Below are 277,164 nucleotides of genomic sequence, written 5' to 3' on the forward strand. Positions count from 1 at the left end.
ATACCACTGCCACGCACGGCCTCCAGGCTCGGCCACAGAAAGGAGACAGCAGAGAGAGCTTGGCCCCCGCTGGCCTGTCCCCTAGGAACCCTGGGGTGCACAGCCCAGCGGGTGGGCACCCTGGGCTCCCCAGCTTCTCTCAGGAAAGCCCAGCGGAGTCGCTGAGGCCCCGGGTGCGAACAAGAGACCCTGCTCGCGCTGTCCCAGGGAGCATCAGCCCAGGGAAACTGAGGCCCGCACGTGAGAGGCTGAGCCAGCCGCATGACTGCGCATGAAAGCTGCCAGCAGCTGCCCTCAGCTCTGGGCTCCCCAAATGGAAGCGGGAGAAGCAGAGGACGGCTGGCTCTCCAGGGAACAGCTGGGTCCTGGAGAGCACCAGGGCGGGCTGGGGGGAGGCTCAGCCCCTTCGGCCACCGCCCGGGGCGTGGGGGAGGGCAGCGGTCACCAACCGCGGCCGGGCCAGACCACTCATGCGCTGCCCACGGCACACTGCTATTAGCCCATTTCACAGGTGAGATGTTCAGGCGAGGCCCCCTGCCCAAGGCCACACAGGGGCTGGTGGCAGAACTGGGAGCTGACCCGAGTCTGCCCCCTGCTCTGGGTGTCCTCCCAGCCCTGGACCGGGCCTGGGCTTCACCGGCCAGCCAAAGCCAGCCTGCAAGAGTGGGACCCCTCGTGGACCTGATCTCCACTCCCCACCCACCCTGACACCTGAGTTTCCTTGAGCGTGGTTCTCCGGATGGCAGAATCACCCGGGAGCCTGTTTAAAAGGCCCGCTTCGGTGGAAACGGCCCAAACCCTCTCAAGCCTGCATTTTCCACACTCCCAGGCAACACATAAAGCCTACTAGACCTGGAGAGCTGCTCAGGGCCACGCTGGGGTGGCCCTTGATGAAAGGGGCATTTGGGAGACCCCACCCCTCGAGGTGGCCATGACCAGTGGCTGGCAGGCCCCGGGAGCAGCCGTTCACTGAAGGAGGGCCCATCCAGGACCTACCTGGCCTCCAGATCCCCCTGGAGGCCAGGACCCCCAGGCCCCCTCCCTCCCCACCTTCCCCTGGGAGCCTCTGGAGGCTGTGCCCAGCCCAAGGAGAGCCTGGGGTCCTGGGGACCCAGGAGGCAGGCCAGTCAGGGGCTCTGGGGAGAGCAGCTCTCATGCACTTAGCACATCCTCAGCCCGTGGGGCCCAGGGTGTGAGATCCGGGCCCGTGCCTCTGGCCTGCAGGTGTTTGGGTAGGGGGTGGGGCGCGTGCACAGCACAACTATTGTGGAGGGCTGAATGGTGGCCCCCATGAGATGCATCCACACCCCAGAACTTATGCAGAGAAAGGTCTTTGCAGGCGTAACCAAGTTAAGCATCTTGCGATGAGCTCATCCTGGATCGCTCCAGGTGGGTCTTAAATCCAATGACAAGTGTCCTTAGAAGAAAAGGGGAGGACACACAGGGGGCCGAGCCACGTGAACACAGAGGCAGAGGTTGGAGGGGAGCAGCCACAAGTCCAGGGATGCCAGGGACCCCAGGGTCTGGAACAGGCAGGAAGCGTCCTCCCTTAGAGCCCCGCAGGAGTGCAGCGCCGGGCACCCTGGTCTGGGGCTCCCAGCCTCCAGACCAGGACGGAGGTTTGTGGTCATTTGTCCTGGACGCCGCAGGCACCGAGCAGCTCTCGGGCTGGGCTGGAGGGGCGTCCCACACGGGGTTCGTGGAGAAATCAGCCTTTCTGATAAGATGGGTGCCTCTGCTGGTCTAGCCGCCGGCGGGGTGGGGGTGGGGGCGGCGGGGCACCCAGACAAGGTCCACTAAGGCCCAGGGCCCCGGAGCCCCCAGCGCTGGCAGGGAGCTCCGAGCTCTGCACGAATGACTCGGTCGGAACCCCAAGCTGCTTAGAGGAGGACCCAGGGGGACAGCCGGTTAGGTGACCGCCACGGGTAAGGGGAGCAGGGGAGGCGAGGCTGGGGGAACCAGGTGCCTAGCCTGGGTCAGAGGCCTCCCTGGGCTCGTCCTGTGAGACGGACCAGAGGGACGTTTGGGATTCTGCACCCCCACTTCCCTGCCTTTCTGTCTCCCCCGGGTCGGCAGCTCAGGCCACGCCGTCTCTGACATCCCCATCACGCCTGCGTCTCCCCACGCCCCTCACGCTGGCCCGGCTGCCGAGCCCCATCAGCTGGCGGGAAGGGCCCCTCTCTGAGGACGGCAGAGTCTCTGGACCCGGTACGCCAGCCAGCTCGCCTCCTTCCCCTGGGCAGCCTGGGATTGAGTGTATGTGCACGGGCAGTGCCAGGGTACACGGGGGTCAGCGGGGACAGGGGGGAGGTGACGCAGCGGGTGCCGACCCCACGGGTGAGTTGAGTGTTCGGGGCCTTTCCCGCGCAGCTTCTGGGCTGATCGGACAGCCCTGCCCCAGACCTTCCCAGACCCGGCTGGTTTGCCCTTGAGTGCCTCCCGCCTCCCGCCCCCCGCCCCGAGCCTCCCACCCACGGGGGGCTGATGCACAGTAGGAGCTGAGGAGACAGGTGAGGAGCCTGCTCTGTGGGGGCGGAGACCCCAGCATCGATGCCCCAGAGGCTGCTGGGAGCACCGAGGGGGTGGAAAGAAGGCAGGAAGAAGAGCCTCGAGGGGCCGGTGGGGACAGGGGTGGGCACCCTCCCCAGACCACGGTGCCTGGGAGAACACACATCCACACCCACAGGGGCCTGGGCCAGGCTCAGCGGCCGGGAGCCCAGGGTCCCTGCTGACCTCAGGGCCCCTCTCCACAGCCCAGGCTGCCAGTTCCTTGCTGAGCTAGGTGACCAGGCAGCCTCCTTTGTCCCCCGTGCCGGGCGGGCGGAAGGGACAGAAAGCTCCATTCGTAGCTGGCTGGCTGCTGCCGCTGGAGCCAGCTCCCCGAGCCCTTCCTCCCTGAGCTGTGCCTGTTACACAACAGACCTAAGAATAATCCAGAGGGCGGGCAGTGCAGGGGGGACGGAGCTGTCCTGCCTCCCGGGACCCCTCAAGCTGGGGGTGGGGGGGGAGGGCCGATGGCACAGCAGCCCTGCTTCTGCCCAGGGCCTGAGGCCATCTGGAGGCGCGAGGGGCACCGGGGTTGCACCCACCCCGGCACCCGGGAGACCGGGTAGCACACAGGGTCCCGGCGCCCAGGGGCTGGCCGGGCCCCAAAGGCTCAGGGCCCTCTGTACCCAGCGGTCCTTGGGGTCAAAAGGCCCGACCAGGCCTGTAACAGAAGCTGCTTTTCCAGTGGGTGTGATCCCGAGCCCCCGATGGCTGCGCCCTCCCGGCGCACAGGACCCGGGGGGCTTCGGTGGACACGAATGCAAACGGGGCGGGGTGGGGGGAAGGCGGCCCGGCAGGGACAGGGGTGCCCACCAGCAGCCCAGCCCGTGCCCTGCCCTTCGCTGGAGCAGGTGGCAGGCAGCCTGCCAGTCAGGCCGGACTCCCTCCCTTCTGGGGAGCAGGCGGCGGGCGGGTGGGACAGGTCCCAGCTAATGAAGTAACAGAATGTGTACAAATGGGCCCATAGTTCTCCATCTACTGCAGACGTTAAAAATTAAAATCCAATTACAGCCCCCACTGTCAAACCTGGCTCCTGCCACGTAAACCAATCCGTGCGCCTGGAGGGAGGGGGAGGTTATGTAACCTGAACTCCCAGCTTCAGGGAGGGCCCGGGTGGGCCTGACCCCCCCCCCACCCCACTAGGAGGGTCCCGCAGGGGGTCAGAAGTCCCTCTGGCACCCGTGGGACTCCACAGACCCGGCTCAGACACCGGAGGGAGGTCCCTGCCCGATCACCTTCAGGAGGGGGCACTTCCAGCCCGCCGGATACCCTCCCTATGCTCCTAACTGTCCCCCCACGGCAGCCGCAACAGCTCTGCTGGTGGCCGGATGACAGACCCCACCCCAGCTCCGTGCACACTTCATAGCTCAGGTGGGCCAGGGTCCAAGACGTCCAGGCCGCCCGGCCCACCCTCTGGGAAGCCCCAGGTACGGTGGGCCTGCCCACCCGTGCTCGGGCCGAGTCCCCCCACCTCAACCCCAAGAAGTAGCCGCTCTCTTGCCTCCCGGGGCCGAGCCGCAGCTTTGGGCCAGGACAGGGCTACTGACGTGCTCAGCCTCGGGGAAGGGGACTGTGAGGGCCCCTCCGTCAGCCAACGGCACACACCCCGCCTGCCACACGCCGGCCTCCTCTCCGGAACCCCCGGACTCTCTCCATAGGGCCCCGCACAGGATGTGGCCCTGGGTTAAGTACAGATGAGGGGGTTGCTGGGGGCCCCAGAGCCATCTCTTCTGTTACACCCGGCGGGGGACCGGAGCTGGGTCCTGGGGCGGACAGGCAGGCTCCTGACCCCACTTCTGACCCGCCCCCCAGTCTGTAGCGCCTGAACTCCCCTCCATGGTTACAGCTCCCTGATTAAGTCTTTGGGCTCAAAAGACCCCGGTAGGACTCAAACGGGCTCATGACAGAAGCGTTTCGGCACGGTGGCCCAGGTGTCAGGAGAGCTGAGCGTCACCTCTTAGAGACCAGGGCATAGGGCACAGGGAGGACACAAATGAGGTACAGTTCCAGGGATGAGGGGTGGAGACAGCCATGGGAGAAAGGCCACCCGGGTGGGGAGTCAGTGGTCATTCTGTCTGCCTCAAGGGTCATTGGGTGTGTGGGCGGGGGGAGGCCTCCTGTTCCCCCGGCATCTTCCCTCCGCCGGCTCCCAGAAGCATCCACCTCCCCTAAGAAACGCCCCGTCGCTCTGCCAGCAGGCCCTGAACTCCAGAGCAAGTTCTGCTTCCCCAGCACCAGCGCCAGCACCCTTCGGACGGCCTGGGTAGGGCCATCCCAGAGCCCAGCTGGGTCCCCTGTGGGGGCAGGTCCCCCCACCCCAGCCCCTGCTGGTCAAGGGCCAGAGAGTCACCTGCAGCCAAGCGGACGTACCCACTCCAGGGAACCACATCCCACCCAGCACCTCACCACAGACCCAAATGTCTGGGGTGCTTGGGCTCCATCCACATCCAGTGAGGGGACAGGGCGCCCTCTCCGGGCTCAGCAGGGCGCAGTCTGAGCACAGGGTCACAGCCCCAGCGCGGTATCCACCCTAAACCTGGAGAGCAAAGTTCGCAGGGAGGTAGCCCCAGATGCCTCCGCGCGCACCTGCGGCCCCCAAGAGAGCCCAGGACCCCTCACCTGCCCCCGCGATCCCACCCCGCCCCCTCCAAGATCGGAGCCCTCCCTCCCGGGTCCGGAGCTCGGAGGCCCCTGGCTCCACCGCGGGCGGGCCGAGGCAGCGGGGCGCCCCCTCTCCGCGCGGTCCCCGACCCGCCCCGGGCAGTGGCGCCCCCGCGCGTCCACCGAGCCCGGGCGCAGCAGCAGGGGCGGCGCGGCACCTACTGTGCTTCCGCGGGGCGGCTCCCGCGTCCATTGTCTCCGCGGCGGCTGCGGCTGCGGGGGGCGGCTGCGGCGGGGGCGCCTTCAGCAGCCGGCCTCGGGCTGGGGCTCGGGCGGCATCGCCCGGCAGGCTGGGCGGCCCGCGGCGGGCTGTGCGCGCTGACACTGCGCCCCGCGGAGGCGCCGCGCGCGAGGAGAGCGCTGTCACTCGTGCCGCCCGCACCACACCCCCTGCCCGCCCCGCGCGGGGAGGGGGCCGGGGGCGCGGGCTCGGCGGCGGGCGCTGAGCCGGGCGCGGAGCGCAGAGTCGAGGGGCGCGGGGCGCAGAGCTGGGCGCGGGGCGCAGAGCTGGGCGCACGGTGGGGCCAGCAGGCTTTCCCCGCAGAGATGCGGCCTCGTCGCTCCCCCTACCTCCCCCTACACGCCCCTCCGCTTGGCCCCAGGCGGTGGGACCGGGAAGGGGGCGGACCAGACCGAGAGCCGCTTCCCCATCCAGGGGCCGGGCGCTTGCGGAGCAGGTGGCTCAGCGCAGCAGCGAGACAGGGGTGTTTGCCAGGCTCTACCCCTCCCCCAAGACGTAAGGTGGCAAGCGCAGAAACCTGCGTAAGTATCTGGACCCGGTGGGCAGATCCTCGGCCGGGCACAAGGCGCCCCTCAGTTCACACCAGCGGGCAGCGCCCTGGGTGGGGGGAGGGGCGCTTAGCGCTGTCTTGGAAATGTGACTCCCATGCTAGAAGGAGCGCCAAGGGCAAAGTGGGGGCTGGCCCACTGCCTCCCCTCCCCAAACTGGCCTCGGGCCCCGAGGGGGCCACGACCTCAGCATATGTCCCCCTCACGCAGCTCCGGGTCTTGGAGGGCCCCAAAACCTGCCGCAGAGACAAACCCCGAACGCTTGGGGGCCCTCCCTCATGGGATCTTCCCATCAGACCAGGTTTCCTGGGATTCCCCCACCTCTGTCCCCACACCCCACTCCCTCCTGCAGCAGGTGGCAGTGGAGGAGGGGGGAGGCAGGTCAAGAGAACGTGTCCAGCTGGGCAACGGTGTGCAGAGGCCAAGACTCCCAGCAGCTGGCCCTGGGCTACCTGACAGCAGGAGACCAGATGCAGAATCACGTCCAGACCCCCAGAGACCCCCAGTTACCCTAAGTTAGCCTCAGCCCCCCCACGGACTCCCAGTTAGCCTCAGCCGAACCCCTCCCTTCTCCGGGCTTCAGTGGCCCCGGGTATAGGACCCTCTGGTTTCTAAGGTTCTCTGCACCGCCCCCCCACGACAGCCCCAGGCTAGGGGCTGCTGCTGCGGCCTCGTCCCCGCCCCCACCCCTGACAGCAAGAGCTGGGCTGAGTGAGAGGGCAGACCCACATGACACGGATGGGTGACGGAGCCTCTTGGAGCCTGCAGGAGCCACACTCAGGCCAGGGCGAGACTCCCGCTTAGGGCCCCGTGACCTTCTGTGACCACACCGAGGGTACCCACACTCCTCAGCCTCAGAGACATCACCGCAGCGGCCGAGCCGGGCCTCCTTCCGCCCTTGGCTCATCCCCGGGCTCTCCAAGGCTTCCCCAGACGGACAGGCCTGAGTGCCCCCACCGTCCCTGCCCGGCTGAGAGCCCTGGCTGGGTGCAGGCCAGAGTGGGCGGCACCTCCAGCCATACCCACCTGCACACCTCCCCCCTCCCTCTCCCCCACAGCGTGGGGCTCAGCCGGGGGGAGGAGGTGGCTCGCCTCTTGGGGACACAGACGTCAGTCCTGGGGGCAAGGCTGCCTGGGCCACGGCAGGATCCCAGCAGGCCTTGGGGATGCGGGCCCAGGAGGAAGGAAGGGTACCCACACCCTCTGTGCCCGGAGAACAAGGCCCAGGGACAGACAGAGATGGAAACCAAGGGTGACAACGAGAACAGACGAACAGACGACACTGGGCTCCTCTCCCTCAGAGCCAAAATTGAGATGCAAATTGGAAACCACCAGGAAAGAAACCTCCATTCTGAGCCAGAGACACCAAGCATTTCAAGAAGGAGGGCGAGGGATGCGTGGGCAGGCGGGGCTCAGGGCCTCCGGGCCGGCCGGCCACGCAGCCGGAGAGAGGCCGCCGCACACGGTGGATGGTGTGTACACGTGCCCACTGTGACCACCAGGTCCTCTGGAAGTCGCCCGGCAGCCAGGACGGCCCGCCTGCCCCCGTAGCCCTCCATCGCCCCCACTGAGCACAGTCCTAGCCAGTCTCCCAGACCCACTCTGGCCCCCCCGCCTCCCCAGGCTCACCCCACCCGTGCTCCTGGAACACAGGCCTGACCAGGCGGTTCCGGGCTCCAAACCTTCAAGGACTCCGCTCTCGGGTCATGCAACATCAGACCCTTCAGCCTGGCACCCAGGGGGCCCAACCGCATGGTTTCCAGGACCTAGAGCAAGGGTGCCTCTCTCAGGAAGCCTTCCCTGCTTGCCCTGACCCTCGAGCTCGCCCACTCTGAGACCGCACCATCCACGGTCTGAGCCAGAGAACTTCACACGCATTGTCACAAGGGCCTTGCCCTTGTTTTGAGTCTCGCCGCCCAGATCATGAGGTCCCTGCAGGCAGGGCAGGGACCACGTGCCCACTGCTCTTCCTACACACGCCGGCTGGGCCCAGCTTCGGGCAGCTCAGGCGTGTGTCTGCTCCGCCTTGGCGGAGAGGAGTCCAGCCAGACTGACCAGCTGCCCCATGTACACGAACACTGTCCCCGTGAGTGGCGCTGCCCGGCTCCAGCAGTAACAGGCGCCGGGGGACAGCAAGGACACACGGGCCCAGAGAGGCGTGCATGCAGGCAGCCAGCGGCACAGCGAGTGCGGCCCGCGGGGGGAGCGGGGGGCAAGCGCGTACGCGCCGAATCAATAAGCCTAATTAGGTAAATGTGCAATTCTCGACCGGCTAAATTTAGGAAGTGTGTGTTTCATTTTTCAGCAGCATCTGGTCTTAAGACGTCCCGTTCTCAATCAGAACTCAAGACAGTGTACGGGGATCAGACCTCCGCTCCCCCCCGGCTCCTGCTTCTCAGGGAACACACAGCCTGGAGCCTGGGGACAGCCCTGGTGCCACCAGGCATCTCCCATGGGCACGGGGTTGGGGGGGCGGGGGGAAGGTGTGGGCAGCCTGGCCCCCAGCGCAGGACCGGGCTGAGCCACCAAGACCCCCCCACCAGGCATTTTCCTGTCTAGGTGGTGCCCACCGGAGGAGGGGTGAGGACCCATCTCTGATGAACCAGAGGCCTTGAAAGGCACTGCCAGCCCTCAGGGATCATTGCCTCCCGATACCACCTTTTCTTTGAGGGGGACACTGAGGCACAGAGAGGCGGCCCCAGGTCCCGGAAGACCAGGTATCCGGCCCCCAAAAGGCCTCTCTCACTGGACAGGGGTGGGTATTTCCATCTAACTCTGGTAGGACAGGGAAGGGCCCATAAGCTGGGTCAGGGCTGGGTCGAGCCAAGTCTAGTATGACCATCCACACGGTCAGAGTCTCAGCTCCTCCAGGCCAGCCCAGACCCCCCGGCAGGACAGCCCAGGTCTAGAGGGTAGGGGGTGGGAATGCTCCATTATGCTGCGGCCCCCGCGGGGCAAACCCACCGCAAGGTACCCAAGACAAGAGAAGGGTGGAGGCCGGTGGCGGGAAGCACGCAGGGGGTTGGGGAGAAAGTGGTCTCCGAGCCCTGCAGTCCGCAGGCCGCGGGGAGGTCCCAGGGGAGCTTGGGAAGGAGTGGGGTCTGGACACCGTGAATGGGGGTGACCCCAGGTGGGAGGGGACCTCCCGTCTCTGGGGCCAGTGGCCACACTCAGAGAAGAACACGCCCGCCCGGCCGGGTGCCGCGCTGCCTGGCCACTGCCCGTCTACTCTTTCGGGGCCGGCTGGAAAGAAAGGCCCGGAAGACCGTTTCACCCCACGGGCCAGGGCCGGCTCGCGCTGTTCCCTCCCTGACTGCTCCGGGCACAGAGGCCTTTGCCAGTGCATGCCGAGTGCGGGCACACGGGGCCAGCCGGGCTCACCCCCACGCCTTTCCTCGGCCTGCCACAGGGACAGGGCCGGGATGCTCCCCTGGCCCCAGGGGGAGGGAGGGAGGAGAGGCCCTCACCTTGGTCCCTCTGAGCCCAGCAGGCAGTAAATTCAACCCCGCGCTGGGCACAGCAGGAGCCCCAGGGTCAGGCGGTGCCCGGACCGGCCTCCTTCCTGGAATCGGCAGGTGTAGAGCCCCTTGCCCTCAGGCCCTACAGCGAGGAAGCTGCTCCCAGCGCTGCCCTCCCCAGGCCCCCGAAGCAGGGAGCCCTGTCAGGGGACCCCCTTCACAAACTGGGCCCCTCCCAGTCCCTGCACAGCGTGTCCGCCACCTGACAAACACCTGCCCAGCGTCCGGTCCCAGGGAAACCCACGACAGCTTCTGTTCGGCTTGATGTCGGCTGGGCTGGCTCCCTCTGGCCGGCCAGGGTGCTCAAAGAGCCAGCCCCCAGCCCGGAGGAGTCCCAGGCCCAGAGCCCCAGGCTGTGGGCTCCCCGGGCCTCACTGAGGAAATGCCCCAAGACCGGGTTCCTCCCTGCAGGACCCCCCAGCCACGGCACCCCCGTGGCCTGTCCACCAGCCTCCAGACAACCTGTGGACCACGCCTGGCTCCATCCCTGCCTTTAACCAGTGACCCCTTCCCTTCTCCCTGATGTGGAGCCCCCCTTCCTGGCCCAGCCCTGGACCCCTTGCTTCCCCGCGGACTGGGCAGGAAGGTCTCAGTCCGTCTGCCAGCAAAGCCAGGTCTCTGTCCCAGGGCCCAGCACAGCCCTGGCACATGCTGGACTCCAGGCACGGGGTGGGCGCCCAGGACGTAACAACTCATGGCTGCGTTCACCCAGCCTGGCCAGGACTCGTGACAAGAAGAGACTCCTGAGGGGAGCACGTCCCTGCCCAGGGAGTGACGAGCCCAGAGCTGTCATTGTCCAGGGAGCTGGGCCACTTCCCCCAGCCCCAGGTGGCCCTGAAGGTGAGCGCACGTCCAGCCGGCCTGGGAAGACCCTCCTTCCTGCTCCAGGCAGGACTGATTCTGGAAAGGCAGCAGGGAGGCCACGGCGTCCTACCCGCCCCGCTCCTCCCGGCGCTCGGCAGCAGGCTGAAGGCGGGAGCTTCAAAGAGTTTGGCGAACGTGGCAGATGCCATTGCACACAGCGGGAAAGACACGCGCCTCCAAGGAAACAGCCAGGGGCTCAGACCCAGACGCGTGCGCAGGAGGCTTGCCCGCGACATTATTTATGACAGCGAGCACTCACAGGTTTCCTAGACGCTCGTGGCGGCTGCAGCGGCCACATTCATCGGACCGGGAGGCAGCCATAAAATTCAGGCTCCAGGGGCGCCGGGGCGGGGCGGGGGGGGGCTCGGTCGGTGAAGAGGCCGACTTGGGCTCAGGTCACGACCTCGCGGTTCGTGAGTTCGAGCCCCACGTCGGGCTCTGTGCTGACAACTCGGAGCCTGGAGCCTGCCTCGGATTCTGTCTCCATATCTGTCTGCCCTCCCTCCCCCCGCCATTCACACTCTGTCTCTCAAATACACGTTAAAGAAATTAATTTAAAAAAATCAGACTCCAGAGAAAAAGGCAGGGGTTTGGGGGGAAGGTAGACCAAGCCCCGGGGAAGGGCTCCTCGGGGTCGGCACAGCGTCTGGAGCACAGAGCCCCGTGCACGCAAAGCCCCCACGGAAGGTGCCGGCAGGGGTGACAGATTCGGTCTCTTCTCCACATTTTCCCGTATTTTCCAAATCATCTCCTCTGACCAAGTTTTGCTTCTTGCTTTCATATTCAGGCAGAAAAACAAGAACTAAAGCAAGGTTACCAGCACAGAGCTGGCGGGAGGTCCCAGGAGCAGGGGCAGTGGATCCGAACACACTTTCAAGTGGGAAGGCACCCGCGTCCGCACTTCCTGCCCCGGCCTCGTGGACACACACTGGCTTCCCCGCACCCCCACCCCACCCCCCACCCCGCCACGGCCTCTCCAGCCCCAGCTCTGTAAAGACACAGGCCTGGACGCACACCGTCGGGGGCAGGGGAGCACCAGGACTCCCCCGCTCCAAGGGGGAGCCCCGGCCGCGCACTGTGCCTCAGCAGCCCCGGCCGCGCACTGGGGATGCCCTGGCTGCTGGCCCCGCCCACGCAGACAGGGGCCCGGCAGGGCTGGCTGGCCCTCAAAGGCCTGGGGACGCAGGAGACCAGCAGCTCCCGGTGCACACACGCCCGCCCACCCGAGGGACCTGGCCATCTCTGCACCCTTGGCCCGTCGGGTCCAACCCTAGGACCTGGCACACCCAGCAGCGTCCTGGCCCTCCTGCTGATCCTCCCCAGCCCGAGCCCTGTCTCTGGGAATCCTGCTGCGTGAGCTTGAGTTAGTGACTGTCTCTGAGCGTCACTGAGCTGCATTAGCTCCTCAGCACACGCTGGCCCCGCCAGGGACCCAGGCTGGGCGGGGCCCACGGAAAGGAGGGAGCCGTCCTCGGCATCGATGGCTCAGCATCCCGGGTCCAGTGTCCCCCCCCCCCCCCCCCGCCCCTAGCGAGCTGCCCGGCTGCTCCAGATGGCCCGTCCCCACAGACGAGAGCGCACAGAACACTGGGGCTCTCCCACCTCAGCCCCATCTGTGCACCGGGTGGAGAAAGGACACCACGGCTTGGGACTCCCCGCAAAAGAGAAGGGAGCTGCCACCACAGCCCCTCCTCACTGGCTGAACACGTTGCATCTCGCAGGGGCATCCAGGCAGCTCAGCAACCCGGGGAGGCATCCATGACAGCCCCCAAGTCGGCAAGCGTCCCCGGGATGTCCCTTAGCGCCAGGCCTGCCCCCACCACCCCGGCTCCTTTAAATTTTTTTTTAACGTTTATTTATTTTTGAGACAGAGACAGAGCATGAACGGGGGAGCGGCAGAGAGAAAGGGAGAAACAGGCTCCAGGCTCCGAGCCGAGCCGACGCCGGGCTCGAACTCATGGCCCGCGAGATCATGACCTGCCAAAGTCGGATGCTTAACCGACTGAGCCACCCAGGCGCGCCTATGCCCGGCTCCTTTAGAGAAGCCCTTTGTGGATCTCCTCTCCGTGTACGCCACATGGGAGCATGGATGAACCTGATGCCCCAGGCCCCTTGCACCTCCCAAAGCACAGACCCCAGCCTCCAAAGCCCTGGAGAGAGTGCCAGTCTGTGACCAGGGGGCCATGCCCACTCAGCCCCCACAAGAGCCTAGCCGCCCCCCCCCTCCCCCCCTGCCCAGGAGAGGCCCTTTGTGTCTGTCCAGCCCAACTCTGCCTGTCTGGCTCCATCCCTTCCTGGCTGGCATCCACGACCCCAGAGGCGTGAAGAGGCCGACTGCTCCCCAAACCTGGGAGCTCAAGTCTCCACCTCACCCCACTCTCTGGGTGCAGCAGGCACGGCACCCGGCACCCCCAGCCCTTTACCTGTGGGAGGGGATTAACTGGCTCTCAGTGAGACCCGTTACCACGGACACACGAGAAGTGGGGTAAGCAATCTGCCGTGGCCACTGCCACATTTCCTGACACCGTCCCACTGGCTCTGGCTCTGGGGCTGGGCCCCATACGGCCCACCCCGCCCCCAGCTCCGGCGGGTAGCTGGGTCTTCTCCCCCTCCAGAGTGGACTAAACTGGAACTTGGGGACCTGCACCCCATCGTGGGCACGGTGGCTGTGAGTCCCAGTGAGGGCGGCCCAGAGCAGGTGCTGGGTGACGGCACAGGCTCCGTGCAAGCCACCGACCCAGGTCCCGAAGCCCAAGAGGCCAGGGCCCCAGAGCAGGCCCGAGGCACGCCCCTCCTGGGCACTGCTCCCCCCCACCACCCCACCCCCACCTGGGACAGAGCTGGCATCAGCCAAGCCAGGCGCCATGGCTCAAGGGAACCCGGACATACTTCAGTCCAAAGCCAGAAGGAGCCTCCCGAATGTCAGGGAGACACAACCTGCAGCTGCCCACTGTCCCCAAACAGCCTCCAGGACAGGCTGACCTGCTTCACAGGCTTTGAGGCTATCTCCTGCCCTCTTGGCTGGAAAACCTCTCTTGTTCAGTGAGGCTGCCTCAGGGAGCCTTCTGGAAGGCCCTCCAGGGCCAGACGGAGCGCCGCCACCCCGGCCCTCGGCCCAGAGCCAAGCACGGGGACTTGTGTCACACACCAGCATCGGCAAGTCAGGCGTGGAGGGGACAGAGAGCACAGGGAGCACCACGAGGAGAGCACGAGGTGGGGACGGCAGGCCACGGGTGGGGGCCCCCTCCTCCGCCCCGCGGCCCTGCCCGGGCTCAGCAGCCTGCTCTGCGGCCACCGCCCTCTCCGGGCGTCCATTCCAGACTGAGCTGAGCAGCAGGGCCCAGAGCCTGGGCAGGGGGCAGTGGGCCTCGAGCAGACATGTCCCCTCGGCGGAGGAGACCCGTTGGGGCACGTCTGGGGAATGTGGGAGAACGGGCCGGGTCCGGCTCTCCGGGGCGCACAGAGCACATGCACACAACCCACTCCACACACACACGCACGCGCACACGCGTGCACAGACCCTCGCGGGCGGGCGTGCCGATTCACGCCCACGCTCACTGCCACCACTGCTGTCCCGAGGGGCAGCCCCAGGGCAAGCAGCAGCCGGCCTCAGGGAGAGCGGGTCCGCGTGGGCACGCACCACCTCCCCGAGCCACAGCCCTCGCGGGGGTGAGGGTGCGCTGTCCTCCTGACCTCCCAGGAGAGCTGAGTCAGGGTCCGCCGCGGGCTGTGTCTGCCCAGGAGGAGCCAGAAGGAGCCAAGAGCCGGCAGGGCCCCCGCACGTGCGGGCAGAGGCTGCGCTGCCGGGACAGGGGACAGGCGCAGGGAGAGGACCGGCCACACGCCCGGGCTCTGCCACACCGGTGGGTGCCAGCAGCCTCCGGGCACCCCCGTACCCTGGAGCAGCGGCTGCCGAGTCCGCGGCCGGCAGGGAGCAGCTGAGCCGAGGCCCGAGGCCCGGGGCTGGGGCCGGACACTCCCTGGTGGCCGCAGTTCAGCCCACCATGCCGGGTCCTCAGGACACCGCGGCCGACGGCTCTGGGCCCCAAGGGGAGAAGCCCCCACCTCCCGGGGAGCCCGGGCCCGGCCTGCAGCTCACAGCCGGCAGATCCCCGGCGGAACACGGAGCAAATTATACAGCGGGAGAGACGCCGGAGCCACGTCTGCGGGTGCAGCCGGCTCCCACCCTTCCCTCGGGCAAGGGGCTCTCACACCTGGCCAGGCTCACCTGTGCACCTGTGCACCTGCGTAAACCCAAACGCCGGAAGCGGAAACGCCTCGAACGGATACACGGTGGCGGTCGCGTGGCCAGATCCTTATCCGGCCACCCGCCCGAGACGCGAGCACTTCACAGCGTCTGCACCACTGTCCCATCTTCCCGAAGCCGAGAGGCAGAGACGGTAGGCGCCAAAGCATCATCGCCCCGCTCCAGAGACCACGAATGTCACTGCCAGCGGGCCACAGGAAGGCACAGAGGCGACGGGCCCCGAGGTGCCCAGAGCCTCCCTGGGGTGCACAGCCCAGCTGTGCTGAGAAGCCCCAAGTCGGCCCAGGTTCCCAGGGGTCTGACGAGATGGACGGGGCTGGTGGGCCAGCCGGCAGTCCCAAAGCGGTCTTCCTAAAAGGAAGTCTGTCCCATCTGCCGCCCCTTGCCCTGGCCCTTGAGGGGAGGGACCAGGGGAGTGGCCTTGCTCGGGCCCCTGTCCCCCACCCCCAGCCCTGGAGCTGCTTGCAACTTGCCTTTGCCTGAAGCCACTGGGAGCCGCCCCCTAGACCCACCCGAGGTGCCACAGTCCCCATTCAACTAGAAGAAGCCAGGGACCTCGGGTGGGGCCACCTCAGCCCCCCATCTCGGACAAAGACCACCAAAGACATGTCAACCTCGTGCACTGGGGACAGGTGCACACCAGCCACTCTTGCCATCACGCACGGGGCCCCCCACCCACGGCAGCCCGCCTGTTCCGAGGAAGCAGGCAGAGCTCGCTCTCCCGGGAGGGAGGCTGGGACTCAGAACCACCTCACTCACCCACAGGCAGAATATTGATGTTCAGGAAAAACTGTCCACTCTCCGGATCGGGCCCTGGGTCCTCCAGCGGGGGAGCCATCACGGACGGGTGCGGGGCTCTCGGCGGTGAGGGCAGCAGGGGAGAGGTGTGGCTGGCCTGGGTCACCAGCTGGGGCCAGCCACCCGAGGGAGGCAGGGAGACGCCGTTCTGAGGTCCCTCTGCCCCCCGGGTCCCTGGTGTCCCCCTCCGGAGTGGGGACTGGGCCTGTGGTTCATCACACACCTAGAGAGAGCAGGGCGGCGGGTGGGTGGGCGAAGCCTGGCCAGGCATCCAGGCCAATGCCAGGGTGGGGTTGCAGGGCACCGCTGTATGGCCGTCCTGCTCACCACCCCTCAGGGATAAACGGCCCCCCCCTGGTGAGGAGTGGGTGAAGCCAGGGGGCTGGTGACCGTAGCAATGGCTCCATCACTAAAGAGCGACTGTTGTTCTGTGCTGGGACTTTTCCTGAACTCGATGAAGTTCAAAGGCAAAACAGGCAGCATTTCACAGACACCAGCCAGCCCTTTCTGCCACGATGGTGCTGGGGGGTGCTCGCCAGCCCTGGGCCTCAGAGGGGTGACCCCGGGCCACAGGAGCGGCCCGAGGAGGCTGCCCCTGGACCCTTTCCACAGCCCTCGGCTCCCACGGCACCGTCACCCCCAGCCCGGCGGCTCAGGCCACCTGTGGGTCTATGCAGCAGATGGAGCCACTTTGGTGTCTGAGCCCCTGAGTGGCCCAGGCTCCACCTGCCTCCTGGCGCCCCCTCCCCAAGTCTTAGTCCCGCCGGCCTGTGCGCAGGCTCCTCTCCTACTTGGAGCCCCCACTCCATCCATCCACCTCCCCCACACACGCCGGACCAGCTCCTTCCAGAGACTTCTTCCTCCCTGGGAGCTAGAGAGAGGCCGCAGAGGCCGAGGTGGGAGGCCACTGGGCCCAGGACAGAGCTTCTGGGCTTGGCCCCCGGGTGGACATCAGGATACCTGGCCCCTCCAGCCACCCAGAGCCACATGCTCTGCCCGAGTAGGCAAATGAACCGAAGGTGGGCAGGCCCTCTCCCGAGGTCCCCGTGGGTCAGGCTTAGCGCATGACTCTCCTGAAGCCCAGGCCTCTGGGGCTCCCTCCGCCCCCCCCGGGGGTCTATCCCTCCCTCACCCCGCCTACTTCAGCCCCTCGGCCTCCACCCGGCCTCTCCCATCCAAGACCGGCAACTGACCTAGAACTAGCCGGCCAGGAGCTCCCTGGGGTCCTACGCCCCCGAAGAGCACGGGGCGTGGGCACCCGGCAGCCCGAAGGCCAGGGCGCCAGGACTCACGGGGCCCCTCCGGCCCCAGCCCTGCTGTGCCTGCCACAGCCTCTCACAGGCCCGCCCTCCACCCCCGGTCACCCCTCCAGACGCCCTGGCTCCAGGTTCACCCGAAGCTGTGGGGTCCCCCGGCCCGAGCTCACCCGAGGCCGCCGGCCACACAGCCCACGAGGCCAGAGCGAGCTCCTGCCACCGTCTCAGCCGGCTACTGCCGGGTTCCGAGTAGGCACGGCGGCTTCCTGCTGCAACGGGAGCCCAGGATCCGTGCCTGAACACGTCTGCAAGCACAGGCCGGGCGTGGGGCTCGGCGGGACTGGCGCGGTAGAACCTAATTAGGCAACAGCACCACACCGCAAGCCGAGACAAGGCCGTTGAGGACCATGAGGTCAGCCGTTGGCACGGGCCCGGCTGCACCTTGCCGTGTGAGCTGAGCCCCTCACCACCCGCCCCTGCCCCTCAGACCACGCCAGGGCCCCTCGTGGCACCCCTCGGACACACCCGGCCCCTACAGTCCACGGGCCTGCGGCGGGGTCAGCAGCCTTGTGGGGTGGGGGCTGCGGGCGGGAGGAGCCCCAGGGGATGGTGTTGTGGGGCTGTCCCCAGCCAGGCCTGCTCCTCCTCGCAGAGCCCCAGGCCGAGGAGGGGGGCCCTCTGGTGCCAGGCCTTCAGCTTGCTCAGACCCCCATCCAGATGCCAACGTCGAGTCCTGGGAACTGGCCACTGCCCACGGGTGACCGGTCATGGATGACATCGTTCAGTGCCGGGCTGGGTCCACTTGACCCCTGTCCTCCAGCGTCGGCCTGTTTAATCAAGACATACAGCCCGGGCCCAGAGAGGCCAGAGAGCGGCCCAGCCCCGAGCCCAAGTGCCAAGGGCGCGGTGCTCATGCCCAGAGGTACGCCCACCTCCACAAAATGGCCAGCCCCCGCCCGCGGAGCCCCCAGAGGACAAAGTGGTTGCCATTTGGCCTGCACTTGTCAGTCCGTAGTGCTCTGCCCACAGGGAGGGCTGGCGTGGACCCTCAGTGACTTCCACCCCTGACAACTCGCCTCCAATGTCCACAGTGCCCCTGCCGTGCCCTGCAGAGCGGCTGGCTGGCCAGAGGAGTTCCCCGGGGGCCACCGCAAGCCCCGGCCTGCTCCCGACATCCTCTGTGTCACTCCACGGGCGTCCCCTGGCTCAGAAAGACCCCAGGGGTGGGGAGCCAGGCAGAGGTGGGAGCCCCGGCCTCTGGAGGCGGGGGTGTAGCGATAGGGCGTCCTAACCAGCCCCAGGCCCCACCGGCCACCAGACTCCAGACATCCCACCTGACTTTTTCTAGACCCACTGCCCACTTTCCCCTGGGGTCCCACCCGGCTGGACACCTGGTCTGAGGGCCTGAAAATCTCATACGATGAGGGACCTGGAAATCAAGGAGACGGTCTGCCTGCCCCCCAACCCCTTCCTCGTCTCGGGACCCAGTAGCCAGGGTCCTCCACTCCAGCTGTCCCTTTCCCCTGACGGGTCTCCTCTCCAGCAGGGCACCTCGCTGCCCGCCAGCGCCCCCTGGCACCGGTTCCTACAACCCTGCCTCTCCAGCACAGCCTCCGATGGAGGAGCCCCAGCGACGGGGAGGCAGGTCAGGGCACCCCCGAGGCTGGCCAGTCTGAAGCTGGACCCTCTACCCACCCCTGACTTAGCGGATGAGAACACAGATGATGAGGGGGCCACTCCCCCCCCGCCAAGCTGTTGAGCTGCCCAAAGCCAGGCCGGGCACATCACACAGAGAACCCAGCAGCCCTGACTCCGAGGCCGTGGCGGGAAGCGCCCTGCCCCGGCCCCCTGCTCGAGGAGGGTGGGCAGGAGTGAGCTGGCCCAGGGGCTGGTCTCACAGAGTTGAGCCCTCACGCTAGGTCCCGAGGGAGGGGCTTTTGTCAAGGGTCAAGCCCCAGGTAAAAGTGGGGGGGGTCACTCAGCCAGCTTGGCACTGGCCCCCGAGGAGTGGGGGAAGATGTTCCCAGCAGCCCTGACCGCTGGGGGACACACACATGGAATAAACACACGGCATGAGGTCCTGGGGACAAGCAGCGTCTTGAGAGCATAGTATTGAGCAGAGGAAGCAGAGACCAGAACGAAGCGTGCGGGAGAGCAGTGCTTCCAACATGAGGCCCACGGAGCCCCTGGTGGCCCAGAACCCCCGGGGGGTAGAAGTCTGCACTATTTCCATACTAACCCCCCACCCCGCTCCTCCCCGTGCCCACATCTGTGCGACGGTGGATAACAGCCAGCACAGAGCCAGGCAGCGGCTCCAAATGGCCCTGGGTCGTCCCATCGGGCCCCCTGTCACCGCGCAGATTTAAACACCGAAGAAGCCGTTGCCCTGGGAAATTCCAAAACGTGAATTCTGTGAAACCTCAGCTCTTGTCCGTATCCTGTGTGAGAGAGCCGGGGGTTTCTCAAGAGGAGGGGTTCCGGCGCAGATGCCAGGCCCGCGGGCCGCGAGGCGCAGGCAGCAGTCTTTGCTGGAAGGAACCACGGCAGACAGACTGTTGGAAGGCACGGGCATGTGCAACATCTGGCGGCGGGTTTCTCCAAACAGCATACGGCGAGCCTGCCACCTAAAAGCAAAGTGACGACCGAGTGATGAGCTCCGTTGCCAGCGATGAAATTCGAGCTTCGGTAAAAATGAGCATTTTGGAGAATGTGTATCCACCACTGCGAGTCTGACGGCTTCCGAATATTTGAGGCTTTTTCTCACGGCACCAGTGGCGACGTTCAGGAGAGACCACGCGACGCGTGGACGTGCGGGAACTCTGCCGCACTCAGCGACCAGCGGCTTCCAGATGCCCCAAATCCTGCCCAGGTAGAGATCCACTCACAGCCAAAGACCCACCGACGGGGCTCACGTAACAGAACCCCAAACGGGCACTGCCAGGCTCGGGCTTTCACCCGCCACCACCTCCGCCAAGCGTCATCGTCTCTGTGGCTTTGCCACGGCGGCGAGGGACGCACATGCCCGCGTGCAAGGAGGTGGGTCTCCTCGAGAGCTTTCCACCCCGACGGGCACGCTGTGAACGCACGCTGTGGCGGCCGCGGCGCAGCAGCGCATCCAGAGCCCGGCCCCCTTCCTCCTGCCCCCCGTTCCGGACACTCGTGACAAGACAAAGCAATACCGCTCTTCTCGCCGAATTCGTTTTGGGAAAAAAAAGTTATTTTCATAAAAATCTATTTATATTAACCTAAGTTTGTGCAGCCACTGTGGAAAACAATATGGAGGTTCCTCAAAAATTATAAATAGGAATGCTACTGGGTATTTCCCCAAAGAAAATGAGAACGTTAATTCGAAAAGGTACACGCACCCCGATGTTTACCGCAGCCCCATTTACAACAGCCAAGGTGTGCGAGCGCCCTCTGGCGTCCACCCGTAGGGGAATGGAGAAGGACCGGGCATGCGCGCACGCGGGACTATTACTCAGCCATAAAAAGAATGAACCCCGGCCACCTGCAGCAAGACGGCCGGAGCCACAGCGCATTACGCTACGTGAAATAAGGCAGACACACAAAGACAAAAGCCATACGAGTCCACTCGCACGCAGAATCTGAAACGCCAAACCAACGAACAAAGAAACAGACTGGTAAGTACTGAGAACAGGTGGTTGTGAGAGGGGAGGCGGGTGGCGGGGGGGGGGGGGGGATGGAGAAAATGGATAAAGGGGATTAAGAGGTACAAACTTCCAGTTACAAGATAAAGGAGTCACAGGGATGGGAAGTACAGGACGGGGAACACGGTCCGTAGATTGTAATAACATGATGGCAGCGAGCCCTGAGTATTTTACACAATTGCCCGGTCACTACGCTGGGCACCTGAAACTAAGGACTAATGTCAGACCGCACGTCAACCCTACTTCCATAAAATACAAAAAATGTTCTTCATGTTCGCACATCATCACTTGGTTGTTAGTCAGCGAGACTGCATCAACAAAATGTTTTTTAAAAAATTGTTTTTCAACGTTTTTTTTTTTTTAATTTATTTTTGGGACAGAGAGAGACAGAGCATGAACGGGGGAGGGGCAGAGAGAGAGGGAGACACAGAATTGGAAACAGGCTCCAGGCTCCGAGCCATCAGCCCAGAGCCTGACGCGGGGCTCGAACTCACGGACCGCGAGATCGTGACCTGGCTGAAGTCGGACGCTTAGCCGACTGTGCCACCCAGGCGCCCCTCAACAAAATGTTTTTAATGATTAGTCTCAATATCTAACGTAGTATGTGTTAAGTGCTAATAACCAGGGATGTGCTGGTCCAGATTTACCAACCAGCCCGGTGGGGGTGAAAGCCCTGATGGGCGGTGTTTGCCAATTTCCACGTGAATACGCCCGCGGCAGCCAGTTTCCAGCTGGGAGGAAACGGGGTCACGTCCGGTCCTCCCGCACTTCCGCTGGGCGGAGGGCACAGGCGTGAGCTACAAGATACGGGCGCAGATAACAGCAAGATGTGAATAATCAGGAAGCAAGAGTGTTCATTACCTTGCTTTTCTTATAATTTATATGTTTTACATAATTTAATTAGTTTAATTTGATTTTAATAACGGCCGCGTGTGACAACCCGCTCTCAGAATTACCGGAGACCTCATAGCCGGCTCGTGAGCCGGTGTGAGCGGCTCAGGCTCCACTGCACAACACACTTCGGGGTCGCCGACAGCTGCTCAGATCGGAAAGGGGTCCGGAGACCACCCTGTGCACTGCTAATACGGATTTTTAAAAATCGCAGCAAAGTAACACTATCCATGCTGAAAGATACAAAAACAAAAACAAAAACAAAAAAACACAAAAACCCAAAAGATGCACCTAAGGGGGGACCGGACGGGCAAATGGCAATCCATTATCAGTCAAGAGTGGGGTCGAGACGTGGTGAGGAGGGGTCCCCGCTGCTCTCTGCGCCCGAGGCCTGCAGAAGAGATTACTGAGGAACTGGGGGGGTCTCAGGGAGAAGCCCAGCCTGGCGAGCAGACACAGGCCCCTCCCAGTCTTCATGCTCTGGGACCCCCACCCCCAGGGACTCTTTCCCATGTTGTACCAGGAACAACACCCCATCGGGGCAGGGCCAAAATAACCGGGTTTCACCCCACAAAGATGATCCCGGGAAGAACCCACAACCTACCAGCAGACTGGGCCCCAGTGCCCCTCCTGCCTGAACCCCACCTTCTCCACTCGGGAGGGTCACTTGGGCCCAACAGGCAGCTCCCGGCGGGAACTTCAGGGCAATAGTTTCGTCTCCACGCCACAGCACAGGGGGATTAAAAAGGAAGCATACAGCCCAGGGACAGCAGAGACTCTGCCCGGAAAGTCTCCATCTGACGGCCCCCCCCGCAGCCCAGATGAGCTGCTGAGTCTTTGGGGTGGGGGCAGGAGTCTGCTGACAGAAAGAGGTAAGTCAAGGCTTGGGGCAGGAGGAAGGAGACGCAGTCCCTACGTCCCTGTGTCCTTAACCCAGCACTTACTGAGCTCCTGACCCAATGATCAGAGACACTGAGGTAGACAGGTGGGGTCTCTGCACCCACCCCGACCCTGGACCAACCAGGCAGCTGCCACAAAGCCCCATAGCAGAGGGCGTGACGGGGCTCAGAGGGGCCCGGCTGTGAGTAGGACCCTTGGCAGGAGGGGACACTTCAGGCAGCAGGGACAGCATGTGCAAAACCCCTGTGGCAGGAAGGGCCCTCTGGTCCGTGGGCCCAGGGCTGGCTAGGACCTTCGTGTCCCAGTCCTCCCAGGATTAGCCTGGGGCAGCTGAGGGAGCACACTCTTCAACTGAAGGGCACCTCCACAGCTGGGGACACCTGTTCCGGCTCCTCCCTCTGTCCTCCCACCCCCAGAGGAGGCTGGCGGTGGCTTCCCACATCCCAGTGCTGGGTGGGCACATAGCCAACAACACATCAGAAGCCTCGTCTCCCTCTGCCGGCCCCTCAGGCCGTGAACATCCACCGTGACTGCACCATTCAAGGCCTCTGCCAACAGCACATCCGGGACCCACCAGGACCTGGGGTGGCCGGCTGGGTGAGGGTGTGGAAGCGGGCAGGCCAGAGCAGCCCGCAAGGGGGCCGAGGAGGCCTCACGGGACCTGGGTGGGGGGGTTGGGGGGGCGGGGCACTGAAGACCACAGGCTGGGAGACCTGGCCATGGGGGTGCTGTGTTCTGGGTCGGGGTGGACAGCAGGGGGTGGGGAGAGGAAGTGGGGAGGAAGCTCACTCTCTTGAAAAGGGTTTGCTCAAGGGTGGGCACATGGCTGAGGGCAGGGCATCGAGGACTGGTCGTTGGAGCCACTGGTGACAGACGGACGGGGAGGGATGGGAAGCAGACCCCAGGGTCTTTGGGCAGCAAAGATGTTAGTGCCACGAGGGTGTCGGGCCCAGGGTGGGGGCGCAGGGGTGCTGGGCAGCCGCAACACAGAGCAGGCCTGGGTAAGGCCAAGCTGAGAGTAGCAGGGCTTGAGGAGGGGGGGCTCCTGCCTGGGAGAGGGGGAGCCGGGACAGGCATGGGCACAGGAGCGGCTGTGGGAACAAAAGGCAGTAGGAACGTGTCACCCCCATGTTGCACAAGGCAGGAAAGAGGCTCCGGGGGGGGGGGGGGTAAATGCCCCACCCGAGGCTGGGGCCACCTTGGCCGTCCCCTGCCCCACTCCATGCTCCGTGCTGCACTCCCCTGGGGTGCCCAAGGCTTTCAGCCCTGCCCATAGGGTTCTAGGCCAACCTGGGGACAGGGCCAGACGCTTGCACCCAGGCCCACCCTCACCCACAGTCTGCAGACCTATCCCCCATCCTCGGCCCCCTCCACAAGACGCTACTGTCTTATCAGAGACGGTGGTGGGTTCCGAGCCCACAGGCCTGGCCTCCCCTGAATGCCTCCTCCAGCTGCCCAAGCTGATGCATGAGCTCCCCTCCCCTGCCTTGGTGCTCCCAGGCAGGGGCCCAGGGCCAAGCGAGGCTGGAGGAATTGCACCCGTGCTCACCCACTGCCCCCACCCCTGTGGACAGCCTGGGGACACGTGCTGTCCCGCAGGCACAACAGGGCAGCAGGAGCACCATCTCCAGCGGAGATTTTGAGAGGAGACACCTTCTAAGAGTCCCGCCCACCCGGCTCCTCCTCACCCGAAGGCACCCCAGGCCACCTTGGAAGGTCTCTTCTGCTGCCGGGCCACAGAGGGAGGACAGGAGGAGATGGGAGAAGATTCCAAGGATGCTGCCAGCCTCCATCCCAAGGGCAGCTGTCTGGTGGCACCCCTTCCTGCCCTCAGCACTGAAATGGGGGTCATTCCTTTCTGTGTTTGTTCAGGAAAACCTGTGATGCCCCGAATGGGGAGCACCGCAGTGATCCCCCGGAAGTGCCACACTCACAGGGCTCACGTCTTAAGGAAGCAGGCAGCAAAGTAGTCCCTTGGCGGTCGTAAAAGACCGTGAACAGGGATTATGCCTGGGGAGACACATGGAGCGGGGTTGTGACTGAGTCACGGGACAGTCCTGGACAAGACGGTACCTGCAGACGGCCTCCCGGGTGGGGCCAGCGGTCACCAAACAGGGCACCTGTGTTCCCGCCTCCCCACTCTTCAAGGTGCTCACAATATCCGCAGGGGCCTCCAGTGCCAAGGTCAGACCTAGAACTCTCTCCTCCGCGTGCTGGGGAGCCTCTGAAGGCTCTGGAACAGGGAGAGAAGAGTCCGGTGTTGCAGGGGACGGTGGGGCAGGGACGCGGCGCTGACCTGTAAGGGTGGGCACCCCCACCACATGCCCAGAGCTACCAAATGCAACGGTCAACTTGCACCCCATCGGGTCCCCACTCGGCCCTGGCCTTTGGTGACACGTTTTGGTAGGTCACACCTGTCTGATAAATGAGCCACAACGGTGTGCGCAGGGGCAGAAATACCCAGAGCCTGTCGCTGGAGGCCTCAGCTCCTGCCCACTGGCCTCCAGCAGGCCCGGGGCTCCCACTGCCCTCTGCCTGCGGGAGGACTTGGGCCACAGTGGGCTGCGCTGGGGCCCCTCTGCCCGCAGGAGCACCCGCCCCGCTAACTAAAATATCCCACACGCCTCTTTCTGGTTCACTGACGTGAGGTGGCCAGAGGAGCGGGGGCGGGGGGGTGCTGGTGCCCTTGGCAGCCACCGATCTCTGTGAATTGGGACAAATCTGCCAACCCCGCATTCAGAACCAACTGGATGCGGCACTGAAGCCCCCCAGGGCCCACCCGGCAGACGCGGAAACCGAAGCCCAGGAAAGGTACGGACCTACCCAGGGTCCCCCAGGATTGTACCGCTGCGCAGACGCGGCAACCGGGTCCCCGCTAGGACGAAGGCAGTGGCGCCACAGGAGGGTGTCTCCGAGGAGGCTCCAGCACACGGTCTCTCGAAAGTGGCCGCCCGGCCCCCAGCGCCACCCAGGAAATGGCCCCAGGACACGGCCTGACCTCCCTGCTCCCGGGATGGAGGCCGCTCCCCTGGCTGGAGTGAGTGGAGTGCACGTACGGGTTTTCTGTACTGCTCTCAACACCCCGCCCGGCCCGTGGCCCTGCGGAGGCCTCCCTGTCTGGCCCTCCTGGTGCCCATGAGTCCCCACTCTTCGGGGCACCCCACGCCGCGGGGGCCTGGCCTTTCTTTCCCTCCTTTCCTTTCTCCCCCGACCCCCACGGGAGGCCAGGAGGGTGACCCATCACCCCAGCCTCTTCTCTGGATAGAGCCCTCCCTCTCCTTCTGCCGGTGCAAAGCCTCCTCATGCAGGAAGTCCTCCTGGATCATCTCTTCCCTGGGCCCAAGCGGCTCAGCCCAGGATGACGGCCATGCATACATGGACAGCCACCCCCACCCAGCAACAGGCAGAACCATTGGGGTACAGATGTGGGGCCAGACAGACCTGGGATCACCGGGTGCCTGCTTTGAACAAGGCACAGTCTCTCTGAGCTTTGATTTCTTAGCTCTGCCCCTACCTTCCTCGGCCCCCCAAGTGCAGACTCCTGTCCTGGCTCCCTTGAAACCCTGACCATGGGCCAGAGCCCAGAACCCCAGGCGGACTCTGCTTCGTCGGACACGCAACTCTGCCAAGACAGTCCCATCCCTGACGAGCACAGGGACGCACTGGCCCCAGCCACTCGCCTATGCCCTGGAACCACTGACACGACCTCGCAGGCAAGCCCAAGCCCCCAACCTGGGCTCTGCACTCTGGCCCCTTGTCCTGACCCCAGCTGCCGAGCCTCCTGCTGTGGGACCACTGCTTGGCTGAACGAGGTCTCTGCTCGAGGGGCTGGCGGGGGTCCCCTGCTCGGTCCTGGAGGTGCTGCCCATCTGCACCCGGGGCCTCCCTCCCCTCCCCAGCCTGCCCCCACCCCACGCCCACTCTGTGTGTGTGCCACCGCACGCGAGTGCCAGTCGGTGCAGTGAGGGGCATTTCTGGGCCTCCAGGCCTCCGGGGCGGCCACGGGGGTGGACAAACCTGTTCTCCGGGTTTGTCTGAGAGCCGCTCCCCACAAAAGGAAGCAGTGCCCACCTCTGCCCTCCACCCCCAGGGCACCTGCCCAGTCAGGGGCCCAGGCCCAGCACCCAGGCGTGTGGCTGTCTGGACACGCACGCAGCTTTCTCCAGCGTCCTGTGTCCCTCAACCTCCCGTCCCCAGGGTGGGCATCCTGCCCCGGGGAACAGTCCCCCTCCCAGTCCCAGGACAAGGGCACACCCCACCCGGTATCTAACAGGAGGACCCTGAGGCCTGGGGATTCGGGACAGGGAGTCACACAGTGGGAGCATCTTAGAATTAGGGCAACAAGCCAGCCCATCTCGGTTTTCCTTCCTCCCCTCCTCCCGGCACTGTTTTCTTGAGCACCTGTGCATGCCGGGCCGGAGGGGACAGCAGCCACCCCAGCAGGAAGGCTCTGCCAGGTGAAGCCAGCCTCCCAGATGAAGCACGGGGACACAGACAAGTTGACCACCAGCTTGCCCACTAGGCTGCGGGTGGTGCTGGGTGGAAGCGGGAGATGAGGCGGGGACCTGGGGTGAGATGTGCAGCAGGGCTCAGAGAGGAACCAGAGCAAACACCCTGGAGGAGGGACACAGGAGAGGGTCCAGGGCAAGCACCCCGGAGGAGGGACAGAGGATAGTGAGTGCTGGGAATCACACTCCTGCTCAAAGGGCAGCCTGTGATCCAGGGGACTCCTGTGCTGGCACAGTGGGCTCTGAATAAATACCAGCTAATTCTATCAGTGTTCCCATTTCACAGAGGAAAAAACGGAGGTCTGTGGAGTTAAGGTGGAAAGTGTGCGAAAGCTCTCTGCAAGCTAGCAAGGACCCGCCGAAGTCACAGCAGGTTGAGTCAGAGACCAGCCCAGCACGGCTCCTGGTCAGCAGGGCCCACGGCTCGGCTGCCACTGGACACAGCAAGTAGCACCCAGTAGCTTAAAAACGGAGTCACCCCTTAACTGCAGGCCCAGCTGGTGGACAGCACCCCCCCCCCCCCCCCCCCCCCCCCCCCCCCCCCCCGTTTCCCCCCACCACCGGGGCTGGACTCGGCCACCTCAAGCCCGGCCCAGGCGGCCACTTCCCTGAGGTCCACTCTGTTCTTCTTCACCTTCCTGCCCGGGGAGAGATCACAGTCACTCTGCCACATCTTTGGATCCTGAGCCAGCTTCACTCTTTGGGGTGAAACTCCCTAATCCCTAAAATTCTACCCCCTGACCCCGTAGAGCAGATGGGCCGACGGCGCCACCTGCCGGCCGTTCCTCAGTCTGACCCTCAACCCGAAGTCCTCTCAGCGAGGGTGCGGGGCGGCGCCAGGGGGGAAACGAAGATCGGAACCGGTGGACCCAGGCCCCACCTGCCCAGAACAACACACGCTGGGTCACATGGTTTCTGGTTTCCGGTCATATGGTTTCGTGAGGCTGAGCAGGAGAGATGCCGGGAGGTGCAGTCCCGAGCAGGACCCGCTGGTGGGCACGACGGGGCAGTGAGGGACCCGAACCTCCACCAACTGGCAGCGGTGAACACCAGGGCCGTCTGTGCAAACCCACAGGCCAGGGCGTCTTGGGGGCCAGCAAGGAGCTGAGCATTTCAGACTGTCAGACGTAGCTGGTCAGAAACTTGTGAAGGCGGGGTGGGGGTGCCAACTGAAGCTTCGGGCAGCCTGTGGCTGCGGGGCACAGGGACGTGGGCAGGGGCTCGCCTCCAGGGGGCTTCACTAGGAAGGGCCTGCCCACAGCTGGTGGGACCTCCGGTTAGCGCGGAGACTGGCTCAGAGCCACAGCCCCAGCCACTGCCCGGTTGCACCTCGGTGGGCGGTGGTCCTGGAGATGGGTGCAGAGGAGAGGGCAAGGCCGCGGACGTCCCGCCCCACGCCCTCCCGGGCAAGGTCACTGTAGGCTCAGTGGCTCCCCAGCCCGGTAGCCTGGCACTCTCCTTAGTGCCAACAGGACAAGCTGCAGGCGCCAGCCGTGTCCGTCTGCGGCACCCCCGGCCCTCCTCTGCCGGGCAGCAGGTGGGGCACAGAGCCCCAAGCCTCCAGGCACACTCCATCCTTCCTCCCTCCTCCCTCTCCCCTCCCGCAGCTCGGTCCAGCTGTGGCTCTCCCAGCGCCGTCCCCTCCGGCTTGTGGCCTCCCTGGGCCCCTCCCCTGTGAGCAGAGAGGCTGACAGGGGTCAAGGGTCGGCACTTGCGGATGTGGAGCGGTGCCTGTCTCGTCACGCTCACCGTGGATCCCGGAGCAAGGCTCACCTCGAAGCCGCCACGTTAGCTTCCGGGGCCGAAAACGCCAGCACTCGCACCCCGTCCCCAAACCACGCCCCGCATCCACCTCCGTCCGCCCCTCCCGCCCCGCCCACTCCTTTCCCACACCCCAACGCCCATCCCTTCCGGGACCTCGGGGAGCTGGGGCCGGCGTTCACCCACCGCAGCCCCGCCCCCACCCTCCACGGCCCCGCCCCTGCACGCCTCCCCAGCCCCCTACCCGCCTCCCCAGCCCCCTACCCCACACGGCCCCGCCCCTGGCTCCTGCCCGCCTCTACGTCGTCCTAACCCTACACGGCCCCGCCCCCACATCGCCCCCACCCCTGGCTCCTGCCCGCTTCTACAGCGCCACCACCCTCCACAGCCCTGCCCCCGCATCGCCCCCAACCCTCCACAGCCCTGCCCCTGGCCCCTGCCCGCCTCTACGTCGTCCTCACCCTCCACGGCCCCGCCCCCGCACCGCCCCCGCCCCTCACGGCCCCGCCCACCCCGCATTGCTCGCCAGCCCTCACGGCCCCAAGCCCGCCCTTCACGGCCCCGCCTCCGGCCCCTTCCCGCCTCTACAACGCCCCCGCCCCTCACAGCCCCACGGCCCATTGCCCCTAGCCCCTCACGGCCCCGCCCCCGCATCGCCCCCAACCCTCACGGCCCCGCCCACCCCGCCTTGCTCACACCCCTCACGGCCCCGAGCCCGCCCTTCACGGCCCCGCCTCCGGCCCCTTCCCGCCTCTACAACGCCCCCGCCCCTCACAGCCCCACAGCCCATTGCCCCTAGCCCCTCACGGCCCGCCTCAGCATCGCCCCCCGCCCCTCACGGCCCCGCCCCCACATCGCCCCCAACCCTCACGGCCCCGCCCACCCCCGCCTTGCTCACCACCCCTCACGGCCCCGAGCCCGCCCTTCACGGCCCCGCCTCCGGCCCCTTCCCGCCTCTGCAAAGGCTCCGCTCCTCACAGCCCCTCACGGCCCCGCCTCAGCATCGCCCCCGCCCCTCACGGCCCCGCCCCCGCTTCGCCCCCAACCCTCACGGCCCCGCCCACCCCGCCTTGCTCACGACCCCTCACGGCCCCGAGCCCGCCCTTCACGGCGCCGGCTCCGGCCCCTTCCCGCCTCTGCAAAGGCTCCGCTCCTCACAGCCCCTCACGGCCCCGCCTCAGCATCGCCCCCGCCCCTCACGGCCCCGCCCCCGCTTCGCCCCCAACCCTCACGGCCCCGCCCACCCCGCCTTGCTCACGACCCCTCACGGCCCCGAGCCCGCCCTTCACGGCGCCGGCTCCGGCCCGTTCCCGCCTCTGCAAAGGCCCCGCTCCTCACAGCCCCTCACTGCCCCGCCTCCGCATCGCCCCCGCCCCCGCCCCCGCATCGCCCCCACAATGCTCGAGCCGGGGCCCGGCCCGCCGCCACATAGACCCCGACCGAGCGTCGTGCCCGGACCCGCAAGACGCCGCTCGTGCGGCTCCGCCCCGCCTGGGCAGCAGTCAGCCCCGCCCCCCGCACCGCCCGCGACCCGCCACCTGCGTGAGACGCAAAAGGTCTGCGCCGCACGTTTGCGTCATCGGGCGCCGCCCGCGTGGGCGTGGCCACGGGGGTCACCGGCATCCGGCGCGCAGCGATCATGGTCCCTGCGGCCGCCGGCCCTCCGGAGGTGGTTCGCGCGGCGCAAAAGGACGACTACTATCGCGGCGGGCTGCGGAGCGCGGCGGGCGGTGCTCTGCACAGTTTGGCGGGTGAGGCCCGGGCTTGGGGCCAGGGGTGAGGCCCGGGCGCTGGTGCGCGCTTCTGGGCAGCGGGAGTCCAGGGCTGGGGGCGAAGGTAGTGGGGACGCTCGGACGCCAGGCTCGGGTTGCGGACTCGCGGCTAAGGGTTCTGAGCAGGGAGAGGGGCGAGCGGAAGAAACGGGGGGCACGTTTACTTTGGCACGTCTTGTGTGGAACAACGTTCTCGGTGTTTCACAAACGCCATCCGTTTAGTTCTCAAAACGTCGTTCCCAGGCGGGACTCTGTCGGTGTATTCCTTTTTACAGAGGGAAACTGGGGTTCCACAGACCTCTGGTAGCTTATCTGAGGTCACAACCAGCAACGCGAGGGGCTGGGATTTGATGCCGGACGGCAGGCTCGGCTTGGGTTCTTAGTCACCATGCTACACTGCCTGTCCTTCTGGCCCTTCTGGGCTCGAGAACAGTTACCCAGGTGGGTCCTAGAGGGCCGGGTGGCCGCAGGTGGGGAGGTTCTCAGGAGACTCAGCGGTCCAGACGAGGCAGGAGACTTGGGGCCGGGTACACAGCTGGGAGACCAGGGCAAGAAGGGGTGTGGCTTAGGACAGACTCAGCCCTGGGGAGGGGTGGCCGGGCCTTGGCGGCAGGAGGAGCGGGAAGCGTTGGTCCTGAACTTTGCCACCTCGCCCCCGCCGCCTCTTCTCTCAGGTGCGAAGAGGTGGCTGCGGTGCAGGAGAGAGATCGAGCTGCTGTCGGACGTAGCCTACTTCGGCCTCACCACGCTTGCAGGTAACAGCCCAGGTGGGACCTTGAGACCAAGGGGCCCACGACACACCAAGCCCAGGGACAGGGGTGGGGGAGCTGCCAGCAGAGTGAGAAGCACCTGGAGGTGCTTCCTAGTGTCCCTGGCCCAGATGCGGTCTCAGGGAAGGAGGGGACCCTGACCCCTCCCCTGCAGGAGACGCCAGGCCCCAAGCCCCAGCTGGAGCCTCTCAAAGTTCTGAGGTAACATCTGTGCCGTTCTCTCATCCTTTGTTTCTGGGGACTTCTGTCCTGGACTTTGCCCAAGGGACCGTTGGGACTGTTTGTGACTGAGTTCCGTGGCCGGACAGGGGTCCCAGCGCTGAGCCCTGTCACAGAGCAAGGGCAGCAGGGCCCCAGTGCGGCACCTTTAGAGGAAAGGTAGGGACCCGATAGAGAGCAAGATCCGGTACAGAGAGAGAGAGAGGGAGGGCAGGGCCCGGCCTCAGTCTTCTCATGTGCGTCACCCCCCCCTCCCCCAACCCCGGCAGGCTACCAGACCCTCGGGGAGGAGTATGTTGGCATCATCCAGGTGGACCCGTCCCGGAGCCGAGTGCCCTCGAGGTTGCGCCGTGGCGTGCTGGTCGCGCTGCACACCGTCCTGCCCTACCTGCTGGACAGGGCCTCGATGCACCTGGAGCACGAGCTGCAGGCGGACGCCGCCGGCGCCAGGCCCTCGCAGGGCAGCCCGGCAGCCGACAGGCGCGGCCGGCCGGGAGCGAGGCTCTGGGTGCAGCGGCACGTGGCCGCGCTGACCGAGCAGCAGAAGAGGGTGCTCCTGCGGGCCGTGCTGGTGCTCAGGCAGGGCCTCGCCTGCCTCCAGCGGCTCCATGTCGCCTGGTTCTACATCCACGGTGCCTTCTACCACCTGGCCAAGAGGCTCACGGGAGTCACTTACGTAAGTAGCAGGTGCCGTCCGTGCTTGCTCCATCCTGGACCCACTGTGTCTCGGCTTCTGTTGGGGAACAGCCACAGGGCCCTCTACCAAAAAGCGAGGCTCTTGTCACGTCACGTTTTGGCAAAAGATCCCGGAAGTACGGTTTCCAGGAACCCTGAGGGTAGGGCACACCTCTCCTCCGAAGGTAGCGTTTGGGAGCCGCTCCGCTGTTTACTCTGAGAGCCCGCCCGGGGCTCCAGGCTCCTGGGTCCGCGCCAGCCCCTTCCCAGCTGCCCCGGTGGAGGCGCACGTGTAGGGGACACCTGTTGCCTCCGGGATCTTCCCTGATCCAAGCCTTCCGGTCAGCTCCACCTCGCATCCTGTTTCTTACCTGATGTGTTCGCTTCAAGATTCACCGGGAGAGTCTCGCCTCAGGGCCCCGGCTGCCCGCTTCCTCGCCTCGCTCGGCAGCACTCTCCCGGGTGCCTGCCTCTCTCCTCTCCAGTCTCAGCCCTCCGTGCCCACTCACAAGGGCTGACGGCTCGCCGCCCTCGCCGTTACCTAGGGTGTGTGCTGAGCTGCCGTGGCGAAGGGCCCGGAGACACGGGCTCAACCCGGACCGAGGCCTTTTGCTCTCCTGGGGCCCTGGGGGACCGCTGCCGAGTCTTCTCTGCCTGGATGCAGGGGGCCTGGCTTGGGGACTCCCAGCTGAGGGGAGGGGGACCAGAAGTGGAGGGCAGCCGACTTTCTCTTCAGGGCTGTGGCTGCACGCTGCCCCCACCACTAGCTGCAGCGTCACCGGGGGGCAGGTGTCTCGCTGAAAGCGGGAGCTTCTCCGTGTATGTGACACACGAGCTGGTTAGCGGTACCTGCCCGGGTGCTGCTTCCCTGCCCCACGGGTGTTCTCAGGCTTCTCTGCCAATGCCTTGTCTCTCTGCAGCGTGGGTCCCCGGATGTATCCCTTCACCCCCCAAATCCTCACCTGCAGCTAGAGTGACTGCAGACTTGGGAGCCCTGCAGCCGTCTCCCCTGCTCAGCACTCGGTCCCGCTGGGAGTGAGGCGCTGAGCTGTCCAGCAGCGTCTCCCGCCCAGTACTCAGCCCCTGCAAGGCACCCCTGCCCTCCTCACTCAGCCGAGAGCCCCCCCCCCCCCCCCCCCGCCACATTGTGCCAGGAGGGTAGGGTTTGGCCTCATCCGGTCAAGCACTCTACTGCCAGGGGGTGTCCTGGCCCTCGTGCTGCTTGGCGCTCTGTGCCAACCGATCACGTGACTGTCCCTTCTGGCCCTTGACAGCTTCGCGTGCGCTCCCCACCTGCAGAGGACACGAGGGCTCGTGAAAGCTACAGGCTGCTGGGGTTCATCTCCCTGCTGCACCTGGCCTTGTCCGTGGGCCTGCAGCTCTACGGCTTTCGGCAGAGGCAGCGCGCGCGGCGGGAGTGGAAGCTACATCGCGGCCTGTCTCATCGCAGGTGCGTGGGTCTCGGCTCGCGTGAGTCCCTGGGGCAGGGCCGTGGCCTGAGCGTCCCCATGCTGGACACTGCCGTGGCTCAGGGCAAGCACTGCAAGGACCCTGGAAGTTAAATTACGGTCTCTCCCTGCCACACCCCCAGGAGCCACATGGAAGAGAAAGCCATTTCCAGAAACTCCCTGTGTACTCTGTGCCTAGAGGAGCGCCGACACTCGACAGCCACGCCCTGCGGCCACCTGTTCTGCTGGGAGTGCATCACCCAGTGGTGCGACACCAAGGTGGGTGTGCCTTGGGTCCCTAGCTGTGATTCTGGAAGCAGGCTCCACGAGCAGGTGCCTGGGCCCGCCCAGGTGGCCGCCCAGGAATCCGGGAGGAAGCCTGTCCCAGAAACCTTCTCTCACGGGGGGTGGACGGGTGCGTGTCTTTTTAAAGCTCCCAGAGTCAGGGCTGTGGTTGTGCAGCTGGAGGCGTTGCTGGGGCAGCAGCCGGGCCGCGAGGTCCGGTCCCTAGAGGCCTCCCCGATGGGGCCCCTTGGAAGCCCCTGCTTGCCTGCACACACGGGGCCCTCCCCGGCCGGGTACACGTCCGCCGCGACCACCCACGTGGGCGCTCCCAGGACACAGCTGCCTACGCCAGTCTCCGAGACCGCAGGGTGGTGGGTCTGCCCGGCCAGGTGACCAGAGCAGGAATGCTACACCCTCTTCCCTCCATGCGGACTCCAGGGAGGGCTCGGGTTCGTGGGCCCCCACGGCCTCGGGGGGGGGGGGGGGGGGGGGGGGCGCAGGTGAGGTAGATAAACAAGGGGTATGACGTGCAGTTCAAACGCCTCGTCCTCTTTCTTACCTGAGGACACCTGCCTCCACACACTGGCCAAGGGGCACTGTTCGTAGAGCCTGTGCGTGGGGCTCACGGTGCCCGTGGCCTCAGAGCCTGGGTGGAGCAGACTCAGAACCAGCACCTGTGAAGTGTCCACACTGCGTGGGTCCCACTGGATTGTGCCATAGCCTCCACTTTGGGGCCCCCGCTCCCATTCGAGGGATTCCCCGGGGACACAGGTGCTGCCTCTGTAAGGGCCGCCCTGGGCAGCAACACCTAGTGGGAGGTCAGCTGACCTTCCCAGGGAGGAGGGAATCCGACCTGTCCTTGGGGGTGGGGCCACGAGGACGGAGCTGGACAGGACGTGCTCGTTCATTCCCGGAACCGCGGATACTGCTGCCCTTTCGACACAGCCCTCTGTGGCAGCCAGGCCCGGTCACCGTGTGGACAGGCTGACCGTCTCCTCGGCCTGGTCAGTGTTCCCAGCTCCGCTACCCCAGAGTTAAGGCCTTCCCTTCAGGTTTGTGACTACTGAGAAAAGTGGGTTTTTTTAATTGTCTTAATTTGAAGTTAACAGAGATGTGCACAGCCCACGGGTCACTGCAAGAGGCTGCTGTGGGAGGGCCTGTGGCCGTCTCGCAGGGACCCTGGGGGCCTGTGGCGGGGGCTGCGCCGGCCACGCCCGTGTGACCCTTCTCCTTCCCCCTGTAGACGGAGTGCCCTCTCTGCAGGGAGAAATTCCCTCCCCAGAAGCTCGTCTACCTGCGGCACTATCGCTAACCTGACCAAGGGCGGAGGAGCCCACGAGTCTTTCTTCACGTCGGGAGAATCCTGATCCGTTCCCAAGGTCAACTTGCACAGAAATCACGAAATTCTCGAGTTTCACTTCACGCCACATAAGCAACGCTGCCAGCAGCTCCGGCCGCAGAGGCCGGACCTGCTGGCGAAACGGCCGGTCCGGGGCCTTCGGGCTGGAAGGAGGCCGGGGCTCCCCGTTCTGTGGACCCCCGAGCCCCCGGCGCCGGCGGCAAGCAGCGGCTGCAGCGGAGCCCCCCGGGGGGCCGGCCGCACCACACCCCCCGCCGCGGCACAGCCGGGTCGCTTCTGGTCTCCCTCCCTTCCCCAGACCGTTCACGTGCCGACAGCGGCTCTGTAAGAGGCAGGTGGTCAGGGTTTGGCCCGAAGGGGCAAGTGTGGCCAAGAGCAGAGAACGCAGCTCAACAGTCACGGAGCCGCCAGCCCCGAAGACCCAAATCCTTGCCCTGGTCACCAGAGGCAGGCTGCCGGTGGCTCAGGCACACCGTCCATGGGAGTAGAGAGACTCCGAGGGGCTGTACCTCCACCTGAGAAGGTCAGCACGTGCCTTTTAACACACATGCGTTTGTTTCCCTACTTAGAAAACGAAGTCTGCATCTCGGCTGAGGTCTGCCCGGAGTTCCGGGTGCACAACCAGCCTGCCCGAGAGGTTCTCTGCTTTTTTAACACCTAACCCACAGCCGCTCTCAGAGCTCAGTCTCCCCGAGGCCTGGGCAGGCCGGCTGCGCACACCAGGTCACCGCTGTCTAGCCTTTGTTACTTTTAGGTCTTTAAAAGTATTTAGTTTGTGCCAGAGATGGGACTTTGCCACAAGCTTCTTTAGGAGACCAGCTCCACAGAAGTGTAGGAAAGTTCAGGCTGTTAAGCGTGAACTGAAAATCAGATTCGTAAAGGGTAAGAACCTGTGGTTAGGATGTCACATTCCCTGTCGCGTCATGGGCTTGTGAGAGAGGCCTATGCAGAGAGTTCTGGAATCTGATGGACTGGACACGGCTGTTCGGGAATACGCGGCTCCTCGGCTGACAGAGCTCACCGCCTGAGACAGGCCCCATGACCCTGCCAGACAGAAGCCGACCTCCGGATGGAGAGAAGCCCGCGAGAGGCTCCACGGTTTGAGGCCCATCACCTACGCTCTGACCGAGCGCAAACAACTTCCCGTCACATCTGGGGCCTGAGCCTTTGCTAGGAAAACAGGATGAAGAATGAAAGCGTCTGGAGTTTGAGCATCTCCAGGGCTACAGTGTCGCCTCGGAAGTATGGATTGAGAACATCATTTAAATACCAAGGTTAAAATACCGAATGACCTACACAAAAGGTCTGAATCGGGCCCTTCAAAGCAAGAGGAGCTCAGTTTCAGATCTGCACAAATTGGCAAAAGAAAAGCCAGACAATAAACATTCAGTGCCTAAACCCCTAAGATGGATGGGACACTGGTCAGTCAGAGCTGCGCGCCTGCCCCCCCCCGAAGGGCAGGAGGAAGCCCCCGTGTCTGCACCTCAACACCCACCCCCACCCCCGGGGCCACCCCACTCACCCCTGCGGAGGCCGTGCGCCTCCCGGCCGGGTTTGCTCAACACTGGTGAGCTGCAGTGTTCCAGATAAAGACTCCACAAGAAAGGGGACACTGTCTTTAATAAAGTTGGAATTAAAAAGTCACTTAGTAAAATGTTTACGAGTATTTGTTTTTATCACATCAAAAAAGTTGACATGCGGGTCAGAGTTCTGTTTTCCTGTAGAAAGTGAGAAGCCATGTGTTAAAACCCACAAACTGGTCTGCTCTTACCAGTTGTTTCTATAAAGGGGCCGCTGCATGAGATCAACTTTAAATTAATCAAAAACAAACAACTCTTCAGGTATCAAAGAAATGTGTCAAAATAATTCCAAACAATTAAAATATAATATATATATTTATAATTCCAGGCCCTCAAAAGCAATCATGGTAGTTAAGAACAGAGTTTTGAGTCATTATGATAGAGACCAACTTGAAACATCTCTCGTGAGATGAAATTGGGAAACTGGCATTAGAACCCCAGAGTTACTTGAAAATCACCTTTCGAACGTTCTTCCAAAGCGCAGGAATCAGGTTAGCATCATCATCCAGCTGGGCGACGTGGCCATGGCGTCCAGGGGTGCGGGGGGCAGCTGGGGCGAAACCTGGCTCCTTCCGTGCAGGTCCGTTCCAGGACCACACGACAACTGAGACCACCCGCCCCACCCCTCACCCCACCCGACAGTCCTCCCAGCCTGCAGTTTACTAGAATTCCATCCATTTGAACACTTGAACGTCACTGAAAAATAAATCAATGCAATTTGGTTTAAATGTCAGTTTCTTCAAGAACCTGATGTTTCAGTTACAAATAATTGAAGCTCCTTTTTAAAAAGAAAATTCGACTCCCTCGAAATCAACTACTTTATGTGAAGGAAGAAGGCATTGTTACAATGGCGCAGAACCGTCCTCAGACTCTGATGGGTCCAGCTGAGCGCCTAGCTGGCAAACGTCTTGCCCGCGTCTTCCTTCCCCTTGTACGTCCTCTTGCCGTGCGTGAACGGGATGTACCGGTACTTTATCATGTGCTGGGGACAAACAGACGCATTTTACAATGGCTTCGTTCGTGATGAGGGTTTTCTCCAAATCTGAATCCTGCTCTTCTCTACGCACGGGGCAACGAAACCAGGATCCCGATAAGCTTCTGGTCCCCTCCCCACCAGCGACCCAGCAAAACCCTCCAGGGCCCGCGGAGTCGGCGGAGCTCCTTGGAAATCCCAAGAGTGGGGGGAAAGGTTTTAAAACCCCTTACATGCAGGAAGGGCTAGGGCTGGGCCGGGGCCCCGGGATGGGAGGTGCCTGGACCCTGCTGATACCCAGGGGGGTGGCGGACAAGCCGCCCTGGGATCTGTTTGAGGGCAACGTCGGCATGACACGCGGCTACTGTGGTGGGCCCTGGGCCCTGAGCCCCCAGGACGATGGGCCGGTTAGGACGGCACAGCAGAACCGAGGGCCTTTCCCACCTGGCCCCCAAAGAGCCGTCTGCTTAACGGCTGGACTGTGGGGCAGATTTGAGTTGGCCACCTTGATGAGAAGGGGCTGTGCCCTGTCCCTGTTGCAAACCTGCACGAAGCTTCACGACGCTCCGAGTACAGGGAAGATCCAAGCGGGCCCTCCGCTCAGCACCTCCCAGCGCCGCAGCGCCCGCGTGCTCACCTTAATTTGCCTCTTCATGGTGATACAGAAAAGCATGATGAAGTACATCACCAGGATGGGCCAGAACACCGGGACATTGAAAGCCTCAAAGAAGGTACAGGCCATGGCCACGAGGATGCCCTTGGTCGCCGCGTGCCTTAAAGCAGGGGAGGAGGTCAGTGCCACCTGGGGCCACGGCAGCATCCCCACTTGGGGCAGCAGTGGCCTGGCATGCACCGCGCTTCCTCAGTCCCTTGAGAGTCCCGTTTTCTTCCGAAATCACAAAGGGTGTGAAACGCTACCGCTCGTGACAGAAGCTCGAGGACAACTCGGGGGCCTCGGGTCTGCCGCGTGGAACGAGCCCCACCCGGGGCCGCGCATCGCTGAGGGGATCCCGGCGGCTCCCTCCAGCTCAGGGCCCGGCCCACCGACTCAGGGACCTACTGAAACCCCTCCCTGGCTCTCCCTCAGCGGCAGGACAAAGGCAGACTTCCCTGGGGGGGCTGCAGGGCCATCCCACCCACGATCTGCTCCCTCCCCAGGCAGTGCCCTCGCTCCGGCACGCCCTGCGCCCCCATCCAGCGGGTGGACCCCTGCAGAGGGCCCGCCCCGCCCCCACACACATCAGGGACGCAAAGTAACGGTGTGGCAGCTTGTTCCCTTCGGGTTTTTGCTCCTAATGCTGTGGGAGTCACCTGTCCACGTGTCACACTCCTCCTTGTGCAACAGCACACAGACGTCACCGCCTCCGGAAGGTCCCATCCCAGCCCGGTCCCGAGCACAGCACTCCCGGGGACAGCAGACGTCCCCAAGGCCGCACCTGCCCTGGAGGGGCCCAGCCCTGCTGCCGTGTGTGGGGTGGCACCCCTCCCTCCTGAGCTCCACGTCTGCAACGTACCCGGGACCCTCTACCCCGAAGCAGCTTCTCTTGCGCTCGTTTCAAGGAGTACTGGTGTTACCTGGCAACCGGGAGAAGCCCCCCCGGCACCGGGCTGTCCCACAGAGGCTTCTGTGACCTGCCCCGTGCCCCGCCAAGCACAGCACTCACTAGGAATCAATGCCCAAAGCACACAATGAAGCTCTCGTCTCTTTAAGAAGCCGCTGCCGGCCCACTGGAACCAGAACCTCTGTTCTCGGTCTCGTCACACTGAGGACAAGCCTTTCTCAACTACCCTAAGGAATCACTCACCAAAACTTAAACTCCGGAAGCCTTCGAATAAAGGGCCGGAACTCCTCATTCTGTTTGGTTGGTAACGAAGGGCCGTCATCTGAAAGGCAGAATGTCAGCGAAATGGAGCACGGGTCTCCTCCGTCTGGCTCCACCTGCGTTTATGAGTTTGTCCCCACAGCTTCTGAATGAGCAGGCCCACCGTGTGAGGCACAGATTTATGTTGCTTAACCAAACACAACACAGAATCTTCACCGATTGAGAAATCAACTTACCGTGGGGCCCCTGGCTGGTTCAGTCAGCAGAGCGTCTGACTCTCTCTCGGCTCAGGTCATGATCCCAGGATGATCCCAGAATCATGGGATCGAGCCCCACGTTGGGCTCTGCGCTGAGCATGCAGCCTGCTTGAGATTCTCTCTGCCCCTCCCCCACTCAGGCACGCGTGCACACGCACTCTCTCCCCCACAAAAAAAAAAAGCAGGAGACGGGTGGGAGGGAGGGAGGGAGGGAGGGACGAGGGGGGAGGGAGAGATAGAGACACAGAGAATCTTAAGTAGGGTCCATGCTCAGCACAGAGCCTGACGAAGGGCTTGATCCCACGACCCTAGGATCATGACCTGAGCTGATATCGAGAGTTGAACGCTCAACCGACCGAGCCACCGGGGTGCCCCTAGAATTTCTTTTTAGGACAAACTCCTGCACATCTTAAATAGTCACATAAATGCCGTGGCGCACGCCAGTGGTCAGGCACGCACCAGCCGGGCTCACGCAGTAGACGCATGAAGCTGGGTCCGCTCAAGAGTCCCGCTCAGGATGGCTGCCCTCCACTCGGAGCCCAAGCAGTCAGGCCGCCCCACCCTCCCTGCCCAGCTACCCACGAGGAAACTGGGGCCTACAGAGGAGATCTCTCAATCACCTAATTCCCCCAAATGACAGCAAATGAAGTGCTGTTTCCTTTACCGTTTTCATTAAACAGCCCATAGGAAAAAGCCACAGGCTTCTGGTCACAGAGTGAACATTCTGGAGAAAATGTCTAGCACTCAGGAAGCATCACAAGGAGGGTCACGTGAGTGGGCAGCTGCATCTGAGTTTTTACAACAGTGGTGACGGATGTGTTGGCAGAGTGACCGACCCCCCAATCTGCCTGTGTGCCCCCCCCGGGCCGGCCAGTCAGGTGTGGGCTTGGCTCCCCAACCCGGCCCGGGGATGCCCAGGAGCAGCATGAGACGAGAACTTTTCAACCCATCATCCCGGATAATCAGACAGCGCTGCCCTCAACGGGCCATCAGCGGTCAAGACTCAGGTGGCCTCTGCCAGTCACAGCAAGCTGCCCGTGAAGACTTCTGGTTTCCCAGGAAGGGGGCCGACTCATCGAGTGTAGACAGGGCTCACACGGGCTGGCTGTCAGGCAAGAGTGCCAGCCCTGCCCCACGCGCTCCATCACAGGGCCTCGGACGAGTCCCACAACCCTGCGTGCCTCCCTTCCCTGGTCTATAGATCAGAGGGACGCGAGGACTTGACCCACGCATTTACAGAGGTTTAAGGACTCGTTCTACACACAAATTTGTCATCACCAAGGTTCTACGTACATTTTAAACACCAAGAGGACGGTCTCAGAAGTTCAGATTTCAAATGAGGCGACTGTGAAGTACACAAAACCACAACCCTCCCGAACAAACAGAGCCAAGCGGACAATCTCTGCTCTACCTGAGTCTTCCATCAAGGAAGGATCCACTTTCGGAGAAAGAAAAGCTATGAAAAGGTTGAGGTGGTAGATCCCCAAGGCGTAGGTCACGATGTACCAGCCCTGCAAGAGAAGGAGGCACGGTCAATGGCATGCCCCGACACCGCCCCCGGACCCCATCCCGGCCTACCGTGCCGTGAACTCCTGACCTCGGGTGAACCGAACCTCGGAGTATTCACAACTGACGTACAGGAGGAGGGGCAGCTTTTGTGGCAACAGGCGACAAAGAGGCACAGTGGACACCCACCATGGCAGTTGACCTCAAATGACTTTGTGAGCGTGACCGTGGACAAGCCACGGCCCAAACGGAGAACTTCTCCAAGGGTCGAGCTGGATGCACGTGGCACCCGAAGCCAGCAGCTCCCCATCAGGAGCACAGACGAAAAGGAAGATTTTCGCGAAGCCACACGCCTGAGTTGTGCCACAGCCCCGGCAGGTACGGACCGGGCACCGAATGGCGCCGGCGTGCACGCCCCGACGGCCACCTGAACCAGAGTCCAGGACCTGAGCCGTCACTCAGGACGTGCCGGCCATCGGCCCTCCTGGTAGGCCCCTCGCGCCACCATCACCACACACTGGTCACGAGTGTTAATAACCTTCGCCCGGAAAAATCCAGAACCGGAAAATCCGGAAGTCGAGAATGAGGTTCAGGGAATGCTGTGGAGCCAAACCCTCCTCGGGACGTGCAAACAAACAGAAGCACACGAACCTGTGCCAGGTTTACCCAATGGGACCAAGACCCACAGTGCTACCGACTCCAAAAGCCTAAACGACTTGCACGCAAGCAAAAACTCCTCCACCTTCCTATTTTTCAAGTCCGGAAACCACTGACTAGACGTGGAAAGCCGACGGTCTCCTGCCGGCGTGCCTTCCTGAGAGCGACGCCACAGCAGGTGCGAACTCGGGTTTAGAGGACAGTACGGTGAGCCTGCGTGAGGTGCGCCCCCGTCCCGCCAGCACCCCGAAATCAAGGTCTCCGGGTCATTCTGTCCGTTACAGAATGAACCAAGTTCCCATTCAAACGACAAACCTAGAAACAACCGCGGTAAATCTGACATCAGCCTCAGAGCTGCTGTGCAGTCCTGCTACGGGGAACCACAGAACGGCCCCCACGGCCCCACGCGGAGCCAGCGTCAGGCTCGCATACAGGAAACATGCACGGGCAACAGTATCCGGGAACAAAGAGGCTACACTCAGTTCAAGTGAGAATTTCCCACAGCAGTGGACACGTCGTAGAGCCCAAGACACAAGCGTGTTGACCGGTGGGCCCATGTCCTCCTGCGTCCTGGAAACATCTGGAACGGAGGCATTTGCTTTAAAGGAGGAAACGCCTTTCCAGCTACAGAGGAGAAAAGACTGTGGACAAGGCCTTCAACCTTCCTTCCTCCAGATGTAAGGGGACATCAGATACCCCACACCCGAGGCCTACAGAGAATTCGCACCCAGGAACAGGTGGGCACTGGAGAACACATACACGGCAAAGGGATGCCTGGGGACATCACCCGAGCTGAAGAAAGGTCCTTCAGACCCACTTCCAGTCACTAGGTCTCAGACTCAACAACCCACTCTCTCTCCTCGGCCTCCTGAAAGGGAACTTGAGAGGAACAGCTAAGCCCTCAGGATGCTCAGGGCATGAGGTGGCTGATCCAGAAGGTTCTTCTGTCACCCCGGGGTCTCTTGTGCCAGGAGTCCCAAGGCAGGGTCAGAGGGTCCACTGTGCACACCAGGACCGGTGGAGTTTCACAGGCCCCAGGAGGATGTCAAGATTGTCCTGGGAACTCTAGCCACAAGGTATGACAAACTTAGGGTGAACTGCAGACAATCCAATTTTAAAACACAGTCACTGCAATTTTTCTTACATTTAGTCCTTACCTGAAAAATGACTTATTAGAAACCTCCTCCTCCAGAGACAGAAGGAAAACCGACACCCCACCCCGAGACCACGTCTGGGCAGCGTGCAGCCGGCCACACCCACCTGCAGCAGGTAGACTCGAATCATGTACACGAAGCTCAGGCCCAGCGTCACCACCCATCGCACGGCCGTGTAAGGCGTGGACTTGTCTAGCCAGGACTGATAGATCTAGAAAGACAAGAGTTCACATGCACCGCACAGACCCCGCGATGCCTGCTGCGAGGCAGCAACGCTTCCTGTAAGCATTGGCTGCCGGCTTTTAAGTTACCAGCGCAAAGCAGTGACTACGATTAACCCCAAACTGCAATCACTCCCGAAACAGGCCCACCCCTTAAGCGAAAACACGACAGAACACTCTCTCTTAGCAGACGGTCCCACAGCATCAGCCTGAGCAGTCGTTTTGAGGACACCTAACTTCACCCCAAGGGCACTGGGAGAGCGTATGCCTTACACGGGTCCCAAAGCCCCCACCTCCCCCTGCCCCGAGCTGGCCTCAGCCCTGCCCAGCAGCCCCGGGCGGACCTTGCCTCAGCCCAGTCAGCCACAGCCTGACCCCTGGCGGGGTGGAGCTTACATACAGTGGGCACCAAGCGGTGAAGTTTCCGGAAGGATTCCTTGGTTCTACCCATACATTCATGTGTGCAAGCACGTGTAATTAGCAGACATATGTGCACTGTCTAATTTTCACTTTCAAATTAATTTTAACCTGTAAGCTTTTAATTTTCTATGAAAAACGTCAATCATTCATAGAAGTAAAAGTACCCGTCACCCGGCTTCAGTAATTATGAAGTTTCCCAAATGCTTTTTCATTTTAAAAACAGATATGCTTTTGATTCTGAGTCAAAACATCAGTACGTGCAATTGTTCACCGAATCAGACCTCTGAACCCTGTGTGTGTGTGTGTGTGTGTGTGTGTGTGTGTGTGTGTGTATGTGGCCCCAGGCACCGCTGACTGCAGCAGGCCTCAGCCCACAGCTACAGCCTGAAAATCAAGTACAGAGCTGGGTGAGGGGGCCTCAGAGCCCCCCGGCCAAGTGGATGGGGAGGTGGGCGGCCAGGAGACAGGACGATAAGGGCACAGCCATGCCACCCAGGAGCTAAGAAGTGTTTTCGTATTTGTAAAAGCTGTTGGGGAAAAGCAAAGAAAACAGGTGAACGGCAGAGAGCACATGCGGCCCCCAGGCCTAAACCTCTGCGTGGCCCTTCACGGAAGCACAGAAGACACAAGCACGCTGGCAGCACAGGGAAGGCGCGAAGGGAGGCTGGGGACAGGTCCGCCGCCCTCTTCCTGGGCGCGCCAGCGGCCAGCACGCTCCCAGTCGGCAGGAATCCCATCCGGCCCATTCAACTACCCGCTCCAACTACAGAGAAACCAACCTGCCCGAGTCTTGTGAAGAATCTGTACACCACAGAAGGTTTCCCATGGACAGAATCTCCCACGCTGTCACCTTCAGACATCCTGTACCTGAGAAACACACAAATGACTTCAAATTAAAAAAGCACTCGAGGATTGCATCACTTTACCCCACTTTCATCGATACTACCAAGCACATTTTCTGTCTTGACTGTTTCTTTCTTCTGGGTGTCTTTACCACAAGCTGTCCACGGGACAGACGCGACCAAGAGGCCCCGGCGGAGAGCCAGCCCGGCATGCACCGGGGACTTTTGTTCCCGCTCACGTCACCTGGACCGCACTCCTCCCGCCGGCCCCCAGGAGCAGCCCTCGCCAACCGTCAAGTCCTGTGGACACAGCTTCCCTGGGGCCGCTGCACCGACGCCTCCCTCCTCTGCTCTATTCCCAGGGTTCCCCTCGGCATCCCCTCTTCTCCAGGCGTGCCCTGCTCTCCACCCAGGCTGCTCCCCAGGGCACCGGCAGCCGGCTGTGCACGGCCTGGGCCTCCACTCCGTGAACAGGGAAATGCCACACAATTCCCAGGGAGGGAGCCCACGGCCTGCACCCCAGCTCCTCATCTGTAAGCAGAAGGGATCCTACCCACTCCTGCCTATTTCCACGTGCCGTGCCGTCATGGGTTCCGTGAGGAATTAACCGATGAGAACCCAGATAGCCACCCGAAGCAGCTTTATCGCCATCTCACTGAGGAGGATCGAGTCTCAAATAGTTTAAGCCACTGACCCAAGGTCAGGAGCAGCTCTGCCTGACCTCGGCGTCTCCATCTGAGCACGCCGCTGCCCAAACCAGAGGTCCCAGGTGCTGATGAAGACACCAGGCCAGGGCTCGGCGCTGCCCCCCGAACCTGTGCGCGGCACCCTCCCAAACGAGTCTGCGTTAAAGCTAACTGTCATTCCGTAACACTAGGTCCTGAGGCGGACGTAAGGACGGGTAGAGGGCCAAAAGTGTCACAGAAGAAATGCCCTGTGCCCTCACGGGAGACACAGAAAGTGCAGTCGCACAACTGAACCCAGCAGAAAGGTAGCCCCCGGCCCGCCTCTTCAGGGGGTGCGTTTGTACGTTCCGAGAGAGAATCCCCCACGGCTGGCCTCCCTGCGTAGGCCAAAGCCAGGCCAGCAGAAAGCTACATCAGTAACATTCCTGTCCTGTGGATCCTCGTGGGTGTTCCCTTCTTCCATGTTTCTACGGCCAAAGTGTCCACCATCAAAACGTCCACCTGAACGGTGCCAGAAGAGCCGCGTTAGAGAGGACGCGCTCCTGCCTGCAAGAGGGATGTGCAGAACCCCTTCCAACACACGTTAGCGAACTTCTGACCGTCTGGCCAGCAACACAGACAGCGTCACGTGACTCCCTATGTCTCGATGAAAGTCACCGCCCCAGTAACATTAAGGAAGTGAACTGTTAGAGAGCAGTTCTGTCACCTTCTGGCGGTAGGACCTGAGCGACACCTCATTCCGATGTGTGAAAGGGGGCGACAGCACCTTGGCCCCTGACTCCAAGGCTTCTGGCTGGGAGTTACCAGTCAGCTGCGTGGGCCCCCAGGGCCTGGCAGAGAGAGCCTCCCTCGGACGTGCCAGCCCTGTCTCTGGGATAGGGCCACCCTAACCCAGCTCCTCTGTCTGTGAGCCTCTTCCCCTGCTCAGGCTGAAGGCCACCTCTTCAGAGAGGCCCTCCGGTCAACAATCTCTAGTCACTCATATCACCTGGTTTTTATTCTGCGTGACAACCATTTTCTGATTTTCCTCACTTCTTGTTTTCTTATTAGAATGCAAGCTTCTTCAGGGGGAACCTTGTCTGGACCACTGCTGGGCCCTGTCACCTAAAAGGGCCAGTTCTGTAGCACTTAGTAAATTACCTGTTGAACTGTTTTCAGTCAGAAGGAAAACAAAGCAAAAAGCACTTTAACAAAACCCTTCCAAAGAGGGTCCTGCCTGAAACTGCACACGACTGTCTCTGTGCCCAGTTCTGGGGCCCTTCCCTGCCCCAGAGCCCGCACTCCTCAAACAGCAAGCATGGCCCTTACAGGATTGCATCCTGCCAGGCACGGGGCGGGGGGGGGGGGGGGGGACACGACGACACACTTCGCCCTCCTCCCTTATTCCTCCTAGGTCCGAGACGTGAGAGTTTCACCTGCAACCTCTGGGGCCGTTCCCTCCGCTGAAATGCCCTTCCAGACGTCACCTACTCATTCTCAGCAAAACCGCATTCCCCGGCCAGCGCTCCTCCCGCCCCTGGGCGTGCCCATCTTGGACGTCCGCACCTGGCCCTGACCACAGTGCACCTGGCCGGGGTCACCTCCCGCGCTCAGCAGGATCTGGGTCTCAACCGCCGAGGGCTCTGTTCACCCACGGGGGATTCGATCCCGCAGGCCCACGAACTGACAGCCCAACCCCGCTGAGAGGAGCGAGCCTCGGGAAAACTTCCAGGGCTCACAGGCCGCTCTCCTCTCGGGACTCGAGGGAGCGCCCCGAAGAACGTTCACCGGCGAGGGCGGCTGTGGGCTGCGCGATCCCCGGCGCGGGAGCACCGCCGGGTGCAAAGTCGGCTTGGAGAACTTCGACTTTTGCGGCCGTAATTTGCAATGTTTCCAGATATCACCTTGGGCAACCTAACTCTTCATTCCGACGCTTTCCTACCCACCCCCTACAGACAAGCCCCAGTGTCGAGCGAGGACCCGAGGAGGAAGGGCGGACGTCCCCGCTCGAGCCGGGGGTGGGCAGCCCACCCCGCCCAGGCCGCGCCCGCGGGCGGGGGCGGGAGGCGGTCACTGCGCGCCCCCGGAGCCGGGCCCCAGCCCCCGCCCGGCCTAGCACGCCGCCGCGCCCGCACGGCCCCCGCCCCGTGCCTGGCCCAGCCCGCCCGGACTCCCGCCGTCCGTCGGCACCTCGCCGCTCCCTGCGGTCGAGCGCGGTCTCCGAGGGCCGCGGGAAGGAGGACGCGGGCAGGCGGCCGCGCCGGCGCTTCGCACGGTCCGGGAAGGGACAGCCGAGCACTTCCGCTCTGTCCTGTGCGGCACCGCCTCCGGAGCCTCCAAGATGGCCGCCGGGGCGGAGCCGAGAGCCTCCAACCATTTCCGCTTCCGGCGCGGGCGCCAAGGCCGTTGGCGGGCGGTCCCCTCGGCGGAAGGGACGTCAGCGGCGGAAACGCGCTGTGCTGCGCATGCGTATTTGCGTCCGGGGGCGCGGGGGGGGGGGGGGGGGTGCTCCGGGCCTGCACAACTCCAGTCCAGAGATTGCTATCGCCCAGAGGCTGGCCCACGAGCCAATGGAAGAGAGCTTTGCTGGTTGCTAAGGAAACCCCAAGCGGCAAGATGGCAGCCGCCGGCCATGGGAGCCCGAGCTCCAGCCTGCCTCGCCGGGACCCACCGAGGCCGCCGCGGGACGGTAATGGCTGTAGGCCGGGACCGGGCCTCCGTGCGCGGCGGGAGGGAGACGCCAGGGTCCCAGCCGACAACCCCGGGGAAGCCCCGGTGTCCCGAGCCTGGGAGGGGGGGACCCCCGCGAGTGGGAGGGGTCCCGGGCCCGGCCCTGGACGCGCGGTTCCGAGGCTGGCGGGAGCTGCTCGTAGATGAGAAGAACCATCTTCAGGTAGTTCAGGTGGAGCCTGGGCCTCTTTACGGCAGGTGCAGGAGTCCAGGTTGCGCGGTGGAAACGGGGCTGGTGGGGAACTGGAGGGTTGCAGCTGCTGGCAGGACCCCTCAGGTGTAAATGTGGGCTCTGTCCCGAGGGGACCAGAGGACCCTGGTGCGTTCGTGCAGAGGAATGGCGGGGCTGGCCCCTTCCCCTCAACCCTGTACCTCACCTTCCCCCAGCAGCTGTCTCCCAGACCCTCCCCAGGCCGCAGCCTCTCAAGGACCCTGTGCACGCATCCTGCACACTCCCCTCAGGGCCCAGAGACCATCCCTCTCTAGTGTCTGTTGATTGTCACCGGGGTCACCTGTGTCACCACGTGCTCACACGTCCATTTGCTTTCCAACAATCAGGTTATGGTGTCTACGTGTACCCGAATTCTTTCTTTCGATATGAAGGAGAATGGAAAGGAGGAAAGAAACATGGTAAGAAATATCTGTGGCCCACTCCCACGCTTGCCACCTTGCACCCATTTCCTGGGGTGCCTGGGCGGGCAGGTGGCTGCAGGAGCAGCATTGCTGGGCCCCACGCTCCCTGTCATGAGAGCCGAGGAAAGTCCCTGCAGGGCCCTGAGAGACCCCTCCGCCAACGCCTGCTGGCAGGCTCTGGGGCACCCTGGGCAGGGGAAGCCACAAGTGTAAAATCCTCCCCAGGGTTTTCATCTGTCTTGGCCAATGTGAAAATTGCCTTCATGGTTTACTTTTGACGATCAAGAAAATTACCTAGTTTTGAAAACAAACAAACAAAAACACCTCAGCATTAGAGAAGAGAAAGTGCCGAGTAAGAGGTGGGGGCGTCCTCCCCAGAGGTGGACCCAGACTTTCCTGCATTTAAGCATTTATGTTCACGGGCATGTCTGTCTGGGGATTCCACCTTCTCATATCCTCTGCCCGTTTTTCTCCTGGAGAACTGGTCTTTTGGAATTTTTTTATATGAGTTCTTTTTGTGTCTACTGGCTGTTAGTGTTTTCTATATTTTTCACCTTTTGACTTGTGTCATTGTCACACAAGACATTTTTTGCTTTTGTCTGAAATCTTTGCTTCTCTTCCTCGAGGCCGGGCAGGGAGGCTTGTGTCTAAGACCTCATGGTTCCCCCTTTTATTTTTTTTTAAGTTTATTTTTTTTTTTTTATTTATTTAAGTAACTTCTACCCCAATGTGGGGCTCAAACTCACAACCCTGAGATCAAGAGTTACACACAGGGCACCTGGGTGTCTCAGTCGGTTGAGCATCTGACTTCGGCTCAGGTTATGATCTCCCATTCATGGGTTTGAGCCCCACGTCGGGCTCTGTGCTGACAGCTCAGAGCCTGGAGCCTGCTTGGGATTCTGTGTCTCCCTCTCTCTGCTCCTCCCCTGCTCGTGCTCTGTCTCTCTCGGTCTCTCAAAAAATAAAACGTCCAAGGGATACAGGAGTACTGATGCATAGGGGCACTTGTACCCCAATGTTTATAGCAGCACTCTCAACAACAGCCAAATTCTGGAAAGAGCCTAAATGTCCATCAACTGATGAATGGATAAAGAAATTGTGGTTTATATACACAATGGAGTACTACGTGGCAATGAGAAAGAAAGAAATATGGCCTTTTGTAGCAACGTGGATGGAACTGGAGAGTGTTATGCTAAGTGAAATAAGCCATACAGAGAAAGACAGATACCATATGTTTTCACTCTTATGTGGATCCTGAGAAACTTAACAGAAACCCATGGGGAAGGGGAAGGAAAAAAAAAAAAAAAAAAGAGGTTAGAGTGGGAGAGAGCCAAAGCATAAGAGCCTCTTAAAAACTGAGAACAAACTGAGGGTTGATGGGGGGTGGGAGGGAGGGGAGAGTGGGTGATGGGTATTGAGGAGGGCACCTTTTGGGATGACCACTGGGTGTTGTATGGAAACCAATTTGACAATAAATTTCATATATTGAAGAAAAAAAAAAGAAAAAGCCATTACAGGTATGATTGTGAATAATTTCAAGATGAGATCATCCTGGAGTAAGTTGAATCCTAAATCCAAAGATGAGTTTCCTCATAAGAGAAGAAAAGGAGAGATCACACAGAGGACAAGGCAATATAAGACAGAAATATAAACCGGAGGGGTACATCAGTAAGCCAAGAAAGGTCAAGGATTGCTGGCAAAATGCTAAGGGAGAAGTATGGAATGGATTTTCCTTCAGAGGCTGTAGAAGGAGCCAACCCTATCTACACCTTGATTTTGTAATTCTGGCCTGTGCCTACAGAACTGTGAGATAATAACTTTCTGTTGTCTTAGCACTCCATTTGTAATAATTTGTTATGGAAGAACACTAATACATATCTCATAAAACATCAGATTTTTTTTTCTGCTATAAATAAATAAATAAATAAATAAATAAATAAAACGAAAGTTACACACTTCTCTGACTGAGCTAGCCAGACACCCCAGTTCCCCTTTTTTAAATGTTTTCTTGAGTGCTGCCCTGCGTCACAGACTCCCCTTCGTCCCCAGTGCTGATGGAGGCCAGGTGACCATAGCGTCCCCACTGAAGAGGCCGGAGTGGGATCTCCTCTGCACTTCGATGGCTCTGCAGTCATCCTGGCTGAGATAGTGGGTGTTCGTAATGTTGCAGAAACATTTCTGTTGATAAGCGTGTATGTGGGTGAGTTTGCAGAGAGCGGGTGTGGGACCAGAGACGGAGCCAGAGCCAGAGACCTGAGAGCCTCAAGGCCTCGCGCCTCCCTCTGAGAAACGAGCCCGGCCACACACGTGTGCCAGCAGTCACGGCGACCTCGGTCTGACTTCACATCCTGATCTTTCCCCAGGTCGGGGGAAGCTGCTGTTTAAAGATGGGGGCTATTACGAAGGCGAGTTCACGGACGGGGAGATCACGGGGGAAGGCTGCCGGATCTGGGCCTCATCAGGTTAGCGGTGGGGACAGGTGCGGGCATGCTAACTCCTCCCTCATAAGCCATCTGCTCTAAGTTGTACCTGGCTTCCGGCGGCAGAAGGCCCCTCCGACTGTGAAATGTGGGCTCCTGGTTTCCGTCAGGTGTCCTGAGTCAGCAGAGCGTCCCCTGGGGCAGGGGCAGCCACGGCTCCAGGAGCTCAGACCCTCGCAGGCAAGCCTGGTGGCCGCTTGTCTGGGAGGGAAGGTTCACTCCACAGACTGACCCAGAGAGGCCTTTCCCTTGGGCTCACGGATGCCACAGAGAGGGTCGTCCTAGGACAGGTCTGCTCCCACAGGCGAGGAGGGGAGGGAACCGACACCCCTACGGTAACCGGGATGGCAGGGCCAGACCTACCCAATCATACCTTGTCTCGTCAGCCAAGGCGAATAAACGGTGCCTGCCGCCACTGACTGGGGACAGGAGGGTCTGACTGTTGACCCACCAAGGACACAGGCAACAGCTCTAACCCTGGATGCCTGTGCCCCTCCTCCTCTGCCCCAGGGAACACCTATTCGGGACAGTTTGTTTTGGGAGAACCTCAAGGACGTGGCGTCATGACGTACAGAGCTGGTGGATGTTACGAAGGGGAGCTCTCCCACGGCGTGAGAGAAGGTCTGACGGCCACCAGAACCCCCTGAGTGTGGCAGGGTGCTGTGTGGGGAGCCCTGGACACCAGCACCCCTCACCAAGATCTGACTCGGGGGGCCCGCGTGGGCTCAGGAATCTGAGCTTGCGCAGGGAGCGTGACATGCACCCGGGCCCGGGAGCCTTTCCCCCAGTTCCGTGTGGGGGCCGTGGCCCGGGGACCCCGTGTGCTGTGGCCGTGACAAGGGTCGTGCGTCGGTTAACCACCACTGTGGTTTAAGTCCAGTGGCTAAAGACAACCGCGACTTAATTGTTTGCCCACAACCCCAGGCGTCAGCGATCTGGCCCGGCCCTGCGGGGAAAGCTTCCGCACTCACGCGGGGTCTCCCCTCCAGCCGCAGTGACAGCACTCGAGCGGGGCTGGTAGCTCCCCGGCCCTCCTGGCCTAAAAGCCTCGGGGCTCCTGGGGGGCGAGGAGGTGCAGGCCCTCCGAGGTCACGCTGCTCACAGAGCGAGTCAAGAGGCCACGCTTGGGGGGAAGCAGACTCTGCCCCGAGGGGGCGGTTGGGGGTGGCGTGCGTGCCCCCGAGGCCCAAAGACCAGAGCGCTCGCTGCTCTGGAAGACCAGCACCCAGAACCGGGCCAAGAGGCCGCGAGGTCCGATGGCGCCTTCGCGGTGTCCGCACGCATTCCCGAGCTGTCCCGAACGACACAGTGAAGCCCTGTCCTCACGAGCGCGTCCTCTGGCCTCTAGGCCGAGGGCCTCTGAGTCTGTTACTCGGGGCCCAGCCCTGCTGTTATGTCTGTGAGGGGCGGCTTTCCCACAGGCTCACGTGCACACCTGCAGTGGCCAGGCCATGGTGTGGGCCCCGCCACACAGCAGGCACTCCGGCCTCAGACTCCGGGGGGGGGGGGGGGGGGGCTGGGGTCCTTAAGTGACACCCTCCCACCCTCACTCAGGACCTTCGAGAGCCGGACCCCAGAGCCACTTCCATTGGGTGGCCGCTGGGGCCACCCTAAATCAAATCTGCCCTTCCTGCCCCGACGGCCCTGGCCTGGGAGGATGGCCTGGCTCCCGGGGCCCCGCCGACCCCAGCTTTCTTCCCGACCCACCCGCCCTCAGGAGACCCGCAAAGCCCCTTCAGGGATGTAGGTCCACCTGGCAGGACGCAAGAGGTGACACTGGGTGCCTGGGCTCACTCCCTAGGATACGGGCGTCTGGTGGACCGGGACGGACAAGCCTACTGGGGGTGGTTCCACGACAACCAGCGACACGGCCAAGGACACATGGTCTTCCGGTGAGTACGCCACCCGTCTGTCCCCGGCCCCCAGCGCCGGTCCACGAGGTTCGGTCTGAGTTCTTGGTAGGATTCTGACCGTTCTCTCAGTTACGGACATGGCTCACGGGGTGTGCAGGAGAGAAGACGTCCCGGGAGGCGGGTGCGGGGCCCTGGCCGGAGGACGAGCCAAGGCTTCCACGGCAGCAGGCCTGCCTGCCTGCCTGCCTGCCTTTAAATCCGGCGGCCGCGGCTCCGCGCAGGTCCCCCCCCCCCCCCCCCCCGCTTCTCCGGTAGCCTCTCCAAGTCTCACTCACCTGGGGGGCCAGGCGAGCGGGCGCCAAGGCCACAGCCCCCCGCCACCCCCCCGCCCGCAGCAGGCCCCGGCGAGGCAGGAGCTCACGCCATCTGCTCAGAGCCTATTTTCGCCTCCGTCCCGGTGGCGCTTGCTGAGCCCCGGTCGGAGGAGCCGGTCTGAGTCAGCGCCGCCACCTGGCTCTCCCCAGGCTGACGGCAGCCCCTGTGTTTGTGTCCCCAGGAACGGTGACGAGTACGAAGGCGACTGGGTCCGGGACCAGCGTCAGGGGCACGGGGTGCTGTGTTGTGCCGACGGCTCCACCTATGAGGTATCTGGGGACCTGGCGGGACCCAGGCCCTCTGTGCTGGCCTCCGGAGTGTTCCGGTGCGTGTCAGTGCTACCCCTCCTCCCAGCAGGGGCCCGGAGGGCTGCGGTGAAGGGCCCCGGCCAGTACCTTTCCTGACTGGCTCCTGAGGTGCCATAACCCGCACTGTCGCCTGTGGAAATGAGGTGAAATTTCTCAGTCCCTTGAGGATGCCCTCGGTGCGGGCGAAGCGGGTTTTGGTGAGGGGTGCCCCCACCGATAACGTGCGGAAGCGGACGAGGAGGCCCGTCCCCCCTCACCGCTGCAGGCACTGCCCCTCGGGTTTGACAGAGGGGTTACTCACTACGAGGGGTGGGGGAGAGAGACCCAGGCAGGTCCAAAGACCTCGTCAAGACCCCAGAATTCATCATTCTTTTTTTTTATGGACACTGGCCCGCATGCCCGGCCGGGAGCAAAGCGAGCAGAGCCAGGAATGCGTATCTCCGGTCGGCGGCCAGACTGGATGAGGGGCCCCGCTGGGTCTGCAGGCAGCTGGGTGGCCAGGGGCCCGGCCGTCTTCCCTGATGTGTCCTCGTGTGCGGGCGGGAGGAAGAGGGTATGGCAGGCCGGCTTGGGAGGCCCTGGAGCCTCAGCGGGGTGGGACGTGTTCCGAGCGTCTCGGGAAGGGCCGGAGGGGTGACGCTCTGGTCTCTGTGGGAGAGGCCCGCCTGGCTCTTAATCGGAGCCACCGTCAGGAGAGGCGATGGGGCGCAGAGAACAGCATCAGGACGTTTCGGAGGTGAAGACGCGGCCGTGCTGACAGCTTGGCTGTTGAAGCAAAGGCCAGAGGAGAAGCAAGGACCCTCGGCTTCGGGACTGTCAGGTGGCAGTGGTGCCCAGAGCCGAGTCCCGCTGGGGGACAAACCACACAAGTGCGTGAACGTGGACACGGGCAGCTGGCGAGAGGCTGTGCAGCGCTAGGTGGGGTAAAAGCAGACGCACGGGTGGCCCCGGAGACGCCCCCAAAGATGGACCCGGGACCTGGTTCGGGCAGGGAGAGTCATGGCGTGCACAGGGGCTTCAAGACCAGACCGATGGAGCTGTCACCGTGGTTGTGACACGCCCACTAAACCCGGCTCTGGGAGCCCAGGTGCTGCTGCTCGCGGCTGCCCCTGCAGCGCCCTCTGCTGACGAAGCGGCACACCAGCCGGCCGACAGAGACCTCAAGGGGTCCGGCTTCCGCCCCACAAAGGCGGCCAAGAAGGGTGGCTCTGGGGCTGAGAGGCCATAAAATGGTCCCCGGCCCGGGGTGGAGACGGAGTGGCTGGGGCAGGGGCGGGGGTGCCCGGACAACGGCCTGTAGTGCGGGAAGCCCCACACGGCTGCCTTCCCTGCTCGTGAAGCAAGATCTGCCCCAGTAAGACCGCACCCAGGCCAGCGCCCCCTGTGCTCGAGGGGCCCCGCTCCACGTTGCTGCTGCCCTGCCGGCCTGGGCCGGTGTGCTTGGTGGTTTGCACCGCGCCCATTTGTAGGTGCTGCTGTGACCTGCTGTTTCTCCACGAGGGGACGTCCGGTCCGGCCGTCCTTACGGGGCCACAGATCGTCCGCCTCTGGAGCGGCAAGGGAAGCTGCAAGGGAAGAGAAACGCAGGGCAGGCCCTCCTCCCAGGGTCCTCGCCCCACCTGGAGTCACCTCCACAAATGTGCACGGCCACACCCCAGGCTGGGGGACACCAGAATCTGCCACTTGGCCGCTAGGCCTCTCGCCACAGGCACCAGGATCTGTCCTCAGCCCTCGCCTCAGTTCTGCCCATCTTGTAGTTCAAGGGCCTTGTGAGTTCACAGGCCCAGAGGAGGCCTCCCACATCAGGGAGTCCCGGCTTGGAGCCCGGGCTCCCTCACATCCCTGTGACATTCGGGGGGCAGCCGGCACAGCCTAGGACCCGGGTCAGGCTCCCCACGGCCGCACAGGGCCAGAGGACAGGGCAACACGCTCTTTAGAGCCCCCAGCACTTCCCTGTTTCTGGAGGCTTTTCTGGCCCTTGGACCCTCCGCCGCCTGCATGGCCTCCCTTCGGGGCTGTGGCTGCCCACCTGGGCCCCGCTCAGGCCTCCCCTGCAAGTCGAGGCTCAGCCAGGAGGGGACAGGCAGCAGCCCCCCGCTCCCCGGGCTGACCCGGGACGCCTGCCGGGCGATCCACCAGGGGGCAGCCCAGCCCTGCCAGCAGCGTGGCCTCGGCAGGCCTGCCAGGGGCTTCTCCCACTCGGGAGACATCTTGTTCCGATTTGTGGGCCGGGAGCCGGGTCTCCGACAGAACCGCCCTGGGCTGCAGCTCCCGATGGCCAGGCTGCCTCGTCCAGAGTGAGGAGGTGTTTGCCTGGACAGTCGCCCCGTGGTGTCTCCGGCCACACCATCCCAGCCTGCAGACCTCGGGACGCACGCCCTTGAGGGAGATGGCGTGTCCTCGGCGTGGGGCGCTTCAAATGAGTGGAGGTGGAAGCCTGGTCCCTCCAGGCCGCGTCTCCCCGGGATGCAGACTTGTGTCTCTCCATTTCCTTTTGCTGGGCAGCGTCTCAACCTTCTGGAGCCTTCTGCCCAAGAACCTCGGACACTCCGCCTGCCCCCTGCAGCTCCAAGTGCTGCTGGGACACCCATCCTCCATCATGCTGGGCGGTGTCCATTTGGGCAGCCCCCATCCGCACGTGATGGCAGGGACACGAGCAGCCACCTCCCCTGTGGTCCAGGCGCTGACCTGACGACCCGAGTGGCACACGGGTCCCGGAGGGAGGGCCGGCGCTGGGGTCCGTCCTCTGCCCTCCAGCCCCTTTCTAAGCTGGCTTCCAGCTGGCCGTGCGGACAGACGGACGGACGGGGCCAAAGGAGGAGGGCCGCGTCCAGGAGGGGGTGGGATCAGGCTGCAGCCACAGGGCGGCCTCAGGGCCCTCACTCGCAGCTGCCAGGACGCCTTTCGGACCGCCACAGAGTCCTCGCACGGTCTGGCGCCGGGCCTGGCCGACGAGGAAGGCGCGGGCCTCTCCGGGTGTAGGGACACCTCCCGCCCGACCTCTGACCTCCGGGCATCGGGAGTCACCCGGTGATCGGTAGACACGGAGCCGCCGCAGGGAGCGGGGCGCCACCCCAAGGCGCGTCTCCCGTGAGGGTGTGGGCGACCCCCTGGGCCCTCGCAGGGAAGGAGTCGGCCCTCTTGAAAACGACCTGTGTATCTCGTGAGATACCCCTGACCTGAAACGTACCGTCTTAACCACCAAGCGTGAAGTTCGGAGGTATCAGGCACGTTCACACAGTTGCGCGGCCGTCCCCGCCGCCCATTTCCAGAACCTTCCACCTTCCCAAACGGACGCTCCGCCCCACGAAACACTGGCGCCCACCCCGCCACTCTCTCTGTGGATTTGACCCCCGCGTGTACTGCGCGTCCCCGGAGTCCTACGGGGTCTGTCCTGTGGGGACGGGCCGCTGTCACGGAGCACGGTGCCCCCGAGGGCATCTGTGTTCCTCCCTCTTTAGGGCCGGATGATCCTCCACGGCGCGGAGGGACCACGTCGTGTTCGTGCCTCCGTCGGCGGGCACCGGGGTGGCTCCCACCCCTCGGCTCCTCGAGCGCCTGCTGCCGTGCGCGTGGGTGGGCGCCCAGCCCTCACAGGGCCTGCGCCCGGCTCTGCGGCCGTGGACCCACCACGGGGACTTCTGGACCGCGGGGTAACTCACTGCTGGATGTGCGAGGAACTCCTCACGGTTCCCACGGCGGCTGTGCCACATTACTTTCCCACCAGCATCTGTTCTGGAAAATCTGCCCCAACCAGTGTGGGTGCCGTGCACAATAGTGGACGGGGCCTGGGGGCCGATAGCGCCGTGGGGGCGAGCCGCGTTCCCGCGGAGTGGAGGCAGGCCCGAGCTGTTCGCACAGCCGAGCGCTCCCTACCTGTGCGGCTGCGGCATGGTCCCCACCGGCAGCTGCTGGCTTCCGGGCTGTCCGTGCACATTGGCCGTGTTTCCGTGCTGGCTCTCCCAGAGGGAGGCCTGCTGGTCGGTGCACCTGCCTGCCGCAGGGAGCAGGTGGCCGGCCTTATGTGTGTCTTCACCTGCTGGCGGCTCCCCCGCGTCTGCAGGAGCGCCGGGGGCCTTTGTGTCCCCACACCCCGCCTCGCAGTCCAGGGATGTGGGGCCGTGACCCCGGGGGGCGCTGCACGCAGGACAGAAGAGGCATCTGGGCCTTTTCGAGCACGTGTGGGAGGAGGGTCTGGGCTGCCGGAGCCTTCGCGGGAGCCAACGCCAGGCTACAGGCTCCACGTGAGGTTCAGATGTCCACAGACCTCAGAAACGGACGCGGGCAGGCAGCGAGAGCCACAGCTGACACCGTGAAATCCCGGGAATTTACAGCAAGGTCATGGAGGTCAAACATGACACCCTGTGACCCTGGTGTTCGGGAGACGAGAGTGGGGCGCACACCCATGCCACCGTCGTGCCAGCCTGTGCGGTCACTGCCACCCCTGCAGGCCGCCCCGCAAGCTGGGGACACCAGGGCTCCTGGACAGTCGCGGGGCCCCGGGCAGGTGGCCCGCAGCCATTTCCTCATATGTGACCTGACCCCGGCCACCCCGACCTGGTCTGCGAACCCGTGACCTCAAAGGAAGTGGTCACCTGCTCCAGCTCCGAGGTTTGGCATGGCACAGGAGACCGCGAATGCCTCTTTGAGTGGCCGCCAGTGTGCCAGGCTGCAGATTCAGGGAGCACGGGGGAGGGGCCGGCACGGAAGCGATAACCATGAAAGCACAGCAACTTTTCCCTCCGAAAGAAAAGTCGCATCGGTTAAGCAGAGCGCTTCCTTAAATGAGAAGAGAGTCAGGCACTTGTCTCACACAATTTATCCCCATCACTTGTGGGCACAAGCCAGGAATCTCTCGTCCTATTGGCCCCACTCTGTTCAGGGAGGCTCCAAACAGGCGGGTCCCATCCTGTGGAGCCCTGGGCGCCCAGAGGTGGGCCCAGCTGCCCAGTCCACAGCAGCACCCTCGGGGCCCTAGGGGAGTCCCGCAGCCGCGGCTGACAGGCGTGCCTCACCGTCGTCCCCCGGGACCGTCTCCTAACACTGGACCCCGTTCCCTCGGTCTTTGTGGTGCGGACACAGGCCCCGCGCTTCCTCCCGGGATGGCTCCCACCGTGCAGCAGCCCCGGCCTGGGCGCCAGCCGGCTCCCTGGGCGGAGGGAGCCCCCGCCCCGGGTGGAATGCACTCGCCCCTCCTCGTGGGGGTCCAGCCTCCTCCAGGAGACAGTTGTAGGAGGGGTGACTCGTGCTTCGGGCGTGAGTCGGCGGAGAAAGGGCTGGGCTCTCACAGGTATGATTTATGACATTAATTAGAAAAGGTCCCACGCTGGCTGAGTTGCATTGCACACCCGAGCGTGCTCGTCCCGGTGTGGTTCTGCACTGAAGCCGCGGAAGCCCAGCTGCCCCGGAGCTGCGGTCTGGGCTCAGGTTCTAGCAGGCGAGTTAAAGGTCGCTGGGGGACGGGGGCGCCTGTGCCCACGGGCCGCCCTCCTCCTCGGAGGCCCTGGGGGTGGAATGACCCGAGAGTCCGATGCTTCCCAGGCAAGGCTGCGCCGGTGCTTGGCTTGGTGGACGGGAGTGCGAGCGGGGACGAGAGGCGGCGGCTCTCGTGGCGGAAATGGCTGTGAGGTGGGCGGGCGCGGGCGACTGGCTCAGCAGCCATCTCGCCATTTGGAGGGCCTTTCGGCCTGTGTCGATTTGGGCCCTGATGCAGCCCCGAGGGAGCCAGGAAGCATTTACAACGAGTGTCCACCCGTGGGAGCTGCGGCCCCTGCCTCCAGGAGTCTCGGGTGCCCCCGTGGGTGGGGCGGGGCTACAGGGTTTGGGTCCGTGTGCGGGAGCGTCTGGAGCCCAGAGAGGGAGGTGCGGGCATGGGGCCGGCGCCTGGGAGGGCACGTGAGCACATGGCTGGGCTCCAGGGGCCCTGCTCCCATCCCCGCAGGGTGGGGTGACTCACACGCCTGCCCAGGGACAGGGACGAGCACTGCAGGGTGAGGGCAGGTAGCAGGCTTGCCCAGAGCACAAGGGGGCACAGAAACAGCAGCTCTCGCGTCGGTGGGACGGAGGGAGCTGGAGCGACGAGGCCGAGGGAGGCCGCGGGGCCCCACAGGGAGGTGTCGCTCTGCAAGACGCGGCCCTCACCTGTGGCCACCACCCCTGCCCCGGCCTCCTTGGGGCCTGACCACATCCTACTGTGTCACCTGCTGCCGCCGGGCCCCGGGCCCAAGCCCAGAGGTTTCCAGGCGCAAGGGCGCCCCTCTGTTGGGGGCGGTGGATCTGGTGTGGCTCCTGTGGGCTTTTCGTGTGGCCAGCCAGGGGTCCTGTCGCCCGAGCTGAAGCTGGTAACTCGTCAGGTTTGGGGATGGTGTCGTGAGGGGAAGGGTTTCCCAGCAAGCAGACAGCAACCGGGGGCTCCGGGGGCAGCCACCCTGCCCTCCCAGCGCTGCCCTGACCTCGACCCACGGACCACAGCTCAGCCCGGGAACGCTGCTCTGCTGGCTCCCGCCCAGATCACCTCGCCCTCACCGTGAGAGAGCGCCGCCGCCCGGCCACGCACACACGCAGGCAGACACGCAACACACTTGCCCGCAGGTACGCACAGAACACGTATGTAGGTGGAAGCGTCCGCGCCCCCGTCCCCACGCGGGTACCTGTGCGCTCGGCACCCGCTGATGGTCACTTAGGTGCTCACAGGCGTCTCCGGAGCCGCCCCTGCCGCTGCCGGGTGGGCCTCCCGCCCCGAGTCCAGGACGAGAAAGCAGCACCCGCGGGCTTGGTCCGGCCCGTCGCCTGCACCCGGGGGCCACTTCCTGGGGGACGCGACCTCAGCCCCGCGTGCACCGAGCATCCCTGAGGTGCAGCCTCGGGAGACCGGGAACGGCCGCAAGGCCGACTCTGCCGTCTGGGTCTCGGGCGGGAGGGACGGCCAGGCCTCGCGGCTGGGCTCGGCCTGCCCCTGCCCACCTGGAGCCCCGGCCCTCCTGTGGCTGCGGCGGTCGGGTCGCCGCCCCTGCCGGGTGCCCGGGGGGCTGCCCGCTGTCCAGAGCCCCGGCCCAGGGGTGAACCGTGGTCGGACTGCCACCCCTCACGGTGACTTGACTCCAAAGCCCTGGTGCTCGGTGACTCTGTTCCCCAGGCCGCCCGCGGGAGGCTCCTTCCCAGGTTTGGGGCGTCCAAGCTGTGCCGGGCCGCAGCCCCCGGGGGCCGTTGCCACGGCCCCGTGGCCCCTCCCGGGGGCCTGAGAGAGGCCGGTGCCGGCCTCAGCTGCGCTGTGTCCCGCGGGGCCCGTGGGCAACACCGTCCACACGGGCACCGACCGCGGCCCAGCCCAGGTGGAGGGCAGGGCGGGGGAGCGGAGCCCGATTAGCTCCCACGGAAGGATGCGTGGAACCAAACGTGCCTTCGGCTGACTTTTCTTCCAGAAGGAGTAATTCGTAGTCAAACAAAGTAGCAGCAGGCCCTTGAAGTTTCCCACAGAAGGGACGTAGCCACTCTAATTCTCATTCTCCTGCCCTGTTGTGCGTGTGGTTCAGAAAGCGAGGTTTATTGTGAGGGCGGCAGAGTGGGGTGTGCGCCGCGGGGACTCAGCGGGCCCCTCGATGGGCCTGCCCGTTGTCAGGGAGCCCTCCGGTCTGCACACATGCGGTGTCTTTACCGAGAGGTTTTTGTGCCGAAAGGGCCCCCTTTCCGAGCTGGTGTTTCGTTGGCATCTTGTACACGTGTCCTTGCTCCCAAACTTCACGGCTTCTTACAGTTCAGTCGCAGGGCAACGTGGCCACACAGCAGCAGCTCGTGATTCCCCGCCCTCGAAGGGTCCCGGGACCCCGCGGCCACCCCCTCCCCCTGCGTCACACGTGCCCTCTGTGGGTTCTGAGTGCACATGGCTGTCTCTGCAGGGACAGTGGCACGGTGACGTCTTCAGCGGCCTGGGCAGGATGACCCTCTGCTCCGGGGCCGTCTACCACGGGATGTGGATCAATGGCCACCCGGCGGGTAAGTGCCCACACCACCCCCCTCGGCGTTGCAAGGTCCTCTTGTGAGTTCTCCCTCAGGCGGCCCCAGGCACCGGCACAGGGGAGTTGGGTCAGGAGGTGTTTGGGGGTGATGGTGAAGTTCATCTAGAACCCCAGCCCCTTTAGGAGAAACACATTCCAGTAGGGTTTCGGAAGGGCTCGTGACCGTGACCGGCAGAGGCCCCAGTCCGACCTCGGACAGCCATGGCCCCGCTGTGAGCAGGAGGGTCCCCCTCCTCAGAGGGTCCCTGCCCGCAGGGCCCTGGGCACCTGCCCCCCTCCCTGAACTCTCTGCACCGTGACTGGAGCACAGAGGGCCTGCAGGGGCCCCTCCCTCTGTTGGCCGGGTCAGGTGACCTCCTGTTAGACTCCAGGACAGAAGTGCCACCCCGGGGGCCAGGGGTCATGGGCTGCAGCTGCTTACTCAGAACTGAGCAGCTGCGATCTCAGGTGGGTCCCCAGGGCCCCCTGCAGGGGAGAGGCCGCGGCAGGTGCCCGCCAGGCCAGGAAGGACTCCTCGGTGGGGGCTCAGGTCCTGTGAAGGGGAGTGGCAGCGTAGGTCAGGGGGAGTCTCCTGGAGGGACTCCCGGATCCTTCCCAGCCCCCCAGGGCTCGGGGTTCAGGGGGAAGCAGACGCTGAAAACACTGTCTCCGGCCGCTCAGACCCCAGAGGACGCCCGGCAGATCCAGGAGGTGGCGGCCAGCCTGTGGGTGGGTCGCCCTCCAGGCCAGCTCCCCGGCAGGTGGCCGTAGCACCTCGTCCACACACATGGAGCCCCTGACTCAGACACGAGAAGTGCAGGGCCTGAGTCCCAACCAAGCAGAGGATGTGCCGGAACCTTCCACGGTGTACAGACCCAAATGCTGATGAGCCACTTGCTTACAGCCCTTCCCCGTTTGGTGGCCCTCTGTAGTCTCTTCAGTGGACTTGTGGGAATTGCTTAAAAATCACAGCTGACCCTCAGGGCGGGGTCACGGTCTCGTTCTAGTGACTGCCCATGTCATTCGGTCAGGTGGCTCTTGCAGGAGATTGACCGCGGCGAGTGATAACCCTCTCCCCACAGAGCTCTGGGAATCGAGGCTGCTGGGCCTGCGTGGGGGGTGTGGGCTCCAGCGGGCGGCGTCCCCCGTGCCCCGCTCACCCGTGCTCCGCTCTGCTGTCTCCCAGCACAAGCCAGGAGGATGGTGATTCTGGGTCCGGAGGTGATGGACGTGGCCCAGGGGTCTTCCTTCGACTTGAACGTTCAGCTGCAGCAGGACAGCGGGGAAGTTGCCGAGAGTGAGTGTCTGCAGGGTGACGACTGCGTTTTCGGAAGGACAAACAGGTGCCGGGCTCTCAGGGTTAGGGACGAGATGCCCCGAGTGGCTTCCGGTACCCGGACACCAGCAGATACTTTGTTCGGAGGTCCTCGCCACGGGAGCCTCGGCAGACAGGCAGTAGGCACGCGAGGCCTCCAGGTGGCGGGTGTGTGTGTGTGTGCGGTGGTTGTGAGCGTGTGTGGTGGTTGTGCGCGTGTGGGGTGGTTGTGCGCGTGCAATGGTTGTGCACGCATGGGGTAGTTGTGTGTGTGCAATGGTTGTGCGCGTGTGGGGTGGTTGTGCGCGTGTGCAATGGTTGTGAGTGTGCAATGGTTGTGCATGCATGGGGTAGTTGTGTGTGTGCAATGGTTGTGAGCGTGTGTGGTGATCGTGCGTGTGTGGGGTGGTTGTGTGCGTGTGTGGTGGTTGTGAGCATGTGCAATGGTTGTGTGCGTGTGGGGTGGTTGTGCGTGTGTAATGGTTGTGCGCGTGTACAGTGATCGTGCGCGTGTGGGGTGGTTGTGTGCGTGTGGGGTGGTTGTATGTGCAATGGTTGTGCGCGTGTGGGGTGGTTGTGCGTGCGGTGATTGTGCGCATGTGGGGTGGTTGTGCGCATGTGGGGTGGTTGTGTGTGTGCGATGGTTGTGCACGTGTGCAGTGATCGCGCGCGTGTGGGGTGGTTCTGTGCGTGCGGTGATTGTGCGCATGTGGGGTGGTTCTGTGCGTGCAGTGATTGTGCGCGTGTGGGGTGGTTCTGTGCGTGCGGTGATTGTGCGCGTGTGGGGTGGTTGTGCGTGTGCGGTGGTCGTGCACGTGTGCAGTGGTTGTGCACGTGTGCAGTGATCGTGCCTGTGTGGGGTGGTTCTGTGCGTGCGGTGATTGTGCGCATGTGGGGTGGTTGTGCGTGTGCGGTGGTTGTGCGCATGTGCAGTGATCGTGCCTGTGTGGGGTGATTGTGCACATGTGGGGTGGTTGTGCATGTGCGGTGGTTGTGCACGTGTGCAGTGGTTGTGCGCATGTGCAGTGATCGTGCGCGTGTGGGGTGGTTCTGTGCGTGCGGTGATTGTGCGCATGTGGGGTGGTTGTGCGTGTGCGGTGGTTGTGCACGTGTGCAGTGGTTGTGCACGTGTGCAGTGATCGTGCGCGTGTGGGGTGGTTCTGTGCGTGCGGTGATTGTGCGCATGTGGGGTGGTTGTGCGTGTGCGGTGGTTGTGCGCATGTGCAGTGATCGTGCCTGTGTGGGGTGATTGTGCGTGTGTGGGGTGGTTCTGTGCGTGCCCGCGGCCACCGCTTGTCTTACAGGAGGAAGGGTGACTCTACACACCGCGGGCGTCTGCGGGGGGCGAGTTCCCGTGTCCTCGGTGGGTGATCGGGGAGGGCAGGTCTCCTGTGGCATCTGGGCTGCTTTTCGAGGGGCCCAGCGGGGCAGCAACGCACAGCGTGGACCAGCTGACCTCCCAAAGCCGGTCCCAGCCGTGACCCGTGAGCAGAGGGCGCGGTGCGGAGAGGGCCCCCGCACGGTCACCGGTCCCTGTGCGTGGCCGGGCAGGACCACCGCTACTAAAATGCGTGCCTGGGATTCCTAACGTCCGTTAGTTCGCCCGAGTTCGGCGAGCTTCGACCAGGAAGCCCCCGTGTGCGGCACGGATCAAAGACAGTCACAACTGGTTTATTTTATTTTATTTTGTTCTGTTTATTTATTTTGAGAGAGAGTGCGTGCGCTTGTGCACCAGCAGGGGACGGGCAGAGAGAGAAGAAGAGGGGGGACCCCAAGCAGGCGCCACGCTGTCAGCGCAGAGCCCAACGTGGGGGGTCGGACCCACGAACCGTGAGATCAGGACCTGAGCTGAAACCAAGGGTCCGACCCTTAACGGGCTGAGCCTCCCAGACGCCCCCACAGCTGGTTTATTTTCACGGCTTTATCGTGGTGCCGTTTTTATAGCGTGAAATCTTTGTGCTGTAAGCGATTCGATGATCTTTAGCAAATTCCCGGAGTCGGGCAAGCAGCGCCACGCCGTCGGTTTCGGACCGTGCCTCGCACCTCCTGCCTGTGGCCCCCTGCCCACCCCACCCCTCTCCTCACATCTGCTCCGCTTTTCTGACCGGCGCACTCTGCTGGGGTGCACCCACGTGGCAGTGCTCGGTACGAGTTTTTGGGTGGCCCGTGTGCTCTGTCCCTCGGTTATCCGCTCACGAGTGGGGTCGCCACGTCACGTGGCAGATCTATGTGTAAATTTTTAAAGAAACCGTCAGGCCGTGTCCCAAAGTGGCCGCACCGTTTACAACGCGGTCGGCGGGGCCCGGGCTGGGTTTCCCACACCCTGCGCGTGCACAACCGGCCCGAGGGGGCGTCCGGGGGCGCCCCATCTTGGTGCCCCTCTCGGTCCTGACCCACAGTTCCCGGCTGACGAGGTGGTGCAGCTTTCCGTGTGTTTATTGGCCACGTGTGTATCTTCTCCAGAGAAATGTTAATCCAAACATGCTGCCTGTTTTTTAAAATTAGGCTGTTCCTCTTCTGGGTTTGAGTTATTGGAGTTCCTGACGTATTCTGAACACGAGTCTTTTTATAAATGCATCTTTGCAAATAGTTTCAGTCTGTGGCTTATCATTTTTCTTAATGCTGTCTTCTGAAGTACAAAGGGCTTTAATTTTGATGAAGTCCAATGAGTACCTTTTTTTCCTTTGTGGATCATAATATCGGTAACCTGTGTGGGAATTCCTAGCCTGACCCAAGCACATAAAGATATTCTCCTGTTTTCTGGGAAAAGTTTTGCTCTTGGATTTCTGCCATCCGTCTTCGGCTACTTTTTGTGGATGAGATCAAGTTCTAAATTCATCTCTTTTCGTGTGGCTGTCCAGCTGTCACAGCACCACGTGCTGAAAAGACTGTCCCCTCCCCACTGGATTGCCTCGGCACCTGGGTCGCGAACTGCTTGACTGTAAGAATGACGGTTTATGTCCGGACTCTCTATTTCGTGCCATTGGCTCCTGCGTCTGCCCCTGTGCCACCACACGGTCCTGATTATTGTAGCCCCATAGTGAGTTTGGAAATTGGAGATTCCTCCAATTTGGTTTTTCTTTTTCAAAATTGTTTTGGTTATCCTGGGAACCTTGTATTTCATATAAATTTTTTAGGATCAGCTTTGTCAATTTCTGCCAAAAAAAGAAAAAAAAAAAAAAACCCTCCTGGGATGTTGTTAGGGACTCTGGCCGGGAGGCACCACCCCTGACAGCACTCCAGGTCACCAGCAGGAAACCTCTCCCCATTTATTCATGCCTCCACTTTCTCTCACCAGAGCCTTGTAATTTTTAGTGTCCAAATCTTGTACTTCTTTTGTTAGATTTACTAATAAATGCTAACTTATTGCTGGTTATTTAATTTATAATTATAACTTGTTTACTAATACGTTTGTAATATTTGTTCTTTTTATGCTATTGTAAATGGAATTTTTTAAAATTTTATCTGAGAGAGAAAGAGAGAGAACGCACACGAGCAGGGGAGAGGCAGAGAGAGAGCCCCAGGCAGGCTCCATACTCAGTGCAGAGCTGACTTGGGGCTGGATCCCACGACCCTGGGATCATGACCCGAGCTGAAATCAAGAGTCAGCCGCCTGACCCACCGAGCCACCCAGGTACCCCTGGAATTGTTTTCTTATCTTCATTTCAGAAATTGCTAGACTACAATTGATTTTTTTTTAATGTTTATTTATTTTGAGAGCGAGAATGCATGAGCGGGGGAGGGGCAGAGAGAGAGAGGGGGACAGAGGATCCAAAGCTGGCTCTGTGCTGACAGTGAGAGCCCAATGCCGGGCTTGAACTCAGGAACCTCGAGATCATGACCTGAGCCGAAATCCAGAGTCAGATACTTAACTGACTGAGCCACCCAGATGCCCCTAGACTACAATTCATTTTTAAATATTGATCTGATATCCTTTGACCTTGCTGGACTCACTTGTTAGTTCTGCTATTTTTTCTGAGGATTTCTTAGGATTTTCTATAGAGAGGATCACGTCATCTTCAAAAACATCCAATTTTACTTCTTTCTTTCCGGCCTGGATGTGTTTTCTTTCTTTCGGCTGCAACATTTTACGTCCCCACCGGCAATGACTGAGGCCTCTAGGCGCTCGACCCCCTCACCAGCACTTCTCATAATGTGTCGTTTGGGTCACGGCCATCCTACTGGGTGTGAGGCAGTGTCTCCTTGTGGTTCTGATTTGCATTATCCCTAACAAGGAGGAATGTGAGCATCTTTTCATGTATTTATTGACCATTCGTACATCTGCTTTGGAGAAATACCTGTTCATGGCCCACTTAAAAAATCGGGTAACTTGTCCTTTTACTGTGAGTTATCAAGACTTCTTTATGGGGGCGACCGGGTGGCTCAGTCAGTTAAGTATCCGAGCATTGATTTGAGCCTCAGCTCATGATATCACAGGTCCGTGGGATCAAGCCCCACGTTGGGCTCGCTGCTGTCGGCACAGAGCCGCTTCGGATCCTCTGTCCCTCGCTCTCTGCCCCTCCCCCACTCACACGCTCTCAAAAATAAACAAAACTGTTTTTAAATTTATTTATTTATTTTGAGAGAGACAGAACAGGAAGGGGCAGAGAGAGAGAGTGGGAGGGAGAATCCCAAGCAGGCTCCACACTGTCAGCACAGAGCCTGATGAGGGACTCAGACTCTCAAACCATGAGATCGTGACCTGAGCTGAAACCAAGAATCAGATGCTTAACTGACTGAGCCACTCAGGAGCCCCAATAAAACATTTTTTTTTTTAAAGAGTTCTTTATGTTGGAGCTAAGTCCCCTTATTAAATATCTGATTTGCAAATGTTTTTTTCCCATCTTATGGATTGTCTTGCAGTCTCTTGATGGTGTCCCTTGAACACAAAAGTGTTACATTCTGGTGAAGTCCAACTCGTACTTTTTTCTTTTGCTGGTTATGCTGTTGGTTCCATATCTAAGAAGACTGCTTAACTCAGAGCCATGAAAATTTTCTCCCGTATTTTCTTCTAAGAATTTTATATTTTTAGCTCTTGCATTTAGAACGATAATCCATTTAGGGGCACCTGAGTGGCTCAGTCGGTTGAGAGTCCGACTTCAGCTCAGGTCACAATCTCACGGTTTGTGGGTTCAAGCCCCGCGTCGGGCTCTGTGCTGACAGCTCAGAGCCTGGAGCCTGCTTCGGATTCTGTGTCTCCCTCTCTCTCTGCCCCTAACCCACTCTCATTCTGTCTCTGTCTCTCTCAAAAATAAATAAACATTAGAACGATAATCCATTTAGAGTTAATCTTTTTGTGTGGTGTGAGGCAGGGGTCCAACTACATTCTTTTGTATGTGGACGTTTAGTTGTCCCATCACTATTCGTTGAAAGACTGCTCTTTCCTGGCCTTGAATGAGCTAGACAGTCCATTTACTAAAATTTTGTTTAGAGTTTTTGCATATCTTTTCATGAAGGATAGTGGTCTTGAATTTTTTTTTATTTTCCTTGTTAAGGTTTGTTTTTAAGTAATCTCTACACTCAACATGAGACTTGAACTTACACCACTGAGATCGAGAGTCACATGCTCCCCTGACTGAGCCCGCCAGGTGCCCTGAATTTTTTTTTTTCTTTTAATATCTTTGTCTGGTTTTTGTATCAGGGTAATGCTGACCTTGTAGAATGAGTCTGGGAAAATTACTTCCTCTTCAATTTTCTGGAAGAGTCTTGTTGAATAATTTCATTTCTTTCTTAAATGTTTGGTAGAATTCAATATGAAGGCCATGGAGGTCTGGAGTTTCTTTGTGGGAAGACTTTTAATTACTAATTCAATGTCTTTAATAGATATATGGTTATTGGGGTTATCTGTGTCTTCTTTTTATTTTTTTAAGTGTATCTATTTTGAGAGAGCACATGACAGTGGGGGAGGGGCAGAGAGAGATGGGGAGAGAGAATCCCAAGCAGGCTCCACACCGTCAACCCAGAACCCCAACTGGGGCTTGATCCCGTGAACCATGAGATCATGACCTAACCTGAAATCAAGAATCAGACGCCCAACCGACTGAGCCACCCAGGCGCCCTGAAGTTCTATGTTTCTTCTTTAACAAACTTGGGTGTTTTGCGTCTTGGAAGGAATGTTTGTTCATCTAAGGTGTCAGATTTATTGTCATAAGCTTGTTCCTAATATTTCCTCATTCTCCACTTAATGCCTTGATATCACCCCTTTTGTTCCTGCTGTGGATTATTGGTGTCTTCTTCCTGTTTTGCCTGACTAGTTGGCTACAGATTATCAGCGTCATTGATAAACAATCAACTTCTGATTTCATCGATTTCTCTATTGTTGTCTGTTTTCTGTTTCATTAATTCCTATTATGATCTTAGTATTTCCTTTCTTCTGCTTACTTTGGGTTTAATTCACTCTCTTGTTTTCTAGTTTTTAAGATGGAAACCAAGGTCATTTATTTCAAACCTTTCTTTGCTAGTATGAGAGTTTGCTATACCTTTCCCCCTTAGTACTGCTTTGGCTGCATCCCAAGAATTTTGACATGTTGTGTATTCATTTTCATTCAGTTCAGAATGCTTTCTTATTTCTCTTGGTTTTCCCTTTGCCACATGAGTTATTTAGAAGTGTGTTGTTTCATTTCCAAATATTTGGAGATTTTTCAGATCTTTCCGTAATTGACTTCTGACTTAATTCCATGTGGTTAGAGCCACACTTTGTGTATCTTGAATCCCTTTAAATGTATCGAGACTTTTTTCATAGAATTTGTTCTGTAAATGTTGCGTGTACACTTTGAGAAGAGCATGATTTCTGCTCTTGTTGGGTAGAATAAATATCAAACTGTAAATAAATATCTATAAATATCTTCTATAAATATCAATCAAGTGGATTTTACTGTTACTGCCCTTCAGATTTACCATATCTTTGCTGATTTTCTGTCCACTTGTTCTGTCAATTACTGACTGTGGTATATTGAAATCTGTGATCATAATTGGGAATTGTCTATTTCTGATTTCGTTTCTATCATTTTGTGCCACATGTATTTTGGAGCTCTGTTATTAGGTGCATAAACATTTAGGATTTTTATGGCATTTAATTACTTGACCCCTTATCATTGCAAAATTACCTTTTTCTTTTTTTAATGTTTATTTATTTTTGAGAGAGACAGAGACAGAGCACGAGAGGGGGAGGGGCAGAGAGAGGAAGAAACAGAATCCGAAGCAGGCTCCAGGCCCTGAGCTGTCAGCACAGGGCCCGACACGGGGCTCAAACCCACTAATAGTGAGATCATGACCTGAGCTGAAGTCGGACACTTAACTGACTGAGCCACCCAGGCACCCCCAAAATTACCTGTTTCAGCCCTAGCATAGTCATTGCTCTGGCATCTACTTCCTATGAAGTAGGAATATGACTATGAATATAGTGACCCCAGCTTTCTCTTAACTATTATCAGCATGGAGTATCTTTATCCAGCCTTTTACTTTTCACCTAAAGTCTTTAAAGTGTGCTTTCTATAGGCAACATATATTTGGGTCTTGCTTTTTAGTTCGTTCTAACCACATCTATCTTCTAATTGAAGTTTTTACTCCATTCACATTTAATGTATTTATATACCAGTTTCCAACTTTACTGTTTTCTATTTGCCCTGGCTGGTTTTTTCCCTCTTTAGACTCTATTCCTACCTTTTGTGGGTTGAGTATTGTTTCTGATCCCATCCTATCTCCTCTGTTGGCTTATCAATTCTTACTCCTTGTTTTTTTTGTTCTAGGGGTTGCTTTAAGGACCACAATTTACATCTTTAACCTATCACAGCCTGCTTTGGAGTGATACCATACTACGTCACATATAACATAAGAACTCTGCAATAGGATATACTTCTTTTTCTGCAATCCCAATTTTTATGCTATTGTTTTTATATGTTTGACATTCATATGTTTAATACACTTCGTAATACATTGTTGTTACTTTTGTTTAAACAGTCGTTTATCTTTCAAAGAATACGTAACAAATAAAAAAGGAAATCTCATCAATTTGCCCCTGTAGTTACCCTTTCTGGTCCTCCCCATTCCTTCTTATAGATACAGAATTCCACCTGGTACCATTTTCTTCTGCCTGAAGGACTCAGCCTTTAACATTTGTTGTCCTATGTGCTTTCTGGTAATTAATTCTTTCCACTTTCATATGTCTGGAAACATCTTGACTTTGATTTCATTTCTCATAGATATTTTCACCAGGTAGAGAATTCTGGTTTACCCTCCAGCAGGACAGGGGTGCTATTCCATTGACTTCTTGTCTATGCTGTTTCCAAAGAGAAGTCTGCTGTCATCTTTATCTGTGTTTTCTCTGTACAAACTTGCTTTTTCCCTGGCTGCTTTTAGATTTTCTCTCTTTTTTTTTTAATTTAATTTATTTTTAAAAATTTACATCCAAATTGGTTAGCATATAGTGCAACAATAATTTCAGGAGTAGATTCCTTAGTGCCCCTTACCCATTTAGCCCATCACCCCTCCCACAACCCCTCCGGTAACCCTCTGTTTATTCTCCATATTGAAGAGTCTCTTATATTTTGTCCCCCTCCCTGTTTTTATATTCTTTTTGCTTCCCTTCCCTTATGTTCATCTGTGTCTTAAAGTACTCATAAGAGTGAAGTCATATGATATTTGTCTTTCTCTAATTTCGCTTAGCATAATACCCTCTAGTTGCATCCAGGTTGTTGCAAATGACAAGATTTCATTCTTTGTCATCGCTGGGTAGTATTCCATTGTATGTATATCCCACATCTTCTTTATCCATTCATCCAACGATGGACATTTGGGCTCTTTCCATACTTTGGCTATTGTCGATGGTGCTGCTATAAACATTGGGGTGCATGTGTCCCTTCGAAACAGCACACCTGTATCCCTTGGATAAATGCCTAGTAGTGCAATTGCTGGGTCGTAGGGTGGTTCTATTTTTAACTATTTGAGGAACCTCCATACTGTTTTCCAGAGTGGCTGCACCAGTTTGCTTTCCCACCAACAGTGCAAGAGGGTTCCCGTTTCTCCACATCATCGCCAACATCTGTTGTTGCCTGAGTTGTTAATGTGAGCCTTTCTGACAGGTGTGAGGTGGTGTAAGATTTTCTCTTTATCACTGGTTTGAGCAGTTTTATTTTTTATTTTTGTTAACATTTTTTAATGTTTATTTTTGAGAGAGAGACAGAGAAACAGAGTTGCAAGCAGGGGGAGGGGCAGAGAGAGAGGGAGACACAGAATCCGAAGCAGGCTCCAGGCTCTGAGCTGTCGGCACAGAGCCCGACGCGGGGCTCGAACTCACGAACTGCAGGATCATGACCTGAGCCAAAGTGGGACACTTAGCCAAGTGAGCCACCCAGGCGCCCTGAGCAGTTTTATTTTTGAAGTGACATGGTGTAATTTTCTTCATGTTTCTTGTGCTTGGGTCTATTGATTTTCTTGCATCTGTGGGTTTATAGTTTTCATCAAATTTTGGGATTTTTCAGCCTTTATTTCCTCAAATAATTTTCCATCACTGCTTTTTCTTCCCCTCTTTTAGAGGCTCCATTACCCATATATTAGGCCATTTCAAGTCGCCTCACTGTTCATGGATTCCTTTTCCCCTTCCCTCTTTCTCTCCTCTTTTTCTTTACCTTCCTTTTTTATTTATTTTTTCTTTTTTCCTTTTTCCTCTTGGTATTTCATTTTGGGTAGTTTCTGTAGCTATGTTTTCAAGTTCATGTATCTTTTTATTTTTTGCAATGTCTAATCGGCCATTGATCACATACAGTGTATTTTTTGTCTAATAGTTTTTATTTCTAGAAGTTCAACTTTGTTCTCTTTATATCTTCAGTGTCTCTACTTATCTTTTGAATGCACGGAGTCCAGTTATAGTAATAACTTTGAAAAAGTGTCCTTTCCTGCTAATTCTAACATCTGGGTCAGTTCTGGGTTGGTTTCATTTGACGGTGTTCCCTCCTCATCATGGACCATACTTTTCGTCATTCTTCGCCTGGTCATCTTTGACTGGGTGCCAGACGTTGAAAATTTACCCTTTGGAGGCTGGATATTCTGTGTTCCCATAAGTACTCTTGGCCTTTTTTCTGGGGTACAGTTGGCTTCCTTGGAGATCGTTCGATCCTCTCAGGTTTTGCCTTTATGAAGTGTTAGGTGTGGTGGAGAGCTCCAGCTGAGACCCGTCATCCCCACTGCAGAAGCAAGACCTTCTGAGAACCCTCCCTGCCCAGTGTGCCATGACGTCCAGGTCTCCCAGCCTGGCCAATGGGAATGAGCACCGCTCCTGTCCCATGTGAGCCCAGAGCCTCCCGCCCTATCTTTTCCTGGGTCTTTTCCTGGCCTGGGGACATTTCCTTGCACTTGGTGCACCAACCTGTGCTCTGCTGTGCACCCAGAGGCCTCACACGCTTCTCTGTTCCTCTGCCTTCTGGACTCCAGGACTCCTGCTCTGTGCCTGTCCTCCCCCCCTCCCCCTTCAGCCCTGTGTCCTCACTGAGGGGGTTCCTGGGGTTGCCAGTCCCTCTCCCTGTACCCGGTCCACCTTCTCTCAAGGCAGTGACCTGGGCAGTTATGGGGTCCACACCCTTTGTTTCCCGTCTCAGGGACCACTGTCCTTGGATCTTGAAAACCATCGTGTTATCATTATATTTTGTCTGCGTTTTTGGTTGCTTCAGGTAGGAGCACAGACTGGTCCCGGGTGCCCCATCATGACAAGAGCGGAGGCCGATCAGACCACACTGGGATGTGATCCTCGACTCCGCCCTCCACTCCCCTCCTTCCAAGTCAAAGTGCTTGCAGTATCTGTCCTGCTCTGTCCCCTCTTCCAGGGGGGCTGAATGACGGGCGTCACGGACGCCGCTCAGAGTCCACGCGACCAGGCCCTGTGCCGAGTGCCCCGGGGGTGTAGACCGGGGGGGTGGAGCCATCCCCCAGGTCGAGGTGGGGGCTGGGCCACAAGCAGCGATGTCTCCCCGGAGGTGGAACCGCGGTGAAGACGAGCCTCCGGTGTGACTGCTCTCGGCCAGGGCAACCCCCGCCCCTGAGCAGGTGAAACCCTGAGGCTGGCCGACAAGGAGAACCCCCCGGCCAGAGGCACAGCCAGGTGCCCTGAGGCCCGGGATCCCCAGTGAGGGGTGGCGGTGCCGGGCAGCGTGGACGGCTCCGCTGAGGGCCAGGGGGGCAGAGGAGCCGGGACGGTGGGCAGGGAGCGCGAGCCGGATACGGCCGTGGCCTCTGCCAGCCCTGCCCGCGTGGGGGGTCTGCTGCAACGGTCCTCATGGTGCCCGGCCCAGGACCAGGGAGGGAGAGACCCGGGTTCCTGTGGCCCTTCTGTCCCTCCCTTGGCTCAGCCTGCTTCTCTGTCCTTCCCAAGGCGAGGATGGCCGGGTTTTGCAGATCTCGGCTGGCGTCAGGTACGTGCAGCTCGCGGCCTACTCAGAGGTCAGCTTTTTCAAAGTGGACAAGGACGACCCGGAGACATTCCAGACCCCGTTGTGAGTATGGGCGACCCCGGACGCCCGTGTGGGGTGGGAGACAAGGAGGAATGGCCCAGAACTACTCGCCCCGGGCCCGTCCGCACGTGGCTCCCACACCAAGGACTCTGAGGGCGCCGGGGACACAGCAGTGACCACCAGACACGACACGCTCTGTCTAGTGGAGCAGGAGCGAAGGCAGAGGGCCAGGGGGAGGTGGGCTGGGGCTGCGGCGTGGTTCCAGTGGTCCCGGACAGACCGTCCTCCCCCCATCGTTCCCTGCTTCCCACCACGTTAGTCTCCGAGTGGTCGCCTCGTCCCCTCCTCCCTGGAAGGACCCTTAAGCCACCGTGTCCCCCACAGCCAGGTGTCCCTCTCAGCTTGGCGTCCGGCAAAGCCCAGTCCCTCCTGTCCCCTTTGCAGTGGCTTTGAGTGCATCGCCTATCCTCTGTGGAGCCCCAAGTCTGGGGCCTTGGAGCCCAGAGCTGCCCTGGAAAGTGCCAGAGGAGATCCACTGCTCCCCAGGGGAGACCGGGAGCCAGCAGCGGCATCAGACACATCTCGAGGCCAGAGGGACATCCCCGGTGGCCCTCCGGGTGAGTGGAGCTGACCAGCTGGTTGGCGGTAGCTTACGTGAGTGCTTCAGGGTGTGTGGGCTGATGGTGGGCACCTCAGAACCTGGGCAGGAGGAGAATAAAGTTGACCCTTGAGAACTCAGGCACAGTGGCCCTGGAGGGGACAGAACGTCCCAGGAAGACAGTGCCCAGACCCGAGCAGGCCGGTCGCCATTGCTGTGGGTTACAAGGCAGGCTGGGAGCTACCGCCCTGGGCACCAGACCCCTCGGGTGCACGTTCTTACTGTGTGAGCCCAGAGCCCGTGGTGGGGCTGGGGCACGGCGGCCCGGGGACCGCCATGGCGGCCGTCCTGCCCTCGCCACATGCACATCTGGTCACTGCCGGCAGTCTTGTTCGTGCACAAGAGCCTGGTGGTGCAGTGTGGCCCCTGGGCTGAGGGCCTCGGGCCTGTTTCTGCATCTGTCAGACCTTGGCGGTTTGCCTCGGCCACTGTCACCAGGAGGTCTGTGGCTGGACGGGAGCGTGCCCTCGTGACAGCCCCCACCCGCCCGGGGCAGGCGTCTGTAGACCTAACGGTCGCCAGCGTTTGCCTGGTTTTCCGGCTGGTTCCGCCTCTGCCCGGAGCACACAGCAACTCCACATGCACCTGGCCCCACGGCTCCTGGTGCCTGACAGCTGCTGCTGTGGATGCCTGGCCCGGCTTCTCCATGGAGTCCTCTGGAACCACTGCCGGAAGCAGAGCACTGGAGCTCCGGAGGTAAATCGGAGTTTAATCTCTGCAGCTCACCGTGTCCGGGGACCCCGGGTCCCACACAAGCTGATGCAGCCCCACCGCTTACGTCCTAATGGGGGGAGCATGTGCGTTACCGGAGGCGTCCCAGCAAGCGTGGCTGTGGGTCCCGCCTGGTCCCCTCGCCACGGGAAGCAGCTGCATCAGGTCCTGTGGACCAGGGCACGGTCATCAGCGGGACTCCGGGGTCCCCACCGGGCAAGTTCACGCGCATGTTAGCCGCGGGGACCTTCACGTTCTCCTTAGCCCTTGAAGAGGGGCCGGTCCCCCATCAGGACCCCAGTCCTGGATGCCGCAGGGGGTGCTCCCAGGTCACAGCAGAACGGGGGGACTAGTGTTCTGCACCGGGGCCCGGGCCGGGCCCCTCTGTGTGGGGGCCGGTGGGGGCCCCGAGGCTCGTTGGGGGAGGCCCGGGGGGCTGGCCACGACCCCTCGTCTGCTTCCCACTGGGTTTATAGAAGCAACTTTACACCAAAGGGCAGAATAGGTCTCATGTTTCTGCGTAAAAACACCCTCTGGGCGCCACACCTTCCACCGGCAGGGATTTCAGAGCCTGTGATGAGGTCTCCGTGGAAACCCGGCCCGGAAAGGGGGGCCCACGTCCGCGCCCGGGTGTTTGGTGTGGGCGGCCCGGGCCCGGCCCGCTGTGCGGGTTTGGGGTGCTCGCCGCTCGGGAGCGGGCCTCACCCTGTGCTCACGGGACTGGTGCCCGGCTGCCGACACGCTCGGAGACGTTTCCGGCTTTGCCAGGACGCGGGCGTGGAGCCGTAGAGAATCACCTTTGGGGAGACCGAGGGGAGCACGCCTTGGGTCCTATGAGAACCGCTCGAGCTCTGCAGCTGGACCCGAGGCCCCGGGTCCTTTGCCACGTGCCCTGGGGGCTGACCCGGGAGGTGGCTGCTTCTCTGCCGCTTTTTGGCCGAGCCTCTCCACACCTGTCTCCTCTTCTGTAAAGCGATGGTGAGCGGCATCTGCTCCCGGGACCGCCAACCCCTTCGTGACCCCCTCCCGTCCCCTCACAGGGTGGGGCGCCAGGGACATGCACACCTGGGTCAGGAGGGGTCGCCCGAGCCTCTCTGCAGGACGCTGCCACTGCGTCCTGCCCGCTCAGCTGCCCCGGAGCAGCCCTCGCCCCACCGGGGCCCAAGCCCTCGGACGAGCTGGCCCGGGGTGGCCCTGGGTCATGGACACACTGGCCGGCCGTCTGCAAAGAGGAAATGAAGTCAGTGCAAATTTGACTGTTGCCGCAGGTAGGATAGGAGTCGGCCGTGAGCGAGAAAATCCCAGATAATCACAGCTTGACCAGGGGAGCTCGCTCTGTGGGCTCCAGGAGGCGGCAGCTGCGGGGCGGCCGGGTGGTACCTGAGACCCGCGTGGGAGTGGGGAAAACCGGAAACGGCCGGGACACGGAGCTGCTTGGGTGGGAAAGAAGGAAGTCTTTGTTGTTGTTTTAACCAAAGCGGCTCATTCTGTGACTCTCTGGGGACAGACAGCCTCAACTTATTCTGAGCGTTATTCCGAAAGAAAGCAAAATTGTGCCGTCGTGTGGCAGCCCCCACGCATACAGGGAACACGGAGCGAACCTCCGTGTTCTCAGAGCAGCCCCGACTCCGGGTCCCTGCTCCCGAGCTCACTCTCGAGCCCCCTTCCGACAGCGCAGCGGCGGCTTCAACTCCATTGATGTTCGCCTCTCGTGTGGATGTTCAGAGGCTGGGGTGCCGTCCCCCGTGGTCACCGGGGCCCCTGTTTCTGTTTCCTATGCCGCTGCTCTGTCGCCCTTCCTGCGTCATCTCGTGGCCCTAGAAGGTTGCACAGGCGCCAGTCGTCATGCCCCCTGTTCCCGGCAGCTGGGAGGGGGAAGCATGAGGAGCTAGGGCCCTTCCTTTTAAGCCGCGTCCCTTCTAAGAACGTGCCGTTGCTTACACGTCGTCGGCCAGAACTTGGTGACGTGACCGCACCAGGCCTCGAGGAGACGAGGAATGCAATGTGCCAGCCAAGACCAGGCTCTGTGGCCGGAGAACCAGGGGAGGGTGGCCGTTTCCGTCAACCGGCACCTTTGCCTGACAGTCTGGATGCCGCGTGAGCAAACCCACCGGCAGCCAAGGCCTCCGCCGCCTTCGGGGGCTGACGGGGAAGCGGGAGGCGGGTGCCCTCCCTCTGCAGCCCTTTGCAGGAAGGGTGTCCTACGCGCAGTGCCCCCGTAGCCCTCGCCCTCACGCCCCGGCCCCACCACGGGACAGTGAGACAGTGACGAACGGGCTCGGTAAAACCGGGGCTGGAGGCGAAGACGCTCATTCTGTGAGACCGACAGGAAGTGACGGAGACGGGGCCCCACGGCGGCAGGAGCTGACGAGGGCACCGGGGCGCGGCGGCCCCTTGGCGGGCTCAGCTGGCACCTTCGAGCGCGGCCTCGCGCACGCCCCCCGGGGACCGGCTTCTCGGCTTCCTCCTCACCCCTGCAACGGGCGGTTCAGGACATAAACCCCCTAAAAGCCTGCTTTCTAATCACACGAAGAAGTGAAACGAGCAGAGAAAGTACTTTCCGGAGGCCTCGTGTCGCCACGCGGGGCTCAGTCTCCTCTTCTCCCTTTGATACGAACTATGTCAGCCGCCTCATGGTTTTTAACTTCCGAGCAGTTTGCTTTCCGTTGAGAAGAAAAGACGATTTCATAGGCGTGGACCGGCGCCAGGCTTCCCGCAGCCTTTGGTGACGTTGCAGCCCCCATGTGGTAGCAACAAAGCTGATAACTGATGTTAGGTTCACAGAGACTTTTATATTTAGACGCTTAACCTTTTGTAACTCCCGCCCTCGGCCTTAAGCGGGATGCCCTTTTGTGCTGATCGCGTCAGGGGGGCGTCCGCTCGCCCCCTGGCAGCGTGAGCCTTCGGAGTCCTGCGACAGGTGCCGATAGAGGCTGCAGGGACGCTGGCAGGCGGGCCACTCGGCCCAGACAATCCCCGTAAATTGGATTTGGGAACCCGATAAAGCCCTCGCAGGGCGAGAACCTCACGTTGCAAGCGTGTGTGTGTGTGTGTGTGTGTGTGTGTGTGTGAGTGAAAGGCACAAAACCCTCCCAGGAAATGTTTCCGACTGATGTGAGTGGTCCCTCTTTTCCATTTGTTGAACACGTGGTTTCGGGCATTCGTCAGATGCGGTCTGCGAAGAATCATCCCTAATTGTAAGATGATTTTAAAAATCAAGGTGCCCTTTGCTGCTAATGCAGTCTTGCCAATAAGCGACTCAACGTATAGCAGAGAACTTCTGGGAATTTCATTGCCTTGGGGGGGGAGAGGGGGGAGGTAACGCATTTTAATATTAATTGTCTATGGTTAATTATGGCAGCGTAGCTACCGTGAAAGATCCTGGCTTTTAAAGGGAAATCTGTGCCGTGAATTTCCTGTGGAGGAATCCTACGGGGGGGGGGTGGGGCGGGGGGGGCTCATCCCAGACAAGTACAGGAAAATCCTGCGGTGCCTCCAGGCGATGCCGTGAGCAGGGGATACACTTGCTCGTCAGGGGCTGCGACCATCTGAAACCAAGCAACCCCGGGGGTGGGGGGGCCACGCGATCTGAGACCACAGCCCGCGGAGTGAGCCCTCCCACAGCCTTGGCCACCCTCCCCGGCACCTCTCCACCTGCCGCTCATGGGTCCTGGGGCTGCGTGGGCACAGCCACAGGGCAGGAGCCCCAGGAACACCCCCGGGACCCCTAACAGCAGACCTCCAGGGGGCCCCGGAGAGAAAGGAGGGAGGGAGGCTGGCCTGGGCTTGCGTCAGGTGCTGAGATCTCGCGTGGTGGCCAGCCTGCGCCCGCATGGATGTGCCTGGGGGGGCGGCTGCGAACACGGCTCTAGAAGGCACGGATGTGCCTTCAGCAACCCAGAACCAACTTGGATTTCTCTTTGTCCCTGACCGCGGCCTCGGAGGCCTGTCCCCCCGAAGGGGTCTCCATGCTGACACTGGCAGTGAGGATGCCCTGCCCCAGGGCAGGGTGGGCCGGGGTGGGCGCCCTTCCCCGTGGCCTAGGGACAGGCCCCAGACCGCTTAGGGCCACCAGGCCGCCCAGGGACGGAGACTTCGTCTGTGTCTTCATCTGCCTCAGGCTTAGCCTCTGACAGTTGAGCCACAGAGGGGAGGGGACATGTCCCACCTCGCCAGCTGCCCCTGTGCAGCCTGCGCTGGGACCCCTGCTGGGACCTGCTGGCAGGGGCTCCCAGTCTCCTGTGGTCAGAGCCCTGCTTGCCAGAAGCCTGACCCCGGGGGCCCTCCTGGGGCAGTTTATGCCACTGTGTCTGACCCCCCCCTCCACGTCACAGAGCCTGTGGCCTTCTGGTCACCACAATGCTGCCTACGGGCCTCTGTCCCCTGGGAGTGGGTGTCAGGCCCCTGCATGAGCTGGTGGGGGTGGGGGTCTCTCCTGGGACAGGGTGCAGCCCCTGGGATCCAGGACCCACTTCAGGCAGGGGATTCGAGGAGGGCGGGAGGCCAGGCCGGCACCCTGCTCTCTGACCTGTCCAGGGTCCCCTGGCCAAGTTTCTGGGGAGGGGTCTGCTGGAGTCTCCGCTCCTGGGCGGTGGTGGGCGTGGGGCAGGCCTGGCCCAGGCCCCATGGCAGGGCAGTGTGGGGACAGGGAGCCTCCGGGCACCCGGCACCACCCCGAGGAGCTGCCCATGGCCAGCTAGACCTGCAGGTGTGGGATTTGGCCGAGGCTCGGCCCGGGACTGAGGGGCCGTGGGCCAGGCGTGTGCTGAGCGTGGGCCTGCGTGTGTAAGCACCCTCGTGTGGCACCGTGCACATCTGTGTGCACACCTCCCGTGTGGGGTGTGTGTGTCAGCGTGTGCCCGCACCCCTGGTCACGGCCGGCTCCTTAGTGCCCGGCCCCTCACAGCACGCTCCGCTGGTGGGCCGCGGGCCCCTCGAGGCCTTTCTGGAAGCCTCAGGACCAGCTTCCTTCTCCTAGGAAAGGCTGCTGCCCGCAGCGCGTCTCCCCCGACGGCAGCTCCCAGAGACACAACAAATCTCCTTTCATCCCTCCCAGAAAGAACACGGGGCCACGAGTTCTGTCTTGCTGGGATCAGCACAACCCCGGCCCAAGGCCAACTCCAGCCCTCGTGGGAGGCGAGCTTCGGGGTCCAGAGACCCCAGAGACCGCGGACTGGCCGGGAGCCCCAAGCCACTGTCCCGGCCTGTCCTGCCACCGTCCGCACCTGCAGGCGGCCCCCTCCGTTGGAGAGCTGCCACGCTCCAGGCCCGTTCGTGGGCCCCGAGGCCTCTGCCCAGGTCCGTCCCGAGAGCCCCCAGGACTGCCGCGTGTGTCGCCCAAGAAGACAGCCCCAGGCGCAGCCTCCCGGCCGATACCTGCGCAGGAGCCAAGCTGGAGGTCAGCCGCGGTGTCCAGACCCCGCGTCCCCAGGGCCGCTCCTCTGCTGCTTTCCCGCTGGATGAGCAGGGGACCCCTCGGGGGAGCCCTGTGTGGTGTCAGGCTGCCTGCCTAGCCCCGTAGGGCTGGTGTCCCCCCGTTGGTCACCTCGGGGGCAGCCTGGCCTCGCTCTGCCCAGCCAGGCACAGACAGCCTGGCTGCCGGAGGCTCCCGGAGTCGAGGATGAGGGGACATCAGAGACAGGCTCAGGGAGAACCCCAGATCAGTGCCTCCCCCCCCGTCCTGCGGGTTTGACCACAGAGTCCCGGCCCCTTTCGAGTCTTTTTTGAGATTCCAGCACAACCGAGCCCAGGAGCCAAGCCTGGAGGTAACGCGTGCCCTCGGGGCCGCAGGAAGTGTCTGTTGGCATTTCTGGAAGGAGGAGGCTTTAACCACTTTGCGGAGCGCACATACAGCCCCCTTCGGAAGGACACACGTGTAGAAGAGGGACGGGGCAGTGAGTCTGAGCATCCAGAAAGGTCATGGGCCAACGGGGACCGTGGCTTTGTGTCAAATCCATTTTCTACGCTTCAGTAAAGGGAGGGAAGGCGGTCACCGGGTTCCTCGTCAGGAACGGTGCTGTGGCCCCAGACACCGGCCCTGCCGAGCTCAGCCCAAGGGACCGGGTTCCTGGTCCACCGCAGCCACCACAGGGCACGGGGCTTCTAAACACCTGCCCGGCCAGGCCCGGCCATGAGCTGCCTGCAGGCCTGGCTCTCACACGGGCTCCTTGGGAAACTCATGGATTCGAAAACCTCTGGATAGAAACCTGAACCAAACCCTGCCCGCAGGCGGGCCCTCCATCCTGCAGCCCAGATGGGGCCTGAGCCCCCCCATGCGGGGACGCCTATTTCTGGGCTGGTCCCCAGGGCGCCTCCATGCTGGGTGCAGACCGTGCGGACACATCCGGTCGAGGTGGAGCGGAAGCACCTGGAAGGTCCTGCCCCGTGGTCACGTCGGGCCAGCCCTCGCCTCGGGCCCGGGCGCCCAGTGGACAAACCGAGTGGTGGGGGGGGGGGGGGCGTCGCGGCCTCGAGGGAGCCCTCGTCTGGAGACCGGGCCGTCCAAGAAGGGGCCCAAGGGTGCCCCCCCCCCAGCCCTGCCCAGCACTCACGCTGCCTCCTCGCTCTCTGGGCCATGGAGACCCCGGCCCCGCCAGTCCTCGCCGAACAGGCCGCTCTGCCTTTGGAAGGTAGCAGCTCCTTGGCCGGTTGAGCCTCTGCCCTAAAGACTAACGCGGTGTGTCTGGTCACCTCCACGTGAGACGGCTCTCGGCCCCTCAGGGCCGATAACATTTTATTTTTTTCTTCATACAAATGAAGAAAACATTCCAGCCTGTGGCTGGCTCTCGGCCCGGGGCCCCCCGGCGGCCGTTTGACGGTCGCGGCCCGGCCTGCGCAGCCTTGTTTACTCGGGCCGCGCTCCGCCTTTGTCTCCGCGTCCTACACAGGTGATTAGGGAGTCTAATTGAGTTGGCCGTAAAAAGATAATTAATCGACATTTCCTCCCAGAGAGGTCAAGCGCCGATCTCCCCGCGGTGCAGCCTCCCGTTACCAGTCGCCCCCCACCCGCCCCCCCGGACGCAGCAGTGACCTTTATCTTGCTGATGATTAAAATCGACATAGAGGCCTCGGAAATAACTCCCGGGAGCTGGGGTCGGCATCTCTGGGCAGGGGCCCTGCCTCGAGGGTCAGCCAGGCTGGCCAGTGCCCCCCTAGAGAGGCCAGGACCAGCTCCAAGGGCCCCTGCAGGCCAGGGCGGGACCCTCGCCCCAGAACGCTGTCCCCACGTTGTCCCCAGGCTGAGGAGAACAATGGGTCCCCTGAGACTCTGGTGCGTGGTGAGGCGGCTCTCTCGGAGGGTGGGGGCTCCGGCCAGGAGCGCGGCCGGGAAGGGGGATCTGCTCTGCCAACAGGGCAGACAAGGTGAGGAAGGGGCCGCAGGAGGGGGTGAGTGTTGGGGGTGCACATGGCCACCCCGTGACAGCAAGATGGATGGTGGCCGGGCCAGGGCCACCGGGACAGGACACCTGCAACAGTACCCCGGGGGCAGGGCGTGAGCAGAGGCCAGAGGGGCCAAGCGTCCAGAGGCTCAGTGTGGCGGCCCGGTCGTGAGCTAGGACGAGACGTGAGGAGTAGCCAGTGCGGCTGGCCCCGGAAGTCCTGTGGCCACAGGGCTTGGCATGTGCTCAGGACGCAGGAGGAGGTCAGTGGGAGTTTGGGGCTGGAGGGGGGGGTCTCACCCAGTGGTGAGTCCCTGTGCTAGGTGCGAGGCTGGGCCCTGTGATGGCGGCTGAGGGGAGACCAGGACGGGGGGACATCGGTGATGTCGTCCACGTTTCTGGTCGAGCGAGCCGGAGCTGGGGTAGGAATTGGGTCTGGGGGGCAGCACGTGCAGCTGTCCGCAGGGAGCGGAGGTGGGTGACTGACCCGAGGAGGCGGGAGCTGGACGAATGTGGTGGACACCCCCACGGGCAGCAAGGCGCCCACCCAAAGGGGCACAGACGGGGGAGAAAAGAGACCGGCCTCCAGCAGTGGAGGTGGGGGGTGGGGGTCAGCTGCGGCCACTGGTGCCCAGGCAAGGTGCACTGATGTTAGGGCCGAGGACAGCGGCCCCCCGTTGTGGGAAACCCAGATTCTCAACAAACCCTGTGGAGCCCTGGGCTGCGGGCCCTCCTGCTCCGGGACAGAGGGCACTCTGAGAGGACGCCCTTCCAAGTGGATTTTAAACTCCTAAGCCGACCAGAGAGCCCTGTTCTCTTTCAGTGGCCAAGCAGGGTCCACAAGGTCTCTCCCTGACCTTCCACGATGGGCTGGGGCACAAGGTGCATAGGAGGCTTCTGGCCTGGCCGGGACACCACCCATCCCACAAACGCCCTGTGCCGCGGTCCACACACGGACGGGGTGGCTGGGGACGGCAGGAGGCCTGACCTTTTGGGACATCGCACACGCAGGGCAGAGACAAGCTGAAGGACCGCTTGGACGCACGACCTGGGAAGCCACGGTCCAGCTGAGACACGGAGGCAAAGGAGGCCACCGGGCCGTGTGCAAAAAGAGGGGCCGACGCACGGGGCCCCGAGCACGGCCAGGCTGTGGTGACAGCGTTGCGATCAGCCCAGGAGCCCCGCGAGAGCAGCTCTAGCGGGAAGAGCTGGGGCTGAATTTGGGGGGCACAGGACAGGAGCGGCGGCTGCAGGCTGAGCCCCGGTTCTGGGAAGGCAGCGTCACATCTGAGACTCGGGGATGGCCCGGGGAGAGGGGGCGGTCAGGTGCGCGAGTTCCACGTGGCCGCCGCACTTTGTGGGGAAGGGGCCTTGGCGCCCAGAGGCCTCCTGGGCCCGAGCGGCCGAATCTCGAGGACCCCTCCTCGCACCGCGGACGTGCCACCGCTTTGGTTTAAGCTGAACCGAACTTGGTCGTCCACGCGCCTACTGGCCGCGTTGGGTGACGTGGTGTTAGCGGGCAGGCGGGCAGGTGGGCAGGCCAGCACCGCGGCGCTCTCTGGGCCGGGGCTCCTCACCACGGGGCTGTGACCGCAGAGCCCCAGCCCCGACAGGCCCTGGGAGTCCCGTGAGAATCCGCGGGCGGCTGCTTGGTGCCAGGTCGGTGCGTCGGGCGCCGCGGTCGTCGGGCCCCTGAGCCCAGGGAGGCGATGTGCTCCGGGCCCCGTGCCCACGTCCCCCGGCCACCCCCGCCTGGGGAAATCGGCACATTTCAGGTGCGGGTCTGACGCTGCTGCTGTCGGAAGCGGGCGCTGGGGACCCACTCCTGCACGGTCACCTTGGCAAGGGTATTAGGACACAGAGCCGGGGCCTTCGTTGGCCGGAGGCGTCGATAACAGACAACTGGTTCCTCTCAGGCCCGCTGGAAACCGTCGCTGCGCTCAGAAACAGAAATCATGCCGTCAGCAACGCGGTTCACAGTCGTTGCCCAGGACATAAATAGTGTGGGGACAGCAAAAGCTAATGGAGAGGAGGACTTTAGTTAAAGAATGTCCTTGCAGAAGGAAAGACTTTACTTTTTATAATGCGCCATAATGATGACATTAAGACCCCTCTGAGAGAAATAATTCCCTACCTGTAATTTGGAAATACTTCTGGGGCCCGTAGGCATCTCTCCCTGCAGAAGTTGGGCTCCAGGGAAGGGGACTTAATGCCTACGGCCCCTGGGCCCCATCCAGGGCACGGATGAGAGACGCCCTCCACCCACTGAGCTCCCCCCATTGGCGGGAGCGTCCAGCCCGCCTTGTCCACCTCCAGCTGTCCCCACGGCCCCGTCCAGCCCCCTCCCTGCGGTTCGACCAGCTCCTGCTGGTGGCTTCTCCCTGTGTGAGAGCCGGCAGGGACCTCAGGACAGAGGTCAGTCAGGAGAGCTGGGAGCCCAGCCCCCACAGGATAGCGGGTCCCGACGCACGCGTGTCTGGGACAGTGCCGGTGGCCCTCACCAACCTCACGACCCCGTCTCAGCAGCCAGCTTTCTGTGCAAGGGACAGAAGGAGGGGACAGCCAGGGCTGTAGGTCCATTGTCTAGTGCGGCAGAGCCTGGGGAGGGGACCGCCAGGAGACGCCCCGTCGCACCTTGGGACACCGGGAGGGGAGGAGTAGGGAAAGCCAGGATGGACAGGGTCCACGGTGGGGGTACCTCCTGCAGGGGCCAGCCCAGCCTGGAGGATTTGGGGGTCTCCTGGGGGGCTCTCGCCCCTTGTGGGGGCTGGTGGCTGCCAGCGGCCCCCATGTTCCACACTCTTCCTGGACCTGGTCCGACATCACCTTAGCATGCAGCCATGACGTAGAAATGTCCTCCTCCGGGTCCTGACCTGGCACCCAGGGCCTCAGACAACGGGCTGTGTGGTAGGAGACCCTCCTAGCCCCAGGGCACCAGCCTGCAGGGCTCTCAGGGTGGACCCCAGGTGAGGGGGAGTCAAGAGGCCGGGGGCCCCAAAATATACCCGCACAGAGCCTGCGCAGTGTAGAGCAGGCTGTGCCCCACCCCCCCGTCCCCCCAGCCACACGGCCAGTGCCCCCGCCGGCCGAGCTACAGAAGCTTTGCGTCAGGGGCCGTGTGACAGGTTCTTTCCCATCTTAGCTTTGTGCTGTGTGAGGGATGTTCTGTCCTTCACCTTCCAGGAGAAGCCCGGGGATGCGAGCCCCACTGTCCTGAGGACTGCAGGCGAGTGGAACAAGGTTGTGCCCGGTTCTCGGACGTCTGCCTTGGGCCCCCCCCAGCCGGGTACAGCCCCGTCCTCTTCCTGGACGACCCCTGTGAGGTATGGGCATGGGTATGGGCAGGGAGACACCCCCCCCCCCCCAGGGCTCTGTCCACACGGTGCCCGGCACCGAGGCCCATGTGCTGGTTGCCCCTCTGAACCCTCCCCCACTGCTCCTTCCAGAAGGCAGGTGGCAGGCCCAGAGGGGGCCTGGGCCCCGGCAGGACGCCCACCACGCAGGACCCGCCAGGAGGCAGCAGGTAGGAGACACTGACCGACTCAGGGCATTCGGGGGGTTTGGTCCGGCCTCGCCATCAGCGGGACCACAGGTGGGGCCCCCCAGGTGTGCGCTCCGTGCAGGGGCCGGGGTCTCGGTTTCCCACAGGCGGGCGACCCTGTGACCCCACAGGCCTGGTCTCCGTCTGCCCAGGGGCTGCACGCACTTCTGCGGCCTAGACGGCAGGAGAAGCCAGGCTCCCAGCCTCAGGGGAGCCGGGCCCTGGTCCAGGTTGGCAGAGCAGGGTGGCCCACGGAAGGGACGATGCTCCTTGATTGTGTTCGGAGGCCAGGAGGGGCCCACAGCGTGGGCAGAGGCGGCCAGAGGCCCGCCACATACCTGCCGCAGGCCCGTGATCCGTCCTGCAGCAGACACACAGGTCGGGGCTGCGAGCCCCACGGTGGGGGCCGAGGAGACTCCACTCTGCCAGTACCTCGGCCACACGCTCTTTCCAGCCCGGGGCCCTGCCAGGAGGAAGGCTGAGTTCCAGAGAAATCACTCCTGGCAACTGCTTGTGGGAGCATCCTGTCCCCTGCCAGGCCGTGTGGCCCAAGGCTCAGGTGGGACTGAGCTCACCTCCCTGCCCCCCAAGCCCCCGGCACCCCCGGCCTCTCCCCAACCCGGTTTGCAGTTCCGTGGGGACTCTGGGGGGTGCAGAGCAGAGCTGGGGCCGAAACCAGCACATCGGGAAGCTGTGGCTGAGACCCTGAGAGCCGGCCCGCTCTTAGAAGGCAGGAACCCTCCCTCTGTAGGCGGGGTGGGGAGAACGTGGCCCCTGGGGGAGGGGCACCAGGCCTTCGAAGTCGCCCACCTGCTGGCAAGGGCAGGCCTCTGACCCTTGTGTGTAGCCTTGTCATCAGCCCGGGAGAGGAGGGGCAGTGGCCAAGGCCAGCATGCCCCGGGCGCCTCTTGTGGCCTGGGACACGCACATCTCTCTTCACGCGGTCTGCTCCGGGGCACCCGTCGAAATAGCCTCACAAAAGAGCAGAGGCCTGTGGGCACAGACCCAACGGCAAAACCCTAGGAAAATAAGGCATTGAGTAGAAACGGGAGGAGGGCCCGCGGCATCCGTCCTGAGCCGCCGCAGCCTGCGGACGTTCCGCAGATTGCTCATCGGTGACGCCAGCGGGCGTGGACGGGCCGGGACACCCGGAGGCTGGCACAGTATCGGCAGGCTGACAAGCCTTTGATCCCACTCGCGAGGCGGAGCCGGGACGAGCTGTTTCCAGGGGAAGGTGCCACCCTGTGTCGTTCTGAGTCACGGTTTGTGAATCAAATATGAGGCCCGCTTCACACAGTAAGTGGAGAAGCACAGACTTTAAGAAAAAAAAAAAAAAAGCCAAGATCCTGCTGAACATTGACACGCCACACTCAGCCCGCGCTTCGGTCGCGGGCACGCACGTGGGACCCAAAGCTGCAACGCGCGCGGAATAACTCGCGTCGACACGCACAGACCCATCCGTGCCCGGGGCAGAGTTACTGCTCCCTTTTGTAACGGGGGCAGCTGGGGGCTGTGGGACGAGGAACCATCTTCCTCCGGCACAGAGAAGGCCCTCGATGTCTGGTTTCTCCTGAGGGCAGGAGGCAGCGCCCGCTCATTCTGTCGGTTCTGGTGCTTGAAATTCAGTGTCCTCGTCCCGGGGTCCTCACCATCCCAGGAGGGCTCGGCTTGTGACCCGGTGCCCGTGGCCGGGGCTCCAAGGTCTTCTGAGTAGAGGACCCCTGCAGGGATGGCTTTCAGTGGGAACTCGGGGGCTCGGGCCGCCCCACCCCAGGGCCCGTTGGCAGGCACAGGTCTGAGCAGTGACGCGCAAAGCCCTTTGTGGCCGCCGAGCGCCCCCCAGAGCCCACCTCCCCTGCCCCTGTCACAGGGTCCGTGTGGCGCGTCACCTGCCTCAGACCCCACTGCCCGAACAGCCACTTTCTCCAGGGCCCCTGCTCTGTGCCCCCGAGGCCCCCTACCCGATCTGGGTGTCTTGTGGCCCCCCCAGCCCAGCCCCCACCCACAGAAGAGTGCCCGAGGCCCCCAGCATCTGCCCCAGCACCCCCTACCAGTTCTGCTGCGGGGATGTGGACCGTCCCCATGTCCCCCCCCCCCCCCCCCGGCTCCTTACTCTGGTTCAGGCACCAGCATCCCACACTAGCATCCAAACCTGGCTCTTGACCCCAGAAGCCCACCTTTTAGAATCCTAAGAAAAGCATCCTTTCTAGCAACCGAGGCGGACTCGGGCAGATCAGGGGCCCCGGACCTCCCCCTGGGTCTGGTTTGCGTTAAGGTAGGCCCTCTCGGGGTCTCAGATGTGTGGCTCCGGTCTGGCCCACCCCCGGGGTCAGGGTGTTTGCAGGGCGGTTGCCTCCACGTGAATGGGACCGGGGGGACCGAGATGCTCCTGACTCTGCGGAGCCCTCGGCTGCCAGGTCCCGGGTTGGGGCTCTCATTTGAGAACGCCAGACCCACGAGGGAGGCAGGGGAAGGGAGGCTCTGGCACTCTCTGCCCCAAAAGTCCTTGCCCCTCTCCAGCCCCCACGTGGCACGCAACAACCTCACGCCTGCTGAGGATGGGCTGTGATGTCATCTCACAGACACCTCAACTTCCCGGGGAGGCCACCACTCAGACCCCACTTTCTGTAATGGGGAGCGGGCCTGCTGGGCCTGACCCAGACCCCGAAATGGGGCACAGGGCCCTGTCGACTCTCCCCCCCCCGGCCCCCCCACCCCAGGCTGCCTCAGGCAAACGCATGGACCACAGATCAGCCAGGCATCCCGGCCTAGAAGTCTGTGTTTCTGGTTGTGGGTTGACAGCCTGCCTCCGGGTCTAGAATGAGCCCCCCTGGAGGGCGGAAGGCAGGACCGTGGAGGCCAAAGGCCGGGAGGGGGCAGCCCCCTCTCCCCACCAGGCTCCACCTGCCTCCTCTGCCCCACCCCCAGCGACCCCAGAGCCCCCTCCCTGTTGCACGGTTCCCTCCCACTCACTCAGATGAGATGAGATATTGGCAGAAGCCGGTGACAGACTGCTCCAAGCCTGCCTCCTGCCTGTCCCCAGTCCCCGGCCAGTCGGCAAACAGGGTCCCCACGCAAGGTTCCCAAGGTGTTAACAATTTCCGTGGGGGCGAGATGGGGGTGTGTGCAGATGGCTTCTGCCCGCACACCGCCTCCTCCCCGCGCCCAGGGTCCAGGGGCGCAGAATGGCCTGTGGGTGTCGGCACAGTCCAAGAGCTCCCGCAGGCCGAGGGATGGCGGGGCCGCGGGGCTGACTTGAATGTCCGAAGCGGTCTGGGCAGCCGCCAGCCTGCCCGGGGGGACCCGGGTCAGCTTCAGGGTCGGCGGCGGCGTGGCCCGTGCCCACGTGCGGCCTCACGGACAGGGGCCGCCTCTGCGTCCTCGCCGAGCCTCCCGCCCCTGGTCACCTGTGTGCCCTGGGCTGCCCACCTCTGCCTGGTGACCCCCAGCAGCCACAGTCCACTAGTCGTTTGCTCGTTTATTCACCCTGCCCGCTGAGCAGCCCAGTGTAGACTTCCAGGAGGCTCGCCCAATGGAAATGACTGAAAAAGGTGCCTCCATACTCACAAAGATGAAGAAGGTCGCGCCACCCTGTCATTTCAGAGCCTGGCGGAGGTTTGATTTGCATAAGAAGGGAGAGAACTGGCTGCCTCCAGCTTCCAGGCGCAGTTCTGCGGTATCGTCAGTGACTAAGGAGAATCACCTTTGTGCATTTTGGTGAAGGGAAGGGAGGTGAAGGGTCACCCGCCAAGGCCGCTGGGCCCGCAGTGGCTTCTACCCTCCAGCACACGTGCTCTCACTGTTTATTCGTGGGGCGTGCCGCCTGGGGAAGGGGGCACTTAGGTGCAGCCATGTGGTCCCGTGCCCAGCCCCCAGCCCGCTCGGAGCGCTTCACCACAGACCCCAGCGAGCCATGCTCAGCAGAGTCCCTGCTGGGAGGGCCCTGAGCCCTGTCCCGGGGGCCCTGAGCCGTGTCCCGGGAAATGGCATGAATCACGGCCCTGACTTCTTCCCTCAGAGTCTGGGACCTGACTTCCCACCGCCCCAGGGTCACGTGGGCGCTTTCCGTGTGGACCCCGCTTGGGGGTGGTCTGCAGATGGCTTCGGGGTTTGCGCACGGACCCCATCCTGGAGCAGAGAGGGGCAGTCGCTGGCCAGGCCCTGCGAGGAGCCCAGAGGCTGACCCTCTGTGCCCACGGCCCGGGGCGAGGCTGCATCCCCAGGGCCTGGGGCTGTGCTCCGAGGGCCCCAGCCGGGCCTGCCCAACTGAATCCGGCTGACCCTGGAGGCCCTGCCCGGGGCATCTGCGGGTCTCAGCGGGGCCAGCCAGTGGTGGTCTCACGGGACAGCACCCAGACCCCAGGGCAGAGGAGGGGGCAAGGCAGGTGGACCCGTGTCCCCGGGGCAGGGTCATCGAGGAGCCCGGGATGGAGGCTTGGACAGCCTCCCCAAGAGGTCAGAGGCCCGCGTCAGGTGCTCAGCGGTCACCTGCGCGACCCTGCCCGGAGGGGTTGCCAGCACCAAATATCTATTCAAGTAAAAACAGTAATTGGCCCCATCTGTGTTGGCCTGGTGACTGATGAAGTGACTAATCGCGGAAGTCTTAATTAAACCCATTTTTCTCCGGGTGAGCAGGGGAGGGGCTGTGCCGGCCAGCACATCAGGCTCCGGGCTGGCCGAGTGCTGAGCCGGCAGTGAGCAGTCACGGGCAAGGTCGGCCCGAGGCCCCCAGCCACCCCCGGGCAGACTGGCCGCCGCGTTGTGCTGTTACAAAACACGCACTTAGGGTCTGGGGGAGAATGCCCCGTTTCAGTGGAATTCTCACGGGCGGCCGGGCAGACTCACAGCCACATTTACACAACAGACTTCGTCTTTTGCAGCTGACCCAACTCCACATCATTCAGGAACTGACGGGGCCCTGTGTCATGTTGTGAAATTCCGTAATATGCCAGGAATGTCTCCGCAGGAATGCAGCGAGAAGCGTGCGGTGGACAGCGGGCTCTCCCAGGGAAGAGCAGGGCCCTGGGCGGGGGCCTCCAGGGTCACCGGGGTCCCAGGGACAACAGGCTCAGGCTGGTGGCCTGTCCCGCGTCTGAGCGCCGGGGGTGAGGGGGCGGGGTGGGGGGGCAGTGCAGGGTCCAATCTGGAAGGCCCTCGGATCAGCCTCTTGGCTCCTCGCGGGGCCCAGCCAGCTACTGCCCCGCGCTGCCCTACGGGTGGGGTTCACGCATCCCCTTCCCTGCACCACGGCCGCCTCTGGGGCCACTTCTGGGTGCCCCCCACCCTCTCTCCCTCCGCTCTGTGACCTACACAGGGCTCAGCTCAGGAGACTGGAGTGCGTGCTTCGTAACCCAAAGGTCCGGGGTGAAGCCCTCAGCCCCTCTGCCCTGCGGCACCCCCTCCAGCTCACCTGGGCCCCCGCCCTGTTCTCCACACACAGCAACCCCCCCCCCCCCCCGCCAGCCTTTGGCACACGCCGGCCCCTCAGCTAGGAAGGTCTTCCTCGGCCTGCGGCCTGCGTCACCAGGCAATGTGTCTGCTGTAGGGCAGCCCTGCTCCCAGGGGTGTCCCAGCAAAGTGCGGGGCTGGGGGGACGGGTAGCTTGATCTCAGATGAGCCCCAGGGCAGCGTGGTGGGAGAAGGCTCCCAAGACAAGAGGGAGCCAGGCAGAGGGCTCTGGTCCCCTGGGGACCTCGTCACCCCTTCCTTGGCCACCGGCCCCTGGTAGAGTGGGCCCGGCCTCCCCGCCCCCCCCCAACCCCGGGCTGGAAGCTCCTCCGGGCGTGTTCATGGAAAATCAGACATGGAGACTGATGGGTTTCTCTGCTTCCTCAGAAACTCTAAAGATGGAGAACTGAGCCCCATCGTCCCAGCAGGAGTAATAAACGGAAGCAGGTGTGAGGGCCAGGCGGGAACAGCTGGGCTGATGGGGCGCCCTCACCCCACCCCACCCACAGCACAGCACGACGAGGCTGGAGGCTGGTGGCAGGTGGGGCCTTAACCCTTACACGCCCACTGCCGGCCAGGGGGGGACACCTTCACATCCCCTCCCCGCCCCACCATCCGAGGCCCCCGGCAGCTCTCCCGCCTGTGCAAGCAGGGGCCTCACTTGCAGGGGCCACTGTGGCAGTGTGACCCCAGTGCCCCTGGGTGCCCCGTGGAGCAGAACACGCTCGGCAGAGGGGGAGCAGCCGGGGCTGCGTGCCCACTGCACCCCGTGTCTGTGCCCGTGGCCGTCACTCAGGACCCACAGCCCTGAGGCTCCTGTTTCCCAGGGGTCCCCCGGGAGTGGTGATGGTTTCCAGCTCAGCCCCAAATCCGGGCCAGCTGTGCTCCAACAATTAGCTGATGTTCTGATTTTGGAAATTCCTTATGGGCTCTGTGTGGGGGCCACAGAGGGCCCCGGGTCTCCCATCCCACGTGAGCAGGTCGGGAGAGCCGGGTCGCTTCCCTGCGGGCCACACGCCCTCAAGGTGGCAGTTTTCCCCAATCCCTGCCTTGACTGACATTGGACTCCATGGCTCCCCGGTTCCCTAAGCCGGCACATCCCATCGGTACCGGAGGACTGCCATGATGCCCACACGGCTGTGGGCAGAGGCCAGGACCCGGGGCCTTGACCTAGACGGCTCTGGGCGGGGAGCTCTCCCCAGCCAGGATATGGGTGCCTTCTCGCCACGCTGAGCCCCAGGCAGACTGGTCCCCGTGCCCAGGTCAGGTCTCAGGGCCTCCACACCCCATGCCCTGCCCACGTGCCCACCTCAGCCTGAAAAACTGATGACAGCCAGGGTCAGGACCAGGCCTGACCAAGCCGCGGGCCTGCTTCCCCAGCCCTCTAGCCCTAAGTCGGGTCTGTAGCCAACGGCCCTCCTCTGCCGGGCCACGGGGCCACCCTGCCCACAGCCCTGCAGGTCCCTTGGTGGGCCTGTGGGTGGACAGGCCCGGGTCACACAGGCTGCTAGAGACCTTTGGCTCCCCCCAAGGGAACCCCTTTCTCTTGCCACCCACCGTGTGCTTGACTGCGGGGTCTTGACGTCCCCTCCCCAGCTGCCTCCCTCTGTTCAGCTGCCCAGGAAAGGGACGAGCGTGCACAGGTCGCCGGGTTCCGGTCCCACTGGGCCAGGGTCTGGCTCGGCGGCCTCAGGCTTCCTCTTCAATTATGGCCGTTTCCACAGCTCCGCCCACCTGGGCGTGCCCGGGCTGCCGTGGGCCTCGCCTCAGCAGTGGTTCTGCTGAGGGTCAGACATGCTGCTGGTAATTCCGGTGGGACGGAGTCCCCAGGCGCGTCCCTGGGGGGCTGCATGGTGTTTCAGTGCAGTCCTGAGACACGCTTGTCCTGGAAGAGGTGAAGTGAGGAGAGCCTGCTGAGGTTGCCCGGCTCGGCTCAGACAGGACACTCTCGGGTCCTACGGAAAGGGAAAGGCACGGGTCAGGGGGAGCGGCGGGGCCGGCGGTGCCGAGGGGAGGGCAGCTGGGCCTGTGGGCCACTCAGGTATCTGCGCACCTGATAGGAACCTGCAGGTTACTTGTCGGCCCTGAAAGGAGGCTGTCCGGTCCCCTCCTCGTGCCAGCTTGGCCGTTGGCCCCACGGGTGAGGCCCGCCAGGCCTGATGGGGACCAGGAGACCCACCACGGGGACCCCGCCACAGAGTATTCACACTGGTCCAGGCCCCACCTCACAGCGACACAAGCAGTCAGGACAATATGCCCCTTGGGGGCCCTGGAAGGACAACCCCGACTAGCAGGCACACAGGCCTCACGCCCTGCCCCCCACTAGGAGCCCCGGCCCTCGGGCCACGGAGACACGAGTTGGGGCCATCTGAGCACCACGTCTCAGTCTGGTCTGTAAATGCGGGACCATGAGGGGCTGGGTTTGCCCTCCCACAGGAAAACAGGTAACAGGCCGGATAAGATCCAGGAAACCATGGCCAACCTTCAAGACACTGGGTATCATGTGATGAAGAGGGAGCCCCTGAGAGGCCCAGCTCACTTCCCAGAGCATTTCCAGCTGTAGTGCAGGGAGGGGACCCCGCAGGCTCAGGGGTCCCCACGAGGGGAGAGAAGGAGCTGGGAGTCCCGGGAAACTAAGGCAGCTAGAGTTTGCAGGAGGCAGCACGGGAGAGGGGAGTCCTAGAGATCTGCAGAGCGTGAGGAACATGCTTGAACGTGCCAGGAAAACCAGCGAGAGGGTCACAGCAAGTCCTGCCCGGAGCTCACACGGGGCTGTGAAGAGTGCTCGGTCCAGGGCCCAGTCCGGAAGACCTCAACTCACAGGATGTCAGAAGAGTACTAAGTGGTGGGGAATAAATTAACCATATCTCGAACCCCACCTTGCAAGCCTTAAGGGCAAGACCCAAAAAGATCAAACCGTCTCTAAGTAACCAAACAGCATCAAGACTATAAGAATACAAAAGCATCCAGTGGCCAAGAAAGTAAAATTCACAATGTCTGACATCTGACCGAAAATTACCAGACACACAAAGAAAGCAGGAAAGTACAACCCATGATGAGGAAAAATGAACCGATCAAAGCCGACCCAGAAAGGACACCAATGGAAGAGCCAGTAGACGGCAGCATGAGACGTCGTCACTGGATTCTGTGTGTCCAGCAGGGAAGACCGGCCACGCTCGGCAGAAGTGAGGCGTGAAGGAGTGGGCTCACCCCCCAAAGATGATGTGTGTGGCCAGGGGTGGGCGGGAGGGGCGTGAACTTGCAGGCACAGCCACAGAAACCCCCCAGATGAAGCCCAGGAAGAGAAGCAGGGCTGAACTTCATGAGCGGAGCGTTTTGAACTGCCGAACAGCTCCTCTCCGCCAAACATGCACGGAATCAGAGGCCCCCAAGTGCCGCAAGGGGAGGACGCGGCCGAAGAGACAAAGAAATAACGGCCACCGTGTTTTCAAACTCATCGCAAACTATAAACCCACAGATTCAAGACACAAGGAACCCCAAGCACAGGAAACATGAGGACAAGGACGCCAGCCACAGATAAAGAGAAAACCAGGCTGGAGCCCTGGGTCCCCAGCCCCGCCCGGGCCCTGGGTCCCGACTCTCCCAGCGCCCTTTTCCGCCCAGGAGGTGCCGGCACCGGTTCCCAGAGGGGGCCTGTCCCCTCCTCTGGCTCTGACCCCCCCTTGGTTCCTGGAGGCTCAGCTCAGTGCTGTCTACACAGTCAGTGCCCAGTGTTCCTGCTGTCACGATGCGGCCCAGGGCTCCCGGTGCACCCTCAGCAGGTGGCCTCTCGGGACCGCCTCCCAGGGCGCCAAGTCCCCACCCCGCGGGTCTGGGAGAACCGTCCGCTGATCACTTGGTGCCTCTGGCCTCTCCTCACACCGAGACTCCCCAGCTGCTTCCCAGCTCTGCCTCCCGATTTCTCAAGGCCCTGGGGGTTCTGTAAAAACTCTCAGGATTCTTGTAACCCCGTCTATTTCTCTTGACTCTGGCAGGCTGACAGACTCTGGTTATTCTTAGTCCTGAATTATTTATCCGCGTTCCCCTCCTCACCCACATTTCAGAATCTGTAACGTGGCTCCTGGGTCCCAGCCAAGGCCCATTTCCCCCGCTCAAAATGAAGTAATTTTAAAATCTTTTGTCTTTAATTTTTTATCACCCAAACCATGCCCGTGGTAATTAAGCTTGGCAAGGGGTCGGAGCCTGGCAGGTCGCCGAGCCGATGCCAGGGAGCCCCCGTCCTCCACCCCCAGCTCTGATAACAGGAAACCACCACCAGCCACGGAGGCCGGGGTGGGAGGAGTCCTGTGGCTCCCCCCAAGGCCCCCGGGTAGATCCTTCAGGGCGAAGCCCAGCCCGTCGCTCTGGGGCCTCTGTCCCACCAAGAAGGTGCATCTGGCAGCTGGGGGTCCAGGTGGGCACCCTCATGTCCCCAAGGTGGCCTCCTGGTGACCACCCCTGCGGGCCGGCAGAAACCCCCGGTCAGGTCAAAGCCCTCAGACTTGGGCTTGATTGAGCCGCCTCGGGCTGCCCGTCAGGGCCTCTTGTGGCCGCCGCGCGGCCACCGCGTGAGAAGTGAGGGTCTCCGTCCCTCGGACTTGGGTCCAGGCCCAGGGAACCCCGCACAGCCTGTCTCTGCCTGCTCCCCTTTCTTTCTCTTCCCATGAGGCTCCCAGGTAGCAATGGCCTCCGGTCCCTCTGAGGGGGACACAGGAGGACGCACCAGGGCCCCGCCGAGCCCGGCTGCCACTGGAAAATAAACACCACTGGTAAGTCACTTCCAGGCAGAGCCGGTGTGCCAGCCCTTCTCCGAGTGGCCTCTCTGCTCGGCATTGTGGGGGCTCCGTGCAAAGAACCTTTGATCCTGCAGAGCTGTGGAAACAGGGATGGGTCTGTTGGGGTCTGGCTCCAGCCTCTGTGGCCATGTTTGGGTTTAGACGGCGAGGCACCGGGCCCAGGGGCAGAGAGCTGTCCAGACGGGGGCACGCTCCACCCTCGGGAGGCAGAGATGGGCCTCGGAGGACAGGACGGTCACACCTGTGCCCGCCTGAGGCCGGCAGGCAGGAACAGCAGGGTCTCTGTTGTCCTCAGGGCCCCGGGGCTGCGGTTCAGGGGCTTCCTTCTCCTCTCCCTGCAGGCCTGACGGGGCGGCCACCGCAGAGCCCACGGCTGCGGCCTTCCCAGGTAGGTGGCCGGCAGGGGACAGAGGGGGGTGGGGCCGATTCCACCCACCACCCCACAATCCACATGTATCATCGTTGCCGACCTTTTGGAAAGACTCCCTTCCTCTGAACGCACCCCTAAATTCAACACTCGTCTTGACTCTGGAAGCCAGGGAATCAGAGAGGGCGGCTCCCGGCCCGGCCGCCCCCCATGCCCCTCTGGGCTCCCCCAGAGGCACCCCAGGTGGAGGGGGCACGGATGGGGGATGGGCTTCCACCAGGCCCTCCCCGGGCCCTTGGAATGGCCGCGGGTGCCGGGTGGGGGGGCCTCTCTGTCCCCACGGGCGAAGCGAACGTCCCTGGCTCCTTGAGTCCAGGGTCCCGATCGGAAGGCCGGCAGGCTTCCAGGTCTGGGCCCCCTCAACCCTTCGTGTATTTGAAGCCTGTGGCCCACGAGCCCCCCTTGTGTGGGGGAGGGCTGGGCCGGGCTCTGGGCAGCGCCCCCCACCTTGCTGTGCGGGCCGGCGCGACGAGTCCCAACAGCAGCCACGTGAGTCTGCTGACACCAGCAAAGCTCATGCTGTGGTCGCCCTACTTTAGGACCCTGGGCCCCTCGTGCATGGGCAGAGGGGGCGCCCCCTGCACCCAGTTGCGGGGTCCGATGGGCGACAGGCCGGAGGAGGGCCGGGCCCCGAGGAGAAGCGACTTCTGCTTCGAGGGGTGAAGCCGGCGGGTGGCCGCGCCGCCTCTGTGGGGACGCTGGGCACCGGGCCCACGGCCAGGCCGCGTGGGCTGGGCCTCGGGTGGCTTCTGAGGCCGGCACGGTGGCCACCGGCCAGACCCCCTGCCGTCCTCGGGGAGAAGAGCGCGGCAGGGAGGTGAGCCGAGGGCTGGGGCTGGTCCTGCGGCCGCTGCCCGCGGAGCTCGCCCCCCAGCCGGCGCGCTGGCCGCAGGTGGGTGTAGCCGTGTTCCCGGGAACACCTAGAAACCGGCTGCTTGGAAACACTGTGGCGTTGCCATGCGCGGCTTTTCCTCCAGGCCGGCCAGGGAGGCCTGGTGCCCGGGGCTGCAGAACGCGGGCCCCCGCCCAGGCCCCCCGAATTTCTGAAGGAACTGACTCAAAGCCCAGCAAATTCCTGCCCCCCCCCCACCGAGGCTCTTTCCCGTCCTGCCACCCCCCGCCCCCCCTCCGCCAGAACACAGGGTGTCCACAGCCCCTGGTGACTGTGCAGCGAGGGGAGTGCCTGCCTCCCAGACCAGGGCGCTGGAATGTTCTCTCTGACGGTGTGAGCCGCCTCCTGCGCCCCGTTTCAGCTGCGGCCGCATTCCTGGTGTGAGCCCGGGCCAGCCCAGCGAGGTTTTTCCACGCTCCGGTGCCAGCCCCCTCGGGCTCGGGGGAGGGGAAAAGGACGGTTTCTATGGCAACCACACTTTCTGTTATTTCTTATTTTCTTTTTTATGGTTTCTCCAACTTTGAAGCTCTGCAGACAGTTTACAGACTGCAGAAGGGAAAGTGTTTCTCCATCCCCGGGGCGCCCTGGAGGGCGGCCCCCCCCCCCCCCCCACCTCACCGGCCTGAGCCCGGCCGGGCGGGGGCTTCAAACGAACCAGACGACGGTGTCTTCAGAGGCTTAATTATTTAAAAAAACATTTTAGAGGAAATGAATTGCTTTTCTGTTAAAAAGATGGGGAGTTTTCTCAAAAGAATCCTTGCACTCGGTCATGCAGCCCCATCGGGGGTGAGGGGTGCTCCGCGCGCCAGGTCCTGGGGTCACAGGGCCCAGGAGGACACCTGAGGTCCTGGGCAGGGTCTGGGGGTGGGCAGAAGCCAGGGCAGGGGCCCGGACAGGGGGGGGACTACTGGGGACCGAGTCTGAGCGCCCGTGTTTTGCAGGGGAGTATGTCATCATGATCCGCGATGTGACCGACCCTCCCTTCCTGGGCCACGTGCTGCCCACCGCCTTCAAACACCTTCGGGTCTCGGGGAAGGGGACGGACCGGCAGCCCCACATCCCTGGAGAAGGCCCTGAATCCCTGAGCTAGAAGAACCATCCCCATGCGCCCGAGAGCCACCAGTGTCCTCTCTCCCCCAGGGAGACCCCTGCCTTTCAAGGGCACCCTCCTCCCAGTGGCCTGAGTGGGGGCCGGAGGGGCCACCTTTCGTGCACCCCAAGGCCACCGGCTTTAATAAAATGCTCAGCACTGACTGCCGAGAGGTGCCTCGCCCAGACGCAAGCCCCTTCCCGCACACCCAGGATACCCGTGGAGGCTCAGCCGGGTGAGTGCCGGACCCCCTTCCGCCTGGCCCCCCGGGCTGGGGATGGGACGGTCCCGGTCCCCCTGCTACAGAGTCTGGCAGCGACGCTGGCCCGACCGAGCCGTCAGAGCAAGCGCTGCCTCCCTGCCACAACCCCTGCCTTGGAGGGTGGCTCAGTCCCCCTCCTCCCCCCGCCCCGCAAACAGCCTGGGGACACTGGCTGCCAAAGGAGAAATCAGGAGGCAGTAAGCAGGTGACTGGCTTTCCAGAAACAAGCTTCGTGTCTGCAGGGACTGGGCAAGGGACACTTCTCGGATTTTACAGCTGCCTCTGAAATGCACCCGGTGCCCGGGAGAGGGGGGCTCTGGGCAGGTGGCGGGGCCTCCTCCTGCGTCCTCTCCCCAGTGGGCGCACAGTTCCTGCTTCCACGCCTGGGCTCACCCTGTGTGCACCCCGTGCTGGGGGCGGGGGGCTAGACTTGCCCCTCAGCCGCGAGGCCCACCGCCACTTCTCGTCCTGAGAAATGAGGAGTGGGAGAGGAGCATCCAGAGCCCCCCGCCATGAGAGCACACGGCTGCTCCCAGCCCAGAAACCCCGCAGACCCCGCGCCCCTTCTCCCTCCTGGATGAGGACCCCCACCCCAGCGCTCACGGCGGGGCCACCCGCCCCTCCTCCTTGCACCTGCGCCCCGGCTGCTCCCTCACCTCCCTGACTGCCGGGCGGGGGCTCAGCCCCAGGGACGCCCTCTGGCCCCTGGTCCTGGTGCGGCCGGCCAGCAGCAAGGCTCAGGGAGGGTGGTGACTGGACGGCCTCCCTCCGGCCCCGAGGGCACTGCAGATGAGCACCCCACACCAGCCCCCGTGTTCCCTGATCTGCTTCTCCCCTGCTCCGTGGTCCAAGGCAGGTCTTCTCTGTCCTGCTTCAAAGTGCATCCCCAGCCCGACTTCATTCCCCCCGCTCCCGACACCACACAGCAGGGGGCCGTCAGAGCTCACCCCCAAGACTCCGCCAGGACCCCCAGCCCGGCCAGAGCTGGCTCCACGCTCGCTGCCCCCACTTCTTGGCTTTGCACTCACACTGGCCCCCGTGGCCCCTCAGTCCTGCCATGCGTGTTTCTGCCTCGGGGCCTTTGCACGTGCTCTTTGCGCTGCCGAGACTGCTCGCCTCGCCTTCTCACGAGGCCTTCCTTGGCCACCAGCGCTGAAGCCTCGCCCCACCTTCAGCAACATTTCCTGCTCCCGCCACCCGCCTCACGTCTTCTGCACAGACGGGGCTGACGTGCCATGCCCTTCGCTTATCTGCTCCCCAATGTCCAGAGGGAGACGTGTGGTCGCTTTTGCTCACTTGCACAGCCTTAGCATCTAGCACCGCATGTGGCCCATAGGAGGCCCTCAGCAAATACTTGTTGAATGAATGGGTGAATTCAGAGCACCTGCTCTGTGCCACGCAGAATGGGAGGCACTGGAGACACATTGGGCAGAGGAGGTATGCAGGGAGACTGGTAGCTGAGTAGCTGGAAGGATGGATGGATGGTTGGAAGGATGGATGGATGGTTGGAAGGATGGATGGATGGATGGAAGGATGGAAGGATGGATGGAAGGATGGATGGAAGGATGGATGGATGGATGGAAAGATGGATGGAAGGATGGAAGGATGGATGGAAGGATGGATGGATGGATGGAAAGATGAATGGATGGATGGATGGATGGATGGATGGATGGATAGGTAGGTGGGTAGATGGATGGATGGATAGATGGATGGAAGAATGGATGAATAAATGGATGGATGGATGGGAGGATGGATGAAAGGATGGATGGACAGATGGATGGAAAAATGGATGGATAAATGGAAGGATGGATGGAAGGATGGAAGGAAGGAAGGATGGATGGGAGGATGGATGGAAGGATGGAAGGAAGGGTGGATGGATGGATGGATGGATGGATGGATGGAAGAATGGGTGGATGGGAGGATGGATGAATGGATGGGAGGATGGCTGGATGGGTAGGTGGTGGGTAGATGGATGGATGGATAGATGGGTAGGTGGGTGGGTGGATGGATGAATCGATGGATGGGAGGATGGCAGGCTGGATGGTAGGATGGATGGATGGACAGACAGTAGGGTGGGCGGGTGGATGGAAGGATGGGTGGATGGAAGGATGGGCGGATGGGTGGATAGGAGTGTGGGGAAACTGATGGATGAACAGGTGTATGGACAAATAGTGGATGTGTGGTCAAGAGGGAGGATGGTGGTGATGGGTGTGATCACGGGTGAATGGAGCAGAGGCTCGCCTGTCCTTAGGAGGTAGCTTCCCATGGAATAACTGTTCTTACTAAAGGCAAGAGGGAGCAGACAGGGAAGGCATCCCTACGGCAAAGCCAACATCGGGCCCCTGGCAGCCGTGCCCTCACTTGGTGCTTCCTGCTCTCTGCTTATTAGGGTTCCCGTCCAGTTTTTCCCTCGATATGACTGCCCAAAATGGACAGCCCAGATGGATCTCGTCCTGCTGCTGAACCCCAGGACCACCCCTTGCTCGGTCCTAGCTTCCAGACCCGGCGAGGCAGCCGGCCAGCCAGCCGCCAGAGGGCCACTGACCGCAGAGTCAGTGAGGGGGGGGTTCCAGAGCCTCCGTAACTGGGGAGCTGATGTGCTTCTGAGCCTGAGGTGTGGGGTGGCCGCTGTGTCACCTGCAGCAAGCTTCACCTGCCAGCCTTCTGGTTCCACGAGCTCAAGTGGCCATAGATGCTGCCAGCCTGGTTCAGCAGGGCCTCCGCCTCCGTCCATTAGGAGGGGACGGATTGCTGGCCGGTGTCCCCAGCAGCGAGTCCCCAGAAAGGACCCATTCTTGGGAACCACCGACTCCTGGCTCAGAACGTGCCCGGGCCCTGGGGACTGCGTCCTTCCGGAAGCACAGGGAGGCGGGTGGGGCTGTGGCCGTGAGCTGCCGTAGGAGCCGTGTCCACACGCGGCTGCGTCAACAGTGGGGCAGAGCCCCTAGTGGGCAGCCGGAAGTTAGGAGGGCCACACGCGCCAAGGTCTGCTAGAACAGCCCGTCAGGGCCTCGCGTCCTCCCGGGTCTGCCCGGATCCTCGGCAACGGGGCCTGCGGCCCTTTCCTCTTTCCAGATGAAACTTCCCTTCCGTCAAAAACAATAAAAATGTTTGAGTTTAGGAAGAAAAATGTGCTGGGAAGAGAAGAGCTGTGACGTTTTCCAGGCTGTCCAGGGGTGTCCTCCGGCCTTCCATTCCAGACCAGCACTGTGGGGTTGAGTCACGAAGCCCAGGGCGCAAGTTCAGAGTCGCCACCCCACACGGACCGGGACTGTGGCCCCCGGGGCCTCTGGACGCGGGCAGGCGTGGTCCGTCCCACCCTGAGTCCCCGCGCGCTGCGCGAGCACACACACACACAAGTGCGCGCAGAGCAAGGCCGGCCCTACGGTCCTGCAGACACATGGCCCGCGAACCCTCCTACTTTCCGTCTTCCAAGCAAATCTGAGAGCGGGCACTGGCCCCGTGGGTCCCCCAGGGCTCTCCCCACGCCTGCGCCCCCACCAGCTTCCCAGCGAGGCGGCTGCGGCCCAGTGAGATGACCCACTTGAGGCCTGAGGGGAGCTCACACCCCGTGGGCCCCCTTTTGGGCAGGATAGTGGTCCCCTGCCCTGTCCCACTGCCCACCCTCTGCTGGGACTCCTGGGTGACGGCGTGGACGTGCCCTTGGGGACAGTGGTGTGTCTGAGCCAGTGAGCAGGCACGCCGGGTGGGCACAGAGGCAGCTGCCCCCTGGCCGGGTCCCAGTCCTCACAGCGTCCCACGGACAGACCCGCAAGGAGTTTGAACTCCCAAGAAAACGAGGAAAGAGGGAGGGTCAGCAGAGTCCCGGCCACAGGCTGGCCTGGCCTTCACATCCGGCAGGTGAAGGGCCGAGCGGGAGCAGCTGGGCCCTCCGGGGCAGCACGGCAGTCGCGGCGACCGGTCCCGGAAGGCCCCTCACCCCTCGCCGTTGCGGGGTCGGGGAGAGCCTAGGGCGGGGGCCGGGTGGGAGAGCTCTCATCTGGAGGTCTGAGCGCCTGCAAGCCCACCCGTTACGTGGGTCCTCAGTGGGGGAAGGAGGGACCTGGCCCTGGTCGCTGCTCCCAGAATCGGTGCTGACCCAGCGGGGGCCGGGGGGACATTAGACCCGGGGTCCTGACCTAGTGGCCATCAGACAGGCAGGGGCTCCGTCAGGCCCTCCGGGGAGACCCCGAGGGCCTTCTCCTTAGAGGAAGGCAGGCTTCTCCGAGGCCCCAAAGCCACCTCCGCCACTGGGCTGGGGCAGGCGGGCAGGGGCTGGTAGAGCGGGTAGCGTGAGGCTGCCCCCACATGCCTTACACCCCAAGAAGCTACTCAGCCCCCAGGGGGCTTGGGGAGGAGGCTCTGGTCTCAGCCCCTCCCCGACTACAAGCGAAACCCTTCTCCCCTGGGGCGCGCTCTCTCCCCCGAGGGTCCCTCCTGCTGTCCACTTGCTCGGGGGACATTTACAGAGTGATAAGCCCATGCTGAGCACCTGGCAAGGCACTGCCTGGAAGAGGACGTATTCGTTCTTCATTCGGAGTTCTGCAGCCAGACAGAAAGAGGGACAGACGGATCAGGGGCCTGTCCCTCTCTGCCCGGCCCACCTCCCAGCAGGGCCCTGGCGAGGGCGACCTCTCAGACCACCCCGCGCCAGCCTGGCGCCCAGCACAGGGGGCCCCTCCCGCGCAGGCGGCTTGCCCAGCCTCCTCTCCCCCCTCCGGCCGGCGGGTCACCCAGGACTCTCAGGGGAGGCCTTCCTTCTGCAAAGCCCGGGCAGGCCGCCCGGTCTCGGTGCCGGGCCGGCTGTGTGGAGCCCCTCCTCCCAGGGAGGGCTTCCTGAGGGGTGCCCGGTGCCCGCCGCCAGACAGGTTCCGGGGAGGCCCGGCCCACTGCCTGCCAAAGGACGCCCAGCACCCCGGGAGCCCTCCGTCCCGCGGGGATCACGGGGCCTGTTTCCGCAAGACCATCCCGGGGCGGGCGGCGCTCGGCACCTAGAACAGACATGGCTGTGAGGGGCCGTCCCATTCCCGCCACTGTCCCCTCAAGGCAGGAGACGGCCACTGAGGGCCAGCCCACAGCCTCTCTGATGGAAAAGCCTGGGCCACAGCCAGCACAGGACATCCTGGGAGCCAGCTGGGGGCCCGAGCAGGTGGGGAGGAGCTGCCCTGGGTCCCCTGCCTCGCAGGTAACCCTGGGGGACCCCCTGGCCTCAGGCCCAGGGCGGCTGCGGTCCGTCAGCGAGCCTCGGGGGTGGCCAAGGGGAGTGAGCAGGCCAGGCGGCGGCCCGTACGGGCCGGAGCCACTCCAGCCTGGGCTCCTCTTGGCACGAGGCCCCGGGTGTCGAGGAGCAGCCCGGCCACCCCACCACCCTGGTCAGGGGCGTTTTCTGATGGAGACTATAAATAGGGCTGTCATCGGCCGGCCGGCCAGCCGGGCAGCCTGGCACAGCCTGCCGGATGTGCCGGGCTCAGCCACCAGGCCAGCCGTCTCCACCCCATGTGACCCCCAGATGGTGACGCTCCCCGAAACTCCAGGTACCCCTCCTCCTGGGAACTCCGCCCAGCAGTTCAGAGAACCGTCGGCCCCCCAGCCCTGCCCCCTGCACAACCAGAGACAGGAGGAACCGGGACAGTGTTCCCCACAAATGTCGCTCCGGTGCCCAGCAGGGTGGACCCCAGTCTGCAGGGCCTCCCTCCTGGGGCGACCGGGGAAGGGCGTGGGAGGGGTGCTACCTGCCCCCCCCCCCAAGCCTTCGAACCTTCCTTGGCCCTGTCTGCAGCACAGGTACTGGCCATAGGCCACGGAAACCACAGGAGCCCCTCCGTGGGCCAAGGTCAGGGGTGGGGCTGGCCTTCCGGGGAGGCCCCGTTCCCTCCTCGTTCCCTCTGCAAATCCTCAGTGAGCCCACTCTGGAAGACCCCCCCGCCCCAGGAAAGGGGGCAAAGGTGAGGCAGAAAAGGAGGTGAGAGAGGCTTTAGGAGGATGCCGGGGGCAGGACTGGGGGTGCACCTGGGGCACCAAACAGCTGCTGATCAGGAAAGGTGGTCAGCAGGTGCACAGTGGGGGAAGGGGGTGGTAAGAATGGGAGGCCAGGTGTGGGCGGCTGGGCCTGCTCCGCCAATAGAGAAGGGCAGGAGGGCTAGGCCTGGGTGTGGACTGGGTGGGGTCCCAGCAGCTTGGGGGAGAAGCAGGGTAGTGGAGAGGGGATCATCATCCTGGTGAGTGAGGTCCAGGGCAGGGGAGGCCAGTCCTTGAGGAGCAAGGGAGAGGCTGGGGGTGGGGGGAGCATTTCTAAGGGCGTCATAGGTCACCGTGTGGCCTTCCGTGTCTCTTAGGGTCTCCAGTGGTCACACCTGCCAAGGCCCCCACTCCCCAGGAGTTGGCCCCCGGCCCCCAAGGGCCGACGGAAGCGGGGCACAGAGAGAGCCACTGGACCCAGGTGGTGCGTCCCCCAGCGGTGACTCGGGGCCCGCGTGCGGACCACCAGCGGGGACAGGGCCCAGGGCCTCTATGGAGCCCCGGGGAAGGGGCAGAGGTGTGGGGGGGCAAGGGGGCTCTTCCACCAGCGGGAACGCTCCTCGCCAGGTGCGGGGCAGAGGAGGGGGCGCTTAAAGGACCGGGTCTCCCTCGGGCTCCCGCACAGGCGGCAGGGTGGCCGAGCGGGCGCCCTCCCGGGAGGGCGGATCCCCGTCCCCGGCGCACACGCGCCCTCCCCGCACCCGGCCGGGGCTGCAGTTCCCGCCTCCGCCGCCGGGGGCCGCCGCCCGGCTCGGCCTCCCGACACGTGGACGGGCCCGCGCCCCGCCCGCCGCGCTCTGAGCGGGAGGACCCCCCCCCCCCGCCCCCCGCCCCCCGCCTGCCCGGACCGCCCCTCCCCCCCGAGTGGGGACCGGAAGGGCTAACCGCGCCCGGCCCGCGGGGGGCACTTCCTGCGCGCGCCCCCGGGAGCTCGGGGAACCCCAGCTCGCTCCTGCGCCCCGGCTGCGCGGGTCCTGCGGGGGCGCCCGGGACCCAGGCTGCGGACGGAATTGGGACGCGACGCCGGGAGGCGGGCGGGGGAAGTGAAACCGGGCGGCGGGGCGGCCCCGCGGGGCGCAGTGGCGGGTTTCCGTCAGACGCATGATAGGAAACCGAGGCCGCGGGGCGAGGGCCGCAGGACCCCCGGTGTCGGCCCTCGACCCCACCCCGCGCCAGACCCCAGAAGGTGACTCGGCGGAAGGAAGTGGGGACCTACTGGCCCCCCGGGGGGGGGGGGGGCTCGCGCAGACTCGGTCGCGGGCGACGCCCCCTGCCCCCTAGGGGCCCGCGAGGCCTACGAGAGTCCAGGTCCTCGGCCCATCCGGACCCGTGCAACATATCACCCCAGGAGGGTCGGCCCCGTGGCCTCCGGGGACCACGCAGCCCCCGCCCCTGCCCGCCCCTCCCCAGGCGCGCTTCCGGCCCGGCCGGAAGGAGCAGGAATTCGGAATGTTTTGGAACCAGCTTTCTAATTCCACGGAGGATTCTCTGCCGCGGCCCTTCCCCCGGGGTGGGGGGTGTGGGAGAGGAGCCTAATCTGCATCTGACTGGGGGGGGAGGGGGTAAACTCAGACTGGGGGAGCCCCCCCTCCCCCCGCATACCCTGCTCACTGCCAGCTGCAGGATGGTGGGTGGGGGGTGGCCCATATCCTGACATGGGTGCTGGGGAGACTAGACCCAAGGTGGCCACGCCGGGGAGACTAGACCCAAGGTGGCCACGCCGGGGCGGAGGAGCCTTGACCTGGGCCCCTGTCCCAGTTGACCGCTGCCTTCCTGCCTGGGGAAGCAGGTGTCCAGGGAAGGCAGATGGCCGGACAGTGATGGACCAGTGATTGCCCAGCCAGGCCACACCCGCCGCAGCTCTCCTCGAGTCCCCACCCCCCCCCCACCCCCCACCCCCACCCCCGCCTCTGGACAAAACAAAACAAAACCCCTCCCAGCGCCTCCCCAGACCTTGGCCAGAAGCCTCCAAAGATTCCCCCCCCCCACAACTCCCCCCCCCCCCCTTGCCACCAAAGACTTTTCTGGGACTGCTTTTTCTTAGAAACAGGAAGTTGGGGGTGTGGGCCACACGTCCACCAGGTCAAAGCTCCACCAAGGGCGGGTGGGGGGGGGTTGGACCCCATGGGAACTCACCACCCTGCCCCATGCCTGCAGCCCGCAGTACCAGAGGGAGCCCCAGAAAAGGAAAGGAGGGCAAGGATACCCAGCTACCTGGGTGGGGCTGAGACAGGGAAGGGAAGTTCATGGGGGGGGGGGGCGAGGGGGAGACTTGGAAGGGGAGTGGTGGCACCTGTCACTTGCCGGCTCGTGTGCAAGCCGACCTGGCTTTCCCACGCACACGAGCGTGCAGACGCCACGGCAGTGCTTAGGGCCCACCTTCGTTGCACGGAGGACCCAGACACGGCCCCACCTGTCTGGGCCCATCTCCTGGGCCCTCTCCTGCCTTCCCCTCTCTCCCACCCTGCCTGGGCCTTGTGCCGGACTCCGATGTCCCCTGACAGGGGCCTCATGAGGAGGGGACCCAAGCCCTGGCCTCGGGCCCCAGCCTTCACAAGGTGCCCTGTTCCTGAAGTTTGCAAAATCAGCTTCTGTGGCAGGAGTGGCCTCGGCTGGGCAAGAGCTTGGGCCAGGCTTCCTGCCGGTAAGGGCTCCAGGGCCGGCAATGGAGCAGGAAGGCCCGACCCCGGCCCTGACAGACACCTGCCGGGCACAGGACACTCCAAAGAGAAGCCAGGCCGGCTCCACCTGCCTGTCCCTACCACCCCCCACAGAGGGGCCACCTGCTCCAGGGCTGAGAGTCCCGGCACTCGCGGCCCCCAGCCCCTGGCACAGGTCTGGGCACAGATGGCCGCGGGTGTGAGGCCTGCACGGCTCACGTCATCGCTATGGCAGGGGTTGCGGGGGCGGGCAGGCATCCAGGCCCCCAAAGTTCTGCCCCCACCCCTCCCAGGGTTGCCTGGCAGTGGGGCAGGGCACACGGGAGGGCGCAGAGCATGGTGGGTTTCTGTGGGGAGGGTCAGGGTCCTCTCCGAGGCCCTGCTTTCACATCCTGCCGAGGCCAGCACAGCCGGGTCACAGCCCCACCCTTTCCCGAGGTCACAGACTGTCCTTCGGGACCCTCCAAAAGGGTGGGCCAGCTGCCCATTCTTCCTCCAGGATCCCTGCCTTCCTGCGGGCGGCGGTCACCCAGAGTGTGCCTAGGCCCCTGGCCGGCAGAGTGTGGGTGTGGGGCCTTGGGGATCTCATGAACGACCCCGATCTGTCTCTCGGAGCTGCCCAAGGAACCCGCCAGCCTGTCTCTTCCTGGCCAGCAAGAAGGGGTGACCTGTGACAGGACAGGCAGAGAGAGACAGGGAAGGGGGTGTCGTGGGGAGCAGAGGTGGGTCGGGCTCCAGGCTGGGTGAGCCAGGGAGGGGGGGCTGTTGGCCACAGCTGGGTGTGGGTGGGGCGGAGGCTGGGGACCACACTCAGCGCCAGGGCCTGACCCCGCAGTCCTCCCCCCAGGGGGCTCAGGGGAGGAGGCCGTACCAGCTGTTACTGTAAATGGGCAGGCGGCTTCCTCTTTCCACGGAGGGCGCGCCTGGCATCCGCCTCCCCAGATAAGGGTGCGAGTTCTTGGCCTGCGGTCAGCCCCCCTGACCACAGGGTGGTGGGTGGGGCCCCGGGGGCCAGACTGTGGCTCAGGGGCCAACAGACTGGAGGAGGGGCAGAGATCCCAAGACAGAGACAGGCAGGCACGGCGGAGCACAGGGGCCGCGGGTGGGGCCCTGGCTGCTGGTGACAGAGGCAGAAGTGAAAGCTGGGGGTGGGGGGGTCACAGGGCAGGCCCAGAAACTAGGGACCCGAGTCAGTTCCCAGGAGCACCTCCTCTGCCCTGGGCTCGCCGCATCCCCAGGGCCTCGAGGGGCTTGGAAACCAGCACCAGCTGGGGAGGGGCCCGAGAACTTAGGCCAGGGCTCTGGACAAACGAGGCCAAGCTGTGGGACAGCCTCGTGGGTCCCTGAAGAGCCCCTGGCCGGCATGCCGGCGGTGTGGACGGTCCGGAGCCAGGGGACCCAGAGGCAGCGCAAGGAGGCAGGAGGCCGCTGGGAATACTGGGGAGGGGGTTTTCTCCCACCGTGACCTCTTAAGAGCGGCTTTGGGCCGGGGGTTGACACTAGGCAGCCCCTATCCTGTCTGCCCCGCATCGGGGTGCACAGGGCCCTTTAAAGTCAAATTATACCCGAAAGTGAGCCCCAGCATCCCATGTTCCGAGGCCGCCACCGGCCCAGCTCCAAAGCCCCGAATGGGCCAAGCACCACATTGGCCACAAGCTGCCTCTCGAAGCCTGCCCACGGCCTGCGCCCCCAGGAAGCCCTCCTTCCCCATCCCCCAGGGGCCTCCAGTCCTTCAGGACCGCCTCTCACCCCCTGCCTCCCTCCCCTCATTTTTTACATTCTGGCAGCATTTGGACCCTCGAAGGGCTGGTGCGGTTGGAGGCCGAGAGCCTGCGGGGTCCCGGGCGGTGGCCTGGGGAGATGCTCTGGGGAAGGACGCGGAAAGGCCCTCGCCAGGCACAGGGCCCAGGTCAAGATGCCCACCTGGCAGGCCCCAGGGAGGGGACTCAGTGGTAGGGATCGATGTCCCATGGCGATGGCAGGTCTGGACAAGTCTGCAAGGTCACCCAAGGTCCTGCCGCCCATCCTGGTGGGCTCGGTCGTGAGGCGGAGGGAGGGACGAGTGTTTGGCACCGGGCACCGGGAGGGCCTTGGCCGCAGGAGCCCTCTGCTCGCAGTGCCCCCGGGGACGCCCAACAGACCGCAGCGGACGACTGTCCACTCGGGAGACCCCAGAAGACAGTGAGGGGCAGCCTCCCTAACGGAGAGAGCTGGACGGGTGCCCAGCCCTGCCCAGGCTGGGACACACAGCTCAGCGGGAGGCCCCCCCCAGAGGAGCGGGGAGCCAGGCCCGGGGGACACCCAGGCAAGGGAGGGGGCAGCGGTGAACAGGGGTGGGCTCCAGAGGGTGTGCCGTGTGGCCCTCGGCAGAGTCCCACTGAGGTCAGGTCTGCCGTCCACACCTCGGGGCCCAGGACCCCCAGGCAGGGCCCCGGGGCCCGATGCGCAGCATGAGGGGGCAGCGGTGGGGGGCTGTGGCTCGGGGCCCAGCTCACAGCCCTCCCTCCTGACCTACCCCCAGCCCAGCCTCTCTCTCAGACCCTCGGTGGCACCCTACGAGGGGCTGGGATCTTGGCGTTGGGAAGCCCGTCGAGTGACCGACAGAGGCGAGGCTGGACAGAAGCCTGGCCCCGAGGAAGAGTGGGCTTTTCCGGGCCGCCCATGCTGCGGCCTGCCCTGCACCCCTCCCCGGGGGACTCCCGGGACTGTTGGGGCTGCGGAGGCACCAGGGGGGCTGGGACCTGGGCGTCCCTCGAGGCAAAATGACCTCCAGGTGACCTACGAGGGGCTGAGGTGGCAGCCCAGCGCCCCAGGGCCCAGCACAGCGGAGTCCCTCTGCTTCTCCCTCGGGACAGCAGGCTGGGGCCACCTGCTGTGGGGAGCAGGCCATCCACGCTGGGGGGACCCCAGCCTGGGTCCCCTCCAGCTGAGGTCCACGGTGCAAAGAGCCGGCTGGGGGGGGCCTAGAGAGTCAGACCGCACCCCAGCTGCCCACCCGCGCCCCACGCCACTCGGGGTCAGCGGACACCGAAGGCCCCCCGCGGTCTGATGGGCAGACACCCACTTCCCCTCCCCGGGCTCAGGCCCCGGTGGTGGCCGGGGGCGGGTGGGGTGGCCCAAGCATGGCTGTCCTCCGCATACGCTCAAAGTCCTTTATTGTACAATGTCTTCTGTCTGGGGGAGGGGCGCCAAAGGACTAACGGGTACACAGCGAAGTAGATAAATATGCCAAGCTTTTTCTTTTTTCTTTTTAAATCAGGCATTTATAAACAAGAAAGCATACATTAATTACATAAAAATAGTTTTCGATAGTAGAGTAAGTCACCATGTTGTCATTAGCAGCAGCAGAGGAGAAAACGCGGACGGCGATGCAGACGCTCCCGGCGGATATAAAGGTAGAGCTGTGGTTTTTTTCCTTAATTGAAAAAAAATGTCGCTTGTGACTCCTGACTTAAAGCAAGAACAAGACGGCCTCTCGAGCCTGGTGGACGCGGTGGGCGGGCAGGGGCGGGCAGGACGGAGCCCGCAGGGTGCTGCGGGGACTGGCAGAGGGTCCGTCCCCTCCGGCAGGTGAGCTCTGTTCTTCCTCAGTTAAAAACAACCCAGAAAACAGGACAACTACCAGGTAAGAAAAGAGTTTCTGAAAAAGGAACCACCGTATACGCGGGAGATACGACAGTGTAGAGGACAGGTATTTACACAGGGACTGTTTTTACACGGGGCTCGTTCTGTACGAAAAGCAGGATATTATGTGTGTGAGTTAGCTGCTCCAAAGATATGAATGTTATTGCTGTTTTTCCCTTCGTTAAAAATCCTCTTTCAGCATAGAAATAATGAGTAATTAAACGGGTGCACAGTCACTCGGGTAATGGGTATTACACACAGGGAGAGCCAACAGCCTACAAGACCCCCCTTCTCCCTTCTGCGGCTGCGCGAACCCTCGGACCGGCCCCCCCCACCCCCCCACCCCCGAGGATGGAAGCGGCCGGAACAAGCCTATGCCCCCCAGCTGCCCCCGGGAGCCGCCCGGGAAGGCTCAAGCTGCTGGTGACCAGGGAGCCCGTGACAGCCGGTCCCCGCCGCACCAGCTCTGGCGAGGCCGCAGGAGCCTCAGACAGGGACAGAGGGGCGGGCCTGGGGGGGGGGGGGGGGGTGCGAGCTGCCGTGGCCTGGCCAGCTTTTCCCAACGTCCTGGGGCAAAGCTGGCAAGTGGGGTCGTGGACCCAACGGCCTAGACGGTGACCGGAGGTGGGCACTGCGAGGGCGAGGGTGGGGGCGGGGAGGGCGGGGAAGGTGCCCGCACAGAACTTAGAGAAGCTCATCGCCCGCTGGGGCCTAAAAAACCGAGAAGCAAACGGATGGCCCGGGCGACAGGCCCACGGGCCCTTTGATCTCTCACGAGCACAGTCACACAGAAGCACACTTAAAGGTCTGCTCCAGCTAAATCATTTCGTTTCCCTTGAAGAAATGACTGAAAAAACACAACTCCGGAAACACGAGGCTGAACACAGCATTCTGCGTGTTGTGTAGCACAGCCGGCCCCTCGCAGGGCCCGGTAATAATGCCCATCGATGGGTATACATATGGCAGAGGTTTAACATTCCATGCATACAGATTTCATAACTGCAAAAGAAAAACAAAAGCAAAAAAAAAAAAAATCCAAACAAACGCTGCATATATATGATGTCCCTTTTGCATTGCACTTTAGAAGGGGGGTCCAGCAGCACCTGCGCGCCTCCCCCCCTCCCCCCCGGTAAACCACGGGCAAGAACCCTGCAGATGACACGGTCACCAAGCCTCTGCCGGTCACGGCGGCGGGCGGCGTCTGCACCTGCGCCAGCCAGCGGTCCCCACCTCCGTGCGCGCTGGCAGCTGCCTCGGCGTTAGAACGGGGTCGAGCGAAGAATCCTGGCTAAGATCTTTCTCACGTAAATAAATACCGTAATTTCGGGATGGGTAGCCGCCTCTTGTCTACTGGGAAATCGTTTTTCAAGCTTGGGCATAAAAAACCTTATACAATTTGCGATGAACGGTTGAGAGTAAACGAGATTATCTGGAATAAATGCAAGTAACTTATTCTGATAGTGGCAGATTCGATCTGCGACTGAAGACAGGTGTCTCGGGGGTAAAAAGACGAGTCAGGATTTGCTGTACAAGATGCTGGAAGGCACAGAACTACCCCCCGAAGTTCAGCTTTTGCATTTCCGTTTTGTGATTCCCTTGTTCAACCGAGCACCAGAGGGGGTTTCTAAACACTCGAGCACTTAGGATGTGGACTGCTCTATAAATGGGTCTGCAATATTTGAAAAGTAAAAACCTCAGTTAACTGGGGAATAAAAAGGGAAGAGTTTTGACAAAGTGCAGTTCTAAATATACGTTTAAATGAACAAACAAAAAGAAAAAAAAAAAGTGAAGTAATGCTGTTTTTGTTCCGACGCTGCGGCCTCAGTCCCGACGCGACAGGGGCGGCCGGGGGAGGGTGGCGGAGGTGAGCGGCGCCCGGGCAGGCGGAAGGCGGCAGTGTTCCGGCTCGGGGCGCCGGCGGCCGGCACAGGCGGCCTGGGTCCTCGTCGCTGAAAAAATAGACTCTGGAGAAAACCCTCCCTGTCCTCGCGCGGGGCTGGCGGACGAGCTGAGATGGCTTTGCGGGGCGGCGCCCCGGCTCCCTTAGCAGGTCCTCAGATGGCGTCACGTGTTTGGTGGGGCTTTGAAAAGTTAGTCATTAAAAAACCTGTTGATTTTTCGGAGTATCAAGTCTTCTCGTTGGTTTTAAATAGCTTATAACAAAAATGTAAATGGGTAGGACGTCCCGGCAAGCAGAAGGACCGCGGCGGGCACGGAGCCTCGGCCCCGGCTCCGCTGGGAACCCGGCTTGCACACTCGAACTTGGCCAGTAGAAAATTTTGCAGTGGATTCCAAAAGTATGTGGTTCCAAACGCTCGCTTGGTTATAGGCACAGTAAGACGTTGTGCTATGTGGACGCGGGGGGCGGGCCGCCGGCGCGCAGGCGCAGAGACCCCCGGCTGGCGGGGGCGGGGAGGCCGCCCGCCCCCGCGGCGTCCGCACCCGGCCGCCCGCGGGCTCCGCTAGGGCTCCAGCTCGGCCGCGCTCTCGCTGCCGGCGGCCTCGGGCCGGGGGCCGCGGCCACAGCTGCTCCTGCAGCTCCTTCACCACCTTCTCCAGGTGCTCCCGGGCCTCGCGCTCCCGAAGCAGGTCGGCCCGCAGCTGCTCGCGGTCCGCCTCCGCGTGCTGGAGCTTCACCTGCAGGTCCTCGATCTGGAAGGGACGCCGGGCGTCAGCACCCGCCCCCCACCCGGCCGCGCCAGCCGCCCTCCTTCCCCTGCGTGGGACGCGCGCCGCTGAGCGAGGGAGGCGGCAGCCGGGGCCGGGAGGGCCTCTCGGGGGGCACCGTGACCGGAGTCCAGACGGGTGTGCCGAGCCGCTGGCGGGTGGGAACTACCAGCCCCCTCCTCCCCCAGCAGCTGCCTCGGGGCGCCCTCGACATCCTGAGGCCAGTTTCCCTCCAAAGCCCAGACCAGACCCTCCCAGCACCGGTGAGGCAAGGGGAGGAGGGGGCTGCCGTGCCCACCGCCCCGCACCCGATCCCTGGCCGGGCAGGACGGCCCATCCGGACGTGCTGAGGCGTTTAAAGCTGTGTGGGGCGAGGCTGGGGCTGCCCGGGGCTCCTCTGCACCGCCGGGGGGGGGGGGGGTGGGGGGGGGGGGGGGGGGGGGCGGCTCAGAGCCGGTTTCTCAAGGGAAACCACCAAAGAGGGGCGTGGTCGGGAGGGAAGAGGGCATTAGAGCGCCCACGTGTGCAGCCAGAGGACACCTTCCCGCGGGGGACCGACCCCCAAAGCCCAGGAGAGCGTGCAGCGCCAGTCGGCCTGCCGGTCCCCCGTGGTCCCCTAAGCTTGTGGTGGACCCCTCGAGGTGAGAAAGGACCCCAAGATGCCAGCACGGCGCCTGCCACGCGGCCGAGTCTGGAGGTGGGGCCCCGCGGCCTCGCCGACGGTCCGGCCCCGGGCCCCGCAAGCCCGTCTCCCCACCTGTCACCCAGGCACCAGGTGATGCCTCCAAGCCCCTGCCACAGCCCCCGCCTGTACCTGGGCCGAGTACTTGGCGCGCAGGCGGCCGGCCTCGCAGCCCTTGTCGCACACCCGCACCTGCCGCGCCTGCTCCAGCTCCCGCTTCAGGCGCAGCCGGGACTCGTTGGCCTCGCGCATCTTCTTCTCGTTCTCCGCCCGGAGGCGCTCGATCTCCTTTCGCAGGTTGCGCTTGGCCTCCGTGGCTTCCCGAAGCTTCTCCTTCTTGGCCACGCGCAGAAACTCCAGCTCCTGGGAGGGTGGCGCACACACCCGGGCTGGGGGTCACCGCCCTGGCCCCTCTGCCCCCGCCGCTCCCCACAGCCTCCCCCTCAGGCGTCAGGTGCCACCTGCCTTCCTGGACGCCCCAGCCCCTCCCGGCAGAGCCCCTCGGCCCAGCGCGCTCCAGCCGCCAGGCGTCCGCTCAGGCTCCCTACCTCCCTCCCCAGCCACCAGAGACGGCCGCCCCCGCGCCACAGGCGCCAGTGAGCCCGCGTGTGGGAAATCACGCCTCCCACCAGACCAGGGAAGGGGCGTTCTGAGCGAAGCGCCCGACACACGCTCAGGAGAGACGTCTGGGACCCGGCGCCCTGGGGACCGGCAGGCCCGTGCTGTGCTAGAGCCCACGTGTGAAGCTGCCAGACGCCACCGCCACCGCAGAGGTGTGAACTCGCGATCCCGAGTGCGCCCGGCAAGGCCGCAGAGTCGGGGCGGAGGCCCCGCCCGCCCGCCCCTACGGAGGCGGGACCCAGACACCCCAGGCCCCAAGCGCCTTCTCGGGCAGGAGGCAGTCACTTGAATGGAATCATCTAGAATCCAGCGTGCCTGGAGCCAGCCGGTCCCGCCTGCACACTCGTTCCCCCTCTGACGACACAGGGCTTTCGGGAACGAGCCTCGGGCGGCAGGCCAAGCCCCCGCTCCTCCCCGGCGCCCCGAGCGACGGGCCGGCTCTGCGAGGGGGATGGCGGGGGCGCGCGGCGGCCTCACCTGGTGGAGGCTGCGCTTGGCCTGCAGGGCGGCGCTCAGCTTCTCCTCCTGCTTCACACGCATCTTCACCACCTCGTGCAGGAACTTCTCTTTGGCTTCCTTGGTGTCCAGGCCGCCCTCCAGGGCCTGCCGCAGGTGCTCGAGCTCCGCCTCCAGCCCGCCGCTCGCGGTGTCCGCGGGGGCGGCGGCCTCGGGGGCGGCGGGCGCGGCGGGCGGGGCGTGCGTGCCCGGGGAGCTCAGGTCCTTGGCGGAGCTGGATGAGGTAAGGGACGGGGAGGAGAGGGAGGACAGGGAGGAGGTGACTGCGGACACAGGGACGGGAGGGGAAGCGGACGTTAGCAGAGCGCTCACCGCACCTCCGCGCAGCGGGCGGCGCCCGGGGGCAGGCGGGGACCCCGACCCACACGTACATTCCTCCCTGCTGTCCACTTCCACCTCGGCCTCCGAGTCTTTGCCGTCCTCCGGGGCGGCCACGGGCGCCGGCGTCTCCGGGGCTCCGGGGGTGTCCACGGCCAGCTTCCGCTTCCGTGGCTGGACGCAGGTGGCCAGAGGCTCGGGGGCCCGGGACACCACGGTGGCACAGGGCGGGCCGCTCACGACCTTCTGCTGGGCCGGCGGTGCCAGGGCCACGTTGGGGGCCACGCCCGTCTCAAAGCTCTTGTAGGAGTAAAAGCTGCAGGGGTGGGGGGGACCTTGGGGCCACGGGCGTCTGCCCCCCCCACCCCCCTCCCCACGGTGGCCGGCACGTGAAGGCTCCCGGTGGGACGCGCCCCCCCCCCGGAGGGTGTGAAGGAGGCGGCGAGAGCCAGAGCCCCGGGGCAGCTGGAGCACGGCCGCTGGCCGCACCCCAAGCAGAAGTTCTGGCCGTGCCCACCCGGACGCCAGTCAACAGGACCCCCGCTTCTGGGACTCCTGCCGGAACGGGGCCAGTTCCACCGCCACGCGGCCCCACGCGGACGCAGGTTAGAGCGAAGCCGCAGGCGGGGACAAAGAGCGCCAGGCCCACAGACTCGGGACCCTTCACCGGCCGTGTTGAGCGCGCACCGCCGTGCACTCAGGCGTTTAAGGGGCGCCCGGGAGGGGTGGGTGCCGGTCCTGAGACGCGCAGGGTGACGGCCTCGCTCGAATCACACGCGCTCTGTCTGAGGACGACTCCGGGCGGCCACGTAAAGGAAAGGTCTCACCCACCGATAATTACTGACGGCCAGCAGCCGGCACGGCAGGTACTCACCTGTCTCGAATCAGGGCCGGAAGGTGCGGGGAGAGCTCTTTGTCACTCGCAGAAACCGCAGGGGACCAGGGTCGGAAAGCGGAAAGGCGCTGGCGAGGGTGAACGCAGCCAAGGCTCTGCTGGAAGAGGCGCCAGGGGTCAGAGGCAGGAGCGCAGAGCCCCGTGCCCGTGCCCTCACCTGCCGCCCGCGTCCCCGTACCCACCACCCCACGTCCTGTACCCGCCGCCCCGCGCCCGACCTTGCTGGAGGAGCCGGCCAGGGTCCGCAGCCAGCCAGACTGTTTGTCCTTCTCAGAAGACGTGGGGACTTGGGAGGGGGCGTCATCTGTTTTTCGGATGGAGGCCGGGGGCTCGGAGGAGACCTGTGAACGACACAAAAGTTGTCACCGGAGCCCCTGAGGGCATCGATGCTCTGAGCACCAGGCGTGCACGGTGATGTGCGGCCCGGACTCCAGCAGGACAAGCCACTTCCGTGAGAAAGGGCGCCGTGGCGCTACCTGTGGGGCTACCGTGCCGTGACCTCCCCCGATGGCCGCAGGAGGCCCAGGGCAGGGGGCCCAGGCCGGGCTCAGGGTGGGGACTCGAGGGGACAGCCCCTGGCCACAGCCCCAACAGCCAACAGGAGCCACAGGCGCCGACCTCCTCCCGGTGGCCATACTAGGTGGCGGGCAGGCTCACGGGCCAAGTGTGGGGCCAAGTGTGGGGCCTCTGTCCCTGGGTCCCCGGTGTTCTGGGCGACGAGTAGAATTTCGACCACTTGCCGTCGGCTGGGGGGCGGAGGGAGCAGCTGCCCTCTGGCAAGCTCCCCCAACCCCGAAAGCAAGCATCCTCAAAAAAAAGGGACAAACCCCTTCCACCAAGTGCACAACTCCGCTTTGGGACACAGGCCACACTCCTGCTTTCCTCACACCTTGCTGCTGGAGGCTGGAAAAGCTGCCCCAGACTCCCAGGGACCCAAAGGTCTGTCGGACATGATGGTGGGCGTGGCCTCCCAAGCAGGTGTCAGAAGGAGAGCCACCTGATGGCACAGGATCCCTGAGGGAGATGGGGTCTCTTCCGGCCAAACAGTCTGCGGAGACGGACCGTGCCTCCCCCCCAGGGCAGCTGTGCTGGGGTCCTGGGGTCCGTACCACAAGGCGGACACACTGCCACCCGCCTGGGGCCGCCAGGATGATGCCTGACCTCAGGGGGAGCAGGTGCGGGGAAGCCTTGGCCAGGAGGGGTGTGGGGGGGGGATTAATGGGGGAGGGGCTCCTCCCTGCTCTGGAACAGGTGGGGAAATGCTGTATCACAGAACTGGCCCCGGGAGGGAGGTGGGGGAGGGGGAAGGCAAGTGGTCAGGCAAGGCGTCCCCCCTCATCGGTCTGTCACCACAAAATTCAAGAGACACAGGGCTGACTGGAGCCCAGGCACAAGGCCCGCGGACCGAGGATCCCAGAGGAAGGGCCTGACCAAGCCCAGCACATCTGCCTGCACGCGTGTTCGCGGGGCACCCAGCCCCTCTCGGTGGACAGACAGGCGCGGGGGGGACTCCGTGCAGGGACACACCTGCCTCTGTCCTCATGCAGAAGCAGATGCCCCAAGGCCTGTGGCCCTGCAGCCGAGGGGGACGCGCCCAGCTCCGGGGAGGCGCTTCAGGGCAAACCCACAGACGGCTGTGGACGGTCTGCTCAGATGCGAAACAATCAGGAAAGAAAGACGGCTTGTTGGCGCTTTTTAGGGGCAAGAGTCCGGTGATGTCTGCCTGCGCGGCCCAGCCGCCTCCGGCCGCCTGTGACAGGGGAGCGGGGGTCAGTCACGCCTCACGCCAGCAGGGGTGGGGCTTCCTGTCGGAGCAGATAGGAGGCCGGGAGGGGAGAAGACAGGCCGAGTTCTCACCGAGAGAAAAGCCGCAGGCCTGGCGCCGGCTCCTGCAGGTTCTGAGAACCCTCAGGGAGACTCCGGGGGCGTCACACGGCTCCGGCTACGGGGCCACCCCCACACGCACGGGGCTGGCGGGTGGCGCCCGGCGCCCATTGGCCAGAGCCCCATCCACGCGGCGGGGGAGAGCGGGGCAGGTTCCCGGGCAGGGACGCGGCCTGCCAGCACCCAGCGCTCAAAACCAGCCCATTGGTTCTGGAGAAAGGGCCAGAGCCTCCCTCGCCCCCACCCACCCCGAGCTCCGTCAACCCCAGGACAGGGAGGTGTCTTCACGGAGCTGGAATGACTCCTCTGAGATTCCTATAGCAAGAAAACCCCCCGCGAGCCCCTTCTATCGACGAGAGAGAGAAGCAGGAAGACAGCTGGGCCAGGACATACCTCTTCGGGCCTGGAAGGCCACTGTCCCCAGCAGGGCACACTTGGGCCCCAGGGACGGCAGATGATCAGGGACAAAACTGCCCAGTGATTCCTACTCCGCCAGAGGTCAGCAAGCAGGTAAGGACATTCGCTTGTGGTTTCTGCCCCTTCTCAAGGCCTCCACGCCAGACCCGGGGGCCCACAGACCTCAAGGAGGGCGCAGGCTTCCGGGCCCAGGACACGGCCAGGGCGGTGGGGAGCCTGCCCCCGGAACCCGCCGGTGGCCCCCCACAAGGGCGAGGGCACGTGTCCTGTGCCACGTCCCGGCACAGGACACGTGCGGTCTCCGGGACAGCGCGCCGAGGGCCATCCCGCCACGGGCAGCCGCTCCGTCGAAGAGCTGGCCGTGGACGGCACAGGCACACGCCCAGGACTGTCCGGCGGCTGTGCGCGTTCCTCACAGAGGAGGAAAGGACACCCACACGGGGGTTTCGCACGCTTCACGCCCAGGGGCCTCTGCAGGTTTGCAAGACTCGGGGCACGATTTAGGTGTGACCCTGCTACCTGACCTTCACGTCAACGGGGGCCAGGGTGTCAGTCGAGACAGAGGCTCCATCAGACACACACGGAGTGGGGTCAGGACGGCTGCCGGGCTCTCGGCCACCACCCAAGACCAGCGCAGGGAAGAGCAGGGTGGACGAGAGGGCCAGTGGCCGCCAGAAGCCACGGCGGCTTCCGGCATCGACCTCGGGGCCTCACGCTGGCAAAGGCCACGCCTCAGCGCCCGGGCCCCAAATGCACAGCGGGACAGCCTGGGCCACGGCCCAGAGGCAGGGCAGGGCAGGAGAAGGTCTTTGGGCTCCATGCCACTGGCTCCCCTACGCTCTGCTGAGAACCCCGTGTTCCAGCAGCACTGGAGCAGGCCTGGGCGCGGAGCTCTGACCTGGCATCTGGGGAACCCCTGGTGGCAAGACCCCTGGGAGAGACGCCACTGGTTGTGCCCCACGCGTTCTGGGGGAGCGAGCTCACGACCACTTTGCCTCCCAAGGCTGCCGGCCTTGCCACCCCCACGTACCACTTTTCGTGTGCCGCCCTGCACGTCCTAAAAAAAAAAAAAAAAAGTACGTGGGGGACGAGGCGGGGAGGAGACGATCCAGAGGCTGGCCGATGGCGCCGGCCCAAGGCCCGAGAGCGCGGTCTGACTTCGGCGCGGAGCTCCGGCTGCCACAACAGCCGCTAACCATCACGCAGGTACCCAGTTCTGGGGTGACGCACCAGTAAAGACACAGCTCCCACCCAAGTGCCAGGCAGAGCCAGGGGGACACCCAGATGGCCCAGCAGCGAGATCGGCACCCACCCCAGCGAGGCCGGGCTGGTCTGCGGGCGTGCACCGCGCCTCCAGCTCCAAAACCAGCACCGGCACCGGGACCAGCACGAGCACCTCCCATGCACAGATGCCACGGGACCGTCTGAACACAGAGCAGCGCTGACAAGGCCACGCCCTGCAGACACACGGCCTCCGATACACAGCTCACACGGGGGGACAAGAGCCGGCCCGGGGGGGCTGTCCGGCAGGAGACGTCAATCTAAGTCAGTGGGAGTAAAGTCACCGTCCCCACCCAGCTCCACAGAGCCCAAATTTTACTCAGAGGCACTTGAGGGGTGTGTGGACCTCGGACTGAGGATCTGAATGTGACTATCGGGACCGCCCGTCCTACCTGGAGCTGCCCATGTTCCCAGAACCAGAAGCACAGTGCCCGCTGGGTACCGGCCCCGCCAGGGGCACGGATGTCCAGGAGCAAGCGTGTGTTCAGGGGTAAGTGGCGGCTGCAGCACCTGCCCTCCGCACCGGCTCCCACAGCCGAGGGACCGCTCAGGCCAGTGGGGCCAGGGTCTAAGGCTCCCCCCCTTGTCTGAGATGCCTCCCCAGCCCCCACCCCCTCTCTCCGCGCCGTGTCTAGGCACCCTTGGCACGCGTCACAGCGCCCGGCCTCCCCACCGTGGAGGTGTGCACTCAGAGCTCACGAGAGCACTGGATGACACATTCAGCTGGACAGGGTGCGTGGCACCACGCGCCCCCCACCCCCACCCCGCGCAGCCGGGGACCGCTGGTTTGTGTTTTGCCTGGCCGTGTACCCCAAGGCCAGGAACACATGCCGCCCTGGGCGCCACACGGTGGAGCTGACATCAACTGCCACCCAGGTCCCCTCTGGCCCAACAGTGCCAGGTGCTGGCTGGGAGCATCGTCACCGTAGCCGGCCACCGTGCGGAGATGTCCGAGGGCCCAGAGCTCCGGATCCCCACCGAAGGCGTCCCGACAGAGGAAATGACTCTCGGGTTCCCGAACGCACAGCAGCAGGGCCAGGCCCCGGTGGCTGGGACAGAGCCAGGGACCCACGAGGGCTCGGCGGCAGCGATCGGCTTCACCCAGCAGCACCAGGCAAGGGGCAGGCACAGCCTGACCCGGTAAGGCTGCAGAGCTGAGCCACAGGAGCCACAGTGGCCAAAAAGCCCTCTCCGGTGGCGTGTGCATAGGAAGTGACGGCCAGCGCTCCGCTGACACATCTGGTCTGACGTTGACACCCTTTGCTGCCTCGGGTGCAGAATTCTGGTCACTTCCCCAGGGATCAGGAAAGAGAATGTCGAAGTCACAGGTGGGACGAGGGGCAGAATCCCCAACCTCCCAAGACCCCAGCTCACTGTGGGCCGGACCCCACGGGGCCCAACAGGACCGAGGACCGATGTCCAGACCCAGGGGAGGCTCTCCAGGGTCCAGGAGGTGAGCCCCTTCCTGGCGTCACGGCGGTGGGAGGACTCACCAGACCCCATAACGACACGGAGCCTCAGACCACGCGCGTCCTCCTGGACGCACGGTGTTCCGCCGCCTGCCGGAACCACGGCCAGGCCACGCGCCATCGGCACCTTGGCAGGAGCAGCTGTAAAGAAGGGCTGCCCGTGGTCTACACGTCCTGCAGCCTTTCAGTGGCCAATCCCCCACGGCCTCCGCACCTGTGCTCCAGCGGAGCCCAGCCCCACGGAGAGTCGCCACACAGGAGAGTACGGGCAGACCCCGCCGCCTCGACCGCCAGGGTGCTCCCAAGGCAGGGACGGTCACTGTGGGCGGTGCCCCGCTGCAGGGCCTCAGCCTGGTGCTCCCGACACTGTGCTCGTCCACCCTGCCTATTACGCCTAATTATTAATTAGAAGCCGAACAACAGGTCCTAGCCCTGTCGCTCTCACCGCCGATCGGCGCGGACGGTCCCTGCTTTGAGCCTTCGGACACGGGGCTCTGAGCCAACCTCTGCAGAGAGGGCTCACACACCCCGATCAAAACGAAACTGGCAGACAGAGGTGTGCGCCCACCCAGCGGCCCCCGAGGGGCCCTGCCGTCCCAGTGCCGAGCAGCCGGCACCTCTCTCGGCCTGGTTTGGCCACGCCAGGGAAGGTCATGGTCGTCGGGCTCACGGATGAAGTTCTCGCGGTGCCTGAGGCAGAGGGCGCCGCTGAAGGCCGTGGCACGGGCAGAGGGGCTGGCCTCCACCACTCTGGGCGATCTTCGGTCTTCAAAGAACAAGTGATTACTGTAAGGTCTGGGGCAGCTACCTGCTGGCAGGCCACACAAGGAGGAGGTGACAGTGCTAGAGGAGGCCCCTCTGTCCGTCACCGCACAGAAAATGAGGGCTGAGGGGCCTGGGGCTCCAGGGGACCCTGCGTTGCCCCCGGGAGCCCTGAAGGCCATGGTCACATTGTCAGCAGTGGCTTTTGCACGAGAAGCAGCATGCGAACCTGGGGCGGGGGGGGGGGGGGGGGGGAACCGTGGAGCAGGGGCCTCAGACACGGAGCTTCCCGACTCCACATGCCCCCAGGGAGGGAGGGCTGGCTCGCTGCTGTCCCTGAGCAGGACCCTCACACTAAGGCCCACGGCGCCAGCAGGCTCCACAGGGAGAAGGCAGAGGGTCCCCAGACAACGCCTAGACACCAAGGAGGCTGCAGCCAGACGGTGGAAAAGGCGGCCTGGAGGCCTCGGCAAACACCGGCGGCCACAGGGGGTGACTACTTCCCATTTATTTACCAGCAAACAAAGAGAGGCCTAGAGGCCTAGAGGACCAGAACCAGCACAAATCCACTGCGGAGACCCCCCAGCCTGGGCCTCAGGCAGCCTGACCCTGAGGCGACTGCACAGACCTCGAACAGGCCTCACTGGTAAAGAGGCACAGTTGAGACTCAAATGACAGAATGCGGAGAACACCGGACCAGCACCCGGCAAAGCGGCTGCAAGGTCAACAGACGTCACTTCCGCCCAGGCCACCACCACGGACGGCCACGTCAGACAGGCCACGTCTCGGCCCGGGAGCGAGGGCGATGCCTGACCCAAGGAGGGTGTGGAGGAGCACCCGGAGAACCCACCGGAGCCGCCACCAGAGCCACTCAGCAGAGCAAAGCGTCGTCCTGCACGGTGACCGTCAACTTGTTAAAAGGACAGCGCCAGCCCCGGCGTCCACCCCCCGCAGGGCCCCGCGTCTGCACGAAGCCAGGGTTTGCTGCCGAGGCCCCGCGAGTGGCACAGTGTGTGTGCGGCCGAGATACCGTCAGGAAGGCAGCCGGGCGTCGGGCAGGCCGTCGCCCTCTCGACGGAGCCAGCTTCCGTTCCGCACACTGGACGGCAGAGTGGGCACCCGTGCCAAGAGACTAACCTGAGGGGCTCGTCCCAACTCCCTCCGGGCAGCGGGACCCCCACGGGAAGCTCACAGAGCCGGGTGTCCGTGCGGTAGTGCGGGACGCTCCTGCCCGCGTCCCCTCCGGCCTTCCAAGGGCCCACGACGCAGCCTCGGGTCTGACCCGCGAGCAGCTGCCCACACACGGCCTCGAGCCGCGGTCGCTGGAGCGGTCAAGTCGGTCCGGACTGTCCCGCACCGAAGGCCTGGGCCGGCCGTGCCAGGAGACGGGCGGAGTCTCCTCAGACGCCCAAGACCGTTCTGCTTCCAGCGGAAGGGTCTCTGGGAGGTGCCGACAGCGCCAACGTGTCCCGCAGAGGCTGAGGCCCGGGGGCGAGGTCACCGGCCGCCCGTGTGCACGGCCGACCTCGTCCGGGAGGCCGGGATGACAGGCCGCAGGGGCGCACCCCCGGAGGCCGCGCTACCCAGTGGTGGCATCACCCACACGCTCACGTTCTAGAAATGGAAAGAATGGCCACCAGGAGAGCCACGTCCTGCGTGGACGCTCCCGAGGGCCACCAGTCACGGGCAAAAGAGGCCGAGTGCAGCGCGAGATCCCGCTTCCGGGCCGGCTTCTTTCAGAACCTCCTGTAGCGCCGCCACCGTTATTGGCTTATGTGATTTCCTATGTGGCTGCGAAGTGTCTCCCTGGAAAGGGCGCGACCCCAGCCTCGTGTCTGCTTCTCACGCGTTCGCTGCGCTCTCCGAGCGGAGACGGCCCACGCCGCTGGCCCAGCACCCCTGTGGGGAGGCCCCTTCAGGTTCTCGCGCCCAAGATTGCTTCTGTGCGGCTTCTCGACAAAGAACTGCCTCCTTACACCAGCTCGGAGAAAACTCCGGGACTCTGAGGTCTACAAAGCGGGGGCCGCAGACGCCCGCAAGGGTTTCTGGCAGAGCTGGGGACGCGGCCACAGCCCCAGCCTCCCTGACAGCCCACCCGCTCAGGTGACACCGAAGCACGAGGACAAGATAAAACAGGAAAGCGGAAATTCATCAAGGTCAAGACCTCTCTGGGCTTCAAAGGATGCCACCAAGAGCGTGGAAAGACCACCACAGAAAGGGAGGAAAAGACGTGCAAATCAGGTAGCTGATAAGGGACCGGGATCGGAATTCACGAAGAACCAAAACTCAGCCAAATACCTCACTACGAAAAGGGCAAAGGACGGGACCAGAACTCCCGCGAAGCGAGACCCACAACGAGCACGCAAAGAGGGTCGGCACCACGGCCATCAGGGAAACACAAATGAAAACCGCACACGCTGCCGACGAGGGAGGGAGGCCGGGGCCAGGAGCGTGGCGGGCACGGCCGCCGAGGGAGGTGGGCGCCCACAGACGTGCCCCGGGGGCCGCGCTCCTCTGCGAAGCCCCGAGAGAACCGCGAAGACGGGCCCAACGGCCGTCCGAGTGACCGACCGTCCACACCGTCGAAAATGTGCGTGTACCCGTGAGTCCCCACAACTGAACGACCAGGCCTCACCGTTCACACGAACATGGGTCCACACGTATCTCGTATATTCCGTGTATCGCACACTGTGTCTTATGATAAGGTAGACTATGGGAAACAGCGCTACTAAGAAAATCAAAAGGAGGAGGAAAAGCATTTGCGGGTCTGTATTTGTCGATACCGATACCGTAGTCCCGTGGACTGTTTACAAGACGAACCGTCCCTCGGGACCTACATCGATGTTGTCTTCTGTGACAGGAGACACTGGAGACGTTACACGCGTTACTGGCACTGACACCGAAGATGAAAAGGTGGTGTGGAAGATAAACTCGTATGTATTTACAAGCATAACGATTCACTCACTGATTACGAAGCAGACGGGACCGCTTTCTGGCAGCCTAGCCAGGGCACAAACGTAGGAATCGTTACGAAGCTTTTTATGGCATCTAGGATTACAGTCGTATTCTTTTTTTTTTTTTTTTTTTTTTTTAAGTTTACTTACTTACTTTGAAAGAGAAAGCGAGCAGGGGAGGGGCAGACAGAGGGACAGAGAATCCCAAGCGGGCTCGGCACTATCAGTCCGGAGCCCGATGCGGAGCTCGAACTCCCAAACCAGGAGGTCACGACCCAAGCCGAAGTCAAGAGTTCAACACTTGGGGCACCTGAGTGGCTCAGTCGGTTGAGTGTCCAACTTCGGCTCAGGTCATGATCCCACGGTTCGTGAGTTCAAGCCCCAAGTCAGGCTCCAGCACGGAGCTGGCTTCGGATCCTCTGTCCTCCTCTCTTTCTGTCCCTCCCCCGCTCACGTTCTCGCTCTCAAAAATAAAATGAAATAAACATTTAAAAAAAAAAAGAGTTGGACACTTAACTGACTGAGCCACCCAGGCGCCCCCAGTCATAGTCTTACTATAGAATTGGAAACGCTGTTCCATTTTTAAGACCGTTTACCGGTGATGACAGGACAGTGTGCAGTCTCTCCAATTAGGAGAGAGGGGACAACTACACTAATTCTCTGAAGGCAAAGTCACAAGACAGTAAGCCAACTAACACATGACTGGTCTTGTATTAAGTATCACTCCGCTCGTGCCTGTGTAAGGAGAGACTGTGAATGGTACCATGTAGGGACTATGTCGTGTGCATACATTTTGATAAATGTTAACTTTTTATAGACTTGTGAGTTTTACTGCAAAAATGATAAAATAGACCAACATCTAAATGTATCGTATGCATTCACAACATACCTAACTTTTTAATTTTTTCCGTATCTCCAGGCTACACGGCTCATCCACAAGTCTTCCAAACTGTCGCACATCTCCAAAAATTTTTCCAACGTGGTTCTTGAGTAAAAACCTGCACGTAAGTGGACCCGCACGGTTCAAGCCCGTGTTGTTCAAGGGTCAGCCGTACTAGGATTCTGCAAGGTGTTACCGATGGAGCAGTCTAGATAAAGTATACGGGAGAACGTCTCTGTTATTTCTTATGGTCGCGTCCATCCACAATTATCTCAAAAAAAAAAGATGATTAAAAATATGCAAGGTGTGGAGTGCCCGGTGGCTCAGTCGATCAAGCGTCCGACTCGTGGTTTCGGCTCAGGTCACGATCACGGCTCGAGGGATCGAGCCGCACGTCGGGCTCCGCGCTGACAGTGCGGAGCCTGCTTGGGATTCTCTCTCTCCCTCTCTACATACATAAACATTAAAACAATTATTTTCAATAAAAACAAAAAAAGCAAGCCGCCACGTGACACTGGGATGGCTACCCTTTTTTAAAAGAGGGGCAGTACAAGGCGCCGGGGACGCGGCGAGAGATCCGGGCCTCCGTGCACCGCTGGCGGGAAGGTGAAGGGCTGTAGCCGCTGCGGGACAGTTAGGTGGTTTCTCACAAGGTTAAATAAAGAATGAGCCTATGACCCGGCAAGCCCGGTCCCGGGCGTCCACTCGAGATGACTGAAGACGCACGTCCAACACGAACACTTGCACGCGAGTGTTCACACAGCACGATTCGCCGCAGCCGGCGCGGAGACATCCCGCACGCCCTCCCCCCAGAGGAGCGGACCAGCAGGTGCACGCCCTGGACCCGCGCTCTGCCTCAGAAGGAGCGAAGCCTGGACGCGCACGATGCTCAGGGAGAAGTCCACACAGAGGGCCACACGCCTGCTGTGTGACTCCGTTTCGATGAAACGCCCAGAAGAGGCGAATCCACAGCCAGGAAGTGGAGTGGTTGCTGGGTGTGGGGGGAGGGGAGTGAGGGCGCCGGAGTTTCTTTCTGCGGTGACGAGAATACTCTAGAAGGTGATAACGGCGATGGCCGCATATACTAAAAACCACCGAACCGTACTCTTACAAAAGGTGCGATTTCTGTTACATGAATTATATCTCAATAAAACTATTAAGAAATTCTAAAAAAAAAAAAAAAAAAAAAGTGAACTGTTGGCTGAAAACCCAAACCACCAAGGTCAATGGTTTTCCCCGGCTCCCGCCCTCCTAGCAGACAGAGCGAGCCGCTGAGCAGGACACGGGCACGGCCCCTCTAGGACAACCGGGTTCCTCGGCACCACCACCACCACCACGTGGCTCAGGTCCCACACACAAGGCCCGTGCGGAAAGGAGCGCCCGTCACGGGTCAGGGAACGTTCCGGTCTGGCCCCGTCCCAGCCACAGGATGCCCCTGTCTGAGCCGTGGGCGGAGGGGCGGCAAGGGCTCCATGACAGGCAGGGTAGCCTGGCACAGACCCTGGCCCGCTCCCACTGCGCCAGGACCTGGTGCCAGGACAGCGGCCGGCGGGGCGGAGGGGCTGAGCCACCGGGACTGCAGGCAGCTCTTGGGAGGGGAGGAGAGTGCGAGGGGCAGCCGGCTCAGGGAGACGGGGGGGACACGGGCTCCTAGAGGCCACTGTGCCCCGGGCAAGGGCCAGGCATCCTATGTGAGCTCTGGGCGAGGCCTCGGCGCCCAGCTGGGCAGCCAGGGCGACTCCAGGATGACAACGTGGCCCTGGCCACGGCTGCGGGGTGTGGTGAGGGCGTGCTGCGCGCAAACGCGGGGGCTCAGGGCAGGAGGGGGTCCACGAGGCTCCCGAGGCCCACCTGACCCCCACCTCCCCAAGCCCTGCGGTCTGGTGTCCCGGACGGTGGGCACCGCGGGAGCCCACCCTGGCTGGCTCGCTCAACCTGGCGCCAATCCCCAGATGGTGCCGCTCGAGACCGCCACGCACAGCGCCAGGCCCGGGCGAACGTGTGCGTGACCCCTGCGCCGGCCCGAGGCGCCCACCCTCACGCCGTCGGGTCAGCGTCCGCTCCCCTCCCCTCCCCCACCAGCGCCCACACTAACGGTCCCTCGTCTGTGCCCCGACCCTCAGTTTCCGAAGACCCAGGGCCGCGGGGCTGGCACCTGGGGGCAGCCTGCTCAGAGGACCCCTCTGTGGGGCCGTCACTGCCTCCTGAACCACGCACAAGACAGAGCAGCGCTCGGCCCAGCCTCGGGGACCCCACACCGTGAGAACGCGCCTGAAGTTCTCGCAGATCAGCAACGTCGTGTCTGACTGCGACGGAGCGTTTTTAGCAGGTAGAGATGTCACAGGAAAACCACATCTAGGAGCCTGAACACACGCAGCCATTTCCTAGACGCTGAATTAAAAACCAATTCTTTTTCAACAGGCAGATTTTAATGCAATTCAACCACTAAGTGACATGTCCAGCTGGAAACCGGCTGCACGTTCAGAGGCGGGGGAGGCGGGGCCCAGAGTCTGGGTCGCCCGCAGGTTCCAGGGGACCGGAGCCTTCTGTCACATCAACCTCACCGAGACTGCCACAGCCCAGGGACGAGAGCCCGCGGGCTTCACCCTCCGGAGCAAGGCCACAGGGGGCGCAGGGCTGGGGCTCTGCGGGGAGCACGGGGGGGGGGGGGCCAGCGGAAGTGCTGGGGGCCCGACTGTCCAACTCATTGTGTGGTTTCCCATCACTCGTGGGTCAGCAGGAAAGAGCCAAGACCACGAAGTGAGAGACGGAAACTCTTCATAGAAACATCAGCAAGGAGACCGTCAGGCGGAGACCCCCACAGAACAGGGCGGGGTGGGGGGCACCCTGCCACGTCCGCTTCTCAGCCTCAGGGCGTCGAGGGGCCCGGAGTCGTCCTCCACAACCACTCCACACGTCACAGTCTTCTCTGACACAGCACAACACCCCCGTGAAATGGGGCTGAGCTCAGGAGGAAAAGCCCAAGCGCCCGGGACCAAAGATGAAGAAAACCCTGTGATGCGTCAGCCACGCTAACCCAGGGTAGCCCGCGGTGACCACCAGGGGCAGACCCCCAACCGCCTGTACTGGGAGGAAGGAGACCGCCGAGTCCCCAGCCCACCCGGGACTACGGAACGGACCCGCGAGGACCTCCGAGAGCCCCCGGTGGAAGCTGAGATGAGCGGAGTCCGGGGCCAGCACCCGGCCCCGGCCCCAGACGCAGGGAGCGGGCCGGCCCCCAGGGCCTCGTCCGCTAGAGCAACGGGGAGAAAGGCTGTGACAGCACTAGCTCAAAATGAGTAAACACGCAAAGAAAAAAATGCGAGAAAAGAGTAAGACATCAAAAAAGATCACACAGATTGGAAAAAAGCAGAACTTTCCAGAATAAAAATAGTTCTCAAGGAAATTATTCAAACGCAGCGCAGAGAAAAACGAGATGAAAACATGAGAGGTGGGAACAGACGTGAAGAGACGGGGAGGGATTCCAGGAGGAGAGAGCGGGGACGGTGGCCAAGAACCTTCCGGGACTGGGGAGAGGCAGGCCCTCAGGTTTCAGAGGTGAGGCAGAAGGGGGACCAGAATGGAAGTCTGACACTCCAGGTTCAAGGTCAACACCGTCATGCCACCACCGACAAGTTCTAGTGGGCGCCACGTTTCTGGGGCCATGACGTGTGGGGACACATCAGCATCCGATGTGGCAAATCCCCACAGATGCGGGGGCCCGTGACGGAAGCTGGGTCCTGAGAGCAACGGGAACAAATGTCCCCAACACATGCCCTCCGGCGATCACGTGGCACTCTCAGTGGGTCCAGGGGTCGGCACATCCTTGAGCACAAGGACATATGAACATGGGGGGACTCCAGTCACACCTGCCTGTCCACGGACAGGCACAAAGTGAGCAAGAAGTGGCCTGCAACGCACCGCCCACAGCCGCCCCGTGCTGCTGGGATCTCCCTCCGAGGGGCGTGCTGGGCTCTGCGACGGGCAGGGAGCCCCCCCGCCAAACCCCCCGGGGAAGAGCCCACCAGGCACAGCACGGGATGGCTTCCTCTTCCCCGCCCGGCCTGCGATCCCTGCTCGGCCCCTGAGCAGGGGCAGGGCCTCCTGTACCATCACGTCCTCTAACGGGACAGGAGATGCTCTGTGACAGAGTTCCACCGTCTCCTACGGGTAAACTCTAAATCCCCAGCCGGAGCCACCCTAAATCAGCCCAAGATCTACATTATGGACTGTTCCCGAAGATTTTACAGTTCTAGAATCTGCACAGCTATTTTTATAAGTACCATTAATATTTTCCACGGGATAATTCATGTTTCATATTATACTTAAATTAACCTATTTCTGATTATTGTGGTACAGGGGAAGCAGATTAAATTTGCAAGACAACGCCAAACCTCAAAATGAAGTGAAAATAGCAATTTTAAAGATTCACCTTGATCTTTTAAAAAAAACTTAAGTAGGTCAACTCTTCTGCGACTTCCACGCTGTTAAGAGTAAGCCGGTCCCCTCTAAGGAAACGCAGGTACCGACTGCTAGACCTCGTGCCCCTCGCCCAGGAGTCGGACCTCACTAGGGCCAGAAACCCTCCTCGCCAGGGCTCTGACACTCATGGCACCAGCTGGTACTTTCCTTCCCCAAGGACGCCCAGACCCCTGCCGCTCGCTCCTGGCCTGGCACCACGATGGAAGGACGCTCCAGGCTCCAGGGCCCGCTGGGCTCGGGGATCACCTACCGGCCGGTCTGTCAAAACACAAAGAAACCCTCAAAAGCAGAGGGCGGCTCCGGGAGGGTTGGGGGGCCCATACGCCGTTCCTGCGGCCCAACTGCTCTCAGGAGGGGAGGGGGAGGCTCACCTCCACCGGGCCAGGGGGTCCGGGACCCCGATCGGAGACGCCCACCGGAGCCAAGACGGAGAATGGGTTCCCACGCAGAACGTCCATCCTGACCCCGTGGGCCCCCCACGCCCCTGCAGAACCTCACCGGTAGCATCAGAAGGTGCGTGGGGGGTGCCCAGGGGGACAACGTCAGGGGGGATGGACCCTCTCTTCAGCAGTCACTGGAAAGTAACTGTCGGAAGGACTGAGAACAAAACAGAACTCCAAGAACAATGAAGCCATTCTGAAAATCGATGGTTTTTGTTTCAGGGCTTCTTTTAATGCTCCCCAATACTCTTGTTTTGGGGGAGCTGGTGAGCAGGAGGGTCTTTCCCCAGCGCCCAGCTGTCACGTCCGGCCTCCCGCCCCCACCAGAGACGACGAAGACAAACACGCCCTCCATCCAGAGTCACCAGAGTCACTGCAAACGCCCCACAGAGCGCGGGCCGCAGCGGAGGACGCGCGGCTCCCCCGGCCGGCTGGCTCAGAACCGGGGCGGCAGGCCCGTGCCCCACGGAGGCCCCTCCGGAAGGAGGGCCGCCCCTCCTCCCCCACCGGCCTCCGCACAAACAACCAGCAAACTCGGGTGGCCCCAGCAGACCCAGCCCAGGAAGGGAGGGCCAGGGGCAGCACAGCCTGCAGCTGCCCGGGAACCTTCCTGCGGACACCCCAGCCGACCGCGGCCCCCGGCCGCCCCGGCCAGTCCCCGCCTCTGGCGTGGAAGCAACAGGGAACACTGAAGGCAGAGAGGGCAGCGGCCACCTCCTCCTGCCTCCTGACCCCCACCCACCCCTCCCCCACCGGGGGCTCCCGTCACCAGCCCCTTCTCTTGCCTCCCGCACCTGCCACCAGGACGCGCGTGGGCCGCCGTGGCGCTGCCCCCCTCACCGCCTGTGTGGTGTCTCCATCGCCTCCCACGTGGACAGCGCCCTCCCTGCAGGTCCTGGTGACCCTCTGACCTTCAGGGATCTGCAAGCCCTGTCTGGGGTGTGGACCCCACACGGCCCTCGGCTGCTCTCCTTAAATCTGCAGGTGACCTCCCACACGCCCCCATCACCTGACCTGGTGCTCAGGACAAAAACCACATCCCTGATTCACACTGACGCCTGTCATGCTCACACAAGGAACGTGGGCGAGCGCGTGTGCGTGTACGTAGTGTGTGCAGGCGTGGGGGCGCGCGCATATATATCCTGCGTGGGCGCGAGGGCGCACGTATGTATGTTGTGTGCAGGAGTTTGGGCTCACACATGTATAGCGTGTGCGGGCGCGTGGGTGCGCCCGTACAGGACGTGTGCGGATGTGCGTTTGTAAGGTGTGTGTGGGCGTGCGCACGTATGTCCAGCGTGTGCGAGCGTGTGAGGGCGCGTATACTATGTGTTGTGTGACCTGTCATCTGTCAGAGGTGGAAGGCCTCAGAGAAAAGGCGAAGGGGGGGGAAGGTACTTTGGGGGTTGATACGGGGGTGTGGGTGACGCAGTCTGAAACGAGGGGATCGTGACGACTTCAGGGAGGGGTCAGGTCAGCTCTGCCCCCACCCCAGGGGCCCAAGGGGCCTCTCACAGAGCAAACCGTGAGAAGACGCTTCTTTTGAACACAAATGCGGTCAGGCTGGCAGGGGCAGGGTCACAGGTGGCCCTGGAAAGACGGACACCCCCTCACGTCCCTGCAGAACATCGGCCCAGATGCCGGCCAAGGGGGCGGACGGAGACGCTGCTGAGTCCTCAGACCCAGCCAACACGGAATTCAAGCCGAAGCCACACCCGCAGGCCTCCTGCCTCTGGCCGCCTTCCAGTAAACAGCCTTCTCACTCCTTGAAACTCTCAACCTGACGCCAGCCACAGGTCTCAGGACGCCGGTGCCTCTCCCAGGGCCTTGGCCAGGAGCAGAGGGGAGGCGTTTAATCTCAGAGAAAGGAACCGGCAGGCAGACAGGACACGCGAGAGGCGGCCCTACCGCAGTTTCTGACCCCCGAGGCCACCAGCCCCACGTGAGGGCTGTGTCCCCGGCCACGCACCTCTCCAGGTGCCATCTCACCCCGTCACCCACCCCTGCAGGAGCAGCAGCTGGGCCTGGAGAGCCAGCAAGCCCAAGCCTGCCAAGCCTCCGTGCAGAGAAAGCCTTCCATCCGCTCAGCCCCTCTTCCCACGCACAAAGGCTCCAAGGCTCAGCACCCTCGATGAATTATGCATAACAGCTCGATTATGACGGAGCCGCGGGAGGGCTGGCGTGGGGGCCCGGGAGGGGGGAGGAGGAGGAGGAACCTGGCGGCGGGCATCCTGGAGGAGGGGGCAGAGATACTCCCGGCCCGGCGGGGCGGCCGCATCTGCGTGCGCGCCTGCAACACGGGCACAGCGCTGGCTGGTGCACTGGTGGGGTCAAAGGACAAAGAACTCCAAACTCCAGCCCACGTCTGGATCCCAGATCCTGGCTGGCTACCACCTGATTCCCAAGGGCCCTGCCCCAACCCCAAGAGGCCAACTACCGCCAACCAAGTATGACCTCTGACTCCATCCAAGCACAGAGAGCCGCTGCTAGCCCTGGGCAGTGGTGGGCAAGCCCCCCGCCCCGGGGTAACTGGAGGAGACGCAGGGCCCCACAGGCCCCGGCCCCACACCTCCCTCCCTAGCGCCCAGGAGACACACACGGGAACGGTGACATCCGAGGCACTTCACCCACCAGACCTGCATTTCAGTGGCGACCCTGCAGGCAATTCACCCTGCAAGCCACCAAGAGCGAAGGCTTCAAACCAAGTAGCAGGCGAGAAGGATGAGGCATCTCTGCTCTAAAACAGCCCCCCCGGCTGCCCCCCCCAGGATGAAGCCTGCAGCTAACATACACTCAGGGGAGGTGGCCCCTGCAGTGGGCTGGGGGGGTGGGGAGCACTGCCTGGCTCCAGGCCCTGCGTCCATGGGGCAGACCCAGCAGTCCCCCTCGAGGCGGGGCCCGAGGCACAGAGTCCGTGGGCGATGTTTCCGGGAGTCTAAGGTGCCCACCCCGGGAGATCGCCACTTCCCTCGGGCCACGAAACTTCTCCTGTGCGGAGCCAACACTTTCCAGTCTTCAGGGTCTAAATAAAAACACATCCCCAAGTGGCGTCCACTCGGAACAGGAAAGCCCGCCAGGCACCCCAGAGCCTAACGCTCACATGAGGAGCGGAGCACCCCTTGTAGGACATCTGGCCTCCACAGCAGCTCCGGAGGCAGGGGGAGGGTGGGAGAGAGGGTCTGGGGAGGCCTGCCCTCTGGGTGCTCGCAAGCTGGGCCTCTGATGGTTTCTTAATCTAAAAGTTAAGACATTCCCCCCCGGCTGGCTCCAGGGGCAGGCAGTGCGCGCACGGGGTTTAATGCTCTGCGGACGTTGTCCAGGGATGCTCGGTAACCTCCTCTTCGATAGAATGTTCTGTATCGTGGAGTCTGATGGGACAATGGGGCGTGCATGGAGCCGGTGACTCCAGGGAGGTAAAGCAGCCAGAGTCAGGGGCGAGACCCTGCGTCGTCGCCGGGCACTCCCAGCCCCAGGAGGCCAGGGCTCCGCCCCACACACAGCCACGGGCCGTCCTGGTCCCCCTGCCCAGCTGAATGTGTAGGGAAGCGGTGGGGGGGTCGGGCAGGGTTGAGGGTACTGGTGGCGCGTGCGTGCAGCAGGAAGTGACAGAGAAATGGCCGAGTCAGCTTTGTGCTGTGTTTCCACTGTTCCGGGTAATAAGGAAACACACACGCGTGTTCCAGGCACAGAACACAAACCGTGTGATGCCAGTGACCCTGCATTCAAATTACATACTCTCGTGTGTGCACTTAAAACTGGCATCTCACAATATAATTTTTTTTTAACGTTTATTCATTTTTGAGAGACAGAGGGAGGCAGAGCATGAGCGGGGGAGGGGCAGAGAGAGAAGACGACACAGAATCCGAAGCAGGTGCCAGGCTCTGAGCTGTCAGCACAGAGCCCGACGCAGGGCTCGAACTCACAAACTACAAGATCACGACCTCAACCGACTGAGCCACCCAGGCGCCCCTGGCATTGCACAATATGAAGATGAACAGTAAAACTTAGGGCAGTAACCTACATTTTTTAATTTTCCTTTACTGGAAAGGACCTTAAACAGCAATGAAAACCACTGCGACAGGCTGAAAAACACTGCAGAGAAGAGGGAACCTTCTGTGTCTGGGTTTGGGCACATTCTCGCTTCCCCGACCGGGGCCCCGCACGGTCCTTGACGTGCACATCAACACGGGGCCTGCAGTCACACGGCCTCAGCAGTGGCCACCGTGGTCCCTCAGGATCCTGGGCAAAGGCTTCCCACAGAGGACGGCCTCAAGCGGACCCGCAAGAACCCGCAAGTGTCGCCTGAGAGGCCGCCCAGCCCGGCGCCTCGCGGCTGAGCCTCCCCTCACACCAGGCACGGGACCCTGGAAGCCATTTTCTAATCTGTTACAAAACAAAATCTTCCAGAGCTAGAGTTTTAAGCCCACTTGTTAACACCTTGCAAATCCATGCAAAATCCAGCTGACGTCAGGGAAGATGGAAACTCACTGGAGAGAGTGAGCGCAGAGGCCACACCCGCCCGCAGCTGCCGGGCTCTGCTACGCCCAAGGCCACCTCTGAACCGGAGCCAGAGAGAGGCACGCTGCATCAAACTGCCCAGCGAGGCCCAAGAATATTCCAGTAGGTCCACACGGGAATAAAACTATACATCGGCAAGATCCAAAAGGCTTTCCGTGCTCCTAGTTCAGCTTACAAAGTACAACCGTTTCTTGCTCCTCTCACCAGGAAGGCCTCGTGTGTGTCCGTGGAGAAAAGCATGCGTGTCTCCCTAAACTCCCCTCTCTGCATTGGCCACTGGCGGGGACAGTCTCAGAACGGAAACCGAGCACCGACCCACCCTCCGGCCAGGGACACAGAGGAGCGCCATGTACGGGCCCACCTCTCCACCCCCAGACCTCCTCGGGGCGGCAGGTAATGGAAGGGAACTCACCCCGGGGAGGTATTTGGGCAGCATAAGGGCATAAGTTCCCGGCCAGGAGGAGACCTTGCCGCAGGGCAGAAGCCTGGGGACCCTCCCTGCTGTGGATCGCAGGTCAGCGGGGGAGGGGCCCTTGGGAGAGGACACCTGTGGAGCTGGTGGCCCAGATGAGCAGGGGGACGCTGCCTTGGCCCCTTACCTTTGCGGTGCCTGGCACACCGTACGTGCAAATAGCACTGAGCAGAGCAGGGTGACCCAGAGCCAAGCGAGGAGGCTGCGGCTGGGTGCAAGGGATCGGAAGGGAAGTGTGGGCAGGAAGGGAGAGAGACCCTGGTCTGTCCATCACCGGTCATCACCGTGGCGCACTGGCAAGACCCTGTGGGACCGTCTCCACCCAGCCGGACACTCCCGCCACTGGACAGGGGCTGTGTGTGTGTGTGTGGGGGGTGGTCGCGGGGCAGATCCCCCCACCCAGGGCAGATCCCCCCCAGGGCAGTCAGCAAAGGAGGCGGGTGTGTAGGGGAGAGGGAGCCATCAGGCTGCAGGGGGGCTGCAGGGCGGCTCTGGAGACCAGCACTTTCTCTGTCCCAGCCAGGAAGAGGCGGCCCCGCCCCTGCCAGAGCTGTTTTGCTTCCTCAGCGCCTCCTCCCCTCCTCCCCTCCTCCGCCTCCTCCGCGCAGCAGTGGCGGCAGCGCCTCCTTGTTTCCTCTCCATAGAAACCGACACAACAGCCCAGAGGACAGGGGGGCGCTGCCGGGCCCGCAGGGCCGCCTCCACTTCCGGGCCGTGGCAACGAGGCTGGCCAGCAACAGGCAAAGTCACCGGCGGAGCGTCCCAAGCGCCAGGGCTGAAAGACGGCTGGCGGGCCCGCCACGAGAGGAGTGCGTTCTGATCGCGGACACGGCCCAGAAGCAGGCACTGGACCCCCCCAGGGCTCTGACCAGCGCGCAGAAAGGCAGGGCCACCACAAGGGTCCGTCCCGAGCAGTGCGCATACTCCCTAGGAACCCAGCGAAACAGCACACTCTGCAAAAATGCACGTGTCACTCTCAAACAAGGTCTCCAGGGGGCCTGGCCCCTCCTGTCTGAGGTGGGGCGGGCAGGGGACAAGAAGCCTGATGGGCTCTGGGCCAGCAGTGCCTGCAGCCCTGATAGAGGTGGCGGTGGGGGTGACACCGGGCCCACGTGGACCCTGGCTCACAGGGACCCCGAAGAGGGCAGGACGGTGTGCGTGAGAGAGGCCTGAGGCAGGAGACCTGAGAAGAACTCGGACCACACCAGCTTTTCCCTCTGAGAAATGGGTCGACCCAGGCTCTGCTACCTCCGAGGCGCCGACGCAGGGAGAACACGGCCCGCCCTACAACGGGGACCGGTTCATAAAACAGAACGCCTCCTAGATTTCCGAAACCGGTCACTAGGCCCAAAGACCCCCAATGCCCCCTTCCTGACCATCCAAGGACGGACTCCAGGCCCCCCGGCACCAGCAGGAGAGGGGGGCTGGGAGCAGGCCCGCCCAGGATGGCGGGCCTGGCGGATGGCGGCAGCCTGGGCTCGGGGCACCAAGGTACTCGCCAAGGCTGCCAGGCCAGTGTCGGGTGACATCCCTGCACCGGGGGGTCTGGCCTGCCACCCGACCACCCACCGCCCCCTCCTGGTGTCTACGCCCCTCGCGGCATGGAGCCAAAGGCCACGCAGGGAAGGGCGGGGTCTCCCAGGAAACCATCTGGCAGCGTCAGCAGCCCGGCTGGGCGGCAAGGCCGGGAGCCCCTCCGCAGACCCTGGAATAACGCAGCAGGCGGCTGGGACGGGCTCACGGAAAACAAGGGCGTCCATGGTTCCCGAGGGCCCCATCTACCACAGACCGCCGGCGGTAACCCCTGCACCGAGCCTGGGGCCGGCTCTGCTCCCTGCAGGGACTGGCCCACCCGGGACCCCTAAGCGCTGACCCTCACCTCCTGCGATGCCACACTTCGAGTATCTACTTACACGGATCAGGGTCTCCTGGTTTTGTTTTTAAATATCCAACAGCAGCCTCTCCCGGGTCGTGCTGCAGACCAGGCTCATCTGAGATGGGTGAGGGGTCGGGCAGCGCAGCCCCCGGGGCGCTTCCAGGAGGAGCACTTTCTGTAGGCCACCAGGACCCCACAGCCAAGAGCCCGCCAGGCTGTGCAGGGGGAGTCACCCCTGAGAGCACACTTCCAGAAAGCCAGGCTCCTCCGGTGAAGACCGGGCATGCCCAGGCCCCTCTCTTGGGGACGGTGACAGGAGGGGCTGTGGGGCGCCAAGTGTCTCCTATTCGGCCGAGGACACAGACGGCTGGGGGCGGGGGGTCCCCACCGAATCTGCTTTTTAAAGGACCCCCCTTTCAACAGCTGAAAGGAAACAGCTCACTGTCTCGGGAGAGCTGCGAGTAAGCAGGCCGCACAGGCCCTCGGTCTCGCCCACAGGACACTCACAATGGACCAGAATTAGGGAGAAAGAGCCCTTCTGTGTGCAGGGCTGGGACTGCGGGTTTGCCTTGGCGGGGGAACAACTTTCCACTGGCCGTGCCCCTCCCCCGCTCCGTCCACTTGCAGCTGGGGCTGTCCTCAGAGGGAAGGAGGCATTTCCTGTGCCCCCCCATTTCCCAACATTCTTGGCAAGCCCAGAGAAGAGCAGGCAGCAGGAACAGGGAGGGGGCCGGGTGGGCCCCCCGGCGCAAAGGCGGGGGGGGGGGGGTGGCGGACACAGTGCCCAGAGAAGGTGCTCGCAGAAGGCCAAGGGGGCAGATGGGGGAAGGGGGGGGTCTGCGCCCTCTGTAGTGGTTTCCCTCCCGCCAGGGTGTCCGTCAGGCCCACACTCCCCAGGAGGAAGACTGAGCAGCCAGAAGGCGGGGGTTTCGGGACAATGGCTGAAACGCACGCCTGGTCTCGTGGGGGGCTGGGGGAGACAGCTCTCCAGGACCGAGAGCCAGGTAGGCAGGAATTCAGGTGACTGTCCAGTCACTGGCCACTAAGTCCCCCCAAAGGGTCACACACAACAGAGGTGGGGGTGGCAGGGCTCCGCCAGCCTCTGGCATCTCCAGTCCCCTCTGGGCTCGGAGGAAGCCCCGAGGGTGGCCTTGGGGCCTCAGAGACACTAGGCCATGGCAATTGCTCAAGAAACACCCACAGTGTGTGAAGGTAGGAGGTAAGGTCAAGGGAGGCCAGTCTGGCCTCGAGCAGAAGCATGGCTCCACCCAGCTGCCCTCTCCCACCTCCTGCCAAGGGCCACAGGAACACCTTGTCTCAGACACCTTCCCTGTATGCTGCCACAAAGCTCTGGGTGTCTGGCCTGAGCTTCCTGGGGGTCAAGGCAAGGGCCGCAACAGTAGCGACGACCCTCCGGTCCGAGGCACCGGGAACACAGCCCTCCGGACTCCGACAGCACCGCCCCTCCAGTGGGCGCCCAATCCGTGGGGAGGCCTGGATGGCTTCTCCCTGCACGGAGAGGGGCGTGCCCAGCTGTCACAGGAAGCCCAGCTTAGTCTGGCTGAGACAAATCAGGGTCCCCACCCCAAGGCCGGGGCTGATCTGCAGGGACGCCCACTCCCTGGACACACCTGTGCCCTGCCAGCAGACACAGAGGGGATGGACAGGGGCCATCGCGCCTGACTTGCACGTCTGCTGGGGTGCCAACTGTGCACCTGTCAAGAACTAACCAGTGGAGGCCGCGTGGTGGCCCGCAGCTTGGACTTCGGACGCAGGAAACCGACGGCTTATCTCAGGCTTGCTGAACTTGCACAGCCCCTCCCCAGGACCCTGGCTTCTACTCAGTCTCCTCCCACTTCTCCCGAGGCCTATGGGCCCAGCACGTCATCGGTCTCTGGAGCAGAAGGAAAGGCCCACTGCTCTGAGGACGACGCGCAGGCTGGAAGGAGAGCCGCTCTGGTTAGGGACCCACCGCATAGGGGTTTCTCTGCTGGGAGTGGTCTTTAAGTCAGCTATACAAATCCACAGATTTTCAAAAGGCCACTAGTCTGGTCCCAGGGCCTTCCCCCCCCCCCCACACCCCCCGTCTCAGCTGCTGAACCTCACAGCCTCCCAGCAAGGATGAACAGCCTGAAGCCTGAACCAGCACGCGCACCCACAGCCCGCTCACTGCTGTTCAGCTTACAGGCTCAAACTTCCAGCAACCAGGTGCGGCCACAGACTCCGCCCTATCTCAAGAGCAGCCCCCCGCCCCCACCGGCGTCTACGGGCACACTGAACCTGAAGGCTTGGCTCGGGCAGCTACTTTGGGCCATGAGGCAGGAAGCAGAGAACAGGACCGGTAGGCAGGTCTGCCCCCGGGGGAGGAGAGACAGAGAAGTACAGGCCATGCTCTGCAGTTGTGCTTGCCCCCCTGGGCCCCTTCGTTGGAGTCTCCCCACGTTTCAGTCACCTCAATACCCCTCTTGCCGGGGAAGCAAAGGACGAAAGGCGCCGACACTCGACGCCCATTACAAACACACCAGGGGCACAGGAGCCCCAGGACCCCCGATTCCAGAACAAACGGGAAAGGTCTCAAAGGCCGGGTCCTGAACATATCGGGACAGAAGCGACAGGAAGAAGTCTCGGTCCCTTCCACAGAAAACCAGCAGAGCCGACGAGTCGTGAGCACAGAGCCACCAGGAAGCCGACACTCCCGGGAGAGCTCCAACCTTCACAGCTGCCCCAGGCCGCCCGTTCCACACGCCCGCAGGGGAGACCACGGCACCCCTCCTGCGCACAGCCCACACGCACCACTGGCCCCAGGATGCGGAGTCCCTGCGGGCCGCCCCAGGCAGCAGGAGCAGGTGGCCTCCAGGCTCCCGACTTGCCTCTGGGGTCCGGGCCGCCTTGCATAAGGCTCCTTTCTTGAGATGATCTCTGACTGCAGCAGATGACCTCAGAGAGCGGAGACGGGTCCTGGTGCCTTGACCCACTGTGTGACGCCGCTAACCCGGACCCCCAGGCGCAGGGGCGGGGCAGACCTCCTTTAGAAGCTCAACGTGGGGGATATGGAACCCCGGTCTCGTGCCCGGGCTGTGGGTGGTGCAGCGAGTGAAGGAGGTTTTGGGGGCCTGAGCAGACACCAGCTCCTAGAGGCTCCTGTGCACGAAGGCTCTCACAGGACAACTCCCCAGGATCACAGAGGAGAGCCCAAACCAGCCAAATGAAACTGCTCGGTCCTAGGGTCTCCGCGGCCCACGGTGTCCGGGGACTGTGGACCGGTGTGCACAGGCCTCTCCCACGGAACCTGGGGCAGGCAGGGCTGCACGGTCCTGTCCCCACCGCAGGCCGGGCCCCCTCTGCAGCTTCTGGCAAACACTTAAAGACGCAGTAAAATGTTTATGGAAAAACCAAGGCCCCTAAACCCTTCTCCTGCCCCGGGGGGCTCAGAGGGGCAGCCCCCCGACCTAAGAGTGCAAACTCAGACCCCAGCCTGAAAGCAGGCCGGAGGACCACCGAGTACCCTGTGGTCCCGCCACGCCTATCTCGGAGGAGCGTCCTCGGCAGCACCCGGTGGTGGGGGCGTCCTCCTCACGGGAAAACAAACAGGGAGCTCTGTGACTCCACAAGCTAGCGGGGGACCCACACGGCCTGTGGTCCTTCCCGAAACGTCTCTCAGGACGGGACCTCACCAGGGTTCCCACCTCTGCCCCAGGCCAGTCAGCCTACTGCCCTTCCCACGGTGGGGCCCCAAGATGATCCCGTCTGGCTGGACAAACCCTGCTGTCTCCCACGTGGCCGTCTCCGCCCAGGTGGGTGAGCGGTGCCTGACCCAGGAAACTCTGAGCCACCAGAAAGCAAAGGACGGCGCGGATCTGACATGACCGAGGCACCGCGCCCCCCTGGAAGAGGACGCCGGCCACGGGCAGGGCGAAAGGACGGGTGTGCCGACCCCACACCCGTCATCATCAGGGAAGTGCCACTCACAGCCACCGGAGCCACCGGCTCACCCCCGCCAGACTGGCTTCAATCAACAACACGGGAAACAACAGGTGTCGGCGAGGATGCGGAGACGGGGGGACCGTGCACCGTTGCGGGGAGTGCACGCTGGTGCGGCCACTCGAGAGCAGTGTGGAGGCTCCTCCAGAGTTAAAAATACGAGGGCGCCTGGGTGGCTCAGTCGGTTAGGCATCCGACTCTTGATCTCAGCTCCGGTCGGGATCTCATGGTTTGTGACACGGAGCACCACGCTGGGCTCTGGGCTGACAGCGCGGAGCCTGCTTGGGATTCTCTCTCTCCACCCCCTCATGCCCCTCCCCCACCTCTCAAAATAAATAAATACTTTTTAAAAAGTTAAAAATAGAAATACCGTACACCGCTAAACTGCACTACTGGGTATTCACCCAAAGAACATAAAAACACGCACTCGAGGGGCGCCTGAGCCGCCCAGGGTGGCTCAGTCGGTGGAGCGTCCGACTTCGGCTCAGGTCGTGATCTCGCAGTTCGTGGGTTCGAGCCCCGCGTCGGGCTCTGCGCTGACAGCTCGGAGCCTGGAGCCTGCTTCGGATTCTGTGTCCTTCTCTCTCTGCCCCTCCCCTGCTCGTGCTCTGTCTCTCTCTCCCTCTCAAAAATAAACATTTCAAAACAAAACAAAATGAACACACAGACGCTCCCTCGAAAAGACACGTGCACCCCTACGTTTACCGCAGCATTGCCAACAACAGGCAAGATACGGAGGCAGTCGAAGAGCCCACCGGAGGACACGCGAGACGTGGTGCAGGTGCGTGTATGTATGTGTATGTACGCACACGTGTACGCTCGCATATGCACACACACACGCTTACACATGCACAGACACATACGTACGCTTATACACACACGTACGCTTACATATGCACACATACACACACATGCTTATATACGCACACAGACGCGTATGCTTATGTATACGCACACGTACACACGTACGCTTATACATACGCACACGTGTGCTTATATATGCACTTGTACAGACACGTATGCTTACGTATACGTACGTACACACATACGCTCGTGTATACTTATACATGCACACAAACACACACAATAAATAGAACATTACTCAGCCTTAAAAAAGAATGAAATCTTGCCGACTGCAACACCACGGACAAACCAGAGAGTACAGCATCAAGCAAAATAAGTCAGTAAGAAAAAAATATTTCGGTCGGTCAGAGACAGGCAAATACCACGGGATTTCACTCATAGGTGAAATTTAATGGACAAAATGGGCAAAGGGAAAAGAGATGAAGCATGAAACAGACCCTAACTACAGATAACGCGCTGCTGTTCCCAGAGAGCAAAGCAGGTTGACGGGGATGAAGGGTTACGCCGGTCACGCCGGGCATGATGAGGGCCGTGTTACGTGGATGTGCAGTCACTACGTTGTGCGCTAACGGGAATTTTTATTAATGTTTATTTCTGAGAGAGAGAGAGAGAGAGACAGACAGTGCGAATGTAGGAGGGGCAGAGAGAGAGAGGGAGACACACAGAATCCAAAGCAGGCTCCAGGCTCTGAGCTGTCGGCGCAGAGCCCGACGCGGGGCTTGAACCCGTGAACTGCGAGATCGTGACCTGAACCGAAGTCGGATGCTTAACTGACTGAGCCACCCAGGCGCTCCTTAATTTTTTTTTAACTTAACAAAAAATGGATATGGCAAGAGAAGCAGGGCCAGAGGGTGTAGTCAGTGTTCCTCAGCATCCAGTGCCTAGAATACGGCCTGTCTCGTGGGAGTGGCCCTCGCCCGTGCCAGTCCCACTGACTGACACACCTCCTGGGTCCCTGACCCGGCATCCCACTTCTAGAAACGCATCGCAGGCTGCATGTGGCCAGGCGTCACCGGGGCTGCCTGCGTGGGGCAGGATGGACACAAGCCAGGCGGCCCGGGGCGGGTGGGGGGTGGGGACAGGCTGTCCGCACACCAGAACACACACCGCCAGCGTGGGCACAGAACCTCAGGCATCACGTGGGCAGACGGAGGGACGTGAGCGTGTGGCACCCATCTGTGCCAAATCACGGGAAAGTGCACACAAGCTTTGTAGCAGAAACACTCTGGCAGTTCAGAGAAGAAACCAGAACAGAGGTGTGAGGGTGGTTTCCCCAAATACTTCAGCACTTTCTAGCCTGTGAACAATCTCCCATTCCCGACAAATACAAAAAAAGGAAAGACAGACGACTGGGAGCCAGGCGGGGGCTGAGCTGCAGGGAGGAAGGAGGGGAGCACCCCTACCTGGCCCTTCCAGAAAATCAGAAGGCCACCCGCCACCTCCAACCACACCCAGGTCTGGAGAATGACACCAAGACACGCCCCCTGACCACAGCCCCCGACCCCTGCCCCTCCTTCCTGGCCGGGCACTCCCCTCTGGAGCACGGAGCACGCAGGCCACCCCTTAAGCTGCCCGGCCAGTCCCACACGGTGAGAAGCTGCGACAGCCCCTGCCAGGGGCCACGACCCGGCACACGAGTCCTGCGGGTGCTCCCCCAGAGCCAGACCCCCCCCCCCATCCACTCCCCTCCTCCGGACAGGCGGTGCGAGGAGTCTGAAGCACACCGCTCCCCGGATCCCCCTGCACACCACGTCCCAACTGCCCCTCCGGCAGCCTTTCTGCCCCGCAGGTTCCCAGGGTCAGGGGCCTGACGGCGGCCAGACCAGGCCTCGGCCCCCAGGACGCCACGCCCGATGGAGCAGGGTCAAGACGTCCTCCCAAGCACAGAACGGCACGGCCCGCTTCCGTGACCAGAACGTGGCCCGGCCACCTCCTCACCACTTCTCTGACGCCTAAATTCGAGGCTCCTTCCCACAGCACCCGGCCGCATGAAGACAACTGCTGAGAGCAGCCCTAGCGGCCAAGCCTGCAGCCAGCTTGGACAGCCAACCCCGACCAGGGGGACATATCCGCGGGAACCGTGTGTCGTCACTCTTCCACCCCAGCCTCGTGCCTCAGGAGTGCCAGCGCTCCGACCCCTACAGGGTGCAGCCAGTCCTTGGACTTCACCGCGGGACCCCACCACGGAACCCCACCGCGGGACCCCACCGCGGAACCCCGCCGCAGGCGCAGAGTAGAGAGTAAGCAGGCAGCCTGCCCCGTCTCGCCCGTCTCGCCCGTAGGAAGGTCCGTGCAACAGCTGCGTCTCACCCACAGAGCGAGCACAAGAAGCCTGGCTCACACCTGTCTATACCAGCACGCCCAAGAATCTACCAGAGTGATGCAAACAGAAAAGTGGGGCCAAGAGGCAGAACAGCGGCCCACAAGCCCGGGGTGTGGAGCCCCGGGAGCCCTAGTCCCGGGTTCACGGCACAGACCCCGGGACTGGCACTGACCGGTGAAGGGCCAGATGGCCTCAGGGGCCATCTGAGAAAGAGCAAGCCTGGGGGTCAGACATCTGGGCTTCGGGGCTGCTGGCAATGTAACAAATGTCTTCCTGGTGGAAAGGACCAGCAGCCTGTGTTTTCAGGTGCTCCCCTGGCCGGTGATCACTTTTACCAGGCACCCCCCTGATTTAAGACCAGGGGCTCCTGCCACCTGACCCACCCCCCAGGAAGAAACACATCTAATAAGGCGGGCTGCACAGAGCTGGGGGGCGGGGGGAGGTCACGTGGAGGTCACGTGGGGTCCAGGGCTGCTTGGGGGGGGGGGTGCGCAGCAGCGGCCATCCTCCCGTGAGCAGAAACAGCCCGTCCGCTCCAGGGTCCGGAGAAACGGGGCCGGAACACGTGGATAAAGGAGAGGGGAGAGAGATCAGACTCCAACCCTGCAGACCACACGCTAAAACAGCAACAGGGAAGACTCGGTTTTGATCAAACGTGTAATTACAGCAAGGACAATATTTACGAGACACGGCAGTGTTTAATTTAAGGGCTTTGGGGACCATCAGTCACAATGCAGAAACATGAACTAACTCACCCTCCATCATTTGGTTTTAAATCACAAAGGACGCTTCCCTGTGCCGGAGCTGGTGCCCGCACGCCGGCCGCTGGGACCCCCGGGCCGGCCCGCACCCCCACACCCAGCCCCACTCGCACAGGGGGTCCAGGGAACAGCCGCCCCCCGTCTGTTTATCTCCAGGCCACTGGGCTTTAGGACGAGCTCTGGTTTCCACTTGCCCGAAACCTGGACCCACATGCGTGTTTGCTCGCAACTCCTAACGCCAGTTTTAAGCTACTGAAACATTTCACCTTGGTGGCTTGCGATTCTGACCTTTTGGCGTGTTTTTCATCCCCTGAAAGGCCCTGTCAAAGCTCCCAGCCTGCCCGTCTGTGCCGAGGGCGAGGGTCGTGGGAACTCAGAGGCGGCAACAAAAATTAAGGCAGTGACCTTTCGACCTGGCTCTTTGCAGGGCCTGCAAGGGGGTGGGGGCGGGGCGCCCCCACGGCCAGGCCACCCTCCCCGGGCCCCTCAGCTCAGCTGGCCCCGCACCTGCCCATGGGGCCACTGCCCCCTGGAGAAAAAGAAACAACCAATCGGGGCAGGCTCAGCCCTCCTCCCCCAGCCTCCCTGAACCTGGTCTGCCTGTGGCATCGGGGATGGGGTCCCTTTTCAAGAAGTGGCTTTCTGGGAACCTGGCCAGGCTGCCCTTCCCCCACACCAGCCTCTCCAGCCAAGACATTTGTCGTCAGCACCTCCTGGCCCTTCAGCAGGAAACCTGGAGTGGGGGTGGGGGGGGTGCCCCAAGGTCCCCCGAGTTCCCATGCTCCAGGCAGCCACCAGCAGCCCCTCAGAGAGGACGAGGGCTGCATCAGAGCCCCGGGGGGAGGGGCGCACAGGAGTGGCGGGGCACCCCCAGCATGGTGGGCTCACAGGAACAAAGGTCTCTGGGGGCAGGAGCCGCTCGACACACAGGGAAGGAACGTCCGGGTCATTGTGGGGCAGACAGAGAGCACAAAGCCGCCAGCCGCGTGCTGCGCATCCCCACGCTGGCCCCCCACCCCCAGACGGCCCGGAGCAGTAACAGGAACCCAAACAGGCCCTCCTTTAAGGAAGGCCAGTGACATGGGGCTTCACGTAGCCCAACTCCGCACCCCTAGGAAGGAGGCCGTCTCGGAAAGGACGTCACCCAACAGCCCCAGCAGACTTCCGGGGTCAGGTGCCATCCTCCTGAACGGGTCGGGGAAAGCCGGCGGGGAAGGGGCGGTGGCAGCGTGAGGGCCAGCCAGGCCACCGCTGGGACGGTCCCGGTCATCCCCACAGCCCCAGCCTGCGGATGGCAGGGCCAGAGCGGCGGAGGGGGCTCAGGTGAACTTGTCCGCCCGTCCCAGGCCCGGCCAGCTGACCGACTGAGAGCCCAGCAGGGCACACGGGTCCGCCACCTCAGCTCAAGGGTCTCCCACAGTCGGACCAGCCCTCCCCGGCCACCCTCATGATTCAGGGACCAGGAGGAAGGAAAGCGGGCGTGTGGCTCTGCCCCACCCCCAGCCCCTCTGGAGATGGGACGGCCTGAACTTTTCACCCTCAGCATAGACACCAGGAGAAAAAGGCCACAAAGGTGTCTGCCCGGGGCGGGGGGGGGCGCAGAGAGGGTGGCCCCTGACACCGTCTGCAGTTTGTTTCTCCACCATACCCCCTCCAAAAATGTGTATTGCCCGTTTTACAATCACCAGATGGAGGCCCGGGGCCCGCAGGCCTCATCACCCTCTGTGACCGCCTGACCTCTTGTAAACGGGGACAGAGCCCAGGACCTGCGGCCACACCCCCAATCCCAGGGGGCCGGCGCAGGTCACCGGGCTGCATCCAGCCCTTGGCATCGGGCGGAGTGATCGCTATCTCCCAGACCTGCTCACGCTGAGAACCAGAAAGGATAGAAACCCAAGAGGCACAGGCCCCAGAGTGACCGTACCCACCAGCAGATGGGCTCTCCTGCCGAGACTGCGACCGCCCAGGGCGCGGCCAACAGGGGGGAGGGCCGTGCATGGATTCACATGCCCACCCCGGGTGTGTCCCCTCCCAACGGGCACGAAGAAAAACAGAGATGAGCCAGGCACTGGCCTCTGCTGCCCCGGGCTAGTGCTCGCCAGCAAAGCAAACCCGCTCCTTCCTCGTGAGGGTGCCGCCCACCCTCACCCCCCAACAGTCCCTGTGCTGTGCGGGACAGGCAGCGCACGAGGACCGTCCCTGTGCTGCTGTGCACAGGGCCGGCGGAGGACGCCCTCGGCCACCCCCAGCTCCTCCTGCGTGTGCTTCCCTTCCAAGTCCGTGCTCATATCACCATAAAGTCCACCACCAGCTAGACGGTCACTCACGGCCCGGGGAGCAGAATCTCGAATCTGGGTCCTCTCACAAAGCTCGGAAGCTCCCCAGGCCCTCACCGGGTCTGCCCCAGCCTGCCCTCCAGCCCCCGAGGCTCTGCGTGGCCTCCTTAGGCCTTAAGGGCAGAGGCCTACGAGGGATGTGCCGGCCAGAGGCACGGGCCGCACATCACAGCAGGTCCTCAGCAGGGCTCGAGAGTCAGGCGTGTGCTCTCCTGGAATCCCCAACAGCACAGCCACACCGAGGCCCCAGTGTGAGAGGACCATCGAAACCAGCAGTGAGCAGGTCACTGTCCTGAGTGGTGGATGGACCCCCAACACCACGGACTCGAGCCGGCACCACCCCCAAGCTACGGCCCAGCTGGGCCGGCTCTGAGCCGTTTCCGGGGCAGGAGCACCAGGGCTGGCAAAGCCCCCACACCCCTACCCCACGCATGCGCAGGGCCCCCCGGCCCCCCTGCTCTGCAGCCCTCCTGGGGCAAGTCAGGTAAAACACCCCACACGACCAGGGAAAGAACCGTGTTATAAACCCAGCAGGAAAACTCACCCCCATCTCCCAAACCAAATCACTGTGCTTCAGGATGGTCCTCTCTGAGGACTGGCGGGGGTGGTGGGCGCCGGGCAAGACTCTTCGGCCCCGCCTGCTTCCTCATCACCCTCTCCAGAGTTCTCGGCCTCGGTCAGCTCGGCACCACCTGCGGAGGCGGGACAAGGCCCCGCGGACCTGGACACAGCCCCCCACACAGCCACAAGCCTGGGAGGGTCCTGCTTACGCAGCAGAGAGCCAACTCAGGAAGCAAAACGCCCCTCGACAGCCGAGATGCGGCCAGCGCCCGTCCCCTCCCCACCCTGCGTGCTGGGCGCCTTGTGCCACACTCAGGTGCACCAGTGCTCAAGGCCCTGCTTCCCTGCACGAGCCCCTGCCCGTGTGCTCGCTCAAAGCGCCGAACCAACACGTGGCCTCGTCCAAAAGCCTGGACGAAGGAATCGGGGTGGGGGGTGCACACAGCGGTGGCAGCCAGCCAGCTGTCAGGAAAGACCCAGAACATGAGCACATACAACACAGTACCAGATTCCCGGGCCTCAGGCCCTGCCCGACAACTCGTTCTCTGAGCTGCTGCCCCAGGCCCGGCTGTGGGGGGTGGGGGTGGGGGTGGGGGTCTTCAGGGACTCTTCGGGGAGGGACAGCAGCTCCATGGAGCGCCTTCAGAAGGGTCCTGAGTGCCAGCGCCCTGGGACAGACAGTTGGCAGGAGTGAGCGACGTCCGCTGGGGGACCAGCTGCTGGGTGTGGCAGCCACCGTGCCCGCAAGGCCCCCATCGAGGCAGCCCCGGCAGCCGCCATCCCTAGAGCAGTGGCCACGGAGCACAGAGCCGACCACAGAGCTGGGGCCGGCCCAGGCCGTTCGGGAAGACAGCCGGCCTTCCCGCTGAGGGGGCCTCTGATGCAAGCTCTGAACGCCAACCAAGACAAGAGGCTTCCAAGTCCTCGGACGCGAGAGGTGCTTCCGCTCAGAGAACCCACTCACGGGCAGCAGAACCGTGGACCTGTGACCGAGAACGATCTGGAAGCACAAAGCTCATGATTCCACCTGGCACCAGGATGCCCAGGCCGTCGTCCCTGAAGCATGCTCGGGCACGGGGTCGGAGACGTCGAGAGCCACGGGGGTGCTCCCTCCTCGGAGCGAGCCTTTCCTGGTGGTCCGGCCACTGCCCAGCACCCACTTCACGCACCCAACGCCTTTCAGATGAGAGCGGAGGAGCGCTGCCCCGTCGCTCCCCAGAGCCCCCTGCCCCCAGGCAGCTCATGAGAACACAGCACCCCCTCCAGCCCGGCCAAGCCCCCAAACCGCCGACCGTGCCTTCAGCCCTAAGAGAAGGCTCCAGGCGGAGGTGGTCTCGAAAGGCCACAACCCTCACCTGACAGAGTACGGGTCACCCTTACTGCCCTGCTCCTCCCTGAAGAGTACCATGAACGTGAACTTGCTCACTCTTAAAGGGACCCCACTGTCCGGAGATGCTGATAAACAAGCCAAAACACTCAGTTGTATCTCTGCTCAGGCTGAGCCCCCCAGTTGTGAGTGGCGCTTCACGGGAAGGGTAGGACCCCTGCCCCAACAGCCAGCTCGACTGCCGGCATTGTCTGCGCTCACAGGTGTCACCGAGAGCTCAGGACACCAACCCTGGTCCTGCAGGTGTCACCACAGCGCGTGGACACAGCCCGTCCTTGCAGGTGTCACCGAGAGCACAGGAGCGCCACGCCTGTCACTAGGCTGGTTGAGCGCTGGCTTGATGCAGCTGCTAGTCTGAATAGTCAAAATCATGGTACTTTGTTCATCATCAATTCCGACTAAAATTGAAAAGGCGGTAATGAAGACGGTAACAAAACGAATTTAATGCAGCCAAAATTACTGCAAAAAGGAAAATACACCCGCTCACAATGGACACGCCAGTCAGCACAATTCAGCGATTTTCTAGAACCTTCTACCTCAGCTTGCTTTGCTCACCTTCCTTCCTCCAGCTGAGGTCACCCCCAAGGGTCTGTCGTTCAAAGTCCTGAGCTGTTTCTTGTTTGTTTTGTCTTTTGTAAGTTTATTTACATTTTTTGAGAGAGACAGACGGTGCAAGTGGGGGAGGGCAGAGACAGAGGTAGAGAGAAAATGAATCCCAAGCTGGCTCTGAGCCGTCAGCACAGAGCCCCATGTGGGGCTTGAACTCACAGAACCACAGGATCATGACCTGAGCCGAAATCAAGAGTCGGACGCTTAACCGACTGAGCCACCCAGGCGCCCCCAAAGTCATGAGTTACCTCTGCCGGAAGCCCCTGCCTGTGCAGGGCGCCTCCCGTGCTGCCGATGTGCGCAGCGAGCAAAAGGACAGCAGCTCCCTTACTTTGTGCCTTCCTTCTCCAGTGTCGCTAATGAAGACAGTACCTGATCAGAGAAACCGCAAGTCGATTTCAGCGGGGGACAACAGCCACAACGAGACGAGAGGAACCATCTGCAGCCAGGATGGCGTCACAGGGGCCAATCACCCCTGCCCCCAGGATCTGGGGGCGCCAAAAGCCAGACAAGGCCCAGCAGCCGCCCGCCCTCAAGGCACACACAGCCAAGCACAGGGACCCCAAGATACGGAAGCAATCGCGCCGAGCCCTCCACCCGCCCAGCTCACCGTCGCGAGGGTTTCGGTGGAGCTGAGGAGATGGAACTGGCGGTCCAGGGACACACGCGGTGGGGGGGTGGGGGCCGTAGCAAAGACCAGAACACGTGTGCAAGAACAGACACAGGCACCGACAGGGTGGGTGGGAGCAGGACCCGAGGCTCCCACCAGGCAGGCTGGGAAACCTCTGAATTGGGGCGGTACTCCACTCACGAAGGCTCTGTCCAGTTAGCCCTGAGAGGAGGTCTGCCCTGGACCCACCTAACAAACCCCGAGAGACTGGTTAAGGGCCAAGCTATCTCCAAGTAGCTCAACCGCACCTCGGGACAAAGCCCGAGAAGACCGACAGAGACACAGGAACGTGCAGCACCAGACATCGCTTTCAAAAGATGTGCAGCCAAACGAGTGGGAAAACACGAACCACAGTAAGAGTCAGCCACTAAAACTGACCAGGACGGCCACAGGCATAAGAATTCACAAAGGACAGGGGCGGCTGGCCGGCTCAGTCAGAAGAGCGTGTGACTCTCGATCTTGGGGCTGTTGAGTTTGAGCCCCACACTGAGTGCAGAGATCACGTAAAAATAAGATCTTAAAAAAAAAAAAAAAAAAAAAAAAAAAGGATGGAAACAGATTGCCATGTTCACAACAACCCAAAGAAAACCGGAATAGCTATATTAGTATCAAAGTCAATTTCAGAGCAAAGAACGTTAACTAGGGGCAACGGATACAAAAGTCAAGTAACCAGACACAAAGCACAAACATTAATGCCCCAAATAACAAAGCTACAAAGCACATGAAGCAAAAACCAATATAACTGCACAGAGACAGATCTTCAATTACACTAGAAGACTTCAACACTCTTCCATAAAACTCGATCGGGCAATGATAAAAAAATCGGCAAAGACACAACGGCACCACCACGTGACACCATCAACAATCTGACCTGACCAATATTTACAGAGCCCCCCGCCCCCAGCGCAGGTCCCAGCCAAGCGCACAGGGAACATTTACCGAGACAGAGTCTATTATGGACTGAAAACAAGTCTCAGTACATTTGAGAGGGCCCATATCATACGAACCGTGTACTCTGACCAAGGCAGAACTCAATTAGAAAACAACAACAAAAAAATCTCTGCAGAATTCTCAAATATGTGCAAAGTAACACACTTCTAAATAACCCATATATCAAAGAAGAAATCAAAAGGCAATTATAAAAGTATTTGAATGGAATGAAAATGAAAACACAGCACATCAGAATCTGTGCAAAATCCTGAAAACAGGACTTAGGAGAAAATCAAGTATTTGAAAAGAAGAAAGGTCTTAAATAATTGAGTCAGCTTCCAACTTATGAACCAAGGACAGACTCAACCCAAAGCAAGTCAAAGAGAGAAAACTATAAAGATCAAGACAAAAATCAACGAAGTACAAAACAGAAAAATAACAGAGAAAATCAGTGAAACCAAAGCCGATTCTTGGAGATCAGTAAGATTGTTAAGCCTCCAGCTAGACTGCTTGGGGGGGATAAAGAATTAAAAATGGTCAGTCAGCATCAGGACCGTGTAAGGCCTCAGCACTATTTCTCTAGCTAGTTAGAAACTAACAAGGGAACATTACGAACAACGTTATGACGACAAAGCTGACGGCATAGACAAAGTGACCAATTACTTGGAGAGCAAACCCTTGACCAAGAGCAGGCAGCCTGCACAGCCCCATCTAGTTAAAACCTTCTCCACAACCCTCCAGACCCAGATGGCCTTCAACCGGTAAGTACTACCAAATATATATTTTGGGTTTGTTTTTTTTTAAGTTTATTTATTTTGTGAGAGAGGACACACAGGAGGGGCAGAGAGAAAAGGAGAGAGAGCCCAAGCAGGCTCCATACTGTCAGCGCAGAGCCCGACACGGGGCTCGAACCCACAAACCGCGAGACATGACCTGAGCCAAAATCAAGAGTCGGACACTTAACCGACTGAGCCACCCAGGAGTCCCGCCACCAGATATTTTTAAAAGGAAGAATTTGGGGGGCTCCTGGGTGACTCAGTGAGTTAAGGATCCAACTGTGACTCAGGCCATGATCTCACGGTTCGTGAGCTCGAGCCCCGCGTCGGGCTCTGTGCTGACAGCTCAGAGCCTGGAGCCTCCTTCAGACTCTGTGTCTCCCTCTCTCTGCCCCTCCCCCCCCCCCCCTCTCTCTCTCTCTCTCTCTCTCTCTCAAAAATAAACATTAAAAAAAATGTTTTAAAGGAATGACCCTCTTTTAAAAAAAAAAAAGAGAAGTAGTTTTCAGAAAATTTAAGAGGGAATACTTACTTCCCCAATAATTCTATGAACCTAACGTTATCGTGATACTAAAACCAGACAAAAAACATTACAAGAAAACCAAAACATAACAAAAAACCACACACCAATATCCCTTATGAATATAAATGCAAAAATTATAAACAAAATTTTACCAAGTCAAACTTCAATATCGTAAAAGGATAATACACCGGGGCACCCGCCTGGCTCAGCTGGTGACTCTTAGTCTCCAAGTTGGAAGTTCAAGCCCAACGTTGGGTACAGAGCTTACTTTAAAGACAGACAGACAGGTAAATAGATTTTTTAAAAAAAGGGTAATATGCCATGACGAGGGTAGATGTGTTCCAGGAATAAGTTTAGCTGGCATTCAAAATCAGCATAATTCACCGTATCGATAAACCGAAAGAGTTACTTATTCCTCGTATCGATAATCTCAGTGGACGCAGAAAAAGCATCTGACAACATCCAACACCCGTCCTTGATCAAGACCAACTAGGACGGGCCTGCAGGGACTCCCTCAGTCTGATAAACGGCACCGACGAAAACCCAACAGCTAACGCACCCGGCGGTGAGAGCGCGCGGCACGCCAGCCCCCATGACGGGGAGCACGGATGTCCACTCGCGCCACCTCTAGTCAACTCTGCGCTGGAGACGCCAGCCAGCGCGACCAGGCAGGACAGGTCACAGGCGTCAGGCCTGCGAAGGGAGAGGTAACGCTAGCTTTATTCACAGGTGACATTATCATCTGTGACTATGATGGAATCGACAAGGAAGCTACTGGAACTCAGGAGTGAGCTGCCAGGTGGCCTGCAGGAGGCAAGGTCAGTATACAAAAGCCAACCGTACCGGCAACGTAAAACCAGGCACTGAAATTTAAAAAGCGATGTTACTTGAGGGGCACCCGGGTGGCTCAGTCGGTGGAGCGTCTGACTCTTGGTTTCAGCTCAGGTCACGATCTCACGGTTCGTGAGCTCGAGCACAGAGCCTGCCTGGGATTCTCTCTCTCCCTCTCTCTGCCCCTCCTCTGCTCTGTCTCTCAAACTAAATAAACTTCAGGGGCGCCCGGGTGGCTCGGTCGGGTGAGCGTCCGACTTCGGCTCAGGTCAGGATCTCGCGGTCCGTGAGTTCGAGCCCCGCGTCAGGCTCTGTGCTGACAGCTCAGAGCCCGGAGCCTGTTTCAGATTCTGTGTCTCCCTGTCTCTCTGCCCCTCCCCCGCTCATGCGCGCGCGCGCGCGCTCTCTCTCTCTCTCTCTGTCAAAAATAAATAAACATTAAAAAAAATTTATGAACTTAAAAAAATGTTTTTTTGAGCAACGTTACTGGAAATTCTTATTACACTGTATGTTAACAAACTGGAATTGAAATAAAAACTTGAAACTACAAAAAAACCTTTAAAAAAAAAAGTAAAAAGCAATACTACTTCCAGTAACACCAAAAAAGAAAAACTTAGAGATAATTCAATACATCTGACAAAAGGCATCACGGCCTATGCGCTGAAAACTGGGAAATGTTGCCGAGAGAAATTTAAAACAAACGCACGGAGTGACTGCCTTGATCACAGTTTGGAAAATTCAGAATTGTTAAGATGTCAGTTCTTCCCAGATCAATCCCAATCACATTTTTGGCAGGTTTTTTTTCCACGGCAATGACAAACTGCTTCCCAAATTCATATGGAAACGCAGAGGGCCTAGGAAGGCCTACCAACGGGAAGAAGGCGCTGGGGAGCTCACATCACCTGACTGCACTAGAAAGCGGTAGTAATCAAAACCAGCAGGGTGCTGATAAAAAGACACACAAACAGACCAAGTGAACACAACACGGTGCAGAAAGAAACCCACACGCATATGCACAACGGCTTCTGAACAAAAGTGCAGCGACAATCCAGCGGGGAGAGAGCAGACTCTTGAGCAAACGGTGCGGGACCAAGTGGGACGTCCGTGCGCACGATCAGCTCGGACGCGCACCTCGCAGCGGACCCGAGATGAACCCCCGACGGATCACAGACCTAAACGTAAACCTTAAAGTTGCAAAATGTCCAGGAAAAAGCACAGGAGGCGGCCTCCGTGATCCGGCTGAGGCAAAGATCTGTCGGCTAGCGCACCGTGGGCCCGACCCAAGAGAACAGAACCGATTAATCAGAGTTGATCAACGTTTCACAGCCAACTCTCCAAAAGACGCTGTTAAAAAAGAAAGCCACAGAGGGAGACGATTTCCGCAAGGCATCAACGTGAAAGGGGCGTGCACCCAGAACACACACAGAAGTCTTCAAACTCCACAACAGGGCAACGACTCCTTCCATAACGGGCAGGATTCCGAACAGACGCTTCATCACAGAAGATCTTTGGGCAGCAAACGAGCGCACGAAGAGCAGCCCAACATCGCCAGTCATCGGGGAGACACAGAACCACCAGGCGATACCACTGCACGCCTACTAGAAAGTTCAACATCCACACATTTACATCCCTGACCCAGCCACTCCCCACGGAGGTGCGCAGCCAAAGGAGAGAAGCTCGTGTGTCCCTACGAACACTGGTAAATAAACGGTCACGGCCGCTTCGCCTGACTCGCCGAGAACTGGAAAGGATCCGGCCGCCTCGACAGGTGTGTGCGTAAACAAGGCGCAGCACATCCACGCGACGAACGCTGCCCAGCAGTTAAACAAATACACACACGACACAGAAGAATCTCAAAATAATTATGCTGAGTGGAAGAAATCAAACCCAAAAACAGAGAGAGAGAGAGAGAGAGAGAGAGAGAGAGAGAGAGAGATTTCGTTTATATAAAGCTCTAGAGAAGGAAAACTCCTCTCTGGTGACAGGAAGCAGATCAGTGGCTGCCTGGGGGGAGGGGGGGCAGGAAGGAGGGATCACAAACAGGCACAGGGACACTGTGCGGGTGATGGGCAGGCTCCTGATTGAGACCCTAGTGATGGTTTTACGTGTGTACACACTTACCAAAGTTATCGAACCGCACGCTTTAATTACATGCAGCTTATGATGTTTAGTATATCTTTAAAAAGCTGTTTTAGGGGCCGCTGGGGGGCTCAGTCGGTTAAGCGTCCAACTCAATTTCAGCTCAAGCCACGATCTCGAGACCCCCATCAGACTCTGTGCCGACAGTGCAGGAGCCTGCTTGGGATCTTCTGTCCCCTGCCCCCCCACCCCCCCACCCCGCTTGCACGCTCTCTCTCAAAAAGAAGTGGGTCTTAAAAAATAAAATAAAATAAAATAAAAAATAACTATACGACAAGTATCCCAACCAGACCCTTCATAGTCCAGGACTCATTCGTTCTGTAGTCTTTTTTTTTTTTTTTTAATGTTTATTTTTGAGAGAGACAGAGACAGAGTGTGAGCGGGGGAGGGGCAGAGAGAGGGGGAGTCACAGAATCTGAAACGGGCTCCAGGCTCTGAGCTGTCGGCACAGAGCCCGACGTGGGGCTTGAACTCACAAACTGTGAGATCATGACCTGAGCTGAAGTCGGAGGCTTAAGCGACTGAGCCACCCAGGCGCCCCGACTGTTCTCTAGTCTTAAACAATTCCCACGGGTCCACGACAAATATAAACTAGCAGCATAAGGTTACCATTTCTTCTGTGGTTGATCCCAAACATATCCTTTCCATCCCGTAAAGATTCACAAAAATACAGTAGCAGTGCATTAAAATCATTTCTTTCTCTAGATCAGGAATTGGCAAGCTTTCCCTGTAAAGGGCCAAATCGTAAGTATTTTTAGCTTTGAGGGCCGTGCGCTCTCACTCACAACCACTCACAACCACTTGAAGCTGCTGCTTCATCACAGAAGCAGCCCACACTGGGAACAAAAAGGGGCGTGGCTGAGAACCAATAAAACTTTATTTACAAAGACGGGTGGGGGCTGGATCCGGCCCAGGGCCGGGCAGGCAGCGCTGTGGATCAGGGCTTCTCCCAAGGGGTTCCCCACAGTGCAGCCAGGATCACCGGGGAAATTACGAGGGATGCGAACGCTCAGAACCCGTCTCAGGCCTAGGAATCTGACACTCCGGGGGTAAGACCCCCCGGAAGCTAGCCATTCTTAAGAATTCTGAAGCTCAAGTTTAAGAAACTACTGGCCTAGAAAACCAGCAAGAGCGATCCAGAGCCAAGAACAAACAAAGCAAAGCAAACGTTTAACAGAAAGCTCCAGACCACACTCCCCAGAGAAGGCGGCACAGGGCCTTGGGGCGGTCTGATAAACAGCCGGGTACTAAAGGGCACTCCAGAGAAAAACCTCCCAAACAAGCAGTAAAGATCATGAGACTCCTCCCGACAAGGCTCACTTCTTGACAAAGAGTTTTCAACCCACTTTTAAAAAAACGGTTCTAGAACGTCTGAGCTCACATCCTTCCTTCACTCTGCATTCCCTCAACAGAATCTGGAACTCGGTCACTCCTTGGGGATGAAGCAGCCTTTGGGGTCTGTCACTCTCCCAGGCCTCAGTGGAGACCATATTCGGCCACAGACCCTGACGACCTTCAAGGACGGCGAACCCTGTGTGAAATGCACGCACACACGCGAGGAAACGTTCCAAGAAAGTAAGTCCCGGGACCTGAGGGTTACTTCTGGTTCAAATCACAAGTAACCGGCATTGCTGTATTTTCCTTTCCAAAGCAGCTCTCTGCACCCTTCCTTCCTCCACGCTTAAAATGCCAACACCTTAAAAAAATAATAAAACACCAACACCTTTTGCAAATCCAGGAAACACGTGGAGAAGATGTAATAATTAAAATGCATCATTTGAAAGAAGAAAGCCGTTTTTTGGGTGGGGGAGGAGAGAGAGAAACAAGAGCGGGCATGAGAAGAGGGACAGAGAGGGGGAAAGGGAGGGAGGGAGGGAGGGAGGGAGGGAGAGGGAGCGAGCGAGCGAGCGAGCGAGCGAGCATGGGCTCAGTGCGGAGCCCGACACGGGGCTCAATCCCACAACCCTGGGACCATGACCCGAGACAAAATTAAGAGTTGGACGCTCAACCGTCTGAGCCCCCCAGGTGCCCCCAAAAACCAGTTTTAAGATGAAAACGCAAAAATGCTTCGACTCCATTCTCCTTTCAAAAAACTGCCAACGGGGGCGCCTGGGGGGGCGCTCAGTCGGTTACATGTTGGACTTCAGCTCAGGTCGTGATATCTCACGGTCTGTGAGCTCGAGCCCCGCGCTGGGCTCTGCGCTCTCTGGAGCCTGCTTCGGATTCTGTCTCCCTGTCTCTCTGCCCCTTCCCCGCTTATGCTCTGTCTCTCTCAAAAATAAACATTAAAAAAATCTTTTAAATTCAAAATAAAAAAAAATTTTTTTTAATCGCCACGGGACGCCTGGCTGGTTCTGTCAGTGGAGCATGGGACTCTTGATCTTGGGTTGGGAGTTTGAGCCCCACGGTGTACATCTGCTTAAAAATAAATTCTTAAAAATAAAAAAGTCGCGCAAACCCCTCCCGTCCAATGAAGGAGGAGCGGTCCTGACCCTGAGCACATGTGACGACAGGAGGGGCGGGGAGGAGGGGGCAAGGGCCCAAGGCTCTGGGAAAGACCCCTGGGCACCGCCAGGAAAAGCACCGGGTCCGCTGGCCCGGGGGCGGAGAGGAGGTCTGAAGGGAGCAAAGTCAGGGACCGGTCTGCAAGTCCGCATGAGGAGCAGGCCGCCGGCCCCACGGCCAAGGGCGTGCTGCCACCCTGCCGGGCCCGACGGTCAGGCATCGCCAAGGCAGGGAGAGTGGAGCTCAGAAACAAGGCAAAAACGGGATTTCAGAGAAACCTGTCAACGTCCCTGGGGACAGGAGACAAGAGGACACAGCCACAACACAAGGACAGGTAAAAGTTTTCACAAAAGGAACAAAGAACCAGAAAAGGACATCTTAGAAATTACAAATGAAATCACAAAGCCCGAAAGTAGACAAGAACACAGAGTTAGGCAATAAAGCTGAGGAAAGCCCTGGAAAGTAACAGAGACAGAGCAGTGAGGACCAAGGCCATGGAAGCCTCCAGAGGAAAGGGACACAGAACCAACCACCCAGAAACACCACCAGCTCAAGCCCCAACCGGGACCAGCGCGCACACCAGACGGCGGGCCAGGCCCCACGCGGCCACCCTCCAGGCCCCGGGCTCCAGAGGAAGGCAGAGGTGGGCCACGCACCGTGTGCGGCACTGGCCCGGCCTCCCAGGTGGGCCAAGGCCAGTGGCAACAGCAGGCCAGCGAGCAGGAAACGGAGGCCACCAACTGCAGGGCCCGGAGCAGAGAGGAAGTGAGGGCGGCACAAGGGCCCCAGGGCGGGGCAGATGGCGGGTGAGGTCAGGAGTCGGATGCCAGATCGGGGTGAACGTGACCGCAGAGCTATTAAAGGGAGCGAAAGGACGGAGTCCTCAAACGTGAGACACGACGCGGCGGGTCTGGGCGCAGGCTGCAGGGGCGAGCAGCTGAGGCGGGACTGGGGAGGCAGCGGCGCAGGTGACACAAACAGGAGGTCGACAGGACAAAGCCTGAACAACAGGAAGTCGCTGCCCAAGGCCAAGTGGAGAGGACAGGACGGGGGATGCCCGGTTTGTGCCATTTGCCCTGTAGATGCAGACCTCGTCCACCGACCCCTTAAGCAGCCACAAAAGGAGGAGAGAGCATCCAGGAGGCGGCAGCGCGGGAAGCAGGGGCACCACCTGAGACTCTGTCACTCAACCAAGCGGGCCACTCTGGGCGGTGCGGGGCCACGGGCTCCCAGTGCCCACGGAGGGGAATAGGCATCTGGAGGAAGGAGAGCTGCCGTCGCTGTGTGGGCAGCAAACAGAAGATTCCAAGGGTGCTCCCACCCCCTGGTCCACCCGGCCCACCCCAGAGGTGGCCACGATGGCCAGGCACATCAAAAGGACAGTCCCTCAGCCAGCGGGTGCATTCTCAACATGTCCAGACTGAGCGTCAAGTACTTTAAAATGAACAGTAGACAAATAAAGATCTAAATGGGGTCTTGAGCTTTCCGTCTGGTCATTCTTGGGTGAAGCAGCATCACTGCAGGGCTACTCAAGGGACAGGGAGGTGACATGATGGGCCACAGCGGGGCAGGGATCCCCCAAGCACCCATGACGCAGGAGGTGCACCAGGGTGAAGCAGGAGGGCCTGGGGCAGCCTCTCCCTCAGCACCAACACCTGTCCTAACTCCCCATCACCGGGCTCACCGAGGCCGTGTCAGGGCAGAAGGACTGGGCAGGGGACAGCGCCGGTGCGATGCAGCGGGGGGCGGGGGTGCAAAGGCCCAGCCTGCCAGTCTTCCAAGCAGGCACGTCCAGGGAGGCTACCTAATCTGGACTTCAGAATCACCTGGAGACAAACAAGCAGGAGCCAAAAGACCCAGAGAAACAGCCGTCCCCCTGGACACACCTAGAGACCACTCAGGAATGCGCCCAGGGCGTCGGAAACAAGAACGGCCAGCACAGCTCAGGACAGCTCCGGGCCCACGAAGGCCCTTCCAGCACTGCAGGACCGCAGCCCCAAGGCCGTGCGGGGTAGCCCTTGTCTCCTCTGTCGCAGCCAGGGTCTCCCAGGGCCCAAAGAGGGGGCCGGTCGTCTTCGCTCTCGGCACCCCCGGGAGAGGCCCCTCCGGGACCGCCGAACAGCGGGGTGAACTCCAGCAGGCGTGAGGGCGAGGCCACACCAACAAGACGCCAGCCCGTGGCGGGTGCGCGTCGGCCTGCAGGGATTCCGCAGTCAGAGCAGGCCTCGAAGTCGACGGGCAGGGTGGGCGTGACTCACAGGTGAGTCCGTAGGCACTCTGACCGTGACGTCTACTCTGGCCCCCGGCGTCCAGGGGCCACTGGCACTAACCCTGGCCGAGGCCTTGGCCGGCAGGGCACTCGCCCCTCCAGCCCCCTAACTGCCACCCGGCAGCTGTGGGCTCCTTCCCGCTGAAGCGTGGGCTCCGAGGCGGCCCCGGCAGCACCGGGACGAAGGCCTCCGTTCAACACGGGCCGCGGACCCTGACAGCCGGGCGGAGACGGGGCAGGGGGGCGTCGGCGGACAGCATCGGGTCCCGCTGGGGGACCCGCCGCCCACTCCCACATGCCCCCCCGCCAGGCCCTTGCAGACAACCGGTACACGGCCCCCGCCACACGGCCCCAGCTGCTCCTGTGCCCTCATTCCCCCAAAAAGGCCCGTTCCTGCCCCTGCCTCCTGCTGCTGGGCCGTGGGGCATGCAGGCATTTATTAATAAATACACGCGTGGTGGGAACCTGTGTTCAGGGACAGAAACGAGACCCCGGCAGAGGCCAAAGCCTCGGGGACGGGGCGTGCGAGGGAGGGTTTGGAGCAACTCAGGTTTATACACCGTCTCCTCGAAGTGCTCGTGTGACAGACCCAGGCTCACGACCGCCTCGTCCCGTCAGAAAGCCCGGCCCCTGGGCCACAAACAAAGGGAGCGTGAAAAACCACGGTACGAACACCGCCTCCTCCAGAAAGGACTGGACACCAGGAGGCGGGGGCGCAGGCTGCTCCCCGACGAGAGCCCGGACACCCCTGACGCTAGGGCAGCGATCCCTGCTCTCAAAGCACGCTCATCCTTCTCGGGCCAGCTGAACGGCACCGGACCTTTGCCTTTTTGACTTCGCGGAACTTCCAGAAATTCGAGGTTAAGACTTGTTTTAAGACTGGAAACAAAAACGACAGTTGCCGTGCTCCCACCGCAACCCAAGCCACAGCAACCGGCACCTGAAGGATGCCACCACCCGGCCCTGGTTTCTTGTCCCTCCTGACCCCACTGGCCATACTGGCCTCCGGGGAAGCCTCCCGGCACAGGGTGCCAGCCCAGGAGAACATTCTGAGCAAGGAAGAGCAGGAGTGCCCACGTGCCCCAGCCTTTCCGGGCACCGCCGGCAGAGACACAGGCAAGGGACGGTGAAGTGTCAGCAGACGCAGCCTCGTGGGAGGCCTGCAGAGCCAGGAGCCGGGGAAAACCGCGGAACGGAAGGAAGCGGCTCAGTTTCTATAAATGACCTACGACAGAGACGCGGAAAAAAGGCCAACGTTCACGTGCAGAAAAATACTCGGCCGTCAACATGTGCCCTGTTGTGACCCAACCCCACACTCAGCAGGGCTCCGGCTGGAAGGACGTGTCCACATCCAGGGACAGGCCTCCATCTGTGCCGACCTGGCTCCCTGCCGAGTGGCGGGTGCAGGAATCCACAAGCCGCACGCGGCCCCCGCCTCCACCGCGGGCTGCCCCCGCCACCTCCGCCAGGCGGGCGGACCGGAGGCACGATCCACAGGACGCCCCGTGCCCCCTGTGCACCGTCGTCGTGAAGGACCCCAAAGAGGCTCGGGGTATGAAAAAGGTATGAACCCCAAAGAGGCTCGGGGACAAAGACACCCCGGCCGCAGGCTGCACCCTGGCGGTCACCAAGCCGTGCCAACAGCAGAACGTCCTCACGGTCAGGAAACGTGCACCGAGGACGCACTCTCAAAAGAGAGGTGCGCCCACGCGGCGAGGTGTCGACGGTGATGAGCCTCGGTGAGGGCTGCTCTCACAACTCCACCAGAGGCTGAAAGATTTTCCAAAATGAAAAGTCCCAAGCCAAGGCGAGGCGGCAGGCCTACAGATGGGCAGATTTCCACTCCGTCATCAGCCACCCGCAGCAGGGGGACACGCGGGAACACAAGCACACGTGCCAAGACCGCACGCCCGGTGCTCTCGGGACGGCCCGGCAGGTACCACGTTTGAGCCATGGTTGGTGCAGGACGATCAACTCCCTCGATAGTTAAGCCCGTTTAGTGGTTTTTCTCAACGCGAAGCCGAGTGTGTCGGAAACGAAACAGCCACATGACCCCTAACTCTGAAAACCCCCAATTTCCAGGACTGTAACAAACCCTGGTTATGATACCTGATCTCAAATTCCAATTCCGTTCTCTGGGACAACGATCCAGGAACCCGACGAGCACGTGGACCTGGACACACAGGCAGCAGGAGATGGAAAGAAACGCCTCTGATCCAGCCAGGACTGCCGAGCACAGAACCGCAGCCCCAAGGCCCAGCCGCCGGCCAAGGTGCAGGACAGCTGTAAAAGTCAGGTCCATGGGCCGGTGTCGCCGGCTGTCCACCCAACGTGAGCAGGACAGGGAACCACGGTCTCTAAGCTGCTTCTCTACCCACTGCCTTGTTTTCACTTTCTGGGAAACCTCATCTTTCCAGATAAGAGGCACTCTGGGGTCGGGGCACCCGACTGGCTCAGTCGATGGCAGATGCGACTCTTGGTCTGGGGGTCGTCACAAGTTCAAGCCCCAAGTTGGGCTACTTAAAAAAAAGAAAAAAGAATCGCTCTGGGGTCCATTTTACCCCATTCAGATCAAGGCTGTGGATAAGGAGTTTCCCACTGCTGGCTCCCAGGACAGTGGGGGCTCCCGACATCCCAGCGGGTGAGTCAGGGGCCGTGCAGACTTGACACGCAGAGGCCCGGGTCGGACGCTCCATCGTGCGCCCCACCGTGGACGCCGCCCCTCGTAAGGTGGCTGAGACTTGCAGTCTGGGAAGGGGAGGCGCCAACGCAGGGAGGGGGGCGGTGCCAACAATGGACGGCACAGGTCCCGGTACGCGGACACACCCAGCGCGGGCACAGGGAGCCTCCACTGCCTGGCGCAGCCTGTGCTTTCTGCTCACAGCACCTGCTGACGTCCATCCCACCAGCTCAGCTGGCTGGGGGGGGAGCCGCTGCACCAGCCTCTGCGTGCCACGTGGCCCCGACGGGCTCCCGGCCGCCTCCCGTGTCAGACGCCCCGGCTTTGGGAAGAAAGGGCGCTGCGAGTACTGGGAGGTTCAGATCCGCGCGGCACGGCGCTTCAGCACGTGCTCCAGAAGGGGACACCGAGGCCCAGCGAAGCGGCACGGCCCGGGATCCCAGGGTGAGGAAGGGGCCTGGCCGGGACCTGGGCCCAGGAGACGCCCAGGGAGCTCTGCCGTTTCTGTCGAAACTTCTAGAAACTCCTACTTGACCGGAAATAGCTGCGGTGACTACTCCTCATCCAGAGATGAGGGAAGGAGAAAAGGACGCTGAAAATCAGACTCAAGGACACTGTCAAGGATAGTGACCTCTGGGGCACCTGGGGGGCTCGATCGGTTAAGTGTCCGACTTCAGCTCAGGTCACGATCTCATGGCTCTTGAGTCCAAGCCCCACATGAGGCTCTCTGCCGACAGCTCAGAGCCTGGAGATGCTTCAGCTTCTGTGTCTTCCTCTCTCTCTGCCCCTTCCTGCTCGTGCTTTCTCTCAAAAATAAACAAACTTTAAAAAAAAAAAAAAAAATGGGGGAGCGCCTGGGTGGCTCAGTCGGTTAAGCGGCCGACTTCGGCTCAGGTCACGATCTCGCGGTCCGTGAGTTCGAGCCCCGCGTCGGGCTCTGTGCTGACAGCTCGGAGCCTGGAGCCAGTTTCGGATTCTGTGTCTCCCTCTCTCTCTGCCCCTCCCCTGTTCATGCTCTGTCTCTGTCTCAAAAATAAATGAACGTTAAAAAAAAAATTAAAAAAAAAAAAAAAAGGGACAGTGACCTTCGCCTCGCTGTGGGCAGCAGACAAGTGGCCCCTAAGAGATTTTCAACTTTCCCCCTTCAACCCAAACCCAAAGAGCCACCCTTCCTGAGGCTGGACGCGGGGCCCCTGCCCAGGCTCCCACGGCCAGGCCTTCCTCCGACCAGCGCCTGGCAGATGGGAACCCCAGGAGGATCTGCCAAACAAACACTGAGGAGCCTCCTTCCCAGAGCACCCCTGCCCTCGTTAATAGTCCACAGCTAAGAAGAGCCCGACGAAAAGGAAGAGCTGTCACCTGGACCAGGAATCTGCTCTCGGATCCAAGCCTGCACCTGACCCCAGAGGCCAAGGGTCAAGGGGCATCTGGAAACCAAGTCACGGAAATGGTTGCTGGCAGCGGAGTCCCTGGCTCGGTCAGGGCAGCCCCAGGGACGGGCACAGGCAGCGTGGCTGCCACATGTCCTGGCCAAGGCAACCTTCCAGGCCCCAGGGGCCACCCCATGACCCAAAGAGCCAGGAAGCCAGGCCCTCCAGGGCTCTGCAGAAAGGACAAGGCCGCCCCCTTCAGCCTCAAGGCCGTGGTCACTTACACACACTCGCCTCCCGCACAAGGTGCCGCAACACAACCGCATCTGGCCCGTCTGGAGGACCGGCACCCCCCAGGCCACCTGTCACCCCTACTAGCCTCCTGGAACCGACAGAAGCAAACTAGTGCAAACTATGGCTGAGAATAGGCCTGCACCTAAAAGTCCACACGAGAGGGGTGTGAGCTGCGGACACAATGGATTTCGAGGGGGGACTGACCCCTTCCCGGCTGCCACAGGCCGCACCCACGGTAGGCACTCCACAGCAGAATGACCTCCACGGGGCACCTGGCTGGCCCAGTCGGTGGGGCACGCAACTTTTGATCTCGGGGTTGTGAGTTCGAGCCCCACATTGGGTGTAGAGATCACTTAAAAATAAAATCTTTGGGGCGCCTGGGTGGCTCCGTCGGTGAAGCATCCGACTTCAGCTCAGGCCACCATCTCGCGGTTCGTGAGTTCGAGCCCCACGTCGGGCTCTGTGCTGACCGCTCGGAGCCTGGAGCCTGCTTCGGATTCTGTGTCTCCCTCTCTCTCTGCCCCTCCCCCATCCATGCTCTGTCTCTGTCCCAAAAATAAACAAACATTAAAAAAAAGGTTTTTTTAAATAAATGAAGTAAAATGAAATCTTTTAAAAAACAAAATCAAAAATAAGATGACATCCACATTCAGGTCCACCTGCCACTGTGCTCGCACCATGAGACTTGCCCCCCCAAACACCCAGAGCCCCTCACCCCAGTCCCTGCCCTTGCCTGGGTGGCGCGGAGGGTCTCCTGCACAGACAGGCTCCTGCCTCTGACGCCAACGGAGGATCGCAGGCCCCAATACGTACCAGAGACATGACACCGGACCGTCACTTACCACAACGGACGGGACTCACATCCAGAATACATCAAGAACTCCCACCAATGAATAAAACAGAACAGCTCGACTCAAAAAGGGGCAAAGGACTTGAACAGGCATTTCTCCACAGAAGGCGAGCGCACGGCCAAGAAGCACACGGGTCGCTCACCTCACCCACCGCGGGGACGTGCAGACCGGGGTCGCGACGACCGACCACCCGCCTGCGCCCATCAGGGTGGCTGCCTTATCCAAACCACAGAAAACACAAAACAAACACGGATCCTCAGCAAGCATGCGGGAGAAACGCACCCCTCGTGCACCTGGTGGTAGGAACGCACGACGGTGCAGCCACTGTAGGAAAGTGCGGCCGTTTCTCAAAAAATTAAAAACACTGGGGTGCGTGGGTGGCTCAGCTGATTGAGCATCCAACTTCGGCTCAGGTCACGATCTCACCGTTCGTGGGCCCGAGCCCCACATCAGACTCTGTGCCCTCAGCTCGGAGCCCGCTTCTGATCCTCTGTCCCCCTTCTCTCTCTGCCCCTCCCCTGCTCGTTCTCTCCCTCTCTTTCTCTCGCAAAATAAACAAACAGCAAGTATATATATAGAGACAAATAAAAATAAAATAAAAATTGTAACTTGGACTTCATCAAAACTAAAAATACCTGCTCTCCTAAAGACACTGTTCAGAGAATGAAAAAGTCAGTCACAGATTAGCAGAAAACATTAGCAAATTACATTGGGTGAAGAACATACCTAAGTTATGTAAAGAACTTTCAAAACTCAATTAGAGAACAACCCAGTTTAGGGCGCTTGGGTGGCTCAGTCAGTTAAGCGTCCCACTCTTGATTCTGGCTCAGGTCATGATCTCACAGTTCGTGGGATCGAGCCCCGAGTAGGGCTCAGCGTGGAGCCTATAGGGATTCATTGTCTCTCTTTCTCTTTCTCTCTCTCTCTCCCCCTCACCCCCTGCCCCACCCAGCTCCCACCACATGCTCTCTCAAAAAAAAAAAGGCTAGAACAGCAAGTTTTACGATAGCTATATTTTACCACAACAAAGCAAATGCACGAGGCTAATTACAAAAACACGAACAATAACAAAATGGCCAATGCCAGTAGAAAGAAGTTAAAAAATGAGATTTTCACCGTTCAAATTAACAAAGTTATCCCGAATGACAGCCACCAAAGGTTGTAAGAGCAAAGGAACCTTCTTAATTCTCTGGGCGTGTAACAAACTGGCAAGCCATGTACAGAACGAGTTTCAGGAATGTGTAAAATCGAGAACCCTCTCAGGGGCCCCAGGTCTCCTGGCGTCAGAGCACGGAGCGGTCACCCCTCAGTCGAGATCTAGGAGGCACAGGAGATACAGATGTGCATGTTGTGTGTGTGTAAGTAACACCAGCGGGTGCCCCCTTTGATCTGCCGAATCTTCCACAAGAAGCCCCCCCACCTGACCTCACACGTGCCCAAGGAGACACACGGTCAGAGAGGACTGACCTCGGCCAGCACAGGACACGGGGGCCCCTCCCTCCCCCCCCCCCCCCCCCCGCAGGGGGACGGGAGAGCCACTTCAGAGGACAGCCCAGCACGATCTAGGTGCCCTCCGGCTCGGCCACGTCACTCGGGGCCCAGGTCCCAGGCACGCGCACACGGGCCGGCGACGATCCGCGACTCCTGTTCAAAGTCATCCACGTGGGAAGCCAGACCATCCGCCCCAAGAGTGAGGACAGGCCGATGTGCTCAAGCGGCAAAGCCACACGGCAACGAGGCGGCAAGCGAGTGACCGGAGCCCCCGGGCGAGGGCCTGTGCAGACAGGCGCCAGTGACGGGGCCACGCCGGCTCCACGGGGACACAGGCGCACACACAGGACGTTCAGGATGGAGTCCCCTGGGGGTCGCAATGAAACAGAAGAGCAGAGCAGACAGAGTGTACCTCTTAACCCGCGGGGGGACGCGGGGGGCGCAGCCGGTCTGAGATGACGTTCCCGCATCTACGCTGGTGCTCGGAGGCTTCCGGGAAGCGTTTGCGGCAAGACGCTCCCTGAAGCCTCACTCGTAACAAAAACGCAGCTAAATAAATGCCGGAACCCTCGATACCACAGAATACTTGGAAATATGTGGCCTTACACACGTGCACAGAGGCAGGCACACGCACACGTGTGCACGCAGCAGGCACGCGCAGAAGGCCCCTCAGTCATGAGCAACGGTGGCCCTGGACCCTGCAAAGCAAGCGCGGAAGAGCCACTTCTGAGACAGCAGGGACCCGAGTGCGGGCTGGGCGCCTCTGGCAGGAAGGAGATCCCTTCGTTACTGTCAGCTACGCTGACGGCGCCACGGCTGTGACCCGTGCGGACTCTGGACACGTTAGGAGATGAAGTGCTGAACTACGAAATCAGCACCGCCCCGTGCAAAAAAAAGGGGGAGAAGTCGGAGGAAACCAAACGAGTGAGACACTGGGAAGTGCTGGGCCGGGCGTGTGGGCCACACTCACTAGCCTCGCCACCCAGGTGTCAGCGGGCAACCTCCCACCCTAACTGTGCGTTTCCGTTTCCGTATCCGTATCCCCAGACGCGCCCCGATGGCGCTGGAAGGGACGCACCCCTCCCGGGCCCTGCATCAGATGGCGCGCGCCCACCATCTCGGCGCCGGGAGTGACAGGAAGGGATCGGGGCAGCCCTGCCCGGCACCGCCTTCCTGGATTTCTGTCCCACGAGGCCAGTGAAGCGTAACCAACAGCGGCAGAGGCCCAGGCACGCAGAGCGGCCACCGAGCTCCTGCCACCCCCTGGCCCAGCTCCCCGGTGCCACCTGCACCCCCTCCACGGGCCCCCGGCCCCTCACACCTGTTGAGGAGGCTGACGCTGGCCAAGGTTCCAAAAGCCTGGAGCCACGGGGACGGCAGGCCACCCTGTGGGGCCGCCCTGCTGGGTCCCCGTCGTGGTCCTCGGCCCCCCAGGGATCACCCAGAGAACCAGGACACAAGCCTTTGTCGCAGAGACTGAGAAAACAGATCCACCAAAGCAATCACGATTCAAATAAAAACGTTTAAGTGAGAAAATAAAACGTCTAACTACACGAGAGGCGCCAAGCTCCACCAGGCAATTAAGTCTAGGGGTGCAGGGGAGTCCACAGAGGGACCCTCCGTGACCCCAGACCCTCTGGAGAACAGTGAGGGCACGTTCTCCCGTAAAGGGGAGGAGGCTCCAACGCCAGCCCCACAGGACCACCCGCTCCCACGCCGGAACGCTCGCCTGGAGGCAGCGAAGGGACACCAGGCCGGCCCCGGCTGAGCCCGTGGGGTGGACACCACACTCTGGTTCGGGGCGTGGGGGGTGTGCAGGAGGAGAGGCTTCCTCCTGCGTATTTGGGAAGGAGCTTCAAAGTCCAGAACTCCCCCCGGGCCCCCAGCAGGCATCAGGGACCGAGATGGGTGCTGTGGCGACGACGGGACCCGGGCCCACCGTGCGGGCCCCTCAAAGCTCTTCAGGGCACAGGCCTGTAGCCCCCAGCCCTCTGTGGTCCCGTCAGTCAAGACCCTCCCTGACCTCCGCTCCAGGACCGGGCTCGCTTCCCCAGCCCAAGACCACGGCCGGCCCGCGCTCCACAAACACGGAACACGTCCCCGCTCGCCGAGCCGCACCGAGGCAACCCGCGGGCCTACCTTGTTCTCAAAGCTGAAAGAGCTTCCTAAAATGAGACAAAATCCACTAAGGTCAGGCAGGCTGGGCGACACTTACTGCATACAAGAATGTTAAAAAAAAAAAAAAATCACAGTTTTGATAGTTCTGCAAAAAAAACTTAGCAAATTTACAACAAAACTGTCAAGTAATTAAGGCAAGGCACTTCACACATGAACTTAAACTGCTAATTAAAATCCCCTCGCTTAATTGACTACATTTGCATATCATTCAGCTCGGGAGCATCATTTTTTTAATGGTTTGGGCAACACAGTTGTAACGCCAGGAAGCAGGGAGGCAGCAGGTAAGGCGGGACCACCCGCACGCGCCCGCCGGGGCCGCACGGACTTCCCGCCAGGCCCGGGGTACCCTCACCTCCGCAGCGCTCTCTGGCCGCGGCCCCGGCCCCCCGCCCGGGGTGGGAAGGGGGCAGAGTCGCCAGCCCGGAGATCCCACCATGGGCTGCTCCTGGCCGCCCCCGCCCGGCACCTCTGCCTCAACCTCCCATGCAGGCTCCCAGCACGTGGGACGAGCGCACCTGCCTGTCCCTCCGGGGAGAGGGTTCCCGGCTTCCCCGGTGGCGCACTTGACCGCCCCCTTCCATCCGGGGTCCTCCACGTGCTCAGGGAGCACCAGCCCGGCCACTGGAGAAACACACTTGCCTCACCGGTGGCGATGGCTGAGCCTGGACGGCCGCGCTCACCGTCCACACACAGGCACAGGCCCCAGGCTGGCACACGTGGCCTCGCTCTGCGGTGGGGGCCAGGGGCCACACGGCAGGAACCGCAAGGCTGAGAGCGCCCCCCTCGAGAAGGGGAGCTCCCTGTGAGCAGGGGCCCGACCAGGGCAGCCCCGGCACCAGCGCGACGCATGGATCTCAGCCGACCAGGGCGGCTTAGGGACCCAGACGGGGCGCCACAGGGCCCAGGCCGGCAACAGGGCTGTGGGTCTTTCAAACAGGGGCTTATGGGGGCGCCTGGGTGGCTCAGTCGGTTAAGCATCTGACTCCAGCTCGGGTCATGATCTCGTGGTCTGCGAGTTCAAGCCCCACATCAGGCTCTGTGCTGACAGCTGGAGCCTGCTTCAAATTCCGCGTCTTCCCCTCTCTCTCTGCCTCTCCCCTGCTCTCGCTCTCTCTCTCAAAAATAAACAAACGTTAAAAAATTTAAAAAAAAACAACAACAGGGGTTTCTGTGTCACTTTCAGCACAGAGCCTACATCAGGATCGCAGACCAGTGTCCACATCCCCACAGCTGAGCCACTGTCACCTCCCATCCTGACGGTCTCGGTGTAGCGGGGAGCAGGTCTGGACGGAGAACGTCAGGCAGACAAAAGCATCCACGGGGATGGCCCCACGGACTGAAGTGGTGCCCAACCCACGGCTCTGTGGAAGGAGGGCCAGAGGGGGAGCCACGAATGCCACACGCAGGAGCCGGCTCGCCCATCGCTGCCACCCCCCCCACACACAGAGGTCTCACCAGGGGGCTGGGGTCACCGAAAGAACACTCAGCTGACAGGGGACAGATGGAGACAGGGCACGAGAAGCTGGCTCTGCTCCCAAGGGAAGGCAGGCCTGGCCCCCATGAAAGGTTCTCTCCGGTCATCCGGCACCGAGCGCCCGGCGGGGGTGGCCGTGCTCACCCGGGCTGTGGGGACACTGCAGCGCGGGGGTCGTGTCCTGCGTATGAAGCAGGACAGACCTTCAGCACCCCCCCCCCGCCAAAAACACACTTCCTCCCCCAACACGCCGCACGCCCCGGTGGAGAAGGGGAGGGCACAGGGGAGAACGTGCCCCAGACCCAGACTCTAGGCAGGTCCCCAGACACCAAGTCACAAGCAAGTAGCTTCCCGTGAGGACACAGCAGACGGCCTCTGGGGCAGGGAGACAGACAACCCGCCACCAGCAGATGCCCCCAGAACACGTGCACTGTCCCCACCCCCATCCCAGAGGTTCAGACCCAGGAGCTGGGACACACGGTGGAGCCGCCATCATGGGACTGTCACCCCTACCTGCCCCCTCACACGTGGGCTCCGGGGTCCGGTTAGGGGGCAAGGGCCACACGAGAGCCCCACTGGCACCTGGGGCCCTCAGACCACAGGGACCCGGCTGACCGTCTCGGGCTCCCCTCTCCTCCCTGCCACCCCACCTGCCACAGCGGTGACCCTCTACCTCAAGCACCCCAGCGGGTCCCCGGGAAGCCTATTTCCAACAAGAGATGTTCCTTCCAAAGCAGCCAGCTAACGTGCCATCGGAAGCCCCCTCGAGGCGGGCAGCACGGCCAGGCTCATCCGGCGCCAGAGCTGAGAACACCTTCGCTCAACAGGCAACAGCCAAGCACCCGAGTCAGAGCAGGTTCGAAGCCCCCCCGCGCAGATCTGAGCGAGCCACCTTCTTGACGACACACGACACGGCCAGGACAAACGACGCCTGAGGGACACCACTCTACTCCCGAGAAACTCCCTCCCTCTCTCCTCGCCGTCAGGAGCAGAGCTGCCGAGGTTTCTCGATAACTAGTGATTTCATGCCTCTGTGAGTCATTCAAGGAGTATTTACTCCGGGCCCGGAACTGGGGACCCAGCTGTGACCAACCTGCCCCCTCCACGAGGCTGACAACCACAAACACACAAATCCCAGGCCCACCGCAGCGGGGTGGCCCGGGGAACGGAGCGGAAGGCCCGACCACCACAGGCTGCGCGGCCCCGAGCGTGGCCCCGAGCGTGGCGCCGGCGCTTCCTGAATCGCGACCTGTAGCTGAAGTCTCCAAGTCGTGTTCTCTGCAGCCTCCCCAGTCCCAGCAGTAAAGTCAGATGAGACACAGGTGCCAAACACCCAGACAATCTCACGGGTTTCCCGGGCTCTGCCAGGACCCCTCCCGAAGCCTCCCATCTGCCTCCACCCACACGAAAGACACGAGGATTACCCCAAGGGACGAGAATTTCCAGCAACGACCAGAGCAGTGCCCGGGGCACGCGCAGCAGGTACCGGGCACCACGGTCACCAGCAGACCTACACGCGGCCAGAGGGATCTCTGCCCCAGCAGGTGCCCCGTCCACTCTCGTCCTTCTTCTAGACATCTCTCCCGTCCCCCAACCATCCCAGTTCCATTTCACACCAGGGTCCGGGTCCTTAATTTTAGTAACAAGTTGACACAAGCGGTGGTGAGTCCCAAAACTGGAGGGACCCCCACCCCCAGGCCCCCCTCCGGGCTCCCATGCTGTGACCAGCAAGGCCACTCCACCTCGCCGAGCCTCTGCGGTGATGTTGCCCAGAAAAACAGTAAGTCTCATGCAGCAAAACGGGCCTCCAGCCCGTCCTCACTGCTCTGAAAGCAAGGCTCCCCTAGAATCGGACTCTTGATTCACAGAGGAGCAGCGTAAGAGCTACTGTTTACTCCACGCCAGCCCTGCAAACATGCTAGAGGCTTCCTGAGCGTGACCCAAGTTTGCCTGCACAAACCGCACCTGGGCTACCGGGCAGGGCAGCGGGGGAGGGGGGGTGCAGGGCAGCCTCTGAGAGGTCAGGCAGGGCGGGGACCTGGGTCGTGCTCACACGTGCAACAGGGTGGCCACATGTGTAGCCGCCCCCCCCCCCAAGGTCCCTACCACCCACGCCACTTCATTCCCATGGACACCGTTTGTGGCTCTAACCCAACGCCAACCGAAACCCGCTTCAGACCACGCGAGGCCCTGCAGGGAGGGGCCGCCCGCCACACACAGCCCCACACCACCCCACACCCCCAGGAAATGACTTCCTGTCCCTTCACTGCGACTCTGATCCGCCTCCCCCCATCTGAGATGGTCAATAAACAGAAAGCGGGGAGCAATGGGCATGGTCCCCAGGCCACGCCCCGGCTCCGTCCCAACTCCGCCTGGTTCCCCATTTCCCCAGGGGACCGCGAGCCAGGAGGGCAAGGGCTGGGGCAAGAACGGAGGCCTTCTCCTCCCCCTGCAGCTCTCACGGACCTTAAGGAAATAATTCAGCCTCTATATTTTGACTCAAAACAAAGAAACTTTTTAAAAACATTTCAGTTGAAACTTGCATAATTCCTCCAGTGGAGAAATCCTCCCTGACTTTCGCAATCCTTAGAAAGAGACACATTATTGGTGCTTGTGTAACAGTCTCCGGGGCCGCCGTGAAGAGTCCGGCCGCCGGCCTGGGCCACCTCCCGCGGTCACCTCCCGCCAGACGGCCAGGGCCGGCCCCGGAAGCACGGCCTCCCCCAGCCCCCCCCCCCCCGGCTCCCCGGCGGCCAGGGGTGCGGGGTGCGGCTCGGCCACACTCCCCCAGACTTCCTCCAGCGCAGGCCTGTCTGCCCTCACCCGGCACCTCAGACAGACATTACACAAACCGGCTGCGGGGAAGGTTGAGAAACCGAGACGCCAAGAGTCAATGACCCTACTCTCATAGCCCCAGCTGACGGACGGACGGACGGACCCCAGTAAGACAGCAGGGACAGAGGCAAAGGTCACTCAATGACCCCGCTGCCCCAGGCGAGCTGCTGCCCTGGGGAGACCCCAGAAGCTAGGGGGCCTGGCCCAGCTGGAAACTGGCAGGATGGCAGGCAGACAGACAGACAGGCGGACAGCCCACACCTGGAGAACCACCTAGACCTGCCTCTGCTCACTCAGACGGGCTGAGGCACCCGGCCAGCCATTCAGCAGCCCCTCGCTCCCGCACGGCCAATTCCATGGCATGGGGGGGGGGGGGGGGGGGGGAAGCAGAGCTCGTTTGAGCTGCCACGTCCCCCACCGGAGAAGACTCCCCAGCCTTCACTCTGGCAGGCACACCCTGTCCTTCCGCATGGGTGGGAGGGGGTGGCCAAGGGCCGTCCAGGGCGTCACCTAAGCCGGCACCCACCTTCTCAACCACACGTCTGCAGCCAGGAAATCACCACGGAACCCCACAAAAACCTACAGCAAAGCAAGTGGACAAAGAGACGACTCCGTCGCTAAGTCTCTGCCCACACAGCAGACGGCATCCAAAGGACGGCACCCCATTCAAGAGGGGGCCCCAAGGAAGCGCGCGGGTCGGAGTCTGTTCCAGCCTGGCAGCACCGTCTTCACACTGTTCCTTCCCATGATAACATCAGCTCAAATAAGACCAGACACACCTCTCCGGGAGAGAGTCCACAGGCCAAGACCCCCTTCCCGGCCTGTGGACCCAAGAGGTGCAGTCACTCCCCAAGACAGGCCACAAGACTCGGCATCCCCAGGGCTGCCGGCCGGTCCCTGCTCTGAGGAAGCCTGCCCTCTGACCAGGGAGAAGTTGCAGGGGACACGAGAAAACCTGTCCCAACGTCAGGAATCCAGACACATGCAGTCGCGGACCCTCACGCCACACACCAAGGGGCCATCGGCCTGCAGGCCCCTGGAGCACAACGAGCCGCATGACAAGGGCGAGGCTACAAAAGGACCCTTCTGAAAACCTGGCGATCCGAAGGACGGATGGACGATCCGCACAAGCCAGGCTCTCCGATCTGGGAACCGGGACCCCCGGAAGAACAAAGAGCATCTCCGAGGAGCCCCAACCCTGCCCGGGCCCCAGGGAGGCAGCGCCCCGTCCCGCGGTCGGCCCTGGTTACTCCGCGAGGAGGCCTCCTGCGGGCCAAGAGGCCAGGCCCCCAGCAGCAGCTGAGCCGGCAGCACCCACGTCCTCCTCTGTGACAGCAACCTACGCTGCTAAACAACCAGACCAATTCAGCGCAGACACCATCAGACAAGCCCAAGAGGAAGGGACAGAGCCAGTCGGGCAGAAGAGGAGGGCAGGGGTAGAAAGGGCACCACGGTCCCCATCTCCTTGCCATGTGTTCTTCCACACAGGACGTGTCCCACCCCCACCGGACACCTAAACACCCTAGAGAAATAAAACATCACCGGTCACCACTTGCTACGGTCCCCATCTCATACACGAGAAAACGGAGACCCACACAGGTTAGGCCAACTGGCTCGAGGTCACGCAGCAGGAGAGACGCAATGAGGACGTGGGAGCCATCCCCTGGGGTCCCACGGCTGGGCTAGCCTACCACAGGGCGCCCAGGGCAGCACCCCGTGGGTGGGGGAGCGGGGAGAGGCTGGGAGACGGCTCCCCACGGCCCCAGCACGGCCGACAGCACTTCCCGCAGGCCCCCGTGACGCGAGGGGGCATCCTTAAGGAGGCCTGCCAACCCACACTCGCAGACAGGCCTCCTTCACAGGATTTCCAGGTTCGAGGTCGGAGCCCCACCCCACACTCATTTCCACACTGGGGCAACCACAGACAACCCACCACGGCCACAGCCACAGGCAAAGCAGGGTGGGCAAAGGTGGTGAGCGGGTCTCCGAGACCCCCAGAGACCAGTGGCCCTCCTGGCACCGAGGGCGAACGGTGCCGAGTCTCCGGCTGGCAGGAGAGCTGGGCGGCTCGAGCCCCACAACACGGGAACGTGCCTCAGCTCCCACTGCCTCACCAGAACCCAAGGCCCCAGGGGAGTCATGTCCCCTACAGAGAGGAATTCTAGCACATTCTTTGTTCCCTGCTATCCTCATCCCTGCTAAGTCAAAAATACTAAACTAAGCTATAAAGTAATTGAAGAAATCAAAATATATTCCACAAATAAGCCATCAGAGACGACCGGAAGGAGCGATCACAGATAGGCGGGGCACGGGGGGGGGGGGGGGCTCTTCCCAGGCAGCTCCTTCCATAGCAAGTGGGGTCTAGGCAGCTGGGGGGTCCCATCCCTCCTTGAAGCCGAGACCTTCCTCCTCACGTGGTGCCCTCGGCACGCAGACAGACGAGCACATGGCTCTGCTAAGGGATTTAAAGAGAACGACACACCCCAGGACTCCCAACTGCGTGGTCACAGAGCCAAGACAGCAGGCAGAGCCCCAAGAACAGGACAGGCAGAAAAAGCCAGCAGGAAGAGCACCCCACGAGGTGGCAGAGCCGGCACGAGAGCTCGTGGGCAGACGCCCAGGCCACCACCACACAGGACAGCGGGGGCTGACACTGACCTGGAGACCCCACCCACTTACGATAAGCGCGTCCTCCTCATCTTGGGAAATTTTCGTTTAATCGGTACGTAAAATTTAAAGCAGCATGGGGGAAAGCACGGAAGGAGACAGGGCGCTGGTCATCTGTTGAAAAGGCCAGAGCAGAAACGGGGTCTGGCCTCAGCTCCACGGACGGTGGCGCCCGGAAACAGTCCTGCCTCCTCCCCAGGCAGCGCTCCGGCCCGGGAGCCCAGGCTGGGCCTTCCCCGAGCCTGGGGACGGCCGCGCCCAGAAGCACAGGGCCTGCTACAAGGGACCCCGGGACCAGGACTGTAGCTGTGACCAAAGGCCAGCCCCGGCGAGCCCCCACCCCACAACTTGGACGCCAACACAGGCACACCCCGCCGGACAAGGCCCTCTGCCACCTGCTCTGGAGGTGGGGGACCTGCCACGGCCTCACCCACCGGCTACAGCCCGCACCTACCACAGCCCTGCACACAGGACTCCCCTAGGCCACAGCGACGGTGGAAGGAGCGGGCGCCCCAAACAGAAAAGCCCCCAGTTCACACGGGGTGCTTATCGCGTCGCCCATCACAGACTCATCTGAAATCGAGGGCTCGGGCCGGCCTTTCCTGCCAGCATCCTCCCCGACTCAAAGCATCCCTCGTGCACAACCCCTGCCCTACAGTCAGCGGACGGCTGCCACCTGGGCACCGGCATAGCTGAGGGCAGAAATGCCACCGAACGCTCGTGCACGTGTGCGCGCGCACACGGCAGCCCTCTCCCCAAGCACAGGCAAACAGGCCCCTACATCCCCAGCCCCTCCTCTGCTCACCGAGACTCTGACACTGCGCTGGAGGGGCGCCCAGAGAAAACCGGGCGGGAGCATCTATTCACAGATTTAGAAAAAGAAAAGTTTGATGCAATAGCTGAATTAATTAGGCCTCCTAAGAATAGCTAAGCCAGTGCAGCATTCCGAGCGTGCGGTTTAATAAGCCTGGATATTTAAAAGAAAAGTTACAAATACTTGGGGAGGGGAAGGCACCACGAAGAGCTGGTGAGGACCCCAATGAACAGTTCTGGCGTCCAGTGGCCCAGAAGCTGCCTGGCCGGATCAGAGATCCTCCGCCGGGCAGACAACAGAGCCTCAGCCAGTGGCCTCCCCCGCCCTTCAGCGTTTCAGAGAGAGGGAGACAAGGAACCAGGCGTGTCCAAAACAGATCGTCGTAGGCCACGAGCTACTCCTACTCAGGGCCCCAGGTGCCCACTGACCAGGGCCCCAAGCCCAGGGCCGAGTGGCCCTTGCCGCCACACGGGGGACTCAAGGATTCACACCCTGGCAGGCCCACAGAGACGCACAGAGCTGGAGTCGCCGTGTCTCGGCCCCCTGCCACCGCGGCCTGGACACCTGGCTTCGTTTCTGTCTCCCAAGACTTCAAGGCACAAACAGGCGCTGCCTGGCCCAGTTCTGTCTGCTGCGGTCCATGGGCAGGCAGCCCTCTCTGTCTGCGAGCCTGGGAGCCCACTCGGTCTGGACACCTCCTCAGGGCCCCAAGGCAGGCCCCAGGCCTGAGGCTGCAGCCTGGGCTCAGCCCACATCTAACCTCCCAGGACTCGGGACAAGAGCGTCTGAGTCCCGAAGCCTGCCCTTCGCAGCCCATCTGAGCGATGGCTTCTGTGCCCACCAGGCCGCAGAACACTAGGACCCCCCACCCCCACCCCAACTCCTAGCAAGCCGGCTCATCATGGGGATCGAGCCGGAGGACCTTCCTACGCAGCCGTCGATGGGGACACTGACGCCACCCTGAATTTCCTCAAAAACAAACCCTAAGACAAGTCCCGGCCTGCAGGGACAGAGCCCCTGCCTGGCCCCGGGACGGCCCCCCAGCCTTTCCCCGGCCCTCCCAGCTTCCGGGCCCTGGGGCCCAGCACACCCAGCCTCCTCCCTCGGCCGGCAGGGACACTCACCCGGGGCACCCGCCGCTTGTACTTGTTGCCATAGTCAAACTTCTCCTTCACGTCGTCCAGGCAGCGGCCGAGGCGCGCCTGCTCCTCCTTGCCCGTGTAGTCCTGGCTCAGCAGGATGTAGGCCCGCCAGTTGGCCGAGTCGAAGCCCCAGTGGCAGGTCCGGTTCTCCAGCGCCTTGTGTGAGTGCACCACGAACTTGTGCGGCGGGTACATGAGGCGGCAGTCGAGGCACTGGATGCAGGCGGCGCTCGGGCTGCTGTAGAGCTCGGGCACCAGCAGCCCCTTGCACTTGCCGAAGCACTCGTGGTACACACGCACGCTGCGCTCGCTGAGCTCCAGGCCCAGCGCCAGACTGGCGGCCAGCTCCTTCTTGCAGGGCGGCGGGTAGGCGCCGCCGTACAGCAGCGCGTTGCACAGGCGCTCGGCGTCCGTCTTGGTGATGAGCCCGCACGAGGGCGCCGAGAAGGGCAGGATGCCCATGACTTTGAGGATCTCCAGCTGGTCCGCCGTGCAGCGCGAGCAATAGATGTGCAGCTCGTCGCACACCGAGTTGATCTGCTGCAGCGAGAAGTCGCGCAGCACCGAGTTGAGGATCTGCGGCAGGCACAGGCGCTTCTCGCCGCCCACCACGAAGCACGAGATGGTCTCGCCCTCCAGCACGGTCTCGCAGCGCTCGGTGGAACGGTCGGATGGCATGAAGAAAGGCCCGGGGAGCACCGGCGGCGGCGGCTGGATGGCTGGCAGGTGCAGCACGGGCGGCGGCTCCGCGGCCGCGGGCACCGGCGCCGGCACCGCAGCCGCGCTTGCCTCCTTGGCGCTCTCCTTCTTGTAGGCCTCCTGCGCCCAACGCGCCGAGAAGGCGGCCGGGCCGCCCAGCGAGCTCATAGAGCTCAGGTGGAACTGCTCCAGCGTCTTCTGCAGCCCCGGGTGCGGCTGGAAACCGCCGCGGCCGCCCGCCGCCGCCTCCATGGTGCGCTCCGGCTCCCCGGGCCGCTCCCGCTCCCGCGCGCCCGGGCCCCCGCGGCCCCCGCCGCCGCCCCGGGCGCCCCGGCGGCGCCCCCGGCCCCTGCCCCGGCCCCCTCCCCCCGCCGCCGCCGCCGCCGGCTCCCGACCGATCACGGCCGCGGCCTCGGCCTCGCCCGGGGGCGCGAAGGGGTAGGCGGGCGGGGCGAAGGGGTCCCGCCGCTGGAGCCCGCCGGCGCCCGGGCCCGGCGCCACATCCACGCGCCCCGCGCCCCGCCCGCCGCCGCCGCCGCCGCCGCCGCCCGGGCCCCCCGCGCGCCCCCCGCGCGCCCCCCGGGCCCTAGGCGCGGGGCATGACCCTGCGCGCGCCGCCAACGCCAACGCCAACGCTCGCGGGCCCGGGGCTCGCGGGGGGCGCGCGGGCAGGTGCCGGCGCCGCGAGGCGCGAATCGCCGCGGCGGCCGAGGCCGAGGGGCCCGGGAGGAGCGGGGGCGCGGGCGCGGGGCCCGCCGGGCCGTCCTCGCGCGGCGCGCCGCCGCCGCCGCCGCCGCCCCGCTCCTCCCACCGCGCGGCGCCCGCCCGGCTCGTCCCGGCGGCGCTGGCCGGCCGCGTCGCGCCCGCCGCCGGCCGCCCCGGCCCGGCCCGCGCCCACCCCGCCGCCCGCGCCCGGCTCCGCGGCCCGCCCGCCCGCCTGCGCGCGCGCGGCTTCCGGGGCGGCGGGAGCGCCTGTGGCGGCGGCCCTCAGAGCGCGGCGGCGGCGGCGGCGGCGGCGCGGGGCTCGGCGCACATCCTCCCGGCGGCTCGCTCCGGCTCGGACTGAGCGCCGAGCGCTGAGCTCACGCCGCCGCCCCGCCCCGCGCCGCCCCGCCCCGCGCCGCCGCCGCCCCGCCCCTCGCGCCGTCTGGAGCCGCGCGTCCGCCTCAGCCCAGCGCCGGCCAGGAATGCGACCGCCTCCCGGCCCGGCTCTTCCAAGAACGCGCTCTCCCCCCCGCCGCCACCCCGCCCGGGCTCGGGCCTGCTCGGCCGCGCTCGGGCCCGTCCGCCGGGGACTCGGCTCCGCTCGGCCCCGCCCGCCCCGGACTCGGCCCCGCTCGGTCCCCCTCGGCCCCCCCCCTCCCGCTCGGCCCCGCTCGGCCCCGCCCTCCGGAAGGGCGCTCGGCGGGGGCAGCGGCGGCGCCCGGGGCCCCCCCTTCCGGCCGAGGCCGCTTCCTGCGCCGCTGGGAAGGCGCCGGTTCCGCCGCCGACACCGCCGCCGCCGCCGGGGCCCCGAAACCCACACGCGGCCCCCGCCACAACCGCAGACTCGCGGAGGGGCGGGCGGGTCGAGGGCGGCGCGGCCTCCGCCGCCCGCCACGCCGCCAAGTCCACGGGGACCCCACGCTCGGCGGGGACGCCGCAGAGCACGACCCGGGTCCCATAGAATGACGAGGACGTCTAGGGGGTTACTCCACGTTAGGATTGCCCCACCCGAGGGTGGCCACACAAGAGACACAGTGCAGCGTGGCCCAGGGACCCACCACACGTGCAGGCGCGGCCCAGCACGCCCCCCCCCCCCGCCCCTGTCCCCTGGATGATTGACCGGCTGCACCGACCACCCCACAACCGTGCACCCTGGTCGCGTGGCAGCCCGCAGCTTCGCCTCCCACTGGTCCCAGTGCAGAACTGCCTGCTCCCTGGGGCAGGGGCTTTGTGCCTCCGATGCACAACCCCGAGTCGGGAACTGTGCCCTGCGCGCACAGGCCAGGTCACTGCCCGGGCCGGCCCGGGGTCGGTCCGTAGACAGGCGGCCTGACCCTTATGCTGCAGCCCTCTCCCCCGCCCCTCCCCCCGGCTGGAGAGCCCCTTCCACGTCTGGAGGGCGCCTGAGGCAGCCCCAGGGAGACACCTCACTGTGTGTCCTTCCACGACTGGCTGGCAAGGGGGAGAGACAAACCAGAAAGTGCAGGACAGGAAAAGACCAGAGGCTCCAAGTTGGACAGGCTGGCTAGATGGCCCCCAGAGGAGGCAGCATCTTAGCTGAGGCCTAGCGGGTAGGCACTGGAAGTCAAAGAGATGGTTCTATCTGTGCTCAACCCCAGGGCAGGACAGTCCAGCCAAGCTACACAGCCACACCTTTTCCTCCACAGGACACGGGCACCCAAGCTGACCTGGGCACTAGGTGACATGTGAGGACCATGCCCGCTCCAGCCTGAGTGACCTTCAGTTGACTTCAGCTTGTCACCTCCTGCTCCTACCTCCCCAGTGGAGGCTGAAAGTGGCCCCAGTCCAGCGCTCCTAGGGGGTGGCACCTGCCCCGGGGAGCCGACCAGGCATCACTATGGCCCGTGTCACCCCTGAGGTGCCGGCAGGTGTCTGGGGAGGCAGCTAGGATGGGCGGGCACAGGGGGACGCCAGGGAGGGGCTTGAGATTCAGGGTGCAGTGGCCCCAAGTCTGGACACCAGATCACTCCCCTCCATGGACACGAACCCCCCCCCCCACCCTCGCCTGTGTCCTAGGGCTGTCCCTCCCACCCTTCTCTCGGATTCCCCCAGCAACAGCAGCCCCGATAGGAGGCGTCTCTATGTGTGCAGACATGAAGCTCCAAAGGAGTATTTCAAAAACAAAGAAAAGGTGCCTCTTGTTTTGGGATATCATTTTCTTGCTCCACATTTGGACCAAAAACGTTTCTATTTTCCCTGAGAAGGTTAGTTCCTTCCACGTGGGTTTGAATTCTACGCAGCTCGGGCAACCTGTAATCCAAAGGAGGCGGTTGGGGCACCAGAGGGCTGTCTGGGAAGGGTTTCCAGCCAAGCACAGAATTTCTCCTGTTCTTTTGGCCAAGCAGACACCCCCACAGGGGCCCCAAGCCCTTGGTCCCCTTGATAGGCAGTGCCCAGATCCAATGGACCACTTCCCTGTACATCCTCTGACTTCGCATGCGTCTGGGAAGGGGTCCCAGGAAGGGGCCGGGCAGGGGACCCAACATTTTTCCCAAGTTGCGGGAGATATGTAGTAGGGGACAGGTGAGGGGTGAAGAGCCCTGAGAAGCAGAAAGGGCCTGGATCACCTCTAAAACTCCTCCTCATTGGACTTCGAGGCCTCCTCCCCGAAAGATGTTGGAGTTTCTGGAGCAGCCAAGCCCACCTCACCCCCCAAAGGCCAGGCCAGCCATGCCTAGACAGAGCCAACCAGGCTCCCTGTCTTCTCTTTGACCCAGTGGGGTGTCTCAGCCCTGCTGGCCTTTCTCCCTCCACCCCACCCCCACAGCTGGATGGTGGGGTGGCTCACTCCTCCCCCTGTCCCCCTGCCACTGGCCAGGCACCAGGCTGGCAGGCAGAAGGTCCAGTCCACGTGCAAAGCCACATCGGAGGGCAGGGACCCACTACACCTGCGCCCCCGCCCCGGCTCACGGTGTGGGCAGCCGGCTGTGTGTGTTCATATCTGTGGGACTTGTACCCCTGCAGGCACAGGGCTGAGTGCTGGGACCAACAGGGAAGGAGAGCAAGTTCTGCCCCACGTGGCTTCCACCTCCTGTGGCCAAGGATTGACACATCGGCCGGCAGAGGAGCGACATCATTCGGGTCCTGAGGAGGGCTTGAGAGGCTGGGAGCTGGCCTTGGAGCCAGCAGTGTTCAGGGTCAGAGGTGAGGGCACTGGCAGTGATGGGGGGGGAGGGGGACGCTCACAGGCCCAATGGGGGAAAAGGGCTGGAAGGCTCGAGGCAGCAGCCCTGACAGAGAGACCCCAACAGATGGCTTCCTGCTTCCCCGAGTGGACCAGCCCAGTCCTCCCCAGCTCCCACCTGCCCCCTGCCCCCTGCCCCCTGGGAAGTGGAAGAAAACACCTGGTTGAAGCCAGGCACAAACTGTCATTGTTAAGAAAGTGCTAAGATGACATTTTAAAACCTTAACCTGGATGAGGCACCTGCGTGGCTCAGTCGGTTGAGCATCTGACTCTGATTTCGGCTCAAGTCATGATCCCAGGGTCATGGGATTAAGTCCCGCATTGGGCTTCACGCGCTGAAAACTCCGATCCTGCTATCCTGCTTGGGATTCTTTCTCTCCCCCTATTTTTACCCCTCCCGCGCTCAAGCTCACACACACACACACACTCTCTCTCTCTCTCTCTCTCAAAAATAAACATTGTTTTTAATATGGAGAGGAATAAATGAATCGTGTGTTGAATTGGAATCAGCAAGACTTCCGTGAACCGATAAGTTGCAATGTTTATAAACAAAGAGAAAAATTGTAGATGTAAACGTGTGTTTGTACAAACATCCATATAATTCGCAGCTCTGTCTAGTGAGAGGGCCTGAGAGGAGTGACACCCCAACAGCAGTGAGCACACTGAGAACACACATTCTGGTTTCTAAATTCCATTCTCCACAGAAGGAACCAGAGTTCTTTGGCAAGATGTTCCCAGGGCTTGGGCAGGGAGAGGACAGGATGCACCTGGGACACCTTCCTGTGCCCAGAAGTACTGAGGGGCTCAAAGCATAACAGGGACATGTCAAAGGGACGTTACCAGCTTGAAGCTCCACCCCCCCCACTGGCAAATCAGAGGTCACAATTATTGTCACAAGTTATAATCACAGAATAAAATAGGAAACGACAAGTCCACGCATATTCAGATATTTACTAGGATAAATTATTTGTAAGTTGAAAGTTTGATGAGAAATAGTCTATTTGCCTGGTTTTAAAGTGCCTCATGCAAGGTTCCCGTAATCACTAAGGGAAGAAGAGTGAGTCCCCAGGGGAGATGCGGGCAGACACCACGGTAACCAAACAATCTAATCGGACACCATCACTCGTTGGCTCAATCGTAGTCCTGCACCGCTGACAGGGTGGGACGGGCAGACAGCACGTCAGTTGTGCGATTCTCCTGCCGAAGAAGCATAGCCTGCCTCTGATCACGAGGAAAACTCAGACATCCACGTGGAGGGACTATGTACAGAAGGACAGGCCCAGAACCTTCACAGGTGTCAGGGTTTCAGCTGTCAGGGAGAGGCCAAGGAATGTTCTGGATCTTCAGAGACTAAAAAGATGATGGCACAGTGTGATGTGTGGCCCTGGGTTGGATCCCATGCACAGTACTGGGACAACCAGAAAGTCTTGGATGTAGTCTAAGACCAGATGGCGATGACCCTACTTTGGACGAGGTGTTATGGTTATGTCAGAGAACAGCCTTGTTTGGGTGCAGGGTAGAGCCCTAGGTCAGCAATTAATTCACAAATGCTTCAGGGAGAGGTCCTGTATCATTCTTACAACTTTTCTGTAAGCTGGAGATTGTTAGAAAACACGAAATGTATTTTTTTTATTTTTTTTAACGTTTATTTATTTTTGAGACAGAGAGAGACAGAGCATGAACGGGGGAGGGGCAGAGAGAGAGGGTGACACAGAATCGGAAGCAGGCTCCAGGCTCTGAGCCATCAGCCCAGAGCCCGACGCGGGGCTCGAACTCACGGACCGCGAGATCGTGACCTGAGCTGAAGTCGGACACTTAACTGACTGAGCCATCCAGGCGCCCCCAAAATGTATTTTTAAGGATGTTATGGGAAGAAGCATAAATTCTCTCTTTGACCCCTCTTAGCTTGAACTGCCCAGCGGAGCAGGCTCTAGCCTGAGGCAGCCGAAAGTCTTACCATTGTGCCTGTAGGGTGAGGCCTGAGGGGACACTAGGAGGACACCAAGAGCATCGGCTTCTCTTTCAAACAAGAGGGCAGAGGAGCTGGCCCCCTTCCTTGTGTAACACAAATGTATGCCAGAGAGTGGAGGCCACTCTTTAAATGTTCTGTGAAAATGCACAGGGAAGGAAGTTCTGCAGAACTGGAAACATTGGAACATGAACCATAGTGGTGAGCAGTGTGGAGACAGAGCAGCCTACATGAGGCCTGGAGCTGGCCTTATGCCTGTTGTGAGCTGAGAGTTCAGGCCGGTGTGGGACACAGTGGAGGTCATAGGCCTTTCTGAAATGGGAGTTGGAACCAGTCATGACAGCACAAGTTAGGAAGGGGCTGTCCACTCTATGAAGGGGACTTGGAGACTCTGCCCACCAGCCTGGTGGTGGAGCTCAGAGAGCAGCCATCCCAGACTGGGACAGGACAGAGAGTTCTAGGAAAATGCAGAACCAATGGAATATAGGATGCATTCTACTAGATCAAAAACTGTACGGAGTGCCTGTCGGAAGATGTAGGAGGCATTAGCTATAGGTACAGAGGAAACTCAGCAGGTGAAAACATAAAGGCAAATGTTAACTCCAGGAAAAACAAAGAAAATAATCTAAACAGAGTTCACTACTTGGCCCAGCAGTGAATGGTATTTACATAATTATAATAGTGCAAACAACAGTAACAAAAAAAAAAAAAAGAAATAGTTCACTTGGGAAGGTGAAAGAAAAGAAAGACTAGGAGCTGAGGGTGCTGGTGAGAGCTCCTTCAGTGAGATCTCATAATGTCTAAATCTGGTTTAAAAAAAAAGCGAGGGCATGTAATTTAAAAATGTGGAGAAACATCAGACAAGAAACAGCTGAAAGAATTGAGAGAGGCTGACACCAGACCCTTGGACCCAGGGTCCAGAGTGAGACTCAGGGACCACTACGGACTTGTTGAAAGTGGCCTAACTTTTTGGCTCCTTCTGTTCCTTTTACCTATGTATCTGTCTTTCTTTGGTAATAATTAAAACAAACAAACTGGAACTCTAAACTGAAAATAACAAAGAAAAATGAATTCATATTCCCACCATAAAATGCCACAGTTTGGGACATTAAAGAACAGACTTTGACTAAGTCATTGATTAGAAAAGGAATTAAAATGGAATCACAAAATCTTTTAATGAGAATGATAATGAAAACACTGTTAGTCAAAATTCCTAGATGCAGCTGACGTAGTACTCAGACTTTTATAGCCTTCGGTTCCTATATCAGAAAACAAGATAGTGGTTTTTGCCGAGTGAGGAAACTATAGATATTTTTAATTTCTTCTTTGTGCTGACCCGCACTTTCTAGTTTTCTAAAGAAGCTGCTTTTGATTTTGTTGACCTTCCCTGTTGTTTCTTCTGGACCATTCTGGCCAGGAAGAACCCCCCCCCCCATTCCCCATAGGAGCTTCTGCGGGGTCAGCCTTGTGGGCTATCCAAGAACTATTCATTCCACGTGGCTGAGATTGTGTGTCTGCCTTCCCTGGGATGGTCAGGGGCCAGGGTCTATGCAGGGTCACCCATGGGTCCCAGCATTCAGCAGGCAGTTAAGACCTGCAGAGTGGGGGGTCAGCCAAGGTGATGCTTGGGAAGCTGAGCAGAGCACCTGGCCACAGGACACGCGAGTCCCACTCTGGCTGCCATTGGGAATGAGGGGGCGAGCCCAGCACAGTGCTGCAGGGGCTGACTGCCTCACCCTGTGCCCCTAAGTCTTGCTTGTCACCCCTATGTACCCGTCTACTGCCCAGGAACTGCCCTTGTCTTCCTCCAGGTGGGAGGAGGGAAAATCAGGGGCCCCTTGCCCCAACCACCCACCCCATGGTTCCATGGCACTGCCGGCTTGGTGGGTCCCACCGTGGCGGGCCTGGTCTCAGCAGCCAAATGAAGCTGGATGGGGCAGCACTGTCACTGCCCACCCCCTGGGAGCCTGGGCAGGGCATTAGGGCCGTCGCGCCCAGGAGCCAGGTGTTTGCTATGTCCTGCCTGTAAGCCACAGCCAGGGCGGGAGGGGGCCTGGCCCAGGCCCCAGGCCCCGGGTTGGAGAGACCAAGCCGGCTCTGGAACCCTTTCCTCTGGGAGAAACAGCTCGGCCAGCACAGAGCACATTGGGGATCCAGGAACAGCAGCAGGAAAGGTGAGCAGGGGTTGGACCCAGAGCAACCCCCCCCCGACCCCCAACAGGGGCTTTGAGCTCCAGGGCTTGCTGGTGTGCTCTGGGGATGTGTCCTCAGCTGGTGGGGCCCTCTGGAGAGGACTCAGCCTGGAGGAGTGCAGAGAGAGCCTGTGTGGGCGCTCTGCCCTGCAGCCCCACCCCTGCCTGCAGGACCCTGTCCCCCGAAGCATCCTGTGCTGCTCTGGAACGTACACCTTGCCGGGCATGGCCTGCCCGGGGCCCTGGCCATACCCCACAGATCACAGGGTGGCCGCCTCATGCCTGTGCCCTGTAGCCCTGGGCCAGCCGGGGGCCCCCAAGTCAGAGCATGTGGCCTCCACGTAAGCCAAGAGGGGTGGGGGCACAACGCTGCAGGGCGGAGGGGATATCAGGGCCGAGCCGGGGCCTGGACATCACCAGCATCCTTCAAAGACCCGCCCCCACGCCCCACCCCCGCCTCTTTGCCCTACAGACACTGCTGAGCCCGGTGGGCACTGGGGACCCGATGGGGGCAGGAAGGGCAGGTTCTTGCCTGCAGGAAGTTTCCCACTGGCACCTTCCAGAGTCGGTCCTCCCGGGGCCGGACTTACCGCAATGCCGCTTATGACCGTCGGGCCACGTGGCCAGAAGTGGGATCTGGGTGCCTGGGGCTGTACGCACACCCCAGTATCGCACCTTCGAGGCACTGAGTGGGGAGGTGCTATGGTCGCCGTGTCAAAGCAGAGCACGGCGAGGCTCAGGGTGCCCCCGACCTGCCCGGGGCACCGTGGGGTGAGCCGGTGGGAGCCTGCCGCAGGGTTCAGACAGGTGATGTGGTGGTGAGTGCTCCGAGCGCCCCGGTGAGTGCTCCCAGCATCCGGGGAGGGGCAGCAGGGAGCCCCTTGAGACAGCCATTTCCCCAAGCGGCTGTGTTCCCTCCCCATTGTGGAGGGAGAGTCCCACCTGCTGGGCCCCCACCCCCACCGAGGTGTCCCCTCTCTCTCCTGTATCTGCCCTTCCCCACAGCAGCAGGACACAGCCTCGTCTTCCCTCTCTCGGGCCCCCAGCCCCTCCGGCTGCCTCCGTTCGGCCCTTCCAGCCACACGACCCGGGCGCCAGCACTGTCCTCCCCCTCCTCCGCCCCCCACCCAGGCTCTGGAGTGAGCCTCCCCTTGCCTGGTGCTATCTGCCCTCTGCCTGTCACCTGCCCCTTGCCCGCCAGGGGCCCTGTCACTCTAGCAGCGAGTGGTGAGTAGACAGACTCTCATTAAATCCTGGTGAACCGACTGACCAGCTGACAGAGGTCCAAGGAGGCACGTTGCCTCAGGCCCAGCCACTGGTCTGGCCAGGTGTCCCCAGGTGCTTCCTCTTGTCTGACAGGCACCGCCCTAACGGCCCCCAAACTGCGGGGGCCCTAAGACCTCTACCTCTCTGGGCCCGAGGTAGCCTCTCCAGGAGACAGAGAGGCCAGGTTGAGTTAGGGTTCGAACCTACTGCAGAGGAGGCGAGAGGACGCCGCACACCCCAGAGGTGAGGGGCCACGGGGGGGGGGGGGTGCTCCGGCAGGGAAGGGAGAAAGGGGAGTCATCCTCAGAGCGGCAGAGTCCCAAGATGAGGAGGGCAGCTGGCGCCCCCCTCCGGGGCTCCCTCAGTGCTCCCTATAGGGTTTTAGATGACTTAGGAGGGTTCTGTCAGCACCTGGCTGGTGGGGGGGGGGGGAGTAGGGCCGGCACCCCAGGCCTGGTCACAGCACCCAGCCCCTCCAGGGCCTCCTCCCGTGCCAGGGGGACCCAGGTCTGCCATCTCCCACCCCAGGCCCCTGGGCTCCTCTCTCCTGGAAGCAAGGCCACAGGCTCCCCTCCCTGAAAATCATAAACTGTAAATCGGAGGCACGCTTGGTTCCCCGAGCAGGCCCCCTCCCGCCCTCCTGCCGTCATTCCTGGCAGGCGGACCAGTGAGCTCTGAGCTCACTCATTACATAAGGCATGTGAGCTATTTCTTGGGGGCAGGAGCTCCCCCTACACGGGGCTCCGTTTCCCCTCTCCAGCTCCAACCACAAGCCAAGGGGGTCTGGGCCTAAGAGGCAAGACCCCCATGTTCCCAGGGCCCCCTCACCCCGTGCGGGGAGGAGGGGCTGCTCAGCCCAGGTCCCAGCCCCCACCCCTCCAGGAAACAGGAGACCGAAGGTCCTCCCTGAGCGGCACCCGGAGGGCGGTGTGGGCAGCGACCCAGCCCCAGCCAGGTCTCAGGCATAAGGGAAGGAGGTCCCAAGGGCATCACTGGCTGCTGCGTTTCAGTCATTGCTCCCAGGACGGGCACAGGCGTTCCTCTCTCTCTGGATTGGGGGTCGCTCCCGCTGGCACCCCCTCCCCTCCCCCGGCCCCATCTGGTGCTCTTGGCCCCTCCGAGGACACCTGGATCATCCGAGGGCCCCAAGCCCAGCGACATTTCAGCCAGGACGTGTGCTCCTGGGAGGAGAGGCAACCAGATATCACTTTGCTCAGAACAGAGGACCCCCAGGGAAGGACCCCGGGGGTGGGGGGGGGGGGGCGGAAGGAGCCCCAGCAGGACAGCCATGTTTCCCGGAGGTGGGCCCCAGCCCAGGGAGCCCTCCGCTCGCTGCTGGGGGTCTCCCAGGAGCCTCCGGCCTCAGCTGTTGGGGGACAGGGGCCCAGGGACCTCGGACCCCTGCCGCACTTCCTGAGCCGACCTGGAACTGAGGGTGACCTGGAACCGGGGACTGAGGGTGACCCGTGAGGACACGGCTTGAAGGGACCGACGGGCAACATGTGCAGGGCATCTGGGGGGCAGGCAGCGAGGAGCAGGGCAGGGCCGCTCCCCGCTCCCCGCCTGGAAGGGGGGCCGTGGACGCGGGTGGGGTGGGGTGTGCGGGCCGCCTGCGCTGTCTGCCCCGTGGTGGGGGGCTCCTCGGCGGGGAGGGGGGGGGACACAGGGTGCTAAGCCCCTGTCCTCCCCACCCGCCCGCTTGGCCCTGCCTGGAAGGAGAAGTCGGGAGGACACCCAGCCACTCGCCGCCCTGCCCGCCGCCCGGAGGGAGGCCTCTGCGGCGATCGGGGCTTCCAAGGCGCCTCGCTGCGCCCTGCGAGGGGACAGGGGACAGGGGACAGGGCTCTCGGGCGGCGGGGACGCGGGGGAGCCGCAGGCCGGAAACAAGACCACGGCTCCTTTCTTTTCAGAGACTCGATTTCTTGGAACGCACACCCTTCGGGTTTGCTATTTTTACCCGCCCCAGCCTTCCGGTCTCCATGGCGACGCCTCCAAACAGCAGATTCCAGGCGGCAATGACGTCACCTTTCCCCTTCCTGCCGCCCAGGCCTCCGGGCGCTGCCGGGCCGACCCCGTCGCGCGCGCCCCCCTGCGCCCCGGCCGGGCCCCCACCCCCCTCCCCTCCCCCGGCCGTGGGGTCCCCCGCGCCCCCGCGCCCCTGCCCGCCCGCCGGCGGGGCCTTGGGGGGCCGCGCGGCCCGTCCCCGCAGGGCGGCTGTGCTGGAGCCCCCGTGGCAGAGGGCACGGGCCCAGGGCGGCCCTCCCTCCCGCTCCGGGATCCCTGCCATGCGGGCCGCCCTGTGGGAGGCTGCGCGGGCCCTCGCGGCCGGGGAGGCAGGGGCAGGCCGGCGCCAGGCCTCGCTGGCTGCGGGAGGGTAGCAGCCCGTCTGGCCTGGGAAGCCCCTGCCGCTCCCTCGTCGGAAACCGGTGACCTACGGCAGAGGGGCTCCGAGGTGGCGGGAGAGCCGCAGGGGCCCGCGGCCCGGTCGGCTGAGCCCCTGCCGCTGTGCCCCTGGGCGTCCGAACCCCCTCCCGCATGGTGGCAGTCCTGTCCGGGCCTGTCGTGGGCCATGCGCTGCACACCTGGGTCCTGATCGGCAGTGGAGCCGTGCGGCCTCTGCTCCTGGGCCCGGGTCTCCTACCGGGGGTCAACCGCCGCGCCCGTGTGGGCCAACACTTTACCCAGCTGTCCCTGTAACGCCCAGCCTGAGCTCAGTCCTCGGCGCAAACCAAGCACAAGGACACTTGGGGCTGGAGGGGCCAGCCATGTGCGACTGGGGTGGGGTGGGAGCGTGGGCTACCCGGGTCACGGCCCCCCACCTCCCGTGAAAACACCCTCCCCCCTCCGGGTGCTAGCGCCACACTGTGGACTCACTTTCTCCACAGTGGTTGAGGAGTCTCCTCGGTGGCTCGTGGGCTGGGAAGTGCTGCGTGGGGTGGGGGGCACCACACCCCTGCTGTGGCCTGCTGGGGTGCGGGGGTGCCGGGGGGGGGGGGGGGGGGGGGGGGGGGGGGGGCCCACCCCGAAGCAGGGCCCGCCCCTCCCCGGCAGCCCAAGGGGCGGAGACAAAACAACCCCCGGCCCCACCCCCAGCAGCCTCCCCCACCCAAAGCAGAAGCTGGGCCTGAGGTTCAGAGAGGGGAGCAGGACAGGCAGGGCAGAGGCGGCGCCGTGGGGGGCGTGGGGGCCGGTCCCAGAGTCGGGCCGCGCTGCATGGGGCCAGCGTCCAGAAGGGCAAAGAAGGTGCTCACAGCAGCTACCCCGTCGGCTGCGGTCTCTGCTCCCAGAAACGGTATTGAAACAAGGTGGTTTCGAGGCTCACATTCCTGCCCTCCTGCTCCATGTGAGGTACGAAGCCCCAACTCGCCCCTGTCTGACGTGGGCAGGCCGCTCGCAGGCCCGGGCACGAGGCAGGCAGGTGGGCCGCCCGTCTCCGGAGCCCCGCACAGACGCGTTCACAGAAAGGTGTGCAGGGAAGCAGCCAGCCCTGTAGGTGGGCCTCGTGACCCACCCCACCCACCCCTGCGAGGCCCGTCTGTCCTCAGGCTGTGTCCCAGGGGCCCTGCCCGTGCTGGGGGCCCCCTGGAGTGGGGGCGGCTCTAGCCGGAGGTGGACGGGGTTGTCCCCTTAAGCACCAACTCCAGCAGCTCTGTCCGGGCAGAAGACAGGAAGGGGTCACTGGGTCTGGGGAGCTGTTGGACGCTGAGGGGCCTGAGAGCAGGCTTCATGCGGAGGGTGTGAAATTTGAGGACAGACAGCTCGTGGCCCCGGAGCAAGCGGAGTCTGGGCACCCCCGGCACCCGCAGGCAGTCCTGTCCGTCTGCCCTTCTGCCTCGCGCTCTTTACGTAACAACGCAGGCTCCCGGGACCGCCACTGCCCCTACCCTTTCCTCCCGACCTGACCGTTTGGACTCCTGCCGGGCCCCACGCAAGGCCCCTGGTCTGAGCTCCGGTCAGCCAGACGCGTCCTGCCCAGGCTGAGATCCAGGAGGAGGTCAGGGGGCTCTGGCCCTGAGGGCGGTGGTGTCCACGGGGGAGACCCCATGCCAGGCATGAATGTGGAATCGATATTCTTCCACCAAGTTTATCAAGGACCTGTATTTACTGAGAGATGAGCAGGAAAAAGTCCTTGTTCTCAAGTGCTTACAGTTTCATGAGAGACAATGAAAAATTAAATTCCGTATGTTTTATACGAGATGGGGGACACACAGTCCTACAAAGAGTAGACCAGAGTGAGGTAGATGGATGCTGAGGGGGCTCCTTATGAAGTCCATTTCAACAAAGCCCCAAAAATGGGTAAGGAATGAGCATTCTGGGTGGAGAACAGCAGGTGCAAAGGCCCTGAGGCAGCAGCTCTGGTCAGGGTCCACGTGGAGGGTGGAGGGCACTGAAGTAAGGAGGAGGAAGAGGTGTTCACCCCCAGCATTGCTCCCCCAGGGACAGGGTCCTAGGGGGTACTGTGTTGAGCCCGAGAGCCCCCCCCCACCTCTGTCACTGACAGGCTGGGGCAGCACAGCTTCCGGGTGGGGCGAAGGGAAGGGAAGTTCAGCAAACAGCACCCCCTGCCTCCACTTTGCTGCTGGAAACACTGAGGACTGGATACGGACAATAGATTCCGAGTGGCCGAGGCTACTTTTCTGAATGCTGTGTCCCCAGGCTGGAGTAACAGCCAAGAGGAAGTCCCTCGCCTGGCCCCGGCCAGGCCCCTCCGCGGGTCCCTGGGCAGCCCCTCCCCACCCTGCCCAGGGACCCCCTGCCGGCTGCCCTGCCCGTGACTTTAGGAGTTGGCCATGGGGCCGGAGGGCCTGGGTACGGGGTGCAGGCTGCCTGGCCTGCCACCCCCCAGAGCCACCTCCCACAGCCCCACGGACATGGCAGGGAAGGTCCCGCGGCCACGGGCCTGGCATTGGCCTCTGCCCAGCACCTTCCACAGACCGCCCCACCTCCAGGCCGAGCGCTGCCCAGAGGCTCTCATCTCCGTGAGTAATGTTTAACTTGGAAGGGCTGCCGGGGAGAGGTTAACAAGTTTGGATTGGGATCTGCTTGCAGGAGGGGGAGAGGGAGAGGGGAGGGGAGAGGGGCAAAGTTGAGAGGGAGGAAGGGGGGCAGGAGGCGGGGCTGCGGGCCGGCTCTCACCGGGGGGCAGGGCTTGAAGGGCCCCTCCCTGGGATCTCCCCCCTGCGAGCCGGGCCTGCCAGCGGCTCCTCCCCGGGGAGGGGGGCTTTGAGGCTGAAGACACACCCTGGGCAGCAGGCTGAGCCCCTCTGGGCTCGGTCTCCCCCATGGGAACCCCGCGGTCAAAAGCTCCGGGGGAGAGAGAGCACGAGGAGTGCGCACACACACACACACACACACACACACGGGCCCGTGTGCACGCACCAACACACGCTCAGGAACACGGGCTGTGGGCGGAAGGGCCCCCTACGGAGCCAAGGCTTCGCCGCGAGGGACCCAGGGAGCAAGGATGAAGCCTGGCCGGGGTGGGGGTGCCGGGGCAGCAGGAACACCGAGCTCCTGTCCTGCCCCCTCCGGCTCCGGTGTCCGCCGGCCACACCTGAGAAGGCCGAGGGGGCGCTGGGGGAGGACTCCACTCCCAGCGACCAAGGGGAGAGGCCTTCTGTTCCACCCTGTGTCGGGGACGGGCCCACCCCGGGCCGCCGTGCTAGGCGGGGTCTGCCTGCCTCCCCCACCAGGACCCTGCCCGGTGCTCGAGCTCCCTCACACCAGGCAGAGCGCCCCCCCACCCCCCCTTCAGCGTCTGTAAGACAACGGATGCCTTTTCACGAAGATGGCTCCTCAGGGAAAATGCACCCTCTCCAACCTCGGGTAGTTTCTCCTGACCGGCTTTACCCCTGGGGGGCCCAAACACCTGCTCTTGGGGAAGGGCCTACCCTGGCTGGTTGGGCTCCCCGGCACCAGGTGGAGCAGGGGTCTCACCCTCACGGAGTAACAGCAGTTGATGGAAGATGCTGGAAGGGAGTCCCTTTCCCGCCTTGGCCAGCCCGCCGGCCAGCCGCTGTTGTTTCTCTAAAGATAAACTGTTTCACTTTGAACTTCCTCCTTGAGAATTCTGAATTCGTGACCTGTCTTGTGAGCTTGGCAAAGGGCCTGGACAGAGTAAGGATATTCCGCGCCCCCCCCCCCCCCCGTGTGCGTGTGATTGCACGTCAGAGCCTGGGTCTCGGGGCGCCCCCCACCCGAGTGGTGGAGCCTGGGTCTCGGGGCGCCCCCCGCCCGAGTGGTGGAGCCTGGGTCTCGGGGCGCCCCCCCGCCCGAGTGGTGGAGCCTGGGTCTCGGGGCGCCCCCCGCCCGAGTGGTGGAGCCTGGGTCTCGGGGCGCCCCCCCGCCCGAGTGGTGGAGCCTGGGTCTCGGGGCGCCCCCCGCCCGAGTGGTAGCTGGCAGGGCACCTGGAACCCAGCTGGCGCTCTGCGGTCGGTGTATTTGCATCCCCTAAAATTCAAGGTTTTCACCTTGAAACCTAAGCCCCCACTAGAGAAGTGAGGACTTTGGGAGGCGAGTAGCTTACAAGGAGGGAGCCCCATGATGGGATCAGTGCCCTCGAGAGGGGACCCCGGAGAGCTCCCTCGCCCCTTCTTCCGGGTGAGGACACAGCAAGAAGTCGGTCATCTGTGACCCAGAAGAGGGTCCTCAGCAGACCCCGACCCCGCCGACACCTGGATCTCAGCCTTGCAGCCCCCGGTCTGCGATAATCTGTGAGCAGCCCAGACGGACTGAGACAGCGGGGCGTCAGCACCCCTGCCGGGGCGTGCTGGCTCTCAGGCCAGGCTGGGGAGGAATAGAGAGGCTGAGGCCAGAGGGACCCTTGCTTTCCCCGGAGGAGGGCGTTCTCGGGGCCCAGGCCCGCCCCCACCTGGGGTACAGAAGGCCCGGGAGGGGTGACGAATCTCTGGGGTTTCTCCCACCCTTAGCAGTGTGTCCAAGCACATTGATAGGGGATTTGGGGACAGTCAGGAGCCCCTCGCCGGAGCCTGCAGCCTCAATGTGGCAGGAAATGCCCAGAGTGGAGACCACGGGCTCCTCAGGCTCCTGCCCCCCCAGTCCACGGTGCTGCGCACCCCACGTGGCCCCCCGAGCACTCACTCTGTGGCCAACGGCCCTGCACTTGGTTCCAGACATCTAGCGTGACCAGAGAACATGTGACAACACTCTCATCACGTACGTGCGGGTTCCTCGTTGAAATGTGATGTTTTTAGGGATGTTGGGCTCAAATGAAACACGTTATTACAGTTAATTTCGCCTACTTTCTTTCACACTTCCACGGGGGCTACTGTCATTTACGGTGACCTGGGAGGAGGGGCCGACAGGGGGACAAAGGCCGCGATGGCAAGGGCAGGTCTGAGGATGGGCACATCAGGGACAACTGACCAGCAGAGAGAGGACAGTGCCTGCAGGTGACAGCAGGGGACGCCGGCGGAGGTGGCGAGGCCCAGGTCTGTTTCACAGGACTCCGTGCTGTGGGGCATCACCACCACTTGAGTACAGGTCCCTCACCAGCTATCCCCGGAAGCCCCGGCCTGTGGGGACAAGGGCAGCTGGAACCCACCCCAGCTGGCCCTCTGCCACGTGCCCACCAGCTCCAGGCCCACTCTGGGTGGTCAGGGGGCCTGGGGCTGTGGCCCTCAGGGAAGGCTGCCCAGCAGTGGCAGGCATCTGGGGCCTCTCTTTGTCCCCAGGGGGCCCCTGTGGCCTGAAGTCCTGGCAGATCTTCCCTCCCTGTCCACATGGCTTGGTGGCTTTTTCTTTGTACTGCCCACCCCCCAAAGCCAGATGCTCTCGTTCCGTGGGGAGGAGGTGCTGCTTGTTGGAGGCTGTGGGCGGGGGGGGGGGGGTCTGGCCATCCTAGGAGGTGGTGGGTGGTTGGCCATCCTAGGAGGTGGGGGGTTGGGCATCCTAGGAGGTGGTGGGGGGGGGTTGGGCATCTTAGGAGGTGGTGGGAGGGGCTGGGCATGGGTGCAGAGCAGGGGGGGACAGTCAACTCCCCAAGGGTCTTGGGGGAGGCGGGTGCAGCAGAGGGCTCTCCAAAGCTTAGGAGCCCCCAAACGGGAGGAGTGGGCCTCACGCTCTGCCCCGGCCTTGGGCACCCAGCTCCGCCCCTCGCGCTGTGGCCCCAGCCACTCCTATGCCAGGCCCCCGGCTGCCGCTGAGGCAGCTGAGACCAGGAGCCCAGACAGCAGTGAGGGGGCGCTGCGTTCAAGCCCCAGCTCTGTGCTCAACCGTCCCGTGGTCTAGGACTAAGGGACGGATGGCTCCTGGCCTCAGTAGGCCCGTCTGTAAATGGGGCCGAATGACGGCACCTCCCCCGCGGGGCTGGACACGGGCGAGCAGGCTGGTGCCCCCGAAGCGAGAGCTGGGCCTGAGGCCCCTGGCCCCTCAGTGGGGCTGCTCGCAGGGCAGGGTGTGGGAGAAGCAGACACTGACACAGTCTCACCTCTGTGGCAGAGGGTTAGGGCTCTGAGAAATCAGGGACCTGTCCCTGCCTCCACCCCAGGCAGGGCCTCGGGGGGTACCATCCCCACAGCTGGGAGACCGGGGGGTGGGGGTTGCCGCTCAGGCCCCAGCTGCCTGCCCTGCCCTCCACGAAGGGGCGGACGATGACCAAAGGGGCCAGGCACGTATGACCCATGTGCGCCGAGGCCGCTGGGCCGCCTGGCGTCTGGCGGGGGCGGGGTGGCCAGCAGCAGAGACTTGCCCAGCGATGCGTTAGCAGAGTGCGGGCCACACGGAAGCCCCCACACTCCCCGTGGGAACAGAGGGAGGCGGCGTGGGAGGAGAGGGGCTGCTGGTGGGGCCTCCGCGGTGGCCAGCTGGTTCTGCCCTCCCAGCTCCACCGGGGGGGGGGGGGTGGACAGGACCACCTGCGCCTCCCCGCATCCCCAACAACAACCCAAAAGGAGTCCTGTGTTCCAGATCCCAGTGCCCTTCTCCCTCCCCAGCCCCCTCCCTCCCCTCTGGGTGTTTTCAACCATCATGCACCCCCTCCCCAGGCTTCTGAGCGGCCAGCTGGGCCTGAAGGTGCCTCAGGGACTGGGGGGGCCGGCTGTCTCCCAGGGCTGCCGCTCCAGCCAGGACCCCTCCCTCCGCATCCTGGACTGAGGGCTGGAGAGGTGAGGCCCCGGGGGAGACAGCGTGACCCAGGCAGCGGGAAGGAAGGACAGGCCCATTTCAGTGGCCCAAGGGGACTTGGGGCGGCTGCCTACGTGGGTGCCCCCCCTCCCCCGCTGCTTGGCCCCGGGCGGGTGTGCGGCCAGTTCAGACAAGGGATTCTGCAGGCCGGTGTGCCAGGGCTCCCACCGGCCGGACGGCCCCTGCAGGCCTCAAAAGGGACCCTCAGGAACCAGGGCTGCCCTCTGGCCTGTGCAGGGGCGAGGGGGTGTTGCCAGGCCCTGGAAGGTCCAGGCAGCAGAGTCGGAGAAGCTCGGCGCCTACCTGAGGCCCAGGCCCTGGGGCAGCGGGTAGCGGGCGAGGCTGGGGCTCCTGCAGCTCCGGCTTCCGGAAGGGTGAAGCTGAGGGGTCTCAGGTCAGAGAGCCAGCCTGGCCCCTCCTGCCGGCCCCCTCGCCGGGCCAGGCAAAAACCCTACCAGCTTCCCGCTCCAAACCTGGCAAGCAGAGACACAGACCCTCTGCTGGGGACTAGTGTCCCTCACTGTGCCGTGAGCTGATAACCCTGTGACCCCTGGTGGCAGCCTGGCCCTCTGGTTGGTCAAAGGGTCCCAGTAAGACTCAAAGGCTGATAAGTAACTCCAGGTGCCTGGCCCCTGGGGGTAGGGGTAGAGGAGAGAGGGGGCTCCCCCTGCCCGTGCCCAGCAGCCCTGCCCCCAAAGACCTCTACCTGTCATTGCCAGGGAGGTCAAATAACCATCCACTGACCCCTGACCCAGCCTCTCTGCCCTCAAATGGAGGAGGGGGCCAGAGAAGAAGGGTCAGGGTTGGGGCAAAAAAGGAGGAGGGGAAGAAGGAGAAAAGGACAGAAAGGAAAAGAAGTCAAGTGGGAGGAGGTGCATAACGGAAAGGGGAGGGGAGGAGGGGTGAAGGAGGAGGGAGGGGAGGAGAGAGGGAGAAGGGGAGGAGGGCAGGGAAGGGGAGGAGGGAAAGGAGAGGAGCATGGAGAGGGAGGAGGGGGAGGAGGGGAGGGGAGGAGAGGGAGGAGGGGAGAAGCGGAGGGGAGGAGGCAGAGGAGGGGAGGGGGAGAGGGGAGAGAGAGGAGGGGGAGCAGGGAGAGGGAGGAGGAGGAGGAGGTGGAAGGGTAAGGGGAGGAACAGGGAGAGGGAGGAAGGGGAGAAGGGGAGGAGTGAAGGCCCAGGCTGAGGCCCAGCAGCTCCTCTGACAGAGACCCCTCCCCCCCACCGTGGGCCCCAGCAGGTGCCCCAGGAGCCAACTCAAGGACACCTCCAGGGAAGCGGATGACAGCTTTCCAGGTCAGAGCTCTTTCACAGCGCCAGGCTGGAAATTGGCCTCACAGAAACGGGGGCTCGTGGTGGCCGCGCAGCCATGGCTCATGGTGGCCGAGGCCGGGGGCCTGGAAGGCACAGGGACCTGCCGGCATCTCAGGAAGTCAAGGCCCCGGCAGGGTTGTCCTAAGGAGGCAGCAGGTGGGACGAGTGGTCCCTGTGGAGAAGCCACGCCCACTCGGGGGAGGCCGGGGGAGGCCCCTCGCTCCTGGGAGTGGGTCTGACCCCTGTCGCCCCGGGCCTGGGCGCCCCCCGGGACATTCGTGAGCTTGAGGCTGAGCTGGGCTTGCTCCGGGCCATACTCTCAGGCGGCAGCGGCCTCCTCTGCTCTGGGGGGTGGTCAGCAGGCAGGGGGTGAGACAGGCGGGTCGGGGATGCCCAGTCGCCCCCGACTGACCGCACCGCACCGGGTGCTGAAGCAGACGGTGTCCCGACGCTGCCGCACAAATGACTGGGGGCTCAGAACCACAGAACTAGTCCGTGCTGGCACAGTCTGGGGGCCACAGTCCCCACTCACGCTGAGCAGGGCTGCCGTCCCTCGAAGGCCCCGGGGAGGACCTTTCCTGCCCCCGGGCCGCGTCGCTCTGGCAAGCTTCCCTCTTCCCACAAGGACACCAGTCGGGGTGGACTGCGGGCCCACCCTGACCCAACGCAGCCTCTTAACTTGATTCCGTCCGCAGAGACCCGGCCTCCAGATCGGGTCCCATTCGCGGGTTCCCAGCGGACGCAGAGTTTGGTGCAACGTGGCTCGACCCCCTGACGTGACCCCCGCTCCCCACAGGAGGAGAGCCCACCCCCGGCTCACACTCAGGGTCGGCCGAAGAGTCCCGTCTGGGCCCCCTCTCGGCCGGCACCGCCGGAGGCTCTGGGGACACGGTGGGGACAGACGGCAGGCTGGCCCTCCAGGAAGGTAGTGGCACCCCCGGCCTCCCGCCCCCACTTGTGCGGTAGGAAAAGCCAGCAGCGGCCACCCGGTGGACGGAGGGCCTGTGGAGGAGCTTCAGGTGGCTCAGGAAGGCTTCTTTGTGCAGGGGTGGGGGGGTGGGGGTGGGGGGGGTGGGGAGGGGTGGGGGAGTGGGGGGGGTGGGGGAGTGGGGGGGGGTGGGGGCACCGGAGCAGAGCACGAGGGTCAGCAGGGGGAGCCGGTGGGGGGCAGAAGCCTGAGCCGGAGACACAGGGACACAGGCAGGGCCGGTGTGGCTGTGCAGAGGGCGTGGGCGCAGGACGGAGCAGGGGGGCGCGGGACGCGGGACCTCACGGCAGTGACAAGGTTCTACGGGACGCCGGGACGGGGTGGGGAGGCTTGGAAGCAGGGCTCGGAAACTTGTCCCGGAGAGAGGTGGGGGCTTGGAAACGGGGGCCGCGTCTCTCCCGTGCCAACGCCCCAGCTGTTTCTTGGCTTTTGGGCTCGTAGAGCGGGGGGCTGCAGCCCGCTGCCCGCTGCCGGGTCCCGGCCGTCCGCGCCCATCCCTCTGCGGCCGGGAGGGGACGCCTGGAGGAGGCCGCGCACGCCCTTGTTCCAGAGCCGGTGAGCGGGCCCCACACACCCACTGCCGCCCGACAGATCCTGCGATGTTTCCCAGGCAACTGCTTCAATCTGGCCCGTCTACCAGGCACTCCGCACGCCCACGGATGCCTCTGCCTGGCTGCGGGCAGGCTTGCCAGCCTGGCACACGCCGGCCGGCAGGTGTGGTCCAGCGGAGCCCGCCGCCTGGCTTCGTCAGAGGGCCGAACTCTGGGGAGGAGGCGGCCGGGCATTCCGGGCCGTCCTCACCTGGAGAGCAGGCACGGCCGGGGCGCCCCGAGCGGGAGCCCTGCTGTCCCGTCACGCGGCAAGGGAGGCGGCGGCCGCCGCCGCGAACACGCGTCGCCCACGGCCAGCGTCACCTACAAGGCCGCTCCGCTTTCCAGGGCTTTCCAGGTCGTGCCCGCCAGCTTCGGCCCCTGTTCCGCCCATCCGTGCCGTCCTGACCCCATTTGCACGGTGGCCCGCGGGCAGAACCGGCCCCCCCAAAATCCAAGGAGGGGGCGGGGGGGCTTAGACCGCCCCAGCTTGTTCCGGGCCGGGACGTGGCTAGAGGCCTCGCGGGGCTCAAGCCCTGCCTCGGAGCAGGGTCTGATTGGGAACCTCGGCCGGGCTCCCGGGGACATCGGCGCCTGCGGGAGGTCGGTCTCGCTCCCCCAGAGGGAGCGAGGAACCCGCACCCACCTGGCTCTGAGAGCACCAGGAGCCGAGACCTGTGCTCCCTGGTGGCGGAAGGTGGCGGGAGCGAGGGGCCCCTGACCGCCCGGCCGCACATGTCCCACGCTGGACCCGGCACCCGGGAGGGGGTGGCACTGGCCCATCACGCACATGCCAGCACTGCCCTGCGGACGGGGCCGGGGAGAGCTCGGAGTGGGCCGCTGGCTGCGGGCTCCCGCACCCCTGCCCCGCACTTGCTGCTTTGCCCGAGGGGGCCTCTTCTCGCGGAGACGGTCTTCGTAAACACGAATTTGGCTCGTATGGAACTTGTCTCCGCAGGGCGGGCATCCGTCACGATCAGAAATGATCTTCCAGTGAAGCTCCGCTCGCTGCCTGTCACCGCGGCGGGCGGCCCAGAAAACGTGAGCCCTTCAATCAAGTTCAACGTCCGACCTTCTCCTGTCCCACACCGCCGCTGCGTCGGGGGACCTGGCGCTTCCACTCCCCGCGCAAAAGGTCCCTGTGCGGGCAGGGGCAGCGGGCAGCTGTCTGTCGGGCAGGCGGTGGCAGAGAGGGGGAGGGGCAGGGCTTCCTGACAGGCGCCAGCACCTGCCCCCCGCCTGGCGGGTCACCCCGGCTCCGTCGTCCGTGGAAGCGTCCCAGGCTGTAGGCGCCGGCGGGATGGGGGGAGTCGATCCCCGGGAGCCGGATGAAACCAGGGAGGAGGAGCCCCCAGGAGGACGAGTTGTACACGGTGCTCTGGCTCCCGGAGGGCCTCTGCTCCCCAGGCGGCGCCGGCCTGGCCTGGGGACCCGGGCTTCTCCCTTGGCAGCCAAGGGCAAGCAAGGCCCCCTGGGCTGGAGAACGGGTGCCCCCCGCCCTTCTGGGCCCTAGGCCACAGCCAGGCTCTGTCAGGCCCTGACTCTTTCCCTGGGCTCGTCCTCACCGGGTCACCTGCCCTCACCGGGGGCACCAGTCCTTACCAGGGTGTCACCTGCCCTTACCAGGGGTCACCTGCCCTAACCAGGGGGTCACCTGCCCTCACCGGGGGCACCAGTCCTTACCAGGGTGTCACCTGCCCTCACCAGGGGTCACCTGCCCTAACTAGGGGGTCACCTGTCCTCACCGGGGGTACCTGTCCTCACCGGGGCACGACTGCCCTCACCAGAGGGTCACCCGCCTTCAACGGGGTCACCTGTCCTCACCAGAGACACCTGTCCTCACCGGGGGGTCACCTGCCTTCAGGCCAGGGCAGTAGTCTCCCCGCCAATGCCTTGCTCTGCCTTTCTTGGTCAGGAGCCCAGGCCGTGCGAGGTCTACAGAGGAAGGCACTGGAAGGGGCAGGAATAGTTGGGACACTGAACCCCGGTGCTCAGCTCCCGGGGAGAAGTCGGCGCCTTCCTCTGCCTCAGGGAGGCGTAGCGCCGGCCCTCCCGCGTGTCCCCGTGGCTCGGACTGCAGAAGTGCTGGTGTTTCCATCAAAGGCTTCGAGGCTGTGGAGGCTGAAGCCGGGCGCGTGGGAACCCCTGACACGAGCCGCTGGGCAGTCCCGGGGCTGCCGGGCTCCTGCGGCCTGCATACCCGGGGTCCGTCTGGGCTTCCCCACCCTGGGAGCAGGCCCCACAATAGGTCGCCTCCTCTAGGGACTCCTGGGACCACCTGCTTGCAGCTCTGCTGGCTTATGCACGTGGGGTCTGTTTTCCATCGGTGGGCAGGCTCTGGGGGTGAGGACCCTGCCTCGCTCCCCCGGGGGGCGTTAGTATCTACGACAGTCCCCGACACAGGTAGACATTCAGGGAGCATTGGTGAACAGGCCCGTCCCCCCCGGTGAAGGTCTGTCCTGGCAGCTGGATGAAGGGTGACCTTGACCTGAGGATGGGGGGCCTTGGGACTGGAGTGTGCAGTGAGGGGGGGTGCCCAAGACCTGGGCTTGGCGGAGGGCAGGACCGTGAGGCGCAGAGGGGCCAGGGTGAGGAGGGTTGGAACTGGGCCGTGGGAGCCCTGAGGAAGGGGGTGCGAGAGCAGAGCCCCAAAGCCGCTGGGGTCCCAGCGGCTCAAGTGACATCCACGTGTCCACGGAGGGGAGCTTCCGGCCCCCCGGCTCCCTGTGCACTCCAGCCCCCGTGAGGTGGGGGGTCACCCAGGGGCCCGTCTTGGGGCCCACGGGGCACAGGGCTCCGAGGGAGCAGCAGCCGCGGAGGGTGCCTGGACTTTTGCTGCCACCAAGTGGTGGGCTGGGGGCTCGCCGGCGAGAGTCTCCGGGAGCCCCCACAAGCCTTCCCTTAGAGGCCCCCTCCCCGCCTTGGCTGGCCACCTGGACCTTGTTGCCTCACTTTTCCCCCCCTTAACTAAAAAAACAAACAAACCAGGTTCCTCCCTTTATTAGGAAAACTCGATGGTCCTAAGTGGCTAGTCCCTTTCTCCGCCTGGACTGAGAGGGAAGCTGAGGGTCCGAGCTGACCCCTGCGGTGGGAGGTGGGAGAGCCAGGGCGGGCCCAGGCGATGGGGCAGGTGGGCTTTAACTGAGGGTGGCTGCCGGGGGCGGATGCGGAGGGGCCCCTGGCCTGACTTCATGTACAGTTTCTCCTCCCAAACCTCTGCAGACCCCAAACCTACCGGGGGGCAGCGCGAGATGGGGTCCCCCCACGCCCCTCTGCAGCTGGAAATCAGTTCCCTCAGTCCCACCTCTGGTTAGAGGAGGGACCCCTGGCCTCAGTCTCCCCAAATGTTGAGGTCAGAACCCCTTCCTCCCTGACGGTGTCCCAAAGGCGAGGCCGCCTCGGGGCCGCGAGGAGCAGGCTGTGGGGTGCGCTGGGGCGGGTGCAAAGCGCGGCTCCCAGCGCGCACAAGGGCGGGGGTGGGGTCAGGTCGAGGAGGGGGCCCGGGTGCACGGCGCGCAGGCGGGAGGTTGGCGCGCGGGCCCGGGGCCCGGGTCCTGTCCCCGCAGGGAGGGGGCGGGGAGCCGGCGGGGGAGCCCTGCGGGGGCCGGGGCCGGGGGCGGGGCCTGTCTCGGGGGCGGGGTCCGCGGCGGGCCGCCCACTTCCGCCGGACGCGCGGCTCGAGACGAATGGAGGCGGCGCGGAGGCCGCGGTTGGGGCTGCGCCGCCGGAGGCCGTCCTCGGGGGGGCGGGTGAGGCTGGGGGCCGCGGGACGGGGGAAGGGGGCGCGGGACGCTGGGGGCAGGCCCGTGTGTGCTTCCCGGAACCCGGCTCGCTCCGCCCCCTCGGGGTTGTCACCCTCCCCCGCTCCCCCCCAGCCCTCCCCGCCCACGCCAGCCCCCTCCCTCGCGGGACGCACGCTCACTAGGTCTCCCCGCTCCAGCCCCCCACCCCCCCCGCCGAGGTCTCCCCGGTCCCACCCGCCCTCCCCGAGCCTCCTCCCCACGGGCCCCCTGCGGAGCGCCCCCCACTGAGGTCTCTCTGCTCGCTCAGTGGCCGCGCGGGGCCCCCCCCGGAGGACGGAGGCGAGTGCGCGCGGCCGTGGGCGGAGCTGCTGCGCGCTGCGAGAGCGGATCTGAACCCCGACGGAGAGCTGCCGCCGCTGCCCGCCTTCCCCGGCCCGGTGCGTCGGGGGGACCCCCGGGGTGGCCGGGTGCGTGTGTGTCCCTGGCCCCGGAGGCGCCCAGGCACCAATGACGCGGCCCGTCGACCCCATTTGGCAGGAATCCGGACGCGGTCCCGAGCGTGCCGCGTCCCCCGAGGTGTTCACCGTGGGACCGCACACCTTTTCCTGGACGCCCTTCCCACCGGCCCCGAGCGGAGGCGGGGGCTCAGGCCGTTGCTACAAGCCGCTCCTTGGGGCCGGGGGGCGCCCGGGGTCCCCCCGCCCGGTCCCCGCAGCGATGTCTGGGGCCTGAGCCCCGCGGGACCCCCGGCGCCCGGGAGCGACCGTGGGAGGCGGCGCCGACCCTGCGGACCTGCCCCATGTGCCAGACCGACTTCGCCCCCGGGTGAGTGCGCCCCGCCCTCGGCCTCCCTCCGCCTCTGCGGACCCCAGCCCTGTTTGGAAACCACAGCGGGCTTTAGGGGGTTAAGGGTGCCCGAGCTCAGTTGTGGGCCCTTCAAACAGTTCGTGCGGGTGGAGGTGCGCGGCGCGCAGGGACAGCACGCCTCGGGAGACGGGCAGGTCTGGGGGTCCGCCGGCCCTCTCCTCCCTGGAGAGGACGCCACGGCCTGGGAGGAGCACCGAACCTCTTCCCCCGCCTCTAAGCCGGTCCACCCTGACACAGGGTCCCTGTGGTGACTGCCAGACTGTGGGGGTCACCAAGCAGTTTCCTGTGTACATAGTTCACCGTACCTTCCCAGTGGTAGGTTGGAGGTTTTAAAAATGACTTTTTGTGTCTAGAGGTGTTTTGTTCTTTAAAAACTCGATGTATATCTTTTATCTTTTTTTCTTTTTTTTAAGTAAGGGGAGTGGTTCCAATTTTGTTAAGATCTTAACCTCCAGACGCCCAGCTCGTGGGCCGTGTGTCACACAGCTCAGGACACAGACGTGGGGTTCACAGGGGTTAGGATTATCAAAAGGATCCCGGTCAAGTGAAGTGAACGGACAGCAGGTTCGGTAAGCGGACCAGCGCCGGACGTCGCGTGGCTGGGAGAACGGTGTCCTTAAGTCGCAGGTCACGTCCCTGGTCCCCGGAAGCAAAAACAGCCCAGGACGGGGAAGGCAACGGAGCCGCTGATGACAGAGCAAACACCAGCAAACCTTATCAAAATAAGCAGCGCGGAGCCCGCACCGGAAGGTCTTTAGATCCGACCTTTTAATCAGAGAGACGATGTCCCGTCTGTGCTCGGCTGTCTGGGCTTCTCCAGGCTGCGCTTTGTATCACAACAAGCCTTTGAGAGCCTGGTGTTGGGGGTGGGCCCGGCACCCCTGTGCTCATCTCCTCGCGGAGCCCACAGGTCGGGCGAGGCAGTGGGTGAGGTCTCGGCAGGGGAAGCCACCTGCCGGGCAGGGAGAAGGGAGCCCGGTGGCCCACGGGAGGTTCCCTGGCTGTCGTGTGAGCGCCAGGTCTGCAAAGCGTCTGCGGACCCAGCCTTTCACCGTCCTGCCTGCCTCTTGCCAGAACCGATGTTTGGGGCTGGCTTGGCCGTTCTGACAAAGCAGTGAGCGCCTTTAAACCAGGGGTGCTCCTGATTTCCTGATTCATCCCCATCCGCAGAAACCCAAGGGCCGGAGGTACCATCGGGAGCCCCGGAGGGAAATGGTTTTCTGGAGAGCTGATGCGGTCGGGGTGCCCCAATTGTCCTCCTGTTCTAGGGGGTCCTTTTTGTCCTTGGCATGCTGGCATTTCTGCACAGTCTAAAAAACAGACTTCCAGCGACGGAGACGTTACAGAAAAGTTCCAGTTTCGAGTTTTGTAAGCAGTTGAAGGAAGACTTGGGAGCACGCCTCATTTTTCCCAAAGTAGGTGTCGGCACGTTTGGGCTCACGTCTCCGCGCATCGGAAACGCTGTGGCACGTTCTTCCACTTGACGAGGGAGAGGGTCCGTGGGCCAGAGCACAACCCTCAGGTTGTGGCTGTGACTGGGGACAAGAGACATCCCGGGTCACTGGAAGCGAAGGCTCACGTCCTTTGTGGGATGTTCGGGGCAAGGAGACAGACTGGGCCTTGGGAGGGCCCGGGTTAGCAGGTGGACACGGTAATCGAACTGTCACATTGTCTTGTGACTTTTCTAGAAAAGCGTGGGCTTTTAGTAATTCTTGGGAATTTTTTAAATGTAATATCTTTCATTCAAAACCAAAAATTTTTTTTAAAGTAAACTCTACACCCAACGTGGGGCTCGAACTCACGATCCCCGACGCCAAGAGTCACACGCTCTTTTGGCCCAACCAGCCAGGCGCCCCACTTGGGAACTTCTCCCCCGGAAACCGAAGTCACGCATTGCTCTCCGTGTTCGTCCCCGGGGGGGACAGACGCCCGTAGCGATTCTGGCGGAGTATGTGCCTCGGGGAGACGGCGCCTGAGGACAAACTCGCCGATCTTCTCAAAGCCTTAGCGTTTTCCAGGTCACTCGGGGCACTGTTTTATTCTTCAGTGTGACAGACAACCACGTACTGGGTTCGCCAGACCGGGTGTGAGCCCCGTGCCCTGAAGATGTGCCTGTTGCCGTGCCCGGTGCCCCGTGTACTTTCTGATGCCCGTGAGTCACACACACACGCACACACACACGGTTGGGAAAACAGGCTCCCATGGGCCAGCTGACACGAAGACATGGAAACCGGAAGCTGAGCTGTTCCCTGTGCTCCACGAGAGCCTGGCTTGTTGGCGTCTTGCGGCTCCGAGGCCCCTCAAGCTGCCAGACACGGAGCCCGCTCTGTTTGAGTCGGCAGCCAGCGGAGGATCTTGGGCTGAGTCTCCTCTCGTGCAGCCGGGCCAACTGTCCACACACTGGGTTCCCGTGGGACAGCGAGGCAGGCCTGTCTTGGGACAAGCTGCTGCAGGGACTCTGTAGAACGGGTTTGGCCGAGACAAAGCTCTTTGACCAGGGGGAGGTCCGAAGGGGCCCAGAGGGTACCTCCCGGACACCCCAGACAAGGTGGCCTGGTGCAGACCTTAGAATCTTCTGGCAGCCTCGGAGAGAGCCTGCAGGGGCCCCAGGGACTTCAGAGCACACCGAGCCGCCTACAGGGTCTGAGGGCGGCCGACGGCCACCAGAACGGGCATGGGCTCCCCGAGCCACAGGGTGAGGGCGGTGCCGTGGCCCTCAGGGCCTCGCGGTGATGCCCCGGGAAAGGGCCTTTCCCCTCTGGCCGGTGAACTTGACCAGCTGACCAGGATGGCCCTAGATGTGGGCAGAGGAAAGGTCCCATCTTGGGAGGTCTCTGAGAGTAGAGAAGCCATCTGGGCAAATCCCCTCAGAGGCCATGTCCCACAGGCGTCTCCGGAGGTCCCGACAGGACTCAGGACGTATGAGGCGGCCGTTCTGTCAGCCACTGATGGAGACCTGGGGAGCCCCCGGTGGGGAGGGCTTTTGGGGCAGGACCCGCGTCTTCTACTCTGTGAGGTGCAGGTGGGGCCTCGGCCGCCGTGACACATGCCTGGGCTGGGGCAGAGGTTGTGGGTGACGTTCGAGTCCCAACATGAAAGGGGTCGTCATCCAGGCTGCCGAGCCCAGGGAGACGGAGGAGGCTGGGCCCGTCCGGAGCATGAGCAGGGCTGGACGAGGGGGGCCTGGTCCGGGGGCGGCCGATAGCAGGGGGCCCAGGAGCCGCGGGCCGGCCAGCCACCAGGTAAGGGAGACCCCACGCTGCAGTGGACACAGGAGCTTTGCTGCTTGCAGTCGGGGGGCTCAGCCCTCTGGGGGTGTGGGCACGAGGAAGGAAGACCGTGAGGCCTGACGGAGGAGCCGCTGACCCGTTCTCGCACCGCTGATGGTCTCTGCCGATCCCCTTTCCTGGGGACGGGCGTTCAGGCTCCAGCCCCGGCAGTTGGCTGGGAGCCGTGAGGTTCTCAAGCCGAGTCGGGGCCGGAATCCCCTGGGGGGGTTCGTTCAGACACAGGGTGCCCCCGCCCCCCAGCCTCAGAGGCAGGAGTCTGCGTGAGCCTCGAGAACGTGTCTGACGGACCCGTGGCAGGTGCACTGAGCGCCTGGGCCCAGAGAAACCTCCCCAAGCGACAGGATTGGGGAAGGGCCTTTTCTGGTTGGTGCGCGCCCCCCCCTCCCACCCCCCGGACCTTCCCCTGGGTTCTGACCAGCTGTGGAGACCGGGTCTCTCTCTGGCTGACCTTTGCTGTGCTTGTCAGCAGAGGGGAGGGCGAGAACGTGTGTGCTGGGCGCCCTTGCCTCTGTGTGAGTGACCATCTCCCTGTCGCAGGCTGGCCCAGCTGGACATCGACAACCACCTCGCTCAGTGCCTGGAGGAGAGTGCAGAGGACGTGGTGTGGTGACTGACCTGCGTGAGCCCCGCGGGCACGGAGGCCCTGACTCCACCTGCCAGAACCGTTTCGGAAGCTGCCTATTAAAAAACGTGTCCGTGTGGACTGCTGGCGTTGTAGGTGGTTCGTCTTGAGGCCGAAACACAGGATCCTTTCTGGCTTTCGGGAAGCAGGGTGCTTTCCTGGAGTCAGAAATGGGCAGAGCCCCTCGGCGGGCGGACCCAGGCTCGCCCAGATGAGCGGAGATTCTCGTGAGCGAACTAGGCATCTGTCCCAAAGTCGGCCATGCCTCCAGACAGGTGGACAGGCGGGGGACAGTGCATTCTCCCGCCTCCGCGGACTCCGCTCGCACCGTGTTTTAATTCCCCGGATGCACTTGTTCCTTGCACAGCGCAGACTGCTCCAGGGTGAAGAGAATCACTGTGAGGCACCCCGGACCTCGCCGACGGGCAGCATCTCCTCCAGTGGGGAACTTCGGGGCAGGGAACGGGCCAGGCGCCACCGGCAGTGGGCAGGCCAGTCTGCCGGAACATTCTGCACCAGCCCTGTGTTCTGGCTTCCAGGGCAAGTGGAAAATGGGGCACGAGACTGTGTAGGTAGTTTTCCTTCCGGTGCTGGTGGCCCACGGGCTCTGGTGACCTCTTCGTCCCCACCACAGCCACGTGGCTGTAGAGCACCGGCAGCAGGAAGCGGGTCACACAAGCCATGGAAAGACCACGGAGGGCCCGGGTGACAGACACCACTCTGAAAAGACTACGTGGGACAGGACTCCCAACTGTGGGAGCTTCTGGGAAAGGCAACGCCACGGAGACGGGAAGAAGACCACTGGGGGCCAGAGGATGGGGGAGGGGCACGAATCGGGAGCCCGGGGGTCTCGCGGGGCCCGAAGCTACTTGGCACGAGCTAAAGTGGTAGATGCGTGTCCTGAAACGTTCTGTGCCAACCCGCGTGCTGCCCAGCACCGAGACGTACACGTGGCACCCTGGAGACGATGCCGCGTCCCTGCAGCCTCTCGGAGGGGGAGGGGGACCACGAGGGTGGGGGGTGCGGGGGGGGCTCTGCAGCTGCCCCGCCATTTTCACGTGAACCTGAAACTGCTCTAAATAAAGCCTGGTTTTGAAAAAACCGCTGTTTCCTAGAAACATCCACTGCTGACAAAAATAACAGCAAGTGCGTCCGCTACAGCCTGTGCTAGATGGGCAGAGTCCGACGGCCTGGGCCTGAGGGCGGCAGCATCGTCTGCAGGAGGCAGGCGGCCAGCCGCACGGCTCGCTAACCGCACAGACCACACGGGACAGCGCGGCGGCTCCAGTTTCCTCGGGCCAGCAGGACGCGCGCCGTACGGGGCCCAGAGCTGTTGGCAAATGTCAGGACGGCTGTCTCCGAGCCCTCCTTCAACCTGTCCCGCACTTTAATTTATACTTTGGCCACAAGCAGCACGCTGCACACGTTCGCACGTGAGCGGCCACGCTGGTAACTGGGAAGCCGGTGGCACCGTGGCAGGGAAGTACGTGCTGTAAATGGGGACAAATCCGGGGCCCCTGCAGACGTTGTCCTTGTATCCACTGTGGCAGATGGCCCCCATCAGGACGAAGGGGGCTCTCAGGGGACGTTATCCCTTTCCTGGGCACGCTGGGGGTCTCGCCCTCCCCAGGTGACATCCGCTCGTCCCCGGGCGCTGCTCACCAGTCAAGAGTGACCGCGTGGCCCTCCGACAGGAGCCGTGCTACTGGACGTCACCACCGGCTGTGACACTGAGACCCCGAAGTTGGCTCCCGCATCTGCTCTGCGGTCCTGAATTTCGGTCTTCGGAGGCAACACTTCCGGGTTGCGGTTGAGGTGCTGGTTGGGGCAAGTGTCCGTGTCGTGTAAAGGCTGCTCTGCAACCGGGGTGGGAGGGTCCAGAGGCCACGGGCGGCCGGGGGCTGTGGGTCGGTGGTGCCTCGCCCTGAGCACGCGAGTCGGCTCATCTGCCTGAGTCAGGGCAGGACGGGGGCACTGCCACGCAGGTGGCCCCTCGTTTCCACTTTTCCTACCACCATCTCCCGCCCCAAACCCCCAGCCGCGGGGTGCAGAGGCGAGCCCCGGTGCGCGGGGGATGCGGTGCGCGTGGTGACGGAGCACAAGTGGGCAGAGGGACACTCGGTGTGTCCCGCGGGTGGAAGAGGAGCCCTCCCACGCCCTGCCCGGGGCTCGAGCCACAAGGAGCGTGTCAGAGGCGGCTCACCTCCTTTTAGAAAACCTTCAGTTTGGCATTCATCTGAGGAGGAGGGTGATGGGCGCATGCCACCTGGGCAGGTTATGGGGGCAGGAGGTGGGCTGTGTCAGGAGCGTGCGTGCGGGTGTTCCAGACTTATTCCGTAAGCGGACGGCCACCCACACAGATCTGTTCAAACTTCCCAATTCTGAGCATCATTATTACTGATACAAATAGTTTTTAAAAAATTTAATACGTAAGACATCATGTAGGCGCTGCTTAGTGTTTTCAGAAGTATTTTGTGCGAGTTTAGTTCGATTTTCTCCCTTTTCTGTGGTCTTCAGGAGCTTCGGGGAGCAGCGTTAGAATCTAGGATCCTGGCCCCTTGCCATCCAATGCCCCACTCTGGGTGAGGCGTGCCCTCTGCATCAGCCTGCACCGCTGTTCAAGCACCTACGTGTTAAGGGGCTCATGGGGGGCTCGGTCGGTGAAGGGTCCGACTTCGGCTCAGGTCATGATCTAGCTGTTCCTGATTTCAAGCCCCGTGTCGGGCTCTGTGCTGCCAGCATGGAACCTGCTTCGGATTCTGTGTCCCCCTCTCTCTGCCCCTCCCCCCCTCACTGTCTCTCAAAAATAAACATTAAAAACAAAAGTCAAACAAAATATGTGTTGAATCTCAGCGACAGGAACTTACCGAATCCAGCCTCCTGCAGGTGCATGGCCCCGCCCGCTGCGGCCCGCCCGTGTGATGTCACCTGCCAGGCCGGGCAGGCGCCCCTGGCAGGAAAAAAGGCACCGAAGGCAGGCTTCGACATCATGGGCACATTTTATTCCTCAGGACGTTACAGGCTAACTCTCCTGGCGGAGCAGGTCAGTTCTGTTTCTGTGGAAAGTGTGCACCTTCGAAATCGTGGGGCAGTTTGTCCCTCGGACACGGTCACCGCGGCTCCTCCGCGGCGCAGGCACAAGAAGCAGGTTCCTCCAGCACGAAGCCGGCCGCGCGGGCCCAGACGCGAGACCGGTCCGCCCCGAGAAGCGCCGGCGGGACGCCCCCGTCCGCGGTCTCAGCGGCAAGCGTCCCTCCCTGGCCGCGCCCGGAGCCCCGCGCCCAGCCTGGCATGCATGCGCTGTGGTTAAGGATAGAGTGAAGGGGTCATTCACAGACGTGTCCATGACACAGAAGACGGCCTCACACGGACTCCTCGGTGGACAGCAGTAACGGGTTGATGTACTCAAAACCTTCAAACTCCGACTGGTCGATCCTCTTTATGACGTCCCTGGGTGCACAGAACGGCGCGGGCCTGGGTCAGCCCCGCCCCCGCCGGCCGCTAGACACCCCAGCAGCCTCCGCCCCAACCCCAATGAGGCCCCTACGGCCCCGCCCCCAGCAAGCCCCGCCCCTGCCTGTAGCCTCCCGGCCCCTCACAGCCCCGCCCCCAGCCTGCGGCATCCCGCCCCCAGAAGGCCCCGCCCCGCCGCGGCTTCACCTCCTCAGGCCCCGCCCCCAGCGGAGAGCCTCCTAGCGCCCAACGGGCCCCGCCCCAGCCTTCCCCCTGCCTGGCCACGCCACCCTCCCGAGGCCTTACTCGTCGTCAGGGGTCAGTTGCACGGGCTCGCTGGTGAACTGGGTGTCAAAGTTGTCCAGACCGTACTCGTCGGTTATCTGGGGCTGGAACGGCGGGAGGGCCTGCTTCTTCTCCAACTGGGAAGGACAACGCGACAGGTCAGAGCCGTGTACTGTGCGCCGTCTCCACCGGATTTGGGTTTTGGAAGGGACTTAAGTCACAGAATGGAATAGGAAGACGGGGTTTAAACACGTCCTGTATCTGAACGCCAGTTTTCCATTCCCTTAAACACAAGATCTGGGAAAACGTATCCGAAGCCAGAAAAGTCCTGACCCGAGTTAAAAAAATGCTGGCGGTACCTGGGACAGAGCCACGCTGGGCCCAGTGGTCCTGCCACTGAACCCGAAGGAGGCTGCTCTTGGGAGTTTTTTTGTTTCTTACATCTTGGAATCCTGGTCATAAAGGAGCGGGGACTTGGCAGGGACACCACTGCCCACGCCGGTGCCTGGTGAGCGCCCGTCCCGCCAGGCCCTTCCTCCCCATAAAGCCGTCGTTGACCTTCTGACTTTCTAATCGCAATGCTCACCAGGTAGGAAACAGGACTCCTCAGGATCCAGACTCTGACTTCCAACTCACCATTTATGGGGCTGGGACACGCTTGTGCCACAGGGCAGAGACGGGTGCCCAGGACAGGTGCCATTCAGCAGCATGTCACAGGGGCGAGGGTGGGGAGGGCCTGCCGGCTCAGTCCCTCAGTTACACGCCCAGTTCCCTCCCCCCTCACCAGGTGTGTGCTGTGCACCTACCAGTGCTGGGCCAGGCACGTTCCCCAGAACACTGAGCCGTAAGTGAGGGACGGGGGTCCCTGCTCCATGGATCTATCGCGTTGGGTCTCCCCCCTCCCATGTAGCCACACGTGGAGCCAGCCCTGTGCAGCCCCCGCCCCTCAGCTCCCGGGGCCTGGAGGGCCCTTGGAAGGGCTGAGCCCGGGACCTCCTGCGGGGGCCGCCACATGTCCCCGAGCAAGCCGTGGGACTGTCCAAGACCAACGTGACGGGGAGTTGTTCCGGGCACGGGATGTGACAAGCACGGGCCCCGCTTCAGCCAGTGAAGGACATGAGGGTGTCTCAGACGTGAGTCGTTTCCGGCGGCTGACCAACGCGCACAGGGACGTGGCCAGCATGGCAGCCAGTCACAGGGCAGAGACAGGCGTCTTCTGTCACCCAGAGGATGCCAGGAGGGCTGCGTGGCAGAGAGAACGGCCGTCCCTGCAGCCAGAGCGGGTCAGCCGTGTCCAAACGCACGGGGGCCACGGGGCTGTGCCTGGGGGGAGTTTGCAGCTTCTCACCTTTGCGCAGTTACCCAAATTCTTTGGTCAGGACGAAGTCTTTTCCCCCAAGAAGTGGGAAGGGGGGCACTTCTTAAACTAGCTCCCTACCTTAGGTCTTGGCTGCTATAAGATTTAAACAGCAAGTCACGGCAGATCAAGAAGCGAGCGCACCTGGGTGCTCACCTGGGATCCTCCCGGCCCCCCCACCCCCACCCTCCCTCGGACCCCCTTTCCTCAGTCAAAAGCAGGAGCGACAACGGTGCACCTGGAGTGCCTCCCGGGGGGCTGCCGATCGGCCGCACCGGGTGGGAGCAGAAGGAAGGTGCCGGAAGGGGCTCGCCATGGCGGCCGGGTGGGTCTGTTCTGATGGGCTGAAGGAGGTGGACGGCCCTGCAGAGTGTGCCAGGGGCATCGAGGGGCTCAGTGCCGCCTGAGAGGAGGCTGCCTCTGGCGAGGCCGGGCAGGGGACCGCTGGGAGGGCAGCAGTGGGGGCGGGGAGAGGCACAGGCCCCGGAGGCCGGGTCCCCGAGGACTGGGCAGAAGGGAGGGGCAGGGCAGGGTCCAGCGGACCGCAGGGCTCCAGCCCCAGCCCGGCGGGAGGCTGGTGCTGCACGCCGTGGTGAGACGGGGCCCCGGCCTCTCTGAGCGGGGCTTCTCTGGTCTCCACTGCTCCCCGTTTCCCCAGCTCTGGGCTATGACCCCCCAACAGCACGTGTGTGGAGCAGGGACTGGCCTGGGGGCCATGAGGCAGAGGGACCCTAGCACCCACTGCATCAAAATGCTTCTTCCCTCCACTATCTCATAGTCCTCTCAGCGAAAACGACACCCCCTCAAGCACCGCGGGGGCTCCGGGCCCTGGACCCCGTGTCCCTCTTCACGCAAAGCACGTGCTTCTGCTCAGGCAGATGTGCACCTGTAGCAACGGCGGCTGCCAGCCAGGCTGTCCCTCACTCGGTAGAGCCAAGGGCGGGCCCACATGCGCCTGCCTCGGCCCACTGGGTTCTGAATGTGGCTTATAAACATGGACTCTGATCATAAAAGACTAACCTCCTCACTTCATATCCACGCCCCCGACCCTCTCCCTTCTGATCTTGGGAAAACCGTTAAGGTCTAGAATGAGACCCAGGCCAACTAGAGACTGGCTTGTCGGCAAGGACAACCAAGGACAATGGGGCTTTCGGCAAGGACGCACTGGTCAGAATGAGCAGGTGCCACTTTCAGGGGATGCGGCATCAAAGGGCTCTCGCCGAGGCCGGACATCTGGCCGGAGCCCCAGGGCAGTGGGCGAGGTTTCCACAGAGGCCTTTCCTGTTTCTGGGGCTGCACTTCGTGGAACCTAAGTCTGCAGGGCGCGAGGGCACTGGGCACTGCCATAGCTTAGCCAGTTGGCACGTGGGCCATGGGCGGTCCCTCCAGGGGTTCTATGGGTGCCTGGGTGGGGGGACAGGCCTGAAAGCAGAAAGGGGCCATCACTAACCCTAGCCTGGGGGCAGCTCGTTCCTCCAGCGTGTCCCGAGCTGTATGGATAATAGAGACCAGCCAGAATCTAGATCTCCTCCCCACTGCTGCTGGAGTCATCAGAGGCAGTTCCTTTTTTCTTTCTTCAGCTTTCCTTTTTTTAAGCAGGCTCTATGCCCAACGTGGGGCTTGAACTCACAACCCTGAGATCAAGAGTCGCACGCTCCACTGACTGAGCTGGCCAGGCGCCCCTCAAAGTCAGCTTCTTAGTTAAAAAGTGCATGTGCTCTGAATATTGTTCTAAGTATTTGTCTAATAACCCCAAGGAAGAGGAGGCTGGATTCTGTCTTGAAAACAGCTCAGCCAGGGCCTGGACAGGGCAGCGTGTGGCAGGGCGGGCGACCAGGGTCTTGAGAATGGGGTTGGCCCTTCTCCCCACAAAGGCACAGATGACTGTCCTCTGGAAAGTGACAGTGACAGTGACCAGGTGGAGCGGACAAGAGCTTCTCCGTCCACAGGGCTGGGGGTCGTCCTCGGCGCTGGCCGCGGGGCCACTACAGCAGCCAGGAGGGGGGCACGACACTGCCCCAGAGAGGGGCTTTCACCTGATCTAGTTCAAGCTCAAGTTCAACATGTACTTAGTGAGCTAATCTCCTTTTCCTCAGAGGAGCATATTTTCAAGGTTATATTTCAGTAACTTGCAACCATCTATGTATTTCAAAACAAAATTGGTTCAATTCCCCTTTAGCACCAGAAACCACGGCACGGAGGTCGGAAGGGCTTGCACACTTTGCTGTTAGCAGCAGCCCGGGACGGGAACAAGAAAGGCGGCTCTGGAAAACCAACTATGAAACCAGAGAAGACGCCCCTCGCTGGGCTGGCTCCCACCACTGGATTTCGGACCAGGCGGTGTGGTCACAGATCAAGGACATCCCCAAGGCGACCCGAGGCGGTATAGCGTGTGCTAGGGGACTCCCAGGCAGGACTTCTCCTAGGACCACCTGGGACCACCGTCCCAGGGGCTGATCACGGCCCCACAGGGTCCCTGTCAATTATAGGTGAACAGGTGAGTTTCCAAATCGCTTCCGGGGAACCATGCCCTTCACCCCCATCCCTGCCTCGGGGGCGAGGTGGGGTGGGGACTGGGTCTTTTGTGCTTTACCAGGTCCCAGTCGATGCTGCGAAAGAATGCATGAGACTTGATATCGGAAAATCCAGTCTGTGGCCGGCAGCCGAGCCTCTCTTTGGGGTCCTAGGGGTCAGAGATCAAATAAGGACATGTCAGCATGGAGCAAAGAAGCCCCAAGTCACGGCAAGAGAAGACCAGCTTTCCTTCCCTCCAGGATAGAAAGAGCTTCCTCGGATCATCTCCAGCCAGTCTTAGCCAGCCCGGTGATGAGCAGACATTCCCTTCACTGAAAATTCTACCCCTAGCACCGGAGGCTCCGTTAAATTTCTCTTTGGCACGATTTCGCATCTCGTGTTTCGGCAAGAGTGACTAAAAACTGATGATTCACGGGACAGAGGTCAAATAGGGAGGCAGAGACTCACACCCACCCCGCGGCGTCCCGCAGCTGACCCCGGAAACAAGTGCCCGCGGGGCCCCGGTCAGCCCAGGCAGCCACAGACGGGACGGGACGTCAGGGCGGCCACAGTGTACCTTGTTTAAAAATCCTTTCAAGACGTGGGAGGCTTTCACCGAGAGGAATCGGGGGATCCGGATGGGTTTCTCCAGGATTACTGCAACGATCGGGGCCCTGGTGAGGAGTCTGTGTCCCTCCCGACGCCCCCTACTGTGTTTGCTCTGCCCAGCTACCTGGGAGCTCCAAACCCTTTCTGAGCAAGAGTGTCCAGGGCGCTCTTAGGGCCCTGGCCCCTCCTGCCTCCATGCAGCAGGGCCTCTCGCCCACAGAAGGTCCCCCACGCCCCCCACGTGCGCATAGTCACACGTGCCCAGGACCACACGGGAGCCAAGAGCATCCTCACAAACGTGGGCGCCTCCACACACGACCGCCAGAGGGCGCCGTGGGGACCCGGCGTTCCCGGGCATCAGCATCCCGCAGGCAGGTGTTCTGCACCTCCGGATGGCCTCGGCCTAGACCCTAACGGTGGCCCCGCCTACCCAGGCCTCCAGGGCGCACACCTGGCAGGGGCAGGGAGGAGTCCGGGCTACAGCAGGGCAGGCTGTCTTTCCCGGTGGGGCTCCCACTTCCCACCCCAGCCTTTGCCTCCCTGAGAGCCAGTCTATGAGGACGTGGCTTCTGTAGCACTGCAGGGCCAGCCCGGGACCCTTCCATCCATAGCCCCCCAAAAGAGGAAACACCTGCTCCGTGAGGTGGGGACAGACCTGCGCGCACAGCCTGGGGGCGGCACCTGAACCCTCGGGAGACGCCCGGTGGCCCACGTACCTTGAAAAAGGTAGTCCTCTGTGTTCATGTCGGGGTTGTCGGTGATGATGTCAAAGGGGGAGCGCCCGGCCATCATCTCAAACATCAGGACGCCCAGTGCCCACCAATCCACGCTGAACCCTGGAAGGATGGCAGAGGCCCGGCACACGGGCGGTCGGCAGGGGCACGGCTGCAGGATGCGGGTGCTCCGACCGCTGAGGGAGGCAGCCGAGTGGGGCGGTGTGCACGTCTCTGACCGGTGCTGTGACCCCTCTGCCCACCATCGTGGGGCCCCTGTCTTTTTCTTTCTTAAATAGTTGCAAGGCTGTTTTCACACCAGGACCATTAACTCGATGCCTGGCACTTTGCTGGTTTTCCAGATTGTCGTTTGGCCTTTAATCCTGCTTGTGGCCCCTTCGACCACACAGACACGTAAAACTGAGCACACCTGTTGGGCAGCCGTTTTCCTCCGGTTCACCTGAGCTTGAAAAAAATCCCTTCTCTAAGCCTGCATAAACTCAGGGGCACCTGGGTGGCTCGGTCGGTTAAACGTCCAACTCTTGAGTTCAGCTCAGGTCCTGATCTCACGGTTCCTGAGTTCAAGCCCTGCATAGGCCTCTGTGCTGACCGTGGGGAGCCTGCTTGGGATTCTCTCTCTCTCCCTCTCTCTTGAAAAAATAATGAACTTGAAAAAAGAAACCCCGTTTTTCACATCTTTCTGTATTCACTGTTTCAGTTAATCTGACAGCGTTAACAATTTTACTGCACAGGGCAGCGGGAGTGGGAAAGCCTGGCTTCAGTCGTGCCCGCAGCCCCGAGACTGCTTGGGCCAGTCGCCCCCATCCCGCCCCGGGCCAGCTGCTAGGCTCCCCAACCGGCCTGCCCGTCTACCGGCTGTCCTTCCCCGTCTGGCTACTCAGCGACTTTGGTTGTAGCAGCCTCCTGGGCGCCTCCTGCCCCAGAGGACAAGCGACCTACCCGCCCAGCCAGCCAGCCCCCATTTTCACGGCAAAGAAACGTTTAAAAATACTTGGTGACATATTGGTGATGTGCTCCACTGCAAACCCTAGGACACAAGGGTGTGGGGTGTGCACACGTGTACAAAGATGCATCACGCGTGCGAGCACACACACACACACGTATCCGGGGCACACACGCGAACACAGGCACGCGCACACACTGTAATCTCGTTTTCATTTCAAACCCGGAGAACGGAGAGGCGCAGACACGCTCTTCACGGTCTGCAGGGGCTTCAGGGCATTCTGGGTAACCTACAGCTGCTGGCTCGGTTTACAGCCGTGTGTCTCCCACTGACTGGGGGCAGGACACCAACTGGGGCTCCAGGCCCGGGGGCTCGTGGCTTCGTGTGGCTTTTCCTCCTTCCCAACCCCTTAGGGCTCCTCGAGACAAAAGGAACCCCACGCAGTGTCCTCCACCAGGGGACGCTTGAATGGACACCCGGGACACGTGGGAGCCACACAGGTTCACACAGGGCGGAGGCCAGCGGGTGACAGGAGGGAACCAAGTGAGGGCTGTGTGCTTTAGGTGTAATTTGGTCAATAAAACCGCTCTCCCCGGCTGCGGGGTCCGTGGTTAGGTCCCCCGGCAGCGTCAGCCCCAGCAGGTCAACCTGACCCTCTGCATCGTGCCCGCATCCCCAAGGGGTCAGGGGTCCCTTACAGGGGTGGGGGGCTGTGCTCGTCCACACCCGCCTGCTGTGTGCCTGTGAGCAGCCCCGTCCCACAGCCCCGCTCACCGTACTCCTCTCCCCGCAGGATCTCCGGGGCGATGTAATTCGGGGTCCCGCAGAACGTGCTGGTGGTGTCGCCAGGGCCCAGGCCTTCCTGCGGGGACACAGTCAGTTACCAGGAAGCAAGAAAAGCGTCTGAGGTTGGTTAGAGCAGGAGGCGCCTGGCCTGGGCCCCTTCGGGCCGCGGTGACCGGGCGGTCAGCACCTCCGACCCCGAGGGGCCGAGACGGCCACGGTGCTATGCCGACCGGGAATTCCAGGGGCAGGCGGGGTGGCCCTGGGGGCCGGGTGCTCGCCTTGCACATGCCGTAGTCCGTTAGCTTGATGTGGCCGTCCGCGTCGAGGAGGACGTTGTCCAGCTTCAGGTCCCGGTAGATGATCCCTCTCTCGTGTAAGAAGTTGAGCGCGATGCAGATCTCAGCGGCGTAGAATCTGGGGGCAGCAGAGCAAAGTCAATGAGGCGCCTGGACGAGAGGCCCGGGTCCGGACAGAGCGGGAGCTGGGGGGACGCCCGACGCCCTGGGGTCCTCGTGCTCATCCAGCACGTGGGGCCAACCAGACCGCCAGAGGCGCTCGGCGACCCAGACGTTAGGGGAGCGCAGATCGGGACCGCCACACACCCGCTAGGGTGGCCACTCTCAGAGACGGGCGGAAAGTAAGCCACGCTGGCGAGGACGTGGAGAGCGGACTGTGAGAGCACGACCGGTGGGCGCTCCCGTGGAGAACAGCACGGAGGGTCCTCAGGAAGCTAACACGGGAAGGCCACACGATGCAGCGTCCCGAAGGGCCCGGGCACCGGGCCACCCGGTCACCGAAGCCAAAGGCGGGAGCAGTGTCAGACGGGCGGGTAAGCAAAACGGGGTCCCTCCATGCAAGGGAACGTTCCTGAGCCTGCTGCAACAATGAAGCCTGAGGACGTCGGCCAGTCCTCAAAGGACACATGCCTAGGATTCCACTCTCGAGGTCTCTTGGGAGGACTGGGGAGACGCTGGGGGCCAGCGTTTCACAGGGGCAGAGCATCAGTTAGGGAAGATGGAAGGTTCTGGAGGCGGGCGGTGGGGATGGCCGCATGACCGTGTGGATGTGCCTAATGTCCCTGAGCTGTGCGTTTACACTGGCAATAATGGTGTATTTGGGGTTACGTCTGTTCTACCACAATCAAAGAAAAGGAAAACGTGAGGCGCCCGGGGGGCTCAGTCGGTTAAGCATCTGATTCTTGATCTCGGCTCAGGTCCTGATCTCACGGTTCGTGAGATCAAGCCCCATGTCGGGCTCTGCACTGACAGCGCGAAGCCTGCTTGGGATTCTCTCTCTCTCCCTCTCTCTCTGCCCCTCCCCCACGTGTGCCCTCTCGATCTCTCTCAAAATAGATAAACTTCAAGAAAATAAAAAATAAATAAAAAAGAAAAGGCCACTGTGTGGGGAGCGAGCCACTCCTGGGTCAGTACCTGCCTTTCCCCGGAAAGGATGTAAGGTGACCAAAATCACTGTATGGAATTGATTTTTTTTTTAATGTTTATTTATTTCTGAGACAGAGACAGACAGAACATGAGTGGGGGAGGGGCAGAGAGAGAGGGAGACACAGAATCTGAAGCAGACTCCGGGCTCTGAGCTGTCAGCACGGAGCCTGATGCGGGGCTCGGACTCACAAACTGCAAGATCATGTCCAGAGCTGAAGTGGGACGCTCAACCGACTGAGCCACCCAGGCGCCCCTGCGTGGAGTTGATTTAAGGGAGGTGAGGAGGAGCAGGGAAAACCATGGAAAACAGGAAGGAGGTGGAGAGGAGATTCACACTTAGGGCCCAGGCTGCGGAGGGCGGGCGGCGTGGGTGGCCCCGAGAGTCACTGTCACTTCAATAGAAATGGGTTATTCTCCTCCGAGAGCCATCGCCCTGCATCCGTGAACCAGAACCAGAGGCGGCGGCCATGATGCCCACTCAGGTGAGTTCCCAGCAGGAGTGTGCCCCCCCCCCCCCATTTTGGAAACAGGAAGAAGGCAAAACAGCTCGGCGGTGTCCCTGTGCGCACATACTCGCCTAGGAAGCACCCACTTCTCTGGGCGACGTGCCAGCTGGCTCTGGGGTCTGACACTCGGCAGGGGACAGCAACGTCCTCTTTGCTGGGCCCCCCCGGGCCCCTCCCAGCTCATTGCCGGCCTGTGCCCGCCTGCCCACACCCACCTGGCATGGTCCTCTGGAAGCTTCCTCTGTCTCTGCATGTGGAACATGAGGTCCCCGCCGTTGACATACTCTATGACCAGGAACAGCCTGGAGGGAGACAGAGGGTGGTTGGGGCTGAGACGCCAGGGCGGCCCGAGTGGACCTCACCAGTGGGGGTTCAACGTGGGGAATCCCCGGCACCAGGAACGCTGAGCCAGGCTGCGGGCACGTCAGCTCTCCTCCCATGAGGAGGGAGGCCCCTGGGTCACCTGACCCCTCTCCCGGGTGAGGAATGCGGCCCAGCCTGAAGAGCTGGGTCACTGAAGCAACATCCTGGGGGGCGTGCGCTCAGTTCCAACAGAGAACACAATCCCCTTCAGCCGCTCATGTCCCTCAGCACAGGAGCAAGCACTCCCCCCACGAGGCCGGCCTTAGGGTAAAGGAGGTGAAGGTACGGCAGGGGCGGGGGCGGAAGCCACTGCGGGTAGGGAGGGCACCACGTGCACAGGTGGCTGGGGAAGGTGTCCCAAGAGGGCAGACGCAGGTCATGGAGCTGCAGGGCCACCCCGGAGGCAGAGGGGACAGGAGGGCGGTGTGCGGGTGCACAGGCCAGGTGAGGGGTGACGACGTCCGGCGAGTGACCGCTCTGGCCGCCGAGTCCGGGTGGACCCCAGGGAGGCACAGGAGGTGCCCTGTTGCCGGGCGGGAGCCCAGGAGGTTTGGATGGGGGCGGGGCGGTGAGCAGGCACCAGGGACGGCGGGCGAGGTTGCGGGGGGCTGGACACCGGACGGACAGCACCGGCGCAGGGGTGACTTCATGGTGAGAGGCCTGGGGGCAGCTGGGCAGGGGGGCCCGAGTGACCCTGTGTGACCCCGCGACTAAGGAACTAAGACCACACGCTGTCCCGGTCTCCAGGCCAGCTACCGCGTGGTTCCTACTGCGTGACCTCTTTCTCGAGTTCGGTAAGATGCCGTTTTCAAAGTTAAATTCATGCACAATCTTCCAGAAACACCCCATTGAGGGCAGATCATGGTTCCTCCGGGCGGGGAGTGGGAGGGTCACAGGTGCCCACACGACTGGAGAAGACGGGCTCCAGACCACCTACCAAGGTTCTGACACACACTTTTACACACTTACAAGAGCAACGGCCCGAAATCTGTGAATCCGCAGATGGAAACAGGCCCGAGCAGCCCCGGCCACCCGGCCCAAGGCGGGGGGCAAGTCAACCCTCACTCCGCTCCCCTGCTCCAAAGGGCGCATCTGGTGCAGAAACCTGGACCTCCCCACGGACTCGGCTGCGTCTGTGACGCTCCCCCCCACAAAGCCTCGCCCGCTCACGTGTGTGTTGTGTGTTGGCATTCACGCTGCAGCAGAGGCAACAGGGTTCACGCCACCATCTGGCTCTGACAGTCTGCACAGGGGGCCACCAGGGCGGAAGTGTGGCAAAGGTCATCGGACCCCTGGGAAGAGACCCCCGGACCTCTAACCCCGAGGGTGACTTCAGATGCAGGGCAGAGATTTTCCACAAGGACCAGGAATCACGTCCCCAGGCGATACGGCTCCCTTGACGGCCTGCACCCCCAGCAGCGACGTTCACCCCAACGCTGTGCTCCCCGGGAAACGCTGCCGGGGCCCGGCCCGCCTGCGGTGACGTCAGGTGATGATGCAAACCCACGCCGCGGCCAGAGAGAATAATGGCACGCTAACTCTGGGGAGAGCATCGGGAGCTTTAAGGAGCCGAAAAACGGAGGGGATGTTTAAAAACGGAGCAGTGGAAGCAAAGGCAGTTTCCTTTTTCCACCCAGAGAAAAGCCGTGGGAATCTGAGGGGAGGCGGAGCCAGGCTGGGCTGCTCTGTGGTCCTGGGGTAATTCCCAGGTCAAGGGGTTTGTTCACTTTGCAAAGCTGATCAAGCCCCAATCCCAGCGGAGGAGGAACTCTGCTGTCTTTGCGAAGGCGGCGGCAGACCTATGTTTTTCCCCGTCTTTGGTCTACAGATAAACCTAAGACTGCTTTCGGCGTTTCCTCAGAGCAAAACTGCACCAGAGTCACAGGGCTCACCTCCCGCTAGTGGGCGCCTGGCACGCGGGGCAGCTCCCGTGTGGCACGAGTCCCTTCACCCACAGCCCCTCCCAACCCAGAGGGGGGCCGGCGACAGGTGGAGGAGGCCTGGGGCGGCCCTTCAACATCGGATGGCCGACCTCTGCCCAACTCCCCCCAGCCTGCGTGTCCGCCACCGGGAAGGGAAGGAAGCAGGACTGAGGAGCCCAGGTCGGCGCCTAACCCTGCCCTGACCCCCCCAGAGGGGGACCGAGGGGCTGTGCCCCGCTGGCTGCAGTAAACCCGGGCATGGGACCCCCACGGACCCCCACAGACCCTCAGAGCGAGAGCCCAGCGTGCACTCACTCCTCAGAGCCGAGGACCTAGCACCCCCTCCCCCACGTCGCCCCACCCCTGGGGAATAAAGCCCCCAGCCCCCCAAACCAGTCAGACGGAAACACCGATGCCACAGGATAGAGCGAGCTTGGGTCAGGGGGTGAAACTCTGAACTAGGTAGGGGCCGGCACGACCTGTTTGTAAATAAAGCTTTATCGGGACACAGGCGAGCGTCGGTGTCTCCGTGCTGTGTAGGGCTGCCTGCACCACGGCAAACACTTCCGACACGAACCGAGCGGCCCTCAGAGGTGAAAATCCTTACTGTCTGACCCTCTGAGAGAAGGTGCAGGCCCCTGGTAGGAGAAATAAGGAGGACTCGCGGCCTCACCGAAGCTCGGGCTGTGACCTCAGCACATCCGCGCCTTAACGGTCCGCCCGGTGACCGAGAGGCAAAGCTCTACCCCTCCCCTACTTCACACGCGGGAGGCCGGGGCCCTGCAAGGCTAAAGGACTCCCTCGGGGTCACGGTCGCTGTCGACGAGACCTGACGTCACACGAGGCCGGGGCACCGAGACCCCAGGCTCAGAACCCCCGCTTGCAGGTGCCTCTCCCACACCACGGGGGCCGTCGCCCCCCGCCCCCCCCCCCCCCGAGGGAACGGTCCCGGGAGGAAGGAGAAGCCGCTCGGGGGACAGAGGAAAAGAAGAACTCGTGGTGAACGGCAAGGAGGGGAGGCAGGAGGCAAGGCCGGTGAGCCCCGCAGGACCGGGCAGGTCGAAGATGGCAGAGAGGTGCCGGCAAGAGGCGGAAGCTTCCGGAGCAGGAGACACTGCAGAACATACCCACCCGTGGCTGGGGCCTGGAGGCTCGGCCCGGGGACGCGGGGGCCGAGCTGGGGCAGGCGTCCTCACACGGGAGAGGGACACACAACCGCTCAGGAGGCCACCTGCGCACGGAGCGGAGAGGAGCGGAGCAAAGCAAAGCAGGAGAGGCCACCGCCGCGAAGCGGCCGCAGGACGCCGGCAGGAGCGCGTTCCCGCCAGGAAAACGTAAAAGTCATGCGAACAAAAGCTGGCAGGCAGAGGGGGAGGCGGCTCCTTCCACAGCCCCAGCCCCAGGCGTCTCGCGAGGTCCTGCCAAGAGACGCCAGCGCAATTGAGAATGTTCTAGAGAATACAAGAGAAAACTCAAAAATCCAGCGAGGACGGCGCAAGAAGCGTACAGAACGGATATTGGTGAAAACTCCCAGAAGAACCATCCACAAACCAAATCTGAAAGCACATTAGCAATAATGCGCGACGTGGCCTTGTCCCCCAGGGAGTCAAGCAAACGTCAACCCCATGTGTACCTCGTGACGGCACAGCTCAGGGGCTTAGTAACGGCTGCGTCCCGACATGGTGGGGACACTGACACGCCCTTTCTCCCTTTTACTTTTATTCTTCATTTTTAAAATGTTTATTTATTGTGTGCGGGGCGGGGAGGGGCAGAGAGAGACTCCCAAGAAGGCTCCCAGGTCAGCATGGAGCCCGACGCGGGGCTCAAACTCACAAAACAGGAGGTCACGACCTCAGCTGAACTGACTCAGGTTGCTTTTCAACCGACTGAGCCACCCGGGCACCCACGGCCACGTTCTTTCTGGACGGTAAACTAGAAACAAGGCCACTATCCCTGCTGGTTACTGGCCTGTCCGGAACCTTCATGCAACTCCTGGGGCTGGGAGCCTGCAAACTGTAGCCCAGGTTCCCGGGGGAGGCCCCGGAGGAGACCAGGTGACAGTCGTCCAAGCGTCAGGAGGGGACGGCTCCGGCAGGCGAGGCACCCCTTCTGCAGATGCAGAGCCCGGTGTGATGGCCGCAGGTGGGGACACCGGCCTCTGCTGTCCCCCACCTCCCCAGCCTCTTGCGGGAGCAGGTGTCTGTGTGACACTCGTCAGGTGGCTTGGTGCCACTTTTCCCACAGCAGCTGCCGATGCGCTCACAATGCAAACATCAGAACACTCCCACGAGGTCGGGAAGAGGCCAGGCTCGCCCACTGCCACGCGCCGCCCGCGCGAGGCAGCACGGGCCGCGTCATCAGAGAAAGAGGTGAACCGACGCGTGGACGGGAAGCGAGGGGCGGCCTCCTGTCTACCAGCGTTCTAACCACACGTCTGAAAAGCTAGGAGGGCGCGAAGCTTAGCCGGCCGCTCTGCGGGGAGGAAAGAACTCGGGCCGGAACGACACCAGGGAGTGGAGACTCCGCACGGAGAAAACTGTACCCACGTCAAAAAGCAAACAGCAGAAAGGAAAAAATAAGACACAAAAGCGTGACAGTGAAAATCCAGGGCGCTGGGGGTCCGCTGAGTTGTCTCCCCCCACCTGGCGTTTCTCTGCATTTTAAGATTGCACAGGGGCACCTGGAGGGCTCAGTCGGGAGAGAGTGTGGCTCTTGATCTCGGGGTCGTGAGTTCGAGCCCCACATGGAGATGGCTTAAATAACTAAATAAATAGAAAAATAAAATTGCATAAAGTTTTTAAAAGAAGCTACTCTTTTCTGTGGCCTCTGAGGTCACAGTCTGTCCTGACAATTTCCTGGACACGAGGAGCCCTGGGTTCGTCTGAGCCCGAGTGAGAACTGTCCTGGGCCAGGATGACTTGGCCTCATGGCCTCATCCGAGTCAGGTCCCCAGGTGCCGAGGGGACAGTCCCAGGATGCCGCAGAGCATGGCCTGCGCCCAGGCTCCTCTGTCCTCAAGCACACGGCAATAACGTGCCTGCCCCCAACTTGTCCTGGCCCCAAAGCGACCGGTCACCTCTGGATGAGGAAGACACAACCACCCGCTTGCACACAAGAGCAGTGTATGGTCCCCGGTGGCAGGAGGGCTCGGCGCTGAGGCCCTGGGGACGGATGCTGGTCCCTGAGGGCCCCTCACCGTTCGGGGCTTCGAGACGGTCCATCAACACTGCCCTCGATGTTTCCAAAAGCAGTGCCGTCTACCTGGGCTTGTGAAGGTAAAGCGGAGAGCCCCCCAAAACCTCCTGCAGGTGGGACTGAACGACCCTCCCCCCACTGCGCCCTCCCTGCTGGGGGGTCCAGGGCCCAGGCAGTCCCACCCTGGGAACCGGGTCAGGGCCAAATCTTAACCCTTTCGGACGGTCCAGGTACAAAAGGAGCAAATGCATCGATGGCTCTGCCCCTGCCCCCGCCCCCCCCACCACGTGGCACCTGCTTCTTTAATTCCAGGCTCACATTAAATCATGACTCTGACAAGCGTATTGTAATTTGAATGCGCGGTGGCTCACGCGCTCACAGGGGAGGCGCCCATGCTCCTGCCCTGCTCACGGCCTCCCTCTGATCCCACGGCCCTGAGGCAGCCTGGTTTTCCCCCAGCCCCCAGGGACACGGTTTGCCTCTGCTCAGCCGCCTCTCGCCTCGCCAACCATCCCCCGGCCGCCGCCGTGTGCACAACCACGTGATGCACGGGAGCTCTCCCCCACTCTCGGGGCTGCTTGGGGATCCCGCCTGGCATCGGGCAACACGCTTCATCCCCAGCTCCGCTCTGAGCCTTCCCTTCAGGCCTCCGTGTGCCCACGGGGCCTTTGCTCATGCCCTGACCCCACGCTGCCAACCCTCCCGGGGACTGGGCTTCGGGCTTCCCCAGCACAACACCACCTCGCTGGGAATTGCCGTCGCCTCGGTTTCCCCGGAGCCTAAATGGTTGCGCACAGCTTCGGGACGGCCCCTTACATCTACAAGTCATCTCCTGCTCCTTCCTGACACACACCAGCTCTCCTGGGACCCATCCCTGCCACCCGCCCCACGGAGAGGCGCTAGGGCCGAGCTCCAGCCCCCTCCTCACCCCCGCTCTCAGGGCCTTCCCGGGCCGTCGCTCACGCACTGCGGTCCCTCCTCGAGCCGGGGCCATTACTGAGTCCCGGCTGACATCTCTCCAGAGCTGAAGGCAAGTATTCGAGTGCAGTTTATAAAGAGAACACAGAATAACACTGGCTAAGTGGCATTTACTACCTAGACACCACTTTGAACCAAGAGCAATTCACTCGAGTGTCTAGGTCGGCGGAGAGCGCACGAGGCTCTTCCGTAAACAAACAAGGGTGGAACAGGCTCCTTCTGTTTCCCAGCGAGCACGCCCCCCACGCGGAGTGAGGGTACGACGATACACCGAGGCACACGGAACAGCCAGTTAACTGCGAACGGCGTAACGGCAGCGTGCTCGTCTGAGATCTGAGATCCCACGAAGTGAGAAAAGTGTCCCCAGACTACAACTTCATGGGGGGGGCTGCTAAAAATAGCCACGTTAGCCCATTTTTCCTGGAACGGCTCAAACAGAAGCAATTCCTGTTGAGGCAATTTTGCAATTGATTTTGGCCGCTCGCTGGAAGACGGGCGGTCGGTGCAGCGCTGACGTGGTCCCTCCGCGACGCAGGTGTTTATTTTGTATCACGACACGACTGCACTTGTTTCGTGACGTTCGCGGCGATATTGTTGCCGAGCCGTAAAACTTGGGGTTTCCGTGTAGCCACGAGCACGGACGCGGCCGCCCCGAGAGGCAGCCACAGCTCCGGTGGCTGATCATCCCGCGGTGTCTGCGGGCGCTGCTGCCCGCAAGGGTCCTGTCCCCGCGGCCGCCCCCACCCCCGCACGCTGGGGCCTCGGCACGGCTCCTGACTTCAGTCCCTGGGGGGGTCCTGCTGGCGGGAGGGTTTGTGGGCACAGTGCTCACAGACACCCGACCGCAACAGGGAGGCTGCTTGTCCCTTGGAGCCCCGACACCCCGCTGGCGGTGCCTCTGTTCAAAGGCACAGAACCCACGTGGAGAGAGGCCCTCAAAGGGGCCCACGTCCATGCATAGGTGGCCACGAGCTGGGCCCGTGGCGACGGCTCTGTGTCCTACTAATCCCACAGGAGCCCCACGAGGCAGCAGCCCTGCAGCCCCATTCCCAGAGGACACTGGGGCACAGAGAGGTGACCCCGTGCGAGGTCGCACCGCCGACAGCAGGGCTGGGCCTCCAGGCAGAAAACCGGGGGCTGCGTGCACGAGTCCTCCCAGCTCTCTGCTCTAGGGGGTCTCTCGGCGAATCGGGGTGACCTCCCAACTGTGTAAGCGGCTTTGCCAAGGCCGACTTGCGAGGCAGCCCGTCTGCCGGAAGGACCCCCGGGCCCCCGGGCCCGGAACCAGGCGGTTCTCCCCTCGTGAGTCCGCATCTCTGCCGTGGATGGCTCAGGTGCGCGCGGGACCTGGAGCTCTCCTCCGAGCCGGCTGTGACACCTGTGACCCCCGCTGATGTGTGAGTCGCGTTCTCTTATCCCCATACCAGGGACTTGATTGTACCTTTACAAAACATGCTTTAAACTCCACGCCTGCCTACGAGGGGCCAGGTGTTAACCAAGTGCTCAGGACACAAAACCGCCCAGCACCACTGCTGCCCCGGAGCCAGAGCCAGTCGGGGAGGCAGGTACGTGAACACAGCTCAGAACAGATGCCCCAGCCCAGGCAGCCAAGCGTTTGGTGCTTCCAGACAGACTGACAGATCCTGTGAAAGGGAGAGACAAGCCTGTCGTGCACGTTAATTATTGCCCCCCGCCCCCGAACACTGTAAACAGATCTTCTAAATGTCCGTTGGAAAAGCGGTGGGGCATGAGGTTGTGTCACAGGGGTCACAGAGACACCGAACGGACAAGCAGTCCACCTGGGCACATGACACGCCAGGCCATCTCCGGGGGCAGCGAGGGCTGTGCTCCAGGCAAAAATGGGAGTGAAGTTGGAAGTCTGGCCTCCCACATCCACATCCCCGCGGTTCGTACAGGGAAATTAACCAAAACACAAGTCTTTTGGGATCTCGCCATTCGGGAAGGATACGGTTGGGATGGGCTGTCTTCCCCTGGGCGTGTTCCATGATTCCCAGAGGCTGAGGCCAGCCTAAAAGAACACATGGAGGGAATGTACCGAAACACAGTAAAGGGAATCTGTGACTGCCGGGCGTTTCCAGAAGCTCTCGGGCAGGAGGGGAGGTGGGAGGGGCTGGGACCACCTGGCAAAGTGGCAAAGGGACGGGGCGGGGGAGGGGGGGGAGCCAGGGAGGAGCCCGGTCACAGCAACCTCGTCCACAAGCCGGGGAGCCCGGATCGTATCGCACAAGCAACTGGGAAAGTAGCCAGAGAAGCTTCGAGGCAGGAGAAAGACAGTCTGGGTCGGTGTTTTCCAAACATGGCTTGAGCGCGACGTGGGGGAACAGAGACCCGAGGCCCCAAGGAGGCCGGGGCTCAGGCTGGAGAGAACAGAGGAATCTGCGACACACTGAGGAGGTGCGACCAGTGAGACCCAGGGAGGGAACAAGGGCAAGGTCATTTATCCCAGGTGCTTTGGACACACAGGTGGCAGCCAGTCCAGGTGGGCCAGGGGACTGAAGGTCAGGAGGGAGTTGCGGGTGGACGTGGGACTGTAGGAGTCGCCGGCCTGACTTACAGCTGAGCTGAGTTACCACGAGCGGGACAGACGCTGTCGTCCTCAGAAAGGCCTGCTTGCAAGGCTGGCCCTCGGCTGACTTGCCCGGTAGCAGCTCCTGCCACCGATCAGGGAGGGCGGGCCCCGCTGGGCACCAACAGTATGCTTTCTGCTCAACACCTGCTCTCCTTCCGGCAGCCCAGAGTTCTGCTCTGTGCCAGGTGGAGGGCGCCCCTTTGTCAGCCCCCAGTAGACACCCCAAGCTGTCACAGTTCCTTGCTGGACGAGCACGGGCATCCTGTGTGACTGCCCTTAGAATCTCCCGCCTGCTTTTCTCCTGACTTGGCCCCAGGCGTCTCTTTCCTTTGCCAGTTTTGCTTTATACCCGTTCACAGCAAGAAATCTTCACCTTGAGTCCTACTGTGTGCCGGTCCCATGAGTTCTCCTACTAAATCACTGAACCTGGGGGTGGTCTGGAAGACCCTGACACAGAATGTGGTCAATAATTTTTCAAATAAACAAACTGGGTGAGTTCAAGTCAACTGGCTGAAAAGAATTCTAAATATATATTGACTATCCTAGACCAGTAGTTTTCAAGCCTTTTGTTTTAGTTTAACTTTTTTTTTTTTTTTTTACAGAGAGAGCGAGCGAGCACGAGTGGGGTTGGGGCGGAGGGAGAGGGAGAATCTTAAGCAGGCTCTGCGCCGTGGAGCCCGATGCAGGGCTTGATCTCATGACTGTGAGATCATGACCTGAGCTGAAATCAAGAGTCGGCTGCTCAACCAACTGAGCCACCCAGGCCTTTTAAAACAGTAGGATTCCTATACACCTAAGTTTATGAGTGAAGCCGTTGGTATTTATTTATTTATTCTGCTTGTCGGTAAGAGCTATGAGCACAGAAACCCACCTCCTGCCCACAGTGGCATCCCAACACCTGACCCAACGCCTATACGCCTAGACTCAACTCAGTGGGATGTTTTCGTCAAATATTTTATAAATGCAGTGAAATAAGTTAGGTTCAAATGCATGAAATTTACTTAATATGACACCAGCTAATGAGAATAACAAAGCTAGTCTGATGAGCCAAAGAAGCCCCATGCTTGCAATTCAGAGAACCTCACATACGATAGTGAAAACCTTATGCCAACTCCGTTTCCACGTAGTTCAATTCAGGAAGCAGCACTCTTAGAAACGTGCTCGTTTTCTTACCGACTTGTTGTCTGGAAGCAGGAATGTAAGCCGACCAGGAAAGGGTTGCTGGATGCCTGCTCAAACACATGCTTCTCTGTCTGCACCCAGTCAATATCCTGAAATAGAAACCAGGGTGTGTTAATGAGGCTCCCAAACACCCTTCATCCTGGAGAAGGGGGGCAAGAGAGACGTGTCTCTCACCTCTGCTTGTAAGAAGACAGTGCACACAGGAAAGGAAAATGCCCACTAAGAAATGTATCACCATCACCATCCCCACCATCATCACCATGACACCTCCATCACCACATCTCTGCCTCCACCACCAGCTCCGTGCTGGCCTCTGGGTTGCAGGCTCTCCATGCACTGCCTCAAGTGCTCCCCACGGCAGCCTTGGCACGTGGGTATTATCATCTCCGCTTAAGACGCGAGGAAACAGGATGGATGCTTAAGCAGATTCCCCAGTATCCCATCCCATGTCTCGTACCAGCTCCCGCCACAGGCTATCTGCCTCCCAGTCCACGCTGGAACTGGGGGGAAAGCTGCAAAGTCAAGTTACTCTAGAGCCACAATGATTCCACAGCACTGATTCCACTCCGACCCCAAAAGCAGAGGTAGATGAGGTTCCCAAACTTCCAGGTTAAACCTCTCCTCCTAGGGGTTGAGAAAGCGAGAGGGAGAGCAATGTGTCCAGAGTGGCGCCGCCTGTCCCTGAAGGTTTTTGCAAACAAAAGAGTGCACTCTTCAGTGGACCAACGACCATGTCGGCTTCGTCCTCCTTGGGCTCAGTCTGGAGCCCCCTCTCTCCCCCAGAAGACCCCCCGTGCACACCGGCTGCAGACCTGACGTCCATGCAGAGCGCTCCCAGCCCACCTCTCCCTGAGCTCCAGACTTGCTCGGGCGATGGGTGCTGGGTAGCCGCAGCGGGCATCTCGCACTGCAGAGGAGGCCTCCCGCAGCGCCCGACCAGCCTGGCCATCCGTGCTCCAAAGGGGCCTGGGTCCCCAGGTGCTCAGGCGAAAACCCTCGTGAGTGGCCGAGACTCTCCCCCCACCCCCCCCCCCCCCCCCCCCAGAGTCCAGCTGCCAGGGTCTCCCACTCCACTGCTGCCAGGCTCCCGAGTTTCCAGGGCCTGGAAACTTCCCCACTCGTACTCTCTGTTCTGAGTCAGAAGCCTGACATGGGGGTGGGCCAAGGCGGGGGGGGGGCTCTTGACTCTCCTGTGCCTCCATCACCACATCGGCTTCCCTGGGTGTCTGTGCTGCTTCTGTCTGTCTGTCTCTTTCTCTAGGACACCTCTCATTGCATTCAGGGCCCACCCACACAATCCAGGGTGATCTCCCCAAGATCCTCAACCTAATTACATCTGCCAGGACCCCATTTCCAGATTCACAGGCTCCAGGGATTAGGATGCAGACGTATCTTTTCAGGGGTCGCCATTCAGCCCACTGCGGTGCCCCTACGCCTGATGTCCACAGCCCAGACTCACGGTCACGGACACCGGGGTCTCCCTCAGACGCAGACACGCACACAGGCAGCCATGTGACACGAAGTCTTGCACACACACAGACACGCCCATGACACGGGCAGACACGTAGCGACACGCCCGTGGCACACGTGGACGTGCACACACGCTCACACACATTCAGCTCCCACTCACTGACTCCCAGAGTCCCGCTCTTCTCGAGAGACCACCTAAAAGTCCCACCGCCACACCTTGGGCCACAGGGGATGATCTGAAAACGCCAAGCATGAACCAAAGCAGTAAGTCTCTCCTGACCTTTTCTTTCAATTCTACAAACTTGACCTCACACATTCCACTAACTTTCCAGGTGGCCAGGGTGCTGGGAGGGGGCGTCTGGAGTCATCCTGCAGTGCTGCTGGCCAGCAGTGAAGGTGGTAGCAAGCGCCGCTTCTCTGAGCCGCAGTCTCCTCACCTGTGAGCTTAGCACTCAAGGGCCAGTTGGGCAGTCCGTGCACTGCACGAATGCACCCTGCTGGCAGAGCAAGTAAAAGCTCCAGTTCAGCCCCCCTTCTCCCTCCAAACCACGAGTCGGGGCCCGGGCAGGGCAGTCCTTCCTGGGTGCTCTGGCCCCACACGCACCGAGCCGCCTCCTGCGCTACAGGGCTGGGAGTCCCAGGACCACTGCTACCTGTGAGCCAAAGACGTGGAACCCGCACTCAAGTGCGAGGGAAAAAGACCCAACGTCCACGAAGCCAAGAGGCCCACGGAGGGAGTCACCACGGGAATGCAAAGCACACTGCCGTCTCACACCTGCCGGGACAGCGGTAATCGAAAAACAGGAAGCAGCAGTTCCTGGAAAGGGTGCGCAGAAAGCGGGAGCCTCACGCGTGGCTGGTGGGAACGGGAAATGCTGCGTCTGCCGTGGGACCGCTGCTTGGTGACTCCTCGAATAGCTAAGCACCAGGAACCCTGGCGCCCCGGCGCCCCCGCTCCCGGGAAGACCCCCAAAGGCCTGGACGCAGGGCCAGGAGCAGATGCCCGTACGTGGACACTCACGGCGGCACGAATGACAGTCGCCAAAAGGTGGAAGCACTCCCGGTCGCTACCAACAGGGTGAGCACATAGACCACGTGTGGTCTGCTCACCAAACGGAGTCTTGCTCAGGCATAAGAGGCAATGCAGTTCTGACTACACGCAAGGGCCAGAGACAGGAGGCCGATGGGTGGTGCGGGGGGGCGGGCGCAACGGCCGGCGGGCGCGGGGCTTCCTTCTGGGGGTGCCAACGGCCCGGAACGAGACGGCGGGGACGAGGCACCGAGTATACACAAACGTGTACTTGGACGTGGCCGCAGCGGTGAATTTTGTTACGAGTGTCTTGCTCCCCTTGACGGGACAAAGCCCAGGAGCCCGAAGGTCCCCACGAAGGAGGCGCGAGCCCGCGCCGGCCCTCACCTCGTCGTCATGGACCAGCTCCTTCTTCACCACCTTCATGGCGTACATCTGGTCGTTCTTCTTCAGCCGCACCAGGAGCACCTTGGCGTAGCTCCCGCGCCCAATGACCCGAATCAGGTCAAAGTCCTGCAGCCCGAGCCCCTGAGATATCTTGATTCCATCCATCCCGTCGATAACCGGCTTGAGGTCCTGAGGACGAGACAGAACGTGGGAAAGGGCGGGACCCCTCCCCCCTCCCCGCGGAGGGTGACGAGTCCCTGCGCGTGGCCTGGAGCTCAGGGCACGATTCTGCTCACGGGCCCCCGACCTCTGTGCCCCGAAGACCACCCCAGTCCCGCCACTCCGAAAGCCCGTCATTTCTGCAGACCGTGGCCCAGTCGCCAGCCACAGGCGGCCCTCTGTGGGCACGTGGCTGACAGGGGCCGGCCTCCCCAGGACAGGCTCTCCCCCGGGGGCTACAGAGCAGAACTAGCTGAGATCTGCAAAGGCCCGAGTTCGGACTCCTGGAAATACATAATAAAAGAGAAAGGTGATTCGATTAAGAACAGAAGCCTCCCTCCTAAGAACTGTCTCTGGCAAGGGTATCTGTAGGGGAAGCAGGGGGTAACTAAGTGCTCCTGACTCATCCCAGACGGGGAATGACCAGCAAGGAAAGTCAGGAAGTCTGGGCGCCATTTATCAGGTACTCTGGAGAGCTGCGGTCCCAGCAAGGCAGAGCTGTCCTGAGGTTTTGTGGACGGAGGCTGCGAACTGGAGTCTGTGTGACTTCTCCTCACTCACTGGAATCATCTGATGCCCCACCGACCGCCCAGAGCCGGCCACACACAGGCCCGAGCCGAAACTCTCAGTCCAAAAGCCGGGGTGGAACACAAAAGGGCAGCAGCAGGCTTCCCGGGACAGAAGGAGTAAATCGTGACCCTGGGATTTATACTGACAAATATGTTGGTCTCAGCCCCATTCCTGGCACAGAGTTCCCAACACCCCTGAAGCTCCCTACCTCACAGAAAAGGCATTTTTTTTATGTTAATGAGACAACTTTTGAGAAGCCCAGGCCACCTAAAGATGGGGGTGATTACAACCCCTGCTTATTATAGAGCGTCAGAACTCAGCCTCACCCCCTGACCTCCGGGGAGGGGAGAGGGGCCGGGGTTGGGCCCGTTCTCCAATGGCCAAGGACTCATCAGTCACGCCCCTGTTACGAAGTCTCCACACAAACCCAAAAGGACCACGTCTGGAGAGCTTCTGGTTGGTGACACGGGGAGCTGGCCTGGACGGAGCACGGACACCCCGCCCCCTTCCCCCAGCCCTGGCCCCGTGCACCTCCTCCATCGGCTGTTCCTGAGCGATCTCCTTTTTATCACAAACCAGGCATCCAGGAAGCAAAATATTTCCCTGAGTCCCGTGAGCCGCTTTAGCAAATTAACTGAACCCAAGGAAAGGGTCGTGGGAACCCCGATTTACAGCTGGTTGGTCAGAAGCACATGCAGGTGGCCACCGGGATGCGTGAACGGTATCTGAGCCCTTCCCTTTGGGGTCTGACACTAGCTCCAGGTAGAGGGGGGTCAGATTTGTAGGACACCTGGTCAGGGTCCCCCAAGACTTGGAGAATTGCTCGGTGTGTGGAAACGGTACAACAGACAAATCAAGGGAGGGTCTGATGCACATAAAATCCGACAAAAGTTGCAGCTCAAGAGCTGTAAGCCCTGGGCCCACTCTGCTGTCTGGACAGAGAGGGGGCACTGGGGAGACTGACCCTGCAGCAGGTGTTGCCACATCTGCGCCCCAAAGAGCCTCTGGGGGATTCATAAAAGGACGTGCCCCAGCGAGACTGAGCCATGACAGGCCAGCAGCCTGTTTTCTGCAGGCAGGTTCTGGGCGGCGCCCACCCACTCCTCACTGCCCCCCCAACACACTGACTTCGCCACACTGCATACCCCGTCCCCCAAAGCCAGAGGCCCCGTGCCCCACGCGGGCAGTGCCAACATCCTGCTGCTTCCTGAGGTGCCAATTTCCCAGTGACGGGAACGCCTGTCCTGTGACAGGAGACAGGAGAAAACGCAACGTTCGAACCCTTAGGAGTGAGGGGAGAACAAGTCACTAGCAAATTCGGCAAGAATCTATCAATCTACCTCTGACCCTGGACCGCCCAGCCATAAACACGGCCGAAACGGGACAAAGGGCAAGAACAACCCAGGGTGATTCCTCCACGTGGACCCCGGGAGACAATAAAAAGCTAGCGACCCCACCCGCCAGGGACCAGCTCTCCCTCCTTTTCTCAAAGCCGAAGAGCATGGGGGCTCCCTTGTGGGGGCGGGGATGGCCTGTGCCACCCTGGACCCATGCGGAAAGAGCCCCGCCACTGACTGGTGTCGTGGAAAGCTTCCTGTGTGTGCCAGGAGTGATCATTACCCAAACTGGACAGAAGAGGATTCTGAGGGCAGAGAGGTCCCCTGACCCAGGCTCACACCAGCCCGCGGCCTGGGCTCACACAGGCCTGGCCAATGACACCTCATCCCCCAGCTCCCCGTCGCTGAGAGAACCGTGCAGTGAACGTTGCACCCTCACGCCTGCGACTGAGCAGTGGCTCCTGTCAGCCGCACACGCTCGCTCTCTGTCCACCTAATGCTCTGGAGATCCCTTCTGCGCGAAACGCCAGAACCTCCGTGGGACTCCATCCTGAAGCCCTGACCGAACATCACCCTAGATGCCCGCAGACCACTCCCTCGCTTACGGTGAGGTTAGACAGGTTAGCATTCCCAAGCCTGTCTAGTTCCTATTTAAATTTCCATAACTGCCCCAGAAACGAGCTAGTGAACTTGTAAAAAAAGATTGGAAACACTAACGAGCCATCTCATTTACTCACCTCAGAATCATCTTTAATGTTGTCATGTTTCCGGCTTGAAGAAATATAAGCAACTAGTGAAGAGAGAAAGAAAAAACAGGGCATTCTAGGCATTGTCAGGAATGTAGGCTGACACACAGGGGAACCCAGGGCCCCTCGATCCTCTGGACACACCGGTGGCCCAGGCCAAATCTGCAGCATTCAGGGCGAATCACGGAGTGGCCACAGCTGACCGCACAGTCATAAGAAAATGCAGCTTCCTGGTCCCACCCAGACCTGCTGACTCTACACCTCTGTGGGTGGAGCCCGGGAACCTGCATTTGTGACACATGTTCTCAGCGATTCATGTGGAAGTAACTTCAAGAAGACTGTGGTATTTAGCTTTCCAGACACTGTTCTTAGAGTGTGCAGATGGATAGGTGGGCAGGCGGGCAGAAGAGGGGATGGTGGATGGATGGATGGATGGATGGATAGATGGATGGATGGGTAGGTGGGTGGATGGATGGATGGACGGACAGAAGGAAGGAAGGAAGGATGGATGGATGGATGGATGGATGGATGGATGGATAGATGGATAGATGGATAGGTGGGTGGGTGGACTAATGGACTGATGGATAGTTGGATGGATGGAAGGATGGGTGGATGGATGGGTGGTGGATGGATGGTGGGTGGGTGGGTGGACAGATGAGTGGATGGATGGATGGATGGGTGGATGGATGGACTGATGGATGGTTGGATGGATGGACGGAGGGATGGATGGAAGGATGGATGGACAGAAGGATGGACAGATGGATAAGTGGATGGATAGATAGGGGGGGTGGATGGATGGATGGTGAGTGGATAGATGAGTGGACAGGTAGACAGATGAATAGGTGGATGGATGGGCAGATGGACAGATAAGTGGATGGATGGTTGGATGGGTAGGTAGGTGGGTGGGTGGGTGAGTGTGTGGGTTGTTGTCTGCTTTGTGTGAGCCGTTGTGCTAAATGCTTTATCTTCTGTGGTCTCATTCCATCCTTCAAGGACTCTCAGGGTGCAGAGCTCACATTCACCACTCGAGGGCAGGGACTCTTTGAAGCTCTCATAATAATCCACAGACTTTGGGAGCTCAGAGCTCAGCTATCAGTCCAACTAGTATTCAAAATCATTCTCCGAATGCTTCTTACTATTAAACAAAAGTCTCTCCCCCACCCAAACCCCCACGAAATCCTACAGAAACTCAAGAACCACCTTGACAGCAGGCCTTTCCACGGATGGAGACCAGCTCGACGCAGCAGCCTGCCCAGGGTGGGTGCCACCGTAAACAACTTCTAGAACTCCCACGGTCGGTGCCAAGGGAAAACGCCCACCCCGACTCCTATGGCAGCCACTCACAGAGATGTGCGTGCCCACAGAAGGCCACCCCACCCTGCCATCTCTGCCCAGGATGAGGGAAGGCCCTCAGTGAGGTGTGGTCAGAATGGCGGCCAAGCAGGGATTCCGGGCCGGAGAGCCCGGGCTCCACGAGTGGGAAGAAAGCAGCCCCTACTTCCATCGGTGTTCTCAGAAGGAAGGTCCACGTTGTCCTTGTCGTCTACTGCAGGTTCTTGGGAAGGCATGACAGAATCCTGCGAAGACATGAGCATTACAAAGTGACCGGTCAGGTGTCACAGTGTAGCTTCTGCAGATACCCTGTGACTTTCTAGGATCACCTCTTCTGGTATACACATTGTAGCGTGTGTGACAATACATGTTACACAAGTGTACCTGGTAACATTGTTGCCCTGGAGGTGGAGAGACCCACATAGAAATTTCGTGATTCCACAGGCAGGGTGATCACTCAGCACCTCACACTGTGACCTTTCCAGCAGGTGCTTTAAAAAGCAGGGCATCTGTTCATAGTGCTTGGTAGTCTCCCTTGCCCCCACGGCTGCATCAGAGTCCCAGGAGGCTGAGGTCACCCCTGCCACAGCCCCCTATTGGCGGACACCGGGCTCCAGGCATTGGCATCGTTCGGCCCCGACTGACTACATCTGTGGGGCTGGCCTCGTTTCTTAGGCCGACGCGGACCTACGGGACCCCACATCCCAGGGCTCAGCAACATCGGGGTGTGACAAGGTCTGGACTCTGCTCTTGTCCCATCAGGGGTGACGGCCAGAGGCCCAGGAGCACAAGCGAGCCTGGACGCTCAGCAAGGAAACGAACAGCATCTCAAAGGGCTGGGAGCGCCGACTCCAGGATCGCGGGCTGGCGGTGAGGGTCACACGGCGCAGGCCCTGGCGTGCGGAGCGTCATGGCGCTTTCCCCTCTGCTCTGCTCGAGAGCTGCTTCGTGCCTGGGGTCCACACAAGCCTTCCCTGCCCCGCACCTTCGTGCCAGAGTGGCAGCGGGCACCGGAGGCCCCCCGCCACGAGTGCTAGGGGTCACAGGGCTCGGAAGAGGGGCCCCGTCCCAGCCCCTCCTCTTGCCTCGCTGGCGGCAGGACCCTATTTGGACAGAGGGGGACTGAGGGCCGCCAGGGTCAGCGTGGGCAGTGGGCTCGAGGCTGCCCCCCCCACCGCGGGCCCCCGGGCCCAATCTGGGCCACACTCACCATATGCCTTTTGCAGGTCAGCGGGACGAGCACGTGGCAGCGTTTATGGACCAGCAGCTTGCAGTTGATGCATCTGTAGCCCTGCCCCGCGAGGCCCCATATCCTCTCGCTGCACCGGCCGCAGTACGCTCTCTGCAAGGACAGCGGCCGTCACGCCGAGGGCCTGGGCGCCCCTGAGGCCCGCGCCTCACTGCAGGGGACCCAGCTCAGCACTGGGGCACGCTGCACCTTCCCTGATGTCCCGAACGATGATGGGAGCTAGACAAGAGGTGGCCCAACCAGTGGGTCACGTCGGGCACCAGGCTCTGCCCAAGCTCCGGGCCCCCTGCTTGGGTCCGCTCCCAGGCTGGGGGAACCATGGGGTCCCGCTCCGGCAGGGGTGACAAGACCCCTCCCCGGGCAAGGCCCCCCCTTGCTTGCAGGGACCGGAGGGGATTCCAGCCCTTGCCGGGTCGTGTGCCGAACAGGGTGGCTCCCCGTCTGGTGCAGTGACCCAGGCTGAGGGGGGCGTGGGGGGCATCCACACACCTCCCCCGCACGGCCACAGAGAGACTAACTCTGCCCGGCATTACGTGTCGTGTGTTGGCCGCTAGGGGCAGCCTGCGATTGCTTGGGTTTTTGGTAGTTTTAAAGATTTTTCCGCGGTCAATCTTCGTTCTTCAAGCTCTAAGTAGCTGAAATTAATGGCAATCGTCAGCTGGTTTGGTGATGCTTTCCTCACGTTGGGCTGTTGAAAGGGCACGAAGATGAGTGTGTTCAGAAAGCCGGTCACACGCGTGGCCGCACGTCTGCCGGGTTCCCGCGACCATCTTTCCTGGCTTGAACTCCTTGGCAGGCTTTAGCCTCTTTTGCCGTTTTTAACAAATTCCCTTCTTTTGAGAGAGTCTCTGCTCCTGGAGACAACCGTGAAGGACCACACTGTACTGTAGTTCATTCACGACGGCTGATGGAATCCTCTGATGGGTGGACTCGGGCAGGGGCCGGGGGGGGGCGGATCGGGGTGACACGGACAGGCCGTGGGCCTGTGCTCAGGGCCACGGGCACCAAGAAGCCGACTCCTCACCAGCGAAGCACCGAGCTCAGAAACCAGGGCCTGAGGGGGCTGGTCCTGGCACACAGGTGCCCCAACCACGTTTGCTAAGGTTAAGCAAACGCACACTCACACACCCCGCGTCACTTTTAACTCCGGAAACAGGAAAGAGAAGAATTTATTCCGAGTCCTCCGTGTTGCCTAAAGCGTCTGTCCCACGAGCTGGCAGGCACAGAGGGTGGGCCCGGCGGGGAATGGCCTGGACGGGGCGCAGTGGACAGCCGCGGGGGCCACGGTCTCAAGCCGGGTAAAAGCCCAGCTTCGCATTCAAAGGAGGAGCTTCAGGTATGAAGATGGGTTTCACTCTCTTCTGCGCGTGTGTCTGTCAAACACCATTTATGAAGCCATGAAACAAAAGCACCTTCTTACGTAACCCACCAACACGAGCAGCCTTCCCATTGTCACCCCTGAACAACCTAATCTGCAACGCTTGGCTCGCGGATAGGGGCAAACTCACAGCCGACCGGTGCCTTTGCGAGGTAACACATTCCTTCCCAGAGGTGAGCAGGGGCCGGGCCGGGCCAGCCGCTGACCAGCAGCGGCGTGCCCTCGCTTGTCCGGAGAGGCTATCGCACGTTGGCAAGGGCTCTTGATCTCAGACCTGTGTTTGACTGGTTAACACTTCAGGAGACATCACGAAGAAATAAATCAAAACCTAACCCCCGAGCCACGATTCTCTGAAATTCACATGAATTAATAAGTTAATAGGGTAAAAACATTTTAAGTCTCCTTACACACCACTGAATCTGGCCCTTGCTCGGATTTCGCATCATCCGTTCTAGTTTTGGGCCATATTGAGCTCATCTGAGGTCGGAGCCTTTGGTCTGGGTTTCTGCTGCTTCTTGCGGGGTGGGAAAGGCGGCTCCCGCCAGGCCCCAGACCTGCTCCTCTCGCGGCCTGACGGTTCAGCCAGTGGTAACTCCAATCCCTAGTCCAGGGGCAGGCCAATGAGGACCACCACCTGTCTTTTCCAAATAAAGTTTTACTGGAACAGGCCCTCACTCGTTTGTCGACCCACTGCCTGTGGCTAGTACACTATGACGGGGCGGTGGCTGCGACAGAGGCCTTGTGGCCCAGCGAGTCTAAGGTATCTACTCTCCGGCCCTCAACATGGATTTAACAGGAATTGCTTGCTAAACCCTGTTCTAGTCGCTGGGACCAAGAAGCTTAGGAGAAATCCTCGACGGGCATTTGCCAGAGATGCTCACGCCCCGGGGCTTCCCAGGGCGGGACTCTGACCATCAGTAGCATCCTGCAGAGGGGGCCTCGCCCTCGTGCCCCCCCATCCATGCCGCCCGTGTCTCCTCCAGGACAGAGGTTTTCATTTCTTCTCCAGAAACTCACTGGATCTCTCCCTTTGATTCACCAATGGAACCTTTTCTCATTGTTCTAGAAGAAACGTCATGTCGAAGGCAAATAACGATCCAGGCAGGTGCCTCGGGAAGATGGCCGGCGGTGTCACTGAGTTCACTCACTTTCCGCCCTTGAGTTGCCGAGGAGGACGGAGGAAATGACCTCCGGGGGCTTTTCGCCTGTAGGTCTTGCCGATTCCTGTAGAACAAAGCGCGGGGCTCTGCAAACATCCTTTCAAGTGACAGGTGGAGTTGAAGTGCACAGCCCTGTGATTAACACGGTGAACGGCACGGAGCCAGCCGCCAGGGCTCAGGCAATGGGACGTCAAGCCAAGGACAGTCAGGCGGGAAACCAAAATTGTCAACAAATTGCGCACACATCTGCCTCCTCGTCTGTGAACGACCAAACGATCTGAGTCGAGGGTCTTCAGACAGGCTCCCTTCTCCCTCCCCGTGTGTGGGGAAACCCACTCTGGGGCTCTGGGGACAGCTGAACATGTATAACAGGGTGGGAATGGGGAGGGGCAGGAGGGGCAGGCAGGGGAAAGCAGAGTCAGGGTCTGCACCCTGCAATCAGAGAAATGGGGTTTTCTCCTAAAATCTGCAGGGGGGGACAAGCCGGGCCCCGGCCTGTCTTGCTGGCTGGGTGGGCTTCGTCTTGGACCGGTGAGTCAGCTGTGATGAAGAAACGGTGTTGCACCAGCAGTCAACATGGGGGAGCGGGACTCCTAGAACCTTCTGTGATATCCCGAAAGGTGGCTGGTCCCGTCTGGCCGAGACCCCTCTCTGTCCAGAACCAAGCTGGTGCCCAGATGTGCAGAAAGAGAAGCCTCCTGGCCGCAAAGCTGGCTGGTAAAATAAACACGGGGAGGGGGCGGCAGGTGCTTCGCACCCTGGGAGTTGGGATGTTTCCATTTCTTCACAAAAGTTCCCGTCCACACCCAGTCGGCCCAGTCGGCCCAGTCGGCCCAGGGCACACCTCTGTCCTCAGGCACTGGCTTGCTGGTGATGCCTAACCTCCCCCAAGACACCCGACATTCCTTGGAGCCCGTGCTCTCCCGCCACCCACCTCGGTTCCCAGGGTCTTTCTCATTCCTCACAGACGTGCCCCATTCTTCTTGGTCCCTACCCAGTGCCATGGGTCTCCCCTGGCTGACCTTCCTCCAATCATCGGGGAACCCACGTTCAGAGTCCCAGTGACCAGAGCACTGCACCCAGTGGGGGGCAGCAGGTGCATATGCGACGGGGGCACAGAGGAGGAGCTGGATAGTCGTCCAAGCCAAGAGACAGAAAGTAAGACAGAGCACGTGCTCCGAGAGCATGGGGGCGGGCGCACCGGGCACAGCCCTCAGCACGTGCAAAGGCCCTCAGGTGAGCACGCGTGTGGCTGCTGGAGCGGGCGGAATGGTGTCCCCGAATTCACGTCCCCTTACAACCTCCAAATGAGGCCTCATTTTGAAAAAGAATTTCTGTAGAGGTACTTAGTTAAAATGAAGTCATAGTCGATCAGGTGGGGGCTAATCCCGACGGACGTCCTTACGAGAGAAGAGAGGCCATGTGAGGACAGAACAGACGTCGGACTGCAGCAGCCACAAACCCAGGACCGCCACAGCCCCCGGGAGCTGGAAAAGGCTGGAAGGATGGTCCACTAGAGCCATCAGAGGGAGCAGAGCCCTGCCCACACTGCGGCTTGGGGCCTGTGGCTCCGCAACTGGGAGAGAAGGACTTGCTGCTTTAAGCCCCGTCTGTGGCGCGGGGATCCGGCGGCCCCGGGACGTGAAGGGCCTTGGCCAGTGAGGCACCTGCAGGCACCCCCTGCCCCCTCCCCCACTGTGAAGCGGACCAACCACAAAGCCACACAAACCACATCATTGCTGGAGAATGTGACAGCGTCCTGAAGAGGAACGATGGAAACGAAGGGCTGGGCAGCGGGCCCACCTGGGTGGCAGACGCGGGCCGTGAGGGGGCCCCGGGCACACAGGAGGTCCTCGCGGCCAAGAGCACGCGCTGCGGCTGGTGTCATCCCAGCAGAGCAACGCCGAGATGCACAGACTGCATCCGTCAAACAGCCACCACGTGCAGAAAAGGCCTGACCAGAGCCTCACCACGGCTCCTTTCTGGAACCCGCTGGCACGGCCTCCGCGGCCCCACCCACTCTCCACGGAAGGGTCCTGCTCAGGCCGCGCCCCGCGTCGGCGGCACTCACCCTGTTAAAGCGCTTGGCCTGGAAGAGGTGGCCGTTGGCGCGGTGCAGCTTTCTCCATCTTCTGGCTCCGCGGCGGTAGACGGACTCTAGGGAGGATAGAAGACGGGTAAAGGACAGCCCCACGGCCACCAGCGCCCCCCCCCACACGAGGACAGGAGCCCGGTGGCCGTCAGCCCGCGGTGACGGCCGCTCCGTCCAGGGGCTGGCGCGACGGTGTGCCCGGCGGCCACCCTGGCAGGGAGGACAGCAGCCGGGCGGCCCCCGAGAGGGTCCGGCCAGAACGTCACTGGAGGCCAGCCCACTTCCAAGCCCTCCTCCTTGTTTTCCTTTCCACCCTCCTTCCTCCGGGCGCGGAAACCAGGCCCCCTGTTCCACACTGGGATGTGGTTCAGAGGGGCCGTGAGCTCACGTCTCACCATCCACAGAGGGGCTGCGGCTGCCACGTGGAGTCCACGGTCAGCCAGAAACACAGCATTCGGCCGGGCGACCTGCCCACCCGGACACACAAGACCCCCTCCCGGTGTCCCCAGCCTGACACATCTCGGGGCAGAGGTGGGGCAGACAGGCCGGGCGCTCGTGCTGAGTCGAGCGTTACCCAACACGTCGCTTTCAAAACACACGTTCAATAATGTAAACTTGTAAGAAGGACACTGCTGATCAAAAATGCCAGAGCCAGTTGGGGAACTAGAACCGTTGGTTTTATTCTTCCCTAAAAATGCTCATAACTCGCTCCTTCCAAACACTCTGAGGCAAACGCTGGTACAAACAAAACACTCAGGATACAACGGGAAGCTTTGTGCTTTTATAAAGTTCCGCAGTGAAAGCCACTTTCATGAGCCGTGGAAGTGCCACGAATATACACCGATGTGGAAACTGTAACGGAATGTTTTTAAAACAAGCAAATTAGCAGCTCTGGCCGGACGGCCACTCGGAGCCTGCCTCCCTCCCTTTAAGCGGGAGACCAAGAAACAAGAAGTCGGATTCCTCTGCGGCAGGAGCCCCACAGCCGGCGGGCAGCTGGGGCTTTGGCAGAGGCCCACGCGCTGCCCAAGGACCCCTCAAAGGTTTCCCGCCACAGGCTCTCAGCAATTCCCGGACAAGAGCAGGGCCTGGAGGGAGGTGGCACCAGCCTCCACCTTCCTGCTCTCCCCCTGCGAGTTCACACCTGGGCTTCAGGCCTGGAGTCCACAGGAGGCAGTACCACCCTCAGTCTATGTGTCCCTTGCCCTTAAGGAGTCCCCGGTGACCTCCAGGGCCTTTGCCCAGCTGACAAGGCGTGCCCTGCCAGACCCAGCCCTTCCAGGCCACCTGCCTTGGTTTGAGGGATGCCTGGCTGGCGGCGGGTCGGTGCTGATGTCCACAGGTCTGGCTGTCCCCACGCATGGTGATCACATCCCCTGACCCTCCCTGGATGTGGCATTCACAACCCCCAGGTGTCCTGAAGAGAGAAAGCACTGAGTGACAGACACAGACCAGGGGACACAGAGATACAGAGGGAACCGAGCTGGCCTGATGGGGACACACCAGCACCAACACTCTGGGTTTCTTGATTCCGGCCCACTTGCCACACGGAAAATATGCCCTAAAATATGTCTAAAAATATGCCCAACTGGATATCCTTCAAATTTGGTTAAAGTCGGCCAAAATAAGACACACGAAGATGTCCTAGCAGAGGCCAAGGGGCATTAGGGAATGCACAGCAGGCAGGCACACTCACCGAGGGGACAAGACCAAGGGCTGCATGTGGCCCGCATAGGCCTCACTCCACACACAGCTCTGTCCCCTCAAAAGACTAGAACTTACACATGAGGAGCAAAACGACAACAAATTCTATAAGGAAACGTAGGAGAAGATCTTACTAATATGAAGGCGAGAAAAACTCTGAAAACACAAAAGGCAGTAGAAAAAGGAGCAAGTGCACCTGAGTGCATCAAAACAAGCACGGATGTTCAGCCAGAGGCCACCAGGGAAGCCAAAGAGAATCAGCACACACACGTGGTGAGGCTTCGTGACTTAGGATGCACACACAAGTTCCATAAGTTAACAAAGGAAAAACATGAACAAAAGACAAGAACAGGCATTCCACAGAAGACAGACAGTGAATGAAAATGACCAGAAGCCCCACCTCGTGAGTAATCAGGGAAACCCAAAGGCACCTCGGTATCCTCGATGCCTGAGCGGTGGGCCCAGGTTAATCTCCCACAACCCCGACGAACAGCAACCTAGAAGCTGCTTATTCTCCGAGAGGGGGGGATAACATAGCACCGATATTTGTGGGGAGGAACATTTGCTTCCTCCATGACCTAGCGATTGCATTACTCCTTGATCAAAGCCCGAGAGAAACTGTCGCACACGAGCTGGGGGACATTCAAGCACGTCTGAAGATGCCCAGGGTCACAGACAAGAGGATGGTAAATGGACGCGGTGAGCGTGCGGCTGCACCACAGAGACCCGACTGGCGGTAACACCTGACTTGAGCCACCCACAGCATGACAGATACATCTTCGAAAATCAAACTACCTAAAAAGTCAATAGAAAATGATATATTGATACATATATCAATATATCAATGGCTTTAGGAAACGGTGCCACTCTTACACAACCACAAAATAGACAAAATCAACAACAAATTGTTTTAGGATCCATAATCACGAGATGAAATTGTTCTAGTAAGTGAAAGACCAATGCCAAGTTCAGGACAGTGTGGCCTCCGGGCGACAGGTCACGGGGGTGGGTACGGGTTAAGCTCTATCCTGGCTGGAGGCTATGGGCACAGCAATTTACAATCTCAGACTTGGGAGGAATGGTGCAGACCGCAGGCAGGCTCGGTGCCCCTCTGGTTGACATCGGACGAGTGTGTGGAGCCTTCGTTACCGCCAACGAGCTGACGCGTCAACTAAGGCACACGCTCTGCCCCGCTAACTTTTCCCTGACGCGCTGGTTCTGGCCCAGACAACACCCTCAATCCCACACGGCATGTCGTCCTTCCGCGGACCCGCTGGTGGTGGTGGTTTCTCAGCCGGCCCTGGTTTTCGCGACCTTGCTGGCCTTGAGGAGCGCGGTCAGACTTGGGTGCCCGCCTGGGGGTTTAGCCTGGGGCTTCTCTCACGACTGGATTGGGATTAGCACTTCCTTAACTTCTGAACCAAACTGAGAGCCTTTCCTGGAAAACCCAAATTCCCACAGTGGCAAACACCAAACAAAGCGCCCAACGCTTTCGAAGCTGAGTCTTTACTGGAATGTTCCCCAAGTGCGGGGCCGGACGCAGCCGGATGGAACCCGCTCTGCCCTCCCGAGCCCCTGATCTCAGAGGTGACGATGGAGGCTGTGGGGGCCCAACGGTCCCCTCCCCTCGGAGGCCACGGCCACCGACCTCACGGGCCACCGGCTCGGGCAACGGTCGCGTTCGCAGGTCCCGGGTTTCTGCCCGGAAAGTCACGGCCCTTATTCCCGATCCGAAGTGACAGGCACGGTTCACAAAGGAAGAAAAGAGCACGTGTCCTCGGAGAGCACGTGCGTGCAGAGGCGCGGCTGCTCGGGGGAGAACACGGGCCCCGCGCCCCCACGGCTCGACCACCTCGTCCCCCTGATCCCAGTGCCCGCGGAGCCCGCCCACAGACGCGTGGGGGGCCCGCGCGAGGCACGTGGAGCTCGCCCACAGTCCTGGCGGCCCCCAGGGTCCCGTCTCGGCTGTGCGGTCAGGGCCGAGCTCCGGGCTCGGGGTGTGCCCTCCGGGGCCCGTCCTGGGCGCCGCAGACGTGGCATCGCGGCAAAGCTGGGCCAGCTCCGGGCGGCGCTGGGCCCGCGTGGGCTGCCCCCACCCCCCACCTCAACTCCAACCCTCGGAGGAAGGGCTGCTCGCCTTTGAAATTCTATAATTAGGAGGCTGTGGGGAATTTTAACGAGCTCGGTTTCTATGGCAATCGAGCGTCTGGAGGGCGCCGACGAGAACGGCCGAGGAGCCGAGAGATACGCCCTGCGCCCGCAGACCCAGGGCATGGCGTGGGCCATGCCGAATGTCCCGGCCCCTCTCGTCCCCGGGCAGCGGACCGCGGCCCCGCGCGGCGCCTCGGAACCGGGTGCGAGTGGCCGCACCACGTGGCACACGTCAGGGCACAGTGACCGGATGGCCCGATGCCCCCGGGGAGGGGGTCCCACGTCGGTGACGAGGCCCCAGGCGAGGCCGAGGTGGCTTCGGGCCGCGGGGTGGGAGGTGGCGTGAGGTCGACACCGGGGTCTCAGGGCAGAAGGGGCGCTGCTCCGTCAGGGAGAGCGACCTCCCCCGCGCCCCGGCTCTGTGCCCCCGAGGGCGGGGACCGCCGGGCTTGGTCTGTGACACAGAACAGCAATGACAAAGAGCATGTTTTGGGCTAAGACGTCTGAGATGCCCTGGTCGCTCGGTCATCCAGGACTGTGTGCAGAGCTGGTGTGAGGGGACGGAGGCGGGGGGCCGGCGGCCCTGCCGGGCCGTTCTCTGCGCCACATCGCCCGGCCGGCATCTGGGCTCACAGGACACTCCCCCCAGGTCACATCCCACTGAAAGGCTCCTACTGCGTCCTTCACGTGACCTTGTGTAATAGCAGCTTGGGGGTTCGGGCGGGATGTCAGCCCGGCTGTGGGGAAACTGTGGGGCTGCTGCACAGTCTGGAAGGTTCTGGGGGACGAACACACGGTCACCGTGCCAGGGGCTGGGGCCGTGGGGTGGGACAGGCACAGGACACAGACCTCGTGCACCTGAGGGGTGTCCCCGATCACAAGGCTGCCTCTCAGCATCTCCTTCCAGCTCGAGGTGTGGGTCAGAGGGTGCTGAGCCGTGGAAGGTGGGCGAGGAACCACAGGGACAGACGTGGCCATGGGAAAGGTCTTGGGACCACACAGCCGGGAACCACGTGATGAGGGAGGCCAGTGGCCTTCTTGGGTCACGTGAGCCGCAGTCCTTGTCCCCACGGGAAGTGTCGTACCTGCCTGGCTTCTACCTGCACGGCAGGGGCCACCTCCTCCCCACAAGGATGCAGCACAGGACACGGCCTTGTGACAACAACACCACGAAAGGTCTAGGTAAGTACACGGAAAACACAGGTGCTTGACTGGCCCGCACAGGAGCGAAGCCGCTGCCGGCATCTCCCCATCCCTGCAAGCAGTCAGCACCCTCGGGGGGCACTAGGGACACACACAAAGAGGACAGAAGACTGTCCTCCTGGAGCTGATGGCAAATGATGATAAACACCATGAATATTTAAGCGAGGGGACGAGGGGACGCAGAGGGGACAGCTGGGCAGTGACGTGCCATGGGGGGCGGCCCAGTAATCATGGGGTCAGCCCTCAGGACGGGTACCCGGACGTGCCCCGGGGCAAGGCTTCCTGGCCCATGGTGTGTGTGAGGCACTTGTCATCGTAAGTCCTGGGTGCCCTCGCTGGGAGCACACGGGCACGGGGCCACCCCAAACCTTGTCATTGTGCAGGCGGGGAAGGGCGCTGACGAAAACAGAGCAGGGTGACCCCCAGTGATGTCCTGGGTCCCGGGCAGTCACATGACCGAAATGGCCCGACCAGGCTGCCGAGAGGGACTCCCCTCCCCGGGGCAGGAGCACCAGGCCGGGTCACCACTGGCTGGGTGGACATGACGGGGACAGCAGACAGCACAGGAGGCAGGAGTGAGCCGGGTTCGACCGGGCCCACGTGGGCACCCCCCCCTCTGGGCACTGCCCCCCGGTTCCAAGCAACCCGCGGCCACACCCGCTGGCAGACCCTGGTTTTAAAGCTTAAATTGCGTGAGGGCAGCACAGCAGAGCCTCTCCAGCAGGGGGAGTGGCGACGCACTCGGGCTGGGCCGCCAGCATCTGCCAGCATGACATCCCTGCCACCCCCTCTCCCCATGGCCAGGCCAGCAGGGCAGAGAAAGCCGGGTCACCGAGGAGGGGACGGGGAGGCGCTGCCGTGTCAGTGGCCGGGGCAGGGGACGCAAAGCGCTCCTCCTCCAGAGGGAAAGGCGCCGCGGACAGACGCAAGCGACCGGGACACGCAGGACGCCCGCTTCGGAACCGATCTCTGATTGGCTCTAAGGACCCAGCGAGGTGCACGCACGTCAACCACGGTGATGGAGCACCCATGGGGCGCAACCCCTTTACCGCCGGGAGGACAGGGTCGCGGGCCGCCGAGGGGTCCTCACAGCCGCCCTTCCTCACCGAACACCATCCACGTCCGTGAAGAAGACCAATCCTAAGAGGTGTTCTGAGCGAGAGGAGTTATAACGGTTCAACTTTCGAATAATTTTATCACAAATATCTTAATGTTTGGTGGTACAAATCAGCGTTTAATGAAACAGCTGACCGAGGGGTCCCTGGGTGGTTCAGTCGGTTAAGCGTCCGACTTCGGCTCAGGTCATGATCTCATAGTCCGTTGAGTTCGAGCCCCGCGTCGGGCTCTGTGCTGACAGCTCAGAGCCCGGAGCCTGCTTCAGATTCTGTGTCTCCCCCTCGCTCTGCCCTGCCTCTGTTCGTGCTCTCTCTCTCTCAAAAAAAAAAAAAAAAAATGGCTGAGCGAAATTTCTGAAAGAGTCTATGGAAAGATGTATACCAACTTGCAAGTAACCTACAGCAAATACACTCATGCAGAATGCAACTCTTCCCTGTGTGGGGGTTTTCCTCTGTGGATTCACTTTTACAAGCTGCTCACAGCTGCCCGGCGCCCCCACGGCTGCAGCAGGACCAGCCGCCCCTCCCACGACACCTCCCACGACACGGGAGGCAGAGCCAGGCTCACCAGGGAAGCGGCAGCTCCAACCAGGAGAACGGGCACCGCGGACGGGCACCTGGGTCCAATCCTGCCTCCAAAATCAAACCACGACAGCAGGAAAAGCACCATGGAAAGTGCCAGGGCCTCACAGTCAGACACATGAGCAGATGAGACGATGCCAGGAGGAGCGCTGTGTCACCAGGGCCACCTTGTGTCCTCAGGTTTTTTTTTTTCAGTGTTTATTTATTTTGAGAGAGAGTACGGGGGTGGAGGGGCGGAGGGGATGGCGGGGAGAATCCCAAGCAGGCTCCGCCCCGTCAGCGTGGAGCTCTAACCCACGAACCGTAAGATCCTGACCTGAGCTGAAATCCAGAGTCAGACGCTTAACCGACTGAGCCCCCCAGGCGCCCCGTCAGGCTGCTTGGTGAGTCCTTGGAGGCCAAACAGAAAGGCCTGCAGCTCCCGGGCAGCCATCAAGAGACAGAAGCCGGGGCTCAGCGTGCCCAGGAAAACCCAAGCCTAAGGAAGGGGCGCAGCCAGCCTGGACTCCTGTGACACAACACCAGAGACGAGGGGGTGGGGAGCAGCCAACAGTGACTCTCGGTCTGGAGGGTGGAGGTCTGGGCCGGATCAAGGCGCAGGTGCGGCGGTCCCCGAGAGGCCTCCTCCTGGCCCGAGGACGTTCTCGCTGTGTGTTCACAGCAGAGACAGCTGTTGGGCTCTCAGAAGGGCAATGATCCCATCATAAGCGCCCCGCCCCGTGACCTCAACTATCACCTCCCCGAGACCTCATTTCCAAACACCATCGCGTTAGGGGTTAGGGCTTCCGTATAGTTTGCGGGGACACATTCGGTCCCTGACATTCTGCCCCAGTCCCCTCAAGTCTGTGTTCTTCTCACATGCAAAGGACACTCGTGCCACCCCACCGACCTCAGGCCACCCCACCGACCTCAGGCCTCAACTCATCCCAGCATCAGTTCTTGCCATCCACGGACTCGTCTCCATGAGGCACAGTGAGACTCTAGGTACGATTCACCCGGAGACAAGACTCCTGTCCAGCTGGGGACCTGTGACTCCAAAACAAGACGTGTGCTTCCAAAATACAATGTGGGGACGGGCCTGGGATGGCCGTTCCCGCTCCAAAAGGGAGAGACAGGAAGGATGGAAAAGGTGCTGGGGCCCGAGCGCGCCCACAACTTAGCAAGGCAAGTCCCATTAGATCTTAAGGCTGGAGAATAAGCCCTTCTGGGCCGATGCTTTGCCCTCAGGCCCACCGGGGAGGCATCGTGGCTCTGCCCTGCGAGGCCCCCTAGAGACCCTGCAAAGAAGAGAGCCTGCAACCAGCCTGCAACCAACCTTCGGGGCATCCAGTGGTTCCCGAGCTGCACAAGTTCAAGGCCAGAGGCCAAGAGGCCAAGCAAAAAGCAGCTGCTAAAAGAAAAAAACAAAACCCAAAAGACAGCCCAGGTAGACATTTTGGCCGGCTCTTGGTACTGGGGAGACAAGAGCTGGAGACTGGGGTTCTGCTAACCCCCGGACCTTCTGGGTTGACATTACTGAGAGACATATATGCAAAAGGGGCAATGGGCCAGCCTGAGCTGAATCAAGGTGATTTGCCCAAACTCCGTCTGCCAAAATAAAATTTAATTATCTCATGAGGAAAATAACATCATTCAGAGTGCCTACCTAGTTTTTCAAACACAATATCTGATATTCAACCAAAAATTACCAGGCAGGCCAAGAAAGAGAAGCATACTGAATAGTCTACAGAAATAGACTCAGGTAATTCAGACATTCAAATGTATTTAAAAAGATTAGATGAGAGAATTTCACCATCAAATGAGACCCAGAGAAAAAGAAGCCCTAAAAAATCCTAGGATTTCAGAAATTTAAAAGCAAAAAAGAGTAATTGATGTTAATAATTCAGGAGAAAGACTTAAAAGCAGATTATACCAAATAAGACACATCAGTAGAGAATATCCAGATTGAAGCACAGAAGGTAAAGAAAACCAGGATGGAAAAAAAAAAAAATACAGAAAAGAGCATAAGAGACAAATGGGATATAGTGAAAAAATGTGGGTATGCAGTCCTGAGGGAAGAAGGCGGAGTGAATGGGGCAGCAGTTGAAAAGATACTGGCTGACATTTTCCAAAAAGACAAAAGACATTATACCCTAGATCCAAAAAGCTCTATAACCTCAGTTGGGATAAATTCAATACTTCCCTCTCGTTCACAGGGCTGCTGAAATAGAAGAACAAAGACCACTTTAAAAGCAGCCAGGAAGAAAAAGAGAGAGAAAGAGAGAGAGAAGCATCACCTTCAAGGGAATAAGACTGACAGGTGACTTCCCGAAAGAAACAACGTACTCAAAGTGCTGGGAGACCCCTGACTGCCGACACTCGTGCACCCAGTGGGAAACAGCCCTCCAAAATGAACGCAAAACACATCTTCGCACAAACAAAACCAACTAATTATCAGCAAATCTGTGCTAACAGAAATACTAAAAGGGATATTTCAAACAGAAGAAAAATGGTCTCAGACATAAACATGATCAGGCAGGAAGAAATCAAGCACATCAGAAGGTTATAGAAACAGGTAAATCTGAATGAGCACCATTTAAAACAATTATTAATGGGGTGCCTGGGTGGCTCAGTCGGTGAAGCGTCCAACTTCGGCTCAGGTCATGATCTCACGGTTTGTTGAGTTCGAGCCCTGCATTGGGCCCTGTGCTGACAGCTCAGACACTGGAGCCTGCTTCGGATTCTGTGTCTCCCTCTCTCTCTGTCCCTCCCCCACTCGCACTCTCTCTCTGTCTCTCAAAAATGACTAAACGTTAAAAAAATTTAAAACAATTATTAATCATGATTTCTGGAGTTTAAAATATATGTGATATCCACATGCATGACAATAATAGCATAGAAATTGATAGGGGTTAAATATAACTGAAGTGTTCTAAGGTTCTTGCCTTACCTGGGAAATAGCACAAGTATTTAATTTAAGGTACATTCCAAGAACATGTTTTGTAATTTCTAAGGCAGCCAGAATATTTAAAAAATGTATTTTTTGAAGTATTTCTAAACAAAGCTAATAAAGGGGGGAGAGTTTGGAATACTAACACTTGACTGAACCTAGGGCAGGCAAGAAAGGAAGGTGAAAAAGAAACAGATGGGTAGGTTGTAAAATGAATAGTAAGGTGGCAGATTTAAACTGTAACATTTCAGTATCACATTAAATGTAATTGGACTAAATGCTTCAATTAAAAGACATGGACTGTCAGCCTACACTAAAAGCAACTTCTGCTAGTACAACCTGTTGTCAAAATATGATACAGAAGAGTTTAAAGTAAAAGGACACCACGTAAACACTATGTTCTCCTCCCCCTTGGCATATACAGGTGCTAGTATAGTTATGTTGATGTTGGACAAAGGAAACTCGCAGGCTAACGGTATTTTTCATCTTAAAAATTTAAAGATGGTGAAAGTATCAATCCGAAAAGCAGATATCATGATCCTAAATTTGTATGCACCCAATATGACACAAAACACATGATGAAAAACTCACAAAATTAAAAAGAGAAAGACAATCCCAATAATTTAATAATATCTATAGATATTAAAGATATTTTAAAACATAATAAAGCTATGAACTTTCAATAAATCTTTAGACATTTCGAAGTCCTTCAAAACATGACTAAAGATGAGAGAAGAAATACAAAATTTCAATATTTGATTTCTATTTTAAAAATTAAACAGCTTTTAAAACTTTCCCACAAAGAAGACTCCAGGTTCATAGAGCTTTACTGGTGAATCCTTCCAAATAATTAAGTTAGGACTAATATCATTTTACGTAAAATGTGCGTAAGAATTAAAAAAGAAAAACATTTAATTTTATAAGGCCAAACTACCTCGGTGTTAAATTCTGATGATAACGTTACAAAAAAGGAGAATAATAGGCCAGTCTCTGTCACAAATAAGGTTGCAAAAACACCAAACAAAATGTTAGCAAAGTGAATCCAGCAAACTATAGAAAAGGTAAGCATCACAATCAAACGGATCGCATAAAGGAAGTGCAGGGGTGGGTGACGTTCAAGTCAATCAGTTAATTTGCCTTATTAATAGAAAAAAAGAGAAAAGTATGTCAAGAGACAAAGGAAGCATTTGATAAAATCCAACACAATTCGGGACAAAAACTCGACTAGGAATAAGATGGAACCACTTTAATTTGATGGTGGGGATTTTCAGAAGGAAAAAAATCCCTTCACAAACATCCTTAATGGTGAAATTTTGCAAGCTTTCCCCAGATCAGGAGCAAGAGGCTGCTGGTTGTCACCACTTCTGTTCCACATCGTTTGGAAAGGTAAACACGGCCAGTGCCAGAAGGCAACAGGTGCAGGGTTGGGGAGATGGAAATAAAAGTTATTCCCTGACAGAATGATTGTCTAGGAAATCGAAAGGTGTCTGCAGATGAAGTGCCAGCATTAATGTGTGAATTTATCATATTCACAAGGTCGCTGGACAAAAAGTCAACGTGAAGCAACTAACTGCATTTCTCAATACATTTCTATCAACAAATAAGGTTTATGGAGACCTATAAAAGTAACATCACTTAACATGAAGTTAAATACCAGTGAAGTGCTCTACAAACAACGTGCAGGGCTGCTGGACAAAAGGCTATAAAATGTTACCGAGAGAACGTGAAGACCGCACAAGTATATGCTCAGGGGTTGGAAGCCTCAATGTTGTAGAGACGACAGTTCTCCCGTGTTGATCTATAAATTCAAATGCAATCCAAACTGAAACCAACCAACCAACCAACCAAACAAGCAAACAAACAGCCTCACTGGGTTTTGGGAATTTATAAGCCAATTGTAAAATCTGTATTGAAATTGAGAAGGCAGAGAGGAACCAGGAAAATCTTGAAGGAAAACAAAATCAGAGGACTTACAATGCACGATATGAATGGTTATCATCAAGCTGAATTAAACCAGTGTGATGTTGGTATAAGATCAATGGGACAGAAGGCCAGAAACAGGTCCCCACACACAGTCACCTAATTTATGACAAGGATGCCACTGAAATGTGGTGGGAGACAGACGGGCTTCTCAAGAAATGGTCCTGGTTCAACTGGTTGGTTACCAGCAAGGATGCAAACGACCCCTACCTCACACCACACACACCAAGCTCACTCACAGGAGTCACAGGAGTCACGAAAGCTTGCAATCGTGGCATGAGAGAGCGTGTTCAGGTCCTTGGGGCAAAGAGGCATTTCTTCAACACACTACCAAAAGCACTAATTGTGACATAAGAGTCCATTTTCTGTTCATCGAAAGAATGAAGACGCAAACCGCTGGGCGTCGGAGCAAATTCGTGGTGATCAAAGACCTCACAACCAGAATACATGCAGTGACTCTACAGATCAATAAAAAGGACGCACACCCCAACTGGGTTGTTTTTAAACACCCCAATTTTGAAAGTACGCAGAAGACGTGGGCAGGCACGTCACAAAAGCGGGTCCTGAGGAAAGTCCAGAAGTATGCGGGAAGAGGCGATGAGGAATGCAAACCGAGACCAGAATTTCATTTCATTTTACATCGGCTCCGCTGGCACACCTGAAGAGCTTGGCGACACCCCCACGTGCTGGACACCCCCCCAAAGCCTGAAGGGGTGCGATGAATTCACACTCATCACAGGGGTGGGCTGGTGCACACGTCCTAAACCCCTGCACTCTCCAGAGTGACAGAGGGAGGGTCTTTTGTACACTAAGGAGAGGACTCGGTAGCTTCAGAGAGAGTGAGGCGTGACTGGAGGGCTGGGACCCCACACCCAGCCTCTGGGGAGGGGAGAGGGGCTGCAGGCTGAGTTAATCACCAATGGCCGAGGATTTCATCATCACAGCTCTGTAAGGAAACGTCCCCAGCCGACGAGGTGTGAAGGGCCTGCAGGCTCGTGCGCCCGGGGAGGTCACGGGCGTCCACAAGCCGAGGCCCGCACCTCACCCTCTGCAGCTCCCCCGTCAGGCTGGTCCCGAGTTGCACCCTTCACGATACACCAGCAAACTGAGGTGTCCTCCTGAGTTCTGTGAGCCATTCTGGCACATTCCTGAACCTGCGAGGGGGTCTTGGGGACACCTGGCTGATAGTGGCTTGGTTGGGAGTATCGTGGGACCGTGACAGGTGTCTGAAATCGGGGCAGTCTTGTGGAATCAACCCGTGGGGCCTGCACTAACCCCGGGCAGACGGTGTCAGAACGCAGTTCAATCGTACGACACTCATTGGTGTCACGACCCGTTGCTGGTCTGGAAAAAATCCACACGAGTGATGTCCGGAAACAGGGCGGAGCGCAAACCGGTGCAGCCGCTTCAGGGAAGATGGCAGACGAAACACGGCTGGCCAGGCCCAGGCCCCGAGGCTCAGCGCACATCCACGTACACGCACGTGTGCAGCAGCTAAAAACCGGAACCTCCGCGAGCGCAGCGGATAAAGTCGCGGTGAATTTACACAGTGCCTGACGGGGCAAAGGGAATGATGAGCCAGAACCACATCCGACACTCTGGGGAAGTCACACTCACAGATGCTGACTGAGATCCTGTAGGATTCCACAACAAAAAGTTCGAAAACAAGCAAAGCTATCTGCCGGTGGGGGGGCGGTGGGGGTGGGGGGAGGCGCCTGGGTGGGGGGTATCCCCTATTCAACTGGACGCTGACAGGGACCTTGTAAAAACTCATTCCGTTGAACACTCCAGACTTTACAGTTTCTGGAATGCTTTATTTTGGTAAAAAATCAGAAAGAAAATGGAGAATGGAGGCACCAGGTCATTTTCTTCCATGGAGAAAAGTTAAAACTCCCAATATCAGCACAGGCCCAAGAGGGGACTCCCGTACTGCGTTCCTAACCTTGTCTTTGGCTTTTTTTTTCCCCCCTCTCTCTAAGATGAACCTTCTGGGGCCCACACTCAAAACGCAACCTGTTATTTGGCCACCCTTGTAAGTACCCTCGTAAGTCACATAAAAGCACCTCTGAAAAGAGCTCACGTCTACTGTACTCTTTTAGTGCAACGAAGGGGGCGTCTCTCTTGTTCCAGACGCGTCTTCGCTCACCACAGTGCATCGATGGCACTGCCATGAGCACAGACACCCGGGACGCACACAGAAAACCCGCTCCCGGGGTCCCCGAGGCACCTCTGTCAGCCTGCGCTTCCTGTCCCTGCCGCGAGGGGCTGAGCAGGCTGGTTCCTGCCTGATGTCTCTGACTCCCCAGCAGACACGTGACAGTCGTGCAGAGCCCCGGGTCATGTGTTTCTCTCACACCACCTGCAAGCCCCCTCTTGCCCCAAAGCCAGCCCCACGGGGCCCTTGACCTGGCATCCACCTCCCAGGGCCGGGGATGGCGGGCGGGCTCCCCGCGACCACTCCCTGCCCCTCTGCACGCGTCAACACCATCATCTCCCCACCCTCAAACATCTGGGCACTGGGTCACCTTCTCTCCATCTCAACACCAATGACCTTGACCGTCCTCCTCCTCGGCCACACCACAGACCTGCCATCCGTCAGAATCACCTCCGGGGACTGGACCACAAGTACTTCTGTGCCCGCACCCCACGCCCACACCCAGCCCTCCCCCTGCCCCAGATGCCAGCCCAACCCCTCAACATTCCGCGTCTAACCTAAGAGGCCCGAAACTGGAAGCACCACTACTGTGCGTGCCCCCAAGGGACACACAGACCTGCAAGACGCGCCCGGGCCTCAGGGATGCCAGCAGTAAGAGGCCTGCCCTCCAGCTGCGGGAGCACAAGGAGGGGTCTGCCCCAGCTCATCTGTGAGAAAACCAATGGTGGTCCTCCCCTCTTGGGTGGAAATTTGCAAACCTCGAGGGACAGATGGCTGGATGGTGGCCGGATGCACATAGGTGCCAAATTTTTGTAAATTCTGTGTCTGAGGATCAAATCGTAAGGAAGAAAGGTTTTGGGGAAAGGACCTGGACCCCCTTGAACAGGAGCTCAGAGAGGGTCTGGCAAGGGTGGGCTTTGTCCCAGGCAGAGCCGAGGTTGACACAGTGGCTTAAGGGAGTCCAAGGCTGAAGCGTGAGTGTCCCCAGAATCCTGCCAACACGCTGGCGCCTCTCTTACCCACCCCATGCACACTTACTGCCACCTGAGCCCCGGCATGAAAACAGTCCACATCTCATAACCCGAGGTACAGTGTGAATATGCCCAGAATCTGCCCTTGGGAGTCGGGGGGGTGGGCACGCATGTGCTCTCCCGGTTTGCGTGACGATGACAGGTGTGGCACCCTGAGGAGAGGACCCGCATGGCCACGTCCGAACAGGTGCTTGTACCCCCAGCCCTGTGGGGCTCCACTCCCCACCTACACAGTCTGCCCCCAGTTCCCGTCGGGCCCTGCCCTCCCCATCCCCGTAGGGTGGGGGGTGGGGGGTTGGCCAGTGAAGGGTTTGTGAAGGACCAAGGGCATCCAGGGGACAGTGGAACCTCGGAGTCAGGCCAGAGGCTTTGTTTGTTCCCCGAAGATGTGACCCAATAGACGGGAGGCTAGGAAGTCACCTGACCGGGGGTGGAGCCCCTCCCAGGAAGCTGGTGCTGCGGAGAGAAGCCGAGAAGCCGATCTCTGTGCCTGGGCCCATCTGCTTCCTGTTCTTGGTCACTCCTGGGAGCCCTGAATAAAATGCCCTGTCCCGAAGGTCCCTGGCCTCTTCCTGGGCTACCCTGGCAACAAACCCACACTCCCCCCGCACCCCAGCAGGTGACCGAGCCCACCAACCCTGCCTCTGGACATTTTGGACTCACCCTCACCCCACCATCTCCGGCCTGCCCTGGTCGGCCGCCGGACATCAGGCTGCCGGCACCAGCAAGATCAAGTCTCAGGGACGCACTTGGCCCGCAGGCCTGTGTCAGGACATCCCCGAAGCCGGCCTGAGTGTGAGCCGACATCAACCATCAAGGTCACTGCTGTCACCTCCCCTTCCCTCCGACTCACATTCCAGGGGATCGGCTCCGTGCGGCTGGCACCTGCCGGCCACCTGGGGTTGCTCAGTGCAGGTGTTGTGATTGGCGTGTTTCAATCCATTACTACCTTGGATCAGAAGAAGCCACATAGGAGGAAGGGGTAGGTATCATGGACTCCACTCCACAGAAGCCAGTGGAGGCCACCCAAGGCCAAGGGTCCCCTAGGGATAGCTAGAGCTGGCTCTCAGGCTCCCACTCCAGGAACCCCACCAGTGGGGACAGAAATCCCCACTTACAGGCCTGGAAGCTTCCATGTTCGGCTGAACGACGGCCCCCAGAGACGTCCCCATCCTAGTCCCTGGAAACTGTACGTCACCTTACAAGGCAAATGGGACTTTGCTGCTGTGATCAAGGGCCCTGAGATGGAGACAATGGGTCGGCCCAATGTCATCAAAGGTTCCTGTAAGAAGGGGTGGGGGGGGTGGTGAGAGAGATGACGGAAGCGTGCGGGGTGTGCCCCTCACTCACCTCAGCCCCTGGCGTCCTGTCTGCACCAATCACGTTTGTTCCAGAGACCCAGCATGGGGTCACGCTCAGGGGGCCTCAACTCAGGGGACACCCCATCTCACCACGGTCACCAAAGCCACCGCCAATTCCCTCCCCTCCTCTGTTCAAGCCGTCACGAATGCCGGGGACACAACAGTGGTCTGCCAAGACCGGGAACCCAGAGGTGACGACAACATGGCCCCAGCTCCAGGGACCCGGAGGCGGTAGGAACATGGCTTGGCCTCCAGGAGCCACCAAGGTCAGTGCCTGGTCCCAGGGATGGGAGACCCCCTAACCTGAGGTACGTGGAAAGCACAGAGGTAGGCGGGGCCAGGCAGGCTTCCCGGAGGAGGGAACATTTGCACTGAGTTCTAAGGATGAGGTGAAGAGAAGATCGGACGAAGGGCGGGCTCGGCACAGGCTTCCGCCAGGCCCAGGAGGACCACGGCCCCCGCAAGGGATCCGCAGGAACTCACGGGAGGAGTCTACCTTGATCCCTTTTGCTCTGAAGCGCTACTTAAAGTACGGCTCTCCCGCTGTCTCAGGTCCGCCGTCACGGAAGGACAGCTCCGTGCGGGCACGGGAGGGCCCGACGGCGGGAGTCAGCAGCACCGAGCGTAAGCACACAGGCACCCATCACGTGACCCACTGCCAGGAATCGCTCCCAGGGAAGCCCCTGAAGGAGCAACGCGGGTGTGGTGTCTGCGTAAGGATCCTGCTGCGGGCGAACCCCAAGACCCACGGGTGAACGGCGCCCATCCACGCGGGTGTTCGGTGCTGCTCCAGGGAGGAGTGGCCGCTGGTCTGGGGAGGGTCTCCAGGACTCGCTGCAGGAGGGCGAGGCCATCTGCCACGGGACTCACACCCACCACCCACTGGTGAGCAGCTGACCAGGGCATGTGTGGCCACACCGTGGAGCGCTACGCGGCAGGAGAAAGGAGCCCACACACACACACACACACACACACACACACCTCCCTGGGTGAGTCCCCAGACGCTGTGCTGAGTGCCGACACCAGTCCCAAAGGACCGCACACTGAGCACATACTCACCAAACACCAGAATTACGGAGATGGAGAACAGGTGTGCGGTTGGCAGGGGTTAGGGATGGTGGGGCGGGGCAGGGGGCCCAGAAGAACAGCCCCGGGGGGACCCTGGTACAGACGGAACGTTCGGCACACGCGATAAACGACACGGACCGCACACGCATCCACACGCGCGATAAACCGCGAGGTACGTGCCTTATTGATTACAGTTCTGATTCAAAAGCAAGCCCTCTTTTAAAAAACTGAGGCAGTTTGGGAATTGGAATAGTATTTACCAATTTGGCGATATTAAAACGTGACATTACAGGTCTTTCTGTGTCGGTGAGACAACGCTATTACGGGATGCTGTCTTTTAGAGATGTCTGCTGCGATGTGGAAGCTAGATGTCCGGGATTTGGGCTGGGAAGGGCGGGGCACTGGCTGGCCAGCGGTCACTGGTGGAGCTGTCTTCAGTACACAATTCTACTTTTGTAGATGTTTGGAATTTCTCATGACAATTTTCTTTAAAAAAAACAAACAAGAAACTCATTTCCATTTTTCGGCTCTGGCACCCACTCTGAGTCGGAGCCCGGGTCTCTCCAAAGCCAGCTCTCGGGGAAGAAGGCTCTGTGATCATGAGAATCAGAGGTCGGTAGGGCCACTGAGTCAGCTGGGGGGCAGGGGGCTCGAGCCTCCGGAACAAGTCAGGTGCAAATGAGGCCACGGAGGGCCAGAGCAACAGCTCCCCTCCCACGGAGGGCCCCCCCCGGGGCTCGTCCCAGCACGCTCTCCACCCTGCAGGAAGGACTCTTGTCCCACGACTACTAAACATCTCAAAGAAATCCTCCCGAAGTCGTCCGATCATGGCCCCCAGAGCAGCACCGAGAAAGGACCCTGGGGGGCCCTCGGGCTCCTCTTCGAAGCTCTTAGCCACGTGACTGCCTCACCCCAAACCCACTTCACCTGGACATTTAAAAAGACCTCACGGGACACTGGAACAACAGCTTGCTGCCCTCACTTCACTCTCAGACCAGCCGGAGGGAAACGAGCCTGTTGTCAGCAGTGAGCCCCCCACATGCTCACGACCCCCTCCCCACACCTCCGGCCCCTTTGGGGCTCGCGTCTGCCGATGCCCTGTGTCCCCGGCCATCTCTGGGCTTGGAGGACCACACGGGACAAGCGCAGACACGGTGCCGGAGCCAGTGGGCAGGGTCGGTGTGGCCGTGACACAAGTGTATGTGCCTTTGAAGCCCCCCGACAGGAGACCCCAGGTGCAGAGGGCGCTGGCGCTGTGACGAAAAGGAATGACCTTCCCCACGAACAGAGTGTCCCAGCGTCCGCTCGAACAGCACCACCACTCTGGAGGTACCGTGGGGCCGCGGGGGAGCACAGATAAGCCAGAGGCCAATGGGGTGCCGTCCCGGATGCGGGTGGACCCCGTCGCTGGAAACAATGGCTGGATGCCGCCGGACGGTCAACAGGGGCCGTGCGGGAAGGGTAAACCTTGTAATCCTGTGCGCCCCTCCCCCGGAGACCTGCCCACGTCCACCTGCCCACGTTCCTCCCTCCACGCTCACTTCCCGCTCCCACCCATTCACAGGGGAACCACCCCCAGCCCTCCCAGGTTCCGCCAATGTTGTGCCAGTGCCGGACTCCTGCCCCTTCTCCCTAACCCTCTCCTGGGCAGCAGTGGGCCCATTTGCTTCCTACATCATAGGTCCAATCACGTCCAATCCCGTGGCTCCCACCTCTCAGTGGCAGCTCCCCTCCCCTCACCCCCAGTCACCCCTGTTCCTCTGCGCTCCTGCCTCACCTCCTCCCACCTGGGCAAAGCTGGCGCCCTCTGTGCATGGAGGCAGCCCCCACCCCTCCCCGCAGCCCTCCAGCCATCGTGTGGCTCCATGTGCCTGCGGGCTCGCCTGTCCCGGCTTCTCTCCCCAGAGGTCTGCGGGCTCACCTGTCCAATCTTTCTCTCCCCGCCAGGACACAAACTCCGTGTGGACATGTGGCGTCATCCCAGGCCCTGAACCAGAGGCGGCCACCATGGGGCCTGCGCACAGTGACCGAGTCCACTGTCTTCCCTGTCCCTCCAGGGCAAGGGCCCCGCGTCCAGGGCCACCGTCCTCTGCGGGGCTAGAGATCCTAAGAGTCCGGCCCCAGTTTTGATGTTCAGCTGCGGATGCTGTAAGCCCCACCTTCTCCTCCCTTCTGCCCACATCTGGGCAAGCCGATGAGGAGCCCCAGGAGCACAGGTGCGCACATGGCCACGCTGACCATGTCCCGCCAGACCACCATTTACTTCGCTGTGCCGGCCCTCGCTTGTGACCGGAAGTTTCCTGAGCACAGGAATCACATTCCCATTTCCATTCTCACCATGGGCCTCAGTAAGTGTGCGTTAAACAGACAAATGGCTGCGGACTTTCCACTACTTACACCTCGCCTCATTCTAAAAGGGACCGGAGAAAGCCAGCTGTAGCTCTATCCACTGAGAAAGGCCTAGAATGGTCGCAATATTAAAAATTTATTTATCACGTTGATGTGATTTGAATTCAAGAGGCGGTTAGATAGGGCGCTGGGAGCAACCAGCCCCAGGCTAGGGAGGCAACTGTGTTCGCAGAGCGCCCTGGCACATGTGGGGGTGGCCGGGGGTCAGGAAACAAGTTCCTGCGGGCACCTCCTTCACACCTTGTCTTCCTTGAAGAGAAGCTTTGCGCCTGCCCAGAGAAGAAAACATCACAAGAAAAAGAGGGGAGGGTCCCGTGATCCCCTGGTGGGGCCACTTACGGGTTATCTGCCCCCATGGTTGGCCATTGCATTTGCTTCTGGACCCCCAGTGAGGTGGGGGGGGGGGCTGTATTTTTAGACTTCTCTTCTACAAAGTTGAAATAAAGAAAAAAAAGACAAAGTTTCTAGGAATCTATGGTTGACCCACACAAGCAAAAACAGAACAAAAACTTGCAAGCAGGACTTGCAAAGCCCACAGAAGACTCTGGGGGAGAAATACAAATTAAAACAAAACAAAACTTCAGGCAGAGCTAAGGGACGGGTCCGGGGTGGGGCTGGAGTCGGGGTCAAGGCAAGGACTGGATCCAGACCACCCACCCACTCTGGCCTGAAACCCCGCCAGGCATCAGGGCCCCCTCAGAAGTTAGGCTCCCCCACCGGCCGGGACAGGAAGAGTGGCTGTTCTACGTCTGGTAACGTGAAAAGACGGAAAGGAAATTGCACTGTTTTTCCAGCCCTTATCCGCAACCCTTTCTGGTGCAAGGGGCCCTGGAATCATTCCTGATGCACCATCAGTGTGCTGGGCCTGTTATGTATCCACTACGCGTCTGTTTTAAGGTCTGGATTTACCAGGCACCTGTCACAGATGCAGTTCTGCTACAGAGCCATCACCCAGGTGACCCTTGAACACACCCTGGTTGGGGGTGCCGACCCCACCGCACAGACAAAAATCCACGTAGAGCAGTAACAGCCTACTATGGACCAGGAGGCCTTATCGATAACACCAATAGTCGATTGACACACATTTTTTGCGTTACCGTAATACAGTATCGCAGCACCACAACAGCATTACAGTAGGCCGTACTGTACTCTTAGAATAAAGGAAGCTGGAGAAGAGGAAATGCTGCAAAAATCGTACGGAAAACATTTACAGCCACGCACCGTATGGACAACAAGCATGTGTAAGCAGATCCGTGCAGTTCAAACCCATGTTGTTCAGGAGTCCTCTGCGTACCTACTCCGCGTCCGTGGTACGCACGTCTCCACTGTGTACTTGTTACACGTCTTTGCATCTGTCACACGTGTTTCTGCTGCGTCGCACATCTCCTCTCTCGAGACGCATCCCCTGTGTGTCCACCGCATAAGTGCCTCTGATCTGTTTCTCTTACGTACCTGCCCTACGCCTGTCGCATACGGAACAGGTGTCTCCTGTGTGTGGCAGGTGCTGACGTCCTCGGTTTTCCAGGCCGGACTGCAGGGCCGGCCAGAGGGTGGCGCTGTCTGGACTCAGGTCAGTTCTGTGTCTCTAAAGTCTGCCCGGTCCTTAACCTCCAAGTAGCAGCAACAGACAGGAGAGCAACACAGCAGGCAGGAATGCGCGTGCATGCACACACACACCCGGGCGGGGGGGGGCGCGGGGGGGGGGCTGGCTGAGGCTCAGATGTGCATCCGCGGGCACACCTCTCCCTTCCTGGGGCCTGTTCTAGTGGGTGAGGGACGAGAGGAACCCCGACCGCTGCCAGCACAGAGCACGGTGTGGCCCCTCACACCAGCCCCACCTGCCAGCCTAACGGGCAGGCAGTCCTACCAAGAGGGAGAAACCGAGGCACGAGGAACCTGAAGTCTTTGCTCTGGGTCCCACACCCAGTGGCCAAGAGGCCAAGTGCACCTGAATTGCCTGGCTCATGGTCACAACAGCTGAGCTTGAATGAATGAACGAACGAACGAACGAACGAACGAAACAAACCCAAACTAAAAAGAAAACAAGTAAATTAGCATCGGAGCCTCCCCACTGAAGGTCATCCCTGGGCTTTTATAACAAGGTCGAAGGAGAGAAAGAGGGTGGGGGCGTCAGCAACTGCACGGGGGATCCAGGGTCCCACACAGAAGAGTGAGGGTGGAGGGTGCCCCCCAGCATCCCCCCAGCTAGAGGACTTAGCCAGTGCCTTTATTTAGATTCTCAAATTCTGTGTGAGATTCAAAACAGCTTTAGTAATTAAACACACAAAAGGGGCCTGTTTCTCCTAGAAATTAAGCCTTCTGAAAGGTTTTAAGAAACTACTGTGGGAAAGCTCGGGGTTGTCAAAACTAAAACCAGAAGGGAGCACAGGTGGATTTCGATATTGCCAGAGGGACTCCAGGGTCAGAAAGTAGCACCCCCCCCCCCCCCGCCACCCTGCGAGGGGCCAGGCCAGTCCCAGAGGAGCCCCTCAGGATCCCTGCACAAAAAATCATTTTATTTTTTTATTTTTTATTAAAAAAAAATTTTTTTTTAACGTTTATTTTTGACAGAGAGAGACAGAGCATGAGCAGGGGAGGGGCAGAGGGAGAGGGGGACACAGAATCTGAAACAGGCTCCAGGCTCTGAGCTGTCAGCACAGAGCCCGACGCGGGGCTCGAACTCACGGACTATGAGATCATGACCTGAGCCGAAGTCGGACGCTTAACTGACTGAGCCACCCAGGCGCCCCAAGCATCATTTTAACAAAATAAAGTAACTATTTCCTCATAGTCCTGCTTACTTTAGAAAGGCAGCCGTCAGGAAGCAAGGCAACCCACCGGAGCCCCCAGCCTCCAGGAAGTGAGCCCCATACCCCCCACCCCGCCGACCCGAAGTGCGAGATTGTGTACCAAAACGACAAAGTAAAAGTGTGATCCTTTACCTGATGGAAATTCTAGCAAGACCAAAACCTCCCTCCAAAGAAGTGTCCCCACCACAGGGGCCTCTGAAGAACCCCCCACCCCGCCTCCCCTCAATGAGGCGGGCCTCGACGGCCCCTGACGGCCACCAGCCTGTGTGGCCGTGTCGGTGTGCAGTGCAGTGCTGGCCCGTCTGTGCACTGGCTCATCCAAGCTGATGGAGTTCTCACCCCGTGCTGGTCACACCAGAGTGGGAAACTGAGGCAAGGAAAGGCCACGTGACACCCGCTGGCCACCGAGAGACGAGGGAGGTGCCTGGAGAGAGGCTGCCCACCCCGGCCCCGCCTGGGATCCCCTCCTTATCGGGGAGCAGTCTGACCAGGGCACCTGCCTCCTGGGTGCGGCCCCGGTTTTCCTTGAGGTGAGTGGAGGCAGTGGGGGCACGAGAGGTCAGCTGGGGTGTGCCCTCAACACACACACTGGGCAGCCGGTCCTCAGGGCGGCAGAGGAGAGGGCAGTGCTAAGGGCGGACCGCCGGTGTGCCTGTTCCTCCTTCGTCCCGTCCCCCATCCCCCTACATTCACCCCAAACGGCCGCCCGGGATCCTGAGCTGGGAGGAGGTCCAAGAGCCCGCAAAGAGCCCGTGGGCTCCCCATCACTGGTGTCCGGGCGAGGCTGTAATCAGAGAGGGAGGGGTGAGGCGTTCAGATCCAGAGACAGAACCCTGGGGGCAAAACCCAGGCCTCGGAGACAAGAAGGAAGGGGCAGCCAGTCGGGGCCACCGGAGGCAGGGACAGAGAGGAGAGGTCCCGGCTGGCAGCTGGTGACGGTCAGGTGAACAGGGGACAAGACGAGATGCGCCAGCACAAAAGTTGCTGCCTCTGTGGAATCTTCGCGACCACAGATGGTTTCCCCTGACGCACACAGTTTTCCACGTGGCACATTTAGAAATAACTTTAGGGGCGCCTGGGTGGCGCAGTTGGTTAAGCGTCCGACTTCAGCCAGGTCACGATCTCGCGGTCTGTGAGTTCGAGCCCCGCGTCAGGCTCTGGGCTGATGGCTCGGAGCCTGGAGCCTGTTTCAGATTCTGTGTCTCCCTCTCTCTCTGCCCCTCCCCCGTTCATGCTCTGTCTCTCTCTGTCCCAAAAATAAATAAAAAACGTTGAAAAAAAAAATTAAAAAAAAAAAAAATAGAAATAACTTTAGCAAAACAACCTCTACCACTGCAAGACGGAATCGAACCGAGGGAGGCTGCACTGTGGGTCACAGGGAGGAGCGGGCGGGTCGGCCAGGGGAGGGGAAGGTCTCCGCTTCGCCTCTGGGCTGGGGTGCAAAGACCGAGCGGCGCCGTGTTGAGAAGACACGGGGACAGTTAACAGTCGACAGGGATGGGGTCCGGTTCAACGAGCTGGCTCAACACCGGTGCCCCCGTCACCCCGGGACAGGGCTCGTCAGCACGGGGTGCTCCACACCGAGCGGCGCCTTCCCCCACAGTAAGGCATCCCCGTCTTACTTTTGTCACCTTGAAAATGTATCTCAAGATTTTTCTGCTCCTTGCAAGTCCGTTTCAGCCAGACACGGACAATGCGTGTCCAACCTAATGAGAAGAGGAAGCAGGCCACGCCCAGGTTTGTCGCGTTGACTCCTTACGGGCTCGAGAAATGCAGCGGCAGCAAATCAGTCACCAGGGACCCTGTGCAGCTCCCCCAGCGTCGCCTCCCACGGCTGCTCTGCCAACAGGGCCTCTGCACATGCTATGCCCCTACGCCTGCAGGCCGCCCCCCACTCCTTCCCCGGAGCGTCACCGCAGGGGCCAGGCTTCTGCGGGCCGTCCTGGGTGCGTGGGCCGGCCGACCCCACCCAATGTCTCCGTGTTGGCTCCGCCGTGGCGGCCGCTTACCCTAATTATAACGTAGAACTTTAAATTACCTGTTTCTGCATGTTTGCTCACCAACAAGGGGGGATTAGCAGTGCATCCTGCAGGTCACTGCTCTCCCAGCGTCTCCCCAGCCCTGGCACGCGGGGACGGCCACTAACGTGCATGCAAAGCACACACGAATGAACTACTGAATGAACGAGCGAATGAATGAATGCCAGGGCCCTGGGAGGGGGCCTTTCCAGAATGCCGTGCTGAGGGGCCATCTTAGAAAGGGTAAAAAAAGAGCCCATCCGCTGGGTACCTCGCACCGCCCTTCACACGGATCTCCTAATTTACGATCCCACCAGTTCGGGGGAAGGGGCGTCCCTCCCTGTGCCATAATGGGGGACCAGGAGGTTTCCGCTCACACAGAGCTGTGTGGCGCCAGGAACAGATTTCTCCCACGAAGCCCCAAATCACAGCGCACGTGAAGGTGGCTGTGTTACCAGCTTAAAAGCAGTAAAAGCCCCATTATCCCGTCCGCGAGTGGCAGCACGGAGGCTGAAGTCCGTGGAGGCCAGGACGCACGGCCGCGGTTCTCCGTCACCAGCCTCAGCACTGGCCACTCCACTTCTGCCGGGATGGTGCACGGTCGAAAACCCCCCACCAGCAGCAGACCCACCAGAAGCTTCCAGGGGCGTGGTGGGGAGCTGGTTTTCCCGCTGGTCGCCGACCCCTCCCAGCTGCAGTCCATCCGTCCTCAGAGAGGTTCCGAAGTCGCGGTCGCTGACTCCAGGAGCCACGACACCCCCCTGGGCGCAAACAGCCCCACCATGCAGAGAAGGTCCCAGGGCCCGCTCTACTCAGAGGCAGGGTCACAGCCCATGTTGAAATTCAGCACACCTCGTGTTCCCATTTTCGCAGACGTGTCTGTTTTATTTAACTGAAGCACCTGCTACATCTAGGGAGCCGGTCTGAAGGCCTGCACATCCCAGGGCCGCATCCCCGTGAGAAGCCACGCCCTGGACACCCCGGGGTCCCCAAAGCCAGCCAGTGAAGTGTTCCGTACTCGTGGGACCTCCTCTCCCATGGGCCCCTGCCGCGGGGAACCTGACGTGCCTCCCACATCCTCCAATAGCCCGGCTCTTCCCAGCCTTCTCCCAAGTCCCCTGAAGAGGCCAGAGAACGTCACACCAGGGTCCTCGGTCGCACCAGAACGTAAGGCAACCAGTGCTCCCCGCAGCCACGTGCCTGACACACGGATTGACACACAGGTGACCCATGAGTCTGCACAATCCCGAGAAGCGGGAATCTCGGCCCTCCCAGAAGTGAGTGGGAGCCAGGCCCACAGCCTGTGTCAGCCGGCCCTGCCACCTGTGTCCACTGCCCACCTGACAACCTCTCCCCCAGCGGCTTCAGCACTGGGGGGGCCAGGATGGGTCCAAGTTCCCCCCAGACCCAGGCCTGTGACGTCAGGGCATCGAGCCTGAGGGTCAGAGAGGGCTTAGGACCCCGGAGGATAACCGATGTCAGGGCAGAGCTCGGGGTCTTTGTCAAAACGGAGGAAGAGAAACCGCCTTGTCCCCGGGGGGGAAGCAGATCGGCGGGGGCACCAGTGGAGCCCACAGCCCCTGGTAGGTCTGCGGCGTCCCAACTGACCTTGGCCTGGCCCTAAAGCCACCTTTGTCACCATGCCAGCCAACACGCAGCCTTGCTGTCCTGAGCCTCCTGTGCGTGGGCGCCTCGTCCGTCAGGGTGCCGCCGAGTGATGTCGAAGGATGTGCTGGGTGACAAACACCGTCGGGACCCACCTTTGTTACGAGAACTTACACCAGCTCTGCACGCACGTGAGCTGATCAACCTTCCTGACGGCTCTCTCCCCCGAAACACGGCAAAATCCGACACGAGCGTAAGTAATGGCTTCCAGCGTTGAAGGCTCCGCGTGCTGTGGGCAAACACCGTGTTCCCAGGTGTGTGTGTGTCCAGTGACACTCAGGCTGAGGTCAAGGTGGGCGCCCCCCCCCCCCCCCATAGCACTCCCTCAGTCTCTGCTACACGAGAGCCAACAGTTGACAAAGATTCAGGAGTCTGATGAGCAAGCCTGACCGTCCGCGGAAGATGCTCAGCTCCGCCTCCCCAGGCTCACGACCTCCAGCTAGGGACCACTTGAGGCTGACTCTCGGGCGATGGCCGTGGGAGCGGCCGTGCTCCCCTCCCGGAGAACCCTCACGCACCCCAGGGAAACACGTTACCAACGCCAGTGCTGTCCCGTACCGGCCACCGCCTCCGAGCACCTACAAGGGGAGCTCGGACGGGGCACGTCTCTGCGTCACCGCATTCAATCCTCTCAAACTTGTGAGATGAAGTTCTTTGTGTCCACATCTGCCCCCTGCGGAAACTGAGGCCCAGAGAGCAGAGGCCGGAGCAGGACGCGGGGTCTGGGGGACGCTGCCACCCAAGCACGGAGCCTCCTCCTGACAGGCAGGCTCTGGGCGCTGAGGGCAGCCTCCGGTGCTGCCCTGATGCTCGGTGACCTAAGGCTCTGGCAGGAGTCCCTGGGGCACGCACAGGACCCACCTGCCTCAATCACAGGACTCAGAACAAAGAATGGGAGGGCATCTTCGTGACCACCGCCAACACCCCACCAGGGAGGCAGATGCGGGCGGGACAGGCGCCGTGCCGCTGAGCCCAGCCAGGGTCCTCCGTCGGCCGGACCGCCGAGCGCCTCCCTGGGAGGAAGGGCCTGGGCCGGCCGGATGGCCCAGAAGACTGAGCTGGCCCCTGTGTCCACGCACACCGCCGGGGCCCCGGGACACATGCTGACCAGGTAGTGCTGACCACGTGGGCGCCAGGGAGAAGAGAAGCTGGAGCGGGGAGGCTCAGATGTGGGCACAAGACTCGTGGCGCTGGGGACTGGACGCCACCTGGAGCACCGACAGCGGGCAGGGGCCCCGGAAGGCGCGTCCCCAGAGGAAATGCCCAGACCATGAACTGCCCTTTTCCTCCTGAGAATCTCCTGAGCAACTTGGAAACCCAGGGCTTTTGGGAGGAGCGTTTTCTTTGTTCCTCCGTGAGGGGCCTCGCTCCCGCAACCCCGTGGTGGAAACCAAGTACTGACCAGCACGCCGTGGGCGCCGCCTCCTGCACCAATATGCCCCGTTCACAAGCAGTGCGTCCTCCCCCCGAGCGCGCCCGGCCTGCCCTGTGGCCACCAAACCACAGGCGGACCATCTATGCCTTGAGAGCTGACCACACACCAGGAAAGGGCTCCCTCCAGGAAAGCAGAAGGAGGCCAACAGGACAGCCCGAGTCCCGGACGTTCAGGACGCAGAGCTGGACCATCACAGAACCAAAGGGGCTCTGCAAGGCAAGCCAGAGAATGTCACGGACTGTGTGAAACGGGAACACTGGGCACACGGCACGCTTCCGGGGACAGTGTGGCCGGGGGCCTGCAATCCGGGGGCGATGTGCATGGACCCCCGGTGACCAACAAAGCAGCAGCCCAAGACCCCAGGGGAAGAGTTCCCACCCACCGGGCACCGCAGGCCAGGGCACATGACCCTATCTGCACCATGGCTCAGGCGGGGCACGGGGACACCACACTAATGGGTGGGGAGCGCAGGGGAAGGGGGACAGAGCTTTCCACGGGCAGGAGAGTGAAGGCGACCACTGTCGAGCTTTCAGAAGCGCAACAGCGACGGCAGGAGTTAAGTCGAGGCTGAGAAGAGCGAGGGGAGCTGGGGGACCACTGAAGAGCAGAAGGCTCGGAAGAGGTGACACGCTGAGACTCCACCACGGCCACCGCCGTGTCCCCCAAGGGGCCGGCACGGGCACGCGCCCGCGTGATGCTTTCACGTAGGAGGGGGTCCCTGGGGCCACACAGCCTAGTGCAGCCAGGCTGTCTCGCCAGAGATGGGGTCCAAACAGGGGCTGCTGCTCCAGACTGGGGGGGGGGGGGCAATGGTAAAGGGAAGCACGCCAAAACCGCATCAGGTAGAACATTCCAAGGACCCGTGGCTTCCGTGGGAGGAGGCTGCACAGGATGTGGAGGGCACAGGTGTGTCCAGAGAGAGACGTGGCGATAAACATGGGGACCAGGGCACCCCCCGTCCGCCCTTGGTGCCCTGACACAGGCCTACGCTCAGGAGTCCCCCACAGAGCAGGCCGGGGTCCCACACCCACACAGTCTGACCCGCCCAGGGACCCGGGGGGTCCAGAAGGTACTGGGCTCCAAGTGGGTGCTGAGGCAGCAAAGGAGCACGCGGGGAGGCCAGGGAGCAGCGAGTCGGCTCATCTATACCCGTCTACAGTGTCCATACCTGTCTACACCGCATCCATACACACCCACACCTGTCCACCCTTATCCACATGGCCTCTGCGCCTGTCCACACCTGTCCACACAGCACCGTGCCCATCCATGCCGGCGGCACTGAGGAGGAAGCCAGGAGTCCCGGTCTCCAGCTGCAAGCCTCTCTCACAGCAGGATCCCCCCACCCCCCGCCCCCCACCCGCTCTGGCAGGCGCTGCACTCTCTCTTGTGCTTTGGTTAAAATAACCCATCACGCATTTCTGTGCCAAACCGGGTCTCCAGACGCTGGAGCGGCAGGGCGGCGCCCGGGCTCCCCCACTCGGAGGGGAGCGTGGCTGCGTTTCCCACGCACACACCAGGGAGGCAAGAGCGTGAGGGGCACGGGTCTGGGGGCCCCTCGTTTAAGATGTCAGATCTGTTTAATGTCCTGGCTGGGGCTGAAATCCAGTCCCCCCCCCCCCCCCCGACTCCCACGCATCAGCCAGCCCCCAGCTCCTCACAATCTGAGCATCTTGAAAATCAGGGCCTTGGCTTCCTCAGATGAGCCATCGTTTAATGCTGAAAAATAATTAAATTAAAAAGTTCCCTGCGTACAAGAACAGACCAGCTAAAACCCATGAATAAATTATGTCTATTTTGTTTGCTTGCGGGAACATCGATGTGGCGTTCCAGAAGGTTTCCTTCCTAAATAAACTGGCAGGACTTCCAGCCCACCTGACCCCACGGCTTCCTTAAAATCCAAAAGCTGGGAAAATGAAGTTGGTTTTCATTCACCTGTGACTTACGCTCACAGGGGCCCAGCACTTGCTGCCAGAAGGGAGGAGGGCAGGTAGAGGGCCAACCATTCAGACCACGTGTTTGCTCCGGCAGGGGTGTCCAGGGCCTCCTGCCCCAGGCAGGACCGCGGCGGCCTCCCCCTCTTCGTGCCGAACTGGGTCTCCCCGTGTGTGGCATTATCCTAGGAAGCACTGGGGACTGTCACTGTTGCCCTCACACAGAGGGGGCCAGAGACCCCGGCTGGGCTGGGCTGTTCGAACTTTTCCGGTTCTCATAGGGATTCACTTGGTGCAGGGAAACGTGCTGGGGGCGGGGGGAGGGGGCTGAAATAACTGAGCTTGCCGGGGAGGGCTGGGCACAGACCCAGTGACGGGCTAGGCTGGAGCCCCACAAGTGTCCGGGGGAGAAATGAAATGCAGGCCAACAACTCACTGCACTGCTGGTGGTGAGGAGGGGATCAATCCACTTACCTCCCTCAGGGCGCTTCTCAAACAATGGTCTCTGCTCTACACAAGCCTTTTTCCTTCGGAGTGAGTTTTTCTGCTATATAAATAATCCGATTAAAGGTCTGAACAACATCAAAAGAAAGCAGAAGAGGAGGAAAACAGTCACCCACACTCAGCGCCGACACCACGGACGCTCACGTGTTCTCCACCCCGGAAGACGATGCCTTCAGAAGTTTCCTGCTTCTACAACATGTGAAGAGCAGTGAGATCCGACAGACCAGGTAAAGATCAACACGGTGTGTGGTCCGTCACCAAAACCCAACCAGGACAACTCAACAATAAAAAAGGAAACACTCGACTTAAAAATGGGCAAAGGACTTGAATAGACATTTCTCCAAAGAAGACACATGGCCAATACACGGAAGATGCTCAATGTCACTATATATTAGGGAAACGCAAATCAAAACCACAAGAGACCATCTCACGCCCATTACAGTGGCTACTATAAATACACAGCAAATAACTGTGTATTCCTGAAAATATGGAGAACCCGGAACTCTGAACACTGTGAGTGCGAGTGCAAGATAGCGTAGCCTCTGTGGAAAAGAGTTCAGCTTTAAATACATTAAAAATTTAAAAGCACCTGGGTGGCTCAGTCTGTCGAGA

The 277,164-nt window shown here is 61.6% G+C and overlaps 10 protein-coding genes across 22 annotated transcripts in view; 5 read left to right on the top strand and 5 right to left on the bottom strand.

Moving 5' to 3' along the window:
- Positions 1-20,926: 20,926 nt before the first annotated feature.
- LOC109273967 (uncharacterized) lies at positions 20,927-28,514 on the bottom strand. 3 transcript variants are annotated; one of them, XR_002083349.2, is made up of 4 exons: positions 28,417-28,514; positions 24,233-24,392; positions 21,551-21,650; positions 20,927-21,165 (listed from the first exon to the last, which is right to left on the bottom strand). XR_002083349.2 is itself a non-coding variant. In XM_053899093.1 (4 exons), the coding sequence occupies exon 1, from the start codon at positions 26,511-26,513 to the stop codon at positions 25,482-25,484; it is 1,032 nt and encodes a 343-aa protein (XP_053755068.1). In that variant the 5' UTR covers positions 26,514-27,185; the 3' UTR covers positions 20,927-21,165; positions 21,551-21,650; positions 24,233-24,392; positions 25,005-25,481. The 3 variants fall into 3 exon arrangements, 2 of the variants coding, with proteins under 2 accessions (XP_053755068.1, XP_053755067.1); XM_053899093.1 differs by lacking the exon at positions 28,417-28,514 and adding an exon at positions 25,005-27,185; XM_053899092.1 differs by lacking the exon at positions 28,417-28,514 and adding an exon at positions 24,983-27,185.
- On the bottom strand, positions 21,664-24,198 carry LOC128775921 (uncharacterized). The gene is made up of 2 exons (XM_053899094.1): positions 22,401-24,198; positions 21,664-22,035 (listed from the first exon to the last, which is right to left on the bottom strand). Exon 1 carries the CDS (start codon positions 23,381-23,383, stop codon positions 22,445-22,447), a length of 939 nt encoding a protein of 312 aa, XP_053755069.1. The 5' UTR covers positions 23,384-24,198; the 3' UTR covers positions 21,664-22,035; positions 22,401-22,444.
- A 1,486-nt stretch (positions 28,515-30,000) lies between the features above and the next one.
- Positions 30,001-36,615, top strand: PEX10 (peroxisomal biogenesis factor 10). Its single transcript, XM_019461143.2, has 6 exons — positions 30,001-30,179; positions 30,875-30,955; positions 31,459-31,865; positions 33,139-33,314; positions 33,456-33,591; positions 34,841-36,615. Exons 1-6 carry the CDS (start codon positions 30,068-30,070, stop codon positions 34,907-34,909), a joined length of 981 nt encoding a protein of 326 aa, XP_019316688.2. The 5' UTR covers positions 30,001-30,067; the 3' UTR covers positions 34,910-36,615.
- RER1 (retention in endoplasmic reticulum sorting receptor 1) lies at positions 36,560-47,406 on the bottom strand. 3 transcript variants are annotated; one of them, XM_019461144.2, is made up of 7 exons: positions 47,246-47,405; positions 44,328-44,415; positions 43,014-43,118; positions 41,002-41,101; positions 39,316-39,394; positions 38,148-38,283; positions 36,560-37,519 (listed from the first exon to the last, which is right to left on the bottom strand). In XM_019461144.2, the coding sequence occupies exons 2-7, from the start codon at positions 44,406-44,408 to the stop codon at positions 37,430-37,432; spliced, it is 591 nt and encodes a 196-aa protein (XP_019316689.1). In that variant the 5' UTR covers positions 44,409-44,415; positions 47,246-47,405; the 3' UTR covers positions 36,560-37,429. The 3 variants fall into 3 exon arrangements, with proteins under 3 accessions (XP_019316689.1, XP_053755070.1, XP_019316690.1); XM_053899095.1 differs by lacking the exon at positions 47,246-47,405 and adding an exon at positions 46,622-47,008; XM_019461145.2 differs by lacking the exon at positions 43,014-43,118 and having other exon boundaries at positions 47,246-47,406.
- A 158-nt stretch (positions 47,407-47,564) lies between these two features.
- On the top strand, positions 47,565-99,289 carry MORN1 (MORN repeat containing 1). Of its 8 annotated transcripts, none has more exons than XM_019461131.2 (15): positions 47,565-47,744; positions 48,344-48,415; positions 50,782-50,880; positions 51,409-51,519; positions 52,700-52,790; positions 53,308-53,395; positions 61,330-61,426; positions 62,615-62,725; positions 74,106-74,226; positions 74,629-74,801; positions 75,339-75,538; positions 86,116-86,255; positions 86,379-86,455; positions 97,059-97,105; positions 98,563-98,850. In XM_019461131.2, exons 1-15 carry the CDS (start codon positions 47,672-47,674, stop codon positions 98,716-98,718), a joined length of 1,656 nt encoding a protein of 551 aa, XP_019316676.2. In that variant the 5' UTR covers positions 47,565-47,671; the 3' UTR covers positions 98,719-98,850. The 8 variants fall into 8 exon arrangements, with proteins under 8 accessions (XP_019316676.2, XP_019316678.2, XP_019316683.2 ...); XM_019461134.2 differs by lacking the exon at positions 98,563-98,850 and adding an exon at positions 98,978-99,116 and having other exon boundaries at positions 47,566-47,744; XM_019461133.2 differs by lacking the exon at positions 51,409-51,519 and having other exon boundaries at positions 98,563-98,854.
- A 14,863-nt stretch (positions 99,290-114,152) lies between these two features.
- SKI (SKI proto-oncogene) lies at positions 114,153-181,071 on the bottom strand. The gene is given in 8 exon segments (XM_019461130.2): positions 114,153-114,203; positions 114,205-114,342; positions 115,172-115,402; positions 116,138-116,439; positions 116,548-116,810; positions 117,369-117,484; positions 117,608-117,730; positions 180,065-181,071. Coding segments are annotated over 8 exon segments (2,193 nt in total). The 5' UTR covers positions 181,034-181,071.
- On the top strand, positions 136,378-138,968 carry LOC109273963 (uncharacterized). Its single transcript, XM_019461142.2, has 2 exons — positions 136,378-136,866; positions 137,590-138,968. Exons 1-2 carry the CDS (start codon positions 136,712-136,714, stop codon positions 138,116-138,118), a joined length of 684 nt encoding a protein of 227 aa, XP_019316687.1. The 5' UTR covers positions 136,378-136,711; the 3' UTR covers positions 138,119-138,968.
- Positions 181,072-200,634: 19,563 nt separating the features above from the next.
- Positions 200,635-205,023, top strand: LOC109273856 (translation initiation factor IF-2-like). Its single transcript, XM_053899176.1, has 6 exons — positions 200,635-200,728; positions 201,369-201,497; positions 201,539-201,591; positions 202,002-202,546; positions 202,630-203,285; positions 204,066-205,023. Exons 1-6 carry the CDS (start codon positions 200,635-200,637, stop codon positions 204,410-204,412), a joined length of 1,824 nt encoding a protein of 607 aa, XP_053755151.1. The 3' UTR covers positions 204,413-205,023.
- A 798-nt stretch (positions 205,024-205,821) lies between these two features.
- On the top strand, positions 205,822-210,669 carry FAAP20 (FA core complex associated protein 20). Its single transcript, XM_053899105.1, is given in 5 exon segments — positions 205,822-205,895; positions 206,201-206,330; positions 206,431-206,589; positions 206,591-206,718; positions 210,588-210,669. Coding segments are annotated over 5 exon segments (549 nt in total). The 5' UTR covers positions 205,822-205,836; the 3' UTR covers positions 210,661-210,669.
- Positions 210,670-213,652: 2,983 nt separating this feature from the next.
- Positions 213,653-277,164, bottom strand: part of PRKCZ (protein kinase C zeta) — a 98,884-nt gene continuing 35,372 nt past the window's right edge. For both annotated transcript variants that reach the window (XM_053899103.1, XM_019461123.2), the window contains 14 exons: positions 246,481-246,566; positions 241,833-241,964; positions 240,789-240,867; positions 239,282-239,334; positions 236,419-236,607; positions 233,523-233,620; positions 223,517-223,603; positions 221,632-221,767; positions 221,342-221,429; positions 219,607-219,726; positions 218,859-218,938; positions 218,361-218,450; positions 214,432-214,547; positions 213,653-214,122 (listed from right to left, as the gene is read on the bottom strand). In XM_053899103.1, coding sequence (XP_053755078.1) covers positions 214,035-214,122; positions 214,432-214,547; positions 218,361-218,450; positions 218,859-218,938; positions 219,607-219,726; positions 221,342-221,429; positions 221,632-221,767; positions 223,517-223,603; positions 233,523-233,620; positions 236,419-236,607; positions 239,282-239,334; positions 240,789-240,867; positions 241,833-241,964; positions 246,481-246,566 — 1,442 coding nt within the window. In that variant the 3' untranslated portion in view covers positions 213,653-214,034. The remainder of the gene's footprint in view (positions 214,123-214,431; positions 214,548-218,360; positions 218,451-218,858; positions 218,939-219,606; positions 219,727-221,341; positions 221,430-221,631; positions 221,768-223,516; positions 223,604-233,522; positions 233,621-236,418; positions 236,608-239,281; positions 239,335-240,788; positions 240,868-241,832; positions 241,965-246,480; positions 246,567-277,164) is intronic.

Source organism: Panthera pardus, unplaced genomic scaffold (genome assembly GCF_024362965.1).
Source record: "Panthera pardus isolate Hobbes unplaced genomic scaffold, ASM2436296v1 HiC_scaffold_11, whole genome shotgun sequence".
NCBI lineage: Eukaryota > Metazoa > Chordata > Mammalia > Carnivora > Felidae > Panthera > Panthera pardus.

Bases quoted from the DNA above. Each gene is read 5' to 3' on its own strand.
- LOC128775921 (XM_053899094.1), bottom strand. From the start codon at position 23,383: ATGGAGTGGGGCAGGGGACGGCCAAGGTGGCCCCAGCCTCGGGTGGGG.
- LOC109273967 (XM_053899093.1), bottom strand. From the start codon at position 26,513: ATGGGCTGGCTTGTTGCCCTAATTCTAAGATGCTCCCACTGTGTGACT.
- PEX10 (XM_019461143.2), top strand. From the start codon at position 30,068: ATGGTCCCTGCGGCCGCCGGCCCTCCGGAGGTGGTTCGCGCGGCGCAA. The intron at 30,180-30,874 runs GTGAGGCCCGGG...CTCTTCTCTCAG, and splicing joins TGCTCTGCACAGTTTGGCGG to GTGCGAAGAGGTGGCTGCGG. The intron at 31,866-33,138 runs GTAAGTAGCAGG...GGCCCTTGACAG, and splicing joins GGCTCACGGGAGTCACTTAC to CTTCGCGTGCGCTCCCCACC.
- RER1 (XM_019461144.2), bottom strand. From the start codon at position 44,408: ATGTCTGAAGGTGACAGCGTGGGAGATTCTGTCCATGGGAAACCTTCT. The intron at 41,102-43,013 runs GTGGGTGTGGCC...CTTCTCTTGCAG, and splicing joins TTCGAGTCTACCTGCTGCAG to GGCTGGTACATCGTGACCTA. The intron at 38,284-39,315 runs GTGAGTGATTCC...CCCTGCTTTAAG, and splicing joins CTTCCGGAGTTTAAGTTTTG to GCACGCGGCGACCAAGGGCA.
- MORN1 (XM_019461131.2), top strand. From the start codon at position 47,672: ATGGCAGCCGCCGGCCATGGGAGCCCGAGCTCCAGCCTGCCTCGCCGG. The intron at 47,745-48,343 runs GTAATGGCTGTA...TCCAACAATCAG, and splicing joins ACCGAGGCCGCCGCGGGACG to GTTATGGTGTCTACGTGTAC. The intron at 53,396-61,329 runs GTATCTGGGGAC...CTGTCTCTGCAG, and splicing joins CCGACGGCTCCACCTATGAG to GGACAGTGGCACGGTGACGT.
- LOC109273963 (XM_019461142.2), top strand. From the start codon at position 136,712: ATGCGTGTCTCCCTAAACTCCCCTCTCTGCATTGGCCACTGGCGGGGA. The intron at 136,867-137,589 runs GTAATGGAAGGG...TCCTCTCCATAG, and splicing joins AGACCTCCTCGGGGCGGCAG to AAACCGACACAACAGCCCAG.
- LOC109273856 (XM_053899176.1), top strand. From the start codon at position 200,635: ATGGTGGCCGAGGCCGGGGGCCTGGAAGGCACAGGGACCTGCCGGCAT. The intron at 200,729-201,368 runs GTGGGACGAGTG...CGCTCCCCACAG, and splicing joins TTGTCCTAAGGAGGCAGCAG to GAGGAGAGCCCACCCCCGGC. The intron at 201,498-201,538 runs GTAGTGGCACCC...CTTGTGCGGTAG, and splicing joins CAGGCTGGCCCTCCAGGAAG to GAAAAGCCAGCAGCGGCCAC.